The 288358-nt window shown below is 37.5% G+C and overlaps 4 protein-coding genes and 1 long non-coding RNA gene across 8 annotated transcripts in view; 4 read left to right on the forward strand and 1 right to left on the reverse strand.

The window, feature by feature from the left end:
* Nucleotides 1-7492: 7492 nt before the first annotated feature.
* Nucleotides 7493-57233, forward strand: LOC129732119 (uncharacterized). The gene is made up of 9 exons (XM_055692637.1): nt 7493-8160; nt 33893-34048; nt 34878-35099; nt 35158-35297; nt 35356-35570; nt 35684-36234; nt 36304-37037; nt 45008-45623; nt 56170-57233. The coding sequence occupies exons 2-9, from the start codon at nt 33893-33895 to the stop codon at nt 56248-56250; spliced, it is 2715 nt and encodes a 904-aa protein (XP_055548612.1). The 5' UTR covers nt 7493-8160; the 3' UTR covers nt 56251-57233.
* Nucleotides 57234-83546: 26313 nt separating this feature from the next.
* On the forward strand, nt 83547-210134 carry LOC129730315 (nose resistant to fluoxetine protein 6). 2 transcript variants are annotated; one of them, XM_055689561.1, is made up of 10 exons: nt 83547-84064; nt 150579-150838; nt 156462-156634; nt 162896-163182; nt 163245-163379; nt 164221-164479; nt 164593-164758; nt 208744-209049; nt 209102-209419; nt 209510-210134. In XM_055689561.1, the coding sequence occupies exons 1-10, from the start codon at nt 83692-83694 to the stop codon at nt 209639-209641; spliced, it is 2409 nt and encodes an 802-aa protein (XP_055545536.1). In that variant the 5' UTR covers nt 83547-83691; the 3' UTR covers nt 209642-210134. The 2 variants fall into 2 exon arrangements, with proteins under 2 accessions (XP_055545536.1, XP_055545537.1); XM_055689562.1 differs by lacking the exons at nt 83547-84064; nt 150579-150838 and adding an exon at nt 155022-155941.
* Nucleotides 210135-231505: 21371 nt separating this feature from the next.
* Nucleotides 231506-234047, forward strand: LOC129730279 (uncharacterized). The gene is made up of 3 exons (XR_008728832.1): nt 231506-232013; nt 232076-232719; nt 232786-234047. It is a non-coding gene; the product is annotated as an uncharacterized LOC129730279 (long non-coding RNA).
* An 8472-nt stretch (nt 234048-242519) lies between these two features.
* On the reverse strand, nt 242520-243612 carry LOC129728825 (uncharacterized). Its single transcript, XM_055687292.1, has 3 exons — nt 243464-243612; nt 242621-243409; nt 242520-242563 (listed from the first exon to the last, which is right to left on the reverse strand). Exons 1-3 carry the CDS (start codon nt 243507-243509, stop codon nt 242520-242522), a joined length of 879 nt encoding a protein of 292 aa, XP_055543267.1. The 5' UTR covers nt 243510-243612.
* A 5777-nt stretch (nt 243613-249389) lies between these two features.
* LOC129726464 (lipid scramblase CLPTM1L) overlaps nt 249390-288358 on the forward strand; it is an 89145-nt gene continuing 50176 nt past the window's right edge. For 2 of the 3 annotated variants that reach the window (XR_008728345.1, XM_055683176.1), the window contains exon 1: nt 249390-249709. Coding sequence is in view for 1 of the 3 variants with exons in the window: in XM_055683176.1 (XP_055539151.1) it covers nt 249459-249709 (251 nt within the window). In the remaining 2 variants the exon portion in view is untranslated. Of the gene's footprint in view, nt 249710-249781; nt 249849-288358 lie in introns of all 3 variants that reach the window. The other variant, XM_055683178.1, reaches the window with a different exon arrangement.

Genomic DNA, 288358 nt, shown 5'->3' on the forward strand with positions numbered 1-288358 from the left:
TTGTGGTTGAAGATCATATAATTCTGTTTAATAAAAAGTTAGGGGAGAAGTGCTAAAAAATCATTAAAAATTAAGTCACGTGCTTTATGAACGTCTCCAAAAAAGTGGAATGGAGATTCGAGTTCAGCACCCCAAAATTAAGTATATACCATATTTTTGTCGTATTTATCGACACTTTATTTTTACTTGGCAAGCATTTGTATTAAGTCGCCCCACTGTGCAATGCTCCGCGGTTTTCCTGACAGTTATGAAAAAAGCCCGACAAAAACTCCATTTAAATCAAAACCGTTGCAGGAAGAACTATTCAATCTAACATTAGAAAGCGATAGCATGATGTCATTCCCTTGGTGCATAGACTGCCGACAACTGTCAGAATAGGTATTGGGCGATCTCTCGTTGAGTGATGATGGGCGATTTTCTCTCCGATCTTACCGATTATCGACATTAAGAAAACACCCAGGCTTGAAATGATAAAAATTGAGTTCTCACAATTCACGAAAATTGAATTACCCGTACCCGACCCGTACCCGACCAATTGAGAATTTTTCAAACCCGTACCCGACCCGAACCCGAAGCCTTGGTTTTTTAATTACCCGTACCCGACCCGAACCCGTAGAATATTTTTTGGCGTTACCCGAAACCCGACCCGAACCCGTCGGGTACGGGTCGGGTACGGGTTTCGGGTAAAAATACCCGTACCCGACCATCTCTAGTGCAAACTTGTCTCGTCGTTCTTTTCATCCTCGCTAGAGATGGGCGAACGGCTCACGAGCCGTTCATATGAACCGGTCCTGAGGAAAGAGCGAAAGAACGAACGGCTCACGAAAAAGAACCACGGTTCTTTGGGCGCACCAGAACTGTTTGGTTCGCGCGAACCCGAAGTTTACTGAGACAACACGAACTGTCAACGCTCGTGAATCATTCACACTTAATAAAAAAAATCGTTCGGTAATATTTTTTACAACAATCCATCGGTAAAGTGTAATAATACCGGTATTCCGGTAAAAAAGCATTAGATTAACGAGTGTTCTGTAATATCTGCAAGTTTTACCATAATTTCGTTAATTTTTACCGAAATATTTGCATAATTTTACGTCGAATCTTAAATGTGGAGGCCATTTTTCTCATACGTGCAACCGTGCAAGACGCGAATGTATCAATAGAAAATATTCAGCAGAAAATATTATATTAGTTAATTTGGTTTTAATTGCTGTCGAGGGTGAACATAATATGGAAAGTGCTTACCTTAGGTAAAAAGTTATACCATAGGTAAAAAGAGCATAGGAGAAACTTCATATAAAACTTTTTTAATTTTCTGTTCATTAAACTTTCGAGGATTAAACTCCCAAGAATTGCCTTACGCTCTATTTTAAAGAATATAATATAATGGGGCTTACTACGGGAGTCACTTCACGGTGAAATGACAACCGTAATGGGCACGGTGAAAGTGATTCCCATTTGATTTGCACGGGTCGTTTTTCACCGTTTTTTCACTTCGTTCTCACCGTGAGGTGACATCCGTAATAAGCCCCAATATAACTGTGTAACTCTGTTTACCAACTGAATATCCGAAATCCGTTGTTTCTTCGAATCAATGAAATAAATTTTTTATCAATTCGAAGAAAAAAAAACATTTTACATCAATCCGGTATTTTTTTACAGGTGCGGTCGGTATTTTTTCTTTTTTTCTTAAACATTTTTACAGGTTCTTCCGTCAAAATTAACAGGCTGTTCGCCTTGAAACATTAGCAAAAAAAACTGTGAAAATTACCGACTTGGCGGTAGGTAGTTTCACAAGCTGTTCAGTAATTTTCGGAAACACCGAGAATTTCACCGAACGTTCAGCTGTTGAGATTCCGGTAAAATTTTACCGAATCCGGTGTTTTTTTTTAACTGTGTTGTGAACCATGAGTCGGTTTAGAGCCGCTCTTGCAAAAAGCCGTTTCACCCACCCCTAATCCTTGATGTATTTTACAACGCATGCGTATTAGCCAAATTTCATACGGGTTTGTCTATTGATGTCGCGTTTACAAAGGCAAAAAATGGTTACTGCGTTAAAAATACTGGAGGGACTTAATTTGGCTGCGGATTGTTCTTTTTTACTCGACGACAAGGTTATCCAGCTTCCCTGACCTACAGAAAACGTCAAAATGGGCTGCGTGCACTATACGCCATTACTGTTCGTTAAAAGCTGGATATGGGGGTGGTGACATACTCATGAAAAAAGTTATGGACGTAGACAATTGTTTGAACCAACAAAAACATTTGAAATGCGTTTTTCTCAGTTTCATGTCAATTGAATTTTAGCCCATTCTTCAACTATGGACATCCCGGTAAAAAATTGACACATTTTTCAGATCAGTGTCCGAATTCCGAGCACACACTTCTTCGGAGAGAAGAAAAAAATTTCGTATACTATCAATAAAGAAATTTTCTTCTCTTCAAAGAAAAGTGTTCTCGGAATTCGGCCGCAGATTACGTTAGCAACAATAAATGCAATCACTATTGTTTTCAATCCGTTTTGCACACATTTATTTTTCAGGCGGAAAAAAACGATCTTGCAATCCAAAGGATCGATTCAGCAGAAGATCGCGCGCAGAGAAACCGATTCAAAAAATCGATGAATCGACTAGAAATGATCGATTTTGCAAAAATCGGATCGATCTTGCCCATTGCTATAGTTGACTTCCACTCGCTCGATCGTATGGTGGTCCGTGCTGCTAGCGGGGTAACAGCGGTGCGGGAGAATTCTTCTTGCTGATATATCAGCTGCGTATCGAATCACTGGCGTGGTAGCCTGCCCCTACCAGTGTGCAGAAGATGTTTCTGCCGATATACAGGCTATTGTTATCGCACAGCACAAGAACTAATCGACAAAAAAACCCGTACGATAACTCGTGTATTGTTATTTTGCGAATCAAACGGAGATAAACAATTTGCGTCTAATCGAGACGAAAGCAAAACAACGAATGATGATTTCATCTTGTTGATGGACGTTATTATTGTATCCTCTTCCACATTAAGAGAATTCAAGAGTTGGCTCGATAGAGGAACATTATTCGTCGCAAGCGATATTTGTAACGGAGTCAAGGTTTCGTTGGTAAAAACTCTGCTGAATTTCTTGGCGAAGAGGCCACAAATTTCTTCTGTGCATGATGCCGTATTTTCTCCATCCCGTATCGTCGAAGGTAACCCTGTTTCATTCCTCTGCTCTTTGACTTTGATCACTTGCTGCTTGCACGGAATATGTCTGCAAGCTTCTCTAGTCGAAACACCACTTTTTATTGCTTGAAGACACTCAGTAACAGTTGCTTTAGTATACGTTTTACTTATTTCCGGCGTTTTTCCCATTTTAGCAGCAATTTTGTACAATAACACAATCATAATAAATTTGTGGTAACTATGGTAACAATGATTCGCGGCGTTATTCCAATGATAGCTCTTGTTCGAAATGAAGCATGCCGGTATAAGGAAAACAGTATTATTTCCACCCTTAATTGGGCCACTATTTTTGTCTATATTTTAAGTGTTTTTCTAATAAAATTTATTGCTTATCTTTTAAAGACACTATTATCCTACCCGTTCATCGAAAATGTGATTATTTTCGCTCGGAAAGTGTGACGTCAGTACAGTTTTTGGTAAAGCCATTTCCTATGAAAACGTTAACGAACCATGGCAAACCAGGTAGCTGTTATTAAAAGACATTTTATGCAGTTTTAATGAAGAATATTATAGTTAACGTCTGTTGCAACATTTTTAATGAAGAATTAGAAATGTTGTGCTATTGAAGTTGTCAAAGCACAAATCAAAATAAGTATATTTATAATATGTCATTTGGTGTAAGAAGTTCAGGTGGTCCACTAAAGGAAGTGGTCTATATGAAGCAGATCCTAGCTGCCGCTCATAGCAAGTCCGTCCCATTTGCGTTTTGGTGCTGATGAGAAAACAGCAATTAAAAATCGTAACGCTTTAGGTGAAATTTTGCACTAAAATGCTTTTTCAACCAAGACCATCAACAGAATTTGGTACTTCAATGACAATCTAACACTTTTGCATCATAACACTTGCATAAACACCGAAATTTGATTAAAATTTGTTGAAAATCATAAGCTGGGACTCACATGCGATTACTTTTACGGTACGTAGCCAGAATGATAGCAAGTTAGTCCCATAGCCAGCTACGACCGGTGATGAAAAACCAACTACTGCAAATCGATGGCGGTGCAATAGCTTGCGTTTGAAATGAATCCATCGCTGGTCAATTCATAAATGACCTTCTCTCGTGCTTCATTAAATACGTTTTTTTGTGAGAAGCATAACACAATGTACCAACTGCGCCGCTCAAAATAAAATTAGATTTTGTTTTCACATTTGATACCTACTACTGATAAATTCAAAATCAGTTTAGGTGTATAAACTTGTTCTAAATTTTCCTGAGAGCAGTCACACGTTCGTGACTCCGGACAGCTTCGGCATAACAGATGTTCCGAGTCTTCTTTTTCCATGCCACATACTCGACATGTATCATCTTGAAGTTTTTTCATAACCTTCAAATGATAGCGGCTCGGACAATGCCCTGTTATTAAACCAGTATACGTGCTTAGATCTTTTTTTGAAAGATCCAGTATTTTACGAGTCATAGAAACGTTCGGAGTGATGAAACGTTTCGACTGCCTACCGATGAAGGTGTTTGTCCAGTTGGATTCCACTTTCAGAGTTTCCCATGCTTTTAGTTCCATTCTAAGGGAACAAGCGGATAGACCACAGAAGGGTTCTGGTCCTATAAACTGATGAGACGATCCAAGTCTTGCCAATTCATCGGCTCTTTCGTTCCCATCTATTCCACAGTGACCAGGAACCCAGTATAAGTCTACTTGATTATTACAACCCAGTGTTTGGAGTGATTGAACACACTCCCAAACTAGTTTTGATGTGCATGTCGCAGACTTCAAAGCCTTCAACGCTGCTTGACTGTCGGACATCATGCAAATGTTTGAGTGTCTGTATTTCCTGCGTAGGAATCTTTCAGAACATTCTAGTATTGCCTGGACTTCAGCTTGGAAGACAGTTGGCCATTGGCCCATTGGAACTGACAGGTCTATTCCTGGGCCAGTTACTCCTGCTCCCACTCGATTGTTCATTTTTGAACCATCTGTGTAGAAAATGATTGATCTTGGGCGGAGATCAGGACCACCGCGTTCCCAAACATCACGCTCAGGTTCAAACATTCGAAATCGTCTTTCAAAATTGTATCTTTTCTCCATCCGGTCTTCATTGTTGATCACTAGGGGATTGATACGAATAGTTTTTAGAATACCTAGATGACCCGTTAAATCACCCTCAAAGAGCCTTAATGATCTTTTGATCCGTAAGGCACTCTTTTCGGCTTCTAATTGTATGAATTGATGCAGTGGAAGCATAAACAGTAGAGCTTCCAATGCCTTGGTGGGTGTGCTTCTCATTGCACCCGTTATTGAGAGAGTGGCTCAAGTTTTCCAACTTATCTTAAGCACCTTTCTCCCTTGTTTTTGTCCACCAGACTAGTGAAGCATAGGTAATTCTGGGTCTCACTATAGCCGAATAAATCCAATGGATCATTTTCGGTTTGAGTCCCCATTGTTTACCAAAAGTTTTATTACATATCCATAGAGTATTTTTAGCTTTTTTTATTGCCTGCTTTAGATGTGTATTCCAGTTAAGTTTTTTGTCAAGTGGCCAACGTAATCTGTATTCAAAAATATGTCTTCTTGATGGTTCCTGATGAAAAGTCTTGAAGGTAGAAGTGTCGCACGCTTATTTGATGCAAAAATGTAAATGTCCCAATTCCGGGTTCCTCCGGGGAATCTGGATCGTTCCGGGAGTGGCCAACGTAATCTGTATTTAAAAAAATATGTCTTTTGGATGATTCCTGATGAAAAATCCTGAAGATAGAGGTGTCGCATGCTATATTCTGATGCAGAAATGTGAATTCTTCCTCTACGGGTTCCTTCGGGGCCTCCAGGTCGTTCCGGAAGAGGCCAATGCAGCCTATATTCAAATATCTGTCTTTTAAAAGATTCCTGAAGAAAAATCCTGAAGATAGAGGTGTACCACGCTATATTTGGTGCAAAAACGTAAATGTCCCCTACTAAAGGTTCCTCTGAGGACTTCCGGATGAAAAATAGCCATTTTTCGATGAGTTCTTGGCCGATTCCGGATCTTGATGAACCATTCGCTTCAGAAATGATTTTGTCATCTATGCCAATGATGCAAATGAGCATTTTTATCAGGTAACCCATTATCAAATCCATCCAAAAATTAGCAGGTTTGACATGCCTACCGGAACTCAGGAATATTTCCTATATCCGGTGACCTAGGCCAGATTTGGGGTCAGAAAATGAAACTTCAAAAATTTTCCAGTTCAATGGTGTTCGAATTATTGAAACCGAATAACGTTTAGCAAAGCTATAGCATTTCAAATTTCATCAAAATTTTGTCTATCCTACTTATTTTGACTATCCCCTGTATTTTCGCAAATAATTAAAGCCAATATTTCGGTATTAGACGAGCAATCAAATATAATCCGTTATTTCACGCAAATACTTACCTCGTGTAATATCCGCTTAAGTGTCAGCGCTAGCCACCACTTGTCATGTGTTTTAATGTTTATCAGCAAAGTCTGCGTCCAATAAACAAAAACGTCTATTGATTAGAGTTATATCAAACAATAATTGGTTTAGAATCTTTTTCTTTAAAGTGGTATAGATTAGTTGCAGTACTTTGTTGTATTTGGTCTTGTTGCAGATAATGCTAAGCGGTTCATTAACCAACAGTTCACTACCAGTCTTAAAACCAATTATGGTTGCAAATTTACGCTGAATCATCCTTTTCTGCTAGTATTTTTTCTTTCGAATTGGAATTATCATTTCTTCTGATTTTGAAAAAAAAAACTAGTAGCCATCGAATTTTTTAAAACTACAATGGCCCAAGAAGAACAACATTTATAATTATAACATAATAATATATAATAATAGTAATAATACTATATAATAATATAATATTATAATACTCATAGTTGCTTACATCAGAGTTCGCATGTAAGTAATATTCAAACCAACTAGTCAGCCTATACACCAGAGAGGCGCCAAGACGCTCACCATTAGAGCAACTGTCATCATCAAAACGAGCGAGCTGTATAATTTTACATTGACGTTATTCGTTTTGGTGTGACAGTTACCTTAACGGAGAATGCCTTGTCATTTCTCTAATATATTGGTACATTAAAACCAATCTACCACTACTTACTGTCCAATCCCTAGCTCTCACTAGAAGTTCATTTGTCAGTTTATTTTTCAACTCTTGGTTTCTTTTTGACCATCTAGTTAAGCCTACGGCACACTGAATGAATCAGAGATGATTCAACAATGCCAACAAGCAAGAGTGAGAGAAGCAGCGTCTGTAAAAAATCTGATCCAAATTTAATATTTCATTCACCAGCATTGAAGTCTCTTATATAGTGAAGCAGATCTGTACTATCCATAGTTCGGTAGCTTCATGTGTGATTGTTTAAATAGTTTTTTTTTTATAAACAGCTAATTTTTGTAACCAAGATCGAATCAATGCGACAAATTTTATTTGGATTTTTATTTCGTATTGCATACACGTCTCACCGAATTCCAGCTGGATATAGCAAGATTTTTTCTTGATCAATAAGAATTGGGATGAATTCTTGATCGGATTTGCCTGGTGAGAAAGAGAGACGAAGAGTAACAGTACAATCAAACTGGTAGTCAATGAAATCCAGTTGGACTCAGGCCGTCGAGTAGTGCAAACCTAGCCAAAATATGTTCGTCTGTTTTCGTGGTTTTAGTTCCAATTTCTGTTACAAAGATATTCAATAGTAAATGTAAATTTAGAAAACAATAAAAAAAATGATTCTCGTGTGATCTTCTCCGTTTTCTGTGACAATATTTTCAAGCTAGATTTTTGCCAGTGAATTGCTTATTGAATGTTATAGTTGTATTTGTGTATTGCAATTTTTGCGTTTGCGTTTATATATAGAAGAGAGCACTGCTCTGACTCAAGTATTATAGTGATTCCAGTGCGGAGGCAGATTATCTAAGTATTTGTAGTTGTGTAGGTGGTGCATGAATCTTTGTACTAAGCCCAGGCGACTAAAAGGTATGATTTATAGTTCATTCGAAAAAATATCTGAAAAGACCTATTCTCGATCGCATAAAAAAAAATTAATACAAATGGTAAAGACTAAACAAAACGCAGTGTGAGGTCGAGTAGAAAGTAAAGTAATTGTATTTTATAAAAAATTATACTCATAGTGTTATGGTATTTGTAGTATGGCTATTGCATTTTTCAATGCCATATTTTTTATTGAGATTAAATGGTCGTGATTATAATATCGTCTTTTCCTACATTCTACCCACATGCATTGAATATCAGAGGTGGAATTGACGTGGTATGAGGTATTCCTATACCAGAAATTCAATGGCATTGCGAATTTTGCATTTTTGCCACGATGGTGGTTGTGTCTTACGTCAGCGACATTCATTATCTAGAATATTGAAATAATCATATTCCAAGATATTGATAACTGTAATAGTGAATCATTTCATTAAATTATGTTTTTTTTGTGTATTAAAAAGGGATAGTTGCATTTTTTCGTATTTTTTGTAATAAATTTGAAGTTATAGCAAAACTTCTGATGGAAGTCTAGAATGCAAAAATAAAAACCAATTTTCTTCTGAAAAGTTGAGTGTTGAAATGTTTTTTGAATAATTGGATTCCAATGATATTGAAAGATACTGCTAAGATCTTTTCAGAATTCAGAATCAAAAATCTTATAATAATTAACTTTCTGAATGCATCCATTTGCAAGTCAGTTCAAATTTAAGCTTAGAATATTATAAAATAAACACTAAATTTGAAATTAAGAAAACAGTGCTAAGTTTTCCCTTGAAAATTTTATTATTTTGGAATCTTACGTTATTCCGAAACTTGTGGTAGAAAGTTTTTAGATGAAGAATCGTAAGACAATTTTTACTTCAAAGTTGAATTGTCAATTTTTTTTTTGTTCAATTTCAACATTTTGAGGAATAAAACAGGTGTGGCCTAAAGCTTAAAGGTTATAGCTTTTTAACAGTTCCTGTAAATTTAAGTGCCTCTAGCCACCAACATTATTTCAGAGACTTATGTGAGTTTTCTCGTAAATATAACGTTGAAACGACCGGTGAGCAATTACATTGCAACACTCTGAAGTAAGTTTTCCACATCGGCTAGAGGTACCAAATTTCACAGGAATAGTTAAAAAGCTATAATCTCTCTAGGGTAACTATTTTTAGCTTCAAGGTAGCATTTTTTCGTTTTTGTCGACCAGTGTAATCTAATTCCAATGATGCAATAAGATTCAAATAGTAACTTCGAATATTGAAATATTAAGTAACTAGCTTTTTAAATACATTCTTTTTTTGATATATTTCAAAATTACGATTGGAAAATTTGAGTTTCTTAATAAAAAATGCGCCGTTTTTCTTGAATTGCTCATTGTTCTCCAGTAAAAAGTATAGATTTATACAAATATATGATTAATCCAATTTTTGAAAAAAAAAGATTGAATGATATACTAAGATTGAAAATGATAAGATATAGTAGTACTAATCCTATCTTCTCAGCATCGTATCTCGAGGCCAGCTCAGTAGTATTTGACGTCGGAACGAAAAGTTGGGTCCGGATTTCAGTCCGGTCGAAAATCGGAACGAGCTCATTCGGTCCGATTTGGGTCATGTCCCGATTGCTTCCGTTGTGGTTTCGGTCCGGAGTCCGTTCCGAAGTCCGATCTGGAGACTGGGACCAAAAGTTGTCAGTTTTTGTTTTGATCGTTATTTCAGTGAAACAAACAATCAGGGTGTCTTAAGAACGTTGAAAAGTGTTTCATTATATCAGAACAATGCAAAATAAGTTTTTCTGCAAAATTTTACAAAAAATATTTATTGCTTTTGTGCTTTTTTTTGTAAGATTTGGACCACTGCGACCATTATTTTGATCTTTTGTGGTATGCTTTTGTACTTAATTGTTTTTATACATCATGTTTCCTTCGATTAAAAAAACTGGAGATTGAAAAGTGACACACAGCTCGTTTACCGAATGTTAGATTCATATTTCTGTCAAAATTAAGTGTAACAAAAAGTACGTTTACTAAGAATAGCGGACTGCTCTTTTTATAAATAAAACTTTGCAAAAAAAAGTCAATCGATCAATTTTTGAGCTGGGACTCTACCCAAAAATTTTGATACTTATTTTTTCCTATTAACTAGATCTCGACGTTTCAAATATTTCTGAGACTTTTGACATGAAAAATCGATTTCCAACACTTTATGAACACTACCCGTGCAGGATTAATTTCTTAAAATTTTGGAGCTTTCAACTTGATTATCATGCATATTTATATACAAATGTTTTATTTATTACGTAGAAGAAATTTCATGTTCTAATTTTATTATTTTCTTCAATTGCCGGTTCTGATTTGGCTGAAATTTTGCACAGATGATCGTATGGGTTGAGAGTTGTAATTTTGCGCTATTAGTATTTTTTCCTCATAACAACTTTCTTGAAAAAAATACATCTTAAAAAATATTTTCCAGAAACAATTAAATCATTTTAAATAGCTCTTTTTTTAAAAATCTCTTTTGAATGAAAATTCCAAAAAGGCAGCCAAAAAACTAACATTGATGGTTGTCTGATAACGTAGAAAAAAAAAACAACAAAAGTAAGATGTTCCAGTACCAAAAATACTCTCCCATTTTTTGACGTGGGACTACGTCTTTGTTTACTATACTGGGATGCATTCTGTAAAATTGGAAATGAAACTAGTTAATGTTTCGTCAGATTTCAAACGTTAATAATAGCATAACCACATGATGGATAACAATAACCAATGTGTTGTAGCATATTACAAAAATGTAGAACATTTTTGTAATATGCTAGTTATCACTCTTATTTCATTGCTAAGCGGTAAAATTGATAAGTTTCAAGGACAAATTTACGCGAACAATGAACCAATTACATGCGAGCATTCCTAACACAGACGACGCGAACGGACGCCAACCGTTCCCTGTGATTATATTTGTATCAATTTCAAAAAAAGAAATCTACAGTCTCCCCGTCCCAATAGGTCAATTTATTTTTGCTTCCATGAGCTTAGACTAATATGATGTCTCGAAGGTAAAAGTTTTCCGAAAAGTTTGAAACAAACCCCATTCTTGAACTATTCCTATACCTACTGTTAGAATGTTAGATGTCTTGAAAGAAAACATGCTGGTAAAAGCAACAGTACCAGTGGAGCAGAGAAGCGCAGCACAGTGGGGAGTCGCACTTTTTTAAACATAACAGGCAAAGTAATAATCCGTTTGCAAAAAAATCATTAGGGTCTTATGGGGCAACAAGACATATGACATTGATTTTATGAAAATCGGTCCAGCCATCTCTGAGAAACATGAGTGAGATTAAATAGTATCCAGAACACGTTTCTTTCCATAACTTCTGAACCATATGTTCAATCTTCATAAAATTCAAAAGTTAGGGGTTTTTTATGTAGCCCGTTAGTTTGAAACCAATTTTGTTCAAATCGGTTGTGTAGTTTCCGAGATATTGATGTTTCGTGATTTTTACATTTTGATACATAACCTATGAACTAGAAATCATATTAAAATATAATTCAATTGGGTCTTATAGGGCAACTAGACCTTTCATTTGCAATTGATTTCATTGAAATCGGTTCAGCCATCTCTGAGAAAATCGAGTGAGATTGGGAGAGCGTTACACACACAGACATACACACACATATACAGAAAATGCTCAGCTCGTCGAACTGAGTCGAGTGAGACATTCGTCCCTTTTAAGCACTTTTATACCTTTAGTTTTTGCAGTGATTGCTATACCTTTTTAGGAGAAAGGCAATAAGAGAAAGGAAAAAAGTGAAATGATAGAAATGACTTTTAATTTCAACTTCAAGCCCGAGCAAGACCGCAAGCATTGAAATAGTACAATATCAAATTTAAATCATGTTGCGGCCACATGTTTTGATTGTAGCTATAGTTTTGAACAGTCAGCGGGTTACGTTTCTTTCTATAACTTTCGAACCACATGTTTAAACATTATGTAATTCATTGTTTAAGGGTTTAAAAGCTCATTAATTTGAATTCAACTATGTTCATAGCTTCTGAGATATAAGAGCGATTTTCACATTCTGACGCAGCGCCAAAACTAAAAGTCTGATTACAATGAAATTCAATAGCAACCTAAACGGCAAATAGACCCTTCATTTGACACCAAGATAGAAAGAATCGGTCAGACCATTTCTGAGAAAAGTGAGTGCGAAAAAAGGTGCACATACACACGTACACACCCACACACACATATACACCTATACATGCATACATGCAGAAAATGCTCGATTCGTCGAACTGAGTCGAGTAGTATATGACAATCGGCCATTTGGATCACTTTTCTACCTTTTAATTAGCCATTGATCGTTAGGAGAAAGCCAATATGTTTACTTTCATTATGTGATTTCACATTTTTATGAACAACGGACAAAGTTACAATCCGATTGCAATGAAATTCAATAGCAACTTATGGGACAACTAGACCTTTCGTTTGACACTAATTTGGTGAAAATCGTTTCAGCCATCTCTAAGAAAAATGAGTGAGTTTAAACAACCTCAGGATAACTTTTCTTTACATAGCTTTTGAACCATATGTTCAATCATTACGAAACTTGAAAGTTAAGAGTTCTGGAGACAGCCCGATCATTTGCAACCAGTTTTATTGAAATCGGTAATGTGGTTTCTGAGATATTGATGTTTCGTGATTTTTACATTTTGATACATAACCTCTAAACTAAAAATCCGATTACAATGAAATTTAATAGCAATCTGTGGCGCAACTAGACCATTTATTTGCAATTAATTTTATGAAAATCGGTCCAGCCATCTCTGAGAAAAGTGAGAGAGAAAAAAAAGTTGCACACACACACACACACACACACACACACACACACACATACACACATACATACATGCATCTCCGTCCCATAAAACCTGGCCTTCCAGTACGTTCCGAGTCTATTGCCTGGTGGGAATCAGGCAGGAGTAGGATCAGATGGTTGTTCCTGACTTGCGCCGGTCGGTGGAGTCATAGTTGCCCATAAGGCGCTATGACTGCTTACCCTAGCCATGACCTCACTGCTTCGGCATAGACCACCATGGGACCACATAGGCGACTACTCCACCATGGACAAGGATAGCGGCTGGAAGGGGGACCCATTTAACATCAAGATGAACACATTCAAAACGAAAGAGACGAGTGCGGAGGGATTACAAAATCCCTTCGCAAGAGGTGGCATCCAGCGGTCTCCGCAGAAGAAGGCGGAGACGGATGCGGCGAAGTCTGGAGGTGGAAAAACGGCGAATCCGTCGGTGTCCACACCAGACAACTCGGTAGACGGTCCCTTGCTAGTCAAGGCCGTCGAAAGGTGTATGGACACGCGGCCAAGAGTGGCGGCGCTGTCTGAACAACTCGATGCCATAATCGAGTTCTTGGCGAACAGGCGAAACATCGCTGGCGACCTGAAGCAGAGCCTCCTCCTGCTTCGGAGCACCATTGATGAAGCCAGAAAGGAGCACGAAGAACTCGTAGCTCGGGTGAAGGCGGCCGAGAAAGCGGCCTGGACCGGGAGGGCGACTGCATCTAAAGAGGTGCAGACAGACGCCCCCTCGTTCGCGTCGGTCTGCTCCACGGGGCAGGTCGCTAAGCGAACGAGGCAGTCCCCGGGGGAAACGGCCCCCGGGAACACCAAGAAACGGTTGGTCGTGCTACTCCCACGGGAACACACGCCAACCGGTTCAAGGTTCACCGCGGAAAAGGCACAGGTGGAGGCTACGGGCAACCCTTGGACTACCGTAGAGGGTAGGAAGCGTCGGGAAGGTGCGACGCGACATGATGGCGGAGCGGCCAGAGGACCAAAAAAGGTCAAAAAGGCGCGGAGTAGGGGTGATGCCCTCATACTCAAGACGGATGGGTCGAAGTACTCAGAAGTCTTGAAGAAGATGAGGGGGGAAACTCAGCTCAAGGATCTGGGGGCGGATGTGCGGAGTATACGCCGATCTCGCACTGGCGAGATGATACTTAAGCTCCGGAAGGACGCCAAGAACAAGGGGGCTACCTAAAAAACGGTAGCTGAAAAGGTCCTAGGGAAGGAGGTGCAAGTGCGGGCACTCACCTCAGAAGTGACTCTCCAGCTTAAAAACCTGGACGAAATCACTGAGGGGTGCGACATTGCACAAGCCCTAAAAGCGAAGTGCGGGGTGGAGGTGGCTAAGGAGTCAATCCGCCTCCGCAAAGGTCCGGCGGGGACCCAGATAGCTACCTTCCGACTACCGTCGGCGGACGCTAACCTGGCCCTGAAAGAGGGCAAGTTGAAGGTCGGCTGGTCTGTATGTCCTCTGGGCATACTACAGCAACCAGACATTTGCTTCCGGTGCCCGAGGGCGGACATAAGTCCTGGACCTGCAAGGGGCCCGATAGGAGCCAGCTGTGCAGGCGATGTGGAGGTGCAGGCCATAAGCAAAGGACTGTGGGGAGTCTCCCAAGTGCATGGTATGTTCCAGGAAACGGGACGCCAAACACTTTATGGGAGGCCCCAGGTGCCCAGCCGGTAAGCCGGCTGCGAAACCACGGGCGTAAGGGTGACGCAACTGAACCTGAACCATTGCTTCGTGGCTCAGCAGCTGCTACACCAAGCAGCCACTGAGTCGTTGTCGGACATCGCCGTCATATCGGATCCCTACCGCACCCCTCCCGGAAACGGTAACTGGGTTGCGGATAAGTCCAGTTTGGCGGGCATATGTACGACGAGCAAGCTCCCGGTTCAGGAGGTTGTCTTAACCTCAGAAGAAGGGTACGTAGTTGCTAAGGTGAACGGAGTGTTCTACTGCAGTTGCTATGCTCCGCCACGTTGGTCTACCGAGAGGTTCACCCAGATGGTCGACCTCCTATCCATTGAGCTAACGGGCCTAACGCCGTTGGTGGTGGCGGGCGACTTCAACGCTTGGGCTGTTGAGTGAGGAAGTCGCTTCACGAACCAGAGGGGCCAGATCCTGTTGGGGGCTTTTGCAAAGCTCAACCTAGATCTGGCCAACGTTGGGAACAAAAGTACATTTAGCAGAAATGGTGCGGAGTCGATCATCGACGTGGCGTTCTCCAGCCCAGGACTGATCAAGAACTGGAGGGTAGACGATGGCTACACTAATAGCGACCACCAGGCGGTCTGTTTTAGTGTAGACAACAACGAGAGGCGGCAAGCGACGGGTAGAGCCAACACTCCGACCGTTCGCGGGTGGAAGACATCGCACTTTGATGCCGAGGTATTCGAAGAGGCAATGAAAAGGGAGTGCGAGGGGGGCAGTTGGCTCCGCCCGACTGCTGACTAACTAGTTGCTATGCTATCGCGGGCGTGCGACGCCACCATGCCTAGGACTCGCCAACCAAGGAATGGAAAGCCACCGGTTTACTGGTGGACGGACGCGATAGCCGGACGCGATAGTGCGTGCCTCCGTGCAAGACGGAGGATGCAGCGTGTGCGAAACGAAGAAGAGAGGACAGAGCGCCGCGCAGCATTCAGTTCAGCAAGATCGATGCTAAAGAGTGCGATAAAGGCCAGCAAGAGGGCCTGCTTCGATAGGCTATGTGCGAGTGCCAATACAAATCCGTGGGGTGACGCCTACAGGATCGTAATGGCCAAGACTAAAGGCGCGCTGGCGCCTGCAGAGCGATCACCAGCGATGCTGGAGCGTATCATCGAGGGACTCTTTCCACGCCACGAGCCAAGTCCTTGGCCTCCGGCGGTCGAGCCTCACGTCCGACGTTCCAGTATCTCAGACATAGACCAGAGATGGTCGGCCAACCTACCGAGCATCCAATCCGTGAGCGACGACAGCCGTGTCGAGGCAGGGGAGGAGGCAAGGGTTACGAATGAGGAACTCATCGTGATCGCCAAATCCCTAAAGGTGAGCAAGGCACCGGGACCGGATGGTATCCCTAACCTTGCGATCAGGCTGGCGATAAAAACGGCCCCTGGGCTGTTCAGGGCAGTCATGCAGAGGTGCCTGGATGACTGTCTCTTTCCGGACAGGTGGAAGCGGCAGAGACTGGTCTTATTGCCGAAGGCTGGGAAACCGCCAGGGGACCCATCGGCATATAGGCCTATCTGCCTGCTGGACACCGCGGGCAAGGTGCTTGAGAGGATCATCCTCAACAGACTGGTGAGGTACACGGAGGGTGTACACGGTCTGGCAAGTAACCAGTTCGGCTTCCGGAAGGGCAGGTCCACGCTGGACGCAATCTCTTCCGTCATCAAGACGGCGGAGGTAGCAATCCAGCGCAAGAGAAGGGGAATACGCTACTGCGCAATCGTCACGCTCGACGTGAAGAATGCGTTCAATAGTGCCAGTTGGGACTCCGTAGCGCTCGCGCTCAGGAGCATCCATGTACCGGTGTCGCTGTACAAGATTCTGGAAAATTATTTCCAGAATCGAGTACTTGTTTACGACACGGAGGAGGGTCAGAAGTGCGTCCCAATTACCGCAGGAGTTCCGCAAGGTTCTATCCTGGGCCCGGTGTTGTGGAATGTCATGTATGACGGAGTGTTGAAACTCAAGTTCCCTGTAGGGGTTGTGATCGTCGGCTTTGCAGACGACATAACGCTGGAGGTTTACGGCGAATCTATCGAGGAGGTCGAGTTGCCGGCCGCGCACTGTATACGCAAGGTCGAGGACTGGATGCGCTCCAGGAAACTGGAGCTCGCGCATCATAAGACGGAGGTCACGGTTGTGAACAACCGTAAATCGGAGCAACAGGCGGTGGTAAGAGTCGGAGATTGCACCATCACCTTGAAGCGATCCCTGAAGCTCTTGGGGGTTATGGTGGACGACAAGCTCACGTTCGGGAGTCACGTCGACTATGCCTGTAAGAGGGCCCCATCGGCTATTGCAGCACTATCTAGTATGATGTCCAATAGCTCAGCGGTTTATGGCAGCAAGCGAAGACTTCTTGCCAGCGTGGTTTCGTCCATACTTAGGTATGGTGGGCCAGTGTGGTCCAGAGCGCTAGGTACTAACAGTTACCGTGGTAAACTGGAAAGTACCTACAGGCTCATGTGCCTGAGAGTTGCGAGTGCGTATCGTACGGTGTCATACGATGCAATCTGTGTCTTGTCCGGCATGATGCCTATCAGCATCGCCATCAAGGGGGACAGAGAGTGTTTCGACCAACGTGACACAAGGGGCATACGAGGTACCAGAAGGTCATTCTCAATGCTCCGCTGGCAGAGGGAATGGTCCAACTCCACAAAGGGCAGATGGACGCATCGACTCATACCGGAGATATCCGGCTGGGTCGGGAGACGACATGGTGAAGTGAACTTCCACCTGACACAAATCCTGTCAGGCCATGGTTGTTCCAGGCAATATCTGCACAGGTTCGGACACGCGGTGTCCCCCATGTGTCCCGAGTGCGTGGAGGAGGAGGAGACTGCTGAGCATGTCTTCTTCGTATGCCCCCGTTTCGTAAGAGCGAGGAGCAACATGATGGCTGTGAGCGGGCCTGGCACTACTCCGGACAATCTAGTCCGGAGGATGTGCGACGACCCGGACATCTGGAACGCGGTCTGTGCGGCCGCCTCTCAGATTGTTCTGGAGCTGCAACGTGTGTGGCGGGTCAACCACCAACACGCCAGTGGTAGCTAATTACCAGTCTCCAGGTAGTTAGCTAGGAGGTTATAAGAGTAAAGAGCGTGCATCACGCACAAAAGCCACTTCCCGACGTAATACTTAGCCGTCGTTCCGGGAAGACCAGGGCTGGAGACTGGAGGGGTTTTAGTGGGTCGGGACAGGGATCAGTAGGTGCCTGGGCGAGTGTAACTACCCCAGCATCTCTCCCCTAGTCTCATCCCCACACCCTGAGTTCTCTTCTCAGGTGTCTGTTTGCAGATTTCCCCGCCACCTTTAAAAAAAAAAAAAAAAAAAAAATACATGCATACAGAAAATGCTCAGTTCGTCGAAAGGAGTCGAGTGGTATATGACATTCGGCCATTGGGACCACTTTTATACCTTTGGTTTTTCCAGTGATTGCTATACCTTTCTAGGAGAAAGGCAAAAAAGTCTCAATTTTCATGTGATATTTTGTGAAAGGGCTATCAGTAACCCACGTATACACATTGAGGGTCATTTCTGATCCCTCTTCCGTTACCTTAAAAAATAGCTGAAAGTTACGAGAAATTAATTTTTTAGCTGCTTGAGATATATTTGACACTAACAGGACAACTTCATAGCTTTATGCAAACACTAGTACCTAGCCTACGAACTATTAGTGAAATTTATGTTTCACTTATATGAGAGCCCGCCCTTCCTGAGGAGGGGAGGGTGTCAAGTTACGATTGACATATTTCTTACTCCTAAAAACCTCACCATGTCAAATTTGGGGGTACGGGTGATCACTGTATATATATCACATGAAACATTTTAACTCTTCTCTTGAGAACCGTTCGCCCAATCGTCTTGTTGTCAAAGAATGAATTGTATATTTTTGATCAAGCATTCCAATGAACGTATGGTTTTTGCTGGAAAACCACGGACAAATTAAGAAAAACGCGTATTTTCCTAAATATTAATAATTTTTCGAGCTTAAATTCAAAATAACTCGAAAACCGATGCCTTTAGAATGTAAACTATCAGAAGCTTTTTGATTCAAAATGACTCTCTGCATCTTTTAAAATGATCAGAATACAAATATTTTGAAAAATAATTGAATTAGTATTTATATAAAAAAATAATCTAACATAAAAAAATTATTTTTCATTTTTCCATCCTGAAATTTTTTTTAAAAGTTGCGTATTAAAGTCAAGTTTCTTTGAAAAAAATTGAAAAAAAATTCAACTCTTTTTTTTAATTGAAATAAAATGTTTATTTTTAATTTTTGACGACGTGAATGGACACAAACCGATCCCTGTGATGTTCTCTGTATCAATATAAAAAAAAATTGACAGAATCTCCTCGTCCCAATAGGTCAATTTATTTTCGCATCCATGAGCTTAGACTTATATGATGTCTCGAAGGTAAAAGTTCTCCGAATAATTTGAAACAATCCCCATTCTTGAACAATTCCTAAACCTGCAGTCAGAACGTAATGAAAACTGATGTTTTGAAAGAAAACATGCCAATATAAGCAACAGTACCAGCGGAGCAGAAAGCCGCAAGACTCTCGTCTTCTATGATTGCAGCGGTACTCTTCTATTCGTACATTTCAGCGGTACACTTCCATTCTTACCGCAGCGCGCGGTACTATTCGTATGGCAATAATACACTTCTGTTCGTGTACATTTCATTCGTGTGCAATCGAGGAAAAACTGCATTGCTGCTGCTGATGGTGATTAAAATTTTATCTCATAAATATGATTGGGGCCATTCACATACCACGTGGACAGATTTTTAACGATTTTGAACCCCCCCCCCCTTCCCCTCCCGTCGACAACTGCCCATATAAATTCTAAAAAAATTGTATGGACCGTGGACATTAGCCAACCCCCCCCCCTCCCCCCAAAGCAGTCCACGTGGTATGTGGATGGCCCCATTAACATAAAATACTCAACAAGAATTGTACAATTTTGCAACGGTTATAAGTTTATATTTTATATTCGATATTGACTAAATAATCGTGCCTGATAGTATCGAAAGATTGAAGTCCCAAATATACAAATTTATAGAAGAGTAAGAGTCGGTGAATGCTTATGAATTTTTGGTCCATTTACTAAGATGCATCCCGAATTTTTTCTTACATTTCAAAATTGTTAGATGACATCTTATTATTTTAAACTTTTACATTAGAAACGGCCGTCTTTGTTATACAGCGAATGTAATTGTAGGCAAACGAAAAAAAAAATGTCAAGCGAAAAACAAAAGTGGAATTGTTGATTGCTACGATTTTTTGCTGAAAGTTGTTAATAATTTTGTTTAACATATCTTCTTATGTTTGCCAATTAATGAACTTTTGTAAGGGCTCCCATATTATTTTGAATGTAAGATCCATATTATAAATTTGATTTAATCAGAGTTAAATAAGACAAAACCATTCATTATAAAAACGTAAGTGTTATTGGATTTGGTTTTTGATGATATAGAGTTAATCTCTATATCCTCATATGTATCCTCTGTATATTTTGGAACAAAAAATTCCCTAATTACAGTGTTTAGTCCCACGTCACCATTTCATACAACCCTAGGACTGTATACTAGAGTGGCCATATTTTATATGGCCGTTTTTGAAACTATCGATCTTAATGAGCGCTGGACTTAGTGATGTCCGATTACTTCTCGATTAATCGAGTTAATCGATTATTTGCGGACATATTCGATTGATTTTTAATCGATTAACTGACTTTTCAATTATTGAATAATCGAATAGTTGACCCCGATTATTGTTCGATTCTAGCTCAACTTTGTCCAAAAATGGGAAAATTGGTGATGCTAGCGGTGAAGAAAACACAAGAGATTTCGAAACCTCTGTTCTCACTTATTTTATATTATCCATTTAGTTGAAAACTGTAGTTGTCGACTGGCGACAATTGATTCTACTCGCATGCCGCACATTATACATTGTACCTTACGTCGCAAATAGTGCGCTGTATTCGGTTTATTCGCGTTGAAAGAGATTTCGAAGGCTGTTCGCACCTACGTGAACTCTCGTATGTAATTGTCAAAATGTGCGTGATGACAAAATATTTCCTTCTTTCTTTTTCGCATGCAGAAACCAAACAAATATCAGCAACATCGTCGACGCCAATAGCGCATCTGATGTGCTATACAGCGCATTACTTCCCACGTAAGGTTATTTAAAGTCGCGATTTCGATTTAGTGCTGCGACGTTGATATTTCATTCAAAATTATAAAAATGCGCGCACGAACGAAAACTAAACTATTTTTTTTGCGTGTTCACAAACAAAACTCTTGGCGTCGCGACTACGAAGTTAAAAAAAAATTTAAGGGCTGTTCGCACTTACGCAAACTCACATAAGCGATTGTTAAAATATGTGTGAGTGCCAGAGATAAAATATTTCCTTCCCTCTTTTTCGCATGCAAGAACCGAACGAATTCGCGTTGACCCAATTATAGTATGGAACCGAATTCAAGGACAGATTCCAACGCTTTATAAAATACCGATGAAATACATGCCAGTTCTAGGAACATCCGTTCCTTCAGAAGTCTATTCAGCAAAGCCGGTCAAACGATTACAAAGCTGCGAAATCGGCTTCAAAGACCCCAACTAGAAATGTTCCTAATCTAACAGTCGATAGGAGAGGATGCATGGTTCTACTGACGAGCAAAATCATTTCAAATCGCCTGTAAATACGCGAAAATTTAATCGACCATTTTTGATATGAATGAAACTTTGCACTCGTATTTGGCTTAGCAAACTGAGCATTTTTCACAGGTGGAGAGATTTTTTACACCCATGAGTTACATCCTAGAAGGGCGCATGCCTTTTGGCATACGTTTTATTCGAAGCATTGTAGCCCAGAGACCGTTGGTTGTATAGCAGAACTGTCTGAGAATGAGTTGTAGGGAATTAAAAATGCATCATAAAAAAAATATCCACTGTACAAAAAAAAATTTTTGACCAAAAAAAATTACAAATAAACATTAAATTTTAATTAAAAAAAAAAGAATTGATTTTTTTTTTTTTTTGAAGAAACTTGACGTTAATACGCAATTTTTAAAAAAAAGTCCAGGATGGAGAAATGGAAAATAATTTTTTTATGGTACCTAGATTATTTTTTTTATGAAAATTCTAATTCAAACATTTTTTAAAATATTTGTATTCTGATGATTTTAAAAGATGCAGAGAGTCATTTTGAATCAAAATGCTCTTGGTAGTAAATATTCTAAAGGCATTGGTTTTCGGGTTATTTCTAATTTAAGCTCGAAAAATTATAATTATTTAGGAAAATACACGTTTTTCTTAATTTGTCCATGGTTCTCCAGCAAAAACCATACGTTCATTGGAATGCTTGATCAAAAATATACAATTCATTCTTTGACAACAAAACGATTGGGCGAACGGTTCTCAAGAAAAGAGTTAAATGTTCTAAGTGATATAAATATATATAAGAATCAAATATTTATTTTCGAGTTTTATTATCTTAGGAACATATTTTTCAGGACATAGATACTTTACAGAACTAGTTTCACCTTATATATTATATACATCATAAATCATCTCATCGTCATCTTTTGAAAACAGCTTCGTTTGTATCTTATTTTCTGAAATCGGAACAAAAGAGTAATACTTTTGTGTGGCAGCTATTATTATAGATTTTTTGAAAATATTGCTCCATTCTGTTACTCCTTGTTCATATTTTTCATATGATACCCAACTAAATGACATTTTTAATGAATTTTTATTACTTTTCTGATTAGACCAATCATACAATTCTTTTGCGCTTGTAATGGGATGTTCATGTTCTTTAGCTAAACTTGCATTTCCTGCCATTCGTTTTAATATGCCACCAATTGCATCGCATGGGCCTTTACCATGAGAAGTCGCAAAAATGCCACTCTGCATCGACGTTATATTTTGTTTAGAACTCGCAAAGACTTGCAAAGTTTTTTCTATTTTTATATTGTGAGGCAGCTCCATCAGACATATATATCGCTTTTTTCAACTGTATTGTTGTTTTCAAAAAACTCATCAATTTGGCAATGAACACCTGAACCGCAACAGTATCATGATGGAGTACTTCCGATATTATGATGAAGCTGATATTCTTAAGTGTTCCAGATTCTGAATAGTAAACAACGAAGGGATGAATGGTGGCTTGACTATCATTCCAATAACTACACGAATCACAAATTGATGAAGACGTATTAAAATGAGCTTGACTGTTCAATATTTTTTATTTTGCAATAACGTTTTCGTTTAATTTGCGTAACCTTGATGAGCACCGATGATCAGGAAAGGGTTTACAGCATTTGGGCTTGGTGTATTCCATTTTCACTTTATTCATCTTCGCAAAATGCAAACTGTTACTAACACATCTGGCGTAGTGCAATCGTATTTATATACGAAAACAGATATTATAGGTAACCCAGTAGTTATTGGTTGCGTACTTTACAAACAGTTGTTATTAGTAAACAAGTAGGTAGTGTTGCACGACAAACACATTTTTTTATAAAACATTCGGCAAGGGGGAACGTGTAGGTAGGCTAAGGTTTAGCGCTTGAGTTATTTATCCAATCGTTTTGTTGTCAAAGAATGAATTGTATATTTTTAATCAAGCATTCCAATGAACGTATGGTTTTGGCTGGAGAACCATGGACAAATTAAGAAAAACGTGTATTTTCCGAAATATTAATAACTTTTCGAGCTTAAATTAAAAATAACTCGAAAACCGATGCCTTTAGAATGTTTACTACCAAGAGCTTTTTGATTCAAAATGACTCTTTGCATCTTTTAAAATCATCAGAATACAAATATTTTGAAAAATGTTTAAATTAGAGTTTTTATAATAAAATCAATCTACCATAAAAAAAAATTTTTCATTTCTCCATCCTGGACTTGTTTTTAAAAGTTGCGTAATAACGTCAAGTTTCTTTAAAAAAAAAGTGGAAGAGGTTGTTTATACGAAACGACCGCAAGGTTAACGTAGAATAACGACAGCCTGTCTTATGTCAATATTTTTTTGCAATAGCTTTGGAAATACACTCGATTAGGGTTAATCATTTTAATGGTGTGAAGCGATATATTTTTCCGTATTTGTTTCGTATATTATTTTTGCTTTAAAAATAAACGGAATCCGTTGGAAACTAGCTGAGTTCAGAACTTTTGAAAGTGGGCAATATTCGTGACACTCTCGATGCTTTCGGTTTTACAGTTTGTACCCCTATATATGTTGCCGTAAGACATAATTCTACGTCGAAAACGCACTAATCGATGTGCTCAAGTCTACTCTGTTGAAAGAAACATAAAAAAATCGTATAATCAATTCATAAATGTTTGATATTAGTTGTATTTACCAGACAATTGAACTGTGCAGTAACAATTAATAATTTCAGCCTTGTTAAATGTTTAAAATAAACAAAGCAGAAAGAATTTTAATTTTCCGAAGGTATCGTCGGAATCCATGGTAAAGTATATGAATATGAAGATTGTTTGTATTTCATGATACTGTAAGAAGACGGAGTTTAACCAGAGAAAGGCCGGAATCCTCAATCGGCAAAGATGCCCCTTCTGTAAATTGTTATGAACCATGAGTATGATCGAGATGCTGTAAGAAGTGACTGGTTTGTAATGATGAAAACTTAGTAAATTGACATTTACGGATTTGTTTCGCATATACCGCTTGTGATAGACAGTGTTAATGAATCGTAATATACATCACACTGCTGCGTAATTGCAGCAGCATCAAACTGCAATCAAAGTTGCAATTTAGTAATAACCATTTATTATGCTCTTCCAAATATATTTGGCAGCCTTGAAAAAGACTGGTTGCTGCAGTTGCAAATTTCATTCAATTATCGCATAAACGCTTCATGGTCCATATAGCGCGCGATATCCGCTCTGACAAAGATTTTTTACGCACGTTGTGGAATGAGATAACTGGAAAAATTATTTCCAGTTGTATCATTCTACTACGTTCGTAAAAAAGAGGATGGGATACGCTGCTCACAGTTTGTCGGTATATAAGCGAAATTTGAGCGTGAAAGCGCATTATTTTATCGTCAACTGTGTACCTGGCAACAAATGTATCATCATTGAGATGGCACCAGAGGCAAGCGACAAAGGAGCCAGGAAATTTGTCACAACAGGTCGTACCTCGTTGTAAGGAGAAACATTTTTGGTTGCTTCCCGGTTGGCGGATTACAACAAACGTTCTACTATTACACTTGCCGCAAGGTTCAGACCGCCGTACGTTTGCTGCTCCAAGTAAATTGTTACATTCCTCTTGCCAACCTATTGTTGCCTTATAAAGGCAACAATAGGTTGACACATGTATTGTGTGTTGCACGGCTTGAAGGAAGATGTTCCCGTTCTAGTATCGGATATAAGGGTCGTAATTATGCTGTGATGTCAAGCAACAACCGTCTTCTTAAAGACGTTACATATTTGTAATTGAAGTGTTATGAATTTTCTAAAACGGACTCTGCGCCGTGAGCAGAACTTGCTGAACCTTTCTGTTTGGAATCGGATTTGTTTCGCATATACCGCTTGTGATGCACAGTGTTAATGAATCATAATATACATCACACTGCTGCGTAATTGCAGCAGCATCAAACTGCAATCAAAGTTGCAATTTAGTAATAACCATACATTATGCTCTTCAAAATATATTTAGTAGCCTTGAAAAAGACTGGTTGCTGCAGTTGCAAATTTCATTGAATTATCGCATAAATGCTTCATGGTCCAGATAGCGCGCGATATCCGCCCTGACAAAGATTGAAACCCGGCTTTTCTTTCTTCTTCACGATCAGCAACCAACGTCCGTGTGGTGTCGGCACAATCATGGAATGAATTATACATAAAACACAAAGCGCACATTCTTAGTCAACTAGGTATATTCTGTCGACCTTGTTAGGGAAAGAAGCATTGTGCGACCAATCAGAGGTCGACATTTGCGTTTCGACAAGGCTTGACAATTTTTAATAGTACAATCGTTCGAACAATCAGATTACAACTTTCTGCATTTGGACGGGTGCTTGGTTGATTTTCCAATCGATTACTGCAAAAATGACGAAAATCGGTTGGAAACTGACTGAGCTAGAAACGGTTGAAAATGGACAATTTTTGTGACGCTGCCGATGTTTTTGATTTTTGAAATTGGATCCCTGTAATGAAACTGGTCCCCTGTATATGTTGCCAAAAGACGTAATTCTACGTCAAAAATAAAAAAAAAATCAACTCTTTTTTTTTAAATTGAAATTAAATGTTTATTTTTAATTTTTTTTGGTCGAAAAATTTTTTTTTTGTGCAGTGTATATTTTTTTTATGGTGCATTTTTAATTCCATACAACTCATTCTCAGACAGTTTTTCTATGCAACCAACGGTTTCTGGGCTACAATGCTTCGAATAAAACCTATGCCAAAAGGCATACGCCCTTTTAGAATGTAACTCATGGGTGTAAAAAATCTCTCCATCTGTGAAAAATGCTCAGTTTGCTAAGCCAAATACGTGTGCAAAGTTTTATTCAAATCAAAAATGGTCGATATTCGACAATAGGTCATTTGGCGCGATCTTGCTCACGGCACCTACTCACGTCACAGGGTGTCTAGGGAGTAGGGACATTCATTGTCATTCGAATGTTTAGCATTTTTGAGATAAATGTTTCTTTTTTCGCTTTTCAAAAGTTAACAAGTAAATTTATATGGTGGTTCCTATTTATTGATTCGTTTGCCTAATGTTTAGGATGTAGGATTCGATTATTAAATTTAGTGTAAAGTTTTTCGTACAGCAAAATCACTTGCAAACAAATGCACAATTGCAAAACTGAAGAATTAAATGAATCGGAAGAATTAGGCTAATTGAATTATTAAATATATTAAATAATGTGATTTCAAACTGAATAGTCAAAAAGTGTCTTGAAGAAAGTTTTAATATGTTGTAAAATTGTACAATATTTTTTGCTGCAAAAAAAGCAAAGTTTAGGTGTTACACTATTTAACACAGAATTTGCAGTAGAGATTCGATCATAGGCTTGTTCGATGAACCAGCTTCGTACATCGAAATCAATAGGTAGACCACGGAATATTTTTAGAGCTTTCAGCCAGATTTGTCAGTAAAATCTAGAGGTTTATTGGTAACTGACTGTTGGTCAGCACTAACATTTTATTTTTGAACGTAGGGCTCACGCAATCAAATAATCGATTATCTCGATTAATCGAATATCTTGCGTCAGTTAATCGAGTCCGATTAGCGGGCCCGAACAAAATAATCGATTAACAATTATTCGATTAGTTGAAAAAATCGGACATCACTAGCTGGGCTGAAAAAGTTTCCTTTTGACCTCTACAACAAGCCACAAAAATTTGAAGTTGATCGGAGTTTATTTAATGGACCCACAAAGCGCTTATATTTGATTTGAGAAATCAATCTACATGACAATTGTTCGGAGTTTTTTCTTTTTTTAACATATATCACTCGATAAACGTATTCAAATACACTTGTATTTTCATAAAACAGTAATATTATCACCCTAATTTAAGTTTACAAAATCTATAACTGTTGGTGTTTGTTAAAAAGTTCGTATTTTGAATGAGGTGTGTATTTTTTCGGTATAAATCAAACTGAAATTCGTCTTAATTATGTGTTGAAACATAAATTTAACATTAGGTATTGAAACCAAAAATGGCCGACTCCCAGCCACCATTTTGAATGTTCAAAGGCACAAGACTCGGTTAATGCGTCACCTGTGAAAACGCTATTTCATGTTTGCTGCGGTAAGGCAAACATAAATTAGCGTTTTCACAGGGAATTCATTATTTATTTCCGAGTCTTGTGCTTCTAAAAATTTGAAGTGGTGATTCGAAATTGGCTGTTTGTGGTTCCAATACCATTTCATCTTGAGGACCATTCGCTTTTAATCGCCGATCATTTTTTGTTTAATTTCATACGGGATATCAAGCCAATCCAACTTATTCTGGGCTTAAGTACCACAAGCGATTCTTCATCTTTTCAGTTACAGCGCCTGAGATGACTATCAATTTCAGTATAAGCGAAAGAATCACGTAGAAAATTCATAACTTGAGTAATGCATTAGACGGCACTCGTACATCCGAAAAACACCTGAATGTAAAATTTGACTACCATCAGGGACATGTCTTGAACGCAATTTATGGTCAATGATCAGAACTTTTGGATCATTGAAGCTGTGAGTGAGTTGATTGGCTGTGAATGAGTTGATTTCGTTTGATGCTCTTGTGAAACAGTTAGAGAAAAGTGTTTAAGGTCCGATGCTTTTGCCATGTAATATATTTTGCATAAAAGATCATAGAAATGAAGAGAACAAGTAATGTTGGTTATTTTTCGAAACTTTTCCGAAATATTTCAATCAACTAGCGTATTATAAACTTCTTAGGCGATATTTTTGCCGTAGCTTGAATCAATTTTTAGCGCGCTCAAGAACTTTGCACTTTCATCGAAACTCATGAGAATTGCTATTTGATCAACAGGAGATCTACCGATCGAATTTGATAAAATTCACCGTCTTAGTGCATTCAGATCACTAGTGCTGAACTGTGTCATAGAAAATAATAATAATAATAATGCTCAAAATCTAGATAAACATTTCAATAGGTCCTATCTGCTTTCATCGTTTTTCTGGAGCGTCTTTTCATTTTGGTAATGGTTCAGCTTCAGTAATTCTCCCAAGCGTGGTTTTCGTTCAGAAGGCTAGAGTGATCCCTCCGCTATCAACTTGTGCAAATAACCTGTCATAAAAGGTGTTTCAAAAATTGTGGTGGTTGAATGAAAGTGATCAATCAAAAAATCGATCAAAGCAGATAGGACCTTTTGAAATGTTTCTCTAGAAATAACATTAAATCCATACAAAAAGTTCTTAATAATTTCAATAATTTTGCTTCATCATTCCGATTATGGCGGTTCACTTCACGCAGTTGCTGCAATGAAGTATGATTAAGGATATAATCACTGAATGGCAGTTTCAAAACCTCTAACGAATATGAGAGGTCATTCATTCATTACGTAACGTACTGAGAAGAACGGGATATTCAACGAAGAGTTCCATTGCGCGAGGCCCCCAAGTAAAATTGCGTTATTTAGGGGTATCTTGCTATAATTTAGCGTGACGTAATATGTGAATGTCCCTAATCATATGATTTTATATTTAAATAGTATTTCGTCGCAAAATATACAACTATTTTAAGAAACTAAGGCAAAAAACTTCACAACGAGATAAAAAAACAACATTTCTTATGAGAATCTTTTTTTTTTTTTGACGTAGGACTACGTCTAACCGCACTATATCGAGATACATTCTGCGGAAAAAAACCAAGGTGTAACGTTGGAATGAAAGATCTCAAACGGTAATACTGACGTAACCACATGATGGATTACAATAATCAATATGTCGTTGGATTGATAAAATGATGGACAATTTTGTGATTCCTCAGTTATCATTGTCATTTCATTTTTAAACAATGTAAATTTCATAAAAGTTTTAAGGTCGAATTTTCACGAATAATTTACCAATCACATGCGAGCACTCCTGGCACAGACTTCATGAGTAGACACCAACTGCCTGCTGTGATATCGTGTATAGCAGTGACAAAAAAAAATTGACAGAATCTCCCCGTCCCAATAGGTCAACTAATGTTCGCTTCCATGAGCCTAGACTATTTTGATGTTTTGAAGGTGAAGCTTTTTCGGAAATTTCGTAACCACCTCCACTATCAAACAGTTTTACGTTCTACTGTTAGAACGTTATTAAAACTGATGTCTTGAAGGAAAACATGCTGGCACAGGCAACAGTACTGCACCGAGCAATGTATGAATAGAGCGTTGGTTATTCATCGTCCAAAAGAAGACTACATTGCTGCTGTCGACGCACAGTGGGGCCTGTTGGGTTAACGCGTAGTTATCGTTTTTCGATCTGGAACACAATCGAATTGCCGTTTGAATTGTCTTCTTCTTCTTTTTCGTATAGTAGCAAATATCAGAATTCAATATGATTTTCCGGGTGCCGCAAAATACATTGCGCCACCGGGAGCAACAAAACTATGTACGTGTTGATAGAAGCAGGAAGCATGGTATATAAATTAGGTTAATTGTACAGATAAAATACGTAAAACATTTTAAACTCTACTCTCTGTATTTCTCATGTCCATTTTTAGTTTTCTGTGAATATACATTTTTGTTTAAAAACTGTAATTCTTTATCGTTATTTTTTCCACGAACTTGTAACTGCAGGAAAATTTTTTTATGTGACATCTTTGCCACTTGGTAATCGGAGAGTGAGCCATCGTTTACAAGACAAATAAATATTGTTTAATTTAATTTTATTAATTTAAATTTAATTAATTAGTACTGCTTATATCATGATTATTATATTACCGGCACATGTTCCGTTCATATTCCAGGAACCGTTTTACCGATTCCGGTCATCCGCTTCGGCAACATAAAGAACCAAAATACCCTTCTTTTGAAGGATTTTGAGCTTAAATTGATTTGAATAATCAAGAAAACTAAGAAATGTGATTAGACATAATCGCTCGGTTTTGGCACATGTGTGCCAAAATCGAACCGTGCCAGAAGTAAAACGAGCTCAAATCAAACAGAGCCTCAAAGGGAAATATAGATCTATTGTAGTCCTACGTCAACTATGCGGTCGTGTCTTGGATACCACCCTCCTACTATTTTTAATAAAAGCGTTTTGTGGGTCCATTCAATGAACTCGAATCAACTTCAAATTTTTATGGCTTATTTTTGGAGTAAAAAGGAAACTTTTTCCGCCCGGCGCTCATCGAAATCGCATGATGTTACAAAAATGGCCACTCTACTGTATACCTTGTAGTATTTTTTTGGTCAGAAAAAAAATGTTTTTACAGTGTATATTTTTTATGATGCATTTTTAATTCCCTACAACTCATACTCAGACAATTTTTCTATGCAACCAACGATTTCTACAATGCTACAATGTTTCGAATAAAACCTATGCCAAAAGCGTACGCCCATTTAAAATATAACTCATGGGTGTAAAAAATCTCTCCATCTGTGAAAAATGCTCAGTTTGCTAAACCAAATACGTGTGCATAGTTTCATTCAAGGATGACCGAAGAGGCTCAAGAGTAGAGTAACTAAATAACTCAATATGTCCAAGACATTTGACTCGAAAAAATACTAATCATGATAAATTCTTTCATCTTATTAATTCCACAGATCCAGTAGTTAACATTAATTTTGAAAAGGTGAAAAGTAATTGTAAAAAACTTCCAGATGAAGTTATATTTCTATTGAAGGAACCAATTGTTGAGTCAGGAAGCTGATGTTGATCGGCAGCTGATGATGAATCTTAACACAATTATAAAGATGAAGAAACAGAAGAGGAAGATGATGATTGCTTTGATTTTTAATTAGTTTCTATGTTTTTTTTTAAATTGAGTAAAAAAAAAACAGTAAGATGTTAGCAAAATTTAATTCATTTGATGGATCATGCAAAAACTGCGTAATTTTTTCAGTGAGGAGGACACCCAGTAGCGTTGCTTGTAGTTAAAGATCATATAATACTTTTTAATGAAAAATTAAGGGGAAACGTGTCAAAAAATCTTTAAAAATTGAATTACGTGTTTTATGGACGGCCCCAAATAAAAAATTGTTGCCAGATTCGTGTTCAGAACCCCACAATTATGAAAATATCATGTTTCTGTCGCATTTATCGAAACTTTTTTTGCTTGACCAGCCTTTGTATGAAGTCGCCCCACTGTGTGCAGGTCTCTCGTCGTCTTTGATTGCAGCGCACTTTTTTAAATCGTAAATTTCAGTGGTACCTACACTTCTATTTGTACTGCAGCGGTACTAATCGTACTGCAGCGGTACTATTCGTATTGCAGTGGTACACTTCTGTTCGTGCATTTCTATTCCTGTGCAATCGAAGAAAAACTGCAATGCTGTTGCTGATGGTGATTGAAAGTTTATCTCATAAATGTGATTACCACAAATTACTCAACAAGAATAGTACATTTTTGCAACGGTTATAAGTTATTTATAATTAATTTTATCTTCGATATTCACTACACAACAGTGACCGGCTTTAAATCAAAAGAGCAAATTCCTAAAAATACAACCGGCGAATGCTTGTGAATGTTTGGTCCATTTACCAACATTCATTCAGAATCTATTTTTACATTTCAAAATTGTTAGATGATATATTATTATTTTAAACTTTTTCATAGTAAACGTATATTAGCTCTCTTCGTAACACAGCGAATGTAATTGTAGACAAATTATAAATTTGAATAAATCAGAGCTGAATAAGACAAAACCATTCATTATGATATAAGTAAGTATTATTGGATTTGGTTTTTGATGATATAGAGTTAATTCTGACTTCAACGTATTGCGAGGAATTCTTGGTGCTTCTTCAACAAGAACGATATGCTTGGGCCTTGTCAAATACATGTTGTTTGCACAAAACATACTACAGGCATAATATCGCCAAATATAAACGATATTCTTTCGAGTGTTGTTAAGTATATTTCTAAAAATAGATTTCCAGGGCAAGCTGAAAACAAAAATACGTAAGTCACTGAGCAAACAGATTGGTTTCTTCGACTCTGCATATTTTGTAACAAAAAATCCCTTAAACCATTTCATACAACCCTAGGGCTGTACCTAGTAGTATTATTCAGAGTATATTTTGTTTGGATAGACAAATGCATGTTTAGAACATGTCCGAGTTAAGTGAAACCAATAAACGTGTAATTTTTTTGCTCCTCGAAATTTTACCCTTTTTCCCAAAGAAATAATTACTGGCTACGATCCTGCATCATACAAGTGAAATAACAAAAAAAAATATTTGACAGAACATTGTGCTGACAGATAAATCACATATACTGAGTCGAGTTGTTAATAATAGTAAAAAAAATGAAAAGTGGTTACCGATGGTTTCTTCGACAATATTCTAGACAATAATTCCGTACATTCAAAAATTATACCAGATAAAAACAAATTGGGGATAGTTTCTACCTTTGTATTTTTTATGTTCAATCAACTATCAATGTTTTGCTAACATTGTGTTGTTTTTGGTAAGATAAAATTCAGATTTTTAGAAAATATTAACTTTTATTTCTCATTTCTTCATGATTAGAAAACCATCAATATTTGACTAACCTTTTGTTGTTTTCAAAAAAAAAACTTTTTTGAATAAGCTTTTTAAGACAATTAAATTGTGTTTTCTTTTGTTTATTTTTTCTTGGAAAATTTTTACTGAGTTTTGTTTTAAAGGTACAAAATTATTATCTGTAACTTCATCGAAATGATACACTGAACAATCAAACCATTCCGGCTCTAAAAATATTTGCAATCATCAATACCATAGACCCTTCTCAAAAATCAGCCGTGATACAAAAAATACTAATAGCACAAAATGATATCTTCAACCCATAGAAACATCTGTGCAAAGTTTTAGTCGGATTGAAAATGGTTGCCCATGTTTTTAGGGAATTGCTCATGGATAACTGAGAAATCATATTTTGTTTTCAAACTTAAGTTTTTGAAAAATCACCACCTTTTTCTTCAACTAAACGCTCTACGCTTTTTACATACAGAAGACAGAAGGCGCGTAAAACCTCACGAGAATCCCGAAATTCGCATGAAAAACCGTGTAAATTCTGAACTTTGCATAAAACACACTTGCCCTGTTTTTAAAGTTTTTATGTATCAAAGTAAAAGTGACATCTTCACAATGGCATCCTAAAGGTGGTGTTCTTAAAAAAAATTCGAGGTGAAAATATTGATCTTTTGCATTTTTTAAAAGTAAATTGAAACATTAGAAAAATAAATTTCCCAAAAACAATAAGTGATTTTACATAAATGCAAATGAAATAGTTATTTTGTTTTAGTTATTGAATTCACGTGGATTTTTGAAAAAAAAAAAATCTTTCTGACGAGTTTTTCCGGACGCCGAAAACATTATCCGGTTCGGTCCGAAAAAATCGGACATTGAATGTCAAACTCTTGCCTATCTTAATTATTGCGATTTTTAGTAATAAGTTATTATATAAAGTGTGATTTCTCAACAATAAATATTATTATTAAACGAATATCATGGCCTTTTTACAGATGAAAGCAACGAGGAGATACCGTTTAACAACAATGATGGCTGCACTCGCATTTCTTGGAAATGGAGTGCAGTCTCAATCAAATTATGCCTCACAAGCAAACAGCATTGAGTATCAAGGAGAGGGGTTACCAGAAGAAGCAACACTGGACGGAAAGGTTCGTAGAAGTATCTATTAAATATTTTCAAATATTATATAATTGATAAAGATTGGTGACTGTTCTTTTTTGTCAACCATCAGCTGCTTTTTTTTTTTCGAGAAAACTCAACAATTAATGCTAAATCTACATGACACAATATGTTTGCTTTCGATTTTGACTTCGGGTATATACAACCGCTTTAGAGAGAACGCTTAAACTTCTAATAGCTTTTCGATCAGAGGCAAAGACCACTTTTTGAAATTATCAACTACTTTATTTTCTTAAGATATTTTGTCATCGAAATCCTTCCTAATGCACTCTTGTCACCAATCTCATTGCTCTATGCTGAACAGGACAAACTTTCGATTCAACATCGAAACACATTAGTTTCTGTTTTGCCAGAACTGCAGTTTTACTACTGTTCTACGGCAATATTGAAGACACCATGCCAATCATAAACATCATTTTTAAACATATTGTATTTTATTTATTGAAATTTTTTGATATTACTTGAAACTATGTAGCACAAACAGTGATTGTACAATAAATGCAATGAATTTTTTTCTGTTGCTTATAACTAGACACACGACGATGACTTACAGCGTAGCGCGATATGTCAACAAAGTGTTCAATCATGCCTATCAGGTTTAGTCGATTTATGCTTACCTTCGCGATCGTGATCTAATGTAAAGTTCAATTCAAACAAACGTCTTCATTAAAACCCAATGATCAGACCAAAAATACCTTAGCAACAAATGTTGGTCACTTTATAAAGTAGACAGTCTTCCGCAGTGTTTTTCTGATATACTGTACAACTCTTACGTTATATGATGGTTTTCTCTGACAGGTTACAAAACTCGACGATCTCAGCCCGATAATATTTTTAAATAGAACAAAAGCTGCCTTAAATTGTGCTGCCGGCTCTATGCAAGTAGAGCTTAAATTCAATGAGAAGTTTTATGGTACTGCCTACGCAAATTTCGATAGAACCAGCGCTTGTCAAATAACTGGAAAAGGAGATACAAGTTATAGTATTGAACTGCCTCTGAAGGGATGTGGAACCAAACAGGTTTGTCTTATGAAATACCTATGCTCAAAATTCGACAATTTAAAATCTCGCCAAACAGGACCCACAGCGTGTTTTCACAAACAATATAATAGTGCGCTTTCATCCTGGATTGGAGATGGATGGAGATGAAACTATTACTATAGTTTGCCGCTACCCGCCTCCACTTGCACCAATTCCTGCTGGATTACCAGCCCCAATGTATAAATATAACGAATTTTTAAAAATATTCTTGATAATGAAATTTCTTTCATTGTAGATTGACTGATATTGTTCCAGCATCAATTTTAGAACCGCCACTAAAAGGAATTCAAATATTATTTATAATTTGTGCCATTATGTTCTTAACTTTATTGCTTATTGGTTTGGGGATATCCTATTATTGTTTACGGCGACAACCGATACCAATTGTGAGAAGAGTTGTACATGTTGGAAGCGGGTCGGAAATTACTGCTTTGGAAACCGGAAGTATAGGTAATTATAGATTGTTTTTAACAACCTAACGAGTATGCTAGATATTGGGTACCAACCATCCTAATAAATGCACTAAATGCACTACTAAACGTTTCCCAAATTTCATCGTCTAGGAAGTATTTCAGGACTAAAGATCCCACAAGCACATGTCGCTTTACAACAAGCTCAAAGTATCTCTGGAAGTGAAGGCCCCCTCATTCCATCTGATTACCCTAGTGAGTCACATTCAGAAAACGAGGAGGTTGATACAGGATCTTTGCCAGTTAGTTCTCATGGCAGTTATGAAAACAGTGCCTTCGTTCAAGATGCTTCAAGTATCTATAGTGAGAACTACGGGCACACTCAAGAAATACGGGCCGTAGCGGCTTGTGAATCTTCTCCTAAGTTCGACATTCATGTAAGAGTTAAACGTACTCCGCCGCCGTTACCGTCGCCTTTAACATCTGACAGCGATAGTAATACATCCATCAACAGAATTGAACGCAACAACTTATCTACAATACTGGAATCTCATGAGGATGCTCGAAGTGACAGTATACTAACACTAGAATCATTACAAGAAGCAGGACACACGCAATTTACCTACACCCCAGAATTACACTCGGTTCCTAAACATATCAAGTTGGCAACAGCGCTATCTCAAAATCCAATAACGCAGCAACAAGTAAATCATTTGACATTTAATTTTTTAACAAATCCAATTGGCACTTTAACCTTTAACACACATTCACAGGTGCAACGTAAAATTTGGCCTGAAAACTATACGGTGGTACCACAAACGTCTTCCCGTCGAAGCATTGTTTCACTTGGCACAGAAATGACAGACACGCATTCCATGACTGAGATAGTTGATTCTTCACACTTATATCCGAATAACTTCCATGATGTTATTGATCTAAAGCACAATGAGCACTTCTTTGAACCCAAGATTAATGCAATGAAAAAAAATGAAATTTCATCTCATGTTGTAGATGACGTATATATGCAGACAGTTACCGAAAAAACTACAATCGAAGATATTGAACGTCACAAACGAATGGTAACTGAATATAAATCAAAACCTGTATTAGATCCAAACTGGGATGTAACTATTAGAAATTACAAAGATAATTCACCAGAATGGGAAGACTTTTCAGATATTTCTAGCGCGTCCGGCATGACAATTCCACAAACTGTGCCAGTTCAAATGGCTATACCGATTTCAACGTACATCTCCGAAAATGACACCATACTTCAGAGTCCCGAGTTGGTAGGTAATATGAAACCCATTGATCTTCCACCAGAAGATAAAACCATTTCCAACTGGGATGTATTGATACGTGTCTTGCAAGATGTTGAAATCCCAGAAGTATCGGTGGCTACTTCCTCGCTACAAAATAATCGAGTTCCTGTTCCGCTAGCTAGACAATTGAGCTATGACGATAAAGCTAAATGGAAAGAAATAATCACAACTGAATCAACTTTGAGGTAATTTCAGATGCAATCTATAATCTTTTAATATTCCCAATATCATATTTTTTGTACATTTATATTGAGGGGTTCGGTGCCTAGGGGATGTCATCCACAAATTACGTAAGGCCTATTTTTGAAATGGTTTCATTATGTCGATTTCGTATTTTAGTTGTAGTATGGTGTAAATATATGAACTTGTATTAAATTTGTATTAGCCCTCTCTAGTGCCCTAGTTAATTTTCGACGGGCTTCGGTAAAATCACTATGGATCATTATAAACACTTTTCAAATGTTTATTGAATCTTTTTTGAGTAATATAAGGGGTTCGAGTGAAGCCCGCCAAAAGGCGGCATTGGGCACTAGAGGGTTAATGTTACAATAAATGCTCATAAGCGGTGTAATGGTTTTTGAACAGATTTTGTCCAAAACCAAAAGAGTATATAAATATATACGCACCTCATGAAAAACGCATAAAAACCGCGTTCATTCAAAAATCCGAGTAAAAAAAACGCGTTAACTCGAATATCCGCATGAAAAAACCACGTTATTTCTGTGATCCGCGTAAAAAACGCGGTATTTGAAAAACCGGAAATGTAGCCAGATAGATATTTTTTTTAAATTTAAATTCTCAATTTTCGGTAAATGCAGCAACTTTTATTTTAAATTTGATAGTTTCATCATGTTCCTCGGAAAATTTTACGTAATAAACACTAATCTTGAGTTTTATCATTTTTACGAATATAGTTGAAAATTTCCTAATTTTGCTTACTATTTATGGATGTAAGACGTCCAAGAAATGCTGCTAAGCGGAGAAATCCATAAAAAATATTGTTTTTGACCGGAAATGTTACCAAAAAGATTTTTTTCATTCAAATAATAAATTTGTATTTTTTGGTAAATGCAGCCCTTTTTGTTTTAAATTTAATAATTATAAGTATTATACATAATTATAATAATATACAGTGATGGCGAAAATAATAAAAACACTTGCTGTGTTTCTAAATTTTTCATATTTGAACACAGATTTTGACCAGTATATGCTTTTATATTACGTCGTTACGATCTGTAGACACTCTATTTAAAAGGGGGAAAGAGATAGAATAGGAATTTCTCTGTGTCACTAAATATTTTTTTATAAATACACTAATAAACGTATACACAAAACATATCAACCAAACTTTATGTCCTACATTTAGAAAAGTGACATTAGAAAAGTGACCTTTTGCGTTAGAAAATTTACTTTCAATATTCTGTGGCATGTCTTTTTTTACGCAAAAACCTTATTTAATATTCGTGATATGTTTATCACCAGTTTTTCACGAGTAGAAGCTGGAACAGCATACCACGCTACCTATACCACGTTCCATAGGTTTGTTTTATTTATTTGATAATGCTTCGTTACCTCGACCATAGATATTCCTTCATAGATAATCTGTAGGGTTTAAATCTGGAGACTACGCTAGCCATTCCAATTATTTTATATTTTCGGTAGAAAATCGTCTTCAAGTTTTCAATGCTGTATGTTTAAGATCGTAATCCTGCAAAAAAGATCCAATGAATTTTCATATTTTCTTCGGCATACGAAATTAAAATTGACCGACAAAGTACCTCTACTTTAAAGTACGATAAATTTTCGCAAGAACCGAACTTACCGAAAAGTAATTTTACTGGGGTACAACCAATCAAACATTTTCCTTATCGTAAAACCATTGATCAAAAATGTTATTTAGTAACAAAATCTGATATTTTAAAAGCTAGGGTTTCAGAGGGTTTTTACTAAATCTCTCGAGCGGAAATCCCGTTCTCCTAAAGTTATTTGTTGTATATTAGAAAAGGTTCCTATTGACGGATTTCGCGCCAAATCGTCTCAAGGATTGGCAGCACCCTCTCCGAATTGGTTGAAACTTTTTGGGTGTAAAGACATCACCTAATAAAGCATCTCTGCATACTTACTTTTTCCAAAATTAGTCTAGACGGTCTTCTGAAAAGGGCGAAACTTTTTTTGCCGATTTTTTGTAAATCAATATAATTCAAAAACGGTAAATTCTACAAAAAAGTGTTCTATAAGTAACATTTAGGAAATTGTCTGAATTTTCATAAAAAAATATGGAAAACAATATATATAAAGTCCTACACTGAAAAAAATGCAATTTAAACACAAAACATCGATTTAAAAAAATGGTCATCTCCGAATTGGCTAAAAATTTTTTTGGTGAAAGACAACATTGTTGACTATATTTCGTTCATACATCGCAACTTGAGCATATTTAAGGAAAAAAAGTAATTCTCTAAAATAAAAAATGAAAACGCAAACTAAAACTAAGGTATATTATTCTTTCAGTGTAAAACAACCTGATAGAATGAAATACTTGTTATGTTTTGATTATTTTAGTTTTAAACAATTTAAAACAAGTAAAACTCAATGCCTAATTTCAATATATTATGTGTATGCATGTACCTAAAATTCATTGTATTACAGATGTGAATGCTTCTCACATCTTATGAACCTGCCGGATAAATTTACCTATGAAAATGGTGTTAATGTGGAAGAAAAAATCGATTTTTTACTTTATAATTCAAATGTTTTATTTTCAAACATAATTACTTAGCATCTATTTCTTACCACTACTAAATACAGTAAATATTTTTGGATCATCTTCTGAACTAGAATATCTTTTAACTGCTATTTGATTATTACTTAAAAGTACAAAACTATGAAATTTCTGTGTTCCAGGTATAGGTTTTACTTGACTGAATAGTTCTTCTCGTTCCTCTGACATTTTTGTTGACAATTTAGTTTGTTGTTTGACAATTTAGTTATCTGTTTACTGAACTACCCAGTCGTAAAGTTCTCTTGGAGTTTTAATCCGTAATCTCAGGCAAAACTTGCTCTCTTTGCCATTCGTTTGAGAGTACCTCCGATTGCGTCACAGGGACCTTTCCCATGTGAAAAAGTGCCACTCTACTTCTAATTTATGTCTTAATTTGAAATCACACAGGCTCGCAATTTTTTTTTTTTTTTTTGTTTTTATAATGAGCAGCTGCTCCATCTGACATAAAAATAATTTTTGAGAAATTTTTGTAGCAGTCAAAATACCAGCAGTAGCACTCCTCTCGGGAGAAAATTACCTACCGCGTTTGGGTTACCTATGTTCAACAGCGGCCACGTGCTTCACGCAGGATTTTGCTTCCAGAGTCAAAAACAACACTCAAACACTGGTTCTACTATTACCTAATTTATTGACATTACACATTTACACAACAAAACATGTATTTCATTCTATCAAGGTGTTTCACACTAAAAAAAATAATATACCTTGGTTTTAGTTTGCATTTTCATTTTTTATTTAGAGAAAAACTTTTTTTCCTTAAATATGCTCAAGTTGCAATGTATAAACGAAATGTAGCCAACAATGTTGTCTTTCACCAAAAAATTTTTTAGCCAATTCGGAGATGACCACTTTTTTTAAATCGATGTTTTGTGTTTAAATTGCATTTTGTTTTTCAGTGTAGAAGTTGTAATATAATTTTTTCCATATTTTTTTATGAAAATTCAGACAATTTCCTAAATGTTACTTATAGAACACTATTTTGTAGAATTTACCGTTTTTGAATTATATTGATTTACAAAAAATCGGCAAAAAAAGTTTCGCATTTTTCAGAAGACAGTCTAGACTAATTTTGGAAAAAGTAAGTATGCAGAGATGCTTAATTAGGTGATGTCTTTACACCCAAAAAGTTTCAACCAATTCGGAAAGAGTGCTGCCAACCGCGGGTTCATTTTGCGCGAAATCCGTCTATTGTTGTGCACCTCTTGGATATTCTTAACGTAAATCGTCTTCAAACCACATGATGAGATGTGGAAGTATAGTGAATGGAACTCCGAAAGTGTTTTGAAACAAATATAATGATCTGAGGCAAATCAAACAACGACAGCGTCATCTTCTATTGAAAAGGTTTATTAATTCTACTCCCTGAAGAGGAAAAGAATTGAATATTGTGTTTCGTAATTAGTTGAATCACTGATAAATATTGTTGTGTTGGGCCCATTTTTTTAAAGTTCACGGTTTCGTAAACATTTCCGAAAGCGCGTGAATGGAATAACCAAAAATTCAACTGAGAGTGCTACTTGTATGAAGTGCTGATGATGATCTTAAAAAGTTTATCATTCGTAATCTACATCCTCATTGTTGGATATGAAGACGAATTGAATTTAAATCGAAAATGCCGTACAATTCACTTATAAATGAGATAAATCAGTGGGTATTATTATTTATTGAATTTCGATTACAATTTTCAGGATGCAACCTGTTGTGAAAAGGAATCGCATGAGGTTTCGCGGTCCGCGTTCGCATTTCTCATAATGATCGATTCAATAGTTCCTAAAACGTTGGGAATTATATCAGAGAGTAAAATTAATAGCATGTTACATAAAATACACAACAACTCGTGCGATTTGGCTTGGACGATCGGTTGTGCAGTTTTTAAGTTTGTAAGGAGATTTTTAAGATTTTGTTGGTCTATAAAGAAACCAATTAACTCGTTAGAAATTGAAACGTTTTGCTTTATTGAAATCTTTAAACTTTTCTACGGATTCAATTGGAAATATTTGAATGTTTTCATGACTTTGCAATGTTTGTAACTGCTGGTGATGATCCAAAAAAGTTTGTCATTCGTGATCTACATACATTCTTGCTATTGAATACGAAGACGAATTGAATTTGATAAAAATTACTGTAAAAAGTATCCAAAAGTATAAAAACCCAAATGAATCCACCTAGACCCAGCCTTACTCATTAAAAACTTATTATATGTTAACACGATTTAAGAGAAAAAATACTCCTTGAAAATTTCTGCCGGTTTCATTTTTCACTCTAAATAAGGAATTTCTGATAGCCAACAGCACAACTATGCCGTACAATCAAAACCTAACATCCACAGACATATGAGCAATTGAGCATACATTGAAACATACATATGCAAATACCATGAAACAAATATGTTTCAAATACATCACGCGAAAAATCCAGATGACTACTTCTGGTTACCGGAATACATCCTAAAATGGCCAAATTTTGCCCAATCCGGGTATTTCGATGGCGAAGATGACAACTTTCAGTTTCTGGAAAACAACTTAAGATGATCAAATATCATCCATTATGTGTATTGCGGAAACGTTACACCCAGAGGCCAGAAATCAACTTAGGACGCCATTTTAAATTTCTAGATACATAGTAGCTTTCGATTTCTGGAAAACATCCTTAAAGGGACAAACATTACCCAAAGTTTTTCAGGAACATTATTCCGGGCTCGCAAGCCGGGAGTAAACTCCATATTTCACTTTGAAACCCGATTTTGCAGCTTCCGGTTTCTGGAAAACATTCTTAAATTGTCAAATACAATACAATAAAGGTATATCCACTCTATGGGTACTAGAATATTGATGTTATATATAAAGTAATAATTTAGGTATAGTATGTGATATTTGACCTAATGTTTGTGCTAATGAAAAAGTGAAATGATAAAAATGACTTTTAATTTCAACTTCAAACCCGAGCAAGGCCGTACACATTGAAATAGTACAATATCAAATTTAAATGATGTTGAGGCCACATATTTTGATCGTAGCTATAGTTTTAAACAGTCTCCGGGTTAGGTTTCTTTCTATAACTTTCAAACCACATGCTTAAACATTATGAAATTCATTGTTTAAGGGTTTAAAAGCTCAATAATTTGAATTCAACTATGTTCATAGCTCCTGAGATATAAGAGCGATTTTCAAATTTTGACGCAGCGCCAAAACTAAAAGTCTGATTACAATGAAAATCAATAGCAACCTAAGCGGCAAATAGATCCTTCATTTCACCAAGATAGGAAGAATCGGTTAGGCCATCTCTGAGAAAAGTGAGTGCGACAAAAAAGTGCACATACACACGAACACACCCACACACACATATACACCTATACATGCATACATGCAGAAAATGGTCGATTCATCGAACTGAGTCGAGTAGTATATGACATTCGGCCATTTGGATCACTTTTCTACCATTTAATTAGCCAGTGATCGTTAGGAGAAAGTCAATATGTTTACTTTCATTATGTGATTTCACATTTTAATGAACAAAGCTACAATCCGATTACAATGAAATTCAATAGCAACCTATGGGGCAACTAGTCTTTCATTTGATACTAATTTTGTGAAAACCGGTTCATAACTTTTGAACCATATGTTCAATCATTACGAAAAGCGCAATCTTTTAAAACTAGTTTTATTAGAATCGGTTATGTGATTTTTGAGATATTGATGTGAGTTCGTGATTTTTACATTTTGATACATAACCTCTAAACTAAAAATCCGGTTACAATGAAATTCAATAGCCTATGGCGCAACTAGACCTTTCATTTGCAATTAGTTTTATGAAAATCGGTCCAGCCATCTCTGAGAAAAGTGAGTGAGAAAACAAAGTTGCACATACACACACTATTGGGTTGGCCAGCATAGTCTCCTAACTTAACCCGTTTAAAAAATCTTCATAAGATTGTTGAGTCCTACGTTGCAAAGCATCATCTAAAGAACGAAACAGACTTATGAAACGTCGTAAATGCAGCGTGAAATACTAGTCCAGCTTCTATTCGTGAAAACCTGGTGGTAAACATACCACGAAGATTGAATATGGTTCTACAAAACAAAGGACAAGCCACAAAATACTGAAAGTGAGTTTTGAAACGTAAAAGGTCACTTTGCTAACGATATGTAGAGAAATAAAGCTTATTTGGAATTTTTTGTATATATATATATATATATATATATATATATATATATATATATATATATATATATATATATATATATATATATATATATATATATATATATATATATATATATATATATATATATTTTTTTTTTTTTTTTTTTTTTCGCTACCTTAAAAACACTAACTCACGCAAAAAACTTTCGGAATCACCGACACAGAAAAATTCCAGTTATTTCTCCGTTCCTCTTTAAAAGAGAGTGTCTGCAAATTGTAATGACGTAACATAGCAACTCAAATCATTGCGCAAAAATGGAAAATTAACCAAAACTGCAAGTGTATTTATTATTTTCTCCATGATTGTTTCAGTGGGTATCATTGCTTATTAAATTTACTTTTTATTGATGCAATGAAGAGCAATGAAGGTATGATGATGCACGATGCTCGTCATGAACTAAAAGAGATATTTAGTTGCGAGGTCGGAGTTTAGAATAATATACGGTAATCGGTTTAATAGTTCTGAAACTTGCAAGAAACAATGTCCTGTTCACATTTGAATTTCCAATCAACCACGTTGAGAACGTATGACCAACTTTGAAGAGCATGAATAACTTGCATCATGATGTGTATCATGAACATTCGCTACATAGCATAGTGACGTTTGTACAGAACTGTGAATTTGATTTATACGAACGATCAAAGGTAACCTTGGAATTGAATGAAAAAACTCCTTTTGAAACGTACGAGAAATTGAATTTTCCATTATTTCCAATTTTTCCAGTACATTTTCCGAACTTTTTCGCGTTTAAACCCAACGCAGCCCACGACGAACAAAACAAAAGAAGAATCATGAAAATCAGTCTAGCCGTTCTCGAGGTATTCGATCGCACACGAACAGAAATTGGTTTTTATTAATTATATAATATAATATAATATAATATATATATATATATATATATATATATATATATATATATATATATATATATATATATATATATATATATATATATATATATATATATATATATATATATATATATATATATATATATATATATATATATATATATATATATATATATATATATATATATATATATATATATATATCAAGAAAGGGGGGAGAGGTAATCAGTGTGCGTTCACTCTAGTTTATCCAATGTGTTACGTTGAGTATTATGAGTATAAAAATAATAACATCTACACGTAATTTATAATTTCCAGAACAATGCTAACGGAAGCCGTTGTCCGCGAAGACTTTGAAAAAATTCGTGCTGATGCTCGCTATGAAAAATTGTTTGAACCTCAATCTTGGGAGATAATCTTACGTATACTGACACCACCATATGATGTTGAGCTTAGACGATCGAAGCGAAAAAAACGTGAAGCATGGGATACTCGTTCACGACGAAGTTCATTGCCAACTCTATATGAGTACGACAGCGACGGTGGATCATCCGTTAGAACTATAACACAAGATCCAATCATCGTACCTACACAAAACAGAGACAGTTACAGTAGTTCAAGACCTAGATCGCGAAAAACTTCACGTTCATCATACAGTTCCAACAACGTGGATTACCGCTCTATGACTGAAGTTATGGTCGATTTTGCTAAGCCAAGCTACCCAGATAGTTTCTCGGACGGTAGCTCGTATTCTGTACATCAATATTACGAAGACGACCAGTATGATCATCGATCCATACAACATTCTTCAAGCCATCCTAGTCTCGCTAGGTCAGCTAGTGAATTTAGTGAACGATGGATTGCTCCAGAAGAACGCGATTCATCTACACCAGATGCGAGCCCACAACTTAGCCGGCGCGATAGAGACATGGTGGTAAGTAGTAGTATAAAAGCTTTAGATTACTAAAACATTGATCTTTCGCTATCTATCAAGCGTGGGACTCTAAGGATGAGGAAATATTTTGCCACATTATATTACATTCAGATTTTGTTGCACAAAACCAGTATAACTGCAGAACCAAACACACCACAAAAGATCAGAATAATGGTCGCAGTGGTCCGAATCTCACAAAAAAAAACTGCAGAACGAGAGTTTTTAGAGCTACTTTGTTGCAGATAATTAAAAAATAATTTTAAATAATTTGATTTATACATTTGTTTCAAAAACACACACACACCTCTGTGGTGGTAAAATGATAAATTTCTTCGTTTTTCTTATATAAACCCAGCTTTGCTAAGTTCTAATATGATAAAGTGCACTATAATGACAACCTTCCAGCTGGTCTTGGAGTACGATGCTGGCCTAACAAGTCAGTCGTCGTAGGTTCGAGTCCCGGCTCGGGAGAGACTGTTGGTGTCAGTAGGAGCGTAGCACTAGCCCCGCAATTGTTCGGTATAGTGTACACTAAACAGTTGGCTGCGAATTTTGTGTATGTAAACAGAAGGTCGAGTTCCGAACTGTTAAAAATTTAAAAATTCATCTTCTTTCGCTTTTAAAGAGCTAGCAGTCTAGTTTAGAGAATTGACAGCATTATTCAAAGTCATTTTTGAATTTCAGTTGTAAATTTCATACCTACTTGAACAGCCTCGTTTATCGAGTTATAGCTCAACAAAGCGGACATTAACTGTAGCATGCATTGTTCTTGGTAGTCCATTTTCTCAGGAGTAAGTCTACTTAAACTTCAAACTTCTGTCTTTTCTGCACCAAACACGAGAGGCTTGGTGCTGCTTGAACTTGGAATACTACTTAAAGGACATTATCATATGTACAGCATGGTGATGACCAGGGATTATTGTCCTCAATATTTTGTTTTCTAAATTTGAAATATTACCTACAAACATCATCTTTTGATCACCAACATGAATATTATTGACAACAAATTGTTTCGAATACCTACGTTGCCTGGATGCAAGATTTTTTAACCTAACAGACAATCAAAGAAATTAGATTTATGTTTACCCCCACAATTTATTTAACATTTGAAACTACTAGCGGCGTCTTTCACGGAACAGTTGTTATTTGTATGAGAAGAGTCCCCACAAATCATACATTTTGCTGCCATATGGTAGTTAGGAGTTCCATTACCACAGGCTTGGAAATTGGCATTGTGTAAGGTTATGCATTCCTCCATTTCTCTGGAACTATTCCACTTTGTTCGTACGTTAGATAGAACACTACTGTTCTAAATACTTTTCAGTATTTCCTTTGGTATGATCAAAAAATATTCAATGACATCAACGCTTTGATCCAAGCAAAGCAAAGCCTTGGTGCTACACCACATTCCGTATCGGAACTCGATCTTCTGTTTATTATACACAGACTTCGCAGCCAACTGATAAGTGTACAGGACAATTGCGGGGCTAGCGCTACGATCCTACTGACACTAATAGTCTCTCCCGAGCCGAGACTCGAACCTACGACGACTGGCTTGTTAGGCTAGCATCGTACCTCGAGACCAGCTGGGAGATTGAACTCTTTGATCCAGTGGGTTCATATTCAATCTCCTTCCTCCCAGACAGCGATGGAAACGAAACGATTATGACCCGATTGTCGTTTTGTCCCAAACTGTACAGATTGCGATGTGTTCAAGTAATGAATAAACTTGAATCCTCTCAGTACGTAACAAAATGTTGATGCATTGCTCACTCGGAAATAATAAATACATAACTAGACTATATACAGCTCTTAGAAGAGAATGATCCGCGCAACTCGTTGTGTTTTTTTCTCCGTACGTGGCTCGTCGCACGAGGAAAAAACGATAGCAAAAGAGAATAATAAACTTGACTTGTCCCCTTCGCATCACAGTGACGCAGTAGCAATGATGTGGTACGGTGACGGCGGGAGGGAGAGTTATTTTAGGCTATCGGACTACTTGGGCAACGATTGTTTTCAGCAGGTTTGCTACACCAATTAATGAAAAACTGCTGGAGTAGTGTGAAACATGATATTATATAATATTTTTTTGTTTTATTCATTTGAAAAAAAAAGGCTGCTTAAGCAGGTAATACAGAAATTAATAGGTACCAAACTTTGCTATTATTCAATTAACCGAATTATCCTACGTTAAGCTTGCGGTTATGCCGAAAAATTTATCTACCTCTCGTTTTGGTTATGGTTTGGTGAATGGAACATTTTCCTCATATTAATTTCAGAGGTAGTGCTAAGAGGAGAGAGAGAGAAGGTGGCTACCTGATATAAATAAATTTAAAAAACGCAAGCTTGGCATAGTTTGCGTGATTGATAGTAGACACTCAAATGCTTGAACCTATCTCTTAAAACTAAATTCTTTTTAGTCGTATTGAACTAAGATTTTTCGTAAACATAACAATAATTCTTTTCAAGCAACAATAAGTTTCAGGGTACCTACGTGTAATATTTTATTTTTTCATCGTTTCCTTTCGGATTGACTTTTTACAAAGAATCACTTCGTTACTTATTGTTACGTAGGAGGGAGGGAGAGAGGGGGGTGGGTAGTAGAGACAGTTACGTAACTATCATGTTTGCTCGAAATTGAAAATTTCGGAGAGGAGTCAGACTGATTAGTGGTAAGTAATTTTAGGGGGGGGGCAGTCATGTCGAACGCTACCTATCGTTACATAGGAGGGGGGGGGGTCTGAAATCTAGATTTTCAGCGTTACGTAATTTGTAATATAACACGTCGATGTTGCACCATCATGTTTCATATCAGAGCAATTCCATCACAAAACCGGGCAATCAATTTAGTTGACCATTGCAAATACAGTGATCACCCGATTATATCACCCCCTTGATGATGTTTGGAGTGATAAAATAGGGAAAGTGATAAAATCGGGAATTTTTTTTTTATTATTATTTTGTTATAAAAGATGGTAAACCAAAAATTTAACACGTAAAATCAGCGATTTTGATTACTACAAGAAATCAAATCATATGAAAAAGCAGTTCTATCCGTCTGTCTGCTTCTCTGATCCTTATAGACGTGGGAACTACTCTACTTATCGGCGTGAAAATTTTTATGTAGGGGTTTTTGAGGCCGGAAAAGGTTATTAGAGTAGCTCGAGGCCCCTTCCGCTTCTTAAAGGGAGGGCTTCCATACAAATATAACACAAACTTCTACGTAACTTAAAAACTAATCAAGCAAATGGAACAAAATTTGACATGGTGAGGTTATTAGGAGTAAGAAATATGTCAATGGTCACTTGACACCCCTCCCTCCTCTGGAAGAGGGAGGGCTCTCATATAAGTAAAACATAAATTTCACTACTTGTTCGTAGGATAGGTACTAGTGTTTGCATAAAGCTGTGAAGTTGTTCTCTTAGTGTCATACATATCTCAAGCAGCTAAAAAATTAGTTTCAGCTATTTTCTAAGGTTACGGAAGAGGGATCAGAAATGACCCAAAATGTGTTTATGTGGTTTACTGATAGCCCTTTCACAAAATATCTCTTCAATACATTTCAAAACACATGAAAATTGAGTCTTTTTGTATTTTTCTTCATTCACCCAGAAGCAGAAACAAATCGATGACGTACGTAACGTATCTAACAGTCACAATCCCTGGCTTTTTGGACCGATAGGCCTGAGCAAAACTAGAGAGGGAAAAAAATCGATGAAGTAGTTGAAACAACACCAATGATTTTAAAAATAAAAATTAATCGAGGATACTGTCTACAGACATTAAAAGACGAAAGTTTGTATCTTAATTGACAGTGGAACTGGCACTTGTAAATAATTGCGAGATTCGGAGATGGTGGACATACAATGTTATATGATGATAAAATTGGGCAAAAAAGGTGATAAAATCGGGGGCAGATAAAATCGGGTACTGATATAATCGGGTGATTACTGTATTTTCATAGCCAAAAAAAAAATCGGTTTTCGATGGTTTTTGATGCCAAATGACTTAGAAACGCATGAAACGTCGAGAATTGGTGTCATCTGAAAAAAAAATTGCAAAAATCGACTCTCTGGGACTTAATCGTTTTTTCAATTGTGGAAGGCGGAGTTTAAAACATTTAGAATTTATTTAATGAAATTGATTGCTAGTCTCTCGAAATAGCCTGTATAATGATATATACTATAAGTAGCATCGAATACATCATAATTCATAATATTGTGAAAAATGAGTATAAAATAAAAAAGCACTTCGGTTCGTTTGATTGGTGTGACGTCTTCGACAAAGTTGTAGATAATAATTCTGTCTTTCCAAAAAAATACATTTAAAAAAATCATTTATTGAAAAATAAAATAAGACGAAAAATTAAAAAACAATTATGTATTCAAATGAGCTCATTTTTTAAAAATCTAATTTTTTAATAAAACCTACAAAAGATTGCCAAAACAATGAAACCAGTCCGACTATTTAGAAGTTAAGAAAAAAAAGTTATCGTTTTTTGAAAAAAAAAAAAAAATTTTTTTGAAAAAACAAATTGTTTGAATCGTTTTTTCAAAAGGAATATTTTTCTTTTGAAAGGACAAAATATTATCTACAACTTTGCCGAAGACACTATGTCAATCAAACAAATCGTTTCGACTGTAGACATATTTTTAATTTCCAATAGAGCACTGTATGAGGAATTAAGAATATTTTTACGGTCAAAAAGGTTTATTTGATTGTCATAGTGTACCTGGCAAAGTTGTAAATAATAACTTTGTAGTTCCAAAAAAGATGTACCCCGTGAAAAAAAAATAGCTTTTTTTCTGATTCCTCCATGACCGGTTTCGTTGTTCAGGTAATCTTTCGAAGTTTTTATAAAAATCTGTCCACGTGGTATGTGGACGGCCCCTAAATAAAACGAATAAATTGTCTGGTACAGCATTCGCATAAACAAGTACAAGTGTCCTAGAGAGTATATTTTTCAAACAAAATCAAAAAAACATATTCCATCAGTATCCACCGTTTCATGTAGTTTCAAGACACTTGGAATAGAAAACATTATTCAAATTCCATGCACCTCCCGTGTGTGATTTTGTAAATGACATGGAAGCATTCAACATTTTCCGCGAGACACAATCTTAATTTTGGTTGAGTTATATTTTTTTTGCACAGAGTAGTTTTTTGAAACATTTTGTAAATTTGTTTTGAAATATCTTGCCATTTTACATGGTATTTTTTTCCAATTCAACATTGCCACCCTAACGACAATGATGTAGCAAATATTATATTTTCAGGAATTTTTCTATTGGTATTGAGTGAAAAGTGATTTTTTTCTTTTTATACTCATTTTTACACAATATTATAAACCACTCTATGTCAAATAAATGAACCACCCTAATGAAACATAATGTTTTCGATGCTAGTTATAGTGTATATCATTATACAGGTTATTTCGAAAGACTAGCGATCAATTTCATTAAATAATTTCTTAATATTTTGAACTCCGCCTTCCGCATCTGAAACCGCCATTCTCTACTGCGAAAACTTGCCGAACTTTTTGCGGATATGTTAACCTTTTCTACCTTTTTGTCCATCCTGACATACGTTTTATACAAGCAAGATCTCTAAACCAACTGGGAACTTGAACCTGCCACCAAAACAATCTCATTATGGGAGTAGGAGACAACACACTTTTTTTTCACTTCTTTTTGACAAAAATCTCAATCATTGGCTGAATGATCATGAATGATCTTTGTTCATCATGTGTACATATTGCGACTAACCCCATATACTCAGCTGTGCACATTTAGATACAGATGTTGTTGTTAGCAGTCACGACAAGAGGCGAATAGTGCGAAGGAAGAGAAAGAGAGTACGCCAGCAGGGATACTATATACATGGTGCTCCTTTGCAATCCTCGTAACTCGTCTTACACATAGATCTGCTTGCAAATGTGAGAAGAGTAGATGTGTATCGCACACTGACAGAGATGTTAATGCATCACAAAGGAGATTTATATGTATTCAAAAATCGCTAGAAACGATTTTCTTCCATCGCTGCTCCCAGAGCATTCGATCTTTTTTTTTTTTCATTGTTAGGGTTCTGCATTCCTTAAAAGGAGTAGGGTCCCCATGCAAAATTTCGGTTTAGCCTCAAAGTGGTCAAAGTTTCTCTTATATTGATCACAATAAAAAAGTCGATATGAAATTATCGAAACCGAACTTTTTCGAAAGTTCGCGGAAAAAAAGAAAACAGCCCGGTTTAAAGAATTTTGCTAGATTGATTTTATTTAACAAATTCTACTGAAACCCCGGAGAGAAACAATTCTCTTTTTCAAATTTTCGCTATTTTGCATGCGGTCTTTTTTCGAGTTTTAGAATTGATCGTTGACTGAATTATGCAACGGTTATTTCAAGTAGCACGTGCGTTGCACGGTGAGCGGTACAATAACACCTCATTTAGTTAGCGAACCTATACATTAGAGAAATGACAAGACACTCACCGTTAAGGCAACTGTCAACATCAAAACGAGCGAGCTGTATAAATTTGCATTGCCGTTATCCGTTTTGATGTTGACAGTTGCCTTAACGGTGAGTGTCTTGTCATACCTCTAATGTATAGGTTCGCTACATTTAGTGGTTCTCTCCTATTCTCTCTTTCCAATAAGTGGTTCTCTCCTATTCTCTCTTTTCAATAAACCCTCGTACTCATTTCTCTACTGCAACCCGTATTGAAAGTGACCGATGTGAGCGCGCCAAACCGCTGTTTTTTAATGCCGTTTTGACAGTAATGGATTTATGTTACTCCCTGTCTGTCAATCTCAATTTTGAGAAAATTGAAGAGAGAAGCCCCTTCAATTTCCTCAAAATTCATTTTTTTTTATCAAAACTCCGCCGGGCGGAATTTCTGACTGCTCCACTGCTTTGCTCATTTGATAGATTTTCAAAATAGTCTTGAACGGTCTGTCGTATTTGGCATCATAAGAAAAAGATTTCTACAGGATATCACCGTAATATTGATACACTTCATTTATGCCATAATATTAGAACAGATGAATATTTTTTCTATGGTTTTTTTTATTATCTCGGTAGAGTAGTAAAGCTACAATTGAATCAGTTCAATTAAAATCTTTTCATTTTGCATTTGATTCTGACTTCTCAAAATTTTCACAAACAGCATGCATGATCGGCATTTTTTCTCAAATTTTCACCAAGCGTTTCTTAAAAGTGTCCACAGTCATGTGTTTTACTTCACCCAGGCCTCCTAGCAAGTACCTCCAAACGCTGAAGTCCAATGAAATAAATGTGGACATGATGTGGGCTATTCAGAAGTGCTAATACAACACGGTAAATTTTCGTTGCCTTATGCGCTGATTCAGCAAGCCATTTTGGTTCCGAAAATACCCACAATGGGTGCTATTTGGCTATTCTACAGTTTAATACACCTCAGAAACGAAGGGAACATTATTGATAAGAATAATTGCGTCACTTATTGTTGTTATTGTGAGCAAAAAAGGCGTAGAGATTGTCAGTCTATCATGTGTTTGTTCTTCTGAGACCTGAAGTTCATATATTTTCTATTTTAACAAAGGAGCTCGCAGCCTGAAAGAAAGACTCGGTAAAAAAGAACAGTAGTGTTATATTAGCGTCGAGAAGGTAGAAGTATAAAAAATCCGCATCTCACCACGGTGGCAACGGAGTCGGGCAAGGAACGGCTTAAGCAGTAGCGCCTATTTTAATCAGTCGAAGAAAACAGGCCTCAAACTCCTGAAACTCGATAAATATCGACAATTTCAATGATGTAAACGAAAACTACGATTGTCTAGCTGTCTTACGAATATAAGAAATACCGTTAATAACAAAGCAATCTGTGAACAAACACCAATTGAAACAAATCGACCTATATTGCAGCCATTCAGGAGCCACTTCGGGTGCTGAAATAAAACGCCTGCAAAACATATGGAAACTGCTTAGAACAGGTTCGGGGTGATTGTAATAGTGTCCTTCGATTGGTAACCTTAATTGATTATTGTTAAAGTTTGCTAACTTAGTTTTACAATCTGAAAACAAGTTTTAACAGAGAAAAAGATAGAGAACAGATTGATATACTTCTGTTTGAATTTCACCCAGCACATTTCGAGTATTTCGTCCCAATACACAGGCGGTTCCTAAAGCTGCTTAGAATATGTTCCCTACCCTACCTTTTCTTTCCGTTGCAGTCGTTAAAGATACAAAAGTGAAGTCGTTTTCTGACAACAACGATTGTAACACTTCCTTCCTACTTCCCTAGCCTGACTGTCAGGAAGTAGCCGGCGGCGCACAGTGTGTCCAAATCGAGAAACGGACGGCAAAACTATTTTTTCAAGTCCTATCTTATCCATATGTTCTAGAAAGTTGCTGCGTTTACTGCTGTCCTTCATATGCTTTAATGGAATCAGTTACAAATTTCGCCGTGTAGAGGGCGCCATACTTAACTTTTAAACGTGACTTGCTAGACGAATAGTTTCTTCTGCAAAGTTGTGTAAAATTTTATCGCAAAACTGTTTGCTGAATACCTCAAAACTCTAGAAATTGAGATTTCAGAGCTACAAGACGTTTTCTATAAAGGCTTTTTAAAAGCAGTTTTTCATCCATAAGTTCAACTCTAAGGCCTAAAACATGACTGTATAAAATTGAGAGTGACGTGGTAAATCAAGATTAACAATTTCTAGTGATATATTGGTTATTTTATACAGTATTCATGAATAAAAACTGGAAAAAAGTGTTTTAAAGGCTTTTTTATTTGAGTTGAAACTCGAAAAGGCGCAGACGAATTCAAGCTTCTATGAAGCCATTCGATAGAGTACCTTTCTGACTAACAGAAAAACACAAAACTACAGTGGGTTATTTGTAGTTTTGAATATATGGCCAACTGAAGTTTCCGATTTTTACATGCATTTGTGCGCTCTTTATAGCACAAAGGCCGGCGCGTACACTACGTTTCCGTTTCTATGCCCAACGAACAGACACCACAATGGGGCTAAATCTAGAAACGGACGGAAATAGGAAATTTTGAAGTCCAATGTTATCATTATCTTCAAGAAAGTTGTTTCTTTTACTGTTGTCCTTTATATGCTTCAATGCAAACCGCTACAATTTTCACCATATAGAGGGCGCCACACCTAACTTTTGAACGTGACTTGCTAGACGAATAGTTTCTTCTGCAAAGTTATGCAGAATTTTATTACAAACCTGTTTGCTGAATACCTTGAACCTCTAAATATTGAGGTTTGTTTTTTAATTTTTTTTTTTTTGTAAAAGGTGCTGTATCTCTAAAATCTCAATTCCTAGAGGTTCAAGTTACTCGATAAACAGTTTTGTAATAAAATTCTGCACAACTTTGTAGAAGAAACTATTCGTATAGCAAGTCACGTTCAAAAGTTAGGTGTGGCGCCCTCTATATGGTGAAAATTGAAGCGAGTTACATTGAAGCATATAAAGGACAACAGTAAACGAAACAACTTTCTAAAAGATACTGATAACATTGGACTTCAAAATTTCCTATTTCCGTCCGTTTCTAGATTTAGCCCCATTGTGGTGTCTGTTCGTTGGACATAGAAACGGAAACGTAGTGTACGCGCCGGCCTTTGTGTTATAAAGAGCGCACAAATGCATGTAAAAATCGGAAACTCCAGTTGGCCATATATTCAAAACTACAAATAACACTGTAGTTTTGTGTTTTTCTGTTAGTTAGAAAGGTACTCTGTCGGATGGCTTCATAGAAGCTTGGATTCGTTTGCGCCTTTTCGAGTTTTAGCTCAAATAAAAAAAGCCTTTAAAAACACTTTTTTCCAGTTTTTATTCATGAATACTGTATAAAATAACCAATATATCACTAGAAATTGTTCATCTTGATTTACCACGTCACTCTCAATTTTATACAGTCATTTTTTAGGCCTTAGAGTTGAACATATGGATGAAAAACTGCTTTTAAAAAGCCTTTATAGAAAACGTCTTGTAGCTCTAAAATGTCAATTTCTTGAGTTTTGATGTATTTAGCAAACAGTTTTGTAATAAAATTCTACACAACTTTGCAGAAGTAACTATTCGTCTAGCAAGTCACGTTTAAAAGTTAGGTATGGCGCCCTCTATACGGCAAAATTTGTAACTTATTACATTAAAGCATATGAAGGACAGCAGTAAACGAAGCAACTTTCTAGAATATATGGATAAGATAGGACTTGAAAAAATAGTTTTGCCGTCCGTTTCTCGATTTGGACACACTGTGCGGCGTTACCGATGCTATACAAATCAAAAGCTACGGAATTGTTATACATTGAAAATGATAAATTATTCCCAAATGACGGTGGTTCTATGTGCACCTTCATTAGCTCAGATCCATCACGGAGTAGTAACAACGAAATGTGCGATCGGTCAAGCTCAAGCTCTATTACTTACATTTTTTAAAAAGCAGATTTTCCGGCTATTGTTTATTTGAAGCTCACTGAAGATCAGTTCAATAATAACTTGTTATTTCAATTATTTGTCGTATAAAAAATGATACCTGATATATTATATTGTTTTAGGTTGATGCTGGACGTGAAAATCAGACCCAGTATATTGAAACACGAAAAACCCATTATAGAGCTTCCGACAGTGGGTGGTAACAACTCGTTTTGAAAAGGATGCAGAAATAACTACAATATAAAGTTATCTGAATGTGCCAATAGTGTCTAATCTCGTTATAATTTTAAAATCATGCTTAGGAAAATATGTTTATTTGCAAGTCCGACAACGCAAAACACTCAATCGAAAAGCATCCTAACGGTCATAAGTGCACGAACGTCTCTCTTTTTATTGCGGTTTCGTTTTCAAATACACTTTTTAAACGCTCTCTAACGATTATAGTTGAAACTCTCCGATAAAATGTATTATTTTTTCTAATCTTTTATTACTACATCAATAATTAAACTGAATGGTTTTGCAATAAGATCGATATCGATTACGAATTCTCTAATTAAACTAAGAACGCACATTTACACTTATGGATAAATTATGTATGTTTAGCATATTAAATTGGTGCCAGATAGGGATCAAATTTACCAATTATTTTAGCTTGAGATACAATCCACAAAAAGTTGTAATCCAAATAACAAGGCCCAGGATTTATTTTTTGAGTATTAAAATTATAAATTTTAATTGACATCTAAATCTAAAGTCCCGTAAAAATATAAGAATAATCATTTGAATGAACGCTGTGATTTTGCGAAAGTTGAACACATCTCCAATACATAATTCATACCACGTATGTTGGTGAGCTTTCATGACCTTAGGATGCTGCTAATTGTCTCAACTGTGATACCAAGATATAAATTATCTTCTATTACGGAAACTGATCTAAAGACTATGCATACAATTTACCATATCTTCTTAATTTGCCTCTTGGTTGAAGGAATTTATTTGAATACCACAGTTGAAGCTCATAAACAAATTGTACCATTCCAAGCGGGTGATGGGTAATATTTTAACTCAGTATTTTATACAAAATATAATCTAACATTTTGGAACTGAATGAACAAAATAAAAATGAACCAATAGCCACTAATGCTTAAATCGAAAAATAAATGTTTTTAACGCACTAACAAACAAATAGGTGTTTTATTTATATCCGAAAATTCATCTATCAACGATGCCTTTTATAAATGCAGTTACCTTCTACTAGATTTCTGTATGTATTCCTATTTACAACTATCCATTTTTATTACATCTTCCTCTCCTCCTCTATAATATCTATCCTGCCACCTTATGTGTTATCCTTATCCTTATCCTTATTAAAACGGATTGAGATAATCACAAAGATTAAAGCACTACACTTTTATACTATTTACAGATTCCTGAAATATTCTATACCTACTTTAATGAATTTGAAATAGTTGAAAGGCGTTCACTAAACTGCACGCATTAATTGGTGGAAATTTGCAATTAACTTATCAAAAGAATGTCTTACCTTAAAATGTTTCAGTTGCATTGCAATGAATATTCGCAAACGGGTGCTTATGGAAAGTGCACTTTTCAGAATGTAACTTTTTAAAATTAGAAATATGGGTGGTATCTATCATACCCGCATAAATAAAGAACAACGATGGAAGACGCCGTGAAACTAAGAAATTTTGAATCTTACTTATGTTAAAAATCAGCATGATAAAAATTCTTTCCCGCAACACACGCTATTACACAAACCAGTACGGTAAAGTCTTTTTACACGAAGGATGCGTCCCTAATTTGTATGGGATCGCGTGAAAAATGACTTTTTTGAGTTGCAAATATAACGAAGAAAACCGTTTCAAAAAGTTTAAACTTCTTTTGAATATGAAAGTGGTCAATCTAGAAACAAAAATTCAACATGTTAAATTTTCAGTATTTACACCAATAATTGTGATTTTTTTTGAAAACAGATTTATGATGTTCAACCTTTGGCCTAAAACGGAAAACGTGATTGAAATGAGGTCGATATCTTGTACCGTTTTTGAGTAATTAAGAAAAGTAACCCGCGAAAAAAAGTGTAAAAAAGGAACTTACTGTATTCAACACATTGACGATTCTCTTATATTTTAATTTTTTCAACATGAGAAAAACCAATCGAAGAGTCTTCGGTCGAATAGATTTCTGCGGTATAGCTACATCAAAACTACTCCCTAAATGAATTCGGAATTGGTGTATATAACTGTCATTTTTATGAAATGTGACAACATTGGTAGCTGTGCTGGTTTTTCGAATTACACACATTTTAATAAGGGTATAGACCATCTTACAAATCGATAGGTGTCAAGGACCCTACTGATATTGATGTTACTTTTAAGTGCGTTATGTCAGCGGATCAGTGCTTCCTGTGAAAATTTCATCCATGAATTGAGTTTTGAAACGTCACGTAAAATTGTATATAGACAGTGTAGTTCTGGTGTAGGTACATCGCAAATACGAATTCGACATAAGCGTTGGGCGTTGAACTTATGATGTGAAACAAAGTATTTGACGTGCCTTCATTCGAGTTTTGTCTTTGTCAGTGCTCGTATCATTAATATTAATATTTATTTGTTCCAAAATTTGCTAACTGCCTCGTAGCTTTTGTATTAATACAATAACTAGCATAAATAACTGTTGCAATAGTAAAATAATACTCCTTATACCGATAAGAACATAAACTGTAACTCAAAAATATTGTCTTAATCTTTTCATGAAAATTTTAGTTCAAAACATAAGAAAATGTATCATAAATACAGTGCTTTCTTTATTTCTATATATTAGGAATAATCTCAAGCTTTATTAAAATAATATTACAACATTTTTTTTTGTTTATTTGTAAAAAGTACATCAACAGGCCTTATGGCCCAACTGATTTTTTTAAGCTAAGTGCAACATGCTAATGTTAAGAATCGATTCTTTAGTATCTCGCGGCTGGCGTAAAAGTCGAAACATGATGCGTAACGGTTAAAATGGCGCTGTAGACCGATTATCGTGTCGGAGCTACTGTAGTTAGTTCACCTACTTTGCACGTGAAAAAACAGGCTATTCCGCAACATACGTGGTCTGGCATAGATGCTAGGTTGTTCGAGAATCGCCGGACAATCTACCCGTGAAGTCAATACGTCCGAGATGAATATAGCTCTGATCACATCCAGACGAATTTGCAGGGTGTCTAAAACGATGAGCCTGCAACGCTGTTCGTAGCTTGGTAGTTGAAAGGGGTCAGTCCACGGTAGTCTACGGAGAACAAAGCAAATGAACCTTCGTTGTACTGCCTCCTGCTTACTCCGTTCAGGTAGTAGGGACTCCACACTGAGAGCAGTATTCTAAGCTAGATCGTACCAAAGCGCAATATAGAAATTTTAGACAATAAATGTCGCTGAAATTTTTTGCAATGCGCATATTGAATCCCAGGTTCCTGCTGGCCTTTTCGACGGTGAAAGTCATATGTTGCTTAAATGTGAGTTTGGAGTCGAGCATTACTCCCAAGACGTTAATGCAGTTTGTGCGTCGTAGAGGTGTATTTGATAGCTTATAATCAAATTTGATGAAAAGATTACTCATTGGAGCAGCCAGACTACTGATACAGTTTCTCAGGAAAACGGACGGTATGCCATCTGGCCCAGCGGATATGAAAGACCTGAGCTTCGAGGCGGCTAATGTAACCGTGCTAACGTCGATGGAAATGTTAGTCAATGCACGACCGAGATAAGGAACACGTGCCGTCGCAGAAGTAATTTCGTCCGTCGTTAACCTTTCGTCTACAAACACGCTAGAGAATTTCCGCGAAAATAGTTGGCGGATCTCTTCGACACTATTCGCTGTATCACCGTCTAAGAACATGCTTGATGGTAGACCGCCGTCTTCTCGCTGTTCGTTTACATATTTCCAAAATGATTTGGGATTACGTTTGAGCTTGCGCTCGATATTCCGAAGGAAGCCTCGGAAACAGAAGCGACTTAGCTGTTTATAGCGAGTGTTGATCGACAGGTAGTGGTTCCGTAGAGGTAGTGTTCTGTATTTTGAAAACCTTCTCAAGGCCGCTTAAGACGTCGTAGCATAGTGTTCAGCCAGGGTAATCGCTGTTGATCGGAGTTAGTTTTTTTCGGTACATGTCGATCAATGACGTAATCTACAATATGGGAAAAAGTTTAGGCGGTCTCTCTGATAATCTGAGCTATCTCCTACAATTAACTGTTGAAAGAATCAACTATTGATTTCCAAGCAAATTCTTAGGCCAGCAACGCTATTGCTGTACCGGTTTGCCAAGAAAACATCATTTGTGATTGGCCATATAAAACAATTAAATAATAGTATATTATAAAAAGATGAGCAAATCCTGTTTTAAATATTTAACAGCAAAAAAAAAACATCATTTTATTGTTTATTTCTGAAGAAAAAATTGAAAATTGTTGGTGACAATGTGGTGGCAATTGCCACTGCCTTATGAAGGGTTAGAACAAGAAAGTTAACACCGGAAAATTGTTGGAACAAGAGTTCTTTGGGATACCTTCTTTCATCGTAAGTAATCAACAATTTCAGGGATTTGGGTAACTCGTTATGCTGCTATGGTAGCCCTTATGCATAGAAATATCCCAAAAAGTGCGCTGCAACTACCACCCAGTATCAGTGCCTGATAGACGACACGCAGCGCCAAAACACCGGTACCAGTGATAGTGTTATATTTTCGGCACTGGTGGTTCATACTTGTATTAAAACCATAGCCGAGTGCTTTTGTTAATTAGTATTGAATATAAACGACGATAACAATTGGAAATTCATTTCCATTTTCATTTCTGGGTACAGGGGAGGGCTGCAGGGCCACGTATCCAGTGCTTGAACACTTTCCATGCTGTACCAGAGGAGAGATTTAGATTTGGCATCGCAGCAAAGCAACCCGAGAGGTCATACAAATCCTGCGTTGGAATGCCGTATAGTAAGACAAGGTTGAATTTAGGGGATAGTCGAAGGGAACAGTGATAGTAGTTGCAGAAGGGTGCATGAAAAGAATAAATAAGAATAGATGTATCTGTGGTTGATGGTAATAAATTTCGTCCATTTGTAATATATGTTAGCTATGTAATATTTGTCACGTATGCCGATTTGCGTCCAGGGTCTCTCAAGGCAGCCCCTCCCAACCGCACATATATTTAAATATTTTTATTCATCTAATCTAATGAGCTTTATAGACATTTAAAGTCATTTTACAATGGCCATGCAGTATGTCATTAGGTTAAGTTATATTACTTCCTTATTTTGATTACAACCGAAAACCCCATCAAAGTCTTTTCAAAGAACGTTTGAGGTGTTTTGCAACTAGTATCTGGCCTCATTAGACTGGATATATCTTGTATAATACATAAACGAAAAGAATATGTTAGTTGGCGAATTTAAACCAGATATTACTTATTGCAAAACAGTCAAGCCCCTCAACCTCCATTCCAAGTTGTGCTCTCGTCGTATTCGGTCGCAATTTTATTTCGATCTCGATAGTGCCGACCAGTAATCCGCCTTCAAGGTCATCGTGCATTGTTTCGTGTGTGCACTGCTGCTCGTTGCCGTCCTCTATTGAAGACAAAGGAACGCATCATCGCCTTTTGCTACCGGACGCCAACTGACTCGTGCGTTGTGTCGCTACTTGAAGAGATTCAGTACCCGGCGCACTGCTGTTTGGCTGTATTGGTGTTGCTGTGTGGCTGTAACGGCTGCAGTTTCGAACGATCGGACAACCAACCCTGCTGGAAGGAAGAAGTAAAAAGTGATTGGCATCGCCCGTGCGCTGATTATGGAGGAGAACGGCTGCACACTCAAATTTTTTGCCGGGTCTCGGTAACTTATTGCCCAAGTAACACACAAAACCTGTTAGAAAATAAGTAACCACTAAATAGTCATATAAGTGTACTACAAGCGCAATTGAAAACTTGTGTTATTATATTGTGTTTGAAGTTGTTTTTCATCAGTAATACAACCGCATTTCGAAAACAAGCTCTTTTTTTCTGGTTTTGGAGATGTTTTTAATAACATGAATTCAAGAATGACAATCACTATCACTTGGTCTTTTCGTAAGACATTACACAATCTAATAACAAAACTACGTACCTGTAGAATGCTTTTCCTTCGTACAGTAGTCGAAGCATTCAACACCTAACTCAAAATTACTTGATCAAATTATTATTTAAATTATATGAACGATTTCTATATTTATTCGAAACGGTTTTGACGCGCCATCAAAAGATAAACAAAACGCTTGCAGTGTAACCAATATCTCTTTAGATTTTTGTTATTGTATATCTAACAACGTTTTCTAGTTTTGTTAGATTTCATATTCAGATAACGTTGAAACTATGCGAAAACAATTTCAATATTCAAGCGAAAGGAACAACTCTTTTTGAATGGTTGAAAATTAATTTTTGTCATCATTTTATTATCAATTAAAACTGCCACTGATAAAAGAAATTGCCGATCTAGTTGCACTGCGCAGACACAACACATTTGCGCATGCGCTGGTTAACAGTTGTCATAGCAACAGATTTGCGCATTGCCGTATTAGTACTCGAGATGTATTTTGCCACTTAATTATATCAAGTTGGCTTGCTTTCATGCAGTTATCGGTACTTGTTCTACTAGCCTTCATGTTTTGCGCTTTTCTGGTGATATTGATGTCATGGAATAGGTAACGTCAACTATTCTATACCAACGTGTGTTACTTGGGTGTCGAGAACGGCACCACTGAGTGTTCGGTTGAAAAAATATTGACAGCTGTAACATTTTATCGTATATCTCGGTACAACCTGACTGAAATTTCGGCACAAAATACTACTACCGAGATTTCGAATACTTTGCGCCCAAATTTCAGTTGGGTGAACCTAGATTTACGAAAAGATATGACAGCTGTCATTATTTTTTTAACCGAGCACTCAGTGGTGCCGCTCTCGGCAATAAGTTACCGAGACCCGGCAAAAAATTTTAAGTGTGTAAGTAGTTTTTTTTCTTGTTTTTTTTTTCTACGATAGGGCAAAGATGGTATTCGGGCTGTATTTTTCCGGCCGAAAGTAAAAGCATTGAACACAATGCAAATTTGTAGGGATCTGAAATAACAAAAGTACGCCCGAATAAACTGCGTGTTTTGGTCTCCGACTTCAAGCAAGCCAACGAGATTGCTGCTTGTGAGCTCTTCACGCGGGAGTACAACGTGTACATTCCAGCTCGCGTAGTTGAGATTGACGGTGTGGTCAGCGAATCGAGTCTGACCGTCGAGGACCTGTTGAAGGCTGGAAAAAGCCTTTTCAAGGATTCCAGCCTTAAACCAGTCAACATACTCGAATATAAGCAATTATATTCAGTGTCGCTCGACAAGGGTGTTAAAACTTACACCCCATCAGACTCTTTTTGCGTGACTTTCGCCGGGTCTGCTCTGCCGAGCTATGTGCTCGTGGACAAGATGCGTCTACCCGTGCGCTTGTTTGTACCGCGGGTAATGAATTGCCTAAAGTGCAAACAGTTGGGCCATACGGCCTCCCACTGTGGCAATAAAGCACGTTGTGGCAAGTGCGGAGAGCAACATGCAGATGACGCCTGTAATAAGGGTGCTGAAAAGTGCCTCTATTATGGCCAGACTGATCCTCTTAAAAGTCTTTTGCTGGCATTTCTACGAACAGATGAAACGTTTTTGAAGCAGTTGACTGCTAAATGGCCCCTCCTTGCAGCGATCGTATCCTTCGATAGCTGATTCATCGGCTGAGATGAAGGATTCTATCTCTATTTCACAGTGGAATTGCAGAAGTATCATCCCCAAAATTGATTCATTTAAGGTTTTGATTAATAAGCATAAATGCGATGCATTTTCCCTCTGTGAAACTTGGCCCACTTCAAATGTAGATCATAACTTTCATGATTTTAATATAATTCGCCTCTCATTGTTTCATCCCGGGCAATGAGAAAGCGGACACTTTGGCTAAGGTAGGCGCAACAAACGGTGATATTTACGACCGACCAATTGCATGCAATGAATTTTTAAAATTTTCACGCCAGAGTACACTCATCAACTGGCAGGCCTCGTGGGAAAAGGGAAAACTGAGGAGGTGGATACACAGCATCATCCCCAAGGTTTCCACCAAACCTTTGTTTCGGGGGTTGGATGTAGGACGAGATTTCATTCGCGTGATGTCTCGGATTATGTTCAACCACTACGGGTTAGATGCACATCTCCTGCGTATTGGGCTGGCGAGCAGTAACCATTGCGTTAGTGAGTTGGGGTATCAAAACATTGAACACGTTATTTAGGTGTGGGCTGAATTGCGCGGCGCCAGATCTCTACTTTTGGATACCCTCAGGGCCCGAGGAACACAGCCCTATGTGCCAGTTCGTGGTATCCTCGGTCAGCGAAACTTGCCATACATGCTACTTGTTTATAGCTATTTGAAGAGCATCAAGGTGCCCATTTAACAGCGAAACGAATCTCAGATAAGAAAAAACCAGGTTAGTTTTAGTATTAGATATAGTTTCAGCTCGTAGTCGGCAGCGAGCATAAAAAATTTGCCTTTAGCTTATAAGATATTTCAGACCATAAGGCATTAGATATAGTTGGCTCGGTAAAACATTAATTTGTATTGTGCCGTGTCAAATAAATGTTGTGCGAACAAAAAAAAAGCCCCTCAACCTAGCAGAGGTATGAAAATTGGAAAGAATTTTTAAAACTTTCTTAAAAGGTAGTAAAATATAGTAAATATTATAAATGATAGAGTGCGGGACTACTTCATACTAATGCAAAACCTGCCAAAAAGCAACCGCTTTCGCTATGGTACGATTGCCTGTCAGGTAGGGAATCGTGCTAACGTTTGCGTTGAAAAAATGGACAAAAATTGCCGATTTTTCATTAGTTTACCTTTACACGCACTGACAAAACGATGTATGCAGTATCAATCATATTGACCCATGAGTCAGCAAAAAAATAAATTTGACTGCCGTGATGGCGAAAACAGCGAAACAGTTCAAAAGTGTGCGCGTTCGAAGAACGGTACTTTGTCGCGTCGAAAATGGACATTGTGCGGGAGTTCGTCGATACCGGATACGCCCCTTCCGGCATCTACAATATCTTGGCACTATTGGACAACAATCAGAGCATTAAAAGAACGCCCGATTCCGGACGGCCGACGACTCTGAGTGAAAAGAAGCTCCGAGGGAGAAGTGGCTACATCATTGGGTGCACTTGGCCGGGAGGTCGGTGCAACCGGCCAAACAGTGGAAAAGCACCTGGCGAACATGGATATATATGTCAGAAAGCAGCAGTCCCGTCCACTTGTCTCAGGGCTGCAGGCAATGGCGCAGCGAATGCGCCTGATTATTATGGTCAAGTCAATTTGTCCGGCGAATCACGACGTGGCGGTGGCGGTGGTGGTGATCATGATCGCACCCTGGATGGCAACGACTGGCAGGGTACTTTATATTTTGCTTCCCCCACAAAGCAAGTGAGCTCCGAGGTAAAGTTTATTTCACAAACCAAGTTCCTCATGTAGGTGCTTCTGTAGCTGACAATCAGCGAGAAGGGGATGCCAAAGTTGCTCTTCTTTCGCTTCGGACTGGCCGTGAACGGGGAAATTTATAATACTAAGTGCCTGCCGGAAGTTGCGTCGTTCACAAGAAATATCATAAGGGCGAAGAGGCGGTGTTCTGGCCAGATCTGGTGTCGGCCCACTGCTCGAAGCGATCGTTGGAGGAGATGAAGCGGCTGAATATCGATGTGGTACCCATGCTGGTGAACCCACCCAACGTCCCTAAATTGCGCCTCATAGAGGATTTCTGAGCAAACCTGAAGCGTAAGATCTATTCCAACAATTTTGTCGCGAAAATTGAGGAGGAATTGTTAAATAAAACGAAGAAAGAACTCAAAAACATGCCTACACGTATGATTTCATCCGCCATAGTGAATCCTCCGGTTAACTGCCGGAAGGCCGCACGCAAGGGCGTAGAATTTTTTCCCGAGTAAACTAACACTTTCCATGTAAAATTCATTAAACTTAATTATCTGTCTTAGTTATTTTTTTACTACAATTCGAAAAAAGTCCATTTTTTTTAATGCATACGATACATCGGTAGCAATCGCTTTTGTGCAGGTTTTGCTTCATATAAAATAAAAACCTGCCGAAGTTGTCCCACATCCTGCATAATTAAGCATTCATGTTTTAGCATTACACTAAAAATTACATAAAAAACTAGGAAGAAAACTCCAAATGAATGGTTACAAACGATTTGTATTGGTTATGCTTATGAATCTCGAAAAAATATGACATGTCTATCACGTAATATACGAAATTCATGAATGTTTGTAGAAATATCCGAAAAAATCGTTGATGAATAATAGCTACAACAATTTCTTATAGGTTATCGTATGTTTGGCTTATCACATTCCTTTTTTATTCAAAATGCTGTTTTCGAATAACTGTTATGGAGACTAAATCACATATTCATAGATCTCGGTAAACGGAAAGATCTTACTATTCAGAATACAGTAACTTTACAATTATGGGTCAGTCAACGTGAAGTGCAAAAGTTGAAAAATAAATACAAAATCGGAAAAAATTAACAACCACTATTTTTTTCCCGTCTGTTTATTTATTCTACCTTCGATCATCAATTTGTTTCACTTCAACTGATTTGTATAAATCGGTTGAAAAAAATTTCAACTGATTCACAAAAGGTCAAAATAAAAATTGTTCAATTTCTGCAGGACAGACATATTTTCGTAAAATAAACCCATAATTATGGAGTAACTATACTAATCTTCTGGCGTTTCGAATCTTGTAGTTCTCTTGCGGTAACATAATCATCGCAAGAGATAATATCTCGTGAAGTATTCAAACCATCAATCAACAATATACCTATATCCGATAGCTCATTGTTTGTTGAGCATTTATCATAAGCGAATGCGAATAGGAAGCTACGGAAGCATGCAAAATCCTTGCGCAATAATTATTATTTAAAAAGAATTCATGCTTGACGATGATAATTGATGACGCACCTTTCGGTTTCTTCATTTCCCCTTGACATCGCTTGTGTGAAACAAGTTGTATGTCGCTGTAACGACAACAGGCAACAGTTCTTAGTAGGCAAGTTGAAAAAAAATGGTTTACTCAATTTCTCTCAGGGACACAAGATTTACTAACAGAGAAAGCCAGCAGTGCATACCAATGTAGTGAGAAATAATGCTTATGCAATGTCGTTATGTAAGTAAATTAGTGCAGACTATTAAAAATATTTTATTCAATCGGCTCAACGATATAGCATATTTTCACTTCTCTTAAAAATTGGTATTTTATCTATTACCATACCGAAAAGAATGATCTGTCAAATGTGATAAATTCTTATAAGCGTGTTATTTCTTAACAAATGGCCGATAATGATAACATTCATTTAGGTCTTATTTTCCCTTTACCTCAAAAGAAAAAAATCTCATTGGAACGCTCAGTTAGAATAATGCCCTTGGGTGCAAGCATCCGTTTGTAATTGTGTTCAGAATGGACACATTTACAAATTCATAAATAAATTACTCAAATCGTTATTATAATAACATACAAAGGTTGCTCATCACAAAATCAATTTATTAACTTCATTTTAGACTTATGAATCGATTATTAAACACGACTATTTGTTAATATGCTTGTAATCATTAAAAATAAAAATGAAATTTCTACACTACAATTAATATTTAAACTCAGAGCACTTTTGAGAAAAAAAGGCGACAAAAAAACCTCTATTTTGTTTTCGTTTATAGATGTAAAACGAACGGAAAACTTCGAAAAATAACTTATTAATGTGTAGTTTGACTGGAATTTTATAAAAAGTATTTTTCCTACTTATCAAAGAAGAAGACATATATTGTGGATAAATTTGTCAGTACATGTCGTAGGATGTAGACATTTTAACAAATAAACGAATATACAAAGGAATGTTTAGTTACTTGTTGATTACGATAGGGCAAAGGTTAAAAAATAAAAATGTGCGATCAGCAAAAACGTCCGGACAATGCCTCAAAAGATAAAAAATACTGGATGCAGTATGTATAAAATGTATACTTTTGCGATACCAACAATTATTTTCTTCCAATCATGTGTATGTATTAGAGTGGGGAATCGTTATATGAAAAAAAACGAAACTTGAAAGCAGAAAGCCAGAACCAAGTTTCTTTTGTTATATTGATTGGTTTTGTCTTCGCTTGGCGCATTGCATTTCAAATTTAAATGGAGATTTGTATGGAAAAACCAACTTTTCTGCATTTTCCATTCTAAAGAGCTCAAAATGGCCCAAACCATAGGTTTTATGGCTTCAAATGGTAGGTTTTTTAAAGCCTAACAACTTGGCCGAAGACACTGAAGAGCTAGGGTGTCCCAAAAAAATCCTAGAGCTGTTCAAAGTTGATTATGTCGAAATTTATGTTGCAAATCATTTTTTCTGCCAACACTGCCAGTGTAAGTATTTGGAAACAATTATAATGTATTCCGGCACGATCGGAATTTGTCTACCAGTAAAAAAAAGTCAGTCAGTGGAGTCCTCATTACCATTAATGTAGACTTTACTTCTGAAGAAATAATATCCGACAAATATAAAGAATTTGAACACAGTTGGGCCAAAGCATTTATTGCTGGCGAAGAACATATCTTCTGTTTCGTGTACTTTTCACCGGAACATGCTCATAAACATTCATATGAATTATTTTTCAAAACTCTAGAATCTATTATGTCTAACATGAAACCAGAAGTAAAACTGCATGTCTATGGCGACTTCAACCAACGTAATGCAGACTTTATCGTAGACATTGAAAATGAATCTATCTTACTCCCAGTCGTAGGCGGAAACGAAACACTGCAGTATCTTTTTGGCAAATCCTCAGAACTCGGTCTATATCAAATCAATCATGTCAAAAACAAACAAAATGCATATTTAGACCTATTATTCACAAACTGCACTGAAGACTTCATTGTAGATGCATCTTTGACTCCCATCTGGAAAAATGAAGCATTTCACACAGCAATTGAATATTCAATAGTAATGAATAACAGTTCGTACCTTAGCGACTGCGAGTACGAGGATGTACCGGAATACCACAAAACTGACTTCGAACAAGTCAAACGTAGACTACGCATAATAAATTGGCGTAGTATTATTTGTAAAGAAGGAAATGTCAACGAAGGAGTATTAAAATTTTATGAAATAATTAATCAAATTATATCAGAAAATGCACCACTAAGAAAAAGAAGACGAACGAACACCAACAAATATCCAGTGTGGTTTAATCCACAATTGAAGAACCTAAAAAATAGAAAACAAAAAGCACATAAAATGTACAAAAAAGACAACAATAGCGAAAATTTTAAAAATTACTAAGAAATTTGCCGTCAACTTGACGCAGCCATTAAAATTGCGCATGAAGAACATAACCGTAAAATCGAACATCAAATCAAGTCCTGCCCTAAGAACTTCTTCAATTACGTAAAAACCAAACTAAAAAGTAGCAACTTTCCATCACGAATGCATCTTGAAAGTAAATTAGGACAAACTAATAATGAAATATGTAGTCTTTTTGCCACTTTTTTTCAAGAAATATACACCACATTTGAAGAAACAGATCGCGACCGCGAATATTTCTCGTATTTTCCTGATTTTTCGAATTCTTTATCTGTCAATCAAATATCCGAATTCGAAATTCAGAACGCACGTAAAAACTTAGACGCTACGAAAGGTCCTGGACCTTAAAGAATAGCTCCAGTTTTTCTCGAAAACTTGGCAGAAGAACTATCTACACCTTTACTACACCTCTTTAATATGTCTCTGAAAAATGGAATTTTTCCAGAACTCTGGAAAATCTCATATTTAGTGTCAATTTTCGAATCTGGCGCTAAATCTGATATTCGTAATTATCGTGGAATTGCCATTATTTCATGCATTTCAAAATTATTTGAATCAATAATGAATGAAAAAATCTTTCAGCAAGTAAAAAACTAAATCTCTCAACTCAACAGCACGGCTTTTATAAAGGCCGATCAACTACCACAAATCTTTTGGAATTCATAACTTTCACTTTAACTGTAATGAACAACGGCAACCCATAGAAGCTCTTTATACGGACTTTAGCAAGGCATTTGACAGAATCGACATACCTTTATTGCTCTTCAAGCTCGAAAAATACGGAAAGGAAACAAAATTCTTGGAATGGCTGCAGTCATACTTAACAAAGAGAACACAAATAGTCCGCTTTCAAAATTCCTTTTCGAACACAATAGAAGTAACTTCCGGGGTTCCTCAAGGTTCTCACCTGGACCCTCTTCTTTTTATATTATACGTGAATGACATTTCCTTTCTTCTTAAATCAATACGTGTGCTTGTTTATGCTGACGACATGAAGCTCTTTATAGAAATAATCAATGCAGAAGACTTCGAAACATTCCAGAATGAAATTAATGTATTCTACACTTGGTGCAACAAAAGTCTATTGCAACTCAACATTAAAAAATGTAATTCAATAGCCTTCAGCAGAAAAACAGTAACACCACCTACAAACATTTTCTGAGGAATCCAACCAGTAGAAAAATGCAAAATCGTAAGGGACCTAGGCGTAATCTTAGACACCAAACTTACATTCATAGAACATTATAATACAATTATCAACAAAGCAAATAGTATGCTGGGCTTTATAAAACGCTTCGGCCACAATTTTCAAGACCCATATACAATCAAACTATTATATATTACATGCGTCCGACCAATTCTGGAATACTGTAGCATTGTATGGAATCCCTAAAAAACAATTTCTTTTGAATTCATTTTCGCATCCTCGCAAACTGCATACATTGCCCGCTTTACTTAACTTAAATTGTAAGTCATATGGCAAAAATGAAATTAGTTCGTAAAGTAAATTTCTTTTGTGCGCGCTTCGTAAGCTAAATTGGACAGCATTTCCCTTACCATCATATGAAGCACGCTGCATGCTTATAGACATACAAGCACTTAAAGAACGCCGCGACCTTTCAATGCTTTATTTTATCAATGACATTGTTTCTCAACGCGTGCAATCTTCTAAGTTATTATCGCAACTAAATTTTTATGCACCCAGTCGTCAATTAAAATATCGTAAAATATTTTCGGAAAACTCTCACAGAACTAACTACTCAAAAAATGGCCCAATAAATCACATGATGCGTCACTATAATCAGCACTGCGAAAATATCGACATCACTATGGGCAGAAATCAAATCAAAAAACGACTAACTACTGGAAATAATGTATAGAATATGAGAGAACATTGTATTATTATAACTGAAGTCTACATTTGCTTGACGAAAAAAAATAAATAAATAAAGTACCGGCGTCAGTCAGATTTTCATCAGAAGTAACCTCTGAAACACGTTGTAGCTTTTACCTACACCTAGAATATTGACCTGAGTTTGTTTGCTTGATCCAGCTGAGTGTATAAACTCGTTACGACAGGTTACTTCTGATGGGAATCCTACTGACGCTGGTACATTGGTAATGTTGGCAGAAAACAAGATTTTCTGCATTTAAATCGACTTACTCAACTTTGAACAGCTATAGCTCTTCTTAGGGAAATCCTAGCTCTTCAGTGTCTTCTGCAAAGTTGTTAGGCATCTAAAATACTATACTTTTCCAAATTGTAGTGCATTATTAGAGCATCATTGAGCTCTCTAGGAAGGTAAATGCAAAAAAGTAGGTTTTCCAATATAAATTTTCATACAAATTTGAAATGCAATGCGCCAAGCGGAAACAAAACCAATCGACTTTCGGTAAGTTTAGGGTTATTTGGGGCCCCAAAAGGAACCAAAAAAACTTGGTTCTGGAAAATCGATCACTTTTCCCCACCCTAGTATGTATGTAATGATATTTATCAAAGTATTTTCTCAGAGTGTTTAGGGTTTTTTTTTTTCATTAGGCTGCGGAATAACAAATGAATAATTTTTAATTATTTAATACATGTTTTCATGCTATAGCCGGAGCCATTTAAAAAAGGCAATTTATTTATTTTATCTTAAAGTGTGCATTAAAAAATGGACTTTTTTCGGATGGTGGTAATAAAATAACTAAGACAGATAATTGAGCTTGATAAATTTTACATGGAAGGTTTATTATGTTAGCTTACTTGAAAAAAAAATTCTACGCCTTTGCGTGCGGCCTTCCGGCAGTTAACCGGAACATTCACCATGGAGGACGAAAACATACGTGTAGGCATGTTTTTGAATTCTTTCTTCGTTTTATTTATCAATTCCTTCTCACTTTTCGCGACGAATTTGTTGGAATTGATCTTACGCTTCAGGTTTGCCCAGAAATCCTCGATGAGGCGCAACTTGGGGACGTTAGGCGAGTTCGCCAACTTGGGTACCACATCGATATTCAGCTGCTCCATCTCCTCCAACAATCGCTTCGAGTAGTGGGCCGACACCAGATCTGGCCAGAACACCGCCTCTTCGCCTTATGGTATTTCTTGTGAACGACGCAACTTCCGACAGGCACTTAGTATTATAAATTTCCCCGTCCACGGCCAGTCCGGAGCGAAAGAAGAGCAACTTTGGCATCCCCTTCTCGCTGATTGTCAGCTACAGAAGCACCTACATGAGGAACTTGGTTTGTGAAATAAACTTTACCTCGGAGCTCACTTGCTTTGTGGGGGAAGCAAAATATAAAGTACCCTGCCAGTCGTTGCCATCCAGGGTGCGATCATCATCACCACCACCGCCACCGCCACGTCGTGATTCGCCGGACAAATTGACTCGACCATATCAATCAGGCGCTGTCGCTGCGCCATTGCCTGCAGGTGTATGATGTAGCCACTACTCTCTCGGTCTACCCCTTCAGCATTCTTTGGAGCTTCTTTTCACTCAGGGTCGTCGGCCGTCCGGAATCGGGCTTTCTTTTAATGCTCTGATTGTTGTCCAATAGTGCCAAGATATTGTAGATACCAGAAGGGGCGTATCCGGTAATCACGAACTCCCGCACAGTGTCCATTTTCGACGCGACAGGGTACCGTTCTTTGAGCGCGCACACTTCTGAACAGCAGTGATGGCATGAACTCGTGCAAAGTTGAACTGAGTAACACTTTTCCAGATTTGAATCCAACTTGAATCTGCTTCCTCTCGATAGTTTGAGTTTTTTTGCACCGCACACTCTGATCGATTGAGTTTAAATGCGTGCAATGCATGCAGATCACGATGTATCCAGCGATGCAGTCGATAATGTAACGCGATGAGTTTGGTTTTTAGATCGAATTTATGCTTTCAAAGGACAATGCAACAAACTGTTGCAGCAGACGCGGCGCGAATTTCATCGCATTTCGATTTTTATGCAATTGTTGTTATGCAGGATTCAAACTCAAATCCAACTGAAGTGTAATGCACTGTTAGTAGGATTTACGTGCAAACCGAAAATAAATGTGCAAGCAAGTTTTAAAACTCACTTGGATACGAGGGCAAAGTCACACTGCCTACTCTGCTGAACAGCGTAGCTTCGCTGTTTTCGCCATCACGGTTAGAGTTCGATTTTTTCTGCTGACTTATGGGTCATTATGATTGATACTGCATGCGTCATTTTGTCAGTGCATGTAAAGGTAAACTAATGAAAAATCGGCAATTTTCGTCCATTTTTTTACGCAAACGTTACTTGGAACAAGCAATGGTTTGGTTTGTGGGATTCTTCTTTAAATAGAGACTGTGTTCCAGGAAGAATAATATAAGAGAATTAGATTTATTGTTAACGATCACCGAAAGCGAAAACCACGTTAAGGGATTAACGTTATTCGATTGGCTAGGCTACATTTTCCGCTTATTGGAATAGCGATTGTTTGTGTTAAGTTTTTGATACGCGGTGCAGAGTATTAGATATTACATCTACGTTCATTTCTATAACTTCTAGTCGATGTAAAAAACTTTGTATTTTTTCATTGCAAAGCTATTCGTAGATATGTTCAGACAAAGAAATGAACGGTAAAAAACATGATTTCGGAAAAGGGGTTTCATATGCCAGAGATGCCAGATATCTTCTCAAAGTTGCCTAACATTTTCATTTAGCTCATATAATCAGTCGTGAGGTCGAAAGTCCACAGGAACAATGAAGTGAATCACAAAAAATGGGGGTGTCAAATTTTATGTCTATGTTTAAATTCATACACTTATATCGCAATTTATCATAATTTTGTTAACTCACGCAAAAGTTATAGTCTGCGAACCCAGATCATTTATGAGCTTTCTTAGAGCATTGAATGATTTGTCTTGGAACCAGTACAACGCATGTGCGTTGGGCATAACTCATTTAATGTTCTCGCGTATTTTAAATGTACAGCTCCGAACCACTTCGCTTAGAACGATCTCATCGCAGTTGGTATCGTCATAATGATTTGTAGTGGTATTGGTAACGTTTTTCAGAAGCCTGCTCCAGTTGATGCAGTGTATACAGCATTGGTTGCTGATAATTGAGATACTTTTAAGTTTATTGAAATATCACCTGATCGATTCATTTTCAAGAACCAGATCATTCAAAAACAACATTGAAGCAATAACAATAAAAGAAGACATTGGATATGTTAAATTTTGCATTCAACTATGATGTTACTGTTTATTTGTTTGTCGACTGTAGCGGTTAATTCTGTAGATTTATCGGCTTACTGTTTATGTTGGTACTGATGCAGATAAATAAGGCAAAAACATGTAGAAACATCTCGTAGAGAAAAAAGAATAATCATCAGTTAATACATTTAATTATCGCCTTACTTATTGAAAGTTTAAGACCAAAAAAAGATAAAGCAATGGCAAAAAACACTAATATGTTTACATATATTCTGCAATTAAGAATTTTTTCATCCAACATTCTTAGTTTGCTCGATACAGATTTATCTGCCCGAAAAAAAGAGAAACAGATTTTGTCAAAAAAATACAGGTATAAATGTGACAACCCTGCTTACACCACAGCTGAGCGAGAGAAGAGTGGTGAATCACTCTAGAGAGAATGCATAGCAGAACGCCGCGTGGAGTACACTACTGAGTTCAATTAGATACGGCTGGATTTTTTTTTTTTTTTCAGTCGCGAGATGCATTTTTTTTCCTGTGTGGATTCATTACTGCGACCAGATGTGTGATTTTGCCCAGGTGTTTTCTGTACTCCGCACTTCATATTATTAGCAGTATCCAGGACGAACACATACGATTCGCATAGATTCTCTAGGATTCCTCACATTGGATTCCTGAGCGTCCTTGAAAAGCATTCCTGAAAAAGAATCCTCAGGAATGCCCTGTATATGGCTCTAGGATTCTTGAAATGAGAATCGTGAGTGGGAATCCTCCGGATCGTGTTTGCGATTCCATTAACGATTCCGTCACCGAGTCATAGGTATCCTGGGGATGGATCCTCTGCGTGTTAGTAAGGGCTCTCTAATGAAGTAAGTGATACGCTTATCATTCATATCCGTGCTTGTATGTAAGTTTTACCTTTCTGTTTCAAACTTACTGCTCTACTATACCGAGCCTCTGTCCATCCTAACAATTTCACCTAGTTACAATTCCCTCGAGAGAACTTTCTTACGTTACTCATACCAGTTTTATTATAATAGGGACTTATTTTTGTCAGAAGGAGGGTCAACAGGGGTACTGTAGATTCAAATTGAAAGGGTACGTGGTGGTGAGCCTGAGAATAAACCCATGCAAGAATCCTTTGACAACCAGAATGGCCTGATTCTACTAAGATTCCCCTTCGAGATGCATAGTAAATACCAGTGATGGCATGAACTCGTGCAAAGTTGAACTGAGTAACACTTTTCCAGATTTGAATTCAACTTGAATCTGCTTCCTCTCAATAGTTTGAGTTTTTTTGCACCGCACACTCTGATCGATTGGGTTTAAATGCGTGCAATGCATGCAGTGCACGATGTATCCAACGATGCAGGCGTTGATGTGACGCGATGAGTTTTGTTTTTAGATCGATTTTATGCTTTCAAAGGACAATGCAACGAACTGTTGCAGCAGACGCGGCGCGAATTTCATCGCAATTCGATTTTTATGCAGTTGTTGTTATGCAGGATTCAAACTCAAATCTAACTCAAGTGTAATGCACTGTTAGTAGGGTTCACGTGCAAACCGAAAATAAATGTGCAAGCAAGTTTTAAAACTCACTTGGATACGAGGGCAAAGTAACACTGCCTACTCTGGTAAATACCGTTGTCTACTTGGGTATATGTTTCTCTCACAAAGCACGTTCTGCAGTGATCTCTGTTGTGTTTGAGCGTATTGTCCTTTCGTATGAACAAGATCACACGAGAGTCTATGTTTATAATAAGAGTCCCGCAAAGATGAAACCAAAGGAACCAAATCAGTGTCAAACGAGGGTACCAATCGAGCAAAGTAAATAAACAAGGGGATAGTGTTAGGAGTGGATGAAAAGTGTTGTAATTGAGCGTAATAAAGAATATGTGTTTTTCCGAAGTTTTACTTACACATTTTAATCCAACATCAAACCTGTACACTGGTTCACTTAAATTTAACAAAACATCACCGGTGTAATCTTTCAAAACTGTGTACCTTGTGAAGAATTTCAAAAAATGAAATTCGCTTATGCATGGTGAAAAACAGAACTGTATAGTTCTTGGCAGCAAACGGCACAAAAACTGTGTTGCCGGAACGATAGATTTTCTCTTCGCGCGACTCTATATACACATAGACTCTGGATCACACCAGTTTGCTGTCTCTCTGGGGAAATATTTCAGCGTCGCTTTGCTCAGTAGTGTGAGACCTTTGTAATGCTGAATGCCAACGCTAGCGATCAGGCGAGAAGCTTGCCATGGGTTGATGAACAGCTCTACCTACGGCTGTTCATTACCCTACGGTTGGTATCTCGCCCGATCGCGGCTAACTTTGATGGCTTTTTGAAGTTTCACCTAAATATATGACAATTTAATAAATTTTCTCCAGGTTTCGTATTTTTAAAATAAGTACCATGGAATTTTTAGGTTTTCCAAATAACTAGCTTCAATAACTAGTACATGCCCAAGAAAATCCCTATTGCTGTTAATGAAATTTCTCTCATAAAGTAATGAAATGAATTCGAGATTTCTATAATGAATATACAACATCAAAATCCATCAGTATTGTTTTAGTTACGCTAGAAGCGTAGATGTTATGTTTGTCACATAAATTATGCAAAATGACAGAAGATGAACAAGTATAGGAAATTTTACGTAATAATAACGTGAAAATTATTTTGAGTGTGCGAGCAATGAGTCCTTATTGCGAATGCAAACAAATCCTTACAATGAAAATTACCAATTTCTAATTGTATTGATAAGTCACTACTTGTGACTGGCTACGCAAAATAATTTAATAAGAATTTATTTAAAAATATTTTACTTACAAACATAAAAAAACAGGTGAATGATATTAGTAACAGCTGTTAGTACTTAATAACTATACAGCCGGCAAGACGGCTACTAAGCCACTGGCATGAAGGTGATGCAAGATCGGCGCTTAAGAGAGCAATAAAGACCAGCAAACCAGTTTGAGAGACTAAGCGCTAGTACCAACATGAATTCGTAGAGAGTTATGCGGTTATGCAGAGGCCGAGGAGGAAGAAAGGGATACAAATGAACTCATTGTGAACGCTATCTCCGGGACCTGATGTAATTCAGAATCTAGGTATCAGGACGGGCACAGAAGTGGCCCACTGGCTCTTCCGGTTTTGGAAAGAGAGATATACAGTGGATACTATACTCACCGTAACCAAAATGGCAAAAGTAGCACTCCAGCGAAAAAGAAGGGGCTATTGCGCAATCGTTACACTAGACACCAAAAATGTGACAAAAGCTACAATGATTAACGCAAATAAATATCTAAATCAAATGCTTTCAATAACACCAATTGTGACTCCACATTTCACGTGATTTGGAACCTTAAAGTACCGGGCAATAAAACAGAGTAGGGTACCTAACACCTTGGCTAAACTGGTCTGCCATACTTGAATATGGACAAGGCGACACTGTTTACAAGTTATCATGTACTGCCAAACACCATTGAACTGTCAGACATTTTGCAAGATAATGACACCAAAGCCATCCAAACCCTGTTGAAGACATACTCGAATAGTCACTCCGCTTTGAGACAATTCCCTACGCTGATGTTGATCTATGTAGATTGCAGTTGTTCACAGCTATGTCCTACATCAATTGCGCCAGCTCCAGCTTTCTGAAGTGCATCGTGGGCTGAACGAGGATAGTGTGCGTTAGCTCAACTTTTTCGATAGACTCGCTGTAGACCTATGGGCTTCAAAACCTGGAGAAGATTATCGAGGGGTGCGGAATTGCACATACGCGCAAGGCACAATGGCCGGTCGGGATCCAGGCAGCGAGGCTATTAGGTTTCCTTCGCCAGAATATACCCTCACGGTATTGTAGCCAGGATAAAGGTTAGTTGGTTTTTGATTTGGGCATCGGTCAGCAGCCTGAAGAGAGAGGGCATATGTCCTTGTCCTGCAATAAGTCTCACAGGAGCCATCTATGCAGGCGTTGTGGTCAAGCAGGTTAATATACTAACAGACACCTGATCTTTCGATTCAGATGTTTGTTAGTAGATTTTCTCACCACCTTGGAAGAAAATTCTTACACCTTTATATTCGTAAACATACACGCAAAAATTGTATGGTGTGAAACCAGTACAAAATTGTGCGTTTTTAGCGCAATTGTTGATGTAATTCGGAACCAGTACAATGATTGCGTGTTGGGCATAACGCAATTAATGCTCTAGCGTTTCTCCAATGTATTTGGCAGCTCCAAACTACTACACCTAAACAGTTTCAACTGGTATCAAGCAGCATTGCAAAGCCAGCGAGAAGCAAAACTATTCTCCTCCTTTCTGCTTGGGGACGAGACATATGCTACGCTTTTCAAGTCTTCTGCACACACGCTTTCGAGATACTTTTTCTTCTTCATGCATTCCTCTGAATAGCAGCAAGCACGCACCGACAGTATGAATGAGACTAACAACACTGGTATCAAGTATGTACAGCACGGGTGTCTCGCTCATTTCGTGAAGCAACGAGATATCGCCTTGCGCGTCGCAATCCGAACCGAAAAAGAAGCGAAAGAGCAACCTGCAAATTGTATGTGACGTGTCTAGTCTTGTCGCATATACATGGAAATTCTACGAGCGAGAGAGAAATTTCCCTCGTCGCTTGAGAAAAAAGCGCGTGCACAGAATGACAAATAATAATTATTCACAATTTACAAGTGTTGCCATAAAAAATCAGCAACGCTTTTGTGGCTTTGTGAAATTGAGGGTTTTGCTAGTTTTGCGGTGAAGCTAGCGTTGATTACAAAATGTTGTGAACAGAATTTTGTTTCTTTTTTTTTTTTTTTTGCAAATCATTCAATGGTACTTTTTAATGACCAAATCCATCGAGATAAATCGATCGAGTATTATAGCTATTTGAATCTAGTGAGTTTACAAGTTGTTGTTTGCTGCTTGCACTGCTCTATGAGTAGCAGTCACTAATACACTCGACGTGAGAAATAAAGTGTCGGTATATGATACATTTTCTGATTTCATTCTATGTCAATGTATTAACAGTACAACTGTTGCGTTATGCGTTTCACACATTTATTGTGCGATTTCTGTGCAACATTTGTGTGAATCGGGAAGACACAACGATTGTACAAGACTTCAACTTTTGCGTGTACGTACTTATAACCGCATTAGAGACACATATACATATTCACACAGACAAACATACAATCACATACATACACACATGCGAATATATAGACATATATACTCGCAGTTAAACACAAACATTCAGTGGTTAATATGACGATTTTGTGTGTTATTCTGGAAACAAACCCAGTTCTTACGGAATTCATTAGTTAAGAGTTTGAAAGAAAGTCTTTTGGTCAATTTCATATTACATAACACATTTTAATTTATACAAAGCTTTTAAAACTAAATTTCGATTATCATGATACACTGAATTCTGGTTCTACGCGACTTTTTTTATGTGATTTTATTTTACACGATTTTTTACGCGATTTTTTCGAAATAACGCGATTTTCTTTAAATTACGCGTTTGGTGACATGGGAAACATTTGTGTATGAACCAAGATACAACTCACACACACACACACGCACACACCCACCCACACGCACACACACGCACACACACACATACACACACATACACACACACACACACACACACACACACACACACACACACACACATATATATATATATATATATATATATATATATATATATATATATATATATATATATATATATATATATATATATATATATATATATATATATATATATATATATATATATATATATATATATATATATATATATATATATATATATATATATATATATATATATATATATATATATATATATATATATATATATATATATATATATATATATATATATATATATATATATATATATATATATATATATATATACACATACACAAACTTACACACACACATACACATACATACACATACATACACACGTATACGCACATACATACACACAAATGCACACATGTTATTAGAGGTATCGAATGTACTGAATCAAGTCACAAAACTAACCGCTACCTCGGTGGTATTTAGAATATGCTCCGATTTGGTCAATGTGACCCTGGCTTCGATGAAACTAATTATTAATATGATTTAAAGTGCCACATGATAGGCTTGCCGAGTATCAAACTCTTTCATTGATTACACAGTGCAACAAAAATTGACTTTTTTCTGCCTTGGCTCCTATATATGATTTTTTGTGTATTTTTATACAAAACTAAATTTCCCCGAGTTTGAACATATTTCAACTTAAGGGACAACAATGGCGCCATTTTGAATTTTTGAGAAACCGGTAATTTTTGATGTTTTTTGACGCCATTTTGTTTTGAGACCAAATATCAAAATTCTAAGAGTTTGTCCACATATTAACATCTTTCTACTCATCTTTTAAAAAAAACAGATCTCAAATCGGACAAAAACTGAGCTCAAAACGGTGATTCTACGAAAGCGGTTTTGGCATGGTTTCAGTATATTTCACAAAGCAAAATAATATCGAGTATGTCTGAGCATTAATGGTAATGCGCTATTATCTTAAAGTGGTAGTCAAATTATATCTTATTTTGAGTAAAAAAGTCTCAGAAATCGAATGGTAGGTGTCTGATCTACGTAAAATGTCAGCAGATAAACCTATTTTAGTATTATATCAAACTCAGGGAAATTTATTTTCGCATCAAACTTCATCAAAAAATCATACATAGAAGCCAAGGCAAAAAAATTGTTGCACTGTGTTATACATCATATTCACCGGAACTTGTTCCAGCAATCTCTCCAGAACCAGCTAACCGACAACAACCAAATTCAACAGTAACGTACAGAAATGTAAGAATTCTCATTTGGCCATTTCCGAGTTCAGGTTGGTTCGGTTAATTCGAGTAACTTCATTGACAAACTTAGGTGCCGGTTTCACCCGCACTGATTGCTAAACGTAGTTTTTATCTTAGTTTCACAATTTTACTATTACTTGTAAAATAACAGTTTGAAAGTACTAACAGTCTTCATATCTTATTGAAAACAATCTGTGCAATGATTCTGTGAAAGAAATATAACAATATTTGCCATCAAGTCCTACTAAAGAATCATTTTCCTTAAGAGGCCGGGTTTACATCCAGTTCCCCTACCACATAGCGAAAGATTTTGTCAAAACGACGCGATCTTATTTTTACACAATTTGTTTCAAATTACGTGATTTGTTCAAAATTACGCGTTTTTTGCACGAACGCATCAATCGCGTAAAAAGAGAATCCAGTGTACTCAATAGTGATTTAAAGGGCACACCTTCATAAAAAATTGTGTGAAAATGACGATAACAACTTTCACATATAGCAAATACTTCGACGTCATTCACCACTCATTGGCTCGTAGATTTAATGCATTGCTTTAATGCTGAGTTTTAGCAATCATATTTGTATTCAATTCTTTGCACAATCTTACTTTTCATCACACCATTGGTTAACAAATAAAGTTAGTCTTCAGAACACTAAGCATGTAAATGAACTTCTGAGAAGCAGGGCATGCACGGGTCTGAGTCTAGCACACAACACAAAGTGCTTGCATCAAGGTTCATGACAATACCAAATTAATCAAAACCTTTGAAGGAACATGAATTAAAGTAAAGTAACTTAATGAACGTTTTTTATGTGACATTAGTAAAAATCTGTATGTAAAGGCTTCTGGCTCAGTTTTGTTTTTATATGATTAATTTCACTAATTGAAATTGTTTGCAAGTAAGTCAGAAGCAATACAGTATTAGTATATTCAAATATTTTGGTAGGCTCTTACCTGTAGTTACACCAGATTACCAAAAATCTTATTTTTCTGAACAAAAACAGAAGAATTTGATAAAAAGTTGACAAAGTTCATAACTTTTTATGATTTTTTTATAGACAAATATTTATAGATATCTACAAGCATTCATACAATTCGAAATCAAAAGAACTTACTAGACATGATAATACATTAATAAAAAAATCGCAAAGCTATATGTTTTCAGCATATTGGTTCCTAATGTCTTTTCTAACTAAGACTCGAACAAACAACAACTATTTTATCATAAACGGTTTTTTATTGTTTCTGTAGTAGAAGTATTTGGCAATTCTCAATTGTATAAAAATTACGGCCAAATTTCTACATAATGTTTCACTGTGAAGAGGTTAGTAATGTACGAGGGCCTAATGATCAAAGCAACCAAAACAATCGTAGCGATATTACGTTTCTCTCTCTCTCTCTCTCTTCTTTTTTCTTCTCTTTTTTGAAATCAACGATTAGTTTTTACTATCGATACTATTTGCTATCATCAAATGGCGTTTCAGAGATTTCAGTAAGCTGCAGCAAGGCGACAATTTTCCTCTCACTAAGAGCTGTGACATCACTTTCGATTGGCTCTTACTGTTAGTAATAATAGACACTACAGAAAAACATTATGTACCGAGTGTGCAACCGTAAAATCACAGCTTGCTACACATAATAAATGAAATAGCTCAGCTGTTTGATATTTGTGTCACTGTGGTTGTATGTATGCTTGCCTTGAGGTATTGTATAACAAAAATAATTTTACCCCACAATGAACCGACTGCATACAATCAAACACTGCAAATAAGGGAAAAGAAAGTTTCACTGTAAAATTTGAAAATTATTTAACTTATACTTTTGTATGGCAGAAACCACAATGTAGCGCTTGGCTTAGCGAAGCTTTTCGTCAGCCGTTTTTTATGAAACGGCTGAGCATGCTGTAATAAGGTAAGCAAACACGTGAAATGCTGAGAATGGTGTATTGTGGGTTACCGCTTCGACGCTCGTTCAGTTCACTTTCGTCTGTCTCTATGTTAAGTTATCCGCCTATAACCGCGAGCGGACCGATTAAAAGCGTGCGCGCGAATCTTGCTGGGAACTTGAACTTTAACACGTGTTTATTGCGTACACTGGAAGAGGATGCGATGAGGCATGCAGATATATCTATCGTGAATGAAGTATCGAACATCAAGGATTAAAATTACTGGAAAAATCAGTGTAATTTGTTCTAGTAAATTGAGAAATTCAAAGGTTTACAAAATGAAGTTTTTGTGTGCAACATTGTTGGCGTGTTTTTTAGTTAATATCATTCAGATCCGTGCCCAATCAATAAGCTCGCAAATCATAGAGCCAAATAACGAAGATGGTAAAAATGTGACAACCTTTGAAAATCTGGTTATCCTGGACGAGCTTTTAGATGTATTTGACATTCGAAGTGTTGGATTAAACTGGAATACTATCTATAAGCTCCTGACGAGTAATTGCTCGCGAGACATGGAGGAATATTTGAATGGGTTGCAAACTGGCAAGATATGGGCCATAAAAAGTGAGTATGGGGATATTTCCGTCTATTTCGTCAATAATAGAAGTTAAGCAGAAAACTCTTTCCTCGAGAAACGATTGTTTTGCACTACTTTTTTACAAATTTATAAACAGTCTTCTGTGTTGCAATAAGATACTTCTATTTTTCATTTTATGACAATAGCCTTGACTCTGAACAACTTCCTAAATCCCGATTACCTTGACTTTTGTCATAAGAATATAATTTCTCGCATATATTGCTCGTTGTCAATGAATGCGAGAAAATAATTTCTCGCATATATTGCTCGTTGTCACTGAAATGTTATGTTATCATTTAATACAGGATGAGACACCATTTAGATTTGATACCATTACCAATACTATTTTATCGAGAGATTCAAACATAAATCAAGAGTATTATATATTACGAATAAGAGTATTATATATTACAAAAATACAATAAACTGAGAAGTCGTAACAGGTTTTTTGTGTTTCAAGTAATACAAAACACACCTAATTTTCATATCATTTTAAGTGAAAGAGATGATAAATTTGTGAACAAATATTGAAACATTAAAAAATCATTTTTAACTGTAGAAATACTTTTATGACCAATAAAATCCGCATTTTGCTTTCTGTATAAATTTGTTAGCAAACGGATTGCCTGTCTAGTCATCATTCCCGACGAAATAATAGTCAAGGTCTTTCAATCTTTGCATTTCCAAAAGTAGTCTTTGTTTGTTCACCAGTTTGTACATCTTCAAAAACTTGTTTTGGGTTTGGAGGTTGTTTTAAGCTGCTGTCCACTTCAACACTCGTCGGTTAGCATATTAGGTAGGGCTATGAAGTCTCAGATGTAATTCATGCGTGATTGTGAACTTGTATTTATGTTTTATCAAAGGTAAAAAAGAAAACCTACACAGTTAGAAAAAAGTACCAAAATTTATGTCAAATCGCATGTAGAGAATTGCCTCCATCGCCTATGATAATAAATTACATAATATTGCACGCAAATTTCAATGATATTGCACATAATTTTCAAACAAAATCGTGGTCTACGTCAGAAGCAACTGAAATTTAAATGTGAAAATAATGTACGTTACGTGTAATATTCAGAATTTTTTACTGTGTATGAAAATATTAGGATTTTTTTGGATTAAGACCATTAGAAGTTAGTTCAATGTGATAAAAATTTCAACAGTTTCAACTGTTCTTAAATGATGAAGTACAATGAAAATTTAAATAATCTAACATGCGTACATAATTATGTTAGGAACACCAGGAAATCATTTAACACACTTTAAACATTTTGTACAAAAAAGAACATTGTTGGTTTTTCATACTGAAAACTTCTTCTAATTTAGTAACGCTTTAGAAATCGCACTGTGATTGTTTCATTAAAATATAGCAGGGTATCGAACGTCTTCGCCAGTGGTTTTCTTCGGCAGTTTTTCTGCAGTTTTTATGCAAAAGGGGCCAAAGAAAACCACTGACGAAGACGTTTGATACCCTATAACAACCAATAAATTTTTAATCAACTAAAATCGAGTGCTTTAAGTTTATTCAGGTCTATTTTCAAAAACGGTGATATAGCCTATCTTTTTTTCTTTTGACGGACACCACTAATTTATGCAACTGTTTCGGACTTAGTTTTCGAAACTAAATCGATTGGTATAGGTATGTGACACTGCTATCTGTGTCGTAATTGGAACACTCTCTTTCGAAACAAAAGATAGAGAAGGTGCAAGCTTTTTATTTTTGGAAATTAAAATTCTTGAGGTACACAATTGCAAAGTGTTGTTCAAGCTTGGACGTAAAAATAACACGTACTTGGATAAGCAAAGTGATTATTTTCCACTTTTGAAGATTTTTTTTTCACTCAAGGGATTACCCTTGAGTAGAATTATCCACTGTTTTCACATTTCTAAACGTGCATATGTATTTGACCAAATGCTTTATTTCAAACATTACACAGTAAAATTCGTAAACTTTTATCATTTTGGATTTCGCATCTTCTAGAATATCTTTAAGCTAAGTGTATATTTGAAAAAAAAAAGTTTATTTCAACATACAGAGAGTAAATGTATTCTACAATGTTGGAGTGTACGAAATTTCAATAAAGTTCGCTTGGGACCACAAGTTACTGTGATTTCAATAACATGTTCGTTTACAGTAGCATCCTTAAAATAAGTTTTCACACCTATCTGTACTTTACACACATTATATTGTTTCAATTCATTAAGACCCTCCGTCGGATGAATTTTAAAGAAGAATAAATAAACTGAATAATTAGAAAATAGTTAAACTCGTTATTTTGCTAAGGACCCTGAAGCACATAGCTCTCATCTATTGGAGATACTGTAATTGTTAATTTTTAAAAGTTCCTTTCAAAATGTTATCACAAACCTGCTGCACTAGCAAAAAATTTTATCTGGAAGCCCAAAGTTTTGTCTTTATTAATTGCGGAAATTGTTAGTATCCGGTTGTAGCCTGAAATATGTGGTGGTTTTCAGTATGTTGAATCATAAAATAATTTTTCTATGTTTTTCATTTTTCGTTTACGTTGTATCACTTGACCCTCCCAAATGGTCTCGAGGTACGATGCTGGCTCAACAAGCCAGTCGTCGTTGGTTCGAGTCTCGGCTTGGTAGAGACTGTTAGTGTCAGTAGGATCGTAGGCGCTAGCCGCGCAATTGTCCTGTACACTTAACAGTTGATTGCGAAATCTGTGTATAATAAGCAACAGGTCGAGTTTCGAATCGGAATGTAGCACAAAGGCTTTGCATGGCTTTGTATCACCTGAGTACAGTCATTTGAGTCTTAGATAACAATAAGCAGCTTTGCTGAATACACCAAAAGGCATGGTGTTCTTCAATGGACGACATCATAATTTTTAGGATAAAAGGGTTTTAGAGTAAAAAGGGTAAAATGTCGTTAGGAAATTCTCCGAGATTTAAAAAATCAAATTAAAGTAATTAAAATAAAAAGAACTTGAAACAAATCACCATAAAATGATTCGAAATGGTTAAAAGATTCTAATTTCTCATAATCTAATTTGATTCTGAAATTGGAACAACAGAGTAATTGTTTTGTTGTTGAAGTACATTACTTCATTTTGTCATTGTCTTCAATGACTTATTAACTTGACATACCATATATTTTAATGCAAATAAAACAAATATTTTATAGAATCTTTAGAAAATTCCAAAAACATAGTTTGATTGAAATATAAAAAATTGCCAAAAAGTCAACATTTTTAAAAACGGATTAATTCTTTTGTGACCGCTGGTTTAATAAATCCTTACCAAAAAAGAGTATAGTCAGTTATTCACGTAAACTTACGTAGTTTTAGATCATCAAATGTCTGACTTGAATGAAGACTGGTCATAACCTTGATAAAATCAACATGAGCAGTGACCGTGCTATTTGTAGCGGCAACAATTTAACAGCTGAGTGATTCATTAAACAAAATACTAATCTGATAGATCATTTCAAAACATTGTGTGCAGTTGAAAAAGTGTGTATGTCAGTTGAAGTTCTGTAACTTACGATGCATGGTAATCATTTATTTGAGTCAAATTGATTCTTCCCTCATCGTAGTATATATTATCATCAATCTAAAATATTACCAAATTCAAAAATCAAAACAAATTTCAAACACTCAAACATACAACAAATCAACGAACCGTAACCGTTTCAATTATCAAGAAGGTTTTGAATTTTACTGGAAAATATTTCGCTCAACTACAAAAGCTGGAATTTACTGGAATGCATTTTGCTCGACTTAAATTCCTTAATATACTATTTGTAATATAGTATTTGTAACTATTCAGTGGTCCCCGTGGTTTTGTGGTTAGTCGGTCGGTCGGCCAGCTCTCCCACACGGTTGTGATATCGGGTTCGATTCCCGATCATGTCGAGGAACTTTTCGAGCTGGAAATTTTCTCGACTCAGCACTGGGGTACGGTGTATCGTTGTACATATCCTACAACATGCAAAATGTGCCGAAAACAATATCGATAACGAATTCTCTCAACTAATCTAGTTGATCGAGACCGCATTAGCCCCAGGCTAACGTGCAGTATTGTTTGTCAACTATTCATTTATGAACTAATATTCATTTAAAATTGATATTGTGTGATCTGCTTAAAAAGAGACATTTCAATGAATATTTTTCCCTCAATATTTAGGTGGTTATAAACTTTCATACTATCATACCAGTTATTAACTCCCGATACGGGGACTACAAACCCCTCGCTCCAATTAATCAATGATAGCAACAAAAATTAACACATGTGAAAGTGAAAACTATTCATTCGGTCACGATTTGTAAAGTTATCACAACAAACCAGTGCGACATTTTTTTTTTGAGTGTGCTAAAAATCTCACATATTGTTTGTTTTTTTTTTTATTGTGTACCCGATCAGAAGAGCATACATAACAAAATCATTTCGAAGTTTTATCTACACGAGATACAAAACAAAATACATTGATTCGATTTTGTATTTTCATATATACTTTTGAGGACAAATATAAATCTGAATGAGATCAGAAATTCTTAAATGTAGTTGCTTTGAAACTGGTCTAACAAATATTTCGTCTTTTTTATAACGACAAATCTCGCTATAGCGATATTCTCAAAGGCTTCTCAGTTTAATACTAAAATTCTTCGTTTCATTGCGACTTTTCGCTATTACGACCTTCCTCTATACCAAAACTCATACTCATTGTCATTCTTTATTGCGACAATAGTACAGTCGAATCTCTATATAACAACATTGCTAAATCTATAACGACACTCTCAACGGTACATTCTGTTCTACATATACAAAAATGTTTCGTATTATTGCGACATTTTGCTATAACGACAGTCCCTTGCGATGTCGCTATAAAGAGATTCGACTGTACTTCTGTTATTTTAACACCCAACAAAACAAATTGGAAATATACTCTGAAAGGTTTTTCTAATAACAACTAACAGCTTCTGTTACATTTTTGTTTCGTCTTTCTGTTCGGGTATATATCACACAAGTATTGAAAAAGATTGACGAATGACCGTCACTATAGTTAAATATATTAAAAAAAAAACTAAAGTATTAAAAAAGTTGTGTAGATATTTTTTAGCAGAAGAAAATCCATTTTTTTTAATACAAAACTGTTAATTGCTTTCCGACACGTACTTCTTCACAGTTAATTCAAAAAGTGTACAAGACAACAGCGAGACTAGTACGGCGATCCAGCAAGGCCAAATGCATAATATGAAGTAGACTCAGACCAAATCAATTGTAAAGACATTCTACTATGTAAACACAATAGATCGCACATGAGCAGTTATTGCACTGTTTCAATTCGTGTTGTGCTGATTCCGCACAAACATTGCATAACGCAAAGATTGTCTAGCAAATGCAGTGAACGAGCTATAACTAATTGGAAAGTTTTTCCAAATTTTTCACCAGTACAAGCACAAACATGATACTAGTACACATTTTTTTTATTTCAGTAATTTTTGTAGAGCAAAACAAAATAAAAGTAGAATCCGAGATTGTTTGTAAATCATTCCATCTCACGTGTCCAAGGAAATGATCGACCATGTCCGATTTCAACTATAATTTCTGAGTCGATGTATTTTTCGTTGAAACATATAAATCCATAGTTTTGTCCCGATTTGCGGAACCCTCGGCTAATGGGACTGCCTCCACCTTTTGCGAATTTCGAGAAACACCTTTTTTAATTTGTAGTTATCTTGGAACTCTGAAGAGCTACAAGTGACCTTGACATATCATTTTAAAGGGTTTTAGATGTAGAATCTAAATACGTGGTCAATCTGTAATTTCCTTAATATGCCCCCTTTTGATTTTGACTTTGATCACGCCAATGTGTTTGGCAGACGATTTTATCAGCAAGAAACAAAATGCATTTAAGAGACAGTATTTTCAAATTTGCGAGATTTTGGAATTTGTCTGCGCACGAAACCGCTTTAACATAGAATGATGCAATCGTAATGATATCCTATTCCTAGCAGGCGTTTGTGTAATCGAAAAGATGTTTCTTGAAGAGCATGTATGCAATGATGTAATGCAAAAAATACCATTCTAGAATCGACTTCACGAAAGGCTACAGGGGGCTGTCATCCAGACGGAATTTGAAACGCAATTTTCCGCTAATAAATCCTTTTCATTGAAATTTGCAGGGAATGCGTAATGAAGGGAATTATTTGCTAAAAATTCTTTGAACATGCTGCATGTAGCAAACGGAAACATGCGTCTTTGCATCGCCACAAAATTGATCATCAATGATTAGAACCACTCACGTTTATGTTTGAATTTCCTTTGGTTGACTGCACAGCAGGAAATAAAATGAGCCTTGGGTCGAGTGATGAGCATTTGAATTGAGCTACACAAAATAGATAGTTCATCAAAGCAAAACAGAGCCTTGGTGCTACATTCCGATTTGGAACTCGACCTTCTGTTTGTTATACACAGACTTCGCAGCCAACTGTTAAGTGTACAGGACAATTACGGGGCTAGCGCTACAATCCTACTGCCACTAACAGTCTCTCCCGAGCTGAGACGACTCACAAAAACCCAAAATTTCTTCCAAAATGTTTATAGTGTTACGGTAGAGTTTCTTTCTCGACCAAAATAACAAATTTCGAACACATTTAATTTAAAAAAAATAGGCAAGCCACTGTATATTTTACCCACGACTAATAAATTCTTTGGGTTTTGAACCCCTTTACTTTTTTATTCAACATTTAGATATTTTTCCTTACATTTTATTCTAAAATTAAATTCATTTCTAACTACAGTGACCGATTTACGGGAATATACCTAAATAGAACCATGTTGCCAGGAATTCATCTTTACGAATTTATTTAATATGACATACTTAAACGTTTCCGAGAACAAAGCTGGGGAGCAAGATAAACCAAGAATTCAGATAGAGGCAGTTTTGTTTCATCCCTGCTATGTTCATGTTGGTTTTCGTTGATAACTTTGCAGGACTGAGAACAAGACGATGGGCTTAACGGTATCTTATATAGAGTGTCTTGTTAGAGTACCTCAAAAAGTAAGTTCTACCGCTTACTAAGGCACACAAGTCCGGTTAAGTTTTAGCCGGATTTGATGAGTTGCCGCTTCAGCGATTAAGAATCAACATTAGATACCATTTTGAATTCCAAGGTGATTTTCTAAAACCAACTTAAAATGAACAAATACTTTGAATTATATATATTCCTGACACCCAGAGACCGGAAATTGACCCCAGATGCCATTTTGAAATTCAAGATAGCTACTTCCGGCACTTGACTGTATGTTTTCCTGAAGAAACACATACAAGTGTGTAGCCACAATATATTTTGTTACTTTAACTTTGTTACTAAGCCAAAAAGTACAAAAAGTAATAAAATGTTGCTCAAAAGTAACAAAATCTACTCCGTTTGTTTTAAGTGTGATATTTATTTAAAAAAAAAATCAAAGGTAACATTGCGCAGCAATTTTGTTTATTTTCGGCACTTGTAAATTTATTGTATTTTTATTTTTAAATGGCGCTTTATTTGCGATAAACATAAAAAAGTTATGCGTTTTCTTTAAACAATCATAATTAATGAAGTGACATACATATTACGTAAGGCGCTCTCTCGAGGCTGTTCTTTCTAAAATTACCTAATGCTAAACAACTGAGCAGTTCCACAAAAAACCGGCAACCAATTTAATCGACCATTTTTGATTTAACTGAAACTTTGCATAGACGTTTCTATAGGCAAAAGATGCTAATTTTTGAGAAGCTATTGAAAAGTGCTATTTTGGAAAGGTATTGATGATTACAAATATGTTTAGGGTCAAAACGGTTGATTGATTGGTATGACGTCTTCGGCAAAGTTGTAGATAATAATTTTGTCTTTCCGAAAAAAATATACCCTTTAAAAAAATATTTATTTTTATGAAAAAAAGTTAAAAGAAAAATTTAAATTTAATAGGGTATTTATTAGGGTATTGTCGTCAGGTTCGACCTATTATCGTCAGGGGGGTAAATGATGTCCAAGATCGTTAATTTCTTGCATGATGGTTCTTCATAATGCAGATTGCCTCTCTGCAAAATATTAGTTCTCCATGACTTCATTAACGTCACACCAATCAAACAAACCGTTTTGGCTCTAAAAATATTTGTATTCGTGAATACCTTCCCGAAATAGCATTATTCAATAGCTTCTCAAAAATGAGTCGTGTTACAAAAAATTAAACCAATAGCATGAAATGGCATCTTTTGCCTATGAAAACGTCTATGCAAAGTGTCTGCCAAATCAAAAATGACAATTTAAAAAAAAATATTGAAACTGGGACATTCTTTGTGGAACTACTCAACTTCAACACCCTCCCTATTTCAAAACTTAAAAAAAATAAAACACATAGGTACATCTCAAGCATGTTTATTCTGGAATGTTCTTTGTGGAACTGCTCAACTTCAACACCCTCCCTATTTTTAAACTAAAAAAAAATAAATCACAGGTACATCTCAAGCATGTTTATTCTGGAATGTTCATAAGCTGTAGTAAAAACCATCATGGAAGCTTTTGACCGAGAAGAGCGTAGATTTGCTAAGTCTGAAGGAGAAGACAAAAGCTTTTTAACACGGTGCAGTTTACTTCTCAATAAGTAACAATGCAAAAAGATTAAAGAAAAAAAAAACAAAAATGTGCGAATAGCAAAAACGTCCGGACAATGCCATACAAGATACAAGAATACTACTGGTCGTAGTGGGCTCCATACAAAAAAAAGTCAGATGCAAATCTTAATGCGTTTTCTCGAAACAAATGTTAAACCTGAACATGTTAATTATGACAAACAACCTTAGGGATGCCGCTTTGAAGGTTATTTCTAAGAGGTTTTTCTGTATTACAAAAAAAACAAAGTCTGTAAAGTCTTTTACAAAATGAACATGTAGACAAATTTCATGTCGAAACTGATGTTTTGAAAATGTTTGGTCAAATAACTAGAGTTCTAGAAAAACATTTTCTTTTACTTTTTGGAAGAACGCATCTATGTTCAAGATTTTTTTTGAATTACCATTTTTCAAAAACTGGTGAACATTTTTTTATAATAGAAAAAAATCAACTGGAATAAAACAAATAAAAACTGTTGATTTGAAAAAAAAACTATATACACACTTTCAGCATGCAATTGTTTGCAAAAAAAAGGGTAACACAGAAATAACTCCAATATTATCAATATTATTTGAAAATTGAATAAACTCTTAACAAAAACCATTGGTATACCTTAAACGACTTCATAACTCTTCAATTAGCGCGGCTATGCAAGGCTGTGGTGTGAAACTGTTCAATTTACAATTAGCAGTTGGTTTTCCTCGCACTGATAAGCACACCCAAGAGCACCAATCGGTATTCGACGCACATATTTGCTACAGAAAATAATATGTATATAATGGTGAGCTTGCGGATTAACTAATTACTGAAAAAGCATGTCAAGTTGGCAATTCATCCATCAAATGCTTTTCGTAAGGCAAAAATTAAGAAAAAAATTAGAAGTATGCCTCTTTTGAGTGCAATAATACACTCCAAGAAAAAAGAATTGGTTGTTAAAAATTTAGCATGTAGAACGCGCAATTAGCTGATGATCGAAAAAACAACTCGCTGCTTTCAAATATTTTTATCTTATACCTAATCCAGTCGGCCCCCAGTCCAGTTAAGTCATTACAAATTTTCAAACTTCAAAACACTTATGCAGAATTCGTACCCCATAGCACGTTTCGCCACATCGACCTGAGTGTAGCTTAGGTGCATTTACCACCAGCACCTGTGACCGTCGTGAATCGCCCTTTACCACCAGCAGAATTTGAGCCGCTACAGATATCCAGCCCAGTTTTTTCGCCAACTCACAGTGGAGAATCGCTGGCCATCAGCCAAAAAATTTTTTGCGTTAGCTGTTTCATAATATTTTTCCTCTATTGCTATAACATTCAAGTGTCTAAATCCAAAATTTGGGCGCAATATCATGAAATCTGAATTTTTTATGACTTTTTAAAGCTTGGCGAACTGACGTTTTTTGTCTTTTTTTTTTTTTTGAAAAAAAGTACATTACTTTGAAACGCTCTATAGCTTCAATGAAAGCTTGGATTTTTTGACGTCAAAGGAAAAGTTATTGTAAATATTGTGCAAAACAAACCCTTTTCATTAGATATTGTAAAATTTGATTATAGTAGGCCTGACACTGAAAAAAAATTTTAAAAAACGTGATTCTTTGTAGAAAAGTAGCTTAAAAGTTTAGTTGCCGCAGTTTGCCACGGTTGTGACTACATTCAAAATTTAGGTAAAAACGTAAGCTTTCAAATGCGTACTGTCCGCTGTAGCGCAAAACTGCGCAAATTGTCACTTTGGTGAAAAAACGATAGCAGATTTTTTTAGTTTTTATTTTTGAAGTTGAAATTTCATCCAGTATTAATTTTAATCATAACCATGATACCCCATTAATGAAAATTTATGATATCGTACTCAATCCGTAAGGATAAAATATAAATTTGGGCAAAAATCCCAAAATTTATCAATGAAAAATTATAAATTAAGTGTTAAACAAGAAAACAGTAAACAAATCTTTATGAAATTTTAATTATGTCAAACTTTATCAGTTTCTGCAAATTTAAAACAATATTAAAAACATTCAGCTTTTTTCAATTTATGATCATGAAATTCGCTAAACTGATTGAAGTGTCAAATACTAACAGCAAATTCATACCATCAAATTCCGGCTAACAATAGCCCGTTTGAGGATCGCTTTTGCTTGGCACTTGTTTGCATACAAAAGTAAAGCACACGTTTTGCTTAATGAGAAAAAAAAAATAACAGTCATCGCCCTTCGCATCTTTTCGTAATCATTTAGAACGTTGTGTCATTCCAGTGGCTTGGTTATCAAATTCATGAGTTCGTTGAATTTTATTATGGAGCCTTCAACTTCAGCGGCACCACCTAATTCAATGTCTAGTAAATTGTCAATTCATTGTGTTATACATGTATTTAAATGTCCTCTTTCAACCATAGAAACCGGATTAGGAAGATAACATATATATGAAACAATGAAACATCGAAAATCACTTGAAGAAATGAAAATTGCAGCAAAAGACATTTTTCCTGCTGATAAGTATAATGAACTTCAAACTTTCCTGGAAACAATTCAACATAAGATTTAAGCGATCACAGCGGAAGATGATGATGATGATGATGACTTTTTCAATTTGTAATTAGTTTGTATTGCTTATGTTGTTTTAGTTTATTTAAAAATATATATATATTTAGACAAAATTTGTTTAGCTCGAGGGGTCGTCCATAAATTACGTTTTTTTTTTTCAATGGGGAGGATGCCCGGTGGCACTACTTGTTGTCAAAGACATATAATTATATAAAAAAGGAAAAAAGTGTCAAAAAATATTAAAAATTAGATATCGAGCTTTATGGACGGCCCCAAACATAAAATGGATGCCAAATTCGTGTTCAGCACCCCAAAATTATGTAAAGTTTTTGTCGCATTTATCGACACTTTTTTTGCTTGGCCAGCGTTTGTATGGAGTCGCCCCACTGTGCAACTGTTAACAACATCGTATCTGCTCAGCCACGACTCGACTCCTCGTGCAATCCTTTGACTTTTTACTACCAGAACGTGAACGGTTTACGTAGCAAAATAAATGAATTTGCGCTGGCAGTGTCCGATTCGCTATATGATTGTATCGTTTTGACAGAATCCTGGCTCGATGAACAAATCTCTTCAGCGCAATTGTTCGGTACTGACTATACAGTATATCGCTCTGATATTCATTAAGACTACTAGTCGGATAGATCTTAAATCAACAAATAATAATAGTAATAATAAAAATAATAATACTATTGAATAATAATATAGTTAGAAGCACGCAAAAATCTGTGCAGTAACACATGCGCATAGCATGCACATGAGTTAAATGAACAACCGCGAGAGTATTTTACACTCGAAAGCTCGGGTATTTCAGTTGTGAGCGAGAAGTATTCTTGAAGAGACCACACGACGTACTGTGTCAGGGTTCAAAACAGGTCTGTTATGGAAAACGGATAACCCGAATTTTCCCAATAGCTAGCCTCAGGCGGTTCAGCTCCTCGTTTCGCTTGAGCGCAAATTGCAAAAGGACTCAGACTTGAAACAACGTGTCACATTGCAAATAAGGGGTATGTCCACAAGGCTATACAAGCAAAACTACACTCGACGGAAGCGAATCGTGTCTGGTACTTGCCGTTTGGCATTGTTATCAATCCAAGGAAACCAGAAAATTTGAGGCTCATATAAGATGCGGCGGCAAAAGTTGAGAGAGTATCTTTCAACGCCAATCTTCTAAAAGGCCCCGATCTGTTATCTCCTCTTTCTACCTCTTTATACCGTTTCCGTAAATTCCCGATTGCTGTGTGTGGCGACATCAGCGAAATGTTCCATCAAGTAAAAATTCGGGAACCTGATCGGCAATCTCAGCGTTATTAATGGCGCGATTCACCCGCTGAACCTCCCACGGTGTACGCGATGGATGTTGCCACATTCGGATCCACCTGTTCGCCGGCGCAATTTGTGAAATATCTCAATGCTCGAGATTTTATGGGAGAGTTTGCCAAAGCAGTCGAGGTCATATTAAAAAGCCACTATGTGGATGACTTGTTAGACAGCTTCCGAACAATGCAGGAAGCAGCTGATGTTATCAACCAGGTTAAACTGGTTCATGCTATAGGAGGTTTTGTAATCCGGAAGCCAGTTTTAAATCAAATTGTGAAGCTCTCAAACGACGTTCCCAAAAATTTGACTTGAGACCGCGAGAGTGTGGTGGAGTCTGTTCTTGGAATACGATGGATTCCTCTCTATACCAAAACTCAAGTTAAAGGCAGTAGTGTTAGGAATGGTGTGCCTAAGTTACGATCATCAAGTTTTATTTTAGCATCAATCATAGCCTGCAGGTTTTTGGTTTTATTTGGTCATCAAATAAAAATTTAATGCAACTTCATACAAATGGTGGTTGGCATAGCATGGTTGTAAAGAATATTTAGGGATATTTTACAGCTATCAAATAAATCCAAAATATAATCAAATCAATTTCACTTTCACAGAGACACCCTGTGTATTCAGATAAACAGTTCACATGGAATGTAAATGGCCCCCAAATTGCTTCTTTCCAAGTAACCAAAAGTTCGGATAAAAGTAGATTTCAGAGCCTAATCAGCCAATCTAATGATCATGAATAGAATTCTAATCAGTTAAATTTTTAAGTAATTAACCGTACTTTCAAGTTCGCATTTGATGAATAAACTTCAAGTAGCGTGCAAAGCACCTTCTAAACCGAACTAGAAAGTTTACATTAAGTTCGGTTAGGTCGTTGCACAGAACGCTATTCAGCTTGAAAGGAAAACCTCAAAAAACTCAAAATAAAAAACAAATTGTAATATTTTTAATTCATTGTTCCCTTAACTTTTTTATCCGTGTTGGTATAATCTCATGTTAAGCATACACTGGAGAAATGCTAGGTTAGAAGAATAAGGGACGATCCATTAATGATGTCACGCAAAATTTGGAAAAAATTAACTTCCCCCCCTCCCCCTTGTCACAAGCTGTCACAACTTCCTTGACCCCCCCTTAATTACGTCATGTTTTAAGACCCCCCCCTCCTCCCTCTTTCTTGGTAATAATTGATTAAAAATCGAGAAATTTGTTAGAAATGCATTTTTTCTTAATAAGAACGATTTTACTGAAAGAAAAACTAAAACTAAAAGGAAAAGAATATTATAGAAATAACTAAAAAGCGTTTAGTTCTAAGTCCAAGGATGCTGTTGATGGAGTCGCATATCGACGACATAGAAAGCCGAGACAGTAACTGCAGCATCATTGCTGATTTTTGAAAGACTATCAATATTTAGTTCCTCTTCTTCAATCAATTCGCAATCCAAATCTACTCCATATGTTACAATAGCCAAGCATTTTTATTTACGTTTTGTCACAAGTTTTGTATTTATTGATTGGATTGAGAGACACTAAAAATTAATGAAATTGCGCTGTCATTCATAAACGAACCTGCACGATAAAACATAATAAACGACCATTATGCTCTTTAACATGAAAAAAAAATTGTCTTTTATTTTATTTAAAGCAAATCTTAAGCAAAAAAGAGATCGTAGAACTATCAATGAATGATGCAAATATCATAAATAGTTCTGAGTTGAACTCTGTGGTTAGGTATGTGACATTTTTATTTATTTATTTTTTTGAGTTTAAATGTGAAGTCATACTCAAGCTAACCCCCCTCCCCCATATGTCACAAAATGTCAAAATAATTGAAACAACCCTCCACCCCCCTCCCCCTAAACGCGTGACATCGTTAATGGATGGTCCCTAATTGTCTAGCTTTTTTATTATTAAATTTCCTAATTTTTTGCAACTTACCCACTTAACACAAGCTTCGAACTCGAGTCCTCCCTCTTCGAAGCCTAGATTCATACCTCTGCTCAGCATCGATTTTACTCGATGTGGTTATTTCTCTTCGTTACCTAACTATGCCGTTGACCGCAGTCGAAACGATCAATGCATTGGGACACAGAAAACTCTCGTTGGTGTCTGAGAAATGGTTTCAGACCTCCAAAAGCGGCAACATCATGCTGTGTATGTTAAAAGAACCCAAGATTCGGACAAAATGCTCAGATATGAGAGCAATACGTATATTTTCTTCTAACGGGAATTCACAGCTTACATCCGGTTCAATTTTTTTTTATCTGCTCATTCGAAGATATCTGAGTACCTAATTGATTTTCTCTAAGTTACCTTAGTGTTTATATTGTGAAAGCCTTAAGGTGGAAGTGTGTTGAAGCCACAAATGGCCGACTACGAGCCACTACGTGGTCGACTTCCAATTTTCAACGGCATACCACTCGTTAATAGCTAATGCGTAACATGTGAAAACATATCCTCATGTTTGTTAAGGTAATGAAAACATAAGACAGTGTTTTTATAAGTAACGCATTAACTATTTCCGAGTCTTGTTCCAATGAGAATTCGTAGTCAACCACGTGGTGGCTTACATGTCGCTTCTACACACTACAACCTTAAAGCACCATAATATTACCTATTGGAGTTAAAGCTATGTAAAAACATTTAGATAAAAAATTTCCGATGATAATAAAATATACCACTTTTCAACATTTTGTTTTTGTAAAACTTATTTTTTATCACTAATCTACGAATTTTCACCTCTGAAAACTTCATTTTCGCCAAAGTCGAGCAAAGCAAGAGTCAGAACTTAACATGAACTTCAAAGTAGAAATGAAGTACGACATGGACTTCTCCCGAACTTTCGTGCTGATTAAAAGTACGGATAAAATGCTAACCGAACTTCAATTCAAAGGGTTTTGAAGTTCACGTGTGAACTTTATGTGAACTTCAAGGTTACAACGAAGGGGAGCAAGAAGCTTCTTTTGAACTTTCGTGCTGATAAAGTACTGACCGAACATTAATTTCAGGGGTTTTGAAGTTTACGTGTAAACTTCAAGGTTCCAATGAAGAGGTGCAAGCAGCTTCTCATGAACTTTCAAGATGCTTTCAAGTATTGACGGTACTTTATTTAGAATAAAGTTCGGTTTGTAAGTAATGTGTCCTTTCATTCAGTAAGAAAGTTCCGCGGAACTAAATCTGACCCTTTTGCGAACTTCTAAGTTCGTATGTAAAGTAAAATTCGAACTTATGGTTGCTTGGGTTATATCTATAAACTCAAAAGCAAAGCCTTGGTGCTACATTCTGATTCGGAACTTGACTTTCTGTTTATTTATACACAGACTTCGCAGCTGACTGTTTAGTGTACAGGACAATTGCGGAGCTAGCGCTACGATCCTACTGACACTAACAGTCTCCCCCGAACCGAGACTCGAATCTACGACGACTGGCTTGATAGGCCAGCATCGTACCTCGAGATCATCTGGGAGGTCTATAAACTCATTTAGGTCGTTTTAGGGTGTTGGATTTTGATGCAGCAGCAAAATTTAACTTTAAATTCACCAAAACACTGAAGTGATCACAATCTTCCCAGAATAATGATTGGCGTTAAAATTTTTGAAGCATATTTTAAAACAGCAGAACTGTTGTTAAACCACATTGCATGCCATTTTAAAGCATTTTGTCCCTATCACGATTTCTGCATTTCGATAGCAATAAATATACAGCTCTATAGAAAGGGAAATTCAAAAGAGCAGGTTTTACCATACAAATTTGAAATTAAACGCCAAGCGGAATTGTTTCAATCGGCTTCCGATAAGTTATGGATTATTTGAGGCTCCAAATAGAACTGGTTCTGCATAATCAATCACCTTGCCCCACTATAATAATTACATAATTGTATTGCTTCTCACAGTAAGAAAAGATACATTCATTTGACATAGTAAAACGTGTTTTAAAGAAACCCGTGACCGAAATTGTCATCATTGAACCCATTCACAAGAGATTTCACGCGCGGTACTATGATTGTGCGCAGCATTACTATTTGAAATTTTCGCCCGCGTTATTACCACTTTACCAGTACCTGGAGAGTGTAATCCATGTCATTACGAGAAAAACAACGGTTTATAATTTTTGTATCTAGTACAGTTGCCAATTATTCGCATTCGGCTTATAGTTGTTGTATATGGTGTGTTTCACGAAATCAATTTGTTTATCGAAATCGATTTTGTGTATCAATTTGTGAATAAGTACATAAATATGTGTACGAGTTCAAATACGTAATTTGGTGCGATATGGACAGTTTTCGATAATTATATGATATAGCCGAAATTTATCGTACAAATAGCACAATACCAAATTTAATTTTTTTTGAGGCCACATGTTTTGATCAAAGCAGCTACAGTTTTAAATAGTCTTTGAATTTTGTGTCTTTTCATAACTTTTGAAACAACATATCAAATTGCCCGTTCGTATGACACTAGTTATGTTCAAATAAGTCTTGTAATCTTTGAGATAATAGATTTTTGTTTTTTTTTACCAACAACTCGATGTTGCATCTTCAACACCTCGATGTTGCAATTTAAGTTGCCACTTTGGAATGAAAATGTTGTCAGGGGTCAATTTTTGGCCTATGTGCATCATTTCGATTACGAAAAAACCAATTTTAGGTAGTATTTGGTGATATCTGGAAAACGGAAGTCACCATCTTGATTTTGATTTCAGGTCTCTTGGCATCATTTCGATTGCAGTAATACGTATATTGGGTGCTGTTTGGTCATTATTGGTTGTTTTTCGGAAACCGGAAGTCGTCTGTGTATCGTCTATGTAGTCAATTTTCGGCCGCTGGCTATTATTTTGATTCCAAAAATACCGGGTGTCGCCTTTATATTTCTTAATAGCGGCTGGATTTGATTTCCGGTCTCGGCATCATCTTGGTTCTCGAATAACTATTTTGGCTGTTTTCCAGCAACCGGCAATTGGCCTATGTGCATCATATCGATTACGAAAATGTCCATATTGGATGTTATTTGGTCATTTTCAAAACCAAAAGTCGCCATTTTGAATTTCAAAAGGCTATCTAAAGTTCCTTTAAAATCTCTGGGCATTATCTCGATACCATCCATATTAGGGTGTGTTTGGTCATATTGGGCTTGTTTTTTTTCTGGAAACCGGAAATCGTCATCATGGATTTCAAATCGAGTCGATTTTCGACCTCTGAATATCATTTTGGTTCCAAAAATAATCATTATCACACATTTGATTATTCTCTGGAATCGGAAGTCGCAATATTGGATTTCAAAATGTCGTCTGGATTTGATCTCCGGTCTTGGTGCTATTCTGGTTTAAGAAATATTTATATTGGTTGGCATTGGGCCATTTTAGAATGTTTCCAGAATCCGGAAAACGTCATCTTGACATCTCACGTTGATTTCCGGTCTCTAGATATAACCTCGGACTCAGAACTACCCGCAAAAAACCGCAAAACAGGGGCAAGAATGAGCATTTCCCGTGCCCTGCACAAAATTAAAGCATCACAAATCGACTTTTTGACCTATTTTACATAAAAAATCTATATTCCAGGTTCTTGGCACCAATTACTCGCCAGCCTGAAATAAAGAATTTGTCATGTAAAATTGGTCATTAAATCGATTGGTGATGGTTTTATTTTGTGCAGGAGAAATAATCTATTTTGCCTTTTTTTACCCTATATTTGCGTATTTTTGGAAATATAGACCTTTTCCCGTGGCATGCACAGGAATATCACCAATTGATTATTGACCAATTTTACAAAAAAGACGATATTTTAAGCCAGCCTAGCGGCTTCTAATAAGTGGGTATTTTGGTTAATTTTTTCCCAGTGTTCAATGTCATGATAACACTCTTTAGCCTCAAAAACTCTCACAATTAAATAGAAATGATGATAGGATTAAATTGAAATGATGATTGGATTGATGATTTAGCTGCTCCACTATGATACAAAAAATCAACATCACAGCATTTACCCTTTATTTGAGAACCCAAGTATACAGAATGATACGATGATCGTGTTTGATTTAGGACTATACAATAACAAATTCGCTATTGCTACCCTCCTCCCTGACCACGCTGATGAGAAAATAAAATTAAAATTAATTGAAACAAATACGCTGCTATATGACTCATATGTTCCGAAGTATATGATATTCGATGATGCGGTTTCAAAATTAATAAAGATTGACAACATTCATCCACTTCCTTCCCCTTCTCTTAACTACGTCACTGGAATATTGCAAAGCCTTAAATGACAGAGTAATGTAAATACAGAGATAACTAGAACAAGATACCTAACTTCCATATTTTTCATACATTTTGAACACGACCGATTTCCGACGGTTAGTGCTGCCATCTGATGACTTAAATTCTCATAAAATTGTCACTATGAGCAAAACCGATTTATCGTGCATAGTCCGTCATCGACCGTTGAGCTGATCAAGATTGTATATGAAAAAGGTATAGCAGTTTGGTCAGCTCGACGCTTAAGGATAACATGCAGATTAATGATATTGTCATTTTTTGCACTTAATGCTATTGCCATATTTTTTGCACTTCAAAGTACGAAAGAAAAGTGTGAAATTGACTGTCAGAGTAGGGGTTTATATTGTGGGGTTTTATTTATTTTCAGTACCCGTTCTACCAAAACTTAAAGTTTCATATGTCGCAAGCCAGGTTTCAGAACCATTGTGCATATGGTCAGGTTCACCGGGGCACCCGATTTTTGCTTTATTAACCTCGGTAAGAGTGGAAAACTTGCCTAGCGGTTATCAGAAAGTTCTGATGATGCGCCGATAATTCTTGATTCTATTCTTTCGTTTGAGAACTATATATATATATATATATATATATATATATATATATATATATATATATATATATATATATATATATATATATATATATATATATATATATATATATATATATATATATATATATATATATATATATATATATATATATATATATATATATATATATATATATATATATATATATATATATATATATATATATATATATATATATATATATATATATATATATATATATATATATATATATATATATATATATATATATATATATATATGTATATATATATATATATATATATATATATATATATATATATATATATATATATATATATATATATATATATATATATATATATATATATATATATATATATATATATATTGTTGAATTCAAATACTGGCACAACTCAAAATTCATAGTATCGAGAAAAACGCGTTTTAAAATTTGCGTCAAAAATTTCTTTTTTCATTTTCGTGGAACATTTCAATTTTGAGACTTCCCATTTTTATTGAACTTGTTTAGGTCTATCAGGTGCATGTAATAATCAAGTTATAAGAATTGTAACAAAATTTTTCTGTCTTTTTAATTTTAGATTGGTGCAATAAAGGCACATCTACTTATATTTCTGGAAATATTGTGAATTTTGAAACGGGTCTTTGTGAGATGAAACTTTATAGTATTTGGCATCGTTTGCTATCAATAACTCAAAACTGCAAAATTTTGAGTTGTGCCAGTATTGAATTCAACTGACGATATATTGTATGTAAGAGCATTTATTGAGGAACACACAATCATCAATGGATTAATGATTTTAGTTTGCACCAGCGTTATCGCCACAAGGCCACGCCATTGCATGTGTATATGTATATTACCTATTTTCAAAAAACTGATAAAATGCGCCATGCAACGATGAAATCAACTTGTGCATGCTCCACTGACCAAAGAAAAACGCTCACAGAAAAAGGAATTGCATAATTATTATCGTTGGTGCAGACACCGCATGACTCAAAAAATCGAAAAAGTTACGTCTGTGGTTGAAGTGAAGAAACCGGTTACCTTGGTTATTCAACAATAAATACGCATGGGCCCCACATCTTCACCGGTCGGCGCGGTGCGATGCGACTGATGCCTTGAGCTCACTCACCGCAACCAAAAAACCAGCAACAAAGCGAAGTTGTGGATCAAGGCACAAATAAACCAAACATTTGGCAATGTTTCGCAATATCGCATCGAGTTGGTTGTTGGAATCAGTAACGAACTGTACAGTGTGAAGTTCAGATTTTCAGATTTGCTTTATAAACATATGTGATATAGAGCCATTTTTTGGCTTATGAGTGGTGAATCAACAAGAAGAACTACAGACGGATTTGGCGCCAGCTCAATCACCTTTTAGGAAGCCTTCTCGGAGTTTAATAAAACATTCAAAAGTTTATTGTCTTTACATACAAAATGCTTGAAAGTATAGATCTGAACTAAGAATAAAATAATAAAAATTTAGTGTAAACAACTGATGACTTTCTGACTACTGATGAATTTTCTTCCGGACAGATATTTAATTCAAATATAGTATAATAACATTTCATTCGGAAAGAGATCAATGTTTTGAATATTATCGGAAACAGCGCAATGAAATTAATAACTTCTAGTTGCAATCAGTGGTTTGGCTAAAAGAAAATGTTTTTATTTTTTAACCCGAGTTTGGGTTTAGCAGTTATTTATAACAATTAAAATACACTAAGGTCGCTTCTTATGCGGTTTTTTTACGCGGATTTCGGAATTTACGCGTTTTTTTTACGCGGATTCCGTAATTTACGCGGTTTCCGGGATTTATGCGGTTTTTTACGCGGATTCTGTAATTTACGCGGTATTTTTTTTTTTTTTTTGCGCGGATTTCGGTTTCTCTTCACTCGGATTTCAGAATTAACGCGGGTTTTTTACGCGGATTCCGGAATTTACGCGTTTTTTTACGCGGTTTCACGAATTTACGCAGTTTTTTTTACGCGGAATCCGGAATTTACGCGGTTTTTTACGCGGATTCCGGAGTTAACGCGTTTTTTACGCGTTTTTTTTACGCGGTACGTATCCCCCATGTGAAAAGCGACTTTAGTGTAATAGAAATCAAAATTTTTTAATAATACTTTTCCACGTTTGATGCGGTTTTAAGTTTTTCGAAGTTCTGCTGACAAAATTGTCTATTTAAATAACTTATTTAAAATGACCGCTTTTTTAATACCACTTTGTTTAAAAAAAAAAAATAATGTAGTACAGTCAGGTTTATTTAACGCGGTTTTTTTATACGCGTTTTTTTACGAGGTTTTTTTTACGCGGATTTTTGAATTAACGCGGTTTTTTTTACGCGGATTTTTGAATTAACGCGGTTTTTTTTACGCGGATTTTTGAATTAACGCGGTTTTTTTTACGCGATACCGCGCTAATTCAAAAAAAAATTACGAATTTCCGAATTAACGTGGGTTTGGAACCAGAAACGTTTAATTGTTTATCTAGTAAAAGACATAGTCCAAAACATACTCTCCGCCCACCGAAAGATCCGGAGTGACCGTCAAAGAGGATAATTAAATACTGTATTAAATACTGGCTCTAGAGTGTCTCGGGTTTTTTCTAAAGCCCTTCTTGCTGGACTACTTTACGCGGATTTTTTAAAAAACGTGTTTTTTTACGCGGATTTTTGAATTAACGCGGTTTTTTTTACGCGGATTTTTGAATTAGCGCGGTTTTTTTTACGCGGATTTTTCGATTAACGCGGTTTTTTTTACGAGGTACGTATCCCCCGCGTAAAAAAAACCTGACTGTATCTCAAAGCTTTTTTTTTTTCAATGTTTTCAAATGTAAATTCAGACAATTCCCTGGAAAAAATCCATTGACAACTTTTCTCTATCTCTTGTTAGTATTCAGATTTAACGATTAGTAGGGGTACCTGGGGTAATAAGCACCGTTGAGGCAAGATGCACCCCCTCTGATTTACAAATAATTTTATTATTTAAATTTATGTTTTCTATAGTCACCCTGTTAATTTGGCAGCACTACAATGTCAGAAAATGTAAATATATACAAAAAAACTGTTTTCGTAGCGAACGGTCTAATTTTATGCCCAGCTGAATTAAGTGTTATTAGCCCTTCATTGTTGTTTTTCACTAGCAAAATATGTTATTGTATCGAATATATGTCGAGCAACATATTTCCGATGAAATATCTGTAAGTTTCAATTAACCTTACCGTTATGCAACCAGAAACGTTCTGTTGTTACGTTTGGGGCATAACGCTTCCCGTAGCTCGGGGCAAAAGGACTGTTTGTAAACAAATGTTTTGCTTACATTTCATCTCGTTTCCAGCAATGTCCGGAAGTGCAATCGGCGGTCCTGGACCGTTGAACAGTTATGAATGATGCTAGAGGCAATCAAAAACGGTGTTTCCAAAAAACCATGCCGCTCGAGCGCATGGAATTCCGAAGAAAACTATTTTGCCATTAATTACTAGATGACAAAATAAGCCGTACTGCCCCAATATTGTGGTGCATTCTGCCCCGTTGATGGGGTGCATTTTACCTCATTTGCATGGTGCTTCTTGCCCCTTTGTTGCGGTGCATTTTACCCCAGCAAGGATGCATTTTGCCTTGATTGGTGACTTTTATAGATTTTTACACTCACCTAAAAAAATGTGTGTTATGCATTTTCTATAATGTTTTAGCGTCTGACGCGAGTTTGAACGAAAAAATAGGGGTTTTCATGTTTTTATCAGTATATAACATTGGTTTTATCTCTCATCTTTGACAAGAATATACTCTGCTTTCGTTAACTGGTGCGTTTCACCCCAGGAACCCCTACAGATAAATTAAACAAAAACCTGATGCAAAAGAGTTGCTTTTGATAGCAAGGTGTGTACACCCACAATTTGAAATCCTTCAAATATCGTCAGTTGAATTCAATACTGGCACAACTGAAAATTTTGCAGTTTTGAGTTATTGATAGCAAACGATACCAAATACTATAAAGTTTCATCTCACGAATACCCGTTTCAAAATTCACAATAATTCCAGAAATATAAGTAGATGTGCCTTTATTGCACAAATCTAAAATATCCCTAAAAAGACAGAAATATATTGTTACAATTCTTATAACTTGCTTATTACATGCATCTGATAGACCCAAACAAGTTCAATGAAAATGGGAAGTCTTAAAATTGGAATTTTCCACGAAAATGAAAAAAGAAATTTTTGACGCAAATTTCAAAACGCTTTTCTCGATACTATGAATTTTGAGTTGTGCCAGTATTGAATTTAACTGACGATATGATCAAAACACTCTCCGCACTCTAAAACCTTTGTGTGGAAATTTCAACGATCAAGTTATTGTGCCTCAAGAGAATTAAAAGACAGAAAGACTCGCTTAAGACTAGCTTGTGTGGTAACTGTTTGAAGAGACCAACAAAGTACTGTGCTTGTTCTACCTCTAAGTAAATTTTTGATAGTTAAAGCACAGAGAACAGAAATTCATGTTCATATAAAGAAATTTGAAAATCGTGTGTAAAAATTTGAATCCAAATACATTAAAACACTAACGACATCTGTCTTGTGGTGCCCCAGTTGCACTGCATTAATATTGCTGTATCGATATTTTATCGATATCTGTGATTGGTTTTCAGGCGACGCGAGCGCCACATAGCGGGAGCATTACCACTTACTGTTAAATAACGGTTGCAAGTTTTTACACATCTTTTGAAAATAAGATGAACGTCTGTTCTCTGTGTTTATAATTCGCATACATCGAGCACGAAAAACAATCACCGGCAAATCAAGTGTGCTTGCAAGCGCCGTCTGCTGGCGGATAGACAAGCAAAGCAATAGAGTTGACAATAAAAGAGATTTGCAGGTTGAAATTTGTGTGCGATTGATTAACGACAACTGCTGTAAAAATTGACCAAAACTGAAAACTCAAAAACATTTCGAAATAAAAATTTTTTAGTATTTTAAATTAAGCACAAGAAACCAATTCTTCACCATATTTTCAATATTTGCACTGGACGGTGGCAGCGCGTTTTTTAAGCTAAGTTTCCTAAATGTAATACTTGATGAAATAATTGAATACAAATCGATTTATGAAAATTGGTGTTAATTGGCCTTGATTGTTTTCGGATGTGCATTTTGGAAAAAAGGCTTCCCAAAAATAAATTTACGATGTATTTCGCAAAGAGAACAGTAAATGGACAATGATTTTTATTGTAACCATAAAAAAACATGATATTTCTACTGTAAGCTTGCAAACGGTTATTGTCATTGCCATGTTTTAACAACGTTTCTTGTTGTTGAACTTTCCACCGACAATAATTTTACCATGAAAAACATTGTCGGTGACTTCTGAATGTATGGAAAAAAATGTTGTTAAGGGCCGTTCCTAAACCCCGTGGTCATGAAGAGGGGTACGGGGGGGTTTGTCAAAAGACCACGAAAGACCACGCACGGGGGTGGGGGGGTTAACGAAATGACCACGTGGTCTTTTTTCCTGGCTTATTATTTATTGTTGCCCCCAAGTCACGAATGAAGCTTTTGCATTTAAGAAATATAGAATGTAGGTACTAAAAGTTTAAAAACGAAAATGTAAAAAAATTAAGCTAATTTTTGGCAGTTGACAAATGAAAAGACCACGTGGGTAAAGTCGAAAGGGGGGGGGGGTTAGCCAAAAGACCACGGGGGGGTACGGGGGGTGAAAAAAGTTATCAAAATATGATCACGTGGTTTAGGAACGGCCCCTTAAGATACATAACAACACCCCTTTTTCATGGTAACAATAACAAAAACATGTTTTCTATTGTTTTGGACAATAATATTCAATGTAAAATTGATGTATTTACAACAACATAGTAAAATTATAATATAATTATGTAACTATCACAGCAACTTTTATGTTTTTTCATGTTTGTTTTTCTTCGGGTTCGAAACGGGAAAATTCTCTTTATTGAAAGAGAACCGTGCTTACTGGATACAGACATAGCAGGGTAGATCTCTTGCTGGATTGTTAATAGTATGAAATTTGCGTAATTTTTATCTTTGTGCGTAAGCTAAGTACCTACAATAATTCGATTTTTATTCTGAAATGTTTGAAGTTTAAACTGTTCGAAGTTTAAATCAAAACGATATATTCTTTCCTACTTAATATTGGTAAATCAGTTCGTAGTTTCATTCCCGATGGATGTTTGCTTGTGTGTGCAAATCTGGATGTTTTTTTTCCTGATTTTTCGACAGTATGTTTGTTGGCGCTGTTCGAGTTGCGTGCGAGTGGTTTCTGTGAGTAAGAATTGATGTATTGACTGCTTGTTTCCATGTCCTTGGTACGCGGTTTATTCAGGTGGACAGATAGCTTAGTGTATGGGTAATTCTTCCTCTCCGTGCCACAGGGGGAGGGGAAAAAGCAACAAAAGTCTTCTTTTCATAATCATTTATTATAGACAGGTATAGACTAGAGTGCCTATATATAACTAGAGTGACGCCAAGTCATCCAAAATAACGCTGAGACAACGCTAATAATGAACATCCTTTCTCTCTTCCCCGCACGAGTTTAATAGGTTGTTGCATCAATTGGAAAGATCCTGACAGATAATTTTTATTCCAATTTTGACAGTGTCGCCACTCTATGTATTTACAGGCACTCCAGTATGAGGCAATCCACGGGTGACGTTTCACTGCTTGTACGTTTGTTATTGTTACTGTTTTTCAAGCTGCAAAATCAAAACACGACCATAACATTAATATCAAATATGATTTTTTGTTGTTGTATTTAGGATTGGCACTCGCGATACTAGAGCCAGCGATCGGATAACATTTGTTTTTTACGCGTCTGGTTCCGGATTGCATTCAAGTTGCGACCGATCGAACATACATAAAGCTGTTATAAGTTGAAAATAGACTAAAATCAGCTGATCGCAACTGTCTCGTGGATTGCCTTATAGACCTGTCATCTGGGGTTGCCAGAGATTGGTTTACAGACCGACTGCGATCTAACCTAAATTCAATCTGATGACTTGTTGGACTCGTTTTAAGGCATCTTCAGCGGTGGTCTATTTTTGAAACAACTTTATACTAGATTTATACCAGCGAAACCTGAATAAAACCAGGTAATATAGACCAACTTTTCGTTCTCCGCACCGGTGTTGTATATCTTGTTGTTTTAAACCGCTGACCTCTGTCACACTGTCAACAATTCAATACCCCATGCTATCAGTTAATGAGACTTGTTATAATAAAAAGCACTTAATATTTAACAAACGGAAATTCGCTAATTTTTTCGCACATTAAACGATTACTTTGGCAAGACACTTTATATCCACAAGACTTTATGGATTTGACGGTTTGACCCGAGCGTCAGAGACATTTCTCAGGATGGATTGGTATGATCGAAAAATTTCTGCTACAAGTAGGGCTTCGGAGGATAGCGAAAAATATTTGATCGCGTAGATGTTCATCTTCCGTTTTCGTCTCATCAATCCTTCAAAATCTTGCAGTTCTTCGAACTTGATTTGGGTTTTGAGGATATTGGTTGGCATTGCGCAGCTTGATTCGAACGATTTTCGCTATTTTCGAGTAGGTCACATACTGCCAGATATGCTTCAAGCCTAAAAGCAGCTGTCATTGTCATTTGTCCTGCAGCTCATTTAACCCGCAAAGTCGAAAAAATACGAAAAACGAAACATAACGCCCCCCAGCGATCATTTAGTTTGTTCGAGTTGCTCGAAACGAAATGCGTAATGTCATCCCGGCATTTTGAACGTTTTCAGTTCAGTGTCTTCGAGGAACATTTTTCTGGCCTCTGAAGTTCTCCTCTAGTCCCAATACAATTAAGGAGATTAACAAATAGCAAACATATTTGTCATCCTGGTGGTTGATGGTTGCAAACCAAGTAATTGAACCTACGGTTATGGTCTTTCAGAATTCCCCCTTTTGCTGGTCGGTTTCCTTGAAGCCAAAAACGACAAACCTGTTCATATTTTTCTTCAGAAAAGCTACAAAAATGAATTGAGAGTTGTCACAAAAAATCTTTGTTTTGTTTATTCCTCAACACTAGCAAAACGCCTATATGGAAATAGCTAAAAATGAGGTATTCAATAAAAATATGACATTTTACCCACCTATTGGCAGCGTACAAAGGGTTTTAAAACGATCTATTTCTTGTTCCAAAAAGTGACAAAAATAGACCAAAACGTATACCAGTTTAAATTTTTTTTTTCAATTTAGATCTGGTATAAAACAAAATTTATACCACCGGTGCAGCAGTGAATTTGAATTTGTTCCAAAAAAATAGAACAAAACAACGATTTGGACCACCGCTGAAAATGCCCTTATGGTTAGTCTAGCTCTTATTTGTTGTACTAAAACAATTTTATTACTGGTCATAATTGTCATTATCATAAATGATTGCTTAGGCTTTTTATCAATTGACTGGGGCAAATATACTGTTCTATGTGCTTATCTATTCTTGATCTAACTTATCTATTTCTTGAGCTATAAATGCATGAACATTGCCAAATTTGCTATATTTTTGCTATTTGGTTTTTCGTATATTCAGATTTAACAGTTCACGCGGGAATTCTGACAGCTATCAAAGTCTAATGTACCCAGATTAGTTTGCCATTTCACCATGAACAGACTTACGCCTGAACAACGCTTACAAATAATCGAATTTTATTACCAAAATTCGTACTCTGTGAAAAATGTTTTTCGCGCATTTTTACCGAAAATTTGTGTTATGTGACGAAGCTCATTTATGGTTAAATGATGATCTGGTTAAATGGTGATAAGCAAAATTGCCGCATTTGAATCGGAGAGCAACCAGAGGCAATACAAGAATCGTCAATGCACCCAGAAAAATGCACGGTTTGGTGCGGTTTTCACGCTGGAGGCATCATTGGTCCGTACTTCTTCGAAGATGATCAAAATCACAACGTTACGGTCAATGGCGCTCGCTATCGCGCGATGATTTCTGATTTTTTTTTGCTGGAAATGGAAGAGCTGGGTCTTGTTGACATGTGGTTTCAGCAAGACGGAGCAACGTGCCACACATCGCGCGAATCAATGGACATATTGCGGAACGAGTTCGGTGAGCAATTCATCTTACGAAATGGACCGGTGAATTGGCCGCCTAGAACATGCGATTTAACACCGCTAGATTATTTTTTTGTGGGGCTACGTTGAGTCTTTTGTCTATGCGGATAAGCCAACAACAATTTCAGCCTTGGAAGACAACATTACACGAGTTATTCGCGAGATACCAGCCGAAATGCTCGAAAAAGTGACCCAAAATTGAACTTTTCGTATGAACCATTTAAAACGTAGCCGTGGCCAACATTTGAATGAAATTATCTTTAAAAAGTAAATGGCATAAACCAATTTATCGGCTCAAATAAAGATTTCATACAGTTTTGAAATTTTGATGCGTTTTTTTTTTAAGAAAAAACAAATTCTTAAAAAATCATCCTTTATTAGTATAGGCGTACACTAAGGTGAGAGAGGTGGCAACAGCCAACTAAGTATTGTGCGCGTACAATGTAAAAAAATCACGTCGAAGTAGAGTGGTTTGCTGTTGAATTCGCACTACTTACCTAACATTTCAAAGTGAAAAGAAAATCTTTCGAAATATATTAATGCAAAGAACGATGAAATCAACAGCAAATCACTTCCTTCTCTGTTGCTATGTTCATCTTTGTTGATATGCTTATGTTTTAGATACGGGATGTCGGTCATTTGGATATTATCAATTAATCGTAATAAATTCAAAAGATTTCTTTTTATGTTAGATTTTTCAGTTATATTGTGTTCTAGATTTTAATTTCAACACAAGATAATCCCTGTCACTGTATCACCTGTTACTGGATCTGTTAGAGTCTTTTTATCCTGATAATAATATCAAAGAATCAGTACAACTCACGCTCAAATACATTTTTGATTCCTGGGTAAATATGTTTCTAACGTCGTTTGCCGCCGTCACTATTTTTTGTTTCGTTTTATGTTTTTGACGTTTGTCAAGTGGAATTGCAGCTATAATATAATTGATTTAAACAGTTGTGCAAATACAAGAGGTATTTCTTATAATATGATGGCGATTTCCTTTGAACAGTTTTCAACGCAAGATCATTTCATTGGAAAGTGTTGATCATTGTGGAATCAACACTAAATCACTTCAATTTGCAGTGTGACGCGACGAATTGAGTCAAGTGTAAAAACACTTGAAGTAATCGTACTATTTATTTACAGTGTACTGTCTCTAGGCAGAGATGCCACATGTTTAGAAAAATATCCACAACTGCTCGAAAAACCAAAAAAAATCTGCTTGAAATTTGAAAAACATCGATCTGTGAATCGAAAAAATATCTTATTATCGTTTAGACAAAATAGTGATGGGAAATATCGCCCAAAACGGACATCGATAACAATCGATAATTCCGGGGTTTTATCGATATTATCGATAAGTATCGATAATTTGACAGCTAACGTTTGCGGTAAAAAAAAATTTTCAGATGGCGATGAAAAAAAAAACTATTTCAGATGGTTATGAAAAAACTATGCCAGATAATTGAGTTGGATAAATTTCCCATGGAAGGTCATCATGTTAGCTTTCTCACAAGAAAATATTACGTCCTTGTGTGCAGCCTTCCGGCATTGAACCGGAACATTCGCCATGGCGGACGAAAACATGCGTGTAGCCATGTTTTTAAGCTCTTTCTTCGTTTTTTTATTAATTCATCCTCCGTTTTCGCGACAAAATTGTTGGAATAGGTCTTGCGCTTCAAGTTTGTCCAGAAATTCTCGATGGGAAGCAGGTGGGGGACATTGGGCGGATTCGCCGACTTCGGTACCACATCGATATTCAGCCGCTCCATCTCCTCCAACGATCGCCGACGTCAAATCTGGCCAGAACACCGTGTCTTCGCGCTTATGGTGTTTCTTGATGAACGTCGCAACTTCTGTCAGGCACTTCGTACTATAAATTTCCCCGTTCACGGCCAGCCCGGAGCGAAAGAAGAGCAACTTTAACATCCCTTTCTTGCTGATTGTCAGCCACAGCCGCACCTTCTTTGGGAACTTGGTCTGTGAAATAAACTTTACCTCGGTGCTTACTTCCTTCGTGGGGGAGGTAAAATACGAAGAGCCCAGCTAGTCGTTGCCATCCAGGGTGAGATAGGTCTAGTCGTCCAATACCACTGCCGCGTCGCGATTCGCCGGGAAAATCGACTTTACCATCTTATTCAACCGCTGTCGCTGCGTCATTGCCTGCAGCTCCGAGACCAGTGGACGGGACTGCCGCTTCCTGCATGTATGTCCATGTTCTCTAGATGCTTTTTCACTGTTTTAGAGCATACACCAACCTCTCGGCCAAGTGCGAGCCACTTTTTCTCGGTCTTCCTCTTCAGCACCCTTTGAAGCTTCTTGTCGCGCAGTGTGCCGCCCGATGTCCGTTTTTGACGCGGCGGGGTACCGTTCTTTGAACGCGCACACTTCTGAACGGAGTAGCTTAACTTTTTTCGCCATCACAGTTAGAGTTTGACTGATAGAGCTGTCAAATGTTTTTTGCTAACTCATGGGTTACTATGATTGATGATGCATGAGTAGTTTCGTCAGTGCGATTGAAGGTAAACCCATGAAAAATCGGCAATTTTTGTCCATTTTTTTACCGCAAACGTTATTCGACAAATGCAATTTTGCTATATAAATTTGTTAAAAACAGAGACAGAGATGGCCCAAACAGAATGGATACGTTTGCGTTGCGTTGACGTCAATGTGACAGTAAATGAATGGGCTAACTGTCAAATTGCCGCAAACGCAGCCGCAACGTATCCATTGTGTTAAGGCCTTGAATGACAAATTTTACGATACTGCGAATGAAAATTCAAACAACCGGACGAGTTAAACAGTTTGTTTTGGTAAGTCTTCGGGTTTTACGCCGGGGGTGCTTTCTACGGAGTAGTTTCAAACCGAAGTTCATTTTGAAGGTTGTATAATTAGGGAAATAATTGAAGCAGGCAAAATTCTGTCAATTTTTAAATGGCCAAAACTTCACGAAAAATGAATCAATTCTGACAAAACAGGTTTCATTTTACTGGATAACTGTCCTAGTTTCCTAGTATTACTTGAGAACTGGACGTGACCAAGGGTCACTGGAAATGTTTCGGATTTCCGGAGTGTGCGCCAAAGTGTACAGAGCGTTGCAAATCGAGCGAGAAGTAAAACCTTTCTTCTCCTTTCTGCTTGAGAACGAAACATATGTTACGCTTCTCGAGTCTTTTGTACACACGCTTTGGAGATACTCTTTCTTCTTCATGCATTCCCTTGAGTAGCAGCAAGCACGCACCGACACGAACAAACTCTTTCGTATTGCTACTCAGCTACCGTAAAAGAGTACGTGAGTAGGAGTACTCGACTAAAATTGCTCGACTAGGAGTGCTTGAAAAACTGTGCTCGAAAACGAAAATGCTTTCTTCCCGGTTTAGCCTCATGCACCGACAGTGGGGTAACGTGTAGGGTATCGGACTGCTTCGGTAAGTTTTTTACAGCAGTCTAATGCAAAACCAGCCGAAGCGAACCGCTGCCGAAGTAGTCCGATACCCTATCATTTTTTTCCCTATGCAACCATCGCAAAGCATCTTGAAACAATTGTCTTCGGCTAGTAGTTCTCGCGAGTTGGGCAATAGGTACACACGAGTACACATGAGGAGAGTAGACGGGAGTGTGTGCATATGATCTCGGGAGTAAATGCGGGCAAGAAAGAACGAGAAATAGCTTGAATAGAGAATTCTCTACTGTGTGAAAGCGGCATCACCGAGAACCTCACATGAGGAACCTTGCATGCCGCTTACGAGCAACGCGTAGAACTTTTTCTGACATTCTGTTTCACTTAGGTTTATATGCTGTCAATAAATCAGAATTTATTTCGGGTTCATTGGTAGCCAAAGATTGAAAATTCGCCAAGGAATCAACGAGGTATTAATCAAGTATGGGTGTTGATTTTGGCGGTTTTCCCTGTTGGGTACTAATTTTCTTTGAGCTTGCAGCACTCTAGCAGAATTCAATCGAACATTGTGGGTGTGTAGGTCTTGTTAAACCAAGCAACTTTGCAAACTTGCGTTTGAACATTTATCTGGATTAACATTTAAATATGTCAGATTATTTTCACGCGGATTTTCTCTAAAAGGTTATTTATGCAGATTTTCAAATTAACGTGGTTTTTTACGCGAATTTTTGAATTCAAGCAGTTTATCAAGCGGATTTCTGAATTAACATGGTTTTTTCACGAGGCATGTATCACCCGCGTAAGAAAACCCAACTGTATTTGAACCTTTTCAATTAATCAATATATTTTAGTAAAAATTATCTGAACTTTCCTTCAAAAATATAAAAAATTGAGTTAAAGATCCTACTCTGAAAAAAATATAATTTTAAAAACAAAAAATGATCTTAGAAAATATCGGTGATCTCAGATTTTTTTAAATGAAGTATTTTAGATAGACAATTTCGTTGCCTAAAACGTTCTATGTGTTGCAAAAATGTACACTTTGACACACACTCTTGAAATCCGAAACATTTTCGGTGAAGGTTGGTCACACCCAGAGTCTATGTTTATAATAAGAGTCCCGCAAAGATGAAACCAAAAGAACCAAATCAGTGTCAAACGAGGGTACCAATCGAGCAATGTAAATAAACAAGGTGATAATGTTAGGATAGGATGAAAAGTGTTGTAATTGAGCGTAATAAAGAATATGTGTTTTTCCGAAGTTTCACTTACACATTTCAATCGAACATTAAACCTGTACACTGGTTCACTCAAATTTAACAAAACATTACCGGTGTAATCTTTCAAAACTGTGTACCTTGTGAAGAATTTCAAAAAATGATATTCGCTTATGCATGGTGAAAAACAGAACTGTATAGTTTTTGGCAACAAACGGCATAGAAACTGTGATAGATAGATTTTCTCTTCGCGCGACTCTATATACACATAGACTCTGGTCACACCAAGTTCCCAAGTAATACTAATATAATACTGTTTTATAGTGAAATGAAACCGGTTATCAAAATTGATTCGTTTTTCGTAAAGTTCTGGTCATTTAAAATTCGAGAGAATTTTATTTATCTCAATTATTTTGTCTACTCCAGGATATTTTTTGGCGCAACAATTTCGTTGATTTGGATTTTTAGTGGAACCAAAAATTGTTTGTTGGGTAACAGATACTTTAAACTTAAACAGTTCCAAGGTAAACTAAACAATTACCAAAGTACCAATAGACTGCCGCTATGCATGTCCATCATATTATAAGAGTTGGCAAGCCAAAGAAAATGCATTTTATTACAATTTCGTATCATTGCTTTTTATGAGATGGTGCAAAAAGTTTGGATATTTTTTTAAAGTTCTCCAGTACTAAGTTGTCGAATTCATCTGTTCTTAGGAAACAAAAATCTATAAATACCTTATTAGTTACCATTATTTCTCAGAAACTCAGTGACACCCGGGGCTAAAGGTTCGCCCGCACCACCCCCAACAATGCTAAATCTTGTCGAATAGCAGCACCCAACAAATACCTAGCGGCAGAAGCAACTCCTGGGGTAGGGTAGGTGAGGTCTCCTTCTTTTGAGTCTCCTCCAGTAACCAGCCGCACTGACTTTTGCTTACCCTTATAATATCGATAATTATCGCTAATGTCAAAAAATTAACGATAATATCGATGACCATCATTTATTGATATTATCGATAAGTATCGATAAGTTTCCCATCACTAAGACAAAAATCTGCACACATTTTGAGAAGGTCTGAAGGTTTTGATGCAAATCTGCAAAAAACATTAAAAATCTGCAAATCAATAAAAATCAGCACAAGGATTCTAATGTCGTTTTCGTTTTCGCGGTGTAGCTACACTCAAACGACACTTTTGACACCGAAAATGTTTTATTTGATTTTTCGTGCTACCCTTTTTCTGTCTCTCCCTACACTTTTTCTGTCACTGATGACACTCGAAAAAAGCAGAGTGTACTGTAGGAAGTTACCAAACATTCACACATATGTGTCAAAACTGGTTTGTTTTGGTTTTCGTTCCACGTGGCAAAGTGTCAGGTAAATTTTTTCTCAGAACATTTGCGAGATGGACATATGAAATGGAAACGAGACAAAATGACGAATGCGATATTGACCAAAACAAAACGAATTGACAGCTATCCCATTATTACGCATACCAATGCAATGACACTGAAAATGTTTTATTTGAAGCTGCAAGGTATAGCACGGAAAAAGGGTAGCTACACCGCGAAAACGAAAACGACATAAAAATCTGCGTTTTGAAGACAAACATCTAGTATCCCTGCCTCTATGATAAATTCTAGGCTAATCCTTTTGTTTGTTACTTGTATGAGGCAATCCACGGGTGACGTTTCACTGCTTGTACGTTTATTATCGTTGTTTCTTAACTGCAAAGCCAGAACACAACCAAAAATGAAATTTTTTAATGTCGGCAATAATATTGTGATTTCAGAGATAAATTAGAATTTCGCGCTCTAACTGACAACCGAAAATGACAATCTCAGACAGCACCGATAAAAGTGCGATTCAAGAACTTGTTTGTCGAAGCGTATGCACTCTTAGTTTACTTCAATTAAAATTGAATAGCATTGACTTTGAGCCGCCCCGATTTCTTGCCCTCGACTCTGCAACAGAGCCGCATTGATATGGTGTGCAATCAGAATGTTCTACGAAAAAACTAGTTATAATCCATTAATTGATGTTGCTTAAACAGTATGCAATATAACATACACACTTAGATTTTATTGCCGAGAACTCAACAGCTGATAAATTCAGTGAAATGTTCTACAAGTTTTCGGCAGAATTTTCAAGAACTTCGGCAAACGAAACGTCAATACTCGCTGGTTTACGGCAAATCGATATATTTGCTGAATGTTCGTCGAAATATATTGCTGACATTCGTTAAAAACTTCGCCGAGCTCAATCAGCTGTTGGGAAGTTTGCCGAGATAAATTAAGTCTGTAGTTTACAGAAAAAATGGTCTTCCGTGCTTCGGCGAATTGAAATTTTGGCCTAAATCGGACTAAATTGATATGGTTCGGCCGTTTGGAGCTGTCTCAAAAATACTGTTTCGATATTTAATGGTCCCTATGTCGTTGCCTCCTAGCTGATTTCGAGGTTAACCAACTTGTCACGTAACATTGGCGTTTGGCCCATGGCTTAGCCCTTGGGGTCTCAAAATACGAAACTGGCTTAACAAGCTAGTCGCCGTATGTCCGAATCCCGGTTTGGAAGAGACTGTTAGTGTCAACAGGATCGTAGCGCATGCTCCGAAATTTTCCTATATATTAATTAATTGGCTGCAAGGTTTGTATGTAATAAACAGAAAGGTAAAGTTTCGACAGGGAAACATTCGTATCGATGCTTTGCTTATGGCTCAATCCTTTTAGTAAAATGAAAATACTTTTCTTAACATTGTTTCGTTAATAATTACTCCAGGCAGCCCCTTTCAATTCAGATAATTGAAATGTCATTTGTTCGAATCTCGGATACACAGTAAAGATTTTCACATCGATAGGAAGGCTGACAAAATTACCAAACGTTACCTCGGCGAAGAAAAAGGAAAAAAGGTTGTGGGCATCAGTTTCATACAAAAAAAATAGTCTTATGAATACCACATTATTTTTTCACTGTTAACCGAACTAAAATCACTAAAATTACCAGTTAACATCATCTCCTTTTATGTTCAAAATTTACTTCTAGCAAAAATCCGAAGCTACCGCTAAACGAAATTCGAAGGTCTAATTTTCCCATAACTTCTTTTGGCCCCAGCTCGAGAATTGCTCCAGCTCCAGAAAGCCTTTTGTATGAAAATTTGTTTCCTGAGATAACATAAATGTTTTCCAGTACCGCAAAAGTGTACAGCGCATCGTTTCTATGTATGTTTCCTGCATCTTCAAAATTGAGCTTTATAGCGTAGCGTTATTACTATCTTAACATGTTAGACATAATTGTCCCACGACTTTTATTTTATATATCATGGCATTCTTGTGATAGATACATCAAATCGCCAAAAGCATGCAAACTTTAACAAACCAGTACTATGTTGTCGTACCATGTTCACTAACCGATTTAAAATAGGCGAAATGGTGCCCATCGCTGATGGCAATAAATCGTACATGCCTTTGATTATGAATACGATATTCTTTGCTCGATCAGTGCTATTCCTTACAGCACTTTTTTACCTGTGTTTGAGATGTCTGACAGTTGCGGATGTTGCTTCTTCTTTTTCTTGAAAATACCCTGCATAGACCATTTTACGAACTGACAGGTGTCACGGATCCTGCTGGTATTGATGTTGCTTTTACGTGCGTTATGTCAGCGGTTCCGAGCTTTCTGTCAAAATTTCATTCATGAATTGAGTTCAGAAACGTCACAGGAATTCTAGACTTTGTCTCAAGAATAAACTGTTAATTTACAAACAAATTTTTAGGCCAGCAATGTTATATGCAGTTCCCATCTGGACAAGTTGTTGTACAACCAGGAAGAAGACACTTCAAAGAATTCAGAATAAACTTTTGAAAATGATTTTGAAGCGTCCTCCCTGATTTAGCACGAACAAGCTACATAGGCTCACTAATGTAGAAACATTAGAAAATATGTCAAGCCAAATTATCAACAAATTCCGACAAAAATCGTTGCAATCCTCAATTGCAACGATTAGCTCACTTTAAAGTCAGTAAGCTGATTTTAAGTTTAATTTAAGTTTTGTTTTATTTCTTTTTGACGTTGGACTAACGTCTATATCGAAGTTAGGGCCCTGAATTTGAAAATCTAGTAATTCAACCAGGGAAAAGTGGTCAGGTTTTGAGCGCTTATATAACAGTCATTTCTTTTCAGAATTTCGAGGTTTTGGCATCAACCGATCAGAAATTCTTTTACGGTTGAATTTATGCAACAAAAATTACCTATTGTTCGAGATACACTATTGAAAAATTGATAAATTACATCGATTGTCTAAATCACACCGAGCAACCAATCACCACCTCTCTTCACAAGCACAGTCGACACTAACGGATACAACCGATCCGACTTTGTACACAGTCTCGCAGCTTTCAACCAATAACGAGCTCGCTTTTCGGTAGCTGCAACAGGTGTTTCAACACCGTTTTAAAATGCTTCTTTTATCATTACCACTGAACAGATTCTAAATGTATCAATGGCTTGATTGATACACACTTAGATATTATCACCGAGCATGGTAAAATAAATTACCGAGATTTCAACAGCTGAGTTCTCGGTAAAAATCTCGGTAATACATCAAAACTCCGAGATTCTGTAAAAGCAAAAAATCATAAACCTGTCAAACGTTAACGAGGTTCTCGGTAATGTTTACCGAGATACTCGCAAATTTCAACTGTCAACTTATTACGAGAACTTCGGTGAAATTTACTGAGGTACGTATTTTGCGATTTTTTTATTTTTCAGAATATGATCAAAATGATTAAATATACAAATTAATTTATTAATTTATCACTCAACTGATTCAAATAAACACAGCATTGGTACAAACGGAAGATTTGTATTGCATACAGGAATTAAAGTAACATCCATCGCTCTGCAACTTCCGTCCTGTGAAGTGAGTTTATAACCTATAAAATTGGATGAGTAATGAATCAATCGTTTTTATTTAATATTCTTTGCATCAAAAAACAAGAACTGAGAAAAAATAGTGTATACTTACGCAATATTTTAGTTAATCTGAACATTGCAGATTTCTCCATAATAATAATCAGCCGCAAAACCTGCTCCTTTTTTCTTTCTAAACCGGAACACGAAAAAAAAACTGTTGGTGAAGCACGTGTTATTTTGACAGTTCAGTTTTTCGGAATCTCGGTAAGAGATTTTTTGTCCGACGAAATCTCGGTTGAAGGTTCCGAGATTCGGTATTTTAGTTTACTGAACTCGGAAATTTTCGGTTTCACGGTTTTTTTCGGTAAACAAATTTTTTCTCAGTATTTTTTTACTGAACAACGGTAAACTAAAATGTTTTCAAGTAGTACGGTATTTTACTATACCGAGAAAACATAATGCAGTTAAGTGTGTAGGGGAAATATTGCGCAAGATTGTCATATAATAATTTAAATATGTTTTCGATGCTAAACTAGTTAAAAGTTGTGTTAAATGTCGTGCACATTCAACCAATCACAAGCTCGCTTCTCCTTTGCTCGCGGATGGATTTTTGCTTTGGGCTATATAATAGCCTGCGTCGTCTCATAGCAGTCATCAGTTAACAAGTGGAAGGCCACGAGAGCGGTCCTGAATGATCAGTAGCGGTGGCTGATTCCATTGGCGAAACTGAGCTGCAGCAGAACCAGAGCGGTGGTATCAGGCAGCAGCGGCGGAGGTAGTGGGCAGCTGCATTTCTTCACTCAGTTCGGTTCCCCTTCGATCTGAGTTGGACCCCACCAGCGGTAATCCAATTCAGATATCGTTGGGTAAAAACCAGCGTCGCCAGAACTATTACGTTAAAATCCGTAGATTCTACGGATTTCCCCTGATTTTCCCTCTTTTCTACGGATTTCCCATATAAATGTTTAGGGGTTATAGGGATATCATCCAACCCATAGGTATCGATAGCTAGAGCTGTTGCGTGTGTATGGCTAGCTAAAGCGTGTGTAAGACATGGCATGTGTAGCATATTATGGCTATTGCGTGTATATCTTCAGCGTGTGTACGGATAGTTATAGCGTGTGAGTGGATAGCTGCTGCGTGTGTAATGATTAGTTATAGCGTATGTATGGATAGTAATAGCACGTGGTTGGATAGCTTATGCGTGTGTATAGATAGTTGTATCGGATGTATGGATAGAAATAGCGTGTGTATGGATAGCTTTAGCAAGTGTGTATAAAAAACTATAGCTACAGCGAGTGTATGAATAGTTTTAACGTGTGTATAGATAGTTATAGCATGTGTGTGGATAACTATAGCGGGTGTTTATCGAAAATTATTATTGTCATTAAAAATATTAAAACGTCTTAACGAACACAGTTGTGAATTTGATTTTACAGCAGCGATTTTAACTTCTTCAGCCATCGAGGAAAAATTACTGCCTATGAATGATCAACACTTATTTACTAAAAATTTCATTTAGATCAAAACAGGTTCTTTTGAGTATCATAAATTATTAGGAAAAGAGTTGCAAGTTTTCTCAATGAGCATTCATTAAATTTTCGTTTTTGTTTCTCGGTGCGCGGTTTTGATTTTGTTTCTCGCACACAGAGAAAGAAACAAACTTGTTGCTATCGTGAAAAATTGCAAAACAATTAGAAATGCTCTAAATCACAATTGAAGAAGCTAAGATATTTTCCTGTCACCCGCCTAAACCTTGATAACAACTAGCGAAAAACGTGTAATTAGGCTCTTGCTATATAAGGTTATTGAAATGAACGTATTTTTTTTAAATACATGAAGTTATATGCTGGGCTGGAGCTAACCTCAATATCGCACGCTTAGCCTTGGGGCTAATAGCGGTCTCGATCAACTAGATTAGTTGGGAGAATTCGTTATCGATATTGTTTTTGGCACATTTTGCATGTGTAGGATAAGTACAACAATACACCGTGCCCCAGTGCTGCGTCGAGAAAATTTCCAGCTCGAAAAGATCCTCACCTCGATCGAGAATCGAACCCGATATCACAACCGTGTGGGAGAGCTAGCCGACCGACATCGCTAACCACAGAGCCACGGGGACCAGCTAACCTAGCATGAGTTTTATCGATTTAATGTCAAACAATTTTAAATTTAAGTTTGCTTTTTGCTTAGATAGGAAAATTTTACCAATTCGCTCAATTAAATGATTGTCTTGGTAGTGCAGCTACGAACAAAGGTTTGATTCGAATATGTATGAAATGACAGCGATTAAGTAGGAGATATCCATTCTTTTAGTATATATTATTATTTATAACGTTTTAACGTCTCAGCATTCAGAAATGCACTGTTAGATAAAATTGCAGCAAATACTAGAGTTGCATTTCTCTCTATTATTTGTTTTAAAGGAATATAAGAATGCCGCTGTCCAACGTTATGCGGTCGTGTCTTGAATACTACCCTCCTACTATTTTTTCCTTGACAAGTAGGTTTAATAATTTTCCTACAATTACATTAACTTAACTGCGAAAGCTAATAACATTCAATAATATAAAAGAGCGTACAAATAAATATATAATAGTGTTGATATGTCACCATTTGCGGCAGAACACACAATATTAATTCTGAATAGATATTAGTACATAAATAAACCTCACAAAAATTTCCCCCCTATTAAAAAAAAAAAACAAGAGTTCAGAAACGTCTCGTAAAATGGTCTATTCTAATTTTTTGTGAAAGGAAATATCAAATGTGATTTTTGAAGTAGAATACTTCTCTCAGGAAGTTCGGCTACATACACACTTAATTTACCTCGGCAAACTTCCCAACAGCTGATTGAGCTCGGTAAAGTTTTTAACGAATGTCAGCAATATATTTCGACGACTATTCAGCAAACATATCGATTTACCATAAACCAGCAAGTATTGACGTTTCGTTTGCCGAAGTTCTTAAAAATTATGCCGAGAACTTGTAGAACATTTCGCTGAGTTAATCAGCTGTTGAGTTCTCGGCAATAAAATCTAAGTGTGTAGGGATGTGAAATGAAAATCTAAAACCGAAAAAAGTGAAAAATATGTCCAATTTCAAATGCTAATAAATCGGTTAGTATTCGATGGATTTCCTTCGTTCTTGCAGCAATAGATTGGAAAATCTTCTAAGATTCTTCCCAAAAAAAGATAATTGTAATTTTATTATTCACACTATTGTACTATTGAAAATAGTCAAGCCTTAAGTTTTAAATAGTTTATTTGACACGGCACGATACAATTTATGTTTAACTGAGCCAAGTACATTTTTTTTTAAATTCTAAATTAGCAGGGAAAAGAGGGAGGCCTTTTCTTTATTCTCGCGGCCGACTACGAGCTAGTGGGGATTTAAGGTGAGAGGAGGGGTGTTACAATTTTGTTTTTAATTATTTTATATTACAGAATGTATTCATTTGTACGTGGCTAACCAGTGATGTTCTGTTTGAGCAGTTTTGGTCTGAGGTGTCTGCGTAAACATAGAGATGCCGAGTCTTCATTTTAGTGTCTCCAGCCGGGTGTATCATTCTCTTTCAGTTTGTGACAGAAATTGTATTCTAGCAAATAGATAAAAGAAATCAAATTTTAATGCCAGCATTTTTTATAAATTCGTATAGTTGTGTCATGTACTGGAGATCACCGCTTCCCAGAATGTCTCTAACGGGTACGTTCGGTTGTTTTCCTCGGGCCCGAAGGGAATCTATAAGCTCAGACCTAACACCACAGTATTCGGTACACGACCAAACAACATGCTCGATGTCATGGTAGCCATCGCCACAAACGCAGTGATTACTGTCTGCAAGCCCTATACGAAAGAGATGCGTGTTTAACGTATAGTGATTGGACATAAGTCTGGACATCACGCGAATGAAGTCCCGACCTACATCCAACCCCTTGAACCATGCTTTCGTCGATACCTTAGGAAAAATGGAATGTAGCCACCGTCCCAGTTCATCTGAGTTCCATGATGATTGCCAACTGTTGAGTGTTCTCTGACGCAAAATGCTATAAAATTCATCATAAGCAAATGGTCTTTCATAAATATCGCCGTCAATAGCACCCACCTTAGCTAAAGAGTCAGCCTTTTCGTTACCCGGAATCGAGCAATGAGAAGGGACCCACGCTAAGGTAACCCGGTAATTTTTATCTGTTAAAGCACTTAAAAACCGCCGTATTTTCCCCAGGAAATACGGGGTGTGCTTCACAGGCTTCATTGATCGCAGAGCCTCAATGGCACTGAGACTATCTGTGAAGATGAAGTAGTGGTCTATGGGTAGGGTTTCGATGATTCCAAGAGAGTACTGAATAGCAGCAAGTTCTGCGACGTACACGGAAGCAGGAGCATCGAGTTTGTAGGAGGCGGTAAAATTTTCGTGGAAAACACCGAAGCCAGTGGACTCATCTAGATTAGATCCGTCAGTGTAAAACCTTTTATCATAACTAACATGTTTAAACTTATTGGAAAAAATCTTAGGGATCTCTTGGGGTCGCAATTGATCCGGGATACCAGAAATGTCTTGTTTCATGGTGGTGTCGAAGAATATAGCATTATTAGAAGTAGCTGAAAGTGCGACATTGGAGGAATCGTATGAAGAAGGATTAATATCTTGAGCCATATAGTCAAAATATAAAGTCATAAATCTGGATTGAGATTGAAGGTCGACCAACCTCTCGAAATTTTCAATTACTAATGGGTTCATAACTGTGCATCGAATTAGCAACCGGTAAGAGAGATTCCAAAAACGATGTTTCAACGGAAGAATACCCGCTAACACTTCAAGACTCATCGTATGGGTCGACTGCATGCAACCCAAGGCAATACGCAAACAACGATATTGTATTCTCTCTAATTTTATAATGTGTGTGTTCGCGGCGGAGCGAAAGCAGAAACAGCCGTACTCAAGAACTGACAATATCGTTGTTTGGTATAACCTTAGAAGGTCTCCTGGGTGAGCACCCCACCAAGTTCCGGTAATCGTACGAAGAAAATTAATCCTCTGTTGGCATTTTTGTGTCAGATACCTAATATGACAAGCCCAGGTGCATTTAGAGTCGAACCAGACCCCGAGATATTTAGCGACTAAAACCTGAGAGATCGTTTTACCCGTTAGTAGGAGCTGCAGCTGAGCTGGGTTATGCTTCCTAGAAAAAACGACCAGCTCAGTTTTCTCCGGAGAGAATTCGATACCCAGCTTAAGAGCCCATTCAGACAAATTGTCTAAGGTATCTTGCAATGGTCCTTGCAGATCGCTAGCCTTGCCACCAGTAATGGATACAACGCTATCGTCTGCAAGTTGCCTTAGCGTGCATGAATTTGCAAGACATTCATCGATGTCATTGACGTAAAAATTATATAAGAGAGGACTTAAACATGAGCCCTGGGGGAGGCCCATGTAACTAATTCGGGAAGTTGTCGAATCGCCATGTGAGAAATACATATGCTTTTCTGACAACAAATTGAGCAAAAAGTTATTCAAATTTGGTGAAAGTCCCTGCGAATGAAGTTTCGCGCTTAAAACTTCTACAGAGACAGAGTCAAAAGCCCCCTTAATATCCATGAACGCAGAAGCCATTTGGTCTTTTCGAGCAAAGGCAAGTTGAATTTCAGTAGAAAGCAACGCTAGGCAATCGTTCGTCCCTTTGCCCCGGCGAAAGCCAAATTGAGTATCTGAAAGTAACCCGTTTGTTTCGACCCATTTGTCTAACCGTAAGAGGATCATTTTCTCCATTAATTTCCGGAGGCAAGAGAGCATCGCAATCGGCCTATATGAATTGTGATCAGAGGCAGGTTTCCCGGGTTTCCGAATAGCAATGACTTTTACCTCCCTCCAGTCATGCGGAACAATATTTAGCTCAAGAAACTTGTTGAACAAATTCAACAAGCGTCTTTTTGCAGAGTCGGGTAGATTCTTCAACAGGTTGAATTTTATTCTATCTAACCCTGGAGCCTTATTGTTGCACGACAGGAGAGCCATTGAAAATTCCAACATCGAAAATGGAGGCTCTTCCGTAGTTACTAATAACGCGTCGCGAAAGGTTTTCTGTTCCGGTACAGAGTCCGGACAGACCTTTTTGGCAAAATCGAGTATCCAGCGATCTGAATACTCCTCACCTTCATTCGAAACGTCACGGTTCCGCATGCGCCTGGCGGTATCCCAAAGAGTGCTCATCGCTGTTTCCCTCGACAACGCGTTTACGAACCGCCGCCAGTACCCGCGTTTTTTCGCCTTTACTAAGCTCTTCATCTGCCTGCCCAGTGCCTCGTACTTTCGAAGCAGGTTGACAGTGCCGTACTCCCGGTAGTCCTTATACGCCGCGGACCTTCGCGCGTACAGCTCAGAGCACTCTTTGTCCCACCATTTGTTGGGAGGGCGCTGTCTAATCGTTACCCCGGGTATCGGTTTCGTCTGAGCTTGAGTCGCGGCGTCGATTATCAAGCCAGCTAAGAACGCGTATTCTTCCTCCGGAGGAAGTTCCTCGTGAGTCTCGATAGATTGCGCTATAATAGACTCATAACACTTCCAATCAATATTACGTGTAAGGTCGTAGGAAATATTGATTGGGTTCGGGGAAGTTGAACCATTAGCAATTGATATAACGATTGGAAGATGATCACTACCGTGGGGATCGTTGATTACTTTCCACCGGCAATCTAACGCTAGTGATGTCGGGCAAAGGGATAGGTCAAGCACGCTTTCACGTGCTGGAGGATTAGGTACACGTGTCGCTTCCCCAGTATTCAAAACTGTCATATTGAAGTCGTCGATCAAGTTACAGATTAAAGAAGATCGGTTGTCGTCGTACAGCGACCCCCATAGCGAACAGTGAGAATTAAAATCTCCCAATATCAAAAAAGGCGCGGGAAGCAACTCTGCTATATCAGTGAGATGCTTCTGTTCAATCCGCGCGGATGGAGGCATATATAACGAAACAAGGCATAGGTCTTTTCCATTCATATTCGTTTGAATGGCAACGACTTCAATATTCGAGATCGAGGGGAGGTCGATTCGGAAGAAGGAATAGCACTTTTTAATCCCTAAAAGTACCCCTCCACCGTGTGAGTCTCGATCTCGACGAATAATGTTAAAATCGTGGAAATTGAGTTGATCGTTTGAATTGAGAAAGGTTTCACAGAGCGCAAATGCGTCACAATTATATGTATTTATTAAATGAGAAAATAGATCGAATTTGGGGATGATACTTCTGCAATTCCACTGTAATACAGTGATAAAATTCCTAACCTCTTTCGCCGTATTAGTCATCGAAAGATATGATAGCTGAAATGAGGGGCCAAGTTGCTGCTAGTTGCATCAAAAAGGTTTTCACTGTAGGAAGAAGGGCAAGAAGAATATTTTGTAGGGGATCTGGTATGTTGAATGTTTTAAATATCCAGTCCACAATATCAGAAAATTTTATGAACCCTGTTTCTTTTTTATCTTCTGATCGATAAATGGGTGCACGAGGGGTTTTTGGTGCCCCAGGAAGCGATGGGTACTCCTGGTTTGATTTAAAATTAAAACCGGGAGGTACTTGCTTCGGTTTTTCTTCACCGCTTCCTTTTTGTGTTGGCTTATTGGTCATTCCGCTAGGGGTTATCTTGCGACCTTTGCGAGAAAGATTAGGAGAGTTGATCATTCTCCTCTTCCTAGATCCTTCTGGCATGGCATAAGAACACCCTTCGAGGGGATCGTCAGATGTACCCTCATCGGTTGGCAAAAAGGAAAAGATGTTTCCTGTCGAGGGTGGCTCCGCACTCTTCAGCATTTCTGCGAAAGAGCGCTTTGATCGTTCCTTGAGGGAACGCTTTATTTTTTCCTCGCGCTGTTTGTACGCGGGACACGCCGAAAGGTCATGCCGAGTTCCCTCGCAGTAAAGACACTTTTCAGTATCCTCACTGCAAGCGGTCTCAGCATGATTGCCTCCGCACTTGCTGCAGCGTGCCTTGTTGCAGCAGTAGGTGGCTGTATGACCTAACTGCTTGCAGTTTTGGCAATGCATGACCCGCGGTACGAACAGGCGTACAGGCAGACGAACCCTGTCCAAAGAGATGTAGTTCGGCAGTGCGGATCCGGCGAATGTTACACGGAAGGAATCCGAAGGAAAGAATTTCTTCTTCCCTTCTTCGATGGATACTGAATGCAATTGCTTGACATCCAGTATCTTTACATCTTGAATCAGGGGGTTCTTGAAGCAGCCAACCCCGTGACGCAAAATGTCATCGACCGTGAGGCTTCCTTCGGTAACCACACCGTCGATCTCCACGTCCTTGGCAGGGATGTACACGCGGTACTCTCTCGTGAAGAGCTCGTAGCTAGCAATTGCGTTTGCTTGCTTCAAGCTACTCACAACAACTCGCAGTTTGTTCGGTCTAACCTTTGTAATTTCGGTTACGTCCGAAAACTGTTTTGCCAGGTCCTTGCCGATTTGAATTATATTTAGAGGCTTCTTTATGGGCCTGAAGTAAACTACGAACGGACCTTTCGAAGCATCTGGGTAAGCTTTCACCCGTGTTGCCGGTACCCTTGGTACGGGGCTAGGTAGCGGGGAAGGTAGAGGGGAATTGATGGGGGAGATCTCAATCTCTTCCCCAGTTGTTTCCACATCCAGGAATAGTTGCACCTGCATGTCGTCCATTTTGCGGGAGCGTTACGCTCTACCGCACACAAACGATAAATATTCGAATGTGAGGGGGGGTCAAGTAGTTGCTATTAAATTTTAAAAACAATTTTTCAAACTACAATGGATCAAAATAAAAAAAAGGCAGTAATACTAATACTAATAACAATAGTAATAATAATAATAATAATAATAATAATAATAATAATAATAATAATAATAATAATAATAATAATAATGATAATAATAATAATAATAGTAATAATAATTATAATAATAACAATAATAATAATACTATTAATAATAATGATAAAAATTCTAAAGTGAATACTTCACCGAACGTCTAAGTCACGACCTCACGGCTGATAGTAGGATTAATCGAGCGTCTCCGCAGAACAAACAATGACGATCCAGCTTCGTGTTGTGACACAGTGGCCGTATCCTACACGCGACCTTGTAGATGCCACTTGTAGTTGACTTCCACTCGCTCGATCGTATGGTGGTCCGTGCTGCTTGCGGGGTAACAGCGGTGCGGGAGAATTATTCTTGCTGATATATCAGCTGCGTATCGGATCACTGGCGGGGTAGCCTGCCCCTACCAGTGTGCAGAAGATGTTTCTGCCGATATATTGCAGGCTATTGTTATCGCACACAAGAACTAATCGAAAAAAAAAACACCCGTACGATAACTCGTGTATTGTTATTTTGCGAATCAAACGGAGATAAACAATTTGCGTCTAATCGAGACGAAAGCAAAACAACGAATGTGATTCGGAACTTGACCTTCTGTTTAATTATACAAGGACTTCGCAGCCAACTGTTTAGTGTACGGGACAATTGCAGGGCTAGCGCTACGGTCCTATTGGCGCTAACAGTCTCTCCCGAGCCGAGACTCGAACCTACGACAACTGGCTTGTTAGGCCAGCATCGTACCTCAAGACCATCTGAGACGCTTCGAGTTTACAAAGCTCCAAAAACGTTTAGGGTTTCACCGGAGATCCTCCTCTCTTCGCCTCACGTACCTTTTGTATAGGAAACGGTAATAACCATGGGAGGTTCGACTCGCCTCGTCAAAATGACGCTTCGCATACAGGCTTCTATGCTGGCAATACTGTTTCAGCAAGTTGGAACGCCGTCGACGTAGGGTGCGGAGGTGCTTTTCCGAACATAAAGGATTTTTCGGCGGTCTTTCTAGCGGTACAGCTTGAACAATGCAATTCTGAATAGTCCGATTAAAAAGGTAACGACACAGTCGACGTCAGAATTTTGAATCAACTCCCAATCAACCTCGGACAGCAACTCGTTCAGAGTGTCGTAGTCGCCTCAACGAAAGTCACGTTCAGTAAGATCGCTATCTCGGTGAAATAAAACAGAAGGCTCACAAATCACAGTGAAGCAAAGAGGTGGGTGATAAGGATCGATTGTATTTGTATTGGCCTAAGCTACGAAATAAACAGTGTTAAAAACCCTTCAAAAATCATATATTCCAAGACATTCAAATTATTTAAATTATTAAAAAGTGACAGTACACTTTTTTATTACTGAACTAAAGAGTTATTTACAAATCACGTAAGGGTTTAAGTGTGAAATATCCACTATTATTATTAAACCCAGAGAAGCAGGGCGAAGGTCAATCTTAGGATACGTTCTTTTACAACAGGATGAAGCGCTATGTTACACCTCAAATTGAACCCAACGATGGCTGATGGAAATCATTCAGGTTTGACAGAAAAACTTGTGTCTTCCTAGCAGTCCGGACCGTAACCCGTCGGATTATCAGATTTTGCGTATGTTAAAGCACAAGCCTGCAAAACATTTCATCCTAGTTTGAAGTCTTGATGTGGTGTGGTTCGAAAGTTAAGAAGTAAACCGTGTTAAAAATCCATTAAAATCATATTTTTTAAGACATTCAAATTATTTAATTTATTGACAAGTGACAGTACGCTGTTTGTATTACAATTCGACAATAACTGAAGGGTTATTTACAAATCAAGTAAGGGTTCAGGTGGAAAATATTTACTATTTTCATTAGTGTGTAAATTTCTTTCGAAATTTCTTTATTGGTATCCAGAAAGTAATTCGAATGCTTGTGAAGTGAGCGCGGGGGGATTGGAGAAATTATCACGATAGATTTGAGGTGAAACAAGGCCTTACAAAAAACCAAAGTCACAAACCTAACGCAAGGTGTAGAACGTGAAACGGAATCGAAATTACACGAAAAATCGACAACTTTAAAAGCACCGAAACAGCAACAACCAAAATACAAGCAGTGATGCCAGAAAATAGTGCCAACTAGTACGGGTTGTACCACTGGTACGCAGTGCCCAGTCTCTTACCAACCGTTAAGTTTAGCAAATAGTTTTATAAGCTAGTTCATTAAACGTCTAAATTTGACTTAATTTACGTTTGGAATTAGACTGAAGAATAATCTGCACCATATTTAGGATTTATTCGTACTAGCACTTTCAGCCTTTTGACGTTGACTAACGTCTATATCGAAGTTAGGCCCCTGAATTTAAAAATCTAGTAATTCAACCAGGGAAAACCAGAGAAAAGTGGTCAGGTTTTGAGCGCTTATTTTGCAGTCATCTATAATCAGGTTTTCGAGGTTTTGGCATCAATCGATCAGAAATTCTTTTACGGTTAAATTTATGTAACAAAAACAAACTATTGTTTGAGATACACTATTGAAAAATTGGTAATTAATATCGATTGTCTAAATCATACCGCGCAGCCAATCACTACCTCTCTTCCCAAGCACAGTCGACACTAACGGATACAATCGATCTGACTTTGTTGTTATTGTTGTTGTCACTTTCTGTTTCCGATTTTTATGCTGCTGCTAGCGGAAAAAACCTTGCAAATATGCATCTTTTTGTTGGTGTTAATTTTACGACAGCGGCCGGCGCCCCATCATTCTGATTCCAAAACCGCACCAGTGACATGCGGACGCTAGGTGATAGCAGCTTAAAGGAGGAAATACAAAAGAGTACCGCTCATCTTGTGCCGGTTTCACCCGTAATGCTGGTGGCTTTAGTAGTAAATGGCTACTGCAAAACACTTAAATGGCTGGAATTCTAAACGGACTAACCAGGAAACTATAAGCGGCAACTGGCACCTTTTGGTGCCTCGAAATTTTGGTACAGAAGTTTTGTAAAAGAAGCGTTGCAATTCCCTCTATAATTCCCTCTTCAATGGAATATAAGAATACGGTAGTCAACGTCATGCGGTCGTGTCTTGAATACCACCCTCCTACTTTTTTGAAGAAGAATACTTCTCTCAGGAAGTTCGGCTACATAGGGATGTGAAATGAAAACCTAAAACCGAAAAAAGTGAAAAATATGTCCAATTTCAAATGCTAATAAATCGGTTAGTATTCGATGGATTTCCTTCGTTCTTGCAGCAATAGATTGGAAAATCTTCTAAGATTCTTCCCAAAATAAGATAATTGTAATTTTATTATTCACACTATTGTACTATTGAAAATAGTCAAGCCTTGTCAAAATGAAAAATTCGACCTCTGGTTGGTCGTTATATGCTTGCTTCCCAAGCACGGTCGACAGGATCATATACCTTGCAATTGAAAATATGCTATTTGGCCTATATAAGAACCTGTTTCAGCCGGAGCCGCTCATAATAGTTCTAGACTGCGACAACAGCAGTCGTCCTTCCTTAACAGCAGCACTAGCCCTGTGGTTGGTCACCACGTCTCAGGAGCAGCGCGGTTTTTCTCAGCGTGTGTCGCCAGACAGCCATTATTCCCCCCGTGTTGGGGCAGCATGAAGATTGCCATCAGGAAATCCAATTTCGGAAATCAAAATGCCTTTTTCAAGGCAAATAAACAAGTCATTGAAAGTTAATAATTTTTGTCAACGCAAGCAAGCATTCTGTGTTGCATCCTAGCAATTTAAATTTGTCGCACCCGTCTAATTTACTGAATGTGAAATGGCTTCCACAGTGCATGTTATCCGTGTATCTTAATTCCCCCAATGTTAGGGCAGCTCAAAGGTTGTAATTAGCAACCGGTTTTGAACCGCAACATGCTTTTTTCAAGGCAAATAAAAAAATAATTGAAGGTTAATAATTTTCTGGCATCAACACAAGCAGACATTCTGTGCGGGATGCAATCAAATTCTGTTGTAGTAGTCTAATTTTCACTTTATTTAGTAAACCCCCCACTGTAGGGGCAGCGCAAAGGCTGCGATCAGCACAACCGACATTGAATAATTAACTGCTTTGTGAGTACACATTCACAAAAGCAGTTAGTTCGACTATGCAGAGCTAATATGAAGTCGATTCAATCAATCAGCATAAACAGAATTTCGTCGTCTCCCAGCTGCCAAGTTGCAACATGATGCAACACGCAACTGCGAGCAAACGAAATCGCTTGATGTTACAAACCGAAATAAGATACGGGTTAAAACCGTTGCGTGTGTGAGAGCACCATCGGTGTTTATTCGCTGGATACACTATCTACTGTCTACTGAACGCAAAAATCTGCTTACATGCGACACGGGGACGGGAACATTTTCTTCAACCAAGCTGCACAACACGACACAAAACATGTTATTTTGTTGCTTCAATGAGAGTGCTATCGGTCCGGCTCGACAAGAAATCATTTTTGTGCATCCGTGCTACGAAACTGAGGAAAAACTTTAGAAACTGAAAAAGAGGTGGAGCTCATCAAATGATCGCTCTGAGCCAGAATGAAGTCACACATATTTTTCAAGTTATATCATTCCACCACGTACGAATAATAATTATTTCCTATTTTCATCCCTATATAAGAACCTGTTTTAGTCGAAGCCGCTCATAATAGTTCTGAACAGCGACGACAGCAGTCCTCCCTTAGCAGCAGCGGGAGCGAACAGTGGGTACCATCGATAGCGGATAGCGGCCACAACTGTGGCATGGCTGCGGATAAGCGTACCAGTTTCAGCGGATCTCAGCATCGATAGCAGCGGGGCCAGCAGATGCAGGTACAGCGGATACCAATGGCGGCCATAGCGTTGCAGTTGCTCAGCAGTTGGGCCAGCGTATAGCGGCCACAACTGTGGCATGGCTATGCATAGCGTAGCTGTTGCAGCGGGTATATCAGCATCGATAGTAGCAGGGTCAGCTGATGCAACGACACTCCCTTCACTAAAATGCTGTTTCAGTGTGGTAGTGGGAAGCATCAGCAGCAGGCTTGCATGAAGTGAATACATCAGCCAGCAACTTTCTCTAAGACCCCTGCCATAGTAGACGAGAAAAGCGGCGCGAACCGATTCGCTCGGCCGTAGGTTAATGTACAGCTCTACTGATGGCTGTACATTAACCTACAGCCGAGCGAATCGGTTCGCGTCGCTTTTCGCGTCTATTATGGCAGAGGCCTAATGGGAAAGTTGTATCATTTTGTTCAGAAGAATATTATTGTCGGTAATATTACAGAGATGCGATTGCGTAAATCCGATTTTGAATTGAACAATTGTTCTTTTGAGAACAAATAAAACACTAATTTGAAGAGTTAATAGCTTTTGGTACCAATAGCAGTATAGTGACAGCCTCAGCGGTAGATGCAGATGCAGCCGGTACTTCCCTGAGGCCGATGTAAAGGTAAATGGGAGCAGCACGGCGAAACAGTTCGGGTTATGCTTAGACGCGCGTCATTTTTCGTTGTTGATATTCCCCACATGAAACGACGCGCTTTCGTATGATAGCGGTGGTATTAGCGGTAGATGCATTTGCCAACACTTCCTCCAGTAAAGCCGTGTCTAGTTTTCAATGTGAAAACACCTTTCTCCTTGTGTTGACCGTGCGCCTTAGTCCTCACTATCAAGGTAACACAGAGATGTAAGATAAACACTACATCCTATGATAAATTGAACAATTGTCCTTATAAGGACAACAAATGAATTAATGAACATTTAATTTTGAATTAGAATACTTCTCTCAGGAGGTTCGGCTACATAGGGATGTGAAATGAAAATCTAAAACTGAAAAAAGTGAGAAAAATTTCAAATGCTAATAAATCGGTTAGTTTTCGATGGATTTCCTTCGTTTTCGCAGCAATCGATTAGAAAATCTTCTAAGATTCCTACCAAATGCATGAAATTGCAATTTTATCATTCGAACTATTGTACTATTGAAAACTCTTAAGCCTTGTCAAAACACAAAATTCGACCTCTGATTGGTCGTTATACCGCGCTTTCCCAAGCACGGTCGGCAGAGTTATGGACCTAGTAAATTGGGAATGCATCATTTGGCCTATATAAGAGCTTCATCAGATAATAAACAAACATTTCATCGGATATTAAATTGAACAACTGAAATTTGAAGAACACAAATGATTATTTGAAGAGTTAATATTTTCTCGTTTTGCGCTATAATCCAAAGTTAGATATCTTCATCTACATGCATACTCTGACTATTATTACGTGTTTGCGTCGCTTAGTGTTTGGCTACGGTCATGCAGAACGCAAATAACGGCGCGATGCGATACCGCAAGACGAAATCTGTTGAAATGTATAGCTCTACTTCGCCTTAAAAAAAGCTGTACATTTCACCACGGTAAGGCGAATCGCATCGCGCCGGCATTCGCGTTCTGCATAACCGTAGCCTTTGTTCCGTTCCCGTTTAATGATGTCGTATTAAATGTGCATATTACAATTCGGCAGCACTTCAACTTCTCATTTGCACAAAATTTAAAAATATTCAATGGACTTCATTCAAAATATCAGACAAAAAGAAATTACAATACTGCCAATGAACGGTCAACGTTTATTTACTAGAAAAAATGACTGACACGCAAGCAGCCGGGTTATCTTTCTTGTAAAAGTATTCTACTTCAACCTTGCGGTCGTGGCTTTGCATACAACCTTCTTTTTTTGTTGTTGTACAAAGGATTGGCACTCGCGATACTACAGTTACTGATCGGATAACATTTGTTTTTCACGCTTTTCGAACCGGATTGCATCCAAGTTGCGACCGATCGAACATACATATAGACCATTTTACGAGACGTTTCTGAACTCAATTCATGAATGAAATTTTGACAGAAAGCTCGGAACCGCTGACATAACGCACGTAAAAGCAGCATCAATATCAGCATGATCCGTGACACCTGTCAGTTCGTAAAATGGTCTATTGCTGTCAAAAGTAGGAATTAGCATTGGCCGATATCGTATCGATGCTTTCGGTATCGATAGCTTTCGGCCTAAATATCGTTATTTTTTATCGATGCGAGCAACTTAGATATTAGGCTGGATCGATACTTTCGCCCCGATGTTTTTTTCGATACTGAAGGGAAACTATAATATCGGAAAATATTGTTGATTGCTACAAATTGTCTAATGGAAAATCCATGTAGAAGTGCGCGGATACGACCCTGTCTTCTACAAACAGTGCAGAAATTTGATTTGCGCTCTTTTTGTAAAAGACACCAACAGGATTGAATAAAACCGCGCATTTCTAAGGCGGTTTTCATGTCTCTTGCGAGAAAAATTCTCCCGCATTGATTAAACTGTCTGTGCAGTGCAAAGTCGGAAGCGCTGTGTTTTCATATAAAGAATGAGAAGCAGAATTTTCGTGCTGCCCTATACTGCCTATAAACGTATACCAGTCTCACCTGCATTCTTGTCGTTTTTATAGAGAAGTTATGGTAAATCTTTATCTCATTATATTATGTCGAAACTATAGGAATAAACCACACTCAACAACTGAAATAACTTAAGCAACATGATCAACATGATGAAAATAAAGGTGGGACTGATATGCGATTATAGGCAGTATATTTCAAATTAGGCCACAGACGCGCTTATGCTATTGCACTGATGTGTGTGTGACATACAATTCTGTCTCACTGTGGTCTCATTAGGTCTTTTGACCGGAGGGATACAAAACGTGCAGATTTGTCTTCAAAACGCAGATATTTAGAGTCGGTGTGCAGATTTTTATTGATTAGCAGCTAATAACATTTTTTCCATAGTTTCTGCAGATTTTTGTCAGAGTTTCTTTATATTTGCGCAGACTTTCTCAACATCTGTGCAAATTTTTGCAGACTTTTGTTTACGCGAACGCAATTTTTTCAACTCACAGGCAAATTTTTCTCGGACTTTAAGCAGATTTTGTCGGTTTTTCGAGTAGTTGCAAACATTTTTCAAAAACACCTGACATCTCTGATTACCCATATTCAAGATCAAGACAAAATGGCAGATTTCCATAGATCTGTTTCAAGTAGCAGGTAGAGTATCGATACAGCTGGTATCGATGCTTCGCCATCGATATCATCCCGGCATCGATACCGCCATGAAAAATTATCGATACTCGAGTATCGATACCTTTGCAAATTTTGTTTAATGCTAGTATGGATGGGAAACCTATCAATAGTTGCAGGCTATCGATAGGATCGTCAAGCTTTCAGCGCCATTGATATTTCCCTCGCATTGGCCACACTCATTTATTTTTGCTGGAAACCAGCAAAATTTTGCTGGATTTTGCTGAACTGTAAAACCAGCATTTTTTTTTTTTTTTTATTCTAATTAAATGTAATAAGATAAAGGCCCAATCGCAGAGAGCATAACGGGGCCGAAATAATTATTGGAGTAGGGAAAAGCCTGCTTGAGTAAAATTAATAAATATTTCTCCTCAAACAGGCATAAAAACCCTCTCATCTTTTCATATACAATAATACAATTATAAATAAGTTACAAATCATAAAACACAATCTTGATAAGTATGGTTCCTGCAGCTTCAAGAGCCAAATATATTTTCGGGAACGTCTTATTCCTGGTTAAGCGCGTAAATAGAATCTGAAATGAAAACAAAAGTGTACTAAATAGGAACATCAATTGATTTAAGGAAGGAATTTAGAAGACGCATATATGGGAAATCTAAAATTGCTAAGACATCACGAACAGGGACATTTGGTTGTTTATTCCGAGCTTTAAGAGAATTTTCTAAATTGGATCTAGCTTCACGATATAACGGACATGACCAAACAACATGTTCAATATCGTGGTAACCCTCGCCACAGGTGCAAAGGTGATCCTCTGTGAGTCCTATACGACGAAGGTGAGCATTAAACCAGTAATGATTGGACATAAGCTGAGACATCATACAAATGAAATCACGACTTACGTCCAATTCGTTCAACATAACATCACACAGTATAATGATCCTAAACATACAGTATTGAAAACACGAAGATGATTTTCAAACGAAAATATAAAATTATTAGTTTGACCAGCGCAGACTCCTTATTTAAATCCTTTAGAAATTCTATGGAAGATTGGGAAAGTCTAGGTTGCAAAGCATCATCCAAAGAATAAAACAGACTTATGGAACGTCGGGCAGGCAGCGTGAAATGCTAGTTCAGCTTCTACTCGTGAAAACCTGGTGGTAAACGTACCCGGAAGATTGAAAAACAAAGAACAAGCCACAATATTTTGAAAGTGAGTTTTATAACGTTAAAGGTCACTTTGCTAATGATATGTAGAGAAAAAAAGCTAATTTGGATTGTTTTGTATATATATTTCAATAATGTATTTATTTTTGTCGCCACTTTAAAAACACTAACTCACGCAAAAAAATTTCGGATCACCGACAAAGAAATTTCTCCAGTCATTTCTCCGTGCCTCTTTTAAAAAAAATGTGTCTGCGGATCATAATGACGTAACATAACATCATACAACAATTAAAATCACTGCGCAAATACAAAAAATCATCCAACACTGTGAGTGTATTTATTTTTTTCTCCATGACTGTATAAATAATATAACTAAAAATATAATAATCTTTTGCATTAGAAATTTTGTTTTTTGTTTGGCGTCTCCGTGTGCATTTCACAGGTTGCACCTAGTTATAGACAAGTTGCTCCTGATACAAAGTTATTCCCTGGATGAAATAATCAATCAATGAAGAATTTCATCCTAAAAATTACTGCTCCTTGAAAAAGTGAATGAAATTTAATTAGCTGTAGCATGGTCAAAGCTTCGTCGCCCAAACTGCAGCGGATTTTTTTAGGAATAATTCTAGCTGAGAACGGGACAGCAGACGGGACACGAACCCGCAATCTCCGATGTCTCCGGCATGGTGTTCCGTCTGGACGAGGGAATTTTTTTCCAAGTCTATATAACATCCTTAGCCCGTGTTCATTATTAGCATCCTTGAAAAAATCACATACATTGCAACCTGAGACGTTGAGCAAAAAATAAATGTCAAATCCAAATTTATGTATACATTCAATTATTTTTCAGTTTTATTATTAAATAGTACAGAGAGAATGACTTGTGTTTTTTCGCGGACATGATTGCCATTATTTCCCCAAACTATGGTTTTCAGAATTTTGTACCTAGTTGAACAAAAGTAGGCTCGAAGACCACGAGTCGCCCCTAGTTTGTAATCCAAAAAAAAATCCGAAAAAAAAATAATATAATTAATCCGAAAAAAAAATAAAAATACCGGTTTTTACCGGTTTTATCGGATTTCATTTTTATGAATACCGAAATACCGGTTTTTCGAAAAGTCCCTAATACCGACCACCCTAGGCGAAACCGATTTTCATAAAATTATTGTCAAATGAAAGGTCTAGTTGCCCCATAGGTTGCTATTGAATTTCATTGTAATTGGACTATAATTTTTTCCGTTATTTATAAACATGTGAAATCACGTTGTAAAGAGAAACATATTCCAAAGACTACTTAAACTCACTCACTTTTCTCAAAGATGGCTGAGCCGGTTTTCACGAAATCAGTTGCAAATGAATGGTTTAGTGGCCTTACAGGATGCTGTTGAATTTCATTGTCATCGTACTTTTAGTTTGGGCACTGTTTTTCAAATTATGAAAATAACGAAACTTCACTCCTAACCTAGTTACCAATTTTTACACCAGGTCAAATAAAAAGACTGCCTTGAAAATCCCTAAATAATGTTTTTCATAATGATTTAACATGTTTAAACTAGACCAGTCTACACTAACACAGCCAGTTCTTGAAAGTATCCAGGAAAATGACATCCACCTTTTTGCCTTTCTCCTGGAAAGGTATAGCAATCACTGGCAAAACCGGCAATATAAAGTGCTCCAAAGGGCCGAATGGCATATATCACTCGACTTAGTTCGACGAGCTGAGCATTTTCTGTATGTGTATGTGTGTGTGCAACTTTTCATTCTCACTCACTTTTCTCAGAGATGGCTGGACCAATTTTCATGAAATTAATTTCAAATGAAAGGTCTTGATGTCCCATCAGACCCTATCAAATTTTATTGTAATCAGATTTTTAGTTTAAAGGTTGTAAAAAATGTACAAATTATGAAACATCATTATCTAAGAAACTACACAGCCGTTTTGAACAAAATTGATTTCAAATGAACGGGCTACCTGAAACACCCTTAACTTTTGAATTTTATGAAGATTGAACTTGTGGTTCAAAAGTTATAAAAAGAAACGTGTTTTAAAGACTGTTTAATCTCACTCATGTTTCTCAGAGATGGCTGAACCGATTTTCATAAAATCTGTGTCTAATGGAAGGTCTAGTTGCCCCATTAGACACTATTGATTTGTTTTGCAATTTGACTATTACTATGCCTGCTATGTTTAAAAATGTGAAATCCAGCTATGAAAAGGAAAATATTCCGAAGACTACTTGCACTCACTTTTCTCAGAGATGGCTGAACCGATTCAAATGAGTCAAATGAGAAGTCCAGCTGCCTCATAGTATAGTATAAATGCTGGTTACCAAAAATTTGTTATTTAGAGTGATAAATAAATCCAGCAAATATTATCAAGGTGTATTTTTTTCTGAAAATTGAAGTGTTCATGTAAATCTATTTAAAAAAAAATAGGTTTGAATGAGAAAGACTGGGTCTCACTGCTAGGTGGATTAATTTGGGTTTTAGTGTAAGTTCTTCCTCAAACATGCAGCATGGGAATTACAATTTTTCAAAAACTAAAGCAGATGGAGAGCTAATGTCAAAAAACGAACTGTAGAGCGGCTTTAAAGGATTAATTTGAACTAACATGTAAAACCGGCCCCATTGAATAGGGAATATGGAAAACTGAAACAAGTTTGATAAAAACGCATTTAATTTTCAACAATGCCACTTACTGTACCATTAATGTAATATTGATGAGTTACCAGGATGACACGAAAATTCTAAATCCAGAACAAGTTTGACCTTGTGCAACTAATCGATTTGAAATCGGTCACACGATGATCAAATGAAAGCAAAATTGAGCTTGAGTTTGAGCAACCGCACATTCCGTTAGTGAAGTTGCACAAGTAACCACCGTAAGCTGGATAATTAGCGATTAATTTACCATCTGCAATGAACAACAATTTAATACTTCAACTTTGTATAGAACGATAACGGCACCGGCTACGTCCTTATGATCGGCTAGGTAAGGGATGAAGGAAGTGTTACAATCGTTGTTGCCAGAGACCGAGTTTACCTCTGCATTTCTAACGACTATAATGTAAAACAAGATTTCTTTGTCACCATGGTAAGTGAAGGATTTTTATACTTTTAGGCTTCCCTTCCTCTAGGCGCTTATATATAGATTAAACTGCTCTTCCTTACCGAGCCTCGTTAAATACTCTACCATGAATCGGCAATTGCAACTACCTGTAGAGGTTTACATTCAACTGTGTGTAACTTTTTTGCTGAAATTTAGAGAGAGGGAAGGGTCAAGTAGGAGGCTGAAAGGTTAGGCTGAGAATAAAACCGCACCTGTTCCACTGAACTCGACCGGTCTTTTTCTACTAAGATTCGAACTCATGACCAATCACATGTCAAAGCAGACTCTGTAACTATAAGACTACGAGCTCCTCTCAGAAAACTTCATCTCGTGAGCCAAAATGAATTCGTTTCCAAAGTAGCTATGTTTGATATTTTTCAGTTTAAAAATCATCACTTATCATGTGCATATTAAATAATAACATATTGCAAATAAAATGCATGGATTTGATACATGTAGATAAGTAACTAATTCTACCTCATTTATCGCATAGGACCTAATAGAATTATCGAATTTATTTCATACAAAACAATAGAAAATTTACTAATAGTCATAGGAAGTTTTCTTCTCTATTCCAGTGCTCATGATAAATATCTGTATAATATATCGGGAAAAAACATAGTTTTTTTATCTTCATCTATATTTTATTTGACACGGCACAAATACAATTTAATGTTTAACGGCGCCAATTATATCTGGTAGCTTACTTTCTAAAGTATCTTAATAGCTAAAAGCAAATTTTTTATCCTCGCTGCCGACTACGAGCTGAAACTAAATCTAACTTAAAGCTAGAATGTTTTGCATTAAAAGCACTGATTTGTTGTTTGATGGTTTTCCATCGCCATAGGTAAGCAGCATATTGAATATGTTCCGCTGCCAAGATATTACGGACTGGCATATTGGGTTGTCTCCCTCGGGACCTGAGAGTATCGTGCGGGTCTAGTTGCTGTTTCCGGATCCGGGGTCTTAACGTGTTCTTGTCGTTTGGTTGGATGTAGGCGGAAGCGAATAGGATTAAACTGGGGCGTGGATGGATTTCAGGAAAACGTATATAAGGGACATGTAGGATAGGTCACGGCTCGCCAAGACATCACGAACAGGAACAGCCGGCTGCCTACTTTCGGTCTGCAGGGAAGCTATTAATTTAGACCTGGCGTCACGGTGTACAGGGCATGACCAAACCACATGCTCTATGTTGTGATAACCCTCACCACAGGCACAGATACCACTTTCCCCGAGCCCAACACGACGGAGATGCGCGTCAAATCTATAGTGATTGGACATAAGCCGGGACATCACGCAAATGAAATCCCGACCTACATCCAACCCCTTGAACCACGGGTTCGTCGATACTTTGGGGATTATGGAATGTAACCATCTTCCCAATTCCCCTCTGGTCCAAGCATTTTGCCAACTGATGATCGTATTCTGACGTACAAGTGCGAAAAATTCATTAAAAGCAATTGGTCTTTCATAAATATCACCGTTTGTTGCGCCCACCTTAGCCAAAGAGTCCGCTTTCTCATTGCCCGGTATCGAGCAGTGAGAAGGGACCCACGCTAAGGTTATCTGAAACGATTTTTCGGATAAAGCACTCAGATGTTCCCGTATTTTCCCCAGGAAATACGGAGAGTGCTTAACATCTTTCATCGATCGGAGAGCCTCAATGGAACTGAGACTGTCCGTAAAGATGAAATAATGGTCCGTGGGCATTTTTTCGATAATCCCTAGGGTGTACTGAATTGCAGCTAATTCTGCGACGTAAACAGAAGCAGGATTATCGAGCTTATGGGAAACGGTTAAATTGTTATTGAAGATACCGAAGCCAGTGGACCCATCAAGAAGTGATCCGTCAGTGTAGAACATATTGTTGCAGTTGATGTTTCGATATTTATTGGAAAAAATTTTGGGGATCTGCTGCACGCGTAAATGATCCGGGATTCCACGAGTTTCTTCTATCATGGATGTATCGAAAAACACAGTAGAATCAGAAGTATTTGATAAGTCGACACGATTTGGAATATTCGAAGAAGGGTTAATATTTTGGGACATGTGATGGAAATACAATGTCATAAAACGGGTTTGAGAATTAAGTTCGATTAACCTTTCAAAATTTTCAATCACGGGACGGTTCAAGACCTCACATTTGATAAGAATACGAGAAGACAGGCTCCAAAAGCGGGTTTTCAATGGTAGTACTCCAGCTAAGACCTCCAAACTCATCGTATGGGTCGATTGCATGCAACCTAAGGTGATACGCAAACAACGATATTGTATTCGCTCCAGTTTGATCAGATGTGTGTTTGCTGCGGAGCGGAAGCAGAAACACCCGTATTCAATAACAGACAATATCGTTGTTTGGTAAAGCCTTATAAGGTCTCCTGGATGGGCTTCCCACCATTGTCCGGTTTTTGTACGAAGAAAATTCACTCTTTGTTGACATTTTTTCATCAGATACCTCACGTGACAACCCCAGGTGCCTTTAGAGTCGAACCAGATACCAAGATATTTGTGTACCAAAACCTGAAAAATCGTTTTACCCATTAATTGTGTTTGAAGCTGAGCAGGTTCATGCTTCCTAGAAAAAACTACTATCTCAGTCTTCTCCGGAGAGAATTCGATACCTAGCTGTAAAGCCCAAGCAGACAAATTGTCCAAGGTATCTTGTAATGGTCCTTGCAAATCGGCAGCTTTGGCTCCTGTAACAGAGATCGTCTGCAAGTTGTCTTATCGTGCATGAATTTGCCAGACATTCGTCGATGTCATTTACATAAAAGTTGTAAAGAAGGGGGCTTAAACATGAGCCCTGGGGAAGACCCATGTAGCTAATGCGAAAAGTTGCCAAATCGCCGTGCGTAAAATGCATGTGCTTTTCGGACAACAAATTGTGCAAAAAATTGTTTAAAATTGGAGAAAACCCTTGTCGGTGAAGTTTGCCCGAAAGAATGTCAATTGAAACGGAATCAAAAGCCCCCTTAATGTCCAAGAACGCAGACGCCATTTGTTCTTTGCGAGCATACGCCAGCTGAATATCTGTTGAAAGCAGCGCAAGACAATCATTCGTCCCTTTGGCACGGCGGAAGCCAAATTGAGTATCCGATAGTAGGCCATTTGATTCGACCCAATGGTCTAAACGACGGATTATCATTGTTTCCATCAATTTCCGGATACAGGATAGCATTGCAATCGGCCTATAAGAGTTGTGATCAGAAGCTGGTTTCCCTGGTTTTTGGATGGCGATCACCTTCACTTGCCTCCAATCCTGCGGTACAATGTTTTGCTCCAGGAACTTATTGAACAAGTTCAACAAGCGCCTCTTGGCATTGCCGGGTAGATTCTTCAACAAGTTGAATTTGATTCTATCTAACCCAGGCGCGTTATTGTTACAGGACAGGAGGGCTACTGAAAATTCTGCCATCGTAAAAGGTGATTCTATCGCGTCGTGGCCCGGAGACGCATCACGAACAATATTTTGCTCAGGAACAGAGTCCGGACATACTTTCCTGGCAAAATCAAATATCCACCTACTTGAAGACTCCTCGCTTTCGTTGACCGTTACGCGATTCCGCATTCTTCGGGCTGTGTTCTAAAGAGTGCTCATCGATGTCTCCCTCGACGTCTCGTTCACGAACCGACGCCAATATCCGCGTTTCTTTGCTTTAGCCAAGCTTTTAAGCTTGGTATCAAGCTCCGAATACCGTAAATAGTCGCTAGGTATACCTCCCTTCTGGTAGGCCAAAAACGCGTCGGATCTTTGCGTGTAGACATCGGAGCACTCTTGGTCCCACCACGGAGTGGGAGGCCGTTCTTTAATCGTTACGCCGGAATATTTCTTCGTTTGGGCTTGCAACGCGGCGTCGAGAATCAAGCCCGCGAGGAGGTTGTATTCTTCAAGTGGTGGATGATGTTGAATCGAATCGACCGCTTTTGAAATCATTTCCTCGTATAACTTCCAATCGACATTCCGTGTGAGGTCATACGGAATGTCAACTGGTCGCATGCGAGTTGACCCGTTATTAATTTAAATAAGATTAGGCAAATGGTCGCTACCGTGAGGATCGAGGATTACCTTCCATGTGCAATCCAACCGTAGCGACGTCGAACATAAGGATAGATCCAAAGCGCTTGGGCGCGCTGGAGGTTTCGGGATACGTGTCATTTCGCCGTTGTTTAAAATAGTCATGTCGAAGTCATCGCAAAGGTTATAGATTAAAGAGGAGCGGTTATCATTGTAAGGGGAACCCCAAGCCACGCCATGAGAGTTGAAGTCTCCCAAAATCAAACGTGGCGAGGGAAGAAGTTCTATTAAATCAAAGAGCAGCCGTTGCCCAACCTGTGCTCTGGGAGGAATATATATTGAGGCAATACAAAGCTCTTTACCTTGTATTGTCATTTGACATGCGACAACTTCGATGCCTGGAATCGAGGGGAGGTTAATACGATAGAAAGAATAGCACTTTTTAATCCCTAAAAGTACTCCTCCATATGGGGTGTCTCAATCAAGGCGAATAATATTAAAATCATGGAAGTTGAGATCAATATTTGAAGTAAGCCAAGTTTCACAAAGGGAAAATGCATCGCATTTGTTTTTATTTATCAAAACTTTAAACGAATAAATTTTTGGTAAAATACTTCTACAATTCCACTGTAAAACAGAGATAGAATCCTTCATATACGCAGTTGAATTAGGCATCGAAGGATACAATCGCTGCAAGGAGGGGCCATTGGGCAGTCAACTGCTTCAAAAATGATCTAACTGTTGGGAGAAATGCTGTAAGAAAAATTTTAATTGGATCGGGTACATTGAAAGTTTCAAAAATCCAGTCCACAATGTCAGAAAATTTCACTAATCCAGAGTTTGTTTCATCAACTGGGAGTGCAAAAGGAACAACTGGGGTTTTAGATGTTCCTGGCAGTGCTGGGAACTCCTTCTGGGACTTTAAATTTGCAAGCCCAGGAGGAGTTTGCTTCGGTTTTTCCGCAGCACTGTTTGGTTTGCTTGTAACTTTCATTTCACTTTGAGAAATCTTAGGACCTTTTCTGGGAAGTTTAGGAGAGGAAATATTTTTCCTCTTTCTAGACTCCCCAGGATTGGCGTAAGATGTTTCCGCTGGTGAATCGTCAGAATCGGTTTCATCAGAGGACAACAGATCATAAGGGTTTGATGTAATAGGAGAAGTGGTAACGGTCTTCTTCAGCATCTCAGCGTAAGAACGCTTCGAACGCTCTTTGAGAGACCTCTTTATTTTATCCCTGCGCTGCATGTACACCGCACATGTCGAGAGCTCATGCTGACTCTCCCCACAGTGAATGCATTTTTCAGCATTTTTACTGCAGGAATCATCCGCATGATTCTCCCCACACTTGCCACAACGTGCCTTATTGCAGCAGTAGGCGGCGGTGTGGCCTAACTGCTTACAATTCAGGCAGTTCATGACGCGAGGCACATATAATCGCACAGGGAGACGAACCCGGTGGATCGAGACGTGGCTTGGTAGCGCTGATCCGGCGAACGTAACTCGAAACGAGTCTGACGGGGTGTATACTGTTTTGCCACCGATGATCGATGCTGACCGCAATTGCTTGCAGTCGAGCACCTTTACATCGGGACAGGTTTTGTTTTTAAAGCACCCTTTGGCACTTGCCAGTATACACTCGACGGACAGACTCGAATCGGTTATGACACCGTCGATCTCCACGTCTCGTGCGGGTATGTAAACGCGATACTCGCGTGTGAAGAGCTCAGAGCAAGCTATATCGTTGGCCTCTTTCAGGTTACTGACCACGACACGGAGCTTGTTAGGCCGGACCTTGGAAATTTCGGTCACGCCCTTGTACTCCTTCGTCAGGTCTCTAGAAATCTGCAAGAGGTTCAACTGTTTCGATTTCGGTCCCGCCTTTGGCCGAAAATAGACAGTATAGCTGCCCTGGGCTCCGTCTGGGTAAAGCCTGGGGCGAGGGGGGACTGAAGAATGAACAGGGGAGGGGGTAACAGAAGGGTCAGAGTCAGAGGGGTTCGGGGATGATGGCGTGGGAGGCGAGGGATCTACATCCATCCCGCTAAGTCTAGCGCACTAGCGCCGACAAGAGCACGTACCTTTTTACTTCTCCCTTCCAGTAAGGTTGGTTGTCCGATCGTTCGAAGTTGCAGCAGTTACAGCCAGCAGCACCAATACAGCAGCACCAAACAGCCACCAGCAGCGAGCCAGGTGTGAGATCACTCCACACAGCGATTCAACTCACTGTCAACTGATGGCTTCTTCTTTTTCCTCTTTTGTGTCTCGTCCACTGCTGTAGCACAATTCAGCCAGCAGCCAAATCGGCTTACGCACCAGCTGGTAGTCACGATGCGAAACAGTTGCACAAAGGCGCGACCTTGAACCCGGATTTATTTCACTCGACCAGGCAAACAATGCCAACACTTGTTCACACGTCTTTTGTTTTATATTCTATCGGAGCGATCACCGATCACACGTCCGATACTGATGCGTGTTCGGCACAGAATGAAAAAAACATAGTTATTTGAAAAATGTTATTAGAAGAGATCAATTTCACCTTATTTTATGGAATCTAGTTAAAAATTTTCTCAGCCTAAAATAAAAGCATACAAATTGCTCTGAGTGTTATACATTTAGAGCTATAGTCACTTTGAGGATCATGAAACAAGAAAGTTAAATAACTGAGTAATGGGGTCCTAAAGTTTTACACGGTTTTCTGATTTTTATATAGGGTATCAAACGTCTTCGTCAGTGGTTTTCTTCGGCAGTTTTTCTGCAGCAATCTTATGCAAAAAGGAGCCGAAGAAAACCACGGACAAAGACGTTCGATACCCTATCAGCTGAAAAAATAAAAAACTGCTCGAAACGCCTTAAATGACAGTTCTTCCATATACCGTACATGGGTGAACTGTCATTGAAGACAGTTCGAACAGTTTTTTGATTATTCATTTAAATCGAAGGAAAACGATGAACATTTTTCAAAAATCACGTTTTGCTCAGAAAACGCGGCTTTTTCAAATGATATATAAAAACTGGTATGGCTTTACTGCCGTGAGATGACATTGTAACGTAGATCCAAGTGATCAGTTTTTCAGTACGGCCCAAAAACGAAAGAATTCTTCGTCACTTTTGTATGGAAATGTATGCCAACGTCACTTTGTTGTTTTTTTGATTTTATGCAATGTATGAATAAGTAACAACGAAAAGGAAGATATCAAAAGATAGGTCCTCGAATAATGAACCAATTGGCATGAAAAACTCATATTCGAGAAAGTGGCACTTACGTCACTTTGTCATCTCACGGCAGTTTAGGACCCAATTGCTTAGCATTCATACAATTGTTAAACATCTTATTACTATCTTAGGTTATTAATTTATATTATATTATTTTTCATTGCAGTGGATGATTCTTCTGGAAAATACAATAAAGGATTTTTCTGGGGAAATAACTACTGGACTGGATCTATTACGCAATGTTCCTTCATTCACCGCAAAAACACCTTCAGCAAAAATCAAACGATGATCTCCAAAAATACCGATTTAACATATATCAACGGGAATTTTCTTGGCTCGTCGGATATGATGCATGAAAATCCTCCATTTGTTCCAGGTTTTTACATGCTCAAAGTGTTACTAAACAATACTCATAATCTTGGACCGGTAACTTCTTTCGACAGAGACATCCTAAGTCGCTAGATCTATTTTCTTTTTTAAGCCAAAACATCAACAGTTGTAGCATATAGTTGTTACACATAGCATATATCAAGATGGCTTGACAAAATAATTTTCTTTAATTCTTTTATCACCAATATTTAGTGGTTAATTTGTGAGTTCGAAATCCAATTTGTGGTAATTTGTGGTTGTGTGGTTTTCGAGAAATTTTCAAAAAAATGAGTCAAGCCATCTTGAAACATGATTTTGCTTCAAATGAATCGGACAACGATGATATATACATCAATCGAAAGCTCCTAATTTGTGGTTCACGAAAATGTAATTTTAATGTCATAATTACTAGTGTTTGTACGTAAATTTGTGTTTTATTGTTCACGTAGTTCTACGTTTTGTTTATTTGTTGTTGACGCTGCTGGTCGCTTGTAGCGTTGGCTGTTTTGCGGTGTTTGTCACTGCTATACTCAGAGCAGGATTTAAGGGGAGGGTCACACAACATTTTTGGGGCCCCCACAAATCGAGAAAGGTTTTTTCTCCATCAAAAATGAGATTCAAATTTCGATTTTCAGCGAGAATATTTGAACTTTCCTTCAGTGATATTTTTCGCGAGCGCCAATATCACAACTACCTCCATAAGAGTTCACCTCGGATTCTCTTGGAATGACACATTCTAATACACCAATTGAATCAAACCAGCGCGCATGGGAGGTAAAGCAGAGAAAGAAAATAACCCACAAGTTTTTTTCAATGCATTGCTGTTGCTTACTTGTCCGAATCAGGGATACCAGATGTGCTTTGCAAAATGCAGATTTTCAGAGTCCGTGTGCAGACTTTACAGACCTGCAGAAGCAGGGCCGTATTTAAGAGGGGTCCCACATTTTAAGGCCACCACAAATCAAGAAAAAATAAACTTGTCTCAATTAATAATGGATTTTGAAAGTCTGACCCCCAATAATCAAATCCGCTTTCTATAAGTAGTTTCAGAGTCTAGTGAATATTTCCTTTGAATTACATTTGAAGAATTTAAATTTGAATAGCAAACTTGCGAAATACATGCTAAACTAAAATTGTATTGCGTATTAATTTGAGTCTAATGGTTTCGAATGCAACTGGGGGAGCCGTCTTTTTTTCGAAGATGAAACTAATTATAAATAGGTAGCGTATGAAAAAATCAAGGCTGTCAAATATGGCATTGTGAATTTGCGAATTGAGCGTTGATTTTATAATTGATAATTTTTCAGCGAAGACACATTATAAAAAGATGTTCTGAAAATTTCTGACAAACTTTTGTTAGGTTTTCAAAGATGGATAAAGTTCATTCTGGGGCCCCCACACAAGACTGGGCCCCGGACCCCCCACAATCGTAAATCCGGCTCTGCTGCTGGTTCTGAAAAATAATCCGTCGAATTTGAATTGCTTTCCTTTGAAAGTACATTTTCGTTACCGGTATCCTTTTTACCAACAAATTTACACACATTCATTTTGCGCCTGGATGGCTACCTGAAATAACAAGTGTGTTGGCTTAGTTCCCCAAATCTCGATATTTACCATATTCCTCACACGCACGTTCAGTATAGCAGTGACAAACACCGCAAACAGCCAACGTCGCTATTGGCCAGCAGCGTCAACAACAAATAAACAAAACGTAGAACTACGTGAATAATAAAACACAAATTTCTTTACAAACACTAGTAGTTAAGACCTTAAAATTACATTTTCGTGAACCACAAATTAAAAGCTTTCGATTGATGTATATATCATCGTTGTCCGATTCATTTGAAGCAAAATCATGTTTCAAGATGGCTTGACTCAGTTTTTTGAAAATTTCTCGGAAACCACTTAACCACAAATTACCACAAATTGGATTTCGAACTCACAAATTAACCACTAAATATTGGTGATAAAAGAATTTAAAAAAAATATTTTGTCAAGCCATCTTGATAAATGCTTACACATATACTAGAGATGGTCGGGTTTGAAGTTTTTCAAACCCGTTCCCGATCCGAACCCGAATTTTTTTTCTGTCGAAACCCGAGCCCGACCCGAATCCGAACTTTTTTTATTCGTTCGAACCCGAACACGACTCGAACCCGAAAATTTTATTTCTATAAAACCCGAACCCGAAGTTGTGGAACCCGAACCCGACCTGAACCCGAGATTTCATAGCTTTTATAGTCGGGTTTCGGATTTTCATACCCAAACCCGACCTGAACCCGAAATTTTCAAACCCGAACCCGAATTTTTTTTTTCATCAAACCCGAACCCGACTCGTACCCGACACTTTCAAAAATTTTCAAACCCGAACCCGTCGACCATCTCTAACATATACCTACACAGGGCACGACAAAGAAAAACGAAAATTTTTGGGATTCCTTTTCAATCCCATTTTCATCTACTTCGAGCAATGATATCAAAATTCTCGAGTTCATCTACCTTTATTACCTTCGATTAAAAAAAAACTACCCGAAGCGTCCTGTTTGCCTTCACCCAGGGAAGCACTCGGTTCTCTATGATAAGGATATACGGTATTGACTGTAACAGTTTTAACACCAGCAACAATGAAAATAGGCGATATTTTCGAACCATTGGACACCTATGTGGCTGTTGGACACAGGACAGCAGAACAGCTTTTCGACGGAGAACAGAATAATTACTGTTTTCTTCGTCAACAAAAAAAAACATCTTTGAACGAGTCACCCGTAGTTCTTTTACCCACTCCGTAATCAAGTGGCGTTTCTCTCTCGCATTCGGAAAGGCGTGCAAGTCTTCTATGATGATTCTTCGCATCGGTTTTTCGCAATTTTGCTGGATTTTGCTGAACTGTAAAACCAGCATTTCATCCAGCAAAATGAATTGTGCTGTTTATCCAGTAAAGCGAAATTTCATTCAACTGCCAGCACCTTATTGTAACTTCAGCAAACTTGAATTCAACTACTGAATAATCAGCAATGTAATTTTGCTGTACATTCAGTAAAGCAAAGTATATTCTGCTGGTTAACCAGTCAGAGTAAAGGAACCATGTTGCCCTCAACCGCCACCATTTACCCACCTATAGCCACAGCATCATAACCAAATTACTGTTGAACTATACATGTGTATTTATCATATTTACTTTTACGTTTAATCTAGCTCCACAGTAATTTAGCTATGGTCCCGTACCGGCTATCAGTAACCTAGCTGTGATCCCGTATGAGCTTCACATCAGTTTGGCGGATTTCACTAATGACAGCTTGACGTGAAAATTTTTGACAAATCGATTTGCTCGCTGATTTCCAGCAAACATTCATTTACTGTTTGTGTTCAGCAAATTGTTTTGCTGTATTTTCGTGAATCATTGAATCAACTACTGGTTTTCAGTAAATTAATCAATTATACTGATTTACAGTAGAAATAAAATTGCTGAATGAAATTCAGCAAATTTTGGAACTGAATAACAGCAACATTTTGGAAAGAATGCTGTTAACCAAACTAGGGGTTTGCTTAGGGATACCATCCGTCCTGATTTAGCAGGACATGTCCTGATTTTGAGACCCTTTTTTGACGTCCTGATTTATTTTTCACTTTCTGGCATTTGTCCTGATTTTCATGAGATTTTCAATTTTGTAGTGTGATAAAAATATGCAGAATTTTTCAAAATCAATAACTTTTTCGATTCCAAAACACAACGGTCACTACGGACGATTTTGTTTTTGGTTGAATCTTAGTGAAGTAACGAGAGAAATCTTTTAGGTATTGTAAACGTTTAACATTTGGTTTTACCCTAGAAGGTCGAACTTTTTTTTTCCAATGTTCAGAGTAAAGTAAGGTGTTCGGCTATTGATTAAAGTTTGTTTAAAGATTTATTTTGCATGTTGTGGTGTCACATATAGTGTATTACATTGTTGGCAGCTGGGAACGTGAATGCCCTCACTAAATTGGTGGTAAGTTTTTCTCAGCATGTACTGAGCCGATCTGGCTGATTTTTTTAGCATGTATTATCTAACTTGTTACATAGCCGTTTTTGAAATTTCAAAAAATTGAAAAAATGGCGGCCATTTTAGTAAAAAAATTAGCTTTTTTCATAAAAAATCACTGTAAAAAATCATAAATCATTAAAAAAATTAGATATTGAAAAACGGCTATGTAGCGAGTAAAATAATCCATTTTTACATGCTGGAAAAAATTCAGCCAGATCGGCTCAGTAGATGCTGAGAAAAACTTACCACAAGTTAAAAACCATGGTTGCGCGAAAAACGCTGCCAATAGCGTAATACTCACTATATTTGCATTCATGACACACTAAATCTTCAAACATTCCTTAGTCAATAGCCAAAATACCCGAACACTTCACTTTACCCTAAACATCCAGAAAAAATATTTTTTTTTTAGACTTTCCAGTTAGTCCCCTCTAAACGGTTAGTTTAATTTGAAACAGTTTACATGTGCTGAACATCTGCCTATAAATTCAAAGCTGCGTAATAATATTGGGTCGTTTGAGAAGTATGTTGAACAAGTAAAGAAGTATTTTGGTGTTTTTGAGGTGCAAATCACATTTAACGTGGTAAATTAATTTGAACTTCGAAGAACAGCTTAGCTCAAATTTGTACCGAAAAAAGGTGTCCTGATTTCTTACTTCGACCAGATGGTATCCCTAGGTTTGCTGATATGCTTTCAGCAAAGTATTTTGCTGAACCATGAAGAGACATTTTGGTGTGGCAGTCATACTTCACAATGATGCCAGAACTGAAAAATAAAATTGGCCTTGCGATTGTTGAAAGAGCCTTCGACGCTTGTTCGCTCTCACATGAAATCCTCTTTCAAATTGATGCGATTTCGCATAAGTGCGAACTATATGTGCGTATAAAGTTTTAAATATTGTTCCTGTCCACAACGGAAGCAACATTTTGCGGTTTCTTTCATCTGCTTCCAGCTGTCAAACTATCGATAATTATCGATAGTATCAGTAAACTATTGATAGTTATCGAAAGCCATTTTAATCGATATTTCCCATCCTTACCATCGACGTCTGTCGGACGAGCAGCAAACCCGTTGTACCTTTTTTGTGCGCACATTTTCTTAAATTCCCAATAAAATGTTCTGATGCAGCACTTAAAAGTAAACGTGAAAGAAATAAGTCATTAGTTTCACAATTAACCCAACATTTGAAATTAGACATTTTCGCATTTTTTCCTTCCCCCCCCTGTGTATAACATTTTCGTGTATGATTACCTACTCAATGGAGATAAAAGATAGATAAAGTTGTATAAAATTTCATTTAGCCGGCACCTAAAAATATTTTTTTGTATAATACAGTTCATAGAACAGCAAATTATGAAACAATAAATCCAAGCTCAAAACCATTTTATTCGAAATATTTAAAAAAATTTTACAAGACCTAAAATAATCTGGCATATATCGAACAATCAAGTTTTTGAAAGTTTTGTTAATGGTGGTGTAAGGGAACTAATCGTAATTCCATTTATACTGTGATGCATGTCAATTCCTTGTCATTTAATGATATAAAGTATGGCAAGAAAGAAAGAAAGTATATCTAGCGACTTTTAATTTTCTTTTATTGTATTGTCAAAGAAGTTTTGAAATAATCGTTCTAACTAATATTTCTAATTCATTATAGCCAAGGACAGTACTGTTGGGTCTCTGCCTTCCTGGAACCTGCAAATTGAGCGACGTTGTCCAACTAACCCGCACGAGAGATTCTGCTGAACAGAGCTTCCAAGTATTAGGCGTGAGATCACCGACATTAAATAATTTTTCCCTATGGAAAGACTTCACGTTCCAGATTTTATTGTAATTGTGGTTGTTAAACATTAGCAAGTACTCATTCCAGCCATAATGATCATGATAATTTTAATATCTTAAACATTTACATCTACTATGTTTTCTCTCGCCTAATTCATGCCACATCCTATTTTATTTATTTCATCAAATATAGGTGACTCAGAAATCACGACGGGCACTTATTTTTACAGAACATGTCTTGAAAAATTTTGCTTTCACTTGACCAATTCAACAAAAAATGTCCTAGTTTAATTTTTTATTGCCATTTGACGGAAAATTTGCACAGATGTTCCTATGGGTTGAAGATATGATTTATTGCTATTAGTATTTTTTTTTCGATTCTGAATCACGGCTAGTGTAAAAATGATATTGAGGATTATAACTATTTTTATCATTAATAGGCACTTGACTTAAAAATACTTTTAAAGATAGATTTCCCGTTAGCACAAAAAACTTCGTGATGACATATAAATCATATTTACTGAGTCTTTTAATTTTAAAAATATTTTTAAAGCCAGATTTTTTTATCGTGGAAAGTTGGTAAGGACGGACACTGTGGGTAAGATGGACACTTTTAATATTTCACAAACGTGAATGTATTATGATAGTTGAGTGATGAGAATACCTTCTCTGTAGTGTGTTAACACTTTTGAGATGCTTTGTCGGTTTTCAGCAAGTCAACTGTCAAATTTGTAAATAAAACAAAGAATATTTTCGTGAACGCGCTATATGATGTAATTTTCATTCTACGGAAAATAGTGGAAAACTCGTGAAACTTATGTGTTTTCGTTTGTTCCCGATAGTATAGTGTTTAATTAGCCTGTCCTCGGTTTTCTAGTAGAAATCCAACAGATTTTTGATGTTTCGATAGAGAGCTATAATCGTTTGTAAAATTCACAGCCTGGTCGGGCAAGACGGACACACTAAGGTAGGGAAAGATGGACACACGGATTTTCCAAAAATTTTCACATGTAATATTGGCTGTGTACTACAGATGTTTACAAAGTATACCCACGAGAGAAACCAGCAGATAATAATCTCTTAGCAGTTAGAGCGGGCCATATACGTCGTGAATTTTTGCCTTCGTCCTAATCTACTCTCCCAAACTGTTCACGTGATGTATAGATGGACTCTAATAACGTAGAGTAGTGCATGGCCATCAATTAGCCGTAAATTATAAGAATACGTAACGTACTACATCTTTTTTGTAAGTATCATCTTTTACCATCGCAGTGTCCATCTTACCCACCCCAGGTGTCCGTCTTTCCCAACCATGTCAAAAAACATCAATTTGTAGTCATATTTTTGAAGACCCAAAACACATAAAACTTGGAGGAAGGTCACTAATACCAAAAATAATTATGACAACAAATGATCTCAGAAGTTTCAGTTTGTATGACTACTGCGATCTAAATAGCAATACCTGAGTAATTATTTAGGTTAAAACTTAAGGTGTCCGTCTTTACCAACCTTTATATCCAAGAAAGTTGTAGATAATTATTTTCTCCATCCAGAAAAAATAAGATATCAAACTTCTTAGGCTGTGGTTTTTTACGGCATGTTTTCTGTAGTAATCTTATGCAAAAACCTGCTGAAGACGTTCAATACCACATATGCTATGAAATGAAACCTACAAAATTTTTTTTTTCTTTTTGAAAACTTGCACGTTTTTTATTTTGTTTATTTGTTAACTTCAATTTTCTTTGTTTTTTTTTTTTGACGACATCTTTTTCTACTATACTGTTTTGAAATAGCATTCAAACAACTAAACATAATGTAATAATGAATGTGTTGTTGGATTAATCACATATACAAATTTTTAATGATAGTTATTACCACCACGTGGTGTTACGTGGTGTAAACCGAAGAAAAGGTTTAATGGTCAAATATCCTCATTCGTTTTTCCGTAAGATTTGTAAGATTTTCACAAAAAGGTAAACGAAATGATTCTAAGCATACAATGGCTAACAATGCCAACCAATTCTCGTCGCATTTGTTCAAAGGTGTTTGGAAGATAACGGACCATCATTGGATTCAGTTGCAGCTGCCTGACAGCGAAAATGATATATAAAAACTTTCGCAAGGTCATTACTTTCATTTGACGACGCGTACTGTTTTGTTACTGCCCTCATAGCGAATTGTGTTTGCTATCCTTTGTACTGAAGAGTTAATTAGAGATGCTCTCAAGGCAAGAAAGCAAATTTCTCGCCAAACATGTGAAAAGGGCCTCGTTTTCTCGTTTTTTTTTTGATTAATACAAGCGAAATCTGCCCTTAATAATATGATTTATTAATAAAAGAATTTACTCTTAATCAAACAATCAATTTGTATTCATCGAAAAACGTGAAATTGTGGCTTGTTCACGTATGGCACATGGGCCCTTTTCACATGTTTAGCGAGATTTCATATTGATAAATCCTTCGTTCTGTGGAAATTTCGTCAGCTCGTCTCCTGCTGGTTCGTACATGTGTCTGTATATGCGGCTTTCAAAACAAATCGTGTTTACTATCGTTTATACTGAAAAATTAATTTGAGAATCACCCTTCGATTGCTTCATTGCCCTAACACAGACATAGGTGTAGCCAACTTTATCATAAGGAATAAATGACGGACAAAATTTTAAAAAAGCTAAATTTAAATTGGTATTTATAGAAACAAGAAAAGAAAAATAATTATTTTTGGTTGCAAAAAAAAAACTAAAGCTGGGATATTTCTTCTAGTCAAATTTGAATCAAGTCACATGAATTCTGCACTAATATTAAGAACAAGAAAGGGGGCTTCGAGTTTGTTAAATCTATTTATTATAGCCAAAACAATGAGTACATTCTTAGGCTCCCTCTTACCGCTCTACTTGACCCTTTCCTTACGTTAAATTCCAGAAAAAAATCACATACAGTTTTTTTTCTGTATGGACTTCCTCACTGCGACCAGAATCGTAGATCTATTGTGAGATATGCCCGGGTGTCTGCTGTATTCCGCACTTCTGGTAATAGCAATACCGCTACTGAGAAGTGGTATGCTTATTATTATTGTTCATCAGTGCTTGTGTGTAATGTGATACTCTTCCTTACACGCTTACTGTTCCACTATACCGATACACGTTCGATAATTCCCTGGAGAAGTTTCGTCGTGCGTCCTTCTGGCCAATTTTATTGATAAGAGGGACTTATTTTTTGTTAAGAGGAAGTCACGCAAAGGTATTGTAGATTTCAGCGTAAAGAAAGGGTAACTGGTGGGGAGCCTGAGAATAAACCCATGCTTAAGTCCTTTTTGACATCGGATGGCCTGGTTCTACTAAGATTCGAACCCACGACCATCCGCTTGACAAAGCGGACTCTGTAACCTTGTGGCTACGCAGCTCTTCACGCAGAGATGAAATACCTCTTCAGGCAGTTATAATTGCCGATACATGAAAGGGTAACTAACGAGGCTTGGTAAAGAAGAGCAGCAGAGTCAATTTATATGCTCGTAGAGCGAAGGATTGAAGTGTAAAAATACGTCACTACCACGGTGACAAAGTAACCTTTCTTTCTGCAACAGACGTTAAAGATGCGGGGTAAACTCGGTCTCTGGCAAAAACGATTGTAACACTTCCTTCTTTCCTTCTCCTAACCGACCGTAAGTACTTAGCCAGCGCTATCATCGATCTATATCGTAGCGGAAGCTATTGTATTGTTGTACATTGAAGATGGTGAATTAATCCCAAATTAAGCAACTTACGGTGTTTCTTTGTACAACTTCGCTATTTCAAATCTAGCATGGAGGAGCAAATACGAAATATGCAGTTGTTCATGTATCTCGTTTGTATTGTAACATTTTTACTCAAAAATAATGTAAATAGGGTAACTGACGACTCCATCAGGTGATATGCATTGTGGGCAGGATTCAGTTTGTCAAGCTCTACTGCTTTTATTGCACTTAGAAACTCAATATATGTTAACTTACCTTGAACGTTGAAGTTTTTCTGTTCGCATGAATGAATCACTCCATTGAAAACTCAAACATATTTATTGTTTTTTGACTCAAATAAACTTCCATATTCACACATCAAGATATTTCACCCGGCCGAAGAAAACTTTCACGAAACACATCTTCACCGCTAGCGATATTTGGATACAAATTTCTCGAGAAATATACATATGTTCACCCTCAAATAACCTTAGTTCCGTCGTACACACATCACACAGGTTGGTTTACTTTGTCAGCAGACAGTACGGCATGTTGCTGGTGTTTTTGTTGCCAGAACAAAAGGGAACTATTTTTGTTGCAAAACGTGCCGTATCCTTTTTTTTAATAGAGTTTATGACATCTGAAACCATGTTTTGATGTTTATTGAATTGCAATTGCTATTTGCATATTTCTACACAAAGAAATTACTTTATAAATCAAATAGATATAGTCATCAGATTTAGAGTACAAACATATTTCGCGGTAAATTTGGAATTGCTATTCGCATATTTCTACACAAAGAAATTACTTTATAAATCAAATAGATATAGTCATCAGATTTAGAGTACAAACATATTTCGCGGTAAATTTGGAGCCACTGCAAACGCTGCGCACTGCGCAAATATCTCGATCCCTTTTGTTCTCAAACAGTAAACGACAACATGTATCAATCCCTCGGCAATCGTGTGTACAGAAGCGCAGCAAATACATATACAAAAATACAAATATGACATCACTAGTAAAAATTTGCTCGTACAACTTATGACGTCAGAATTCTACTTATACTTTAATTGCGGAATAACGAAGAACGTTTATTTGCAATTCATAGCAATGAAACCAGATGAAACGAGTGTAGTTTTACAAGCTTTCTTTCTCTCTCTGCTACTGACGAACTAAACCAAATTCTGACTACAATGGAAATGCCTTGACCAAAAAGGAACTGTAAGAGTGGATTTTTTGCAATTAAATTTAGAAGCTCCGTTGAACTTCTTGTGACTTTTCTTGATTTTTCCAATATGATAGAAAGTAGGAAAGTATGCTAGAAAAATAATAAATGAAATTAAGCAGCTTACTAAAGAAGGATGACACTTTATAAAATGACAAACGACATAGACTGACGAGAATTGGTAATTTACCCTATATGGCTTACGAAATTAAGTTACACGCGCCGATGTTAAAAATATTTGCTAGGACGAGGCTACTGCAACTAAATTCAGTGACGGTTTAGTGAATTTTCATTTTCCATCACCAGTCTAATTTTTCATATACCTATTATCGAAAAACTTGAAAGGTTTGGTGTTACATATTTTTGTTCTATTTATTCATTTCGTCTGCCAATGTACACTACTCTCATTTTTTGTGTAAAATATTGTCATGTTTACAAAATATTAACTTTGTTCAATGGTGACAATGAAACTTAATATTCAAGCTTAAGATAATTCCGAGTCGTGAAACAACTTTCTACAGTTTGATTTCTCAATATAATTACAGCTTCTGGTGTTATCGTTTTTCAGTTACATAATATTCGACTGCATTTTGTCACTTTAAGTTTTAGTTTTTTTTAGTTTTTTTTTACACTTAGTTGAATATCTGCATTTCTTTCACAAAACTTTGATAATTGGTTAACCGAACATAATTCAAGTAATTTCAGAAGTCCTACTTCACTGTAACTTGAAAACTAGCTGTGCTACGTCGATGTAGTAAATGTCACACTCAAGTGCTAATAAATTACACTTACGTTTTTTTTATTTACTCAATATTATACACAGACTTCGCAGCCAACTGTTTAGTGAACAAGACAATTGCGGGACTAGCGCTACGATCCTACTGAAACTAACAGTCTCTCCCGAGACTCGAACCTACGACGACCGGCTAGTCAGGCCAGCATTGAACCGCAATTTTTTTATTAAAGTTCATTATTATGTGTAAATTGTCAAATTTCAATTAAGTTTTTTTAGGTTTAATTGAAGTTTATTTTAATACAGATTATTTTCAAATTCAGGTTTTTGAATTCTATTTTAAAAGATGTACTACTCTATAAAGGTTTTGCAGGTCTTTTAACGATGACTTCAAAAATTTAGGTTCATGAATAACGATATTTTGTTTCACAAGTTTGTTTTCTTTTGAAGTTTATTGACAATATTGAATGCAACAATTTTACGTAACAAAATGAGAAATAGAAACCTTTTTTTAATTTGTGAAGTTCTGCAGAATACGTACAGATCGTTACTACTTACTAAACTTTTCATACTCTCCAAAGCCATTTTTGCAATTTTTATAAATATAACGTTTTTTGTACATAGTTCAATCATTTGCTTTCAGCGGAGCTACAATCATCGTATCGCTACTGTTAATAGGAGGTACGGGATGTGACCTGATACTCAGAAAGAGATACGAGGAGAATTTACGCATGAAAAAGTATTCCAAAGATTTAAGCTCAGAGTCATCTTCCGGGCTTGGTTGTACTACCTATGATCTCACGCGAAACATACCTGAGAAAACAGCAAAAACAAACTGCGAGGCTTTCGGTATTCCTACAGGAGTCAATAATAACAACTCAGATGAAAATCTTGCTATTGAACCTACTTCCAATGAGGATGAAAAACTAAGTACAAAAATATTTATGATATTATGATTTTAAAGAGATAATGAGATGTGTTATTATTTTCAGGTGTATGGACTGAGCTGCTTTTGTCGTTTTCGATCGTAACAAACTTCCGTGCTATTTGTGATAAAAATGTTGGCAGTGATACAATTCCATCTATTCACGGGCTACGCGCACTTTCAATGCTTTGGGTTATTCTAGGTATACAATGGTTCACTATAATCAAATGAATAAATTATCTCATAACTGTCACTTTTCGTCGCAAGTGCCTTGTTGAACACCTTGGTTTCTGAACGAGAAGGCAGGAGACATCAGGTCATAAAGTTAGGAAAAACAGATAATAAGAAAGATGTGATATCCATATAGTGGCAGACTATTACTCGAACCTTCAATGTGCTCGACTAAACGAAACTAAGTAAAAACGTTTTCCAACATTTTGCCTGGACATAAAACTGGCATTAAAATTAATGATAGTAAAACAAATAAAAAAGGAATTGTTCTTAAAAAAGAGAACGTTTCTTCCATTGTGTTAATCATTCATTCTGAATTTAGTGTTTCAAAAACGCACATACAACGTTTGTTTCTTGCGTTGAAATTATTTATCAAATTGGTCGCAGGGGTTAATACGTGCTACGCTTCAATAGAGGTGGTTGGCAATGATAATGCTTGAGTGAGACGCATCTTACGTTTAATAAATGTTTAGTAAATTGTTTTAAATTTAAATAAAAAAAAAGAGAATTATTGGACCACCGCATTTCAAAACGTGTCACCCTAAAGGCCAAACAAAAAAATACGAATCTTAAATTTTTTTAATCAAGTACATACATCGATTTTGAGCAAGTTTGCAAAAAAAGAGAACAATCTTATTAAGGCTTTTCTCAAATTTTTCAGATAGGGTCACTATGAAAAATTTCAATTGTAGTGCGACTGCACCTTTTGCATAATTGCATAATTAAACAAGTTGTTTCTTTTGATTCTCTAAACTACTGAACATTTGCTTACGTTGATCAAGTATAAATAACATATTTTTTGTACATTACAGGGCACACCATGATAGTCGTTTTCAAGTATTCGGATAACATGGAACTTAGAAAAGTGGTTGAGAAGGAAATAATGTTTCAAGCAATTCTCAATGGTGCTTACAGTGTAGATACGTTTTTTTTTATAAGCGGATTTTTGGTTTCTTACATATACTTTCGTACAAATGCTAAAGGAAAACTGGAGAAAATAACACAAGGTGTCAATGAGCTGACAGCTGGAACCTACCATTTTATAGGACTTGTCAGTTACCGTTTTGTTAGGTAAGAACAAACCACCAACAACAGAATAGTCACCAGCGTATATATACATTAATTCAAAATGCTTACGCTTGATATAATATGTATTTTTCACACCTCTATTCAATTTGATTTAGGTTGACTGCTCCATACCTTTACGTTCTCGGTGTTGTGGAAGTTGTAATGAGGTATTTAGAACAAAATTCTGTGTTCGAGCCACCAACACAAGATCACGTGAACTGTCCAAAATATTGGTGGCGCAACATATTATATGTGAATACACTTTTCCCTGTCGATCAAATGGTAAGTTGCACTATGAAAATAACACATTCTTTCGAAGTAAGGTTCAATTCGGGTAAGAGTTATTCTCCTTTGGACTGTCATAAGAAAATAAAATTCGTACGCTTGGATAATTTCTTAACATTGTAATGTGCAGCTAGAAAAAAAAAACACTTCAAAATAAGTTCAGAGTGAGAATGTCAAAACTCTCAAACGTTTATAAGAACAAAATTATTTCAAATGACCTGGAAATACGCGAAAATTTTTTCGACGATACTTCAGTATCGATACCCGAAAAACCAAAAGTATCGAGATACCCAAAATATCGGTCAAAAAGTATCGATACCAGAAGTATCGATACAATAGCTGAGATCATATTTTGAATTTTCGATATTTACATTTACTGAAAACCAGTAATCGATTCAGTGATTCGCGAAAATACAGCAAAACTATTTGCTGAACAGAAAACAGTAAATGAATGTTTGCTGGAATCCAGCAAAAGAATTGATATGGCAAAAAATTTACGTCAAGCTGTCATTAGTAAAACGCGCCAAATCGCTGTGCAGCTGGTACGGGATCATCGCTTAGCCCCTGATAGCGAATATGGGACCATAGCTAAGTCCTTGTTGGGCTAGATGAGCTTAAAAGTTGAAATGATAATCATACATCTCTAGTTCAACAGTAATTTGCCTATGGTCCGATGGGCGGATGGAATCTGGTGCCTGACGGAAACATGGTTCCCTTGAACTAACTGGTTAACCAGCAAATTGATTTATGCTTTGCTGAATGAACAGCAAATTGTCATAGCTGACAACCAGCAAGTTGTATTTTGTTTTACTGAACATGCAGCAAACGACCTGTCACTTTTATGCAATTGAGCATTACTGAATAATTAGCAAATTTCATTTTGCTGAACAGATTGCTGAAAGCACAGCACACCAAAAATCAGCAACTTTTGGTGATTTCCAGCAATAAAAATTTGATGTGCCGACTTTTTGTTGTTTTTCTGGTATCTATCCGTATTCTCTAGAGCAGCGTGAATCAAATGACTTCACAAACAAATACATACAGGTAATGCAAAAATTCTGAGCTTTGGCAAACAAATGAATTAAACAACTTATATCTTCAAGATTTGTATTCACTGGCTCAATGGGCTGTGAAGCTCCCGTCTTATTTGTATAAATTATTGACACACTTCTATATTAATTGATGAGGAAGTTCATGACATAAAAAAGTTGATATGTCAGCGAAAATAAGATAGTGAAGTCTACCGCTGAATTTTTCTAACTAATTAATATTGCTATTTTATTTTTCACTTGTACTCTAACTTGTGTCGACGGAAAGCATGAGTTAGTTTCCGCTTGCCAATATTCGATCTGAACAGTGTAACCAGAAAACTTATATTTATTTTTGAAATACAGTCAAATTTCGCTCGTTGGGCTATGTTTAGTTGGGCTACGTTTAAGTTGGGCTCCCGCTCGTTGGGTTATAGCCCAACTAAATCGAAGCCAAACATCATTTCTGATAACGTTGAATTTCGTTTGAGGGGTTTGTGGATGCATTTTAACGCAGAAAGTATAATTAATTCAAATAAAAACTAATGAAGCTGAGTATAAATGTAAACAAACAATATTTTAATCAATTGTCAGAGAAACAATATAAGTTTTGTGGCTTAATAATGCAACGTAGAGCTATGCCTATTTTTGAAAGTATTTGAGAACACGTTATTATTGAGCACTCCTTTTTGGCTTTAAATGTGTGGCTTAAGTAAAACAAATTTCGAATTTGGCCCTATGCTGCGCTTGGCTCAGATTTTGACAGTTCGTTTGGCTCACAACATTCTCTCTATTTTTTTTTTCCATCTAAGTTTTGCTAGTGCAAATAGACTTGTGCGATATTTATACTGACAGTGGCAGCTTTTCAGTGGTTCCAGCTCGTATCAACTAGCTGGCATCTCTATCCGATTTGCTTTGCTTTATCGCAGCAAACATCGCAGCGGTTCTACGATGTGTGGGCTCCACTGACACTGACAGACAGCATAACATAGCGTATGAAAAGTGGCGGTGATCTCGTGTACACATTGAGATGTTAGCCCTTGTAACATGGCGCGATGTCAGCTAGCTGGTCCGTGTGCATAAAAGAATATCGATACAAATATCGCGGTTTTCAGTATCGATACGGTCTGGTATCGGAAGCTTGTTTATCGATTCAAAAAATCGAAATATCGCCTCGAAAATATCGATATTTCCGATACCGATACAATATCGCCCATTGCTACATTGTAGCCCAGAAATCGTTGGTTCTATGGAAAAACTGTGTGAGAATGAGTTGTAGGGAATTAAAAATGCATCATAAAAAATATACACTGTACAAAAAAAAATTATATATATATATATATATATATATATATATATATATATATATATATATATATATATATATATATATATAGATATATATATATATATATATATATATATATATATATATATATATATATATATATATATATATATATATATATATATATATATATATATATATATATATATATATATATATATATATATATATATATATATATATATATATATATATATATATATATATATATATATATATATACATATATATATATAGATATATATATATAGATATATATATATATATATATATATATATATATATATATATATATATATTTTTTTTTTTTTTTTGTTTCAGGTGAAGGGGAAATTTGCATCCAAACCCCTGAGGTGACCAACCTCAGGGAGTGTGGGGTTGGTTTGAATCAGTGACCGGACCCACTAAAACCCCTTCAGTATCCAGCTCATAATACTCCCCGGGACCACCGCTAGGTATTGCTTCGGGGAGCGGCTTTTGTGCTCTGTGCACCCTCTTGGTTCTTTAGGTCTTTTTGCTAACTTAGCTAACTAACCTGGAGACTGGCCGTTAGCTGACACTGGCGTGTCGGTGGTCAACCTGTCGCCTGTTTTGCAATTCTAAAACTATTTGAGAGGCGGCTGTACAAACCGCCCTCTAAATGTTTGGGTCTTTACACATTCTCCGAACTAGGTTGTCCGGAGTGGTGTCTGGCCCGCTCACTACCATCATGTCGCTCCGCGCATGCACAAAACGAGGGCACACGAAGAAGACATGCTCAGCAGTCTCTTCCGCTTCCGCGCACTCGGGACACATGGGGGACCCCGCATGCCCGAATCTGTGTAGATACTGCCTAAAGCAACCATGGCCTGACAGAATCTGTGTCAGATGGAAGTTCACTTCTCCATGGCGCCTCCCGACCCATCCGGATACATAAGTCGATGCGTCCATCTACCCTTCGCGGAATTGGACCACTCCTGCTGCCATCTGATCATCGAGAATGATCTTCTGGTACCTCGTATGCCCCTTGTGTCACGTTGATCGAAGCATTCTACGTCCTCCTTAATGGCTATGCTGATAGGCATCATGCCGGACAGGACGCAGATTGCGTCGTATGACACAGTTCGATACGCGCTCGCAACCCTCAGGCACATGAGCCTGTAGGTACTTTCCAACTTACTCCGATGTTTACTAGTACCTAGTGCTTTGAACCACACTGGCCCGCCGTATCTCAATATGGACGAAGTCACGCTAGCTAGAAGTTTCCGCTTGCTGCCGTACACTGCTGAGCTATTGGACATCATGCGAGATAATGCTGCAATAGCCATTGAAGCCCTCTTACAGGCATATTTGACATGGCTCCCGAAGGCGAGCTTGTCATCGATCATCACCCCCAGCAGCTTCAGGGAGCGCTTAGAGGCGATGGTGCAATTCCCGACACTGATCAACGCCTGTTGCTTCGACTTGCGGTTATTGACAACTGAAATCTCCGTCTTATGATGCGCCAGCTCCAGTTTTTTGGAGCGCATCCAGTCCTCGACGACGCTTATAGAGTGCGAAGCCGTCAACTCAACCTCCTCGATCGACTCGCCGTAGACCTCAAGTGTGATGTCGTCCGCAAACCCAACGATCACAACCCCTTGGGGGAGCTTTAGTTTCAGCACTTCATCGTACATGATATTCCACAGTACCGGGCCCAGGATGGAACCTTGTGGAACCCCTGCGGTAATTGGGACACATTTTTGACCCTCGTCTGTGCTGTAAACTAGCACACGATTCTGGAAATAATTTTCCAGAATCCTGTACAAAGACACCGGAATGTCTAGTTTCCGAAGCGAGTGGGCTATGGAATCCCAGCTAACACTATTAAACGCATTTTTCACGTCCAACGTGACGATTGCGCAATAGCGAATGCCCCATCTTTAACTCTGGAGTGCTACCTCTGCTGTTTTGGTGACGGACAGAATAGCATCCACCGTAGACTTGCCTTTTCGGAAGCCGAACTGGTTACTCGACAGACCGTTTGCACTTTCGGTGTACCTAACCAGTCTATTGAGAATAACCTTCTCGAGCACCTTACCCGCCGTATCGAGCAGACATATCGGTCTGTATGCCGACGGATCACCAGGTGGTTTCCCTGTCTTCGGCAATGAGACCAGCTTCTGTCGCTTCCATCTCTCTGGGAATGTACAGTCATCCAGGCACTTTTGCATGACTTCCCGGAATAGTCTGGGGGCCTCTTTGATGGCCTTCTTCACAGCCAGATTCGGAATCCCATCCAATCCCGGTGCCTTGCTCACCTTCAGGGAGTTGGCGATCGCGATGAGTTCCTCATTCGTAACCGTTTCCGCCTCCTCTGCCTCGGCACGGCTAACGCCGTCACTCATATATTGGGTGTTCGGCAGGTTGGCCGACCACCTCTGGTCTGAGTTTGAGATACTGGAACGTCGGTGAAGTGACTCGCCAGCCGGAGGCCAAGGATTTGGCTCGTGGCGTGGAAAGAGTCCCTCTATAATCCGCTCAAGCATCGCTGGTGATTTTTCTGCGGGCGCCATCGCACCCTTAGTCTTGGCCATCACCATCCTATAGGCGTTACCCCACGGGTTAGTGTTGGCACTAGCGCACAGTCTTTCGAAGCACGCACGTTTACTAGCTTTTATTGCTCTCTTAAGCGCTGCTCTTGCGGAACTGAATGCCCCTCGACGATCTTCCCTTTTTTCGTCGGTTCGCGCACGTTGAATCCTTCTTCTCGATTGAAGACACGCTCTGCGGAGGTCCGCTATCGCGTCGGTCCACCAGTAGACTGGTGGCCTTCCATGCCTAGGCTGGCGGTTCCTAGGCATAGTGGCGTCCAACGCCCGCGAAAGTAATGCAACAAGTTGATCAGCGCTCAGGTTACGAGTTCTGCTCGCCTCGTGTTCTAGTCTAATTGCTTCCGTAAATACCTCTTCGTTGAAGTGTGATATCCTCCACCCGCGAGGAGCTGGAGTGTTAATTCTACTCGCCACATGCGGTCTCGTTTTACAGTCTACGCTATAACAGACCGCCAGATGGTCGCTATGTGATCAATCCTGGACTACAGAATGTCACATCGATGATCGACTCCGCGCCGTTTCTACTGAAGGTGCTCTTCAAGCCGACGTTGGCCAGATCTATGTTGAGCTTCGCCAAAGCCTCCAACAAGATCCGGCCTCTCTGGTTTGTGCGTCGACTTCCCCACTCAGTTGCCCATGCGTTGAAGTCGCCCGCCACTACCAACGGTGATAGACCGATCAGCTCCCCGGTGGCTCGGTCGATCATCCTTGCGAACTGCTCGGTAGACCAACGAGGCGGAGCATAGCAGCTGCAGTAGTACACTCCGTTCACCTTGGCAACCGCGTATCCTTCGTTTGAAGTTGACACTATCTCTTGAACCGGGAACCTGCTCGTCGTCCATATTGCCGCCATACCGGACCCGTCCGAAATCCAGTTACCGTTTCCGGAAGGAATTCAGTAGGGGTCCGAGATTATGGCGATGTCCGACAACGACTCAGTGACTGCTTGGTATAGCAGTTGCTGAGCCGCGAAGCAGTGGTTCAAATTTAGCTGTGCCGTGGCTTGCTAGTCGGCTTACCGGCCGTGCACCTCGGGCCTCCCATTATGTGCTTTGCGTCACGCTTCCCGGCGCACGCCAAGCACTTCGGGGGCTCACCGCAGTCTTTGCTTTTGTGGCCTGCAGCACCGCACCGCCTGCATATGGAGCTCCTGTCAGGCCCCTTGCAGCTAAAGGACTTGTGTCCTTGCTCGAAGCATCGGAAGCAGACCTCCGGCGGCTGGTAGATGCTGAGTGGGCACATTGACCAGCCCACTTTGAGCCTCGCTACCTTTAGCGCCTGGTTTGCGTCTACTGACGGAAGCCTGACAGTGGCGGTCTGGGTTCCTACTGGGCCTTTGCGCAGTCGAACTGCCTCTGGTGCCACAACCACTTCGCACTGCTCCTTGAGGGCATCCACGACTTCGCATGCCTCGGTGACTTCGTCCAGGTATTTAAGTTGTAGGGTTACCTGCGACGTGAGTGCCCGAACCTGCACTCTATCTCCAAGCGCCTCTTGGGCCAATGCCCGATAGGCTGGGCCCTTGTTTCTGGCTTCCTTGCGGAGCTCGACGATCATTTCTCCCTTGCGGGATCGGCGGATGCTTCGCACATCTGCCCCCAGATCTTTGAGCTTCGCATCGCCTCTCATTGCCTTAAGGACTTCCGAGTACTTTGACTCTTCTGTCTTAAGGATGAGTGCGTCGCCCTTATTTTTAACTTTCTTCGTCGCAGGATTTGTAACCGGGTGCGGTTTTTTGGCCACCACTTTTTGGTTCCTACTCCTTCCCGGAACCGTTACCCACGGGTTACCGGGAGCCTTCTGCTCCTTGGCTGCCACCGTGGGCGTTGCTTGCGCCACTCCTACACCGGTCTGAGGGCTGTTTGCGATTAAACGCTTCTTGGTGCCCCCAGGGGCCGTCTCTCCCGGGGACTGTCGCGTTCGTTTGGCAGCTGGTCCTGCCGCGCAAAACGCCGCAAACGTGCTGGCGTCCGTTTGGACCGACTTCGTCGCCAGCTCGGTCACCTTCGTCTCCTCTTTCTCCACAGCCGCAGCTTTCATTTCGAGCTCGGCATGCTTCTTTTTCGCAGCATCGACGGAGGACCGAAGCATGTAGAGGGCCTGCTTCAAGTACTTCGTTGTATTACTGTGACTTTTCGCAAACTCGATTATAGCATCGAGCTGCTCAGACAGGGCCACTACCCTCGGTAGCGTGTCCCGCTGTCTTCCGACCGCCTTTAATAGCTGTGGACCAGCCACCGCGATGTCTTGCGTAGATCCGGTAGGCGTACTGCCTTTACCGTCTTCGCAGGCGACCTTCACTGCATCTGTCTCCACTTTTCTAGGCGGAGACCGCTGGATGCCACCTCGCGCAAATGGGTTTTCCAACCCATCTGCCCCCATCTCCAGAGTTTTGTTTTGCTGCATTTTTGTTTATTGGGTCCCCCTACCAGCCGCTATCCTTATCCATAATGGAGTAGTCGCCTAAATGGTCCCAAGGTAGTCTATGCCGGAGCAGTGAGGCCATGGCTAGGGGCGGCTGCCATAGCGCCTTATGGGCAACTATGAAACCCCCGACCGGCGCAAGTCAGGAAAAGACATCTGATCCTACTCCTGCCGGGTTCCCACCAGGCAATGAACTCGGAACGTGCTGGAAGGCCTGCCAGGTTTTACGGGACGGAGACCCCTGCACCGGTTGTAATCTCGCCGTTTCAAGCCGTTATCACACGACATTACTAAGGGAGCTCGGCGCAGGTGCCAGCCCAAAATCATAGTACGAAAACGAAATCCGACTCTTATCCTATAGTGATGCGACCAGTTGCCGTAATTGGGAACATTACTGGCATCAGTCCCAATGGGCGGTATAGTGCATTTGGGTGGTGGGAGCGGCACTACTCGCTCCGTCGGAGCTGCTTCCGGCCAGTGTGGCTTTTGCGAGAATTCAGCGGCCCAGTGCCTGAATCTCGCCACGACCTAGGCTAGCTCCCGCTGATGGTCCGGGACTGCTTGCTAGCAGTGAGCACTTCCGTGGCCTTCGGTAATCGCCAATTACCAACCCGTGGTGGCATACAGCTCTGCCGTGATATATATATATATATATATATATATATATATATATATATATATATATATATATATATATATATATATATATATATATATATATATATATATATATATATATATATATATATATATATATATATATATATATATATATATATATATATATATATACTAGCTGACCCGGCAAACTTCGTCCCGCCTATTTTTGTGTTTAATTTAATAATTTTCAACATTCCAAATTCATTGATTTCTTGCGATTTGTTTATATCGTTTGAAATTATCGATTTTATCGGAATGACAACATCCTCGTTTTCTGTCTTTAGTACATCACCTCTCCGGAAATACTTATATTGGGTGGTATTCAGTTATTTTCGTTGTTTTTCAAAAACTGAAAGTGGTCATCTTCGAATTCAAGATGATGTCCAGGGTCAATGCTTGGCTTTATGCATCATTCTGGTTAAAGAAACGCTCATATTGGGTGGTATTTGGTCACTTTAGGCTATTTTTCAGAAACCGGAAGTCACCATCCTGGATTTTAAAATGGCATTTGGAGACAATTTCTGGCCCCTGAGTGCCATTCTGGTTCAAGAAACACCCATAATAGGTATTATTTAGTGTTATTCGGCTGTTTTCCAGAAACCGGAAGTCACCATCTTAGAATTCAAAATGGTGTATGTGGTGGATTCTAGCTCCTGTGTATCATTCTGGTATCGAAGCATCTCATATTGGATGGAAATCGGCCATTTTTGGCTGTTTTTCAGAGAGCGGAAGTCGCCATCTTGGATTTCAAAATTGTATTTGGAGATAATTTCTGGTCTCTGAGCGTCATTCTGGTTAAAGAAACACTCATATTTGGTGGTATTTGGTCATTTTCGGCTATTTTCCAGAAACCGTAAGTCGCCATCTTGTATTTCAAAATGACATTTTGTGACAATTTCTGGCCTCTGAGCAACATTCTGGTTAAAGAAACACCCATATTTTGTTATTTTTGGGTCATTTTCGGCAGTTTTCCAGTCACCAAAAGTTGCCATATCACAACTCAAAATGTTGTCTGAGGTCGATTTGTGGTTTCAATGCATCATCACGATTTCGGAAATACCCATATTGGGTGGTATTTGGTCATATCCCGCTGTTTTTCAGAAACCGGAAGTCACCATCTTGGATTTAAAAATGATATTTGAAGACATTTTACGGATAGAAACCAGAAGTTTCCATCTTAAATTTAACAATGGCGTCTGGAGTCAAAAATTTTTCTTACTCTCAGAAACCTCAACATATCAAATTTGGTTCCATTTACTTGGTTAGTTATCGAGATGTGCATGAATTTGTGTTTCATTTGTATGGAACCCCTCCCTTTTAGTAGAGGGAGGGGTGTCAAACTATTATGGATATATTTTTTACACCTAAAAATATCCACCTGCCAAATTTGGTTCCATTTGCTTGGTTAGTTTTCGAGATGTGCATGAATTTGTGTTTCATTTGTATGGGACCCATCCTTTCCATTAGAGGGAGGGGTGTCAAACCATTATGGATATATTTGTTACCCCTAAAAACATCCACCTGCCAAATTTGGTTCCATTTGCTTGGTTAGTTTTCGAGATGTGCATGAATTTGTGTTTCATTTGTATGGGAGCCCTCCCTTCCAGAAGAGGGAGGCGTGTCAAACCATTGTGGATATATTTGTTACCCCTAAAAACATCCACCTGCCAAATTTGGTTCCATTTGCTTTATTAGTTTTCGAGATGTGCATGAATTTGTATTTCATTTGTATGGGACCCCTCCCTTCCAGAAGAGGGAGGGGTGTCAAACCGTTATGGATATATTTGATACCCCTATAAAGATCCACCTGCCAAATTTGGTTTCATTTGCTTGGTTAGTTTTCGAGATGTGCATGAATTTGTGTTTCATTTGTATGGGACCCATCCTTTCTATTAGAGGGAGGGGTGCCAAATCATTATGGATATATTTGTTACCCCTAAAAACATTCACCTGCCAAATTTGGTTCCATTTGCTTGGTTAGTTTTTGAGATGTGCATGAATTTATGTTTCATTTGTATGGGACCCCTCCCTTCCAGAAGAGGGAGGGGTGTCAAACCATTGTGGATATACTTGATACCCCTAAAAACATCCACCTGCCAAATTTGGTTTTATTTACTTAATTAGTTTTCGAGATGTGCATGAATTTGTGTTTCATTCGTATGGGATCCATCCTTTCCATTAGAGGAAGGGGTGTCAAACCATTATGGATATATTTGTTACCCCTAAAAAGATCCACCTGCCAAATTTGGTTCCATTTGCTTGGTTAGTTTTCGAGATGTGCATGAATTTCTATTTCATTTATATGGGATCCCTCCACGCCAGAAAAGGAAGGGGTCTCGAATTACCTTAGTCACCTTTCTCGGCCCCTAAAACCCCTAACCCCTATATACAAAATTTCACGCCGATCGGTTCAGTAGTTTCCAAGCCTATATGGAACAGACAGACAGACAGAGCTGCATTTTTATATGTATATATATATATATATATATATATATATATATATATATATATATATATATATATATATATATATATATATATATATATATATATATATATATATATATATTTATATATATATATATATATATATATATATATATATATATATATATATATATATATATATATATATATATATATATATATATATTTATATATATATATATATATATATATATATATATATTATATATATATATATATATATATATATATATATATATATATATATATATATATATATATATATATATATAATATATATATATATAATATATATATATATATATATATATATATATATATTTATATAATATATATATATATATATATATATATATATATATATATATATATATATATATATATATAAATATATATATATATATATATAAATATATATATATATATATATATATATATATATATATATATATATATATATATATATATATATATATATATATATATATATATATATATATATATATATATATATATATATATATATATACATATATATATATATATATATATATATATATATATATATATATATATATATATATATATATATATAAATATATATATATATATATATATAATATATATATATATATATATATATATATATATATATATATATATATATATATATATATATATATATAATATATATATATATATAAGAATCAAACATTTATTTTCGAGTTTTATTATCTTGGGAACATATATTTTTTATGACATAGATACTGTACAGAACTAGTTTCACCTTATATTTTAAGTAATTGATTCGTCATCTTTTGAAAACAGCTTCGTTTGTATCTTATTTTCTGAAATCGGAACAAAAGAGTGAATGAGCGATACTTTTGTGTGCCAGCTATTATTATAGATTTTTTGAAAATATTGCTCCATTCTGTTACTCCTTGTTCATATTCTTCATATGATACCCAACTAAATGACATTTTTGATTAATTTTTATTACTCTTCTGATTAGACCAATCATACAATTTTTTGCGCTTGTAATGGGATGTTCATGTTCTTTAGCTAAACTTGCATTTCTTGCCGTTCGTTTTAATATGCCACCAATTGCATCGCATGGGCCTTAACCATGAAAATTCGCAAAAAAATGCCACTCTGCATCGACGTTATATTTTGTTTTAAACTTGCAAATACTTGCAAAGTTTTTTCTTTTTATATTGTGAGGCAGCTCTATCAGACATAAATATCGCTTTTTTCGACTGTATTGTTGTTTTCAAAAAACTTATTAATTAGGCAATGAACACCTGAACCGCAACAGTATCATGATGGAGTACTTCCGATATTATGATGAAGCTGATATTCCTAGTGTACCGAATGTTGGTTCCGAATAGTAAACAACGAATGGATGAATGGTGGCTTGACTATTATTCCAATAACTACACGAATCACAAATTGATAAAGACGTTTTAAAATGAGCTTGACTGTTCAATATTTTTAATTTTGCAACAACGTTTTCGTTTGATTTGCGTAAGCTTGATGAGCACCGATGATCAGAAAAGGGTTTACAGCTTTTGAGCTTGGTGTATTCCATTTTCACTTTATTCATCTTCACAAAATGCAAACTGTTATCAACACTTCTGGAGAAGTGCAATCGTATTTATAAACGAAAACAGATATTACAGGTAGCCCAGTAGTTATTGGTTGCGTACTTTACAAACAGTTACCTATTATTAGTAAACAAGTAGGTACTGTTGCACGACAAACATATTTTTTTATAAAACATTCGTCAAGGGGGGACGTGTAGGTAGGCTAAGGTTTAGCGCTTGAGTTATTTATCCAATCGTTTTGTTGTCAAAGAATGAATTGTATATTTTTGATCAAGAACTCCAATGAACGTATGGTTTTTGCTGGAGAACCATGGACATAACAAAAACGTGTGTTTTCCGAAATATTAATAATTTTTCGAGCTTAAATTTAAAATAACACGAAAACCGATGCCTTTAGAATGTTAACTATCAAGGGCTTTTTGATACAAAATGACTCTCTGCATCTTTTAAAATCATCAGAATACAAATATTTTAAAAAATGTTTAAATTAGAATTTTTATAAAAAAAATAAATCTACCATAAAAACATATTTTTCATTTCTCCATCCTGGACTTTTTTTAAAAGTTGCTTATTAACGTCAAGTTTCTTTAAAAAAAAATAAAAAAAATGCAACTCTTTGTTTTAAATTGAAATTTAATGTTTATTTTAGATTTTTTTGTCAAAATTTTTTTTGAACAGTGTATATTATTTTATGATCCATTTTTAATTCACTACAACTCATTCCCAGACAATTTTTCTATACAACCAACGGTTTGGGCTACAATGCTTCGAATAAAACCTATGTCAAAAGACATACGCCCTTTTAGAATATAACTCACTGGTGTAAAAAATCTCTCCATCTTTGAAAAATGCTCAGTTTTCTAAGCCAAATACGTGTGCAAAGTTTCATTCAAATCAAAAATGGTCGATATTCGACCATAGGTCATTTGGCGCGATCTTGCTCATAACTGTTCTTTCTTTTCATTTTCCACTATTTCACCAAATTTCGACAATTAGTAGCACATATTGTCATCATCAATGTGCAATGAATTAGACTTTTAAAAAGATACTTTTCGAGACATTTAATATTTTGTGATAATTTGGAATATTTGGCTAAAAAAATCCATGGAATACCACATTTTCGCTCGGTTAAATACTTTTTTTTAATGTAAATATTGGGTGAGCAAAAACTGTCTCAATCTCATCCAGCCTGACGGATACAAAACCTGCCCATCTTTCTGAATATCTCTCCTCTTTCTGTCCACAACTTTTTTTTTAATAGGGGGATTTGTTAGAAGCTTAAGTATTTATGATAAATATTAGTAAATAATGAGTGAATGGTGAATGGAGAAATTTGTAATTTTAATTGTTAGGATTTGTTTGCTTTCGCAATTAGGACTTATCATTCGTAGGGACTTAAACCTACTTGTCAAGAAAGGATAGTAAACTTACAACTAACTTAAATGCTAACTTATTGGCTATAAAGAGAGCTTATCGTAGCAATTGAGGATTGCAACGATTTTTGTCGAAAATTGTTAATAATTTTATTTAACATAGCTTCTAATGGTTCAACACCAGTAAGTCTATGTAATTCGAGTGTACCAAACCAAGGAGGACGCTTCAAAATCATTTTCAGAATTTTATTCTGGATCCTTTGGAGCGTTTTCTTCCTTGTTGAACAGCAACTTGACCTGATCGGTACAGCATAACGCATTGCTGGTCTAAAAATTTGTTTGTAAATCAAAAGTTTGTTCTTTAAACAAAGTTTAGAATTCCTGTTAATGAGAGGATATAAACATCTCGTATATTTGATGCACTTGGCTTGTATACTCTCAATGTGCTCTTTGAAAATAAGTTTTTTATCGTAAATTAGTCCCAAGTACTTAACCTTGTCAGACCAACTTAAAATAACCCCGTTCATCTTGACAACGTGATTATTGTTTGGCTTGAGGAAAGAAGCCCTAGGCTTATGAGGAAAAATTATCATTTGAGTTTTAGAAGCATTGGGAGAGATTTTCCACTTTTGCAAGTAGGAAGAAAAAATATCTAAACTTCTCTGCAATCGACTGCATATGACACGAAGGCTTTTTCCTTTTACGGAAATGCTTGTGTCATCGCAGAACAATGACTTTGTGCATCCTGGAGGCAAATCAGGAAGATCTGAAGTGAATATGTTATACAGGACTGGGCCCAAGACAGAACCTTGAGGCACACCTGCTCTGACAGGAAATCTATCAGATTTTGAATTCTGATAGACAACCTGCAGAGTTCGATCAGTAAGATAATTTTTCAAAATTTTGATTAGGAAAATTGGAAAATTAAAAGTTTGCAATTTCGCAATCAAACCTTTATGCCAAACACTGTCGAATGCTTTTTCTATGTCTAAAAGAGCAGCTCCAGTGGAATAACTTTCAGATTCGTTAGCTTGTATCATATTGGTAACTCTGAACAATTGATGAGTTGTGGAATGCCCATGGCGAAATCCAAACTGTTCATTTGCAAAAATTGAATTTCCGTTGATGTGTGACATCATTCGGTTAAGAATAATTCTCTCAAACAGTTTACTTATTGAAGAAAGCAAACTGATTGGTCGGTAACTTGAAACTTCAGCTGGATTCTTATCCGGCTTTAAAATTGGAGTAATTTTTGCATTTTTCCATAATTTGGGGAAAAATGCAATTTTGAAGCAGCAATTGAAAATTTTCACTAAAAACTCCATTGTCTGTCCACAACTTATTTTTCTCTACCGTACAACCCCAAAATGTTGTTTCTAACGTGTGGCCACAGTGTCCCACCGGTTATTAGTTTCTCTTCGACGTGTGGGTCTCGGGAGAACAGCTCATCGATAATGGCTGAGAAATGCCGTTCGACTACCAGGTATAGGAGCAGGCTTTGCCATTTGGGTATTGCTAAGCGTGTTTCCGGATATCTCTTCATGCAAAATGTGTGCTACAGACTGTCAGGTTTCTGGCTGCGGCGAAACTCACCAACCTCCTTTTGAGTACCAAGTTTAAAAACATTGCCCCCTATTCGTTCATTCGTTTCGATAGCTATTGCCGTATTAACTTCTAAATTGTTTACAGTAGGGTACTTTCAACATAGTACCTTAATAGGATCGCGATGCCTAGTCTCGCGACAGAGCCGCCATTCTTGGATAGACACCGCATTCCGTAGTTCACCGTCTGTTCCGAATCAGACGCAGTTATATGCTGCCTAATATGAAAGAACCAGCTAGCTGGCATCCCGCCATGTTTCGAGGACTAACATCTCAGCGTGTGTGTAAACGAGATAGCATATCACCGCCACTTTTCATACGCATAACATAGCATCTGTCAATGGGGCCCGCAAATTGCGGATCCGCAGTGATGTTAGCTCCTAACGGAGCAAAGCAAATAAGATAGAGATGCCAGCTAGCTGGAAAGAACAGAGGATTATGGAAACTTTTCTCAGTTAGCATAGGACCAAGATTTCCATCGGGGTTGTGACCGGATCTTCACTAAGGTTAAAAGCAAAGCCTTGGTGCTACATTCTGATTCGGAACTTGACCTTCTGTTTATTATACACAGACTTCGCAGCCAACTGTTTAGTGTACAGGACAGTTGCGGGGCTTGCGCTACGATCCTACTGACACTAACAGTCTCTCCCGATCTGAGACTGGAACCTACGACGACTGGCATGTTAGGCCAACATCGTACCAGCTGGGAGAGCATTCACTAAAGTTACTTGTTTCCTATTTAGCACCCCGAAGAGGTAGAGATTGGAAGCTGACAGGTCACAGCGGGACCAAAGGCAAGACGCTTCTCATTTTTCTTTTCAACAACGGTCGCTATCCCTGTTGCAATGTTTTGAAATGTTCCACATAGTTGTTGCCAAATTGAATATTTTTTTTTAAATAGTTTATTTGACACGGCACGATACAATTTATGTTTAACTGAGCCAAGTAAATTTTTTTTTTTAAATTCTAAATTAGCAGGGAAAAGAGGGAGGCCTTTTTTTTATTCTCGCGGCCGACTACGAGCTAGTGGGGATTTAAGGTGAGAGGAGGGGTGTTACAATTTTGTTTTAACTATTTTATATTACAGAATGTATTCATTTGTACGTGGCTAACCAGTGATGTTCTGTTTGAGCAGTTTTGGTCTGAGGTGTCTGCGTAAACATAGAGATGCCGAGTCTTCGTTTTAGTGTCTCCAGCCGGGTGTATCATTCTCTTTCAGTTTGTGACAGAAATTGTATTCTAGCAAATAGATACACGCAAAAGTTGAAGTCTTGTACAATCATTGTGTCTTCCCGATTCGCACAAATGTTGCACAGAAATCGCACAATAAATGTGTGAAACGCATAACGCAACAGTTGTACTGCGAATACATTGACATAGAATGAAATCAGAATATGTATCATATACCGACACTTCATTTCTCACGTCGAATGTATTAGTGACTACTACTCATAAAGCAGTGCAAGCAGCAAACAATAACCTGTGAACTCACTAGATTTAAAGAGCTATAATACTCGATCGATTTATCTCGATGGATTTGGTCATTAAAAAGTACCATTGAATGATTTGCAAAAAAAAAAACGAAACAAAATTCTGTTCACAACATTTTGTAATCAACGCTAGCTTCACCGCAAATTTAGCAAAACCCTCCATTCCACAAAGCCACAAAAGCGTTGCTGATTTTTTATGGCATCACTTGTAAATTGTGAATAATTATTATTTGTCATTCTGTGCACGCGCTTTTTTCTCAAGCGACGAGAGAAATTTCTCTCTCGCTCGTAGAATTTTCACGTATGTGCGACAAGGCTAGACACATCACATACGATTTTCAAGTTGCTCTTTCGCTTCTCTTTCGGTTCGGATTGCGACGCGCAAGGCGATATCTCGTTGCTTCACGAAATGAGCGAGACACCCGTGCTGTACACACTTGATACCAGTGTTGTTAGTCTCACTCATACTGTCGGTGCGTGCTTGCTGCTATTCAGAGGAATGCATAAATAAGAAAAAGTATCTCGAAAGCGTGTGTGCAAAAGACTTGAAAAGCGTAGCATATGTCTCGTCCTCAAGCAGAAAGGAGGAGAATGGTTTTGCTTCTCGCTCGCTTTGCAATGCTGCTTGATACCAGTTGAAACTGTTTAGGTGTAGTAGTTTGGAGCTACCAAATACATTGGAGAAACGCTAGAGCATTAATTGCGTTATACCCAACACGCAATCATTGTACTGGTTCCAAATTACATCAACAATTGCGCTAAAAACGCACAATTTCTTACTGGTTTCGCACCATCCATCTTTTGCGTGTAAAAGAAATCAAATTTTAATGCCAGCATTTTTTATAAACCCGTATAGCTGTGTCATGTACTGGAGATCACCGCTTCCCAGAATGTCTCTAACGGGTACGTTCGGTTGTTTTCCTCGGGCCCGAAGGGAATCTATAAGCTCAGACCTAACACCACAGTATTCGGTACACGACCAAACAACATGCTCGATGTCATGGTAGCCATCGCCACAAACGCAGTGATTACTGTCTACAAGCCCTATACGAAAGAGATGCGTGTTTAACGTATAGTGATTGGACATAAGTCTGGACATCACGCGAATGAAGTCCCGACCTACATCCAACCCCTTGAACCATGCTTTCGTCGATACCTTAGGAAAAATGGAATGTAGCCACCGTCCCAGTTCATCTGAGTTCCATGATGATTGCCAACTGTTGAGTGTTCTCTGACGCAAAGTGCTATATAATTCATATAATTGCTATATATAATATACAATGAGAAGGGACCCACGCTAAGGTAACCCGGTAATTTTCCTCTGTTAAAGCACTTAAAAACCGCCGTATTTTCCCCAGGAAATACGGGGTGTGCTTCACAGTCTTCATCGATCGCAGAGCCTCAATGGCACTGAGACTGTCTGTGAAGATGAAGTAGTGGTCTATGGGCAGGGTTTCGATGATCCCAAGAGAGTACTGAATGGCAGCAAGTTCTGCGACGTACACGGACGCAGGAGCATCGAGTTTGTAGGAGGCGGTAAAATTTTCGTGGAAAACACCGAAGCCAGTGGACTCATCTAGATTAGATCCGTCAGTGTAAAACCTTTTATCATAACTAACATGTTTAAACTTATTGGAAAAAATTTTAGGGATCTCTTGGGGTCGCAATTGATCCGGGATACCAGAAATGTCTTGTTTAATGGTGGTGTCGAAGAATATAGCATTATTAGAAGTATCTAAAAGTGCGACATTGGAGGAATCGTATGAAGAAGGATTAATATCTTGAGCCATATAGTCAAAATATAAAGTCATAAATCTGGATTGAGATTGAAGGTCGACCAACCTCTCGAAATTTTCAATTACTAATGGGCAGCGATGGAAACGAAACGATTATGATCCGATAGTCGTTTTATCCTAAACTGTACAGATTGCGATGTGTTCAAGTAATGAATAAACTTGAATCCCCTCAGTACGTAACAAAATGTTGATGCATTGCTCACTCGGAAATAATAAATACATAACTAGACTATATACAGCTCTTAGAAGAGAGTGATCCGCGCAACTCGTTGTGTTTTTTTCTCCGTACGTGGCTCGTCGCACGAGGAAAAACGATAGCAAAAGAGAATAATAAACTTGACTTGTCCCCTTCGTATCACAGTGACGCAGTAGCAATGATGTGGTGCGGTTACGGCGGGAGGGAGAGTTATTTTAGGCTATCGGACAACTTGGGCAACGATGGTTTCCGGCAGGTTTGCTACACAAATTAATGAAAAACTACTGGAGTAGTCTGAAACATGATATATAATATTTTTTTGTTTTATTCATTAAAAAAAGGCTGCTTAAGTAGGTAACACAAAAATTGATAGGTATCAAACTTTGCTATTATTCAATCACGTTAAATAAATTAAAAAAACGCAAGGTTGGCATAATTTGCGTGATTGATCGTGGGTCGTGGACGCGAAATAAACGCAATAGTCATCTTCGCGTGCTAATTAGTAGACATTCAAATGCTTGATCCTATCTCCTGAAACTAATTTCTTTTTAGTCGTATTGAACTAAGATTTTTAGTAAACATAACAATAATTCTTTTCTAGCAACAATAAGTTTCAGGGTACGTTTCGTTCGTTTCCTTTCGGATTGACTCTTTTTTACAAAGAATCACTGTGTTACTTATTGTTACGCAGGATGGAGGGGGGGGGGGTGTATGAGAGACAGTTACGTAACTATCATGTTTGCTCGAAATTGAAAATTTCGGAGGCGGGTCAGACTGATTAGTGTTACGTAATTTTAGAGGGGGGAGTCATGTCGAACGCTACCTATCGGTACATAGAGGAGGAGGAGGGGGTCTGAAATTTAGATTTATAGCGTTACGTAATTTGTTATATAACACGTCGATGTTGTACCATCATGTTACATATCAGAGCAATTCCATCACAAAAACGGGCAATCAATTTAGTCGACCATTGCAAATATTTTTATAGTCAAAACGGTTCGTTTGATCGGTGTGAGGTCTTCGGCAATGACGTAGATAATAATTTCAGCTTTAAAAAAATACACTAAAACAATTTTTTTAAGAGATTCAAAAGTGAAATTAAAAATTAATTATCTAAAAAAGCTATTTTTTTTTAAATCCATATTATTTTATAAAAACAACGAAAGATTACTTAAACATTGAGAACTGTCCGATCATGGAGATATCGATTATAATAGGGTGCCAGCCAAAATGGTCATTTCGGGTTTAAAAAAAAACTATGCAAATGTTCATCTGCTCAAAAAAACACCCTGTGCAAAATTTCAGTTCAATCAGACTTAAAATGGGGTGGTGCAAAGCGATTGAAGTTTGGCCTTTTTGAAAACCGAAAAATCACCCAAGGAGGGGGTGCGTGAAATTTCGGTTTCTAAAATTTTTTTTTGGTGCCAAATGACTTAAAAACGCATGAAACGTCGAGAATTGGTGTCATCTGAAAAAAATTCTTTTTCGACTCTGGGACTTAGTCGTTTTATCAGTGTGGAAGGCGGAGTTTAAAATATTTAGAATTTATTCAATGAAATTGATCGCTAGTCTCTCGTAATAGCCTGTATAATGATATACACTATAACTAGCATCGAATACATTATGTTTCATTAGGGTGGTTCATAATATTGTGAAAAATGAGTATAAAATTAAAAAAGCACTTCGATTCGTTTGATTGGTGTGACGTCTTCGACAATGTTGTAGATAATACTTCTGTCTTTCTAAAAAATTTACAATTAAAAATATTATTTATTGAAAAATAAGTTAGAAGAAAAATTAATTATTCAAATGAGCTCATTTTTTTTAAATATGTTTTTTTTTTAATAAAACCTACAAAAGATAACCAAAACAATAAAAACAATTCGATCTTTTAGAAATTGAAAAAAAAATATCCTTTCAATTATTTTTTTTAAAGGAATGTTTTTCTTTTGGAAGGACAAAATATTATCTACAACTTTGCGAAGACACTATGTCAATCAATCAAACCGTTTCGACTGTAGACATATTTTTATTTTCCAAAAGAGCACTGTATGAGGAATTAAGAATATGTGTACAGTCAAAAAGGTTTATTGGATTGTCATAGTGTATCTCACTTAGTTATATATAATAACCTTGTTCTTCCAAAAAAGATGTACCCTTGTGAAAAAAAACTAAATTAAAAAAATAACATTTTTTTTCTGATTCCTCCATGACCGGTTTCGTTGCTCAGGTAATCTTTCGTAGTTTTTATAAAAAAAATCGTTTTTTTAAGTGGGCTGTTTTGGATAATTAATTTTTAACTTTCTTTTAACTTTTTTTTTTTTTTAAATCAATAGTATGTTTTTAGAGTGTATATTTTTTTTTTGGAAGACAAAACAACTTTGCCGAAGACGTCACACCGCTCAAACGAACCGTGTTGGCTCTAAAAATATTTGTAATCATCAATACCTATCCGAAATAGCATTTTTCAATAGCTTTTCAAATATGAGTTGTGTTTCAAAAAACTGAACCAATAGCACAAAATGGCATCTTTTGCCTATAAAAACGTCTATGTAAAGTTTCAGCCAATGGGCACGTTCACGTTCTGATGATGTAAACTTGACAGAAAATGTATGGTCGAACTGTCAAAACGACGCAAACCCAGAAAAAAACGAGTCAATTGTGTTCCGTATCTGATTGAGATCCCTACACTCTCATTATCACTGAATAACATCAATACAGTCTATTGTCCGAGAATATAAGCCAGAGCACTGTGTGTTCTTTGGAATCGTCCGTTGGCAAAAGAAATTATTGTGGTAAATAAAACGAATAAATTGTCTGGTACAACATTCATAAAAACAAGTACAAGTGTAGATTTTTCAAACAAAATAAAAATAAACATTCCATCAGTTTCCACCGTTTCATGCACTTTTAAGACATTTGGAATCGAAAACATTTTTTAAATATTCAAAGTGTGTGATTTTGCAAATGACATGAAAGCATTCAACATTTTTCGCGAGACACAATCTTAATTTTGGATTGAGATAGTTTTTTTTTGCACAGACTGGTTTTTCGAAACATTTTGTAAATTTGTTTCGTAATATCTTGCCATCTTACATGTTTTTTTTTCCAAATCAACATTGCCACCCTAAGGACAATGATGTAACAAATATTATATTTTCAGGAATTTTTCTCTTGGTATTGAGTGAAAAGTGATTTTTTTCATTTCATCTCCATTTCTACACAATATTACGAACCACCCTATGTCGAATAAATGAGCCACCCTAATGAAACATAATGTATTCGATGCTAGTTATAGTGTATATCATTATACAGGCTATTTCGAAAGACTAGCGATCAATTTCATTGAATAAATTCTAAATGTTTTAAGAGTCGATTTTTGCAAAAAAAAAAATTTTTTTTCAGATGACACCAATTCTCGACGTTTCATGCGTTTTTAAGTCATTTGGCATCAAAAAAAAATTCAAAAACCAAAATTTCACGTACCCCCTCCTTGGGTGATATTCCGGTTTCCATACGATGATTGGCACCCTAGTGTACATAGTTTAATCAGCCCACCAATAATTTTCCGCCGGTGCACTCTCACTATCGTGGACTCATCCGGTTGCCCAGCGTGTTTAATTCTTTTGCGGCGCAAAAGGTTTTTCACTTCGTCATCTTCAACAAGCCGTTTTCCGAAATTTAAAATATAAATTCAATGGGGTGCTGCTCCCGGAGATGCCGATGGCAGTTTGAAATGATTATAGTTTTTGGCCGGTAAGTGCATTTCTCCGCCGCGATGCATCTGAAACCGCCATTCTCTACTGCGAAAACTTGCCGAACTTTTTGCGGATATATTAACCTTTTTTTGACAAAAATCACAATCATTGGCAGAATGATCATGAAAGATCTTTGTTCATCATATGTACATATTGCGACTAACTCCATATACTCAGCTGTGCACATTTAGATACAGATGTTGTTGTTAGCACGAACGAGAAGAGGTGAATAGTGCGAAGGAAGCGAAAGAGAGGACGCCAGCAGGGATACTATATACATGGTGCTCCTTTGCAATCCTCGTAACTCGTGTTACACATAGATCTGCTTGCAAATGTGAGAAAAGTAAATGTATATCACACACTGACAGCGATATTAATGCATCACAAAGGAGATTTATATGTATTCGAAAATCGCTAGAAACGATTTTCTTCCATCGCTGCTAATGGGTTCATAACTGTGCATCGAATTAGCAACCGGTAAGAGAGATTCCAAAAACGATGTTTCAACGGAAGAATACCCGCTAGCACTTCAAGACTCATCGTATGGGTCGACTGCATGCAACCTAAGGCAACACGCAAACAACGATATTGTATTCGTTCCAGTTTGATCAAATGTGTGTTTGCTGCGGAGCGGAAGCAGAAACAGCCGTACTCAATTACAGACAATATCGTTGTTTGGTAAAGCCTTAGAAGGTCTCCTGGGTGGGCTCCCCACCAGGTTCCGGTAATCGTACGAAGAAAATTAATCCTCTGTTGGCATTTTCGTGTCAGATACCTAATATGGCAAGCCCAGGTGCATTTAGAGTCGAACCAGACCCCGAGATATTTAGCGACTAAAACCTGAGAGATCGTTTTACCCGTTAGTAGGAGCTGCAGCTGAGCTGGGTTATGCTTCCTAGAAAAAACGACCAGCTCAGTTTTCTCCGGAGAGAATTCGATACCCAGCTTAAGAGCCCATTCAGACAAATTGTCTAAGGTATCTTGCAATGGTCCTTGCAGATCGTTAGCCTCGCTTCCAGTAAGGGATACAACGCTATCGTCTGCAAGTTGCCGTGGCGTGCATGAATTTGCAAAACATTTATCGATGTCATTGACGAAAAAATTATATAAGAGAGGGCTTAAACATGAGCCCTGGGGAAGGCCCATGTAACTAATTCGGGGTTCGCCACAGAAGGCAGAATCACGAAAGGCAGAAGCACGAAAGGCAGAATCATGAAAGGCAGAACTCTATGACCGTACACACAAGGCAGAATATTTCAAAAGGCAGAATTTCGAAGGGCACGAAAGGCAGAATCACTGGTAGCAGAACCTGACTTACGATAGCCAAGTGCGTGATGGTAAATTGGTGCGAATGCTGGTCACGGTATCAAAGCTGCTACTCTACATTTATTATTTAATATTATTTGGTAACCAGACATAATAACTGGTCACACAGCGATGACCAGTTTTAATGAGAGGTGCAGATAAAGCCTAATTATTAGATCCGAGACGCGCAAACTGGTTTGGCTCAGATCCTGAAGAGTCTCACGGCATCGCGGGGAGTAATTTTTCGATGGTAGGTATAACTTACACTAGTCTCAACGGCTTGTTGATTATAATTAACATAAAACAATTCATGCGGCGAAGACGCATCATCGAGGGCAAGGAACCGAGGCGGCACAAAGCCGCCGTGGTTTCCGCGGTCCGAGCCGGCCGCCGACCCGCCGTCGGAAGCGGCGGCCTCTCGCATACAAACAACTGATCTACTGGTTTTCTAGGATTATTCAAACAGGTTTTCTTTCCCTTAGTTAAGTCCGAACGAGCGGTAGCGAGTAAGGACAGCATACATTTGGACAATAGAGCGGCCAAAGGCCGCGAGTGTGTGTTGTTAAAAGGAAAATAGACCAAATTTTGATTCTGCCATTCGTGCTCTTTGTGATTCTGCCATTCGTTATTCTGCCTTATGAAATATTCTGCCTTTCGTAATTCTGCTTTTCGTGATTCTGCCTTTCGTGATTCTGCCTTTCGATTTTCTGCCTTTCGTAGGAGACCCCTTATTCGGGAAGTTGTCGAATCGCCATGTGAGAAATACATATGCTTTTCTGACAACAAATTGAGCAAAAAGTTATTCAAATTTGGTGAAAGTCCCTGCGAATGAAGTTTCTCGGTTAAAACTTCTACAGAGACAGAGTCAAAAGCCCCCTTAATATCCAAGAACGCAGAAGCCATTTGCTCTTTTCGAGCAAATGCGAGTTGAATTTCAGTAGAAAGCAACGCTTGGCAATCGTTCGTCCCTTTGCCCCGGCGAAAGCCAAATTGAGTATCTGAAAATAAACCGTTTGTTTCGACCCATTTGTCTAACCGTAAGAGGATCATTTTCTCCATTAATTTCCGGAGGCAAGAGAGCATCGCAATCGGCCTATATGAATTGTGATCAGAGGCAGGTTTCCCGGGTTTCCGAATAGCAATGACTTTTATCTCCCTCCAGTCATGCGGAACAATATTTAGCTCAAGAAACTTGTTGAACAAATTAAACAAGCGTCTTTTTGCAGAGTCGGGTAGATTCTTCAACAGGTTGAATTTTATTCTATCTAACCCTGGAGCCTTATTGTTGCACGACAGGAGAGCCATTGAAAATTCCAACATCGAAAATAAGGGCTCTTCCGTAGTTACTAAAAACGCGTCGCGAAAGGTTTTCTGTTCCAGTACAGAGTCCGGACAGACCTTTTTGGCAAAATCGAGTATCCAGCGATCTGAATACTCCTCACTCTCATTCGAAACGTCACGGTTCCGCATGCGCCTGGCGGTATCCCAAAAAGTGCTCATCGCTGTTTCCCTCGACAACGCGTTTACGAACCGCCGCCAGTACCCGCGTTTTTTCGCCTTTACTAAGCTCTTCATCTGCCTGCCCAGTGCCTCGTACTTTCGAAGTAGGTTGACAGTGCCGTACTCCCGGTAGTCCTTATACGCCGCGGACCTTCGCGCGTACAGCTCAGAGCACTCTTTGTCCCACCATTTGTTGGGAGGGCGCTGTCTAATCGTTACCCCGGGTATCGGTTTCGTCTGAGCTTGAGTCGCGGCGTCGATTATCAAGCCAGCTAAGAACGCGTATTCTCCCTCCGGAGGAAGTTTCTCGTGAGTCTCGATAGATTCCGCTATAATAGACTCATAACGCTTCCAATCAATATTACGTGTAAGGTCGTAGGAAATATTGATTGGGTTCGGGGGAGTTGAACCATTAGCAATTGATATAACGATTGGAAGATGATCACTACCGTGAGGATCGTTGATTACCTTCCACTGGCAATCTAACGCTAGTGATGTCGAGCAGAGGGATAGGTCAAGCACGCTTTCACGTGCTGGAGGATTAGGTACACGTGTCGCTTCCCCAGTATTCAAAAGTGTCATATTGAAGTCGTCGATCAAGTTACAGATTAAAGAAGATCGGTTGTCGTCGTACAGCGACCCCCATAGCGAACAGTGAGAGTTAAAATCTCCCAATATCAAAAAAGGTGCGGGAAGCAATTCTGCTATATCAAGGAGTTGCTTCTGTTCAATCCGCGCGGATGGGGGAATATATAACGAAACAAGGCAAAGGTCTTTTCCATTTATATTCGTTTGAATGGCAGCAACTTCAATATTCGAGATCGAGGGGAGGTCGATTCTGAAAAAAGAATAGCACTTTTTAATCCCTAAAAGTACCCCTCCACCGTGTGAGTCTCGATCTCGACGAATGATGGTGAAATCGTGGAAATTAAGTTGGTCATTTGAATTGAGAAAAGTTTCACAGAGCGCGAACGCATCACAATTGTATGTGTTTATCAAATGTGAAAATGAATCGAATTTGGGGATGATACTTCTGCAGTTCCACTGTAACACAGTGACAAAATTCCTAACCTCTTTCGACGTATTAGTCATCGAAAGATACGATAGCTGAAATGGTTTTCACTGTAGGGAGAAGGGCAAAAAGAATGTTTTGAAGGGGATCTGGCATGTTGAAAGTTTTAAATATCCAGTCCACAATATCAGAGAATTTTATGAACCCTGTTTCTTTTATGTCTTCTGATCGATAAATGGGTGCACGAGGGGTTTTTGGTGCCCCAGGAAGCGGTGGGTACTCCTGGTTTGATTTGAAATTAAAACCGGGTGGTACTTGCTTCGGTTTTTCTTCACCGCTTCCTTTTTGAGTTGTCTTATTGGTCATTCCGCTAGGGGTTATCTTACGACCTTTGCGAGAAAGATTAGGAGAGTCGATCATTCTCCTCTTCCTAGATCCTTCTGGCATGGCATAAGAACACCCTTCGACGGGATCGTCAGAGGTACCCTCATCGGTTGGCAAAAAGGAAAAGATGTTTCCTGTCGAGGGTGGCTCAGCCCTCTTAAGAATTTCTGCAAAAGAGCGCTTCGATCGTTCCTTAAGGGAACGCTTAATTTTTTCCTCGCGCTGTTTGTACGCGGGACATGCCGAAAGGTCATGCCGAGTTCCCTCGCAGTAAAGACACTTTTCAGTATCCTCACTGCAAGCGGTCTCAGCATGATTGCCTCCGCACTTGCTGCAGCGTGCCTTGTTGCAGCAGTAGGTGGCTGTATGACCTAACTGCTTGCAGTTTTGGCAATGCATGACCCGCGGTACGAACAGGCGTACAGGCAAACGAACCCTGTCCAAAGAGATGTAGTTCGGCAGTGCGGATCCGGCGAATGTTACACGGAAGGAGTCCGAAGGGAGGAATTTCTTCTTCCCTTCTTCGATGGATACTGAATGCAATTGCTTGACATCCAGTATCTTTACATCTTGAATCAGGGGGTTCTTGAAGCAGCCAACCCCGTGACGCAAAATGTCATCGACCGTGAGGCTTCCTTCGGTAACCACACCGTCGATCTCCACGTCCTTGGCAGGGATGTACACGCGGTACTCCCTTGTAAAGAGCTCGTAGCTAGCAATTTCGTTTGCTTGCTTCAAGCTACTCACGACAACTCGCAGTTTGTTTGGCCTCACCTTCGTAATCTCGGTTACGGCCGAAAACTGTTTTGCCAGGTCTTTGCCTATTTGAATTATATTCAAAGGTTTTTTTATGGGCCGGAAGTAAACAACGTAGAGACGGCTAGTGGCATCTGGGTAAGCTTTTACCCGTATTTCCGGTACCCTTGGTACGGGGCTAGGTAGCGGGGGTGGTACAAGGGAAGGTAAGGGAGAACTGCTGGGGGAAATTTCAATTTCGTCCCCATTTGTTTCCACATCCAGGAAAAGTTGCACCTGCATGTCGTCCATTTTGCGGGAGCGTTACGCTCTACCGCACACAAACGAAAAATATTCGAATGTGGGGGGGGGGGGAACAAGTAGTTGATATTAAATTTTAAAAACAATTTTTCAAACTACAATGGATCAAAATAAAAAAAAGGCAGTAATACTAATACTAATAACAATAGTAATAATATTAATAATAATAAAAATAATAATTATAATAATAATAATTATAATAATAATAACAATAATAATAATATTACTAATAATAATATTGATAGTAATATATTAATAATAATGATAAAAAATCTAAAGTGAATACTTCACCGAACGTCTAAGTCACGACCTCACGGCTGATAGTAGGATCAATCGAGTGTCTCCGCAGAACAAACAATGACGATCCAGCTTCGTGTTGTGACACAGTGGCCGTATCTTACACGCGACCTTGTAGATGCCACTTGTAGTTGACTTCCACTCGCACGATCGTATGGTGGTCCGTGCTGCTAGCGGGGTAACAGCGGTGCGGGAGAATTGTTCTTGCTGATATATCAGCTGCGTATCAGATCACTGGCGGGGTAGCCTGCTCCTACCAGTGTGCAGAAGATGTTTCTGCCGATATATTGCAGACTATTGTTATCGCACAGCACAAGATATAATCGAAAAAAAAAACACCCGTACGATAACTCGTGTATTGTTATTTTGCGAATCACACGGAGATAAACAATTTGCGTCTAATCGAGACGAAAGCAAAACAACGAATGCCAAATTGAATATGTTTAAAAACTTTTATTAAAAAAAACTGTTTTGCATTTAATTTAAGAAAAAAAAACACTAAATCTTTTACAAAATAACGAATAAAAATCAGCAGTTTTACAATATAGTTTAAAAATAATTTGGAAATTTGATATTCGCGCGCGACAAGTATTTGATCGTATCGCCTACCATACCCTAACTGGTCGGTTGCGGACATTTTGCCCAGCTCTATGCTTTTAGTTTTACGATTTTTCTAGCTTTTGGACAATTGTAATACATATAAACAATTTTTATTTCATTAAGCGTGGTACGCAGTTGAAAAGAAAAGAGGTTTACGAAATTTTGCCCTTTTTACCAAACGGAATTTTGACAGCTGAGAATGCTTCACAGTAACGATATCTGACGTGAGTGAGCGCATGATTTTTCCTTTTTTCTAGAACACTCGAACACACTTGTTTACCGCGATCTGGTGTGAGATCAGGGATGCCAGGTAATTTTTTCAAAAGTCAAAAGGCTGAAAAAACTTTCCGGCAAATCAAAAACTGTCGAGCAAAAAAATTCGTTCACATATTTTTCAATGTCTTCACATGTTTCCTCCAATGTCTTCACGTTGTCGTCACAAAAATGGATGTCTTCATCGTACACTCAAAATATTTTTCACGTTATTGTTACGTGAAAGTTCCTATACTTGTTAATTTCCTGTCATTTTGCATGATTTATGTGACAAACATAACATCTACGTGAAAATCTCATGCATACCATGGTTAATCACGTACCATCTACGTGAACTTGACAACGTCAAACAGGATGTATCGCGTGAATTCTCTGTGCGAAATGAACCAGAAATCAAAATGGCAAAGCTGTTGTCTGATTCTGAACATAGAACAGAATTTCTGGATGGCTTGCAAATAAGTGAATTTTCGAAAAATCCTAATAAACTCGAGACTTGAGCTTAAAGGTTTCACACAGCTTCAGTTCAAAGGTGGAAGAGTTACCTGAACGAAAACAGCTGCAGCGGATAATACAATCCCCGGGAATGTCGTAATATTTATCAGTTTTTATGTTGTTTTACTCATTTACGAATTGACGAATTTGCATACCTGTATGATATCTGATAGCAATCACGTTTTACGAAATGTATAATTTTCATTTATTTGTCTAATTTTTATGAGCTAGGAAACGGGTTTTTGAAATTATCAAAATATGTTGCGTAATAAATCACTCAGGTATGCAAATTCGTCGTTTACCAGTAGATGAATTCTACGTGAAACTCACATGAAATGTATGCATCTACAATCACGTAGAATCTACTAGAATGTCTTCCAATCTGGCATCGCTGGGTGTGAGACGACCAACCAACTGGCTGACACTTTCAGTACCTGAATAATGTCAGTGGTCATTATTCCGTGCAAGAACAAGTGACATTTTGCTTCACAGCAGTGTTCACAGCAAGTGAACTTTGTTTTCCCTTTCGGTTTATGATTTCTTTTTAGCTGCGTACAGGCTACCAGAAGAAATTCATTGCCTGATTCAGTGCCTGAATTTTACATGGGATTGGAATAGGAAAATGAATTCCTTTTTGAACTGCATACTGCGCTTTAGCTGCGTACTAGCTACCAGAAGAAATTTCATTGCCTGATTCAGTGCCTGAATTTTACATGGGATTGAGATAGGAAAATGAATTCCTTTTTGAACTGCATACTGCGCTTTATATTGTAACCGTTTTGGTCGAACTGATGATAGTTCACGACAACTAAATTTTGATTGCGATTGTTTTGGCATTTTGGTAATAAACTTAGCACTTTGTTTTGTTTGATATGCATATTTGCATTTTTCCTAGTTTTTAGGCTTTGAAGACATGAAACTTTGCCAGCTTTTCTACTCAGTAGGTATCTTAGATTATTTATTATAAGAGAGAATCGGTGCGAAACACCGTGTCCCTGCGCGTCGGTAAAAAGGGGTTGCCGTGCATAACGCTCCGGTGTAAACGCGTCTTCGGCTCGTGTTAGTTAAGCACATTTTAAGGGTTTTCAGAGTGTAGTGGCTTCCCGATGTGTCTCAAGATATTTATTCATGTCTCACGGTGATCGTTTAGTCGGAGACTGCCCGTTCGTTGATTTTATTTACCCACGTTGCAAACCGGAATAGGTTTCGTCCGGTCGATAAATGTCGAGATTAGCCTAATAACTATGCGATGTATATCTTCTAAAGGACCGCGTCTACCGATGTGCGCTTGCTTTTTTGAAGCTATTCAGGATTAATATTAGACACATATATAAATACTTAGATGCTTCGGGTGGTATATGATTTTCGCGCGCGTCATTCGCATAGGATAGCGGTGTTTGACACAGTGCACAGCGTCGTTCGATTCCGTCAAATATCATGGAGACATGATAAAACAAACCTTCCTTTCCGCCGCGGTAGTGGAGATTTAGAAGTAAACTCGGGGCTGTCCGTTTAGCCGGAGATTGTTCACCAATTGCTTTGATATAAGCGTGGCGCAAATCGGAGCAGGTTTCGTTCGGTCTATAAATAACTTGAATAATCTAATGGCTACGCAAAGTATACCTTTGAAGTATACCTTTGTGCGTTGCTGAGTTTCTGGTACTCGGGATTGGCCTTATTAAGGTTTATCGGTTTAAATCAGATTCACATCGCGTAGTCTAATATGCGTGGCTCCAATAACATTATATTGTGAAAATCGGTCTCAAATCAGTAAATTTGAACATTTTGGTGCTCCATTAAAATAAACCATGCACACCTATGCGTGGCCCCAAAGGCATTGGTAATGTCTCTTGGTCTAAACCGGTACCAGATATAAATAAGCTAATTGTGTTTCTCTAGTCAGCCGGCTGACTATAGATTAACCGAAAATAGCTAAATAGCGACGGAGAGGAGTTATATGTATGATCGCATCACTCATGAAAGTGAATCCTGATCCAACGAGCCCTCCCCTACTAACAAAAACCTCCTTCCTGTGACCTTTGTGGAGATGCAGAGGTAAAGACGGTCTCCAAATAGCAAGGGTCACACTAACATCCTTTCCTCTTTTCCCACCTGATTGCAAGGACGTGGCCGGCGTCGTTATTGATCCTTTAAAGTATTGAGTCACTAAAACTTGTACAATGAGAATGGTCGGTCACTCCCAACCCCATTCAGTTGATTCACTGTACAATTTTACTGATTCGGATCAATCACGGAGTGCAACCATTGATATGTGCAGTCAGTCAAGCTAAGCTAAGCTACAAAATTACGAATAAAATTCACCGACCACACGATACAAAAGCATACGAATAAGCCGTGAATACGCTTGCATAGTGTTACATCATCTCTTGTGGACAATGAACATCTATAACAGCTAAGTTATGAGTTTCCAGCAACACTGAGTTACAATCAGAGAGTAACTTGGTTTTATTTTTTACGTGTCGGTTGTTAGGCATCGTACCTCGGAACCAGTTAGGAGATCTAATGCAATAGTAAGCATTATAAAATCACAATTTTCCTCATTTTGGTGGACACTTAGCTAATTTTCCAATCAATTTCTGGAAGAATGAAGGAAATCCATTAAAACGAGTTATAAGTATTTGGAATTGAACAATTTCTCGTGGCGCTCTCGATGTTTACTTCATTTTAATTTGCACCCGTGTTTCAGAATGTTGCGTAAGACGTAATTCTACGTCAAAGCGAAAAGAACATGTTAAATTATACGCATATTTTTTTTAACTATTTTTCCTAAAATCTAAACAATAACGGTTATTCAATCATGAAGCAATGTAAAAAAGATAAAATTTTCCAAATTCGTATATATATACATATATATATATATATATATATATATATATATATATATATATATATATATATATATATATATATATATATATATATATATATATATATATATATATATATATATATATATATATATATATATAATATATATATATATATATATATATATATATATATATATATATATATATATATATATATATATATATATATATATATATACATATATATATATATATATATATATATATATATATATATATATATATATATTATATATATATATATATTATATATATATATATATATATATTTATATATATATATATATATATATATATATATATATATATATATATATATATATATATATATATATATATATAGTTTATTTGAACGGTAATATCCCAGTTGTCCTCAAAGTACGATGCTAATCTAACAAGCCAGTCCATCGTAGGTTCGAGTCTCGGCTCGGAGAGGACTGTCAGAGTCAGTAGGGTCGTAGCACTAGCCCCGCAATTTTCCTGTACACTAAACAGTTGACTGTGAAGTCTGTGTATAATGAACAGAAGGTTAAGTGAGAGAACTGTGTGAAGGCGAATAATAATAGCATTCAGAGTACAATGTTTCCACCTTTTTTATTCCATTCTATGTCTCATACAGCATGCTCTGAAAAAAACTTTTTACCGTGCCGATAGCCGTGAGAATCTCTCGTTCGTTCAAACATCAACTACGTTGCGCTGCTTAAATGAAGTTGTTCAAAATTCATTTTTTTCGAAAATGAGTTTTTTGCATAAACCGCATCTACTCAAGAAACTGAAGTTGGGAAATAAAAAAAATTCGAAAAATCGAACTTTAAAGCCGATTTATACCGAGTTGAAATTTCGTCCGAAACAGAATGACCATTCTGTTTCGGAACAGAGTGGTCTATGTACATAAATCGGTGTAATACTAACATGTAACACGTAACATGTAGCATATTACATGTGATAATAAACATGCCACTTGTTTTGTACATGTCACACGTGATATGTAACATGTTACACGTAATGCAACACGAAAAATGTAACATGTAAGATATTATGTAATATGTAACGTCTTGTGTTACATGTAATGTAACACGTGACATCTTACATGTGACATGCTGTATGTATCATATAACATGTGATACTAGCCATTTTATACGATTTACCGTCATTTTCTTTGTCATTTACCAGGTTTGTGTACATAGACCACTCTGTTCCGAAACGGTTCGAGGATTCCAGTGAGTATATATATGAAGTCAGAGTGGTCTATGTACATTGGTGAGATAAAATCACCGATTTCGCAAAGAAACTGTTAATTTTATGTATCCCAATGTTAAACCACTTCATAACCTTTATATTAGAATATTTTGTTTTAAAGAATCTGTTGAACAGAATTTTATTCAGAGATTTTTCGAAAATTGCTTCTCCTGAACAATTTGCTCGATGGCACATAGACCACTCTGTTCCGCAACGGCTCATATGTTGCTTGATAAGTCGCACGGGTATGCAAAATCGCCAATTCGTAAATGAATTGAACGACATACAAAATGGCAAAATGATATTGCGACAATCTTTTCTTCTTTGCAGTGTATAATCTCTTCTAAGCCACAAGAAATCAACTATCCTACACTCAAAAATATTCTTACACAGCTTCCCATTTGTTCCACGTGAAATTTCACTATACTTATTCTTTTCTGTCATTTTGCAAGTGATATATGTGACAAACATAACATATTACGTGATAAAACATAGTATTCATGTGATTTTCACGTATATGTTATGTTTGTCACATATATCATGCAAAATGACAGAAAATGAATAAGTATAGGAAATTTCACGTAACAATAACGTGTAAAATATTTTGAGTGTAGATAGTTGTTTCTTTCTTAGAAAATTATACACTGCAAAAAAAAGTTTGTCGCAATATCATTTTGCCATTTTGTATGTCGTTCAATTCATTTACGAATTGGCGATTTTGCATACCCGTGCGACTTATCAAGCAACATATGAGCCGTTGCGGAACAGAGTGGTCTATGTGCCATCGAGCAAATTGTTCAGGAGAAGCAATTTTCGAAAAATCTCTGAATAAAATTCTGTTCAACAGATTCTTTCAAACAAAATGTTCTAATATAAAGGTTATGAAGTGGTTTAACATTGGGATACATAAAATTAACAGTTTGCGAAATCGGTGATTTTATCTCACCAATGTACATAGACCACTCTGACTTCATATATATACTCACTGGAATCCTCGAATCGTTTCGGAACAGAGTGGTCTATGTACACAAACTTGGTAAATGACAAAGAAAATGACGGTAAATCGTATAAAATGGCTAGTATCACATGTTATATGATACATACAGCATGTCACATGTAAGATGTCACGTGTTACATTACATGTAACACAAGACGTTACATATTACATAATATCTTACATGTTACATTTTTCGTGTTACATTACGTGTAACATGTTACATATCACGTGTGACATGTACAAAACAAGTGGCATGTTCATTATCACATGTAATATGCTACATGTTACGTGTTACATGTTAGTATTACACCGATTTATGTACATAGACCACTCTGTTCCGAAACAGAATGGTCATTCTGTTTCGGACGAAATTTCAACTCGGTATAAATCGGCTTTAAAGTTCGATTTTTCGAATTTTTTTTATTTCCCAACTTCAGTTTCTTGAGTAGATGCGGTTTATGCAAAAAACTCATTTTCGAAAAAAATGGTCTTTAGACCACTCTGTTCCGCAACGCCTCATATTTGGATAATTTCTGAAAACTATTCCTAGTCTATAAAGAATTTGGGAAACCACAATCGAAAATTATACGTTGTATAAAACGTAGAACCTATCTGACAATCAAATGCTTTTCACTTTACCGGTAGTTAAATTCTACGTGGAACTCACATGAAATGCATATGTCTACTGCATATGATTCACAGGATAGATCATCTCACCAGTTTATGATGAACTCAAATGACAATCACGTAAAATCTACGTGATAATGACAGTGGAAAATATTCTCATAACTTTTTCGGTAATTATAACGTGAAAATTATTTTGAGTGTACAATTTTGCCTTACGCATCACACCAGTCAAACAAACCGCTCTGAATCTAAGGAACCATCCATTAATGATGTCACGCGTTTAGGGAGGAGTGGGGGTTTCAATTATTTCGACATATGTGGGAGGGGGGGGGGTTAGCTTGAGTGTGACATCACATTTAATCTCAAAAAAAATAAATAAATAAATAAAAAAGTCACATACCTAATCGCAGAGTTCAACTCAGAACTATTTATGATATTTGCATCATTCATTTATAGTTCTACGATCCCTTTTTTTGCTTAAGATTTGCTTTAGATAAAATAAATGACAATTTTTTTCACGTTAAAAAGCATAATGTTCGTTAATTCTGTTTTACCGTGCATGTTCGTTTATGAATGACAGCGCAACTTCATTAATTTTTAGTGTCTCTCAATCCAATCCAATCCAAAATTGTGCCAAAACGAAAATAAAAATGCTTGGCTATTGTAACATGTGGAGATGATTTGGATTGCGAAATGATTGAAGAAGAGGAACTAAATATTGATGGTCTTTCAAAAATCAGCAATGATGCTGCAGTTACTGTCTCGGCTTTCTATGTCGTCGATATGCGACTCCATCAACAGCATCCTTGAACTTAGAACTCAACGCCTTTTCTAGTTATCTTCTATAATCTTCTTTTCCTTTTAGTGTCAGTTTTTCTTTCAGTGAAATCATTCTTATTAAGCAAAAATGCATTCCTAACAAATTTCACGATTTTCAATCAATTATTACCAAAAAAGGGGGAGGGGGCTTAAAAACGTGACGTAATTAGGGGGGGGGGGGTCAAGGAAGTTGTGACAGCTTGTAACAAAACATCATTAATGAATCGTCCCTAAAATTATTTCTAACCATCGATACCTCCTTTACACAAGTTCTGTCAAAACATTAGTCGTGGTTTAAATAAATACTAATAGCAAAAATTGACATCTCTAATCTATAGGAATATATGTGCAAAGCTTCAGCCAAAGCAAAAATAACAGCCAAAATAATAAAACTGGCACATTTTGCTGCGTACTAAAGTTAACAAAAAGTAGATTCAATTGACTTTTGACACGTTCCTTCTTCTACCACGTTTACCAAAATTGAATCAATTTTCTACAACTTTCTATTCATCTGCATTTCAACATAAGGCAATAGTTTTGTCAATCTTTTTTTAAAATTTTTGTTTTGATTTTTTTATATTACCACATAAATAACATTGAAAACAAACGAACCGCTTATGAGGAACCGAAGCCAGTGGACTCATCTAGATTAGATCCGTCAGTGTAAAACCTTTTATCATAACTAACATGTTTAAACCTATTGGAAAAAATCTTAGGGATCTCTTGAGGTCGCAATTGATCCGGGATACCAGAAATGTCTTGTTCCATGGTGGTGTCGAAGAATATAGCATTATTAGAAGTAGCTGAAAGTGCGACATTGGAGGAATCGTATGAAGAAGGATTAATATCTTGAGCCATATAGTCAAAATATAAAGTCATAAATCTGGATTGAGATTGAAGGTCGACCAACCTCTCGAAATTTTCAATTACTAATGGGTTCATAACTGTGCATCGAATTAGCAACCGGTAAGAGAGATTCCAAAAACGATGTTTCAACGGAAGAATACCCGCTAGCACTTCAAGACTCATCGTATGGGTCGACTGCATGCAGCCCAAGGCAATACGCAAACAACGATATTGTATTCTCTCTAATTTTATAATGTGTGTGTTCGCGGCAGAGCGAAAGCAGAAACAGCCGTATTCAAGAACTGACAATATCGTTGTTTGGTATAACCTTAGAAGGTCTCCTGGGTGAGCACCCCACCAAGTTCCGGTAATCGTACGAAGAAAATTAATCCTCTGTTGGCATTTTTGTGTCAGATACCTAATATGACAAGCCCAGGTGCATTTAGAGTCGAACCAGACTCCGAGATATTTAGCGACTAAAACCTGAGAGATCGTTTTACCCGTTAGTAGGAGCTGCAGCTGAGCTGGGTTATGCTTCCTAGAAAAAACGACCAGCTCAGTTTTCTCCGGAGAGAATTCGATACCCAGCCTAAGAGCCCATTCAGACAAATTGTCTAAGGTATCTTGCAATGGTCCTTGCAGATCGCTAGCCTCGCTACCAGTAATGGATACAACGCTATCGTCTGCAAGTTGCCTTAGCGTGCATGAATTTGCAAGACATTTATCGATGTCATTGACGTAAAAATTATATAAGAGAGGACTTAAACATGAGCCCTGGGGGAGGCCCATGTAACTAATTCGGGAAGTTGTCGAATCGCCATGTGAGAAATACATATGCTTTTCTGACAACAAATTGAGCAAAAAGTTATTCAAATTTGGTGAAAGTCCCTGCGAATGAAGTTTCGCGCTTAAAACTTCTACAGAGACAGAGTCAAAAGCCCCCTTAATATCCATGAACGCAGAAGCCATTTGCTCTTTTCGAGCAAAAGCTAGCTGAATTTCAGTAGAAAGCAACGCTAGGCAATCGTTCGTCCCTTTGCCCCGGCGAAAGCCAAATTGAGTATCTGAAAGTAACCCGTTTGTTTCGACCCATTTGTCTAACCGTAAGAGGATCATTTTCTCCATTAATTCCCGGAGGCAAGAGAGCATCGCAATCGGCCTATATGAATTGTGATCAGAGGCAGGTTTCCCGGGTTTCCGAATAGCAATGACTTTCATCTCCCTCCAGTCATGCGGAACAATATTTAGCTCAAGAAACTTGTTGAACAAATTCAACAAGCGTCTTTTTGCAGAGTCGGGTAGATTCTTCAACAGGTTGAATTTTATTCTATCTAACCCTGGAGCCTTATTGTTGCACGACAGGAGAGCCATTGAAAATTCCAACATCGAAAATGGAGGCTCTTCCGTAGTTACTAATAACGCGTCGCGAAAGGTTTTCTGTTCCGGTACAGAGTCCGGACAGACCTTTTTGGCAAAATCGAGTATCCAGCGATCTGAATACTCCTCACCTTCATTCGAAACGTCACGGTTCCGCATGCGCCTGGCGGTATCCCAAAGAGTGCTCATCGCTGTTTCCCTCGACAACGCGTTTACGAACCGCCGCCAGTACCCGCGTTTTTTCGCCTTTACTAAGCTCTTCATCTGCCTGCCCAGTGCCTCGTACTTCCGAAGTAGGTTGACAGTGCCGTACTCCCGGTAGTCCTTATGCGCCGCGGACCTTCGCGCGTACAGCTCAGAGCACTCTTTGTCCCACCATTTGTTGGGAGGGCGCTGTCTAATCGTTACCCCGGGTATCGGTTTCGTCTGAGCTTGAGTCGCGGCGTCGATTATCAAGCCAGCTAAGAACGCGTATTCTTCCTCCGGAGGAAGTTCCTCGTGAGTCTCGATAGATTCCGCTATAATAGACTCATAACGCTTCCAATCAATATTACGTGTAAGGTCGTAGGAAATATTGATTGGGTTCGGGGGAGTTGAGCCATTAGCAATTGATATAACGATTGGAAGATGATCGCTACCGTGGGGATCGTTGATTACTTTCCACTGGCAATCTAGCGCTAGTGATGTCGAGCAGAGGGTTAGGTCAAGCACGCTTTCACGTGCTGGAGGATTAGGTACACGTGTCGCTTCCCCAGTATTCAAAACTGTCATATTGAAGTCGTCGATCAAGTTACAGATTAAAGAAGATCGGTTGTCGTCGTACAGCGACCCCCATAGCGAACAGTGAGAATTAAAATCTCCCAATATCAAAAAAGGCGCGGGAAGCAACTCTGCTATATCAGTGAGATGCCTCTTTTCAATCCGCGTGGATGGAGGGATATATAACGAAACAAGGCGTAGGTCTTTTCCATTCATATTCGTTTGAATGGCAACGACTTCAATATGCGAGATCGAGGGGAGGTCGATTCGGAAGAAGGAATAGCACTTTTTAATCCCTAAAAGTACCCCTCCACCGTGTGAGTCTCGATCTCGACGAATAATGTTAAAATCGTGGAAATTGAGTTGATCGTTTGAATTGAGAAAGGTTTCACAGAGCGCAAATGCGTCACAATTGTATGTATTTATTAAATGAGAAAATAGATCGAATTTGGGGATGATACTTCTGCAATTCCACTGTAATACAGTGATAACATTCCTAACCTCTTTCGCCGTATTAGTCATCGAAAGATATGATAGCTGAAATGAGGGGCCAAGTTGCTGCTAGTTGCTTCAAAAAGGTTTTCACTGTAGGAAGAAGGGCAAGAAGAATGTTTTGTAGGGGATCTGGTATGTTGAATGTTTTAAATATCCAGTCCACAATATCAGAAAATTTTATGAACCCTGTTTCTTTTTTATCTTCTGATCGAGAAATGGGTGCACTAGGGGTTTTTGGTGCCCCAGGAAGCGGTGGGTACTCCTGGTTTGATTTTAAATTAAAACCGGGAGGTACTTGCTTCGGTTTTTCTTCACCGCTTCCTTTTTGTGTTGGTTTATTGGTCATTCCGCTAGGGGTTATCTTGCGACCTTTGCGAGAAAGATTAGGAGAGTTGATCATTCTCCTCTTCCTAGATCCTTCTGGCATGGCATAAGAACACCCTTCGACGGGATCGTCAGATGTACCCTCATCGGTTGGCAAAAAGGAAAAGATGTTTCCTGTCGAGGGTGGCTCAGCACTCTTCAGCATTTCTGCCAAAGAGCGCTTTGACCGTTCCTTGAGGGAACGCTTAATTTTTTTCTCGCGCTGTTTGTACGCGGGACACGCCGAAAGGTCATGCCGAGTTCCCTCGCAGTAAAGACACTTTTCAGTATCCTCACTGCAAGCGGTCTCAGCATGATTGCCTCCGCACTTGCTGCAGCGTGCCTTGTTGCAGCAGTAGGTGGCTATATGACCTAACTGCTTGCAGTTTTGGCAATGCATGACCCGCGGTACGAACAGGCGTACAGGCAGACGAACCCTGTCCAAAGAGATGTAGTTCGGCAGTGCGGATCCGGCGAATGTTACACGGAAGGAATCCGAAGGGAAGAATTTCTTCTTCCCTTCTCCGATGGATACTGAATGCAATTGCTTGTCATCCAGTATCTTTACATCTTGAATCAGGGGGTTCTTGAAGCAGCCAACCCCGTGACGCAAAATGTCATCGACCGTGAGGCTTCCTTCGGTAACCACACCGTCGATCTCCACGTCCTTGACAGGGATGTACACGCGGTACTCTCTCGTGAAGAGCTCGTAGCTAGCAATTGCGTTTGCTTGCTTCAAGCTACTCACAACAACTCGCAGTTTGTTCGGTCTAACCTTTGTAATTTCGGTTACGTCCGAAAACTGTTTTGCCAGGTCCTTGCCGATTTGAATAATATTTAGAGGCTTCTTTATGGGCCTGAAGTAAACTACGAACGAACCTTTCGAAGCATCTGGGTAAGCTTTCACCCGTGTTGCCGGTACCCTTGGTACGGGGCTAGGTAGCGGGGAAGGTAGAGGGGAATTGATGGGGGAGATCTTAATCTCTTCCCCATTTGTTTCCACATCCAGGAATAGTTGCACCTGCATGTCGTCCATTTTGCGGGAGCGTTACGCTCTACCGCACACAAACGATAAATATTCGAATGTGGGGGGGGGGTCAAGTAGTTGCTATTAAATTTTAAAAACAATTTTTCAAACTACAATGGATCAAAATAAAAAAAAAGGCAGTAATACTAATACTAATAACAATAGTAATAATAATAATAATAATAATAATAATAATAATAATAATAATAATAATAATAATAATAATAATAATAATAATAATAATAATAATAATAATAATAATAATAATAATAATAATAATAATAATAATAATAATAATAATAATAATAATAATAATAATAATAATAATAATAATAATAATAATAATAATAATAATAATAATAATAATAATAATAATAATAATAATAATAATAATAATAATAATAATAATAATAATAATAATAAAAATAATAATAATAATAATAATAATAATAATAATAATAATAACAATAATAATAATAATAATAATAATAATAATAATAATAATAATAATAATAATAATAATACTATTAATAATAATGATAAAAATTCTAAAGTGAATACTTCACCGAACGTCTAAGTCACGACCTCACGGCTGATAGTAGGATTAATCGAGCGTCTCCGCAGAACAAACAATGACGATCCAGCTTCGTGTTGTGACACAGTGGCCGTATCCTACACGCGACCTTGTAGATGCCACTTGTAGTTGACTTCCACTCGCTCGATCGTATGGTGGTCCGTGCTGCTAGCGGGGTAACAGCGGTGCGGGAGAATTATTCTTGCTGATATATCAGCTGCGTATCAGATCACTGGCGGGGTAGCCTGCCCCTACCAGTGTGCAGAAGATGTTTCTGCCGATAAACTGCCGGCTATTGTTATCGCGCAGCACAAGAACTAATCGACAAAAAAAAAACACCCGTACGATAACTCGTGTATTGTTATTTTGCGAACTCAAACGGAGATGAGCAATTTGCGTCTAATCGCGACGAAAGCAAAACAACGAATGAATCTTGGTTGTGGCTGAAAAAAAATACGAATCGGTTCACACAATTTAGCAAGCATTCTTCATGAATGTTTCTATAAGCTATTTTTGATAGATTGAAAATTATGTTTTTTGAACGCATTACATTTTTTTCTTGGTTTTTCATTTGAACATGACAAATAAATACAACCATTTCCCTCTATAGAAAAACAGCGTTAAAATACACATTACACTTTTTATCCACTTTCACTATTTCATTCTATCACTTTTCACTTATTCACTTCACATGTACATTGTACATGTAATCACCATATGAAATTTCATTTTTATAATGCTTGAAACTGAAGAAAAACATCACGGTGTACGGATTTCGAAACTGTACGGGCTTCGATCCAACACGGAATATCCATTCTGCTCACCAATATCAAAAATATATTCCATTTCGTTTTTCTTAACTTCATTACTGAGAAGCAAAGATTCCATACGGTGGATCATATGGTAGAAAGAAGCCATTTTATGCTGGGAGGAGTTGTTAGAAGTATTAGGTATTACCCGCTTAGTATGCTTGGGTTTCCTAAAGATTTCGAATTCAAAGTGGTTGGAGTTATTAACAACGACTACATCTGAAAATGGAAGCCTGTTGTTTTGTTCAATTCCCAAAGTGAACTGGATACTTTTATGAATACCATTCAAAATTCCCAAAAAACTTTCCAAGTCCGCCTGTTGTAAAATACAAAAAATATCATCAACATACCTCGAACAACGATCTGGTAAACAGTCTTTTTCATTTAGTTTATTTTCCAAATGTGCCATAAAAAGCTCACATAAGAAAGGTGAAAGGGGATTCCCCATCGGTGCTTCTTTTGTTTGTTTGTAAAATTTCCCACGAGATGAAAAATAATTGTGTTCCATGCAAAGTCGAGTTAACTTCAAGTAACTGCGTACTTTAGTTTTCCAAAGGTTGTCACATTGTTGGGAGAGAAGCCAATCTTCCAAAAGATTTATAGCTTCTTCCACTGGAACACTCGGAAAAAGTGCTGTGACATCAAAAGAAACCATTATCTCGCCAGTGTTGATGCCCCCGATGATTTTAAACTTTCAACAAAATTTCCTGTGCTCTTAACGATCGACTAGAAAATTTGTTCGGCATTGATTGAAATTCCTTGACTAACCATTTTGCCATTTTTTCTGTTGGTGCCCCCACCGCAGAAAGGATTTCTCTCATTTCATTACCAGGTTTATGTACTTTAGGGAGACCCTTTATTCTAGGAAGAGAAGGGTTCGAAATACGAAGATTTTTCAAAGCGTCACCAAAAATAGGTTGGCATTCTTTGATAGTTTTTTCAAAATTTTTCACCATGGCGGCAAGGGGGTTGACTCTCTGTTGCCTGTATGGGCCATTATAAATTTTCTCCAACATTTGTTGATCGTAATCATTTTTGTTCAAAATAACAATTTTATTCCCCTTATCAGCTTTTAAATAGAAGACAGGTTTATTACGCAATTCTTTGATTGTCTGTAAGTCTGTGCTATTATTTACAAGACGAGGACATTTTTTCAAATTGTGCGCACTTTTAAATGTGCGCACTTCACTGATTTGTGCGGTTGAAAAATTGCAACTACCGATCCCACTTTCAATATCAATGATGATGAGGCTCAGAAAAAGGAATAACTCACCATTTCAGATCCAAAATAGCCAAACATATATTTCATGAAGATCACGCTATGACTACCGACAACATTAGTCTAGTTCGATCAGTAACATCCCCTTGGAAATTAGATGTCGCAGAAAGTTTAGAAATTTTCAAACAAAACCCTTGGCTTTTTAAATTTCTACCTAAAACTCCCCGAAAAGGCATGGATCACCAGGCCGCACATTCCTCTACCTAACTCAAGTTGTTTACGTTCTTGTTTACGTTTACGAGTTAAAATTTGCCCCATTCGTTCACCTACTTAGGTATAAAAATTAGGGGGCTTCGCTATTTTCTCCACAGTCCAAATAAGCACTGACGAAGGCACTAAGTAAGTGTTGAAATACGTATATGCAAGTGATAGGTGAAAAGTGATAGAATTAAATAGTGAAAGTGGATGAAAAGTGTAATGTGTAGTGAAAATATTCTATCAAGACGCTCGAACAGAAGTGAATAAAGCGTTAAACTGTTCAGTGTTGTTTTCTGAGCGGAAATTGTTTGAGTATCTATGTGGGAAACGTTATCAAAATAATATCTTAGCGGGAAATGTATCCTTCGAAGTTTTAATCGTGAATGACCAGATCTGTATTTAATCAAATATTTTCGTTTTTCTAGTGCATGCTTTGGAGCTGGTATCTATCAGATGACACTCAGTTTTACATCATCGGAGCCATTATACTGATTATAGCTGTTAGGCATTTCAAATTTGCTGCCGGAATGCTCACCATATTTATGGTTTCATCATGGGCTACAACGGGATACATAGCATTTACTAATAATCACATGCCCAACGCAGATGACCCATTTGCTTTATTTGATAAAATATACGACAAACCCTGGACGCGATTAGGTCCTTACTTGATAGGAATGAGCGTGGGATGGATCTTATTTAAAACAAATTGCAAAATCAGCATGCCCAAGGTAAGTAATAGAATGTTACAATCAAAATAAATTGATTGAACTTTTTTTGCAGATCGCGGTGGCTCTTGGTTGGATAACTTCCACGTTAATGTTACTCTATCTTCTCTTTGGTCTATTTAACACCACACTTACAAAACCTGCAGCAGCTGCCTATAGTTCTCTCAGTCACACTGGGTGGGCAATAGCGTGTGCTTGGGTTATCATTGCCTGCTCTACAGGATATGGAGGATGGGTAAATAATCTTCTATCGGCACCTATTTTGTATCCTTTTTCTAGGGTCACCTACTGTGCATATTTGGTCCATCCAATTGTAAATCGGATATATGCAATGGAATCGGACTCTCCGATACATATGACACCGAACAACTTGGTAATTAGTAATTCTGAAAATAATCATAACATTGATTACTATAACAATAATAATGGTTATGATAATATTCAATTATATTTATCTTTGCAGACAACACTATACCTAGGTCAAGTGGTCTCATCATATGTATTGGCTTTCATAGTTTCACTTTCGTTTGAAGCCCCTGTTGTCACAATGCTAAAAATAATGTCTCCTGGAAGGAAAAAAATGTGTGAACAGTAACTTCTAGTGATTGTCTCACTACAACGGTCACTCAGAACTATGCCTATTGATACTGTAGAAAATATACATTATTATTTACGGTCCATTGTAAATGCCTCCGGACAAACAGGTTATTACGAGGAAATAATAAAAATCATTTGTGCTACATTCCAATGTAATGTCACATGTCTCAATTTAGAACAAAACAAGATTGAAACTTGCTACTAATAATTCATGAATCATTGTGTTATATTCAAATATTTATGTGCAACATTCCTTTGTTAGGCAATTAGTAATTAGATGTACATTCTTAGGATTCTCACAACATAATTGTGTCGAGATGCATCGGGCATGTGACTTGAAGTTTCCAGTCGTAGTAAATTTGTACATAATAAAATAATACTCAATCGACACACGAATGATTGTTGAAATGTATGACATTTGACTGATGACTTAAAATTGATGTAAATGTAAACAGTGCATGTGCGTGGAAAATACATATCTTGTTTCGTGAGTTTTGTTGATAAATTAATTGTGAAATTAATACAGTGTTGTTCTTTTCAAGCCTCTAATAAGACAACAGAAACAAATCTGAAGTCATAATAATTTGAGAGATAAATTTTTCTGCACGGTGTTTTTTTTGCAAATGAAGTATTTGTTTCTACGCATGTTTGTAAGTAAATCCGCAGATAAATCCAAAATAAATCATGGATTGGGTGTAACCCCTCTTGTAAACGGCACAATAAACGGAACAATAAACTAAATAATTGCAATTGGATCCAAATAATTATTGCCTTGAGCGCTTTGAGCTAAAATTATTTTAAATGGCCTTGTTTGCTGACATTGATGACGTAAAACTCCGAAAATAATTTTGCAACAGCATAATAAATTCATTACTTTCGGTAGATTTGTTGAAATTTTTTTCGAAAGTTTCAACATGTTTTGGTAAAAAAAGCTTTTCTGTGCCATTCAACAATGCGGAATACCATAGGGGCCATCCACATACCACGTGGACATCTTTGGGGGGGGGGGGGGCTTAGTGATGTCCACGGTCCATACAATTTTTTTTTAGAATATATATGGGCAGTTGTCCACGGAGGGGGAGGGGGGGGGGGGTCAAAATCGTTAAAAATCTGTCCACGTGGTATGTGGATGGCCCCATATCAAATGGCATTTACTTGTTTTGTTTTTTTTTTATTTTTTTTAATACCCTCCACTGACCCCCACACCATTGTTGATGGAGATCTACGTTACAACCCAAAAACTCGTATTGTACGCATAATTTTTGCTTCTAAACAGTTATGTACCTACACGGTGCACTCATAGACCGTTATTATAAAAAAATGCAACAAAGAATCTGAGTACACCATTCGATTCGTTATGACGTCCAGAATCTCTGGTCAAAATTTCAAAATCATCGTACGGTACATTTTTGAGTAATGCCCTTTTGAAGGTCGTGAAGTACAAAAAAGGGATATTAAAACGACGAATTACTCAATGTAAAGCACGTTTTTCAGCCACAATTTTATGAAACAACTTACAAAATAGTTCCTACACATTCCAAGTATTATATTTCAAGACATTTACAATTGGTAAAAAGATTTATTTAAAAATCCCACAGTGCACAGTGGTCTAAAAATCGTGATCGTTCTAGATTTGACTATGAAAAATTGGTTTTATGTGCTGAATGTCTTCAGCAGAATTGTTTCATATAACAAGGCTTTACTTTTGGCGTTTTTGGTTTTTCGATCAATCCACCTAACAGTTAGATAAAAGAAATAATTTTTCTAATTTTCAATGTACCGGATTGCTTCCTTCAGCAAATTTGTGGAAAATTTTAATGAAAAACAATTGGTGAATACTGCGAAGTCCAATATGTACGTTGAACAGGACAAAATAGAGTTTTTTGTGGAACACCCCTCCTTAAAATCAGTTTTTTATCTATAATTTCGTCTGTAATGGTCAAAACAATGCAAAATGTTCTAAGAATTTATGCATTCAACTAAGCTTTCCTCAACAATTTGAAAAATTTTATGTTTTGACAATCACAGAAAAAAATTATAGAGAAAAAACTGATTTTAAGGAGGGGTGTTCCAAAGAAAAAACTCTATTTTGTCGTGTTCAACGTACAGATAGGACATCGCAGTATTAAGGAATTGTTTTTCTTTTAAAATTTTCCACAACTTTACTGAAGGAAGCAATCCGGTATATTGAAAATTAGAAAAAAATATTTTGTTTTATTTAACTGTTAGGTGAATTGATAGAAAAACCAAAAACGCCAAAAGAAAGGCCTTGTCCTATGAAACAGTTTTGCTGAAGACATTGAGTACATAAAATCAATTTTTCATAGTCAAATCCTATGACCTATTTTTTCTGTACCAGTATATATCCCATTGGTAGTTGCCGCTGTCTGTCCTATACGGTACTGATATAGAGTGACATTTAATAATTATCGTACAGTACCAACCGGATACTCTTGGCAGTATAATCCGTAAAGTGGCTCACCATTAAGGAGGAAGAAAAGAAGAAGAAGAAGAACCGGATACTAGTTAGATATTTTACAGAATTTTCTTAAAAGGAGGACTCATGTAGAGCTCGTATACAAATACCCAACGACCCATTGGCGAGTAATGGGCGATACACTGTTTACGGCTGGGTATTTGTATACGAGCTCTATTTGAAGACCCCTAATGAGCTCCATTGTTGCTCAAATTGTAAACCGAATATCTTGACTGACAACCGATTTTTTACATTAAAGCAAAGATAACTAGAACAAGATACCTAACTTCCATATTTTCCATACATTTTGAACACGACCGATTTCCGACGGTTAGTGCTGCCATCTGATGACTTAAATTCTCATAAAATTGTCACTATGAGCAAAACCGATTTATCGTGCATAGTCCGTCATATCGATCGTTGAGCTGATCAAGATTGTATATGAAAAAGGTATAGTAGTTTGGTCAGCTCGACGCTTAAGGATAACATGCAGATTAATGATATTGTCATTTTTTGCACTGAATGCTATTGCCATATTTTTTGCACTTCAAAGTACGAAAGAAAAATGTGAAATTGACTGTCAGAGTAGAGGTTTATATTGAAGGGTTATATTTATTTTCAGATCCCATTCTACCAAAACTAAAAGTTTGATATGTCGCAAGCCAGGTTTCAGAACCATTGTGCATATGGTCAGGTTCACCGGGGCACCCGATTTTTACTTTATTAGCCTCGGCAATAGTGGAAAACTTGGCTGTAGAGCGTGCTCCTAGCGGTTATCAGAAAGTTCTGATGGTACCCTTTATTTAAAATGATGCGCCGATAATTCTTGATTCTTTCGGAAAGTTTCATGTTTGAGAACTAGACATTCGTACACATTATTGCTTATTGCTTTGACTACTGGATTTTCAGCTCACTTCTTCAAGCACAGTTTGAATCTGTGCATTGTTGTTGCCAGAAAAGATTGAGTAACACTAATATACTTCCTTCAGAATCTGATTGATTCAAAGTCTAAATATTTTTTTTAAATGTTCAATCAAGAGTGAAATTTATTGAATGTATTGCGTAACACTTATTAGATGTCCGTACATGAATAAATTATTACAACCATAAACAAGATTTTTTTAAATTTCCAATATTTTTATATGTTTTTTCTAATAATGTATTTTGGAAGCACTGCTTCACACGAATGAAAGCAAGCTGTCAAAAAGTATGGTGGGTGACGGTAAATTCGTTTTTGCGGTGTAGCTACACTCGTGTTACACTTTTTAACTTATAACTGCGGGAACGGTGTAGTACCGTCGCGAAAACGAATTCATAAGTGTCAATGAGCACTTTGATGCACACTTCTTTGTTGTTGAACTTTCAAATTGTGCTATCCATTTTGGTGGAAAGTGCGCAATATTAAATATCATTTGTCAGATGGCGTTCACATGGATACTGAAAAAATTGTTTCACCTCTCAACAGTCATGTCTTGGCGTTGTCGTCAGTTGATTTTAACGTTAAGTATACATCATATTAACAGTGTATAAATTAGTTCGACTTTTGCTCACGCGCAGCGACAATCATGTCCGATGAGTTCTGCAAGAGTCAGGTATCTTGTCCTAGTCATTTTTGCTATCACAGAAATATTAAAATACCCAAATATGCGTATTTTGCGCAAATCAGCCCTTCTGTGCGGGAAGGTATTTTTAGGTAAAAGTGATTTACCTACTTTTGAGTACCTACGAGCAGTGTTGCTGATGTTCGCCTCATACCACTCATAAGCACTCATCTTGGCCAAGCTAGTTCGGAAATAGCTCTCTTTGTATCTGTTCTTGAGCGAACCGAACAATACCTTCGTTTTGAATCACCGCATGCTGCTTATAAGCAGAGAGTGTTCGTGTTCTCTGCTATTCCGTTTTGCTCGTTGTCTTTCGCTCTTCACGAAGCGAAGCCATCGTCTGCAAGGAGTGGAATCGACGAGCATTCATGTTTTTTTTTCTTCATCTAAAATTTATTTGACACGGCACAAATACAAATTAATGTTTAACGACGCCAATAATATCTGGTAGCTTACTTTCTAAAGTACCTTAATAACTAGAAGCAATTTTTTTATCCTCGCTGCCGACTACGAGCTGAAACTAAATCTAACCTAAAGCTAAAAAGTTTTGCGTTAAAAGCACTTGTTTGTTGTTCGATGGATTTCCATTGCCATAGGTAAGCAGCATATAAAATTTGTTCCGCTGCTGGGCCAAGATAATCAAGACTGGCAAATTGGGTTGTCTCACTCGGGCCTTGAGAGTATCGTGCGGGTCTGATTGCTGTTTCCGGATCCGGGGTCTTTAAGTGTTCTTGTCGTTTGGTTGGATGTAGGCGGAAGGGAATAGGACTAGACTGGGGCGTGGATGGATTTCAGGGAAACGTATACAAGGGACATGTAGGGTAGGTCACGGCTCGCCAAGACATCACGAACAGGAACAGCCGGCTGCCTACTTTCGGCCTGCAGGGAAGCTATTAATTTAGACCTGGCGTCACGGTGTACCGGGCATGACCAAACAACGTGCTCTATGTCGTGATAACCTTCACCACAGGCACAGATACCACTTTCCCCGAGCCCAACACGACGGAGATGTGCGTCAAATCTATAGTGATTGGACATAAGCCGGGACATCAGGCAAATGAAATCCCGACCTACATCCAACCCCTTGAACCACGGGTTCGTCGATACCTTGGGGATTATGGAATGTAACCACCTTCCCAGTTCTCCTTTAGTCCATGAATTTTGCCAACTGGTGATCATATTCTGACGTACAAATGCGAAAAATTCATTTAAGGTAATTGGTCTTTCATAAATGTCACCGTTTGTTGCGCCCACCTTAGCTAAAGAGTCCGCTTTCTCATTGCCCGGTATCGAGCAGTGAGAAGGGACCCACGCTAAGGTAATCTGATACGATTTTTCGGATAAAGCACTCAGATGTTCCCGTATTTTCCCCAGGAAATACGGAGAGTCCTTAACATCTTTCATCGATCGGAGAGCCTCAGTGGAACTGAGACTGTCCGTAAAGATGAAATAATGGTCCGGGGGCATTTTTTCGATAATCCCTAGGGTGTACTGAATTGCAGCTAATTCTGCGACGTAAACAGAAGCAGGATTATCGAGCTTATGGTATACGGGTAAATTGTTAATGAAAATACCGAAGCCAGTGGACCCATCGAGAAGTGATCCATCAGAGTAGAACATATTGTCGCAGTTGATATTTCGATATTTATTGGAAAAAATTTTGGGGATCTGCTGCACGCGTAAATGATCCGGGATTCCACGAGTTTCTTCTATCATGGATGTATCGAAAAACACAGTAGAATCAGAGGTATTTGATAAGTTGACACGATTTGGAATGTTCGAAGAAGGGTTAATATTTTGGGACATGTGATTGAACAAACACAATATCGCACGCTTAGCCTTGGGGCTAATAGCGGTCTCGATCAACTAGATTAGTTGAGAGAATTCGTTATCGATATTGTATTTGGCACATTTTGCATGTGTAGGATAAGTACAATGTTACACAGTGCCCCAGTGCTGAGTCGAGAAAATTTCCAGCTCGAAAAGATCCTCGACTCGATCGGGAATCGAACCCGATATCACAACCGTGTGGGAGAGCTAGCCGACCGACATCGCTAACCACAGAACCACGGGGACCATACATGTGATTGAAATACAATGTCATAAAACGGGTTTGAGAATTAAGTTCGATTAAACTTTCAAAATTTTCAATCACAGGACGGTTCAAGACCTCACATTTGATAAGAATACGAGAAGACAGGCTCCAGAAGCGGTTTTTCAATGGTAGTACTCCAGCTAAGACCTCCAAACTCATCGTATGGGTCGACTGCATGCAACCCAAGGCGATACGCAAACAACGATATTGTATTCGCTCCAGTTTAATCAAATGTGTGTTTGCTGTGGAGCGGAAGCAGAAACACACGTTCTCAATGACAGACAATATCATTGTTTGGTAAAGCCTTATAAGGTCTCCTGGGTGGGCTCCCCACCATTGTCCGGTTATTGTACGAAAAAAATTCACTCTTTGTTGACATTTTTTCATCAGATACCTTACGTGACAACCCCAGGTGCCTTTAGAGTCGATTCAGACACCAAGATATTTGTGTACCAAAACCTGAGAAATCGTTTTACCCATTAATTGTATTTGAAGCTGAGCAGGTTCATGCTTCCTAGAAAAAACTACTATCTCAGTCTTCTCCGGAGAGAATTCGATACCTAGCTGTAAAGCCCAAGCAGACAAATTGTCCAAGGTATTTTGCAATGGTCCTTGCAAATCGGCAGCTTTGGCTCCTGTAACAGAGATTACACTGTCGTCTGCAAGTTGTCTTATCGTGCATGAATTTGCTAGACATTCGTCGATGTCCTTTACGTAAAAGTTGTAAAGAAGGGGGCTTAAACATGAGCCCTGGGAAAGACCCATGTAGCTAATGCGAAAAGTTGCCAAATCACCGTGCGTAAAATGCATGTGTTTTTCGGAAAACAAATTGTGCAAAAAATTGTTTGAAATTGAAGAAAATCCTTGTCGGTGAAGTTTACCCTAAAGAATGTCAATAGAAACGGAATCAAAAGCCCCCTTAATGTCAAAGAACGCAGACGCCATTTGTTCTTTGCGAGCATACGCCAGCTGAATATCCGTTGAAAGCAACGCAAGACAATCATTCGTCCCTTTGGCACGGCGGAAGCCAAATTGAGTATCTGATAGTAGACCATTTGATTCAACCCAATGGTCTAAACGACGGAGTATCATTTTTTCCATCAATTTCCGGATACAGGATAGCATTGCAATCGGCCTATAAGAGTTTAATCAGAAGCTGGTTTACCTGGTTTTTGGATGGCGATCACCTTCACTTGCCTCCAATCCTGCGGTACAATGTTTTGCTATCTAACCCAGGCGCGTTATTGTTACAGGATAGGAGGGCTACTGAAAATTCTGCCATCGTAAAAGGTAATTCTATCGCGTCATGGCCCGGAGACGCATCGCGAACAATGTTTTGCTCAGGAACAGAATCCGGACATACTTTCCTGGCCAAATCAAATATCCACCGAATTGAAGACTCCTCGCTTTCGTTGACCGTTACGCGATTCCGCATTCTTCGGGCTGTGTCCCAGAGAGTGCTCATCGATGTCTCCCTCGGCGTCTCGTTCACGAACCGACGCCAATATCCGCGTTTCTTTGCTTTAGCCAAGCTTTTAAGCTTGGTATCAAGCTCCGAATACCGTATATAGTCGCCAGGTATACCTCCCTTCTGGAAGGCCAAAAACGCGTCGGATCTTTGCGAGTAGACATCGGAGCACTCTTGGCCCCACCACGGAGTGGGAGGCCGTTTTTTGATAGTCACGCCGGAATATTTCTTCGTTTGGGCTTGCAACGCGGCGTCGAGAATCAAGCCCGCGAGGAGGTTGTATTCTTCAAGTGGTGGATGATGTTGAATCGACTCGACCGCTTTTGAAATCATATCCTCATATAACTTCCAATCAACATTCCGTGTGAGGTCATACGGAATGTCAATTGGTCGCATGCGGGTTGACCTGTTAGTAATTGAAATAAGAATAGGCAAATGGTCGCTACCGTGAGGATCGAGGATTACCCTCCATGCGCAATCCAACCGTAGCGACGTCGAACATAAGGATAGATCCAAAGCGCTTGGGCGCGTTGGAGCTTTCGGGATACGTGTCATTTCACCGTTGTTCAAAATAGTCATGTCGAAGTCATCGCAAAGGTTATAGAATTAAGAGGAGCGGTTATCATCGTAAGAGGAACCCCAAGCCACACCATGAGAGTTAAAGTCTCCCAAAATCAAACGTGGCGAGGGAAGAAGTTCTATTAAATCAAAGAGCAGCCGTTGCCCAAGCTGTGCTCTGGGAGAAATATATATTGAGGCAATACAAAGCTCTTTATCTTGTATTGTCATTTGACATGCGACAACTTCGATGCCTGGAATCGATGGGAGGTTAATACGATAGAAAGAATAGCACTTCTTAATCCCTAGAAGTACTCCTCCATATAGGGTTTCTCGATCAAGGCGAATAATATTAAAATCATGGAAGTTAACATCAGTATTTGAAGTGAGCCAAGTTTCACAAAGAGAAAATGCATCGCATTTGTTTTTATTTATTAAAACTTTGAATGAATCCATTTTTGGTAAAATACTTCTACAATTCCACTGTAAGACAGAGATAGAGTCCTTAATATACGCAGATGAATTAGGCATCGAAGGATACAATCGCTGCAAGGAGGGGCCATTGGGCAGTCAACTGCTTCAAAAATAATCTAACTGTTGGAAGAAATGCTGTAAGAAAAATTTTAATTGGATCGGGTACATTGAAAGTTCCAAAACTCTGGATCCACAATGTCAGAAAATTTCACTAATCCCGAGGTTGTTCCATCAACTGGATGTGCAAAAGGAACAACTGGGGTTTTAGATGTTCCTGGCAGTGCTGGGAACTTCTTCTGGGACTTTAAATTTGCAAGACCAGGAGGAGTTTGCTTCGGTTTTCCGCAACACTGTTTGGTTTGTTCGTACTTTTCATTACACTTTGGGGAATCTTAGTACCTTTACGGGGAAGTTTAGGAGAAGAAATATTTTTCCTCTTTCTAACCTCCCCAGGATTGGCATAAGATGTTCCCGCTGGTGAATCATCAGAATCGGTTTCATCACAGGACAACAGATCAAAGGGGTTCGATGTTATGGTAGAAGTGGTCACGGTCTTCTTCAGCATCTCAGCGTAAGAACGCTTTGAACGCTCCTTAAGTGACCGCTTGATTATATCTCTGCGCTACATGTACACCGGGCATGTGGAGAGTTTATGCTGATTTTCCCCACAGTGAATACATTTTTCAGCATTAACACTGCAAGAATCTTCCGCATGAGTCTCCCCACACTTGCTACATCGTGCCTTATTGCAGCAGTAGGCGGCTGTGTCGCCTAACTGCTCGCAATTGGTGCAATTCATAACACGGGGTACATACAATCGCACAGGCAGACGAACCCGGTCGATCGAGACGTGGCTAGGGAGTGCAGATCCGGCAAACGTTACGCGAAACGAGTCTGACGGAGTGTACACTTTTGTGCCGCCGACGAGAGATACAGACCGCAATTGCTTGCAGTCGAGCACCTTCACTTCGGGACATGTGCTATTCTTGAAGCACCCTTTAGCACTTTGCAATATACACTCGACGGACAGACTCGAATCGGTTATGACACCGTCGATCTCCACGTCTCGTGCGGGTATGTAAACGCGATACTCGCGTGTGAAGAGCTCAGAGCAAGCGATAGCATTGGCCTGTGCCAGATCACTGACCACACGGAGTTTGTTAGGTCGGACCTTGGAAATTTCGGTCACGGCCTTGTACCCCTTCGTCAGGTCTTTAGAAATTTGCAGTATGTTTAATCGCTTTGAATTCACTCCTGCCTTTGGACGAAAATAAACAGTATAGCTGCCCTGATGAGATCCGTCCGGGTAAAGCCTGGGGCGAGGGGGGACTGGAGAATGAACAGGGGAGGGGGTAACAAAAGGGTCAGGGTCAGGGGGGTTCGGAGATGGTGGCACGGGAGGCGAGGGATCTATATCCATCGCGCTAAATCTAGCGCACTAGCGCCGACAAGAACACGTACCTCTTCACTTCTTCCTTCCAGCAGTGGTTGTCCGATCGTTCGAAGCTGCACCCAATGCAGCCAGCAGCACCAGTACAGCAGCACCAATACAGCCACCAGCAGCGAGCCGGGTGTGAGATCACTCTGCACAGCGACACGACTCAACTGTCAACTGATGGCCTTGAACTCGAAATATCTATTCCCTGTGCACAGATCAAAACTGCATCTGGTATTTTTGCAGCAATACAGCCAAAGTTGCGAGCCGGGTACAGAACGTAGCGACACAACTCACAATCTAGTTTGGCCTTGAGCGCGAATAATCTACTCTTTTGTTTGGCTATTCGTACACACGGACCGGATTGTATTGGAACGACCACTTTGCACGTCCGTTTCTGTCGAGTGTTCGACGCGGAATGAGCATTCATGTTGAAGCTTAGTTAAAAATTCGTAGTGAGTAAATGCAACTGGCCGTAGCAATGAACCCGCCGAGTGGAAGATGAAATCTGAAGCTAAAATTTTTTGATGCAGTGGAAGAAGTAAAAGAAATCAATGGAAGCAAATACCGTTGCTTGATTGATTCAGACTCTGAAGGATCGTTCGTTTATATGGAGATGGTTGTGAACGAATTTAAAATGCATGGGCTTTCAGAAACAAATGCAATATTTCCGAAATAAACGAACTTACGCTAAAACTTATGCAACGATGTTCGTAGAAATTTGCGCATGCGCTCGCACATTTCATCTTTCCGAAAAACGGAGCACATGCTATTTCACATTTTACGTGTTACATGATGTTATATCATATGCAACATTGTATAAATCACATGAGATACATTGCATCTGCTACCTATTACATGTCACACGTCACACGTGATCACGGGTGGACGAAGACTGATTTGAGCTGCAGGCGAAAACTGAATTTGGCGCCCCCTTCATTTTTTCTTTTACAGTCAGGTTTTTTACGCGGGGGAAACGTATTTCGTAAAAAACCTTGTAAAAAACCGCGTTAATTCACAAATCCGCGTAAAGTAAACCACCAAGAAAGGTTTTAGAAAAAAAAACCCGAGACGCTCTACGACCAGTATTTAAAATTGTCCTCTTTGACGGTTATTTCTGAGTTTTTGGTTCCCAACCCGCGTTAGTTCGAAAACCCGTGATTTTTTTTTTAAATCAGCGCGGTACCGCGTAAAAACAACAGCGTTAACTCGAAAATCCGCGTAAAAAACGCATTAATTAAAAAAAAAACCGCGTTAATTCAAAACTCCTTTTTCTTCGATGCCAAATGCCTTAAAAATACTTAAAACGTCGAGAACTAGTGTTATCCCGAAAAAATATTTTTGGCCAAAAATCGACCTTCTGGGAATTTTTTTTGGCCATCCGAGGGCATATTGTGGAATACTCTGGAGAATATGGAGTTCTATTTTAATGTACATTAAGTATATTAAACTTGTTTTTCATTAGGGTGGTTTGTAAGTAACCAAAATAAAAATGTAACCAATCGAAGAACAGCGTGCTAGAAATTAATTTTTATTTGTCCAAATTTTGCACATTTTAAAGCTTCGCTATAGTTTAGAAAGCTAATCAATTAAACTTTATTAAATATATCCTAATAATTTACAAAAGCGTAAATTATGTTTTTATTTAAGTCTTTTTATTTTTTTCAATTATATTGTGGTTTGGAAGATAGAATATGTAATGTTTGTTTGAAAAACCAAGCTTCAATAAGCAAGCAAGACAGAAATATCATAATGACAAATTACAACAGTCTAAAATTTTGGTAATTTTCTAGAACGCCGACAAGCTCATACCAACATGATATTAGCTGTAATCAATTTTGAACATCACTAGAACTTAGCATGGCATGGCAATTGGCGTTTCCCCATGTGCTATTGTGTAAAACTTATATTAAATATTTTCAAACACTCGCTACTCGCTAAATCAGTTCAGCCATTGAAAAATAATGAAAAAATATAAAATAGTTGAATTAAGAACAAATTCAGTTGACACAAAGAAACTTGACGAAAGAGTTTTCAGTTCAATTGATCAAGGCTAAGTTTCGTGAAGCTCTAATGATCGGGAGATCATCAATTTTAAAAATCATGACTCCTCGTCAACTAGTCAACTACGTGAGAGTAAAGAATAGCAGATTCAATTAATTTTTGACATGGTGTTTATTCTAGAAAGAAAAATGTTTGGCAAATTTACAACGATTTTTGCAAGTTTTCGTTTCTGCAAAGTGCACTGATGTTACTGTTTGCGTCACTTCTGACATTTTTGGGACATGTTGGATTTGAGTGAAAATAATTATGTTCAACTTATTTGTTTGCTTCTTTATTCTGTGATTCGCTTATTCGGAATGAATTTTTTTTGACATTGTTTTAATTCAATCAAACTGTTCTAACATGCATAATAGACTTGTTGATTTATTTTCATTAAAATAACGCTAGCTCGAAAAAAATTACAATTTTCGTTGTCAGACTTTGGGCGGACCGGAATGGAGCCAATCGCACCGGATATAAAACAGACTGGAACGAGCTTTGAGATTGAGCGTTTTTTATTGACTCGATAAGCAATTCTGAAAAAATAATCAACTTAATTTGCCGAACATTCAAACTATTATTGTGGTTTGAATTTTGGTTTTTAATCTTTTCGCTCCCACATATGGCGCCTTCAATAATTGACGAGCAGGCGACCGCCTGCTTCGCCATCGCCTTAATCCACCCATGTACGTGATGGCATATCGATCAATGTACGTAGACCACTCTGTTGCGGAACGAAACTTTGACATGGTTCAAACACAGATAACAGACATCCAAGCTAAAACAAAAAACTCCAGAAATCGTGTGTAAGATTTCAAATTCTTACTCGTTTGGAATGCTAACGACATCTTCCTGCAACTTGAGACTTTAACCACTTTAGTGATGGCAGCGCTGGTTTACGGTCGAAGCTGCGAGACACATGAAAATTCTTACAGATTATACAGTCGCTGTATATGCAACGATATAACATAGATTTTGAGAGGTTTATGTATTTATTTTTTCAAACCAACACTAAAACAAACAAATTTATCGCAAATATACAAAGGGATTGAATAAAACAGTCGATAATGTATACACATTACGACTGCTCAAAATTTCTACATTTAAGGCCTGTAGTACACTCTTTGTCTAATGGTCAAATATTTGACCTTCTGACATAATGGTCAAATTTATTTGACATCATGGTTGTTGTTTGCCCGTGTTTGTCCCATGTTAAAATTGGCGAGTGACAAACAATTATATTTGACCAAATTTTTATCTGTCAAAAAGTGCCAAATATTTGACGCTTGGTCAAAGAGTGTAATACAGGCTTTAAAACTGCAACCATTCTCATTGCGATAATATCGATAAAAGCTGGAAAACTATCGATTTTTTCGAATCATTGACCACTAAGTGTTCTTAGCGCCACCATACTGCGTATTGCGACATACTAAAAACCGTTGGGTTTTTTTACACATGAAGCAAAATTTGCTTGGATATCTGTTATCTGTGGCTCAAATAAGCTTTAAAGTTTGATTTTCTTAAATTTCCATCATGTCCCAAGTTCAGTATTTTGGGTAGATGTGGTTTATGCGAAAAACTCTTTCTCGAAAAAAAAATGTTTATAGACCACTTTGTTCCGCAACGGCTCATATATTCTCTATATTGCGCAAGCAATATAGCCTCTCATTTACACGGCTTTGTTCCAGCCAGCCACTAGCGCATCGCACTCGAGTTCATCGCTTCATAGGGAGCATTCGCAGGGAGTGGGAATTAGCACTCTTCGTGAAGCCTTCGGCTTGCCGGCGAGCGTTTGAAACGACCACGCTTCACGTAGTAGCGAACGAACGGGTGAGTTGTAGTTATTCGGTTTACCGAAAGAAGCACTTGGCGAAGAATGAGAGAATGTAAGTAGAACGGAAAATAAAACCATTCTATCCCTCACTCATAGCAGGCATACTCTCGCACACGAGAGAAGAACCTCTCTCATACGTTGCTTATGAGGCTGCTGCGAACAGAATATAGACTGAATGAAGCTTCAATGTGATCATCAGCATCATTGCCTTCGAGGAAGTCATCATTTAGGTAAAATCGGATACCTTGAATCAACAATATCACTATCAAAAACTCCATAGAATTTTCTACCTAAAAGTAAGTATTCGCATTTTATTAAGCTGTTGCGTTGTTTTCAACAATTTTTATGCTTACTATTTTCCTAAACCAGTGAAAACATTCAGGTTTACGTAAATTTACGTTGTTTTTACGTGTTCACATGGTAATATTTTCTTTGTGTATAGGACAGGACGCGACAAGTGGCTTCTAGTTATTCTTTTTTTCATTCAAAATTGCCCTCAGGAAACATTTTGATTTTTCAGCACGACGCTTGCCAGTGTTTCCAAAAATATTTAATAAAGAATATTTCAATATCTAGGGTTTTCCAAGTTCTGGATTTACATTCCGTCCCGAACGTTCGGCAATAACGGACGCGTTTTGTGATCTTCTCGCTATAACACCGCGTGTGAACAAAACAACAAAGAAGGGACATTGCTTGCCTGGTGCTGTGCTGCTGCAGATAATCCGATAATCCGCTTTGAAGGTCATCCTATTGTATAGCTGTGTCGCTGCGAAACTGCTCGCTCCAGCACCGTAGGATTCGGTGATTGAAGACAACAAAAACTTCAAAACAAAGAAGAAGAGGTACGTGTTTCTTGTCCAGTGTGCCAGTGCGCTAACTTAAGCGCAATGGATGTGGATACCCCATCCCCCGATCCTCCGTCTCCGAGCCCTCCTGACCCTGTTCCTCCTGCCTCCTCTTCCTCCGCAAATTCTTCACCTTCTCCACGTGTTAGGCTTCACCCGGACCAAAAGACAGGCTCTTTGAAAGTGTATTTCCGCCCGAAAGCAGGACCAAAGTCGAAATCACTGACGTCACATTTCAATGCAGTGATCGAAATTTCGAAAGTCAGGCCAAACAAGATCCGTGTCGTGGTGAATGACTTGAAACAGGCCAATTATATAGCTTGTTCGGACCTCTTTACGAGCGAGTATCGCGTGTACGTTCCCGCGCGAGATGGGGAGGTCGACGGTGTGACCGATTCGAGTCTGTCCGTCGAGTGCCTCTTGAAGGATGCTGTGGGCTGTTTCAAGGACAGCAGCCTACCTGAGGTAAAAGTACTTGATGTAAAACAACTGCGGTCAGTATCACTCGTAGGAGGTAAGAAAACGTATACCCCGTCAAACTCGTATCATGTCACATTCGCCGGATCCGCGCTTCCTACCCACGTTTCGATTCACCGAGTTCGTCTGCCTGTGCGGCTGTATGTACCTCGTGTAATGAACTGCACTCATTGCAAGCAGTTAGGTCACACAGCCGCCTAATGCTGCAATAAGGCACGGTGCGGTAAATGTGGGGAAAACCATGCTGTGGATTCTTGCAGTGGAAATGCTGAAAAATGCATCCACTGTGGGGAGAATCAGCATAAGCGTTCAAAACGCTCTTACGCTGATATGCTCAAAGAGACCACGACCACTTCTACCATAACAGCGAATCCCTTTGATCTCTTGTCTTCAGATGAAACCGACTCTGACCATCCACCTACGGGAACACCTTATGCCAATCCTGGGGAGTCTAGAAAGAGAAAAAATCTTTCCTCACCTCACCTAAACTTCCCAGAGAAGGTCCTAGGATTTCCCAAAGTGGAAAGAAAGTACAACCAAAACTAAAAGTGCTGCGGAAAAACCGAAGCAAACTCCTCGTGGGCTTGGAAATTTAAAGTCCTAGAAGAAGTTCTCAGTACTCCCAGGAACATCTAAAACCCCAGTTGTTCCTCTTGCACATCCAGTTGATGAATCAAATGCTAGATTGGTGAATTTTACTAACATTGTGGACTGGATCTTTAAAACTTTCAATGAACCCGATCCAATTAAAATTTTTCCTACAGCATTCCTCCCAACAGTTAGATCATTTTTGAAGCAGTTGACTGCCCAATGGCCCCTCCTTGCAGCGATTGTATCCTTCGATGGCTAATTCGTCTTCCGCAATGAAGGACTCGATCTCTGTCGTACAGCGGAATTGTAGAAGTATTATTCCGAAAATTGATTCTTTCAAAGTTTTGATTAATAAATACAAATGCGATGCATTTTTCCTTTGTGAAACTTTGCTTACTTCAAACATTGATCACAACTTTCATGATTTTAACATTATTCGCCTTGATCGAGACACCCCATATGGAGGAGTACTTCTAGGGATTAAGAAGTGCTATTCTTCTTATCGTATTAACCTCCCCTCGATTCCAGGCATTGAAGTTGTCGCTTGTCGAATGACAATGAAAGGTAAAGAGCTTTGTATTGCCTCAATATATATTCCCCCCAGAGCATAGATTGGGCAACGGATGCTCTTTGATATAATAGAACTTCTCCCCTCGCCACGTTTGATTTTGGGACACTTCAACTATTACGGCGTGGCTTGGGGTTCCCCTTCAAATGATAACCGCTCCTGTTTGATCTATAACCTTTGCGATGACTTCGACATGACAATTTTAAACAACGGTGAAATGACACGTGTCCCTAAACATCCAGCACGTCCAAGTGCCTTAGATCTCTCCTAATGTTTGACGTCGCTACGGTTGGATTGCGCATGGAAGGTAATCCTCGATCCCCAGGGTAGTGACCATTTGCCTATTCTTATTTCGATTACTAACGGGTCAACCCGCATGCGGTCAATTGATATTCCGTATGACCTCACACGGAATGTCGATTGGAAGTTATACGAGGAAATGGTTTCAGAAGCTGTTGAGTCAATTCAACATCAACATCATCCACCACTTAAAGAATACAACCTCCTCGCGAGCTTGATTCTCGACGCCGCGTTGCAAGTGGTGGGCCAAAGAGTGCTCTGATGTTTACACGAAAAGATCCGACGCGTATTTAGCTTTTCGGGATACAGGTGATGCCAAGGAATATATACGGTATTCGGAGCTCGAAACCAAGTTTAAAAGCTTGGCTAAAGCAAAGAAACGCGATTATTGGCGTCGGTTCGTAAACAAGACGTCAAGGGAGACATCGATTAGCACTCTTTGGAACACAGCCCGAAGAATGCGAAATAACGGTCAACGAAAGCGTGGAGTCTTCAATTCGGTGGATATTTGATTTGGCCAGGAAAGTATGTCCGGACTCTGTTCCTGAGCAAAACATTGTTCGCGATGCGTCTCCGGGCTATGACGCGATATAATAACCTTTTACGATGGCAGAATTTTCAGTTGCCCTCCTGTCCTGTAACAATAACGCGCCTGGGTTAGATAGAATCAAATTCAACTTGTTGAAGAATCTACCCGGCACTGCCAAGAGGCGCTTATTGAACTTGTTCAATAAGTTCCTGGAGCAAAACATTGTACCGCAGGATTGGAGGCAAGTGAAGGTCCAAAAACCAGGGAAACCAGCTTCTGATCACAACCCTTAAAGGCCGATTGCAATGCTATCCTGTATCCGGAAATTGATGGAAAATATGATACTCCGTCGTTTAGACCACTGGGTCGAATCAAATGTTCTACTATCAGATACTCAGTTTGGCTTCCGCCGTGCCAAATGGACGAATGATTGTCTTGCGTTGCTTTCAACAGATATTCAGCTGGCGTATGCTCGCAAAGAACAAATGGCGTCAGCGTTCTTGGACATTAAGGGGGCCTTTGATTCCGTTTCTATTGACATTCTTTCGGGTAAACTTCACCGACAAGGATTTTCTCCAATTTTAAACAATTTTTTGCACAATTTGTTGTCCGAAAAGCACATGCATTTTACGCATGGCGATTTGGCAACTTTTCGCATCAGCTACATGGGTCTTCCCCAGGGCTCATGCTTGAGCCCCCTTCTTTACAATTTTTATGTAAATGACATCGACGAATGTCTGGCAAATTCATACACGATAAGACAACTTGCAGACAACAGCGTGGTTTCTGTTACAGGAGCCAGAGCTGCCGATTTGCAAGGACCATTGCAAGATACCTTGGACAGTTTGCCCCCTTGAGCTTTACAGCTAGGTATCGAATTCTCTCCGGAGAAGACTGAGATTGTAGTTTTTTCTAGGAAGCATGAACCTGCTCAGCTCCAATCACAATTAATGGGTAAAACGATCTCTCAGGTTTTGATGCATAAGTATCTTGGTGTCTGGTTCGACTGTAAAGGCACCTGGGGTTGTCACATTAGGTATCTGATGAAAAAATGTCAACAAAGAGTGAATTTTCTTCGTACAATAACCGGATCGTGGTGGGAAGCCCACCCAGGAGACCTCATAAGGCTTTACCAAACAATGATATTGTCTGTAATTGAGTACGGGTGTTTCTGCTTCCGCTCCGCAGCAAACACACATTTGATCAAACTGGAGCGAATACAATATCGTTGCTTGCGTATCGCCTTAGGTCGCACGCAGTCGACCCATACGATGAGTTTGGAAGTTCTGGCTGGGGTTCTTCCGTTAAAAAAAACCGCTTTTGGAGTCTATCTTCTCGTATTCTTATCAAATGTGAGGTTTCGAACTGTCCTATGATTGACAATTTTGAAAGGCTAATCGAATTAAATTCCCACACCCGTTTCATGACATTGTATTTCAATTACATGTCCCAAAATATTAATCCTTCCTCGTATATTCCAAATCGTGTCAGCTTATCTAATACTTCTGATCCCACTGTGTTTTTCGACACTTCCATGATAGAAGAAACTTGTGGAATCCCGGATCATTTACGCGTGCAGCAGACCCCCAAAATTTTTCATAATAAATATCGAAACATCAACTGCGATAACATGTTCTACACTGATGGATCACTTCTCGATGGGTCCACTGGCTTCGGTATCTTCAATAACAATTTACCCGTATACCATAAGCTCGATAGGGCTCATTCAAATAATACATAACGCGCTCAGGGGTGGGTGGGTATTCGGCGAAGCGTTACATTGCGTGTGGCAAACATGTGAAATTGCGTTACGTGGGGGTGGGTGGGTATTGAAAATTGCCGACTTCCGCGTTATGTAATATTTGAATGGTTCCATAATCATACTTCTGTTTACGTCGCAGAATTAGCTGCAATTCAATACACCCTAGGGATTATCGAAAAAATGCCCCCGGACCATTACTTCATCTTTACGGACAGTCTCAGTTCTATTGAGGCTCTCCGATCGATGAAGGATGTTAAGCTCTCTCCGTATTTCTTGGGGAAAATACGGGAACATCTGAGTGCTTTATCCGAAAAATAGTTTCAGTTTACCTTAGTGTAGGTCCCTTCTCACCGCTCGATACCGGGCAATGAGAAAGCGGACTCTTTGGCTAAGGTGGGCTCAAAAAACGGTGAAATATATGAAAGACCAATTGCTTTTAATGAATTTTTCGCATTTGTACGTCAGAATACGATCATCAGTTGGCAAATTTCTTGGACCAAAGTGGAACTGCGAAGGTGGTTACATTCCATTATACCCAAGGTATCGACGAACCCGTGGTTCAAGGGGTTGGATGTAGGTCGAGATTTCATTTGTATGATGTCTCGGCTTATGCTCAATCACTATCCAGCTTTTTACGCACCATTATGGCGGTCGTTATAATGCGTGTTCGTAATATGCGAACCTCTCTGCTTACGTCAGATTTGCGATCTCTGAAAAATTGGCAACACAAATGTGGCCAGATATATTTTTCTTTTGATAAAATATATGAAGACTTCAAACTGACGTAAGCAGAGTTGTCAAAAGGGCGGGTAATTCTTTGCATTATAGCGTTCGCCACTATGGCGCGTAAAAAGCTGGATAAATTTGACGCGCATCTCCGTCGTATTGGGCTCAGCGAAAGCGGTATCGTGCCTGTGGTGAAGGTTTTCACGACAAAGAGCACGTTGTTTGGTCATGCCCTGTACACCGTGACGCAAGGTCTAAAATAATTGCTTCCCTTAAGGCCAAAGGTAGGCAGTCGGCTGTTCCTGTTCGTGATGTCTTGGCGAGCCGTGATGTACCCTACATGTCCCTCATATACGTTTTCCTGAAATCCATCCATGCCCCAGTCTAGTCCAATACCCTTCCGTCTACATGCAACAAAAAGACAAGAACATGTTGGACCTCGATTGTGGAATTATCATCTGAACCCCACACGAATTCGTCAGAACCAAGAACTCGAGGCCTTCCGTGATATCGTGGCTCAGTGACACACACCATATGGCTACTTGAACTCCAACGAACAAAAACATAGAACCACTGATCAGAAACAACATGTTAGATTTAATTAGATTTAATTTTAGCTCGTAGTCGACAGCGAGGATAAAAAATTTGCTCTTAGTTTATATGATACTTTATAAAGTAAGGCACTAGAAACAATTGGCTCCGAAAAACATAAATATGTATTGTGCCGTGTCGAATAAATGCTAATTGATTAAAAAAAAAGTTCTGGATTTAAATTTTATTTATTTCATTCGATAATGCTTGCTCATTGAATCTTCAATTGGTTCCTCTTGCTTTTCATGAAATGTATCTGCTATTGTTCATCATCTTCATCATACGTAGTTTCAAAAACATGAATAATATTTCGAATGTTCATTTTTATAGACATTACACAGTCTAGTGTATGAAAAAGTTTCGAAAAATTGTTGAACCAAACGCTGTTCATTCACTTGGTAAGCAGAAACAGTGAAACAAAAAATATCGATAGTTTTCGCAGCACGGCCAACCGTACCGACTAATAATAAAATTCAACAGTGCGCTGAACCAGAGATGCCAGATTTATATTATATTGAACGTGTGCGAAATGTCATTTAAGACCTTTCGAGCAGTTTTTCGTTCTTCATTCAAAAATCGAAGGAAAACGATGAAAATTTTTTAAAAATCACGTTTTGCTCAGGAACCGTGGCTTTTTCAAATGATATTTAAAAACTGGTATCCAGCTTTTTACGCGCCATGATGGCGGACGCTAGAATGCAAAATTCGTATTAAATCATCCACCCTTTTGACAACTTTGCTCATGTCAATTTATCAAAAGAGAAGTAAATCTGGCAACATTTGTGTTGCCAATTCCTCAGAAATCCCAAAACTGACGTAAGCAGAGAGGTTCGCATATTACGAACACGCATTATAGCGACCGCCATCATGGTGCGAAAAAAGCTTGATAGCTTTAGGACTCAAAAGTCAGATAGTTAAGGGTTGCAAGAACTAGACAATTACTCTCGACAAAATTCAACTAAAGAAAAAAAATCGTTTGAAATGAGTCCGGAGTCAACGTAAAAGTACTGAACAATCTTCAACATTTCTGAACATCCGGTATCATTCAGAAAAATCAGGACAAATGCTAAAATATGAAAAATTAATCAGGATGCTCCAAACGGATCTCAAAATCAGGACATGTCCTGCTAAATCAGGACGGATGGTATCCCTATCTCTGAATGGTAGATTTTGTTCAGCGCAGGGATACCAAATGTGCAGATTTGTCTGCAAAACGCAGATTTTTGGAGTCCGTGTGCAGATTTTTATTGATTTGCAGATATTTGCAGTTTTTCCACGGTTTCTACAGATTTTTGTCAAAGTCTGCTTATATTTGCGCAGATTTTCTTAAAATGTGTGCAGATTTTTACAGACTTTTGCCTGCGCGAACGTATTTTTTTCGAGATTTTTTTCAGATTTCGAGCACATTTTTCCGGTTTTTCGAGCAGTTGCGGACATTTTTCAAAAACATCTGGCATCTCTGGTTCAGCGCACTGTTCTAGAGCAACATGTCACAAGGATCTATCTCGGATTTAATAATTTTGAGAAAATCAACCTCGAAGTTTTAGTTTCCTTTTTTAAATGCTGTTTAACAATTGAAAGCGATTTTCTATTTTTTTAACGCAGAAATAATTACGAACATGTGAACTTTAGTATATTTAAATATTTTCGTTGAAAACCCATCAATATTACTGAAAAAATTAGATGTTTACGAACTGAATTATGAATAGTCCCTTTAAACTTGTAAAATAGACTTAGACCCTTTTGTTAGATCCAATGTTTGTTTTGATTCTGAGTTAGCTCATTTCAGGTGTACCCTTTGCTAGATTGTCATTTAAGTTAGGTTTTTTGAATCCGACTAAACTAAACTGAAGTTTGCTTTGAAAAACCCGAAACAGTTTTATACCAAGCAATTTTCAGTGAAAATTGTATCGATCAAGTGATGAAGTAAAACTCCCATGCGAATGTATAATAATTGGTACTATAGTTGGCTTCTACGATGAGTGATAATTGAAATGGTAGGTTTTTTATTCAATAATATGAACTGTGTAGGAATCTGACTCTATCCTATAAATTCCAGCATCTTGAAATGTGAAACCCGTTAGTGCCATTCTCTACAAATCCTAGGATTTCAAGGACCAGAATTTGGAAAAGACTGTGGAGACGGAACAAAAGGTTGTATTTGTGCTGAGAGTTGGAAATGGATTAAATGGTTCATGTTTCACTCATAATATAAATACGGGTGAAAGAGAAGACGCTCTGCTTTACGTGCAGTACAGTGAAAAGTGTAACGAGTACAGTTCAAACTGGTTCAAATAGAAAAAGTTATGATCAAGGTGTTTGGAACTAAAACTGTAGCATATGATAAAGAAAGTTTTTTATTCAAAATTTGTTTTTGTAAGGACAAGAGTGTTTAATCATTGAATAAACATTTATTGCTCTGTGTTTTGTTTACATTTCTCTGAGAATTTTCTATAACAAAGCAAAGCCTTGGTGCTATATTCCGATTCGGAACTTGACCTTCTGTTTACTATACACAGACTTCGCAGCCAACCGTCAAGTGTACAGGACAATTGCAGGGCTAGCGCTACGATCCTACTGACACTAACAGTCTCTCCCGATACAAGACTCGAACCTACGACGACTGGCTTGTTAGACCAGCATCGTACCTCGAGACCAGCTGGGGAGGCCAACATGTAACTAACATGTAACAAGAAATAAAATGTAAGAAAATTATGGAATGATACCTAACTATGTTGGACATTCATCAATAACTGTTTCCATTTCCAGATACTCCACAGGCCAGTCTTCCTCTGCATCCAAATCAGCATCGAAGTGCTCTTGCCCGTTATGTTTTCTTTTCCTGCCTTGTTTTGGAACCACAAGATGTTTAAGCATTGTTCCATAATACTGCTCACTTGTGTAATACTGCTACTGATCATGATCCATTTTGTAGAAAATAACGCCGGGATAAGAGGTGCGGTACTCGAATTGCATGATTTTTTGGAATTCGATTGGCTGTCCAGATGAATTATACTTTGGTCGCTTGTACGTTCTTCAAGTAATTTCAAGGCGAAAAAATCGCATTGTTCCAATTCCTTAACATCAAACGCGATTTTTCTCCTGATCTGCGATATAAAGACAGCCCAATCTCTTGAGGTCTCAATATCCATGGTACTTAGTTTCTTGGCTCGTTCGATTGCGGCGTGTACCGAATCCACTTCCATGTGGCTATGGCCACTAACCATGAAATTATGCCGAATCGTCATCTCACGATTAGCTCGCATGCATTCCTCTACAAAGTATGCTATCAACATGCAGATCGTAAAATTATGATTTTGGCCGGCGCATCTGTCCAGGAGTACAATGTTTTAATTATAGAGATAGGAGATACTAGAGCAGATCGGTATGTGGAAACAGGTGGGAAGTGGAGCTTAAAGAGAAGTATCACAGAGAACAGATATTCATGTTCATTAAAAAAAATTAAAAACCTGTGAAAAAGTTGCACTGCATGAATACTGCCGTTTCGATATTTTATCGCTATCAGTGCTTGGTTTGTCATTGACACGAGCGCCACATAGCGGGAGCATTACCATTTACGTTGCAAGTTTTCACACATCCTTTGAAAATAAGATGAACGTCTGTTCTCTGTGGTAGTAGGCTCGAAAGTTAATTGATGTTCCAGATATTATGAATAAATTTACAATTACCTGTCAGAATATAAATTGATAACTCGAACTTTTGAGAATGATTCATCGGTTAGTAGGAACCGCAGGTTCTGTAAAAGGCACGAGCCAATTTCCTGTGACCCTCTGCGAGCGATTGACTCATTCCACAAGTAACACCGTGCAGAGTTTCGGCCCTGATACGTCTCAAAAACAGTCATATTTAGAGTATATAACTGCCGGCTGTAAAATGCCTGACCACACAGGAGATGAGGCGTTGGCAGACATTTTTGTAGATCGAATGAAGCGGTATAGATAGTTTGATCTTTCTTAGCATCCTGAACAGCCTTTTTCTTCGCTGCATACACACGTTGTACCTGTTCTTGATGTGCACGTTGGGCGGCTCTATCAGTTTCTAGCTCATCTGTACCAGCATGCTGCTTAATAAGTATGTTAATCTTATCGCATTCGCAGCAAGTATCTGCTTTCGGTTTGCGGAAGCTCATATTAAATGTTTTAAATATAAGACGGAAACTGTTATAGTGAACAGGATGCATACCATCGGTAGTACATTTGGATTTGTACATTTCGTACATTTTTGTCACATTCAAGTCACTCGACAAATACAATTTCGATGACTTCTCCCTATTGTAGTGGGAAGTGTAAGCCGGATACGACAGAATATGGCTTTCAATGTATTGTTTCGCTTCAATGCCAATTGGATTTCTGTTGCAATTTTCTACGCGCTTGGGGTCGGCGCTGATCCCTAAACCGTCTAGTTTTTTGACAGTGATGCATCGCATTTTTTTTTGGATGTAATATCCAAGGTTCCCAAAATCATTGCCTTGCAAACTCGAACCATGCCGCCGACTCCAGGAAGAAAATAACGCACAGAGTACTCCCTTCTTGAATTAATTACCTAGAAGAAAGCAAAATAAAAACCCGCTTTAATCCATCCATAGGCGTATATGTACTGATCTTTCGCTCAACTCAAAGGAGTTTTTGAAGTGAAAAGATACCCACATTGATGTGTTTTGTATCGTTTTGGGCTTATAATGTATAGGCCCAAAAATCACCTTACAAGTAACAACGAGTTGCCGTACCTCAAGTGACTAGCAAAAGAAGAAAAATTTCGTACTCACTGTGTGACCAGTCACGTGCGATACTGCCATGTGAGATCTAAGAAACTGGTTTTGTCCGGAAATTGAAAGCATCAAAAAGTTCCTCAAAATTTTCTGTCGTATATCTTCTGGGTTGATCTCCACAACGAAGCTTCGAACAGGAGCATGCCTTCTTTAAGCTACGTGCTGGAACCTTGATACCATTGTAACGATTATATTGTAGACCCTTTTCTTTTCGAATCCTGTTTTCCATTCTTTTGAGGTTAGACGGTTTTGGACGATTTACGACGTTTTCTTTTTACAATTCTTCGAAACCTGGATCTATTACTGCAGAAGATGAACCTATAAGTTGAATTTATGGTCAATAATAAGAAATTAAAACACTTAAACAGAAATTACCGGCTTCATGAGCAACACGTTCATCGGCCTGTTCGTTGGTAAACTCATCTCTGTCCCCAATAAAAGCATCATTGCGATACACCTTAAAGAATTCGTATAATGAGAATTCGTTCAACATCGTAGTATCACCGACATTGTCAGGGTCATGGTCGTAGTCGTTTTCATCGTCGCTTCCGGAATTGAAGTATTCATCTTTCATTTGCCGAGCTTCATTGCTTGTTTCCGTTGATTCGTGTAAAGACATATTATCACTATGGACAGTATAGGCGGCCTGCAGGGAGCCTGCCGAAAAGCCTGTTTGAAGTTTATTGTTATTCATGTCCAGCGGAGAAATAGGACTACGAAGATAAACGTCGTTTATAGGTGGATGGAACACAGACTGTGCAGATGCGCTTCTACTCGTTGTAGCTAGATTTAACGGAACACAGGCATTACCTCTGACAGGTTCAGTTTTCTCGCTGCGATTAACGGGAGCTAAATGCAAAGGGATATCAATCATACAGGGCTCATTGCTCCTGTACGATAGATTGCCACTTGGTGGCGATTCTTCCATATAAGACGAAGACAAATCTAGCGCTGATAATGTTGCCGGATTCCTCGATTCCCTTATTGGTGTTGAAGCAACTATATTGGCGAAAGAAAGGTATGCTAGACCACTTGTGTTCCAGGAACAACTTTCTGACATTGAGAAGCCAGTGGGCACTTCCTCATAGTTCACACCAGTCGGAGTTTCGCAAATAACCCCTATTTCAGCATTTCTGTTCTCATTCCTGATGAGTTCTGCTGCCTCTGAAATACAAAAATATTCATCTTAATTCAAACATAACCTCAGCTTATATTCACCTAACAACATATGCAGTCCTACATTACATTCGTTATTGTACTCCATTGTCAAAAAAGCGAAAATCTTCTTAAATGCTACGAATGCTGGCTCTACTAGCACTATCCAACAGCTATTGTGAAATATAAAAAAAAATTATAAATTTTTGCAAGCAAACTTCCTATTAATTCAGCTGTGAACGAGGGTGTAATCAAAACCATGATGAATAGATACATGGTGTAACGGTATGTCAAAATGTATAGTCAGCCATGTCTAAAAACCAGTTGACATGGCATCGGATTGTTTATAAACAATAATCAAATTTTCAGCTGCAGTGGATAAAGAAAAATTAGCTTTGATCTGCTTTCATCGGCCGCGCATAATACTGTTAATTTAGATCATTAAAAGGTTTTAGCCCAAACATATTTCTGGTCTTAGGCGAAAACAAAGCCCAGGTGCTACATTCTTTTTAAAATTTGACCTTCTTTTTATTCGACATAGACTTCGCAACCAACCGTTAGTGTAAAGGACAATTGCAGAGCTGCCGCTACGATCCTATTGACTCTGACGGTCTCTCCCAGCCGAGATTCTAACATGCGACAGCTGGCTTGTTAGGCCAGCATCATGCCTCGAAAAAACTGGAAGGTCCTTGGCATCCGTAAAAAAAACGATAAATAAAAACCCGAACTTTAATACGATTTATTTTAAACTTATCGAGTTCTATCTATTGAAAAGTGGCGATTTCCAGTCATCAAAAAGGGCCTGCAGTTGAACGGTTTCCCAGTCTTTGGTGCCTGTTTTGAAAGATTTTACTGCGCGAATGAACTTTCAGCACTTGCTGTATTTCATAGAGATTCCTTGAGCCTTATTTTTTATTTATCCATTTTGATCCAAAGCGCCTCTTTATTATCTCATTCCCGATACAGTTTCACCAACAATTAGGTGCTTGTTTTGCTGTGCTGATCAGCCAGATTCGCAGTATATACCTAGGTGGAAAATTCTGTAAATTGCATTTCTATTATTCTATATAGTCATCAGATTCGCAATATTGGCTATTTATGCGCGTATTTTATCCTCACCGTAAAAGATCGGTCGCAGCGACACATTCAGAGCAGGACTATTATAGCTAACCTCTTAATAAGAAAAAACAACCACAAAATCGAGCGAAGAAAAGTGAACTGTTGTTATTTGAAAACTTGCTGGCTGTCACTTTACGACGTCTCTTTTCCATCCCTCCAGTGCAGAAAAGCTACCTCACCGCGCGCCTAGTTTTTGATCAAATCGTTACACCATGTATCTATACATCATGATCAAAACAACAAGTGATTTACAAAAAAGGGTCTAACTGTTTAAAAATCCAATTTTCAGTTAGACTCTTTTGAACAGAAAAGGTCTAGCTGAAATGATCAGTGTTGCTAGTTAGACCCATTTTTAATATTTGTCTGGACAAATTTTCTTAGTGTTTATAACTTTTTTTTGTGAATATTATGTGAAGCTACATGAGTTTAAAAACAAAATACATTAAAAAAAGTTTGTATTCATTTTCGAGTTAGACCCTTTTGACATGTTGCTCTAGATTTTCAAGTTTAAAATAAAGTACAAAGCGTACAAATACGGGTGTAGTAAGAGATCCGACTTGGATTATCACTGATATCAATTACCAAAAGATCTAAAAGTGTACAAGAAGTTAATACGGTTTTGCGTGAAGCATATGAACAGCACCGCCGCTCAATGTATGCTTATTTCTACTTTTGAGTCCGTTCTGGATTAAGTTTGGAACATACCAGGCCAGTGTTATGAAAATGACTGCAAGACAATGACAGCAAATTTTAAACTGATCTGGCTCTCATTGTATTGCACAGCTCTCTCTGCTCCCCACACGTTCGGTAAACAGTCTGACAGCAACTCACGACAGCCCACATGTAACTCCAAACGGGCTGTTAATTTTCATCTCGTTATGAATGTTGGTTCTTCCAAGCTGTCGCAAATGACAGCCTATAATCTTCCGACATCCTTCAGCACGAATCCAAGCGGGATGTCAGGTAATTATGATTCACGACAGTAAGGCCGATGAAAGAATGAAAGAGAGATGGTGCAAAGCACGTTTTTTCTTACGTGGGGAACAATATCAACAATAGAAACGGTTTGCTTTGTGTTCAATATGCCACCGGCCTGTGAAAAAGGAGAAACGAAAGCTGTCGTACGCAACACAAGACAGTTTCGTTGCCTTGTGTAAGCTGTAGCTGTATATGAGCTCTCATGAATAGCTCATGCATGAGGCTGTTAGAGTGAAGAGAGAAAAGTCGTCAGTATATTGTCGCTCTCCAGTCATTTTCCTAAGCTTGTACCAGGCATATTGCTTGTGCGGAGAGCACAATTCAGATGGGTCAACGAAACGAATCATAACACTGTGCTACAGCGATTTAGAACTTCTGAAGTGACCAAGTGTAGGTTGTAGGTCTTGTTGAGTATAACATTCGCTCATACTAGAAATTTTCCAAACACCCTCAAAATCTGAAGTTATGGTCAAAATACGGTTTATTGGACCACAGCGCATATAATATTTTTTAACTCAGTCATTTATCAACCGATTTTCAACATTCAAGCAGTTTTAGAAAGGGAACAAATAGTGCTTTCGAAAAATATACAGGTTTTTACTAATATCAATAAAATATGTTGAGTTATTTCAGTTTAAATATAATTTTTTAGATATTTTCACGCAATTTTTCAATTTAATCGAAATTTGCCGTCTATTTTTGTAAGAAATATACCGCAAATATACTATAATTTTGAAAGTATATTCAATTTTGAATCAAACAAAAGTAGTTTTGTGGAAATCGGTTGATATTTGGCTAAGTTATATATTTTTTAGGAAAACCAGAATTTTTGGCTTCTATCGCACAATTATTTCACGGAGCTACGAATGATGAAAAAATGCGAGAATTTTTGATGTGACTTAGTGTGGGTTGTAGCTATAGTTAAGTGCTACTTACGCGTTTACTTGAAGTTTTTCAAATACCCTGAAAATTATAAGTTATGGTCAAAACCCTGTTTTTTACCCTAGCTCACATTGTTATGTTTAATACGGTTATTTTTCAACCGATTTTTTATATTTTGGCTGTTTTCGAAAGACGATAAACAGAGCTTTTGAAACATATAAATATTTTTGAAGAGTTTACCTATTTGTGATGAATAGTGTTAAATTAAATAAGATGGTTCATATATTTTTCAAATTTTACCCATATGTGATGAATAGTTTTAAAATAAATAGGATAGTTTATGTTATTTTAAAGTTTTTTAAAATTTATTCGCTATTTTTCATACATTTTTGTAGAATTTGGAAAGTATATTTAGTGCCAAACGAAAACAAATAATAGGTGTTGTTAATGAAAATCTGTTATAATTTCACTGAGATATGACTTGATGTTTTCCACCATATACTTAGATTTCATCAAATCATTTCTCGGCCAAATTATCACAGATTTTCATTAACAACACCTATTATTTTCGTTTGGTACTAAAAAGAACTTTCCAAATTTTACAGCAATTGAAGCTCCTTCATTACAAAAATGTGTGAAAAATTGCGAATGAATTTGGGAAAAAAATGAAAATAACATAAACCATCTTATTCATTTTAAAACTATCCATCACATATAAATATACTTTTTAGACATATTAATATGTTTCTAGCTCTATTTTTCGTCTTTCCAAAACAGCCAAAATATTAAATATCGGTTGAAAAATAACCGTATTAAACATAACAATGTGAGCTAAGGTAAAAACAGCGTTTTGACCATAACTTATCGGGGTATTTGAAAAACTTCAAACGCGCAAGTAACACTTGACTAAAGCTACAACCCACACTAAGTCACATCAAAAGTTCTTGCATTTTTCCATCATTTGTAGCACCTTGAAATAACTGTGCGATAGAAGCCAAAAATTCTGGTTTTCTTATAATATATATTACTTAGCCAAATATCAACCGATTTTCACAAAACTACTTTTAATTGATTCGGAATTGAATATACTGTAAAAATTATAGTATATTTGGGGTATGTTTCTTACAAAAATAGACGGCCAATTTCAAATTAAATTGAAAAATTGCTTGGAAATATCTAAAAAATTAGATTTAAACTCAAATAACTCAATATATTTTATTGATATTAGTAAAAACCTGCATATATTTTGAAAGCTCTTTTTGTTCCCTTTCTAAAACTGCTCGAATATCGAAAATCGGTTGATAAATGACTGATTAAAAAAATATTATATGCACTGAGGTCCAAAAAACCGTATTTTGACCATAACTTCAGATTTTGGGGGTGTTTGTAAAATTTCTAGTATGACCGAATGTTACACTCAACAAGACCTACAACCTACACTAGGTCACTTCAGAAGTTCTTGCATTTTTTTTTTTTCATTTGTAGCACAGTGTAATCATTGATGGCACGTTTGATTTTAAGGATATTAAAGATGCCGATTCTCCGGTAACCCCCAGACGGTAAAACTATCGCCTGCAGGGGAATTGTGCATAATGCTGATAAAAAGCATCAAAAACATTCAAGTATGTTCCGAGTGAATGGCATCACTTATGAAAAAACAACAGGGATCATCGAGGTGGGTGAGGAAGAAGAGTAAGAAGCCAGATGTCTCCCATTACACGCTCAAAAATAATAACTCTAAAATGAGTAACATTTGACGCATTTCGTTGAAAGTGGAACAACTCTAAAATTGAGTAACTCCACAAATACTCAAAACTGAGTAACACTAGGCGTCTTTAAAAATGAGTCATTATTACTCAAAATTTGAGTACGACATTACTCATTTTTTGGGTACAGTTCAGTTTCATTACTGGCTAGAAATCCGCCACGACCAATAAACGACACCACATATTCATCAATAATTATACCTTGTAATAAAAATAAACAGTTATAATGCCTTCTGAGGCGCACACAATTGAAAAACATATGTTACAAACTGAAGCACATCATAATCACCTTTCAAAATGGACTTCGTTATATGCGACGTTACTAAGAAAGAAGTTATATGAAGGGAACCCAAAAAGTGAGTCAAAGTTACTCAAAATAAAAAATGACTTCTATACTCATTTTTTGACGTCTACGAACATCGTTCTAAACCGAGCCTTTGGCATCCCTATGCCGAGTAACAGTGAATGACAATGAACTCATGTCCTGGGCTCAAATTAATTTGTGCCCGCTGTCAGCAGTAAGATAAAGATGTATGAAAAGAAGCGGTGTTATGCTATCTCGTTTTTACATATGTTAGCCCTTGAAACATGGCGTGATGCCATAGGGGTTTTCTAAATTGAGTCAGAGTTGCTCAGTTCGTGAGTTATTGTTTACGAGCGTGTAGATTTTTAGTTTCTCTTGTCCAGACTATAGCGAATATAATACCTTCCTATTCTTGGTACTTTGGCTTTCGTGCAGACTTCGTGTCTTGTCTGAGAGGCAGAGATGCCATATATACAGATTTATCTTTTCCAGATTTTACCGCCCAAAACATTACAATAAATCTATACCAATACATACCAAACTACAATTTTTTACAGAAAAGAAATAGAGGCACATGTACAGAATATAAAAAATGACGTTTAATAATAGCGTTCAATGTTTTAATTCGATTAAATAAAATAATTCATTTCTATTCCTATGGATTAAAACTCAAGGTTACAATTTAACCTAAATATATCTAAAACCTTTCAAAACATTCTCAAAATCATCATTTATTTCCCTGTAATTGTGTTAAACAAACATATGTATGATATATGTCTATATGTACTTTTCCCATCAAACAATTTTTTTAGTTTACAGATTATGAAGCACCCATTAATTTCGGTTGAACTAATAAACTGTTACACGACAAATAGTTATGAATTGAATTGTTAATATCATTATGACCTACATTGTATTTTATTGTTACTTGAATGTGGCAACACTGGTTTTGAGTTTTGATCGAACTTGACGTTAAACATTTGTTGTGGAAGTTTAGTATATTTTCGTTATCATGAAGATTTTAAGTTTTTCTACTGTTATGTGTGCAGTGTTCCTGTGCTATATAGGACATTCATTTTATACTTTGCTAAAACTTTTCAAAATACCGGTTTGCAGTCAAAAGCCATGTTTTCAATCATATCTATCTACAAACCCACAACTACAACTTGCCCTTTTCGTGTCAACAAACAGTAATCCCTTAAGCAGTGCAGTTACGAAAGTAGATACCATTAAACCATTCCATTATTACAACAGTCTGAAAAGGTAAAAAAGATCGTATGAGCCGATTTAAAGCATTGAAAGCATCAAAAAGTTCCTCAAAATTTTCTGTCGTATATCTTCTGGGTTGATCTCCACAACGAAGCTTCGAACAGGAGCATGCCTTCTTTAAGCTACGTGCTGGAACCTTGATACCATTGTAACGATTATATTGTAGACCCTTTTCTTTTCGAATCTTGTTTTCCATTCTTTTGAGGTTAGACGGTTTTGGACGATTTACGACGTTTTCTTTTTACAATTCTTCGAAACCTGGATCTATTACTGCAGAAGATGAACCTATAAGTTGAATTTATGGTCAATAATAAGAAATTAAAACACTTAAACAGAAATTACCGGCTTCATGAGCAACACGTTCATCGGCCTGTTCGTTGGTAAACTCATCTCTGTCCCCAATAAAAGCATCATTGCGATACACCTTAAAGAATTCGTATAATGAGAATTCGTTCAACATCGTAGTATCACCGACATTGTCAGGGTCATGGTCGTAGTCGTTTTCATCGTCGCTTCCGGAATTGAAGTATTCATCTTTCATTTGCCGAGCTTCATTGCTTGTTTCCGTTGATTCGTGTAAAGACATATTATCACTATGGACAGTATAGGCGGCCTGCAGGGAGCCTGCCGAAAAGCCTGTTTGAAGTTTATTGTTATTCATGTCCAGCGGAGAAAGAGGACTACGAAGATAAACGTCGTTTATAGGTGGATGGAACACAGACTGTGCAGATGCGCTTCTACTCGTTGTAGCTAGATTTAACGGAACACAGGCATTACCTCTGACAGGTTCAGTTTTCTCGCTGCGATTAACGGGAGCTAAATGCAAAGGGATATCAATCATACAGGGCTCATTGCTCCTGTACGATAGATTGCCACTTGGTGGCGATTCTTCCATATAAGACGAAGACAAATCTAGCGCTGATAATGTTGCCGGATTCCTCGATTCCCTTATTGGTGTTGAAGCAACTATATTGGCGAAAGAAAGGTATGCTAGACCACTTGTGTTCCAGGAACAACTTTCTGACATTGAGAAGCCAGTGGGCACTTCCTCATAGTTCACACCAGTCGGAGTTTCGCAAATAACCCCTATTTCAGCATTTCTGTTCTCATTCCTGATGAGTTCTGCTGCCTCTGAAATACAAAAATATTCATCTTAATTCAAACATAACCTCAGCTTATATTCACCTAACAACATATGCAGTCCTACATTACATTCGTTATTGTACTCCATTGTCAAAAAAGCGAAAATCTTCTTAAATGCTACGAATGCTGGCTCTACTAGCACTATCCAACAGCTATTGTGAAATATAAAAAAAAATTATAAATTTTTGCAAGCAAACTTCCTATTAATTCAGCTGTGAACGAGGGTGTAATCAAAACCATGATGAATAGATACATGGTGTAACGGTATGTCAAAATGCATAGTCAGCCATGTCTAAAAACCAGTTGACATGGCATCGGATTGTTTATAAACAATAATCAAATTTTCAGCTGCAGTGGATAAAGAAAAATTAGCTTTGATCTGCTTTCATCGGCCGCGCATAATACTGTTAATTTAGATCATTAAAAGGTTTTAGCCCAAACATATTTCTGGTCTTAGGCGAAAACAAAGCCCAGGTGCTACATTCTTTTTAAAATTTGACCTTCTTTTTATTCGACATAGACTTCGCAACCAACCGTTAGTGTAAAGGACAATTGCAGAGCTGCCGCTACGATCCTATTGACTCTGACGGTCTCTCCCAGCCGAGATTCTAACATGCGACAGCTGGTTTGTTAGGCCAGCATCATGCCTCGTAAAAAACTGGAAGGTCCTTGGCATCCGTAAAAAAAACGATAAATAAAAACCCGAACTTTAATACGATTTATTTTAAACTTATCGAGTTCTATCTATTGAAAAGTGGCGATTTCCAGTCATCAAAAAGGGCCTGCAGTTGAACGGTTTCCCAGTCTTTGGTGCCTGTTTTGAAAGATTTTACTGCGCGAATGAACTTTCAGCACTTGCTGTATTTCATAGAGATTCCTTGAGCCTTATTTTTTATTTATCCATTTTGATCCAAAGCGCCTCTTTATTATCTCATTCCCGATACAGTTTCACCAACAATTAGGTGCTTGTTTTGCTGTGCTGATCAGCCAGATTCGCAGTATATACCTAGGTGGAAAATTCTGTAAATTGCATTTCTATTATTCTATATAGTCATCAGATTCGCAATATTGGCTATTTATGCGCGTATTTTATCCTCACCGTAAAAGATCGGTCGCAGCGACACATTCAGAGCAGGACTATTATAGCTAACCTCTTAATAAGAAAAAACAACCACAAAATCGAGCGAAGAAAAGTGAACTGTTGTTATTTGAAAACTTGCTGGCTGTCACTTTACGACGTCTCTTTTCCATCCCTCCAGTGCAGAAAAGCTACCTCACCGCGCGCCTAGTTTTTGATCAAATCGTTACACCATGTATCTATACATCATGATCAAAACAACAAGTGATTTACAAAAAAGGGTCTAACTGTTTAAAAATCCAATTTTCAGTTAGACTCTTTTGAACAGAAAAGGTCTAACTGAAATGATCAGTGCTGCTAGTTAGACCCATTTTTAATATTTGTCTGGACAAATTTTCTTAGTGTTTATAACTTTTTTTTGTGAATATTATGTGAAGCTACATGAGTTTAAAAACAAAATACATTAAAAAAAGTTTGTATTCATTTTCGAGTTAGACCCTTTTGACATGTTGCTCTAGATTTTCAAGTTTAAAATAAAGTACAAAGCGTACAAATACGGGTGTAGTAAGAGATCCGACTTGGATTATCACTGATATCAATTACCAAAAGATCTAAAAGTGTACAAGAAGTTAATACGGTTTTGCGTGAAGCATATGAACAGCACCGCCGCTCAATGTATGCTTATTTCTACTTTTGAGTCCGTTCTGGATTAAGTTTGGAACATACCAGGCCAGTGTTATGAAAATGACTGCAAGACAATGACAGCAAATTTTAAACTGATCTGGCTCTCATTGTATTGCACAGCTCTCTCTGCTCCCCACACGTTCGGTAAACAGTCTGACAGCAACTCACGACAGCCCACATGTAACTCCAAACGGGCTGTTAATTTTCATCTCGTTATGAATGTTGGTTCTTCCAAGCTGTCGCAAATGACAGCCTATAATCTTCCGACATCCTTCAGCACGAATCCAAGCGGGATGTCAGGTAATTATGATTCACGACAGTAAGGCCGATGAAAGAATGAAAGAGAGATGGTGCAAAGCACGTTTTTTCTTACGTGGGGAACAATATCAACAATAGAAACGGTTTGCTTTGTGTTCAATATGCCACCGGCCTGTGAAAAAGGAGAAACGAAAGCTGTCGTACGCAACACAAGACAGTTTCGTTGCCTTGTGTAAGCTGTAGCTGTATATGAGCTCTCATGAATAGCTCATGCATGAGGCTGTTAGAGTGAAGAGAGAAAAGTCGTCAGTATATTGTCGCTCTCCAGTCATTTTCCTAAGCTTGTACCAGGCATATTGCTTGTGCGGAGAGCACAATTCAGATGGGTCAACGAAACGAATCATAACACTGTGCTACAGCGATTTAGAACTTCTGAAGTGACCAAGTGTAGGTTGTAGGTCTTGTTGAGTATAACATTCGCTCATACTAGAAATTTTCCAAACACCCTCAAAATCTGAAGTTATGGTCAAAATACGGTTTATTGGACCACAGCGCATATAATATTTTTTAACTCAGTCATTTATCAACCGATTTTCAACATTCAAGCAGTTTTAGAAAGGGAACAAATAGTGCTTTCGAAAAATATACAGGTTTTTACTAATATCAATAAAATATGTTGAGTTATTTCAGTTTAAATATAATTTTTTAGATATTTTCACGCAATTTTTCAATTTAATCGAAATTTGCCGTCTATTTTTGTAAGAAATATACCGCAAATATACTATAATTTTGAAAGTATATTCAATTTTGAATCAAACAAAAGTAGTTTTGTGGAAATCGGTTGATATTTGGCTAAGTTATATATTTTTTAGGAAAACCAGAATTTTTGGCTTCTATCGCACAATTATTTCACGGAGCTACGAATGATGAAAAAATGCGAGAATTTTTGATGTGACTTAGTGTGGGTTGTAGCTATAGTTAAGTGCTACTTACGCGTTTACTTGAAGTTTTTCAAATACCCTGAAAATTATAAGTTATGGTCAAAACCCTGTTTTTTACCCTAGCTCACATTGTTATGTTTAATACGGTTATTTTTCAACCGATTTTTTATATTTTGGCTGTTTTCGAAAGACGATAAACAGAGCTTTTGAAACATATAAATATTTTTGAAGAGTTTACCTATTTGTGATGAATAGTGTTAAATTAAATAAGATGGTTCATATATTTTTCAAATTTTACCCATATGTGATGAATAGTTTTAAAATAAATAGGATAGTTTATGTTATTTTAAAGTTTTTTAAAATTTATTCGCTATTTTTCATACATTTTTGTAGAATTTGGAAAGTATATTTAGTGCCAAACGAAAACAAATAATAGGTGTTGTTAATGAAAATCTGTTATAATTTCACTGAGATATGACTTGATGTTTTCCACCATATACTTAGATTTCATCAAATCATTTCTCGGCCAAATTATCACAGATTTTCATTAACAACATCTATTATTTTCGTTTGGTACTAAAAAGAACTTTCCAAATTTTACAGCAATTGAAGCTCCTTCATTACAAAAATGTGTGAAAAATTGCGAATGAATTTGGGAAAAAAATGAAAATAACATAAACCATCTTATTCATTTTAAAACTATCCATCACATATAAATATACTTTTTAGACATATTAATATGTTTCTAGCTCTATTTTTCGTCTTTCCAAAACAGCCAAAATATTAAATATCGGTTGAAAAATAACCGTATTAAACATAACAATGTGAGCTAAGGTAAAAACAGCGTTTTGACCATAACTTATCGGGGTATTTGAAAAACTTCAAACGCGCAAGTAACACTTGACTAAAGCTACAACCCACACTAAGTCACATCAAAAGTTCTTGCATTTTTCCATCATTTGTAGCACCGTGAAATAACTGTGCGATAGAAGCCAAAAATTCTGGTTTTCTTATAATATATATTACTTAGCCAAATATCAACCGATTTTCACAAAACTACTTTTAATTGATTCGGAATTGAATATACTGTAAAAATTATAGTATATTTGTGGTATGTTTCTTACAAAAATAGACGGCCAATTTCAAATTAAATTGAAAAATTGCTTGGAAATATCTAAAAAATTAGATTTAAACTCAAATAACTCAATATATTTTATTGATATTAGTAAAAACCTGCATATATTTTGAAAGCTCTTTTTGTTCCCTTTCTAAAACTGCTCGTATATCGAAAATCGGTTGATAAATGACTGATTAAAAAAATATTATATGCACTGAGGTCCAAAAAACCGTATTTTGACCATAACTTCAGATTTTGGGGGTGTTTGTAAAATTTCTAGTATGACCGAATGTTACACTCAACAAGACCTACAACCTACACTAGGTCACTTCAGAAGTTCTTGCATTTTTTTTTTCATTTGTAGCACAGTGTAATCATTGATGGCACGTTTGATTTTAAGGATATTAAAGATGCCGATTCTCCGGTAACCCCCAGACGGTAAAACTATCGCCTGCAGGGGAATTGTGCATAATGCTGATAAAAAGCATCAAAAACATTCAAGTATGTTCCGAGTGAATGGCATCACTTATGAAAAAACAACAGGGATCATCGAGGTGGGTGAGGAAGAAGAGTAAGAAGCCAGATGTCTCCCATTACACGCTCAAAAATAATAACTCTAAAATGAGTAACATTTGACGCATTTCGTTGAAAGTGGAACAACTCTAAAATTGAGTAACTCCACAAATACTCAAAACTGAGTAACACTAGGCGTCTTTAAAAATGAGTCATTATTACTCAAAATTTGAGTACGACATTACTCATTTTTTGGGTACAGTTCAGTTTCATTACTGGCTAGAAATCCGCCACGACCAATAAACGACACCACATATTCATCAATAATTATACCTTGTAATAAAAATAAACAGTTATAATGCCTTCTGAGGCGCACACAATTGAAAAACATATGTTACAAACTGAAGCACATCATAATCACCTTTCAAAATGGACTTCGTTATATGCGACGTTACTAAGAAAGAAGTTATATGAAGGGAACCCAAAAAGTGAGTCAAAGTTACTCAAAATAAAAAATGACTTCTATACTCATTTTTTGACGTCTACGAACATCGTTCTAAACCGAGCCTTTGGCATCCCTATGCCGAGTAACAGTGAATGACAATGAACTCATGTCCTGGGCTCAAATTAATTTGTGCCCGCTGTCAGCAGTAAGATAAAGATGTATGAAAAGAAGCGGTGTTATGCTATCTCGTTTTTACATATGTTAGCCCTTGAAACATGGCGTGATGCCATAGGGGTTTTCTAAATTGAGTCAGAGTTGCTCAGTTCGTGAGTTATTGTTTACGAGCGTGTAGATTTTTAGTTTCTCTTGTCCAGACTATAGCGAATATAATACCTTCCTATTCTTGGTACTTTGGCTTTCGTGCAGACTTCGTGTCTTGTCTGAGAGGCAGAGATGCCATATATACAGATTTATCTTCCAGATTTTACCGCCCAAAACATTACAATAAATCTATACCAATACATACCAAACTACAATTTTTTACAGAAAAGAAATAGAGGCACATGTACAGAATATAAAAAATGACGTTTAATAATAGCGTTCAATGTTTTAATTCGATTAAATAAAATAATTCATTTCTATTCCTATGGATTAAAACTCAAGGTTACAATTTAACCTAAATATATCTAAAACCTTTCAAAACATTCTCAAAATCATCATTTATTTCCCTGTAATTGTGTTAAACAAACATATGTATGATATATGTCTATATGTACTTTTCCCATCAAACAATTTTTTTAGTTTACAGATTATGAAGCACCCATTAATTTCGGTTGAACTAATAAACTGTTACACGACAAATAGTTATGAGTTGAATTGTTAATATCATTATTAACTACATTGTATTTTATTGTTACTTGAATGTGGCAACACTGGTTTTGAGTTTTGATCGAACTTGACGTTAAACATTTGTTGTGGAAGTTTAGTATATTTTCGTTATCATGAAGATTTTAAGTTTTTCTACTGTTATGTGTGCAGTGTTCCTGTGCTATATAGGACATTCATTTTATACTTTGCTAAAACTTTTTAAAATACCGGTTTGCAGTCAAAAGCCATGTTTTCAATCATATCTATCTACAAACCCACAACTACAACTTGCCCTTTTCGTGTCAACAAACAGTAATCCCTTAAGCAGTGCAGTTACGAAAGTAGATACCATTAAACCATTCCATTATTACAACAGTCTGAAAAGGTAAAAAAGATCGTATGAGCCGATTTAATAGATATGTGTTATTGAATGTGGTATAACCTCGATTTCAAACAGGAAAAACAGCATGAGGAATACAATATAAAACGCAAATCACATTTTTCTTCTTCAAAAGCGACATCTGGTATGAAACAAAGAAATCTAACCTAGGCACAATTTTTTAAGATATAAAATATTTATAAAATAAATCTTCGTACCGTAGTCCGAATCCAAATACATTGATTAGAAATGTTCTTTAATTTGTTTCACACCTAGAACATAGAATCTTGATTTTATATGAAACGTGGCTAACACAACACTGTGCAAGGCTTTAAAGTTGTTTATTTTCCAGCTCATTTGCGGTAATCGGATTGTTTAGCTATTTCAGTTTTTTATATCATCTGGAAGAGCTGCATTTTCTAAGCAAAACGTGATTTTCAAAAATTGTTTACCATTGTCCTGTAATTTTCAAATCACGAATTTAAACTGCTCGAATGCTAAATCGACAGTTCGCCCCAGTGGCGTAGCTATGGTTTGATGGGCCTGGTGCGGTAACAAAAATGTGGGCCCCCAATGAAAATGACTGGGCAGTTTTTTCTTTCATAAAAGGAATTGAGAGAAACAAAAAATTTAGTTTTTTTTATATTTATATATTCCGTTTTCCGCTAAATCCAAAATAAGGTTAATTTAGATACTCACTTTCCGTGCTTTTTAATTGGCAAAATCAGAAATTATATAGTCACGCGTGAACGCTGATTATTTCCCTCGCTCTGTTTTATGTTAGATACACAGCAACACAGATAAGAGAACTGTTCCATTATTCATCTCAGCTCATAGTTATAAAACGAAAACTCAAGTGCAAACTAGAAAAAAACGCATATTTTCTAACTAAACCAGTCAACTAATTCATGGAATGGATTCTTATTAGTTCACTTTAGATATCTCATGAAGTAGAATCCTCAAAAATTTACCTAAAATCTCTGAATTTGTTATTATAGTCCGGCATCTACACTGAAAAACTCATTTATTTCGATCATCTAACCAAGAAAACGAAATCTACCCATTGCACAATGGTCCAGAAACCAAATATAGGGGGAAATTTGTGTCTAGAGCTCTATAGCAACATTTTAGAGAAAAACTTTTTTCTACAAAGTTGTTACATATGATAAAGCGCTCATTGAAAAATTATCAAAAATTAGGGTGACCAACATTTTCGGTGCAATCAAGTATCTAACTTTTTTATCTTTGTAGATAGGAGAAAAATTTGCTCTACAATGTTATAGCTCCATTAATTTTAAGTAACTTTGTAAAAAAAAAGATTTTCTCTATCTTTGAAAACAACCGATTTATATTGAAAAAACATATTTTACGCTCTAACTTTTTTATTTCAAGTTTCATCTCAAAACTGCCTTGAAACGACTTTTGGAGCTTTTTAAGAGAAACAATTTGCAATGCTGACATCGTAAATATCTCAATTTTACTCAAAGTTATTAATATTTTACATAAAAAAATATGCGTTTTTCATTTGTATGTCATTCATTTTGGGGCAAACATAAAAAATATCTCTTGGTCTCATTTTGAAGGGCATACTTGACTCTATAAATGGAGGAACTTTCAGAGATATGTTATTTTTTTAATTTGAGTAAATTCAATTTAAAAACAAGACGAAAATTTCAATAATTTTATACATTATGCATATAAAATCGCCCAGATTTATTTTATGATATTTTTTCTTATAACTAGACGTAATTACCTTTAATTTGACCTAAAAAGATCGAAAATCGATCAACTGGTTCAAAAGTTATGAATTTTTTAAAATTAAATACATCGAACACAGTCGTTTTTTATGGTCACCATATTTCGAAGTTGGTCACGCAAAGTGCTTCAATTGTGCTCAAAATAGCAGGGATGCATCTATGTTGAAAATAATCAAACCCGTATTGTTTCGTTGGGTTGTTAAGGGGACTAGCTCCGAAATAGGGTGACCATAAAAAGCGGCTATATTCGATGTATTTTATTTAAAAAAATTCATAACTTTTGAACCAGTTGATCGATTTTCGTTCTTTTTAGGTCAAATTAAAGGTGATTACGTCTAGTTATAAGAAAAAATACCAAAAAATAAATCTGGGTGCTTTTATATGCATAATGTATAAAATTATTGAAATTTTCGTCTTGTTTTTAAATTGAATTTAATCAAATTAAAAAAAAACATATCTCTGAAAGTTCCTCCATTTATAGAGTCAAGTATGCCCTTTAAAATGAGACCAAGAGATATTTTTTATGTTTGCCCCAAAATGAATGACATACAAATGAAAAATGCATATATTTTGATGAAAAATATTAATAACTTTGAGTGAAATTGAGATATTAACGATGTCAGCATTGCAAATTGTTTCTCTTAAAAAGCTTTAAAAGTCGTTCAAAGGCAGTTTTGAGATGAAACATGAAATAAAAAAGTTAGAGCGTAAAATATGTTTTTTCAATATAAATCGGTTGTTTTCAAAGATAGAGAAAATCTTTTTTTTACAAAGTTACTTAAAACTAATGGAGCTATAACATTGTAGAACAAATTTTCCTTCTATCAACAAAGATAAAAAAGTTAGATACTTGATTGCATCGAAAATGTTGGTCACCCTAATTTTTGATAATTTTTCAATGAGCGCTTTATCATATGTAACAACTTTGTAGAAAAAAGTTTTTCTCTAAAATGTTGCTATAGAGCTCTAGACCCAAATTTCCCCCTAAATTCGGTTTCTGGACCATTGTGCATTGCTTTATACGGCTACAACGGGATTCATTCAGCAGCCAACTGAAGTTTTTTTCATCATTTGCGAACTACATTTTCTATTGATCACTAAACAAAATCACTCACTACACTAAGAATACTTTAACTTTCAAAATGTTCACCTTAAATTTCCAAAAACAAGTTTGAAATTTGAATAATTTCTACATGATTGACATAAATCGACAGCACTACAGTGGATACCTAGACTACCAATTTGCGCGTAAACAACTACAGCGGATACCTAGGTAACCTACTACGACGGTACGCGGCAACGTTTATTAACAAAGTGATTAACTGTGTGATGAATATGGGTGCGTCGTGATATGAATAATTAAGCAGTGGTTTAGGTTTTCAGACGAGTATGGGAATGTTGTGAAAAATGGTTTGTTTTACAAAATTCAGGATAAAACTAACTAAGTTTACCAAATTTCTATTGTTAAGCGATTCTATGAGAGCATGTAATCATATTTTGTTTATTTGTTCAAAGATTTCGTGTAAATCTGGTGTTTACTTCATGCATTCTTCGTGAACGTCGGTCTAATGAGATGAATAATTAAACAAATACCCTAGGCAGCATTTTCAGCATCGCAAAAAATCGCTCCTTTGTTACGTGTTTCCACGTTGTCTCGAATGTTTTCTGCGATCGGAAAACATTCAACTTCGGCGTCAGTCGGTGTCGGTGTTCGCAAGATTTTGGGGCCCCTTTGAGTGGTGGGCCTGGTGCGGACCGCACCAACCGCACCCCCTAGCTACGCTACTGGTTTGCCCATGTATCAACTGTCGTCCAAGCAATTTTAAACAATTTTGATTCTTCATTTAAAAATCTAAGGACAATGATATAAAATTTTAAAAGGTTGTGGGAGGTGAGGATGACGTAGATCTACATAAGTTGTATTACTTGTATCTAATGTGTTTAAAATTTATATTACTTGTATTGAATATGTTTAAAATGTTGTGCAAAAGAGGAATTGATCACTGAACAAACACTATACAATGCGAACATGTTTCAACAGTCAGAGTGCATGCAGATTATAATAACATTCTACTTTTATTTCTAGCGCAAAAAGAGAAAACATTAAGTCTTCAATAATTTGTTTGTTGTCCTTATAAGGACAATTTTTGTTCAATTTCATATCGGATATAATGTTGATCACATCCGTGTGCTACCTCGACAGAGAGGATTGAGGCATTTGCCTGATAGCACAGCTGAAAGCTGTTCTTACACTGAAAATTTGACGGCGATACCTTTTGAATGCCAGCGTTCCAAAACGCTTGTGTATTGTCAAAATACGGCAACTTTTAACAGAGGAAGTGCCTGCTAATGTACCTTATACTGATGCTGCCCACTGCAGCACAAAGGCAGCTTTTACTAGAAGAAGGGCCGCTGTACCAGCTGGCCCTGCCAATATCACTGGTGATACCACTTCTGCTGCTTCTATCCGCTGTCTCAGCTGCTGCTGTTAAGTTTAGAACTGCCTAGAACTGATATGAGTAGTTTCGACTAAAACTGACTCTTATATAGGCCAAATAGTACATTCCGAATTACTAGGTCTATAGTTCTGACGACCGTGCTTGGATAATTAAATGAAGTATACGAGCTGTTTGATTTCGACTTGCCAATCAAAGTGTTTCTCCTAGATGCTTTCCGTAGACTGTGACGGTTTAGTTTTAGTTTTAATTCTAGTTTATTAAGACTTATCTTTGTCAGATGAATGTAATTGTTTAATAATAATATTAAAAGCAATCATATAACGACCAATCAACAAACAACAATATCGCATGCTAGCATGTGGGGCTAATGCGGTCTCGATCAACTCGATTAACAGTTGAGAGAACTCGTTATCGATATTGTTTTCGGCACATTTTGCTGTTGGATATGTGTCCCAGTACTGAGCATGAGCATGATTGACCGCCCGCGGTTGCTACTCCGTTATTGCCAGATCAGCTGTAATTACACAGAGAACCAATGGATGATGCTTGGGATTAACATTCATCCTCAATGTGTAAAAACTGGTGACCTTAAACTTTATATTAGGCAATACCAGCGCCGGCCGCATCCGAATGCAGGTCAAAGAAGGAGTGTGTATAGGAATATGTTGACATGATACTCGCTTCATTGGAAGCCGAGAACACCTCTGCACTGCCACGAGAAATCACTGGATTGTTGGAGAGAAGGGTAAGGTTTACAGCAGGTTTCGTTTTGGTAAACGATGCGCTGATTTCTAGTACCGGGTTCATAATAACAAATATCGCGCGTACGAGTTCATTATATCTTTTACGGAAATCATAACGCGATCCGAACTCATTCCGGTTGATGATGTAACACCGCAAAAATAAAGCGCACGCGAGGATACCAGACCTATGACTCAATCAAGACAGATTCAAATATTCGAACATCTGTTTATGAAGTCATTATGCAACTACCGAAACGTATCTCTCATTGATTTATCTCAGCTGACTACACAATGTTACGAAAGCTACGAGAGTTGAGCCTACGTTAACGGCTCGCTACTCCTATCACTTCTTCGTGAAGTGACCCTTTTTATACCGAAAATTATGACACGGTTATAACCAATCTGTAGAAAATAGGACCTCATGAAATGTATCGACGCGAAGTCTCTAGATATTCGGTGACTCGGACATCTGGCTTTGAGCTTAACAGGTCGACTAACGACGTTTCTTGTAAATTGTTCGTCTATTCTTGAAAAGCGATTTCCTGATTTGAAACCGATTCAAAGCAGAAATAAACGATAGAGTGTTATTAGAGCCACGCACAGGTGCGTGTGGTATATTACACTACATTTCGAAAACATTTATATGAGCAGAACTCTCCCGGGCCGGAGACGCGTTTACACCGAAGCATTATGCACGACCGCTCAATCCACGCCTACCGACGGAGACGCTCGGGAGTACGATATTTCACGCCGATTCTCTATTAGCTGTTGATGCGAGTGTTGCCTATCAAATAGAAAAATTGGCAAAGTTTCATGCATCCAAATCCCCAATAGTTTAAAAAATGCAGATATGCAAATTAACCAAAATATATATCTTAAGTTTGTCGACAAAATGCCAAGCTAGTCATAATTGGGACATAGTATACAAAAACCTCTGCTCAAAAGCTAGAAAAATCGAAAAAATTGAATCATAAGATTTCAGACAAAACTGGCGGATCTTCGTGCACACAAAGCCGTAAAATTTCAAAAAAAAAAACATATATTTTCACCAAATTGCCTTAAATTTATGCACAGAATGCCAGACTAGCCACAATCAGGATATAATTGTCGTGAGCTCGTGTCACCCTGAAATAAGAATTGGTCATAATCAATAATCGATCAAGAGCTAGACAAATCGAAAAAAATAGAAACCGGTTAGTAGAAAACCTTATGTATCTATTGGAAATTTTTTCTTATTACGCCAATACTCTATGGATGAGATTGCGAACAGCCTTTGTAATTATACTACATGTAAAGCCATATCGCGTTCTACGCATTCAAAATCAGAAGAACATGAAAATGCAGAAATACAAACTAACCAAAAGTCTAAGGCCTCTGCCAGGCCAAACGCGAAAAGCAGCGCTCTACTTACGGCTATACACTAACCCACGGCCCGGCGAACCGGCCCGCGCCGCCCCCCGCACCCAGCCTGGCAGAGGCCTAGCACGTATTGACAAAGTATCAAACCAATCATGGTGCCACTGTTGCAAAATTATATCACGTTATCCGAACACCTATCAAAACGCCAATGACGATGACGAACAGTCTGCACATATACACATCGCCAGCAGAAAAACAGTATATAGATCTTAACCCTTCCCACCAGTCCCTAGAAAAACCTGCCAATCTCCAGTTCTATTTTTCTACATAACCAAAATAAAAATAAAATTTCCAAAAGAATCCCAGCGATGCGAACTGCATAAACACGCTCAATGTCAACGAGCTGCGTGCCGAAGGCACAGAAACACACATTCAATATTCCTTTCTTCATTCACCACCACTCCACTGGCATACAGCCCCATTAGCGTCAACACACACACCACCGCCGAGCAATCGAACGACAAAACGGCAACAGTTCGCACTACACACGCAAACAAATTAATCTTGTCTCACTCAACCGGTACACAACTGATGCACACAAACGCATTAAAAACTGCGTTCTTTCTAGTCAGCCTATACACCAGAGAGACGCCTAGACACACAACGCCGTTATCCGTTTCGATGAGATAGTCGCCACAACGGCGAGCGCCCCGACGCCCCTCCGGTGCACAGACTGACCAGCTCTTTCCTATTCAATACAATGATGATATCAATTATTTATTTGTTTAACCTGGTACTTATCTGAATGACCGTATAAAATCCAAGTAATCCTGATGGTTGTCCCTGATCGCAGTATTGTAACACTGAGATGCTGGTGTATTCACATCTACTCCTTTACTCTTTTGCACACCTGCTCCTACCACTTCAATTAAACAAATACACCTACAGAGGATAAAAAAAAAACAAAAAAACTGGCAAATTTTCATGCATTCATAGCTCGAAAATTTATAAATATGGCAATATGCATATCGAACATGCCAAGGTTTTAAGTTGGTCTACAAAATGCCAAAACAATCGCAATCAAAATAATTTAAAATTTTCTATGTGTTTCAAAATTTGTTCAAAAGCTAGAAAAGTCATAAGACAATGGCATAAAACTGAGCAGAAGCTAATTAACAACGGAGGCAGGATGTATAAAGTACCTCTGTTGACGTCAGTTCACTGCGCACACCGCACACAACTTGATGCAACGTAGAAAAATTAAACTAAATGTTGTAACACAACAAATAAACGAGATCATCCCCCTGCCCGTGCCCATAACACACTGCAAGTGATCACGCACGTGAGAGAACTACAGAATCGACATGTTCGAAGCTGCATAAAGAATAAAACTATCTCTTGCTAGGCTGCTGCCGTCCGAATCGAATGGAAAAAGATTGTGTGCGTTAACATACGATTGCAAAGAGAAAGAGAAACGAAAACAGAAGAAATCACAAACTCGCGACAATCCTACAGTCTGAGCCCCTCAAGTCTCAGCACGCACACTTTCCATTCTGCCATTCAAATTGAATGAGAGAAAACAAAACAACAATCGCACACAAATCTAAATTGATTAAGTAGATACTGAGTTTGAAAACGAATCTCTCATGGATAGCTCCGCCGCCTTTCCGCGTTTGGTGCTTGCGATCTCAAAACAAATAAAATACCTCGAAAAAGAAAAACCAAAGGTTACTTATCTTGCTCAGAAGTCATCCTCTAGTTTTCAGTCATCCTCTAGTACATTTCCGAACAACTGAATCATCTTGATGTTCATATAATCACTATTTCTTTGCCTTTACACCCACACTACAGCAACCATAATAGCATTGCTGCTTGCTTGTATATTCTTCGCGGTTTTCATTTTTTACACTTTAACTTCTTCACCAACTTAACCCAAAAAACCATATCTGCTCGATTTATGTTGCACCAACGCACGATGTCCCTTCACAGAACCACTTTCATCATTGCACAAATACTACTGAAGCTACTGAATAATACTTCCATTGTATGCTGGGGCTGGGGCTGCGCGTAATGGCTACCACTCCCAATTATATTGCAATTTTCAATCAACTTTTCACTTTATTTCTTCAACTATTTTCACTACACCTTAATTTTAAATACTACCGTACATTGTGAAGTAGCACTTGTAGTTCTTTTAGCACCCAATCTCATCAATTGACACAATTAAAACACTGATTAAACAACCGCGATTGGAAAGACCGACTTTACTTGGCCGTGTTGCCATAAGACTTCTGTTGGATATGTGTCCCAGTACTGAGTCGAGAAAATTTACATTTGATCAGACAACCAAAAAACGAAATGACAAAACGAAGTGCAGTTGTGCAACAAAACAAAACGTGATTTTAAAAAAAATCGTTGTCCTTGGACTTTTAAACGTAGAATAAAAACTGTTCGAAATGTGTTAAATGACAATTCGCCCATGTACGGTATTGATCAAACTATCATTTAACACATTTTGAGCAGGTTTTTATTCTTCGTTTGAAAAACGAAGGGCAACGATGAACATTTTATAAAAATCACGTTTTGCCCAGAAAATTACGCTCTTTAAGCTGATACAGAAAAATCAGAAAACCCATGTAAAACTTTCAAACCCAATTGCGGATTTCGGTTTGGGTTTTTAATTCAATATGTGTTTTCTTTGACTCAGTGCCCATCCAAACCATCACTGTGATTTCGACATATAGGGGCTTATTGGAGCAAGCGCACCGGTGAGTTGCCATTTGAGTTACTATTTTCACAACGCTGGCCGTTGCTATTTTGGATAGCAACCGATGTTCGCACCGGTCGTTGCTATTGGGAATTACCAATTCATTCAATTTCTGCATCATAAAATATCACCTTCATTTCAAGCAACTCTGTTTTAACTTTGTTTCCGTTCTCCCAAATTATCGATAACACAATTCTGTTGCAGGTTTCTCCGTTTGTGCGTGCATGGTTTTTTTTATCCCTGTATGTTTAATTAAAGTAATTGCGTTAGACCGTGGAACGTTTCGCAACGTTGCCTTCAATAACTATTATACTCCTACAATTTGCTATTAATATTTGCAAATTTGCAGCCAAACAAAATTTAAATGTAGAACGCGGAAATTGTTCTCGAGTATTTGGTTGATTCTAGTGACGAAGAAAATGATTTCGCGAAACAAATCTTTTTATACGCGAGTATGAAAAGAATTTTTGGAAAGATTCGGGGTGGCCTGGAAAACGGTAAAATATTGACCGCTATGCTGAGGAAGTTTGCCATCCAGCGTTTTAACAATGTTTTTGACGTGGGACTACGTCTTTGTTTTCTATACTGGGATGCATTCTGTAAAATAGGAAACGAAACTGGCAAATGTTACGTCAGATTTCAAACGATAATAACAGCATAACCACATGATGGATAACAATAACCAATATATTGTTGGATAGATAAAACGTATAACAATTTTATAATACGCTAGTCATCATTATTATTTCACTGCTCAACGGTGAAAATTGATAAAAAGTTACAAGAAAATTTACGCGAACAATGAATCAATCACACGCGAACATTCCTAGCACAGACGATGTGAATGGACACCAACCATTCCCTGTGATATTTTCTGTTTCAATATCAAAAAAAAAATGGACAGAGGTCCCCCGTCCCCAACAGGTCAATTTAAGTCTGCTTCCATGAACTTAGACTAATTTGACGTCTCGAAGGAAAAAATCTTTCGAAAAGTTTTGAAATGAGCCTTTTACTTGAACGATTTCTAAACCTGCTGTCAGAGCATAATGAAAACTGTTGTCTTGAAAGAAAACATGCTGGTAAAAGCAACAATACCGTACAGTATAATATACATATTATGTGGAGCAAAGCGCCGCTGGTCTTTCGTCGTCTATCATTGCAGTGGTACACGACTTCTATTTCCGTGAAATCGGGGAAAAACTGCAATGCTGCTGCATTGATAGTGATTAAAAGTTTATCTCATGAATATGGTTATCTTAGAAAAAAATAAACTACTCAACAAGAATTGAGCATCTTTGCAACGGTTATAAGATTTTTTTTGCATTTTATTTTCGATAATCACTAAATGATCGTGATCGAAAGGTTAGATTTCTGAAAGTACAAATTCATAGAAGCTTAAGAGCCAGCGAATGCTTCTGAATTTTTTGTCGACGCACTAGGATCTATTCAGAATTTTTGTTCATATTTCAACATTGTTAGATGATATATCTTTGTTTTCAACTTAACAAATAACATTTTTACGTATATTAACTGTCTTCGTAATACAGTGAATTTAATTGTTGGCAAATGAAAAAAGAATGTCAAACAAAAAACAGAAATTAATCATTTCGAATTTCAATTTCCTTGCAATTGTTGATTGCTATGATTTTTCGCTGGAATTTGTTGATTATTTTGTTCAACATGTTTTCTTATATTTCCCTATGAGTGAACCTTTGTAACGGCTTCGAAATTATTTTCATAATAAGATTTATATAATAAATTTAATTTGATCAGAGTTTAATAGGACAAAATTATGCATTATGATAACGTAGGTATTGTTGGATTTGGTTTATGAGGAAATAGAGTTAATCCTGATTCAGACGCATTGCGAGAAATTCTTGGTGCTTCTACAATAACAACTACACGCTTGTGCCTTGTTAAATAAATGTTGTTCGCACAAAAAAACACTAGGGGAAAGTAGGTAAAGACGGACACCCTAAGGTTTAATCTAAATAATTACTTAGGTATTGCTATTTAGATCGCAGTAGTCATACAAATTGAAACTTAAGGTCATTTGTTTTCATAATCATTTTCGGTATTAGTGAACTTCCTCCAAGTTTTCTGTGTTTTGGGTCTTCAAAAATAAGACTACAAATTGCTGTTTTTTGACATGGTTGGGAAAGACCAAATATCTTAAAATAACAATATAGTTCACTCTCGAATTTCCCATATATTTCCGTGAAGACAGACAGGGAACACCCCCTCTTGTGGTGAAAAAGGTAACTAAACTCATTGCACAGTGGTACAGTAAGGCAATTTAGGCGGACATAAGCTTTTCGTTGCGATTTTGGTTTGCGGTTTAAAGCCATAGTTTTTGTAAAAAGTTTTTTCTTATACATAGTCCTAGTCCTCTATTTATGTGCGAATGAAAATTAGGGTGGTCCTAAAATCAACGAAATAAAAACAAACTAACTTGTTTTTATTTGCATAAATAATTGTAAACATTCTTTGGCAAACTTGTAGACCAACTTATTCTAAGTAACTTTGTAAAAAAAACTTTTTTGTAGACATCAAATTTGGTTTCCAAAAACAGTCTTTTCGCTCTATTTTTTCAATTCAAATATAAAAACAAAGTTTTCTTCGGTAACTTTAATCAAAAATACGCCAATTTTGACGAAAAAACATTGTCGATATATTGTACAGATGAAGAGTTTTCACTATTTCTATTTTAAAAATAGGCCCTTTTGATATATTGATGTCTCCGTTTAGGGCAAACATAAATAATAATTTTTGGTATCATTTGAAAGAACAAATCTCGCGTAATTTTTTAAAAGGACCTATCTTACATTGAGAGACTCTCTTTGTTTACTTTCTCTTTGATCAATAACTATGTTATATTTCCCATATTTCATGACACTCAATGCATAGTAAGTAAGACAGTATCACAATCTCTCGATTGAGGGAAGAAAGCTTGGAAAATATTTATAATGACGACGTAAATAACAAAACAAAGTGAGAGAGGAGAGAATCTCTCATTGTTACTTAGGTCCTTTTGAAAAATTACGCGAAAAATATTGTTTAAATATTGTGAAGAAATACCGAAAGTTGCTTAAAATTAGTTGATCTACAACTGTACCGATGAATGTATACATTTATTTCTGCAAATAAAAAAGTTAGTTTTTTTATTTAGTCAATTTCAGGACCACCCTAATTTTCATTTGCACATAAAAATAGACTTAATATAAAAAACAAGCTCTTAGAAAAAAATTTTACTCTACCACCACAAAATCGCATCGAAAAAAATCACAGGAGGGTTGTGTGTAAAGCCACGACCGCAAGGTTGAAGTAGAATACTTTTACACAGAGCAATTCTCGCTGAAACCAGGCCACTAGTGACACGAGGTGTTTGAAAATTGATTTTTTTATTTTAGTTCGATTAAACGCAGTAAAAAATTAATAACTGTACATAAATTTGTTACATTTGGTGGACCCCTTGTTCGCCAAGGGGTGAACAAATATTTAGAAAAGTGAAAATCGAATATTTTTATCGAGCTATATTTCAAATATTTGTCCCAAAACCCTCTACAAACAGCATTTCATTATACAGAAAACATCTAGGGCTTTCATGTGGAGTATTCAAAAGTTTGACCGCCATCTTGGATTCGCCGCCATTTTGAATTTCATCATTGAAACGCGTTTTTGAACAGGTTTGCAACCACCGATTTTAATTCTGAGACAACCATTGGAAAGCTGAGAAAAAATCCTACAAGATACATTTGAAAAATCAGGTCGCTTGAAAAATGCGTTGCGGCAACTTTGAAGGCCCATATCTTTGATCAAAAAATATCACCACCGCGAAATTTTCAGAGTAGTTTCGAAATTTTGTCAAAAATACTTGTGATTTTTTTCAGATTTTTCAGTGCCCCAGAACATAGATTTTCAACATATTGTTTTAAATAGTTACTATTAAAAAAATATTTTTTTCTTCAAAAAAAATATTTTCGTAAACTACAACTCAGGATGCATCTGCTGTGAAAATTTCATCAAATTCGATGCAATATTTTTAAAGCTATGTCTGTTTAAAAACAATTTTGACCTAAATTTCAAATGACAATAACAACTTGTAAATTTACTCAAATTCTATAAAAATTGGAAAAACAACTTCCCGAATGAAACTCTTGAAGTTTTTAATACTTATTTGAAAAAAATAGACATCGCGATTTTTAGTGATCTGTTTCACGAATTCTGACCCCCCATTCAAATGAAATGTAACGCGAAAAATGGCTTTTTCCACAATCCCCCATCCTCTCGTAAGTATTTATTCACATAATTCTCATTAAACTATGTTGGGATACAATATCCAGATACCCGGGTATCCGACTATCCGAAAATCCGGATATCCTGTCGGATGATATCCGGATATCCGATTGATCCGGATTTTGGATATTTGTCCGATATCCGATATCCGAGGTCGGATATCCGGATAGTCCCAGCACTATTTCCGGATTGCAATCTTCATGCTGCCCCAACACGGGGGGAATAATGGCTGTCTGGCGACACACGCTGAGAAAAACCGCGTTGCTCCTGAGACGTGGTGACCAACCACAGGGCTAGTGCTGCTACTAAGGAAGGACGACTGCTGTTGTCGCTGTCTAGAACTATTATGAGCGGCTCCGGCTGAAACAGGCTCTTATATGGGCCAAATAGCATGTTTTCAATTGCAAGGTATATGATCCTTTCGACCGTGCTTGGGAAGCAAGCATATAACGACCAATCAGAGGTCGAATTTTTCGTTTTGACAAGGCTTGACTATTTTCAATAGTACATTAGTGTGAATAATAAAATTACAATTATCTTATTTTGGGAAGAATCTTAGAAGATTTTCCAATCTAATGCTGCAAGAACGAAGGAAATACATCGAATATCAACCGATTTATTAGCATTTGAAATTGGACATATTTTTCACTTTTCTTCCGTTTTAGATTTTCATTTCACATCCCTATGTAGCCGAACTTCCTAAGAGAAGTATTCTACTTCAAAACTCATGTCCGCCTACATTGCCTCACTGTACCACTGTGCATTGTTGTTGAATTTCTGTGAGCGTCAGAGATGCCAGACTTTTTTTTGGCAAGTCTGTATAATCCATAAAAATGTCTGTATAAGTTTGTATACCGCTGCGAAAAAAAGTTACCGATACATTGATATCTAATTATTTGTCGACCTGTCAGATTGTTTTGTTTTATTGCTTGTTTTGATTGTTCTTTTTCGAGTCTATCATAGTTGGTCGATTAATCGATAACTAATTTATCTTTTAAATCTAAGTAACACATAGAAGTAAGAGTCTTTCCCGTGATTAAAATCGTCGTTCGTCGTAATGTAGCTAAACTGATACATGATGGCAGAAGTCTCGCGGTTATAAAAATAGTACCTTCAAGGTTTGGGACATTTTAAGCAATTCTTTAACGTTGGATATTGCTCCGAATAGAACAAACGGTCTTTTCACCAATATAACCTGCATGGCAATCGATCGAGACAATCAGCTGTTTGTTACTGGGGGCGAAACAGGCAGATTAGTGCCCACGGGGCCGATAAAAACCCCGATAGCCTGACTCGATTCCCGTTGTCATGATTTCACTCTCAAAAACGCAAGATTAATATGTTCAGCAAAGTGTTCAGTTCCTAGTTCACTTTTTCCAGCAACGGCTACAGTGACTTTTGGTTTTTGTGTTCGTTTTTTTTTGTGTATACTGGTGAAACCATTATGTAGAATATCAGATATCTGTGTAATATCTGTATTATACTAAATGTCTGTATAAAATCTGTAGGCTTATGCGTGTCAGTATCGCAACACAGAAAGTCTGTATAATACAGATTTGTCTGTATATCTGGCATCTCTGGTGAGCGTTGACATTCTCACACACGAAACTGAATTTACTCAATTTTAGATTTAGTTGACTCAATTTCATAATTTCACAGAAAAAAATATGTTGCAGACTTCGTGCGTATATTGTTTGTATGTAAAACTAACACCATTCCGGGAGTTAAATATGGATAATATAATAGATGTAGCTTATCGAGGCACGAAGAAGAAATATTAAAATAATCAGGCCACGACGTGTAAATGATAAACTAATTCCAAGTTGCCATATACGTGGTTCCCTGTGTAACTTCACTAGCTCAGATCCATAACGGGAAGCAACTACGAAATGTGCGGTCGTCCAGCTCAAGCTCAATAATCAGGCCACGAAGTGTACAATTAAATGAATGTTTCAATTACCTCGTGGAAAAGATAAAAGAAGAAACCGCACAATGGTTGTCAATAGTCGTATATGGTTGTTGTGCAACTTTTAGCTATCAATTTAACAATTTAAGTATGGATACATATAATGTTGTAATTGGTTTAAAAGCTTTATTATATTATATACAAAAGATATTCAACAAAACAAACATAATTAGTGATAACAACTGTTATGCAAAAACTATTATTTAATGTTTAGTTTTCTTCGTTTTGAAAGAATTTTTTTGTTTTTTTTTTTATCCCTCCGAATTTTATGCTCTCCAGTTCTAATCTTCGTATTCATCACTTGCAGCTTTGCTTTAACCAGAATATTGATGTATTTATTCGCTGACCCGACAAACTTCGTCCCGCCTATTTTTGTGTTTAATTTAATAAATTTCAACATTCCAAATTTATTGATTTCTTGCGATTTGTTTATATCGTTTGAAATTATTGGTTTTATCGGAATGACAACATCCTCGACTTTTGCCTTTAGTACATCACCTCTATTCCGAAAACACTCATATTGGGTGGTATTCAGTTATTTTCGTTGTTTTCCAGAAACTGAAAGTGGTCATCTTCGAATTCAAGATGGTGTCCAGGGTCAATGCTTGGCTTCTATACATTATTTCGATCACGGAAATATTCATATGCAGTAGTATTCGGCTGTTTTCCAGAAGTTGCCATCTTACAATTCAAAATGGTGTCTGAGGTCAATTTTTAGCTTCATGCATCATTCTGGTTAAAGAAACACTCATATTGGGTGGTATTTGGTCACTTTAGGCTATTTTCCAAAAACCGGAAGTCACCACCCTAGATTTTAAAATGGCATTTGGAGACAATTTCTGCCCCCTGATCGTCATTCTGGTTTAAGAAACACCAATAATAGGTGTTATTGAGTCATTTCGGCTGTTTTCCAGGAATCGGACGTCACCATCTTAGAATTAAAAATGGTGTCTGTGGTCGATTCTAGCTCCTGTGTATCATTCTGGTATCGAAGCATCTTATATTGGATGGAAATCGATCGGTTGAAGAAATATCCATATTGGGTGGTATTTGGTCATTCTCGGTAGTTTTCCATTCACCGGAGGTCGTCATCTTACAATTCATAATGTTGTCTGAGGTCGCTTCGTAGCTTCAGTGCATCATAACAATCCCGGAAATACCCATAATGAGTGTTATTTGGTCTTTTGCCACTGTTGTTAAGGAACCGGAAGTCGCCATATTGGATTTCAAAATGGCATTTGGAGACAATTTCTGGCCTCTTAGCATCATTCTGGTTAAAGAAACACCCATATTTGGTTGTTTTTGGGTCATTTTCGGCAGTTTTCCAGTCACCAAAAGTCGCCGTTTTACAACTCAAAATGTTGTCTGAGGTCGATTTGTGGTTTCAGTGCATCATCACGATTTCGGAAATACCCATATTGGGTGATATTTGGTCATATCTCGCTGTTTCTCAGAAACCGGAAGTCGCCATCTTGGAATTCAAAATGGTATTCAGAGACAATTTCTGGCCTCTGAGCGTCATTCTGGTTGAAAAAACATCCATATTAGGTGGTATTTGGTCATTTTCGTTTCTTTTCCAGTCACTGGAAGTCGCCATCTTACAATTCAAAATATTGTCTGAGGTCGACAAACGTACAAACCGTGGAACACCACCCAATGATTGCCTCATACATAGGCGAACTTTATTATTATAAAATATTCAGCCGAGTCCACTTCACAATAAAATGTGCATTTTTTTCAGTGTACCCATTAGGGTAATATTATTGTCAAAAGTTACTCTTTTTGCAGGTCGTGTAGAACAAAATCAGAAGTGGCGCACCTAGCGGTCGAAAAGGTGACTAACGCTTCTGTCATTTTCAATTTGTCTTCATAATCTCACGTAAGTGAACTATATTGGTATTTAAGATATTTGGAAAGACGGACACTTGGGGTGGGTAAGATGGACACTACGAAGGTAAAGGTGGATACTCACAAAAAAGATGTAGTACATTAAGTATTCTTTTGATTTATGTGTTGAGTGATGGCCATACATTACTCTACGTTATTAGAGTCCATCTATACATGACGTGAACAGTTTGAGAGGATGGGTTTCGATGAAGGCGAAAAATCTCCGCCTATATGTCCTGTTCTAACTGCTAAGTGATTAATATCTGCTGGTTTCTCTCGCAGGTGTACTTTGTGAACATCTGTACAACAGATGCTACATGTGAAAATTCTTGGAAAATCCGTGTATCCATCTTTCCCTACCTTAGTGTGTCCGTCTTGCCCGACCTGGTTGTAAATTTTTCAAACGATCGTAGCTCTTCATCGGAACATCGAAAATCTGCTGGATTTTCACTAGAAAACCGAGGAAAGACTAATTAATCACTTTACTATTTTCCGTGGAATAAAAATTACATCAAATTGCGCGTTCACGAAAATATTTATTGTTTTTCTTACAAATTTGACAGTTTGCTTGCTGGAAACCGATAATGCAACTCAAAAGCATTAACACACTATAAAGAAGGTATTCGCATCACTCAACTATCATAATACGTTCTAGTTTGTGAAATATTAAAAGTGTCCATCTTACCCGCAGTGTCCGCCTTTACCTACTTTCCCCTACACAATATCGTTAAGTGTAATCGAAGTTCTTTCGAGTGTTGTTCAACATATTTCCAAAAAAAAAAATGGGGAGGCTGCGTATAAAAAAAATACTTAAACCACAGAACAAACGAATTGTTGCTTTCTGCAAATTCTGTAACCTTTGTAACTAAAAATCCTTCTAATTACAGTGTTTAGTCCCACGTCACCATTTCATACAACCCTAGGGCTGTATACCATGTAGTATTTTTTCGGAAACACCGGTCTAAACCGATGACCATTTCCGACGCCGTTTTCGAATTCGTCTTACGTTGTTTTCGAAGATTAAAACAGCTGTAGATGCAAAAAATGGTTTTTTTATTCAACAACGGACGCAACGGGAAACTGAGACTAACATGCCTTCAAAAGAGTCAGCAGCAATAGTCGGTAATACTCCCGAGCAATTCACTCAAACCTTCCAGGTTTATTGAAATAATGACATGGTTGACCAATCTTGCGAGGACTTGAGCTTTATGCTTCGTGTAGATTAGAGTGCCAACCAAAATGGTCATCTCGAATTTCAAAAAAAAAAAAAAACTAAATGTTTACCCGCCCGAAAAAACACCCTGTGTAAAATTTCAGCTCAATCGAAATTAAAATAGACTGGTTCACGCCGATACTTGCGTCCTACGACGTGTTTAACCAAGGCAAAGCGTATCGTCTTCCGGGGCCGACCAATTATGTTCGAAACACTCATTATTTTCATAATATTGTTACGAACATTTACTATCGAGCACAACAAAACAAACAACAGTTTGACATTATTCAGCAAATAGCAACGATGCGGCACGTTGCTATCGCGTTGCCAAATTTAATAACTCGCTACTATCCGAGGTGGGGATTGCTATTTCCCAAACCAACATAGCAACGCTCGGTGCGGTTGCCGCGTTATGGTGGGAGTTGCCAAACTAGCTTTAGAAACTTCAATTTAGCCACTGGTGGGCTTGCTCTAACGGGAGTCTCTTCACTTTTTGAGACCTATTCCCGATTCCACCTCAAGTGGGGAGACAAAAATTACCTTCGTAAAGTGAGATTAACAGTGCAGAGAAATTGAGAAAAGGACAAGTGAAATGAGATTGTTTCCCAGCTTAAAAATTTCTAAGTCCCAGAAAGTCGTTTTTTCTGTTATTTTTAGATTACACCAGATTTTGACATTTTCTGCATTTCTAAGACATCTGGTATAAAAAAAAAATGTATTTTTCGGTATCGAGAATTTCATGAAATGCACACTAGATTTTTTCATCGGGCAAAAAGTTGAAACTTTGACCGCTTTAAGGCACGGATTAAATTGTGATTCGTTTCGCTACTAAAAAATAAATCCAATATTTATCATTAGATCATAAATCAATCAATTTCGCAGACTTATTTCATCTTCGTGGAATCATTTCACCGTTCAAAATGGTCGTGAAATAATTCCACACAAAACGTCGCTTTTTCCGTTTTCACTTCACTGATATGACACTCATAATAACCCAGATTTCACGGCAGATGTCACTTTGCGACGTTTTTCTCACTTACGTGAGTTCCGTAATAGAATTTTGTTCACTTCACTCTGATTTCACCGTGAAGTGACCACATCCCTGTCACGAACGTCATCCCCATACATTTCGCTTGAAGCCGCTTTTCTCTGGCTCGATTATACGTCAAAAGGCTGTCAGTGCTTGCGAAACAGCCAATTAAGCACCGTCCATGCGAGATCAACAGTTGCTACAAGTGGTGTAAAGAAATGCAGAAAGCGAAAAACGATTGTTTTGTTTTGAACGTTTTATGTATTTTGTGCAGGACACAAATGGTCACGTTCAAACATGTTTCAACACATTCAATATAGTTAGTAGTACGCAAAAAATCCGTACAGTAACACATGCGGCACAATGAACGGAGCTTATGACCATATTTCCAACAGTAGCGCCATCATCATCGGCGGCGGCTACAGGAAACTGTTACCATGACATCGGTCTGGAAGTGACTCCCGTAATAAAAACCTATATTTCACTCTCACGCTCACTTCACTTTTCGAGACCTATTCCCGATTCCACCTTAAGTGAGGTGACAAACATTGGGGCTTATCACGGGAGTCACTTCACGGTGAAGTGACAACCGTAATAGGCACGGTGAAAGTGATTCCCATTTGATTTGCACGCGTCTTTTTTCACCGTGAGATTTTTTCACTTCGTTCTCACCGTGAAGTGACTCCCGTAATAAGCCCCATTATCTCCGTGTAGTGAGATTGACAGTGAAGTGAAAACGAGAATAGGACAAGTGAAATGAGTGTTCGCAGCACAAAAAATTTTAAGTCCCAGAAAGTCGATTTTCCCGTTTTTAAATAACACCAGATCTTGACGTTTTCTGCATTTCAGACATTTTTTTTTTAGTAGGACTACGTCTTTGTTTTCTATACTAGATTACATTTTGTGAAATTGAAAATGAAACTGGCAAATGTTGCGTCAGATTTCAAACGATTATAGCGAGCGAACGACTTCATGCATCTTAGTCATTTATATGTCGGTGAATAGATAAAATGTGTAACAATTGTTTGATATAATGTTTAACATTGTTGCTTTACTGTTTATTGGTGAAAAAAGATGAAAAGTTCCAAGGTCAAGCTTTCCCATACATTTCCCTTTTTCTCCGCGAACAGCCATCGGGCGCGGTCGCGTTTTCATTTCGCTCCGCAATTAACTTGTATTTTTAATTTTTTTTTTACACCTTGACAACATCGCGAGTGCACGTAAGCAACAATTTACTCATTTATAAACAATCTTTGACCGTCGCACTACAGCGTGTATTTAACCTATTCTCGACAATTCATACTCGCCGCGTCACAATTTTTAATCAGTGCTATGGAAAAGTGTGGAATAACCAACTGTACTTCGACCGACAACCGTTTCCTGTGGAAACGCGAAGGAATATGCAAAAGACACTTCCTCGCTGCCTGTGTAGGAACCACAGTAACAACTTGACTAACACTTCTTCGCTTCCTCGACAGAATGCGACTGAAATTTTTATCTAATGTCAAAATTTCAATCGCATGAAAAGCCCAAGCAAAATGAAAGAAATTCAACAAAATCTATTGTCATCTTTTAAAATAATTTTAGGAACTGAAAGTAGCTGGGACGGAAGCGTAAGAAGCGAAGAAGTAGCGGTGGAGTCCTCATTGCCATTAATGTAGACTTTACTTCTGAAGAAATAATATCCGACAAATATGAAGAATTTGAACATGTATGGGCCAAAGCATTTATTGCTGGCGAAGAGCATATCCTCTGTTTCGTGTACTTTCCACCGGAACATGCTCATAAACATTCGTATGAATTATTTTTCAGAACTCTAGAATCTATTATGTCTAACATGAAACCAGAAGTAAAACTGCATGTCTATGGCGACTTCAACCAACGTAATGCAGACTTTATTGTAGACATTAAAAATGAATCTATCTTACTCCAAGTCGTAGGCGAAAACGAAACACTGCAGTATCTTTTTGGCAAATCCTCAGAATTCGGTCTATATCAAATCAATCATGTCAAAAACAAACAAAATATTTAGACCTATTATTCACAAACTGCACTGAAGACTTCTGTGTAGATGCATTATTGAATACCATCTGGAAAAATGAAGCATTCCACACAGCAATTGAATATTCAATAGTAATGAATGACACTTCGTACCCTAGCGACTGTACGAGGATGTACCGGAATACCACAAAATTGACTTCGAACAAGTCAAACGTAGACTTCGCATAATAAATTGGCGTAGTATAATTTGTAAAAAAGGAAATGTCAACGAAGAAGTACAAAAATTTTATGAAATAATTAATCAAATTATATCAGAAAATGTACCACTAAAAAAAAAACTAAAAAACTAAACTAAAAAAAAGAAGACGAACAAACACCAACAAATATCCAGTGTGGTTTAATCCACAATTGTAGAACCTGAAAAATAGAAAACAAAAAGCACATGAAATATACAAAATAGTAGGAGGATAGTATCCAAGACACGACCGCAAAGTTGACGTAGGAATACAATAGTTTTATATTTCCCTTTGAGGCTCTGTTTGATTTAAGCTCGTTTTACTTTTGGCACGGTTCGATTTTGGCACACATGTGCCAAAAACGAGCGATTATGTCTAGTCACATTTCTTAGTTTTCTTGATTATTTCAACCAATTTAAGCTGAACATCCTCCAAAAGAAGGGTATTTTGGTTCTGCCGAAGCGGATGACCGGAATCGGTAAAACGGTTCCTGGGATATGACCGGAACATGTGCCGGTAATATAATGATCATGATCTAAGCAGTACTAAGCCTCTAATTACTCGGATAGTAATATCAAGTATCTAGGTCGTCAGCCTCAATTCATCAAGCGACACCTCAAACGACTCGGAACTAAAACTAGTTCATTGGTGGAAATATCTATGAAAAAAGTCATGAAAAGAGAACCGATCATTTTTGGCATGGTTTAATCTTGGCAACAGGAAAATTCTGCCTGTCGTGTTTGGCAAAATCAAACGGGGCCTGTATTTTGATTACACTGTGCTACAGCGATTTAGAACTTCTGAAGTGACCTAGTGTAGGTTGTAGGTCTTGTTGAGTGTAACATTCGCTCATACTAGAAATTTTCCAAACACCCTCAAAATCTGAAGTTATGGTCAAAATACGGTTTTTTGGACCTTAGTGCATACAATTTTTTTTTAACTCAGTCATTTCTCAACCGATTTTCAATGTTGAGGCAGTTTTGGAAAGTAGATGAACAGAGCTTTCAAAACATCTACTAGTTTGTACTAATATCACTAAAACATGTTGAGTTCTTTGAGTTTAAATATAATTTTTTAGTTTTTTTCACGCAATTTTTCAATTTAATTTGAAATTTGCCACCTGTTTTTGTGAGAAAGATACTCCAAATACACTGAATTTCTGAAATAATATTCAATGACGAATCAAACAAAAGTGGTTCGGAGAATATTTGACTGAGTTATATATTTAAAAAAAGTTAAGGTCAAAATACGGTTTTTTGGACCTAAGTGCATACCTTTTTTTCTAACTCAGTCATTTCTCAACCGATTTTCAATATTTAGGCAGTTTTGGAAAGAAAATGAATAGAGCTTTCAAAAGATTTACTGGTTTGTACTAATATCACTAATACATGTTGAGTTATTCGAGTTTAAATATAACTTTTTAGTTTTTTTCACGCAATTTTTCAATTCAATTCGAAATTTGCCACCTGTTTTTGTGAGAAAGGTACTACAAATACACTGAATTTTTGAAATTATGTTCAATGACGAAACAAACAAAAGTGGTTTTGTGAAAATCGGTGAATATTTGGCTGAGTTATAAATTTTTTAAGAAAACCAGAATTTTTGGCTTCTATCCCACAATTATTTCGCGGTGCTATAAATGGTGAAAAAACACAAGAACTTCTGAAGTGACCTAGTGTAGGTTGTAGGTCTTCTTGAGTGTAACATTCGCTCATACTAGAAATTTTCCAAATACCTCCAAAATCTGAAGTTATGGTCAAAATACGGTTTTTTGGACCTCAGGGCATACATTTTTTCAACTCAGTCATTTCTCAACCGATTTTCAATATTTAGGCAGTTTTAGAAAGAAGATAAACAGAGCTTTCAAAACATTTACAGGTTTTACTAATATCACTTAAACATGTTGAGTTATTTGAGTTTAAATATAATTTTTTAGACTTTTTCATGCTATTTTTCAACATAACTTGAAATTTGTCACCTATTTTTGTGAGAAAGATACTACAAATGCATTAAAATTTTGAAATAATATTCAATGACGAATCAAACAAAAGTGGTTTTGTAAAAATCGGTGAATATTTGGCTGAGTTATAAGTTTTTTGAGAAAACCAGATTTTTGGCATCTAACGCACAATTGTTTCACGGTGCTACAAATGGTAAAAAATGCAAGAGCTTTTGATGTGACCTAGTGTGGGTAATAGCTCTAGTCAAGTGTTAATAGCGCGCATACTTAAAGTTTCAAATCACCCTAAAATTTGAAGTTATGATCAAAACCCAGCTATGATCAAAAAATTGTGTGAAAAAATCTAAATAATTATATTTAAACTCAAATTACTCAACATGTTTTAGTGATATTAGTACAAACCAGTAGAGTAGTGTTTTGAAAGCTCTGTTTATCTTCTTTCCAAAACTGCCTGAATATTAAAAATCGGTTGAGAAATGACTGAGTTAAAAAAAATGTATGCCCTGTGGTCCAAAAAACCGTATTTTGACCATAATTTCAGATTTTGAGGGTGTTTGGAAAATTTCTAGTATGAGCGAATGTTACACTCAACAAGATCTACAACCTACACTAGGTCACTTCAGAAGTTCTTGTGTTTTTTCACCATTTATAGCACCGCGAAATAATTGTGGGATAGAAGCCAAAAATTCTGGTTTTCTTAAAAAATTTATAACTCAGCCAAATATTCACCGATTTTCACAAAACCACTTTTGTTTGTTTCGTCATTGAACATAATTTCAAAAATTCAGTGTATTTGTAGTACCTTTCTCACAAAAACAGGTGGCAAATTTCGAATTGAATTGAAAAATTGCGTGAAAAAAACTAAAAAGTTATATTTAAACTCGAATAACTCAACATGTATTAGTGATATTAGTACAAACCAGTAAATCTTTTGAAAGCTCTATTCATTTTCTTTCCAAAACTGCCTAAATATTGAAAATCGGTTGAGAAATGACTGAGTTAGAAAAAAAGGTATGCACTGAGGTCCAAAAAACCGTATTTTGACCTTAACTTCAGATTTTGGGGGTGTTTGGAAAATTTCTAGTATGAGCGAATGTTACACTCAACAAGACCTACAACCTACACTAGGTGACTTCAGAAGTTCTTGCATTTTTTTTTTCATTTGTAGCACAGTGTTATTTATTTGCAGCACTCTAAGAAAAAAGAAAAAATATTCTCTTTAACATTGATGAATACCATTCATTCTAATACAGTCAATTTTCTTCAATACGCGAAAAGGCTATTCGATTTGGTTCTATACAGACCCAAATTGAGTACGATTTAGTAGAAAAAACCAATATTTATTTGTTTTGTGAACGATGGCACACTCTCCGATTACCAAGTGGCAAAGATGTCACATAATAAAATTTTCCTGCAGTTTACAAGTTCGTGGAAAAAATAACGATAAAGAATTACAGTTTTTTAACAAAAATGTATATTCACAGAAAGTTTAAAACGGATATGAGGAAAACAGAGGGTAGAGTTCAAAAATAAACAACGCATTTTATCTGTACAGGTAGATTCTCTCAATTTTTGTTGCCACTGTTATACAGGATATCACAGCAGGCAGTTGGTGTCTACTAGCGATGGTCGGGTTTGATGTTTTTCAAACTGGTACCCGACCCGAACCCGATTTTTTTTTTCGGTCAAAACCCGAACCCGACCCGAACCCGAAACATTTTTGACGTGGGACACGTCTTTGTTTACTATACTGGGATGCATTCTGTAAAATTGGAAATGAAACGGGCAAAGGTTGCGCCAGATTTCAAACGCTAATAACAGCATAACCACATGATGGATAACAATAACCAATATGTTGTTGGATAGATAAAATGTATAACAATTTTGTAATGTGTCAATTATCACTCTAATTTCATTGCTAAGCGGTAAAATTGATAATAATTTCAATAACAAATTTACGCGAATAATGAACCAATTACATGCGAGCATTCCTAGCACAGACGACGTGAATGGACACCATCCGTTCCCTGTGATATTCCCTGTATCAATTTCGAAATAAAAATTGACAGAGTCTCCCCGTCCCAATAGGTCAATTTATTTTTGCTTCCATGAGCTTAGACTAATATGATGTCTCGAAGGTAAAAGTTTTCCTTTAAGTTTGAAACAATACCCATCCTTGAACAATCTCTAAACCTGCGTGTTAGGTACTGTAGAACCTAATAAAAACTGATGTCTTGAAAGAAAACATGCCAGTAAAAGCAACAGTACCAGTGGAGTATAGAACCGCAGGTCTCTCGTCGTCTATGATTGCATTGGTACTCTTCTATTCGTACTGCAGCAGTACTATTCGTATTGCAGTGGTACACTTTTGTTCGTACATTTCTATTCGTATGCAATTGAGGATAAACTACAATGCTGCTGTTGATGGTGATTGAAAGTTTATTTCATAAATATGATTGCCATGAATTACTCAACAAGAATTGTAAATTTTTGCAACGGATATTTTTTAAATTTTATCTTCGATATTCACTAAATATCGTGACCGGATAGTATCGAAAGAGTAAATTCCTAAATATATACATTTATAGAAAAGTAAGAACCTGCGAATGCTTGTGATTTTTTAGTTGATTTAGTAAGATTCGTACAGAATCTCTTTTTATATTTCAAAATTGTTAGATTAATATTATTATTCTAAGCTTTACCATAATAAACGTATATTTCCTGTCTTCGTAATACAGCGAATGTAGTTGCAGGCAAATGAAAAAATTGTCAAGCAAAAAATAAAAATGTAATTGTGGATTTCTACGATTTTTTGCTGGAACTTGTTAGGAATTTTGTTCAAAATATTTTCTTATGTTTTCCAATTGATGAACCTTTGTAAGGGCTTCCATATTATTTTGAAAGTAATATCCATACTATAGATTTGATTTAGTTAGAGTTAAATAGGACAAAACCATTCATTATGATAACGTAAGCATTATTGGATTTGGTTTTTGAGGATATAGAGATAATTCTGACTTTGACGCATTATGAGAAATTCTTGGTGCTTCTTCAACAAGCACGATATGCTTGTGCCTTGTTAAATACATATTTTTTTGCAAAAAAAAAAAACTAAAGGCATAATTTCGCCAAATATAAATGATCTTTCTTCGAGTGTTGTTGAATATATTCCAAAAATTGATTTCCAGAGGAGGCTGAAAATAAACACATTGATTCTGTCTGCAAACTCTGTATATTTTGTAACAAAAAATCCCCTAATTACAGTGTTTAGTCCCACGTCACCATTTCATACAACCCTAGGGCTGTATACCTTGTAGTATTATTCGTTCAAACCCGAACCCGACCCGAACCCGAAAATTTTATTTCATTGAAACCCGAACCCGAAATTGTGAAACCCGAACCCGACCCGAACCCGAGATTTCATAGATTTTATAATCGGGTTTCGGGTTTTAATACCCAAACCCGACCTGAACCCGACATTTTCAAACCCGAACCCGACCCGAACCCGAAAATATTTTTTTCACAAAACCCGAGCCCGACCCGTACCCGACACTTTTAAAAATTTTCAAACCCGAACCCGTCCCGAACCCGTCGGGTTCGGGTTTCGGGTTTGAAAACCCGAAACCCGACCATCTCTAGTGTCTACTCATGAAATCTGTGCTAGGCGTGCTCGCATGTGATTGGTACATTGTTCGTGAACATTCGACCTTGGACTTTCATTAAATTTTCAATGTTTAACAATGAAGTGATAATGATGACTGAAGAATTACAAATTTGTCCATCATTTTATCAATCCAATGACATATTGATTATTGTAATCCATCATGTGGTTACATCAGTATTAACGCTTGAAATCCCTCATTCCAACGTTACACCTTGGTTTTAGTTTCCGCAGAATGTATCTCGATATAGTGCGGTTAGACGTTGTCCTCAGTCAAAAGACAACAATAGCGAAAATCTTCAAAATTACCAAGGAATTTTCTGTCAACTTGACGCAGCCATGACCTCGATACAAAAGACTGCGTGTAGAAAATTCAGCTTCAGTCTAGTTTGCCACACAATAGCGAGTGGAGTATAGCTGTTAGAGGTACGCGACACTGAGAAACGAGAGCTGCATACGAGTCAACTTCCAGGCACTGCGGAGTACTGACCGCTTGAGGCAAGAATCGAATTGTCACTCATTTCGTTACTGAAAAATAAATCCATTATTTACCATTAGATCACAAATCAATCAATTTTCCTGACCTATCCCTTCTTCGTGGAATCACATTTCATCGTTCAAGATGGTCGTGAAATACAGTCGAATCGCTGTATAGCGACATCGCAAGGGACCGTCGTTATAGAGAAATGTCGCAATAAAACGAATATTTTTTCTGAATATGAAGCAGAAGGGACCATTGAGAATGTCGCTATAGAGAGATTTGTCGCTATATAAGTTGTCGTAATAGAGGGCTTCAACTGTAATTCCACGCGAAACGTCGCTTATTCCGTTTCCACTTTAGTGATATGACACTCATAATAACCCAGATTTCACGGCAGATGTCACTTTGCGACGTTTTTTTCGCTTACGTGAGTCCCGTTGGAACACCCGAAACAATGTTCAATTCTAAGAAATGGCGCTGTAGTGATAGTGGTAGTAAAATCGAAATTTCTACGAGCATTGTGCTTAATAACTGGAAAAACTGCTATTAGTTACCCTGTTTTTATATTATTCTAACTTTCTAGTAGTTGCTTTTACTATATGCAATCTATTTTTAAAAAAACTTGATTTCTTATACAGCTCCGTTGACTAAATATAGTAGTACAGCAGAATCAAGTTTTTTGATAAAAAAGATTGAATATATTAAAAGTAATTACTAGAAAGTTAGAATAATATAGAAACAGAGTAACTAATAGCAGTTTTTTGTCATTAAGCAAAATGCTCGTCGAAATTTCGATTTTCCTACCACTACCACTACAGCGCCATCTCTTAGAGTTGAACATTGTTTCGGGTGTCCCATAGGACTGTTTCTTTTCACTCTGTTTTCACCGTGAAGTGACTCCCGTAATAAGCACCACACTTTTCACCAAGCAAAGGAGGGTAACACTTTTTCCATCCAATTGTGAGTTAATTTTGCGAACGCTAGAGCGAAAATCCGAAAAAGATTTGACTTTCGCTAGAACGCTACAGGCTTCCGTAAATGCAGTGGTGGTGTAAAACTGAATTGTCCTTTCGAAATAAAAAGGGTCACTTACCTCACATCCTGATCAACTTGTACCCTACCTGAGAGGTTAGTTGGCCAATATGACATCGGCTCAAAGAACATAAAATACACTTTTTACACAAGTTTTTTTTTGCGCGTATTACGTATTTTACACGGATTTCAGAACTTACGCGGTGCTTTTACGCGGATTTTTCAGAATTTACACGGTTTTTTTATTACGCGATTTCAGAATTTATGCGTTTTTATGCGGATTACAGAATTTATGCGGTTTTTACCCAGATTTCGGAATTTAGGCGGTTGTCTTTCTCGGTTTTCAGAATTTACTCCGTTTTTCTACGAGGAATTTACCGTGCTGGATCGAAACCCGTACAGTATCGAAATCCGTACACCGAGATGTTTTCTTCAGTTTTAAGCATTATAAAAATGAAAATTCATATGATGATTGCATGTACAACGTACATGTAACTATCACATGAATTTTCATTTTTATAATGCTTAAAACTGAAAAAACATCAAGGTGTACGGATTTCGATACTGTACGGGTTTCGATTCAGCACGGTACACGTTTTTTTTTCACGCGGACTTCACGCGGTTTTTTTTTGCGGATTTCGCAATTCACGCAGTTTTTTCACGTGGAGTTTACGTGCTCTTTCACGCGGATTTCAGAACCTACGCGTTTTTCCACGCGGATTTGAGTATTTATGCGGTTTTTCTAAACGGATTTCGGATTTTAGGCAGTTTTTACGTGGATTTAAAAATTTTCGGGATTTTACGCGGGTTACAGAATTTACGCGGTTTTTTACCCGGATTTCGAAATTTACGCGGTTGTCTTTGCGCGGTTTCCAGAATTTACTCGTTTTTTATGCAGAATTCACGCTTTTCACCCGGAATTCAGAATTCACGCGTTGATTTACGCGAATTTTTTAATTTACGCTGTTTTTTACGCGGATTTCAGAATTTACGCGGTTTTTTTACGCGCTATAGGGTTAAGACAATTTTATCATGGAAATAGTTTTCTCCCTAACATAACCTGCATAAAGGTAGAAAGCATTTTTATCAAAAATGACCAAATATCCCCGCTCTACCCTATGTACCAATTTATGCACAAGTCATACGTTGTGTTTTGCACATATACATATTCGAAGAGTAAACGTAATAAACGAGCGCTGCCAAGCCATAGCGAATGACCGCCTCCTAGAAACAAAAAAAAACGTTCAATTTCACTTTGATTGTTTTTTCTCCGGGTGATCGCTTGTAGCCGTAGCATTCATTAGTAACTTCGAAATCAATAGATTTCCGAAGTAACCCGAAGAAGTTGGCGGGACATTACGTATTTCCTGTAAGTCGTACGGAATCACCTTTCCTTATCTGAGGACTTACATTGCTCGTTCATTTAGTCCTAGTCCGCCAAGCATTTCGGTAGTGTCGCGCGTGTGCCTGTTGTCCGCGTTTTTCCTTTAAGTTGTTAATAGTAAGTTATGAGACGTAAGTGTAATAGAAGTGAATTAATTATTTCTGTTATTAATTTAACTTAGTTAGAGTCGAACAACGTGTGCAAATAGTTTCGCCAATTTAAATAACGTGTGCAAGAAAATTCAGATAGGTAAATGTGCTCATTTCATAATGTCAATGACCCGCTCATGTGCTAATGACCCTTTGTACAATAGCCAGCCGGCTACTCACAATTTTTTCGACAGCCACGACGAACGAGAGGAAAGGGGCAGCAAAAGGCGTACTGCGCACTATTTTTTTCCCCTCGGACGAAATTCCCGACAGCGCTACATAGTCGGAAGACACGCGGTATTCCCAAAATCCGTATTATCGTGTGGCATCCTGTAGACCGGAACCCTCCGGTGAGCTAGTGTCCGTTTCAGGTCGAGATATCTCCCTGTAAGCGGCACTAAGGAAGCAAGTTTATCCCCGCCGCAGTTCATCCCCAGTCGGCATTTGCCGACCGATCGCACGCACGTTGCCGCATGTGATCGTCATCACCAGCAGCCAGCCGTAGCCAGCAAAGCAACAAGCATCATCATCAGCCGCCAGCCGTAGCGGTATCCAGCGAAGCAACCAATAGCAGCAACAACAGCAACCGTCGCAGCAGTCTCGGTGAGTCGTATCGTTCTTTCTATTAGAGAGGCCTCCTTGAAGGACGTCCTGTAGATGCTGTAATAATTTTCCCGACTTAAGTCGGCCGCGATCGGCATGCTACCGCCGTGTCCCAAAATATAAGGTGAGCAGATTTTGACGTGCACGAAAATATAATAGAACCACTTTTATGAACGCCACCTTACCAGATTAGACACCCGGGTGCAAGCACTTGCTTAAGCCGGTGACGTCACTGCAGAATTTTTATGAAGCATCTGATCGAAATATAAAGCACATGGGTCCACGAGCACAGTAGGGAATAAAAAGCACACGAACAATAGAAGATAGGCCTAGATTTAAGAAATATCAATACCAGTATAATACACATTCAAGCATGCGAGTAATTTAAAATACCAACCTGTTTCTTTTGTAGTATCTAATAAATGGTTTGATTAGTCTCAACAAGTAATGTGTTCACCTGAAGAATTTAGTACGTTCTAATGTGTTCACGTCGTTTGTTTCGTATTCGTTCAGTTTGGTTCGTTGTGTCTTCCGCGTGGCGGGATTTGAATGCCGAGCAAAGCTCATTGTTCGAGATGTTTGCGCCGTCTAGCGGCAAATAGCGACTTTGCCTGTGATGATAACATCAAGGTATGGGTGATTCCTTACCGCAAGCTTTCTTTGCGTTTACGTAGGTGTTGAAGATTTCTGCTGGCTGATAAAAGGGTTTTCTACCCGATTATGTAGCCATAATTTCATTAGCCTATCTGGTCCGATCCTGATTCTTTTTCTTTATGGCAACTTTGACTGATCCTTAGGGGAGTCTCACCGGGCAAACATAGCGTGGCGTGCAGTCTCCTAACGGAGTGGCGCTTAAGTTGCAATGTGGCAATCAGGTGGACAAAACACTAGGTCAAGTATGCATCCTAGATGGTTTCGCTGGACGTTGGATATAAAATTGTCAAGTCTTCAGTAAAGTGTTGTGTTGTTAAACCGCATGATGTCATGCGCATTGCAATTCACAGAAATTTTTGGCGTGCCAAATATTAGATCTAGATCACCTTGAGCTTGTTCTCCAAACTGCTCCTGTGGCTTATACGATATTTTGAACCCCTTTCTAGAGTAAAAAAATGACTTAAACTTATGTCGTAAAGAGAGGAATTGTAGACAATTAAGACAACTGAACGTTGTTTGAATGAAACATATGTTCCAATAGTAACTTTCGCAGTAAAGTATGTTCATCATTCGAAAAAATTTTTGTATGCCACTGTGATTGCTTACAAAAATTGTTTCGAAGTTCGTTTCGTTAAGTTGCATCGTAAACAGCTCTCGCTCTGCGTCGCGCAATTTCTTACGAATTTTTTATTAGTAAAACTAACAGTTTGAGTTTTTCGACTAGCGTTTTTTATCCGGTAATCGATTTACAATATGGACATCGCAAATTACAATTAGATTGTACAGTATCAATCGTTATCTAAGTGATTATTTGTTGGCCTAAAGTGTTTTCTTAATACAAAATCTACGCAACTGCTTTCAGCAGCATTCTTCGTCAAGTTTTTTGACAACCTGCCACAGGCCTCTATTGTTCGTGTGTAGCAGAACACCAAGCAAAGCGCAATGAAAAAAAACAATGCGGGGAATGCAAACACGAAATAAATGATCTCGAGCCCTTGCGTTGTGGCTTTTGTGAAGCCTTTCTCCATATCAGCCAGAACTGCTGTGGTATAAATTCCCGCGGTCTAAAAGAAGCCTTCACTCAGGGGAAACTGCTTCTTTCATGTACGTCGTGCAGATAAGTAATGAACGGCCGCAGTATTTGATCGTACATCGCTGATACTCAGGCGGTCTCACCTATGCCATCCGTGTCGTCAAGTTTGATTGACCTGCCAGCGCAAGTACATCAGCTATCTAACGTTGTGGAAGCACTGAGTAATAAAATCGATAATATAACATGTACACCATCCCAGCCCGAATGGCCAACATCTAATACTCCGGTATGGCCAAAACGAAACATGAAACGCAGGCGGATTGATGATAAACCAGATTCACAAGCAACGTCTGAATGCGGCACAAACAATGTCGATCTGAGTGATCTATCTGTTCCTACAGTCGTTCAAAACGTGAGAAAATTCTGGCTGTATCTGTCTGGTCAAAACCCTCTAATAACCGACGCTGATGTTCAAAAAATTGTTTCTCGCTGTTTGAGTATACCAAAATCAATGGATGTGATACGTTTAGTACCGAAAGGAAAAGATATTACTGGTTTGTCATTTGTATCGTACAATATCGGATTGAGCCCGGAAATGGAAACCAAAGCGTTGGATGCATCAACTTGGTCGACTGGACTGCTTTTTCGGCAATTTGTTGATCAACCAAAAAACTGGAATCGACCAGCTGCTTATCGCAGCCCGCTAAAGCAAACACAACAATAAATTCTTCGTTCGTTGCTGACATGGATCCGGGACACCCTAAATCAAGCATTATGGAAGCCCCTGACCCCTCCGACACAGTCGCGCCCGCTGCAGACATCCGCCATCATCATCGTCCCAGTCCTGTGTTCGGAGACGGGAACGGGGTCTTCCAGCTTGCATCGTCAGGCAAGTATTATTGTCATCATGTACGTCCGATACCTGATTACTCCTCACGTTTCAGTATTTTAACTCAGCCTAATCACACGGAAATGGACATTAGAATCTACTACCAAAACGTCCGCGGTCTGAGAACGAAAACTACCGATCTGCTTTTAGCGGTGACAGAGTGCGACTTCGATGTCATAATAATGACTGAGACTGGATTAGATGACTGCATCACTACGCAACAGTTATTCGGCTCGAGCTGCCATGTTTTTCGTTGCGATCGTAGCCCGCTCAACAGCTGTAAATCCCGATTTGGCGGTGTATTGATCGCTGTTGCGCAGCAACACGTTTGTCGTGTCATAGAAACCGTACATGGACGCAATTTAGAACAAGTGAGTGTTTGTTCCACAGTCAAAGGTAGGAAGTTATTCATAAACGTGATTTACATTCCTCCGGATAAAAGTCAAGACGTTAGTCTGATCAATGAACATGTTGCTTCTATGAATGAGCTGTGTGAAAAATGTTTACCCAGTGATATAATTCTCCTTTGTGGCGATTATAATCAGCCACGCATGCGATGGTTGTGTTCGAGCGACAACGTCATCGAATGTGATTGTTCTCAACTACCTCCGTCCAGTAGCACTTTGTTGGATGGCATGGATTATTTGTGCTTGAGCCAAAGAAATCTGGTGCAAAACCCGCTTGATCGTATTCTCGATTTAGTGTTTTGTTTGCCTAGCTGTGAGATCGAAGTAATTAATTGCCCGGTTCCGTTGCTACCCGTCGACTCCCATCACCCTCCTCTCGAATTTTTTTTTTTACCAGCGTATGCGGGACATGCCGATGCAGTCGAAAAAACAAAGGAGCGTCACTTGAACTTTCGAAGAATGGACTTTATGGCACCCTCGCTGTACTTGACTACCGTTAACTGGGACACGGTTTTTGACAATAATAATGATGTTGACTTTATGGCAGAAAAGTTCTGTTACATTTTGAACGACTGGATTGTTTGTAACGTTCCAAGAACACGACCGCCAGTGTCACCTGCATGGAGTAATTCTCGTTTACGATCATTGAAACGTGTGCGAAATGCACTCCAGCGTAAACTTCGCCGCCAACGAACGCCTGACAACAAAAGAGATTTTCAGTCAGCCAGTAACGCGTACCGTTCATTAAATGTCACTTTATATAAATCTTACGTATTGCATGTGCAGATAAAATTAAGAGCAAATCCTAGTGGTTTTTGGCGGTTTATCAATTCGAAGCGGAAAAGTACTGCTATCCCAAAAAATGTATATTTTGAGAATCAGGTCTCAGCGTCTGCTTTAGATTCAAGTCAGTTATTCGCAAAACATTTTGCATCTGTTTTCGAAGCAAATTGCGCTTCTGAACTGGAGATCGTTGAAGCTATTCGTAACGTTCCTAGCGACCTCATTGATCTGAGAGTGTTTGCGTGAGTTCAGATATGATTTTGTCAGCAACAAAAAAGTTGAAGCGATCGTATGTACCTGGTCCCGATCGTCTACCTGCAATTTTAATATGCCGCTGTATTGGTAATCTAGTGCAACCATTAAGTTCTATTTTCAACCGCTCACTGGAACAAGCAAAATTCCCTCGTATTTGGAAGAAATCATTTATGACACCCGTGTTCAAAAAAGGAGATCGATACGACGCGACTAATTATCGTGGAATCACAAGTCTTTCGGCAGTCTCTAAATTATTTGAGATAATAATGAGCAGAGTAATTCTCAATGCGACAAAATGCTACATATCTGTCGATCAACATGGCTTCATGCCAGGTCGATCAGTAACAACAAATTTGCTGAATTTTACGTCAGACTGCATCATATCTCTGGAAAAGAAAGCGCAAGTTGACGTAATCTATACGGACTTAAAGGCGGCGTTTGATAAAATCGACCATAAAATACTTCTGCACAAGCTGACTCGCCTTGGTGTTTCTTCGCAACTAACATCTTGGTTGGAATCCTATTTAACGGAGCGGGAACTTCGTGTCAACATTGACGGTTTTGTTTCAAGACCATTTTCAAACAAATCGGGAGTGCCTCAAGGTAGCAACCTCGGCCCGCTACTGTTTATTTTATTTTTTAACGACGCAGCCTTTGTTCTGAAAAAAGGTTTTAAGCTGCTATATGCTGACGACTTAAAACTCTATATTGAAGTGCGGACTGAAGAGGATTGTCGGCTTCTACAAGACTCGCTAACCACGTTTGCTGATTGGTGCCGCAGGAATAAACTAACAATTAGCCTCAATAAATGTCAGGTCATATCGTTCCACCGCACATCACAGTCGATATTGTTTGATTATAGCATTGAAGGGAAAATCATCCCCAGAGTCACCGAAGTGTCCGATTTGGGAGTTAAACTGGACTCTAAAATGAGTTTTAACTCACACCGAACAACGATCATTTCCAAAGCAACGCGGCAGTTAGGTTTCCTGTCTAAGATTGCCAAGGACTTCTCGGACCCACATTGCTGGAAGTCATTGTATTGTGCTCTCGTCCGCCCAATTTTAGAGAATGCGTCAATCGTGTGGCAACCGCATCAACTTTCGTGGAGCCTTAGAATCGAATGTATCCAGAAGCGGTTCATTCGTCTTGCACTGCGAAATCTGCCTTGGAGGAATCCCGATAGTTTGCCACCCTATCCTGACAGATGCCGACTACTGGCTCTCGATACACTGGAACAACGAAGAAAACTACAACAAACTTTGTTCGTGGCGAAAATTTTGTACGGTGCAATTGATGCCCCCAAACTACTTGAAAAGATGAACTTTCGCGTACCATATAGGACTCTTCGGAATACATCGTTATTACAGCCAACCTTTTACCGGACTTTGTTTGGTCGAAACGAGCCGATTTTGGCATGCATTCGAGCGTTTACGGCTGTGGAAGAGCAGTTTGATTTCAATGAGACAATTGGACGATTCGCAAATAGGATTAGATCTGTGATACATTAGACTAATTTTATTCATTAAGACTTTATTTGTCAGATGAATTACACTAAATACAAATACAAATACAAATGATGTACATAACATAATACATTTTGATGGTTTGTTGTCGCTTCTCCACAAAATTAGCGATTAGAGTTTCGAAAGTCAAAATTCTAGCGAAGCTAACCCCCAAAAATTAGCAAAAAAGCTAAACCGATTACTGACTACACTGGGGTTATTTTGAACGCGGTTGATTGTACCGCGTTTAAAAAAATGGATTACATTTACTTCAACTAAACTAGAAACCATAATTCACAAATATTCCATATATCGAATCAGGGTGGCGACTCAATTTCCAAAAATAAATTCCCTGATATTCCCTGATGTTCCTAATTTTTTTCCCTGATTATTCAAATTTATTTTAAACTGATTTAAGGTACGACTATCATAGGTTTTTCCACCTAAATCTACTAAAAGGGATCAGACTGGAATTGATTCCTGCTAAAATTCTCACCAGCAATTGGAGTTTAGCTTCGCTTTTGCAATTGGAGTTTAGCTTCGCTTTTGCTAACTTGAATCTTGAACAAAAATATTTTTTGTTCAGAAACGCGTCCAGTTTAATAAAATTGAAAATAAAAATTACACTGGATGACAAAAGTGAAATAAAGTTGTCCATAAGCTCAAATAAGTACCCTAGAAATATTATAGCTTTTTAACCTGTTCATGTGACCGTGGTAAATGCAGAAGTGCTTTAAAAGTGCTCACCGTGTTCATCGTTTTTCCGTTCACTTACGGGAAAATTTTATTTATGTTTCTGAAGACTTGAGGCATTTCCGAAACGTCTAGGGGCACCAAAATTCACAGGAACAGTGTTATCAATTAACTATTTCGAGACACACCTGCTTTGACAAGAAAATCAATCAGATTTGGAATTCTGGTTGGATCAGTTGAATAATTGTTTTAAAATCTTGACTGTGAAAAGTGAAAAATAAGAAATTAACAATTTCGCAATCAAACCTTTATGCTAAACACTGTCGAATGCTTTTTCTTTGTAAAGAAGAGCAGCTCCACTTGAATAACCTTCAGATTCATTAGCTCGTATCATCATAAATTAATTGGTCGACGACATGAAATCTCGGCTTGTTATTCGGTTTTAAAATTTGAGTACTTGGCATTTTTCCATAATTTGGCAAAATGATCATTTTAAAACAGTTTCTGAGAATTTCTCAAGAACTTTAACTGCTTTTATACTTTTGAAAATTTTAATGATAGACTCAATCTCATTTAAGTTAGTTTTAAATAATTCTGCTGGTAGAAATTTCGGGGTAGAAATTTGATAAAATTAACGTGTGACTTCGTCTTTAATTCGACTCACTATATTTCGAGTTATGAACACACTCAAACTATTGAGCAAGTCTTTAAGGCTTCTGTTAATTGTTTGCAAAAAAGTAATCACCATTTTTGATTATTGTAATATGACAATAGCGATAGTAAAGCTTGCTCAGGCGATGTTAGACGGTGCGTCAATACTTCGGAAGTAATTGCAAGAAACCGAAGAAAAAAATCTCGTCTAACCGCTGGTTTTTATAAAAAAGCGTAGTAATTACCATAAAATGCGCGCACTACCTAATGACTTGTTAATAAATCCAATTCAGAACTAACTCCGTAAAAAAAAATCCCAAGCCTCTAAAATTTTCCCTAATGACTTTTTAAATTCCCTGAAATTCGCTGATTTCCCTGATCGAAAAATTAAATCCCTGATATTCCCTGATTCTCCCGGTTTTTCCCGGTAGTCGCCAACCTGTACTACTGTTTCGTTGCGCACAATTTACGATGCGTTTTTGTTCCAATAGGATCAGATCGTACAACGTGATGCTCGAAAACCAAATCGGATGGTTCGAAGTTAAACGAAAGTGCATTTGAGTTCTAGTAAGTGTTAAAACCATCGCGGAAAGTTCAAAAGTGCGTGACTGACTCGAGAACCGAATTGAATTTTGGAAAAGAAAACAGCTGAAAAGTTTAAGTTAGGAAGTAGTCCATCACGATGGCATTATCTGGTAGATTTTCCTATCCTTTATGCAATCACTAAAACACTAATGATTACTACCCTTTTGCCTATAATTAGGATTGATAAACGTGACCTGTTGACACTGATCCAAAGCC

This window comes from Wyeomyia smithii, chromosome 3 (assembly GCF_029784165.1).
Source record: "Wyeomyia smithii strain HCP4-BCI-WySm-NY-G18 chromosome 3, ASM2978416v1, whole genome shotgun sequence".
NCBI lineage: Eukaryota > Metazoa > Arthropoda > Insecta > Diptera > Culicidae > Wyeomyia > Wyeomyia smithii.

What these genes read in the sequence shown, in the direction of transcription:
- LOC129728825 (XM_055687292.1), bottom strand. Translation starts at nt 243,509, where the DNA reads ATGGAGTACAATAACGAATGTAATGTAGGACTGCATATGTTGTTAG. An exon ending in AGGACTGCATATGTTGTTAG is followed by an intron (nt 243,410 to 243,463) that starts GTGAATATAAGC and finishes TTTGTATTTCAG; the next exon opens with AGGCAGCAGAACTCATCAGG. An exon ending in ACGTGTTGCTCATGAAGCCG is followed by an intron (nt 242,564 to 242,620) that starts GTAATTTCTGTT and finishes TTCAACTTATAG; the next exon opens with GTTCATCTTCTGCAGTAATA.
- LOC129732119 (XM_055692637.1), top strand. Translation starts at nt 33,893, where the DNA reads ATGAAAGCAACGAGGAGATACCGTTTAACAACAATGATGGCTGCACTC. An exon ending in GCTGGATTACCAGCCCCAAT is followed by an intron (nt 35,298 to 35,355) that starts GTATAAATATAA and finishes CTTTCATTGTAG; the next exon opens with ATTGACTGATATTGTTCCAG. An exon ending in TTTGGAAACCGGAAGTATAG is followed by an intron (nt 35,571 to 35,683) that starts GTAATTATAGAT and finishes TTCATCGTCTAG; the next exon opens with GAAGTATTTCAGGACTAAAG.
- LOC129730315 (XM_055689561.1), top strand. Translation starts at nt 83,692, where the DNA reads ATGAAGTATCGAACATCAAGGATTAAAATTACTGGAAAAATCAGTGTA. An exon ending in TTCACGTTCCAGATTTTATT is followed by an intron (nt 156,635 to 162,895) that starts GTAATTGTGGTT and finishes ATTTGCTTTCAG; the next exon opens with CGGAGCTACAATCATCGTAT. An exon ending in ATATGACACCGAACAACTTG is followed by an intron (nt 209,420 to 209,509) that starts GTAATTAGTAAT and finishes TTATCTTTGCAG; the next exon opens with ACAACACTATACCTAGGTCA.